The sequence below is a fragment of the Entelurus aequoreus genome, linkage group LG03 (genome assembly GCF_033978785.1).
Source record: "Entelurus aequoreus isolate RoL-2023_Sb linkage group LG03, RoL_Eaeq_v1.1, whole genome shotgun sequence".
In the NCBI taxonomy this organism is placed as follows: Eukaryota; Metazoa; Chordata; class Actinopteri; order Syngnathiformes; family Syngnathidae; genus Entelurus; species Entelurus aequoreus.
Window position 1 is genome coordinate 65184198 of NC_084733.1, and position 241655 is coordinate 65425852.

General features: G+C 42.7%; 10 protein-coding genes and 2 long non-coding RNA genes across 25 annotated transcripts; 8 read left to right on the forward strand and 4 right to left on the reverse strand.

Annotated features, from left to right (window-relative positions):
* The first annotated feature begins 707 nt into the window (after window positions 1-707).
* Window positions 708-46829, forward strand: LOC133646721 (MAM domain-containing glycosylphosphatidylinositol anchor protein 2-like). Of its 2 annotated transcripts, none has more exons than XM_062042421.1 (17): window positions 708-1254; window positions 30502-30641; window positions 30766-30940; window positions 31059-31255; window positions 31321-31453; window positions 31520-31792; window positions 31900-32229; window positions 32307-32609; window positions 32688-32960; window positions 37862-38010; window positions 38175-38352; window positions 38422-38442; window positions 38512-38667; window positions 43154-43297; window positions 43366-43496; window positions 46250-46349; window positions 46410-46829. In XM_062042421.1, the coding sequence occupies exons 1-17, from the start codon at window positions 1182-1184 to the stop codon at window positions 46496-46498; spliced, it is 2865 nt and encodes a 954-aa protein (XP_061898405.1). In that variant the 5' UTR covers window positions 708-1181; the 3' UTR covers window positions 46499-46829. The 2 variants fall into 2 exon arrangements, with proteins under 2 accessions (XP_061898405.1, XP_061898406.1); XM_062042422.1 differs by having other exon boundaries at window positions 38184-38352.
* Window positions 9005-14073, forward strand: LOC133646725 (uncharacterized). Its single transcript, XR_009825339.1, has 4 exons — window positions 9005-11895; window positions 12194-12438; window positions 12693-12770; window positions 13996-14073. It is a non-coding gene; the product is annotated as an uncharacterized LOC133646725 (long non-coding RNA).
* Window positions 24769-46478, reverse strand: LOC133646724 (uncharacterized). Of its 2 annotated transcripts, none has more exons than XR_009825337.1 (5): window positions 46182-46478; window positions 28729-28842; window positions 26905-27052; window positions 25997-26798; window positions 24769-25904 (listed from the first exon to the last, which is right to left on the reverse strand). It is a non-coding gene; the product is annotated as an uncharacterized LOC133646724 (long non-coding RNA). The 2 variants fall into 2 exon arrangements; XR_009825338.1 differs by lacking the exon at window positions 46182-46478 and adding an exon at window positions 29539-29829.
* A 54-nt stretch (window positions 46830-46883) lies between the features above and the next one.
* Window positions 46884-55578, forward strand: LOC133646722 (SUN domain-containing protein 3-like). Of its 3 annotated transcripts, none has more exons than XM_062042424.1 (9): window positions 46884-47221; window positions 51425-51515; window positions 51598-51785; window positions 51863-51915; window positions 51980-52133; window positions 52201-52319; window positions 52378-52551; window positions 55055-55144; window positions 55214-55578. In XM_062042424.1, exons 2-9 carry the CDS (start codon window positions 51427-51429, stop codon window positions 55325-55327), a joined length of 981 nt encoding a protein of 326 aa, XP_061898408.1. In that variant the 5' UTR covers window positions 46884-47221; window positions 51425-51426; the 3' UTR covers window positions 55328-55578. The 3 variants fall into 3 exon arrangements, with proteins under 3 accessions (XP_061898408.1, XP_061898407.1, XP_061898409.1); XM_062042423.1 differs by having other exon boundaries at window positions 46884-47049; window positions 51425-51523; XM_062042425.1 differs by having other exon boundaries at window positions 46884-47049.
* A 697-nt stretch (window positions 55579-56275) lies between these two features.
* Window positions 56276-59296, reverse strand: hikeshi (heat shock protein nuclear import factor hikeshi). The gene has a single exon (XM_062042428.1). The coding sequence runs from the start codon at window positions 58970-58972 to the stop codon at window positions 58382-58384; it is 591 nt and encodes a 196-aa protein (XP_061898412.1). The 5' UTR covers window positions 58973-59296; the 3' UTR covers window positions 56276-58381.
* A 1965-nt stretch (window positions 59297-61261) lies between these two features.
* Window positions 61262-104633, forward strand: heatr5a (HEAT repeat containing 5a). Its single transcript, XM_062042427.1, has 40 exons — window positions 61262-61577; window positions 61861-62029; window positions 64482-64693; window positions 64758-64866; window positions 65040-65189; window positions 65406-65577; window positions 65649-65812; window positions 65894-66143; window positions 67771-67923; window positions 67986-68236; window positions 68301-68412; window positions 79068-79220; window positions 79309-79408; window positions 82370-82479; window positions 83766-83935; window positions 83994-84148; window positions 84220-84325; window positions 84390-84580; window positions 85305-85464; window positions 85526-85715; window positions 85785-85954; window positions 92182-92326; window positions 92386-92826; window positions 92897-93075; window positions 93145-93213; window positions 93273-93452; window positions 93509-93680; window positions 94992-95096; window positions 96583-96717; window positions 96785-96912; window positions 96969-97116; window positions 97180-97353; window positions 97412-97513; window positions 97582-97668; window positions 97747-97956; window positions 98281-98426; window positions 102165-102272; window positions 102343-102445; window positions 102521-102674; window positions 104220-104633. The coding sequence occupies exons 2-40, from the start codon at window positions 61877-61879 to the stop codon at window positions 104359-104361; spliced, it is 6159 nt and encodes a 2052-aa protein (XP_061898411.1). The 5' UTR covers window positions 61262-61577; window positions 61861-61876; the 3' UTR covers window positions 104362-104633.
* Window positions 104634-104974: 341 nt separating this feature from the next.
* Window positions 104975-154902, forward strand: LOC133646728 (E3 ubiquitin-protein ligase HECTD1-like). Its single transcript, XM_062042429.1, is given in 43 exon segments — window positions 104975-105142; window positions 117874-118010; window positions 119006-119155; window positions 119211-119445; window positions 119518-119745; window positions 119804-120085; window positions 120145-120415; window positions 140319-140395; window positions 140456-140554; window positions 140623-140737; window positions 140822-140996; window positions 141071-141209; window positions 141276-141446; window positions 141513-141735; window positions 141803-142066; window positions 142140-142351; window positions 142426-142572; window positions 142643-142737; window positions 144498-144603; window positions 144662-144796; window positions 144863-145002; window positions 145064-145276; window positions 146221-146331; window positions 146398-146564; window positions 146627-146803; window positions 147951-148883; window positions 148944-149165; window positions 150967-151320; window positions 151387-151457; window positions 151520-151671; window positions 151746-151798; window positions 151801-152064; window positions 152134-152210; window positions 152275-152402; window positions 152470-152671; window positions 152743-152880; window positions 152956-153410; window positions 153469-153627; window positions 153705-153783; window positions 153847-153940; window positions 154021-154171; window positions 154265-154409; window positions 154465-154902. Coding segments are annotated over 41 exon segments (7737 nt in total). The 5' UTR covers window positions 104975-105142; window positions 117874-118010; window positions 119006-119015; the 3' UTR covers window positions 154603-154902.
* LOC133646731 (AP-4 complex subunit sigma-1-like) lies at window positions 154784-161341 on the reverse strand. Of its 7 annotated transcripts, XM_062042441.1 has the most exons (7): window positions 159812-159942; window positions 156769-156861; window positions 155867-156055; window positions 155714-155800; window positions 155580-155648; window positions 155498-155509; window positions 154784-155421 (listed from the first exon to the last, which is right to left on the reverse strand). In XM_062042441.1, the coding sequence occupies exons 3-7, from the start codon at window positions 156002-156004 to the stop codon at window positions 155293-155295; spliced, it is 435 nt and encodes a 144-aa protein (XP_061898425.1). In that variant the 5' UTR covers window positions 156005-156055; window positions 156769-156861; window positions 159812-159942; the 3' UTR covers window positions 154784-155292. The 7 variants fall into 7 exon arrangements, with proteins under 7 accessions (XP_061898425.1, XP_061898421.1, XP_061898419.1 ...); XM_062042437.1 differs by lacking the exons at window positions 156769-156861; window positions 159812-159942 and adding an exon at window positions 161291-161341 and having other exon boundaries at window positions 155714-155834; window positions 155952-156058; XM_062042435.1 differs by lacking the exons at window positions 156769-156861; window positions 159812-159942 and adding an exon at window positions 161291-161339 and having other exon boundaries at window positions 155867-156058.
* On the forward strand, window positions 160169-169739 carry LOC133646729 (striatin-3-like). Its single transcript, XM_062042431.1, has 16 exons — window positions 160169-160637; window positions 163329-163432; window positions 163592-163665; window positions 163739-163817; window positions 163883-164044; window positions 164100-164226; window positions 164285-164420; window positions 164478-164617; window positions 164680-164858; window positions 164930-164977; window positions 168087-168208; window positions 168281-168448; window positions 168506-168646; window positions 168736-168843; window positions 168905-168991; window positions 169050-169739. The coding sequence occupies exons 1-16, from the start codon at window positions 160389-160391 to the stop codon at window positions 169217-169219; spliced, it is 2094 nt and encodes a 697-aa protein (XP_061898415.1). The 5' UTR covers window positions 160169-160388; the 3' UTR covers window positions 169220-169739.
* LOC133646730 (dynein regulatory complex subunit 2-like) lies at window positions 169508-174704 on the reverse strand. 3 transcript variants are annotated; one of them, XM_062042433.1, is made up of 9 exons: window positions 174601-174704; window positions 173864-174002; window positions 173627-173794; window positions 171034-171203; window positions 170827-170977; window positions 170596-170757; window positions 170316-170534; window positions 170151-170258; window positions 169508-170087 (listed from the first exon to the last, which is right to left on the reverse strand). In XM_062042433.1, the coding sequence occupies exons 1-9, from the start codon at window positions 174693-174695 to the stop codon at window positions 169800-169802; spliced, it is 1500 nt and encodes a 499-aa protein (XP_061898417.1). In that variant the 5' UTR covers window positions 174696-174704; the 3' UTR covers window positions 169508-169799. The 3 variants fall into 3 exon arrangements, with proteins under 3 accessions (XP_061898417.1, XP_061898416.1, XP_061898418.1); XM_062042432.1 differs by having other exon boundaries at window positions 169508-170258; XM_062042434.1 differs by having other exon boundaries at window positions 169508-170258; window positions 174605-174664.
* Window positions 174705-182072: 7368 nt separating this feature from the next.
* Window positions 182073-205637, forward strand: LOC133646733 (bromodomain adjacent to zinc finger domain protein 1A-like). 2 transcript variants are annotated; one of them, XM_062042442.1, is made up of 25 exons: window positions 182073-182903; window positions 183415-183693; window positions 183752-183991; window positions 184056-184143; window positions 184199-184321; window positions 192719-192841; window positions 193916-194011; window positions 194090-194228; window positions 194306-194431; window positions 194519-194839; window positions 194908-195073; window positions 195140-195246; window positions 195292-195407; window positions 195582-195820; window positions 201668-201888; window positions 201956-202086; window positions 202157-202460; window positions 202534-202605; window positions 202688-202935; window positions 203002-203162; window positions 203235-203318; window positions 203388-203509; window positions 203573-203754; window positions 203829-203916; window positions 205025-205637. In XM_062042442.1, exons 1-25 carry the CDS (start codon window positions 182791-182793, stop codon window positions 205198-205200), a joined length of 4065 nt encoding a protein of 1354 aa, XP_061898426.1. In that variant the 5' UTR covers window positions 182073-182790; the 3' UTR covers window positions 205201-205637. The 2 variants fall into 2 exon arrangements, with proteins under 2 accessions (XP_061898426.1, XP_061898427.1); XM_062042443.1 differs by having other exon boundaries at window positions 182165-182903; window positions 195310-195407.
* A 21164-nt stretch (window positions 205638-226801) lies between these two features.
* LOC133645748 (cofilin-2) lies at window positions 226802-241001 on the forward strand. The gene is made up of 4 exons (XM_062040617.1): window positions 226802-226957; window positions 237315-237622; window positions 240376-240452; window positions 240513-241001. Exons 1-4 carry the CDS (start codon window positions 226955-226957, stop codon window positions 240623-240625), a joined length of 501 nt encoding a protein of 166 aa, XP_061896601.1. The 5' UTR covers window positions 226802-226954; the 3' UTR covers window positions 240626-241001.
* The last annotated feature ends 654 nt before the right edge of the window (window positions 241002-241655 follow it).

A 241655-nucleotide genomic window follows, 5' to 3' on the forward strand; every position in this document is an offset into this window, starting at 1 on the left:
ATAAAATACAATAAATAAATATAATAGAAAAATATTATAGATGGATGGATGTTTGAATAGATAGATAAATACAACAATTCAATAAATATAGATACATTAATATAATAGATATATAAATACAACAGATAGATAAATATAAATAGATACGATAGATATAATAGATAAATAAATACAATAGATAAATAAATATAGCCACAATACATATATAAATAAACAAATAAATGAATACATAAATATGATAAATAAACATAGATGTATCTATCCATCCATTTTCTACCGCTTGTCCCTTTCGGGGTCGCGGGGGAGGCTGGAGCCTAATATATGTATAAATACAATAAATAAACATAGATATAATAGATGTATGAATACAATTATTAAATAAAGATATAACCGATGTATGAATACAATTATTAAATAAAGATATACAGATGTATATATAATATAATAGATGCATAGATACAATAAATGAATCAAATAGGTACAATAGATGTCAATGTGCTGCTTGTTATCATAGACTATCATTCAAACCTCGTTGAATGAGTAAAAGTTTAAAAAAAATGTATGTTACAAACCGAGCAGAGGTGATAAAAGTCTACATTAAAAGTCAAAAGTCCATATTTAATGTCTATTCATGACAACGCTGCAGCAGCCAGTGGCTCGATCTTATTTTGAAAGTCTCCACCGGAAGTACAGTCGTCGTCTACCACGGTGTACTTTGTTCTTTCGCGGACGTCTCACCGGTACCATCCGCTACGGAGCGGGCTGCTGGTCCATCGTCAGGCCGACTCTCGCCATCCATCGGCGGCCTGGCGACATTGATTGAGCCGCTGACAGCGGGACCGGACCCGGCACCGACCTTTCCCGCTCTAGCATGGACCGGCCCCGCAGCTGCTCGTGACACGCAGCCCACCGGCCTCGGAGGACGGATGCGGGGTCAGCGAGGACGTGAACGGTACTGAGCGGCGGTTCTTGACGTCAAGTCCATGTCGGCATCAAAGAGAGCCGCCTGAAGCCCCGCCTCCGATCACCGCCCCCCCTCCTCCCCCCCGAACTGCGGGATGAGCGCGAGCACCTGACCGCCGTGTGGGGGGGCTGCTGGCGGGAACACGCTCGAATGTGTGCGTGAGACTCCGGAGCGTGCACGCGGACAGAGGAGCTGCTTCCGGCGGGACGATGTGAAGATGATTCCGCTGCTCGCGCTCGTGTGGCTCGTGGGCGGCTTCGTGCACGGCGCGCACGGCCAGGGCGTGTACGGTAAGCACGTGCGTCGTGTGACCTTGTCGTGATTGGCGCCGTGTGCGCGCGACACAGCGACAACAGGTAGGCGCGTGCGCGCACACACACACCTGCGCAAGTGACGAGGCGGCGGCCAGGTCACGTGACGTCGCACGTCTTGTCAGCGGAACACCTGTCAAGGTCACCTGTCACATATCACACCTGTAAGTGCGCGTGGAACCTTCTGTGACGTCATTGTGACGAGCACTTCCTGTCTCGTGTCACGTGACCGCCTGGATTACATGGCCTCTTACATCACTGTGTGCGTGCGTGCGTGCGCGCGCGCATGTGCGGGATTAGGCAGCAACATCTGTGCTTGTGTGCCTCGTGCACGCTCTTCATCATCATCGTCATCATCACTTCCTGCTCAAAATCATCTGGCACCACCTGACCTTTGACCTCAGCGCGCATGTCAACCATCCTATGAACGTATGAAGTCACTTGTAGGGCCAAGTACGAGTGAAGTCATGAATTAATTGTTACATTCATGTATGAATTATTAATAAATGAAGTACGAATGAATGAATGAATTGTTCGGTTTAAGTATGAATGAATTGTTCAGTTTACATATGAATGAATTGATAAGTTAAGTATGAATGAATGACTGAATGAATGAGTGAAGTACGTTTGTATGAACGTATGAAGTCACTTTTAAGTCCATGTGCGAGTGAATTAATTAATGGATTATTATATTCATGTATGAATTGTTGAATAAAGTACAAATGAATTAATTGTTCAGTTTAAGTATGAATGAATGAATAAGTTAAGTATGAATGAATTAAGTCACTTTTAGGTCCAAATACAAAAGAATTCATGAATGAATTATTATATTCAATGTATGAATTATCAAATCACCAAAAATGATTCCTGGGCGCGGCCACTGCTGCTGCCCACTGCTCCCCTCACCTCCCAGGGGGTGGAACAAGGGAATGGGTCAAATGCAGAGGACAAATTTCACCACACCTAGTGTGCGTGTGACAATCATTGGTACTTTAACTTAACTTTAACTTAAAGAATAAAGTATGTTTGAAGGAATGAATGAATTAATTGTTCAGTTTAAGTATGAATGAATAAGTTAAGTATGAACATATGAAGTCACTTTGAAGTCCACGTACGAGTGAATTCATTAAATAGTTATTTCATTCATGTATGAATTATTAAATGAAGTACGAATGAATGAATGAATGCATTGCTCAGTTTAGGTATGAATGAATTAATGAGTTAAGTATGAATGAATGAAGTCACTTTTAGGTCCAAATACGAATGAATTCATGAATGAATTATTATTACATGAAGTACGAATGAATGAATTGTTCAGTTCAAGTATGAATGAATGGATGAGTTAAGTATGAATGAAGGAAGTCACTTTTAGGTCCAAATAGGAATGAATTCATGAATGCATTATTATTAAATAAAGTACAAATGAATGAATTGTTCAGTTTAAGTATGAATTAATTAATGATTGAATGAGTTAAGTATGAACGTATGAAGTCACTTTGAAGTCCACATACAATTGAATTATTTAAATAATTATTTAATTCATGTATGAATTATTAAATGAAGTACGAATGAAGTAATTAATTATTCAGTTTAAGTATGAATGAATGAATGAGTTAAGTATGAATGAATGAAGTCACTTTTAGGTCCAAATACGAATGAATTCATGAATGAATTATTATTAAATGAAGTATGAATGAATAAATGAGTTAAGTATGAACGTATGAAGTCACTTTTAAGTCCAAGTACGAGAGAATTAATGAATTAATTATTACATTCATGTATTAATTATTAAATGGAGTACAAATGAATGAATGGCTCAGTTTAAGTATGAATAAATGAATTAGGTAGGAATGAATTATTTTTTCAGTTTAAATATGAATGAGTATGATATTAGTTAAGTATGAATGAATGAGTTAAGTATGAACGTATGAAGTCACTTTTAAGTCCAAATACAAGTCAATTCATGAATTAATTATTACATTCATGTATGAATTATTAAATGAATTATTAATGAATGAATGAATTGTTCAGTTTAAGTATGAATAAATTAAGTATGAACGTATGAAGTCACTTTTAAGTCCAAGTACAAATTAATTCATGAATTAATTATTATATTCATGTATGAATTAATAAATGAAGTATAAATGAATGAATGACTTGATTAGTTTAAGTATGATAAATGGATGAGTTAAAGGCCTACTGAAATGAATTTTTTTTATTTAAACGGGGATAGCAGATCTATTCTATGTGTCATACTTGATCATTTCGCGATATTGCCATATTTTTGCTGAAAGGATTTAGTATAGAACAACGACGATAAAGATTGCAACTTTTGGTATCTGATAAAAAAAAGGCTTGCCCCTACCGGAAGTAGCGTGACGTAGTCAGTTGAACATATACGCAAAGTTCCCTATTGTTTACAATGATGGCCGCATGAAGTGAGAGAGATTCGGACCGAGAAAGCGACAATTTCCCCATTAATTTGAGCGAGGATGAAAGATTTGTGGATGAGTAAAGTGCAAGTGAAGGACTAGTGGGGAGTTGAAGCTATTCAGATAGGGAAGATGCTGTGAGAGCTGGGGGTGACCTGATATTCAGCTGGGAATGACTACAACAGTAAATAAACACAAGACATATATATACTCTATTAGCCACAACACAACCAGGCTTATATTTAATATGCCACAAATTAATCCTGCATAAAAACACCTGCGTGTTTGTTATGCTAGCTCCTAGCTCCTATGCTAGCTCCTAGCTCCATAGAACACGCCAATACAATTCAAACACCTGATCAACACACACAATCACTCAGCCCAAAAGACCGTTCACCTAACCCAAGGTTCATAAAGCTTATATATTTTAAAAAAGTTACGTACATACGCAAAAAAAAGTTGCGCACATACGGTCAAGCGATCAAATGTTTAGAAGCCAAAGCAGCATACTCACAGTAGCACGTCTGCGTCTTTGTCATCCAAATCAAAGTAATCCTGGTAAGAGTCTGTGTTGTCCCAGTTCTCTACAGGCGTCTGTGTATCGAAGTCAAAAGTCCTCCTGGTTAGAGTCTCTGTTATCCGAGTTCTTCCATCTTGACTGCATCTTTCGGGAATGTAAACAAAGAAGCGCCGGCTGTGTACTGTTGTTGCTGACTACGTTCGAAAAATACGTCCATTTCGCACCGACAACTTTCTTCTTTGCTTGCTCAGCTTCCTTCTCCATAATGCAATGAACATGATTGCAACAGATTCACGAACACAGATGTCCAGAATACTGTGGAATTATGAAATGAAAACAGAGCTTTTTCGTATTGGCTTCAATGTGGAAGGCATACCCGTGTTCCCCGGTCTACGTCACGCGCATACGTCATCCTCAGAGGCGTTTCGAACCGGAAGTTTAGCGGCAAATTTAAAATGTCACTTTATAAGTTAACCCGGCCGTATTGGCATGTGTTATAATGTTAAGATTTCATCATTGATATATAAACTATCAGACTGCGTGGTCGGTAGTAGTGGGTTTCAGTAGGCCTTTAAGTAGGAATTAATTAAGTGACTTTTAAGGCCAAGTACGAATTAATACATTCATTCATTATTACATTCATGTATAAATGATTAAATGAAGTACGAATGAATGAATGCATTGTTCAGTTTGAGTATGCATGAAGAAATGAGTTAAGGATGAACTTGTGAAGTCACTTTGAAGTCCAAGTACGATGTAATTCCTGAGTTAGTTATTACATTCATGTATGAATGATTAAATTAAGTACGAATGAATGCTTTGTTCAGTTTAAGTATGAATGAATGAATAAGTTAAGTATGAATGAATTAGGTATGTATGAATGACTAAAATAACTTTTCAGTCAAAGTACAAATTAATTTATGAAATAATCATTACATTCATGTATGAATTATTAAATGATGTGCAAATTAATTAATTAATTGTTCAATTTAACTATGAATGAATGAATAACATAAAGTATGAACAAATGAATGATTAAAGGAAAATCATTTAGGTATCCAATCAAAGTACAACTAAATAAATTAACTGTTCAGTTAAAGTATGATGAATGAGTCCAGTATGAATAAATGATTAAGTCAACATACGAATGAATGCATGAATAAATACATCAAAGTATGAAATAATAATGAATTAACCATTCTATTAAAGTAAATGGAAGGAATTAATTGTTCAGTTTTAGAATGAATGAATGAGTTAAGTATGCATGAGTGAATGTTTAAATGAACATATGAATGGATGCATTAATAATTAAATTAAAGAATGAATGATTCAATTAAACTAAGAAAAGATCAACTATTTAGTTATCGTACAAATGAATTAATGAATTGTCCAGTTATAGCATGAATGATTACGGTATGAATGAATTTATGTTTACATCAATGTATGAATTAATTCATGAATAAGTTATTAAATTCAAGTACAAATGAATGAATAAATTATTCAGTTAAAGTATGAATGAATAAAATAATGTTTAAGTCAACATATGAATGAATTATTAAATTCAAATATAAATGAATGAATGTAAAGATTATTTAATTAAAGTATAAATGAGTGTAGAGCTGGGCGATATGGCCTTTTTTAAATATCTCAATATTTTTAGGCCATGTCACGATACATGATATATATCTCGATATTTTGCCTTAGCCTTGGATGAACACTTGATGCATATAATCACAGCAGTATGATGATTCTATGTGTCTACATTAAAACATTCGTGTTCATACTGCATTAATATATGCTACTTTTAAACTTTCATGCAGAGAGGGAAACCACAACTAAGTCAATTTACCAAAACTGTATTTATTAAACAGTTATTAAGCAGTGGCACAAACATTTATGTCATTTCAAAACAGAAAGTGCAAGATTGTCAGAGACATTTTAAAACAAGCTTTGAGTGCACTTTTGTGCATCATGTCACTAGAATGACATATCAAAACAACACTAAATTAAAGTGCACTTTTTGTACAGAACGGCACTACAATAGTTTAAAACAAATAAAGTGCACTTTTGTGCATGATGTCACACAAGATATTTCAATAATTGTCAAATAAAAATGAGCTGCATAATAGGAAATTGAATCACCATCAAATGTGGTAGGTTCCTGCGGACGTTATCTCCTTCTGTTTTTGACTATTTGTTTCATACGGTGTTGATGTGGAAATGTTTGCCTCAGCATTTTGATGGTGTGGGTGTGTGGCACCGAACGGAGATGTTGACATGCGGATTAAGCACTCTTCATTCTTTAGCAGGTGACTTTTCAAATGATGCTACATATTAGCAGTAGTGCTACTTTTTGTAGCAACGCTTTTGCCACACTTGACATATACGGTTGTCTGTTCGACATATTCGTCCGTGCTGTTTTTCTTGGGAATTAATTCTTCCTTAATTTGTTACTAGATTCACACCTTCTTTCTCTCGTATTACCACTCGCACCACAGCTAACTTTACCCATGCTGCAGAAGGAGAGACAAGAAAGACTGAGAATAGCCTGTAGTGTAATGCCAGCAGCTAAAAGCAACTGCGTGAGAACGTATACTCGAATATCACGATATAGTCATTTTCTATATCGCAAAGAGACAAACCCGCGATATATCAAGTATATCGATATATCGATATATCGCACAGCCCTAAATGAGTGAATGATTCACTTAAAGTATGAATAATGAATGAATGTGTCAGCCAAAGTACACATGACTTAACAAATAAAGTATTACATTAAAGTACTCGAAAATTATTCTTGAATTAAAGTATGGATGGATATTTATATAAATGTATGAATGAGTGAATGATTACATTCAAGTCGAATGAATGCGTGAATGAGTACAGGGAGTAGTATTGATGAGAAGTTAAACTTTATAATCTTTTATTAATTTTACATTCATTAAACTTTATAATCTTTTATTAATTTTACATTCATTAAAATGTATAATATGTTATTATTTTTACATTCATTAAACTTTGTAATATTTTATTAATTTTACATTCATTAAACTTTATAATCTTTTACATTTATTCAAGTTTATTTCAACAAAATCTAATCTTCTCAGTGACAGGGGGCGGAGTCAACTCAGCAGCATGTGCATAGGCAACACCCACAAAAGAGGACCTTCTCTTTGAGCTTCCTGTTTCATCTTAGTGTCTTCCTGTTTCCTCTTACCTTCTTCTTGTTTCCCATTACCTTCTTCCTGTTTCCTCTTATCTTTTTCCTGTTTCCCCTTAGTGTCTTCTTGTTTCCTTTTACCTTCTTCCTGTTTCCTGTTACCTTCTTCCTGTTTCCCCTTAGTGTCTTCTCGTTTCCTTTTACCTTCTTCCTGTTTCCTGTTACCTTCTTCCTGTTTCCCCTTAGCTTCTTTCTGTTTTCTCTTAATGTCTTCCTGTTTTCTCTTACCTTACAGGTGATTACTTGTTTGTTTTTACGTGCAATTAGTCACAGGTGATGACTCGCTTGTTTGTTACCTGCAATTAGTCACAGGTGATGACTCGCTTGTTTGTTACCTGCAATTAGTCACAGGTGATGACTCACTTGTTTGTTACCTGCAATTAATCACAGGTGATGACTCGCTTGTTTGTTACATGCAATTAATTACAGGTGATTGCTCGCTTGTTTGTTACTTGCAATTAGTCACAGGTGATTACTCGCTTGTTTGTTACCTGCAATTAGTCACAGGTGATTACTCGCTCGTTTGTTGCCTGCAACTAGTCACAGGTGATTACTCGCTTGTTTGTTACTTGCAATTAGTCACAGGTGATTACTCGCTTGTTTGTTACTTGCAATTAGTCACAGGTGATTACTCGCTTGTTTGTTACCTGCAATTAGTCACAGGTGATTACTCGCTCGTTTGTTACCTGCAATTAGTCACAGGTGATTACTCGCTTGTTTGTTACCTGCAATTAGTCACAGGTGATTACTCGTTTATTTGTTACCTGCAATTAGTCACAGGTGATTACTCGCTTGTTTGTTACCTCAAGGTTCAAGGTTCAAGGTTCAACTTTATTGTCCCCGCGGGGAAATTTGTCTTGGGCACAGTGCATCATTGCTTTCTTAACATACACAAAAACAACAGAACAAAAACACAAGCGCAGACACAACCACAACCAGACAACTAACATTTAAACATCAGAACATGGAGCTTGATAGACATAGGTGGCACTTTGATGTAGGCATAAAATCTACAGTATGGAGATAAAGATAAGGTGCCAGTGTGCATTGCACTAGAGCTCATAGATAAAGTGCTATGTGCTAAAGTGCTTAGTTCTAAAGTGCTAAGTGCTAAAAAAAAAGTGCTAACCTATGTATTAACATTCTATTGCACCTTGTTGGTCAGCTTAATGGAGGCTGGGACAAATGATAATTTAAGGCGGTTCGATTTGCATAGTGGGACCCGGAGTCTTCTCCCTGATGGAAGGGTTCTATATTCAGGGAAGAGTGGGTGTTGTGAGTTGGAAATAATTTTCTTAGCTTTTTTCCTAACTGCCTGCTCATAGATGCTCTGTATAGGCTCATATTCTTTACTCCCTACGATTTTCATTGCCGTTTTATGCATGCCGGCCAGTTTGCTTTTTAGCTTAATGGTTAGGTTGCCAAACCATGAGGTGATCCCGTATCTAATGATGCTCTCTACAATGGCACGGTAGAAAATCATCATGACGTGGGTGCTTACGCCGTACAATCTTAATCTTCGCAAAAAATATGGCCTCTGTTGCAGTCTATTGCACAGTTTGTCAATATGTGTCTTCCAGCAGAGAAGATTATCAATATGAATCCCTAAATATTTATATGAGGATACCTGGGTGATTTCATGATTTTTGACGACCACTGGCTCATGGTCAGTCACTTTCCTCGGATCCAAAACCATTTCCTGTTCTTGGTCACATTTAAAATAAGATGGTTGGTATCACACCACCTAATAAATAGGTCTATCTCGTCTTGGTACACAGAGGGGTCCGTATCCTTGTGTAGAAGGCTTAGGAGCACGGTATCGTCCGCAAATTTCACCATATAATTGTTAGGGTGCACAGTCCTACAATCATTGGTGTACAATGTAAACAGTGTTGGTGATACAACGCAACCCTGTGGGACGCCTGTGTTGCAGTGTTTGGTGTCTGACAGTGTTCTGTTGACCTTCACTTGCTGTGTTCTGTTTGTTAAAAAAGAGTGGAACCATTTGATCAAGGTGGAGTTTACACCCATGTCTTTGAGCTTCTCCAAGAGTATGTGAATTTGCACTGTATTAAAAGCTGAGCTGAAATCAACAAATAAAATGCTAGCATAAGCTTTTGTGTTCTCAAGGTGCTTGGAGATAAAGTGCAAGGTGCAAAGGATTGCATCATCAGTACTGCATTCCTGCTTGTACGCAAACTGGTACACATCTAACTTTGGCTTGACATCCTTCATGAGCAGTGACACAACAAATTTTTCAAAACATTTCATAACAATCGAAGTGAGAGCTACGGGACGAAAGTCGTTGTTTACTGTGACACCGGGCTTTTTAGGCACTGGAGTTATAATTGACTTCTTCCACAGAGCTGGAACAGTGTGAGTGTTAAGTGACTGTTGGAATATTGGACACCATGCTGTAGTTAGTTCCTCTGCACAGCTTTTGAGCAAAAAAGCTGGGAGGCCGTCAGGGCCTGCGGCCTTGCCCGTACGTACTCTACTAAAGAGATGGTCGGGTCGACTTCCAGGCAGCAGGTATCATCAGTGTCTGGCAGGGACTGCAAAATACTGTCACACTCCTGAGAGAAGTTTTGATGGTCGAATCTCAAATAAAAGTCATTTAGCTCATTTGATTTTTGCTGCTCATCCAGGGTGATGATTTGTTTCTTTGCATGGTTCATATTAGTGACTGATTTCATTGTGTCCCAAAGTTTTTTTGTATTTGACATTTGGAGATGATGTTCCATTGTTTGCCTATGTTGCTCTCTTGCATTAGTGAGAAGTTGTTTGAGTTCTTTTTGGACAACTGACAGTCCTGCTCTGTCTTTACTTCTAAAGGCCTGCTTTTTCCTATTCATGCAGTCTTTTATTTCTTTTGTTACATAGGGTTTGTTATTGGGATATACTACAATGTTTTTCTCGGGTACCACATTGCCAACACAAAAATCAATGTAGTCCGTTATAGTTACTGTAGCCTCATCTAGTCCTAATGCATGGAACAGGGACCAGTCTGTGCACATGAAACACCCCTTCAGTGTCTCAATAGCATCGTCTGACCACACATTAATTGTCTTATGCTCAGGTTTAATTGATTTAAAAACAGATTTATATGTGGGTATTAGATGTATGGTGTTGTGATCCGAGTTGGAAAGGGGGGGCTTTGGTTTTGCTGAATATCCCCCCTTTATATTGCCATAGCATTTATCTAGAATCTTGTCATTTCTTGTGTCACATTTTACAAATTGTTCAAAGCCCGGCAAGGCAGTCTCCAGTTTACAATGGTTAAAGTCACCCAAAAAGAAAACAGGAGCTCCAGGTGTGCGCTGCAGCTGTTCATGTGCGCACTCTGCTATGCTCGCAGCAGCTCTGCCTGCATTGCCGCTGGGTGGGACATAAACAGCGGCTATGATGATGTTGCCAAACTCCCTAGGCAGGTAGTAAGGTCTCATTGATAAACACAGCAGTTCTACGTCGGGGCTGCATATGTTTTTTTTCACATTGAGCTGTTTACACCACTTGTCACTCACGTACACGCCGACTCCGCCCCCTTTTCTCTTCCCGGAAGCGTCAGAGCGGTCAGCTCGTACGAGTGAGAATCCATCTAGGTCAAGCAGAGAATCCGGGACGCCTTGGTGAAGCCACGTCTCGGTGAACACCATGATGTTGGTTTCCCGGTATTCAAAGCAGCTCTTTAGGTTGACCCGAAGCTCATCCAGCTTTGGTGCCAGCGATCGCACGTTGCTGAGTATTATTGACGGCAGCGGTGGTCTGTTGATTCGCCGGCGGAGGCGTTCTCGGACACCTCCCCGTCTGCCTCGCTTGCGTTGTGGCCGTGTGCCGGTGTGTGTCGCTCGGATGACTGCCGGTAGATGTTCCGGTGGTGTGGATTGGCGTGGTGTGGGTCGGAGGGACAGTAAGGCATCTCTGGAGTAGACGCGACATCCATGTTCCCATTGCACGTTCGTTGCAAGACAAAAAATTACGCGTTCGCTGATAAAAAAGAGGATCAGCAGTACGATATAAAAACTTGCTTCCATTGTTAGGGCTCGTGCTACAAACAATTGGTAGTTCAGACGGCCGAGTTCTTTGTATGTCGAATGTCAATTTATGCCGTGATCAGTTTCACGTAAACCCACACAGCAGAAGACTGCTATACGGATCCGCCTTCAAGTCGCCCAACCCGCGTTACTGTCACATTCGTTTTGGCTCCGCCTAGAGGATACAGCTCCGCCTCTGAAAATTGTACGGTCAGACAGCTGATCCTGAGCGGACTCGTGTCTGATTCGCATACGCGGACGCGACAAAGTAAACCGGCGCGCGCCGCCTAGAGTTATAGGCTCCGCCTACGCGCGCTGAGCCGACCAATGTCTGCACCCGCAGACGTGGACGCGCCTACTAGCGTGTACGCGCATGAGCCAAGATCTCTGGACTTTCTTTGCTGGAACACGAACGTAAGTATAAATTTATTGATTTATTGCTACATTCGCAGTAAAGATCAGCCTTTGTGTTTCCATCATCATTTATGTATGATTGTAATGACGTTGTTTGATATTAGGACTAGCAGTAAAACTTTATATTCCGTCAGACTACCCCAGGGCAGCTGTGGCTACGAAAGTAGCTTACCACCACCAGGTGTGAATGAATGATGGGTTTTTAACATGTAAAGCGACTTTGGGTACTTAGAAAAGCGCTATATAAATCCCAGGTATTATTATTATATTCTGTAAAAAAAGGCTATTTTATTTCCAGCGCCGCCTCCCAGAATGCTTTGAATGGGGACGTGCGTCTGATGTCACGTATCCAGAAATTTCATAATGGCTGCACGCGGTAGGTGAGGCCCGAGCGAAGAAAAGTGGAAAAGAGTGTTATTCGTCAAAAAACCCACACAACGACGGTCATTTTTTCGCCGTGCTATTGTAAAATGGTCTTTTATCTGTGTTTTGTGTTCCGGGGGACCCCGACTCCAGAATGTGAAAGTTTCCCGCGTGAAGCCGGTGAGTAAAAAGTTCAATACAGTTAACTTAGGCCATCTTTTGTTAGACGCTGTGAATGTGTGTAGGTTACATGCTACGATATTCCACATATTTCCAACTGCTTGAAACGAAAGCGTATTACTTTATTGTCAGTGTTGTTTAGGCCCAGGTCACTAACGTTACTGCGTTAGTCAACAACGTAACGTTAACGGAGTGGAAACAGCCGTTCTTTGCCATTAATATGAGTGTGTATTATTTCTTTCTTTGTTCTTTAGTGGAGCTCGAGATCCTGTTTACTGTGGACTAGCTGTGTGTGACGCCATGTTGTTTTTGTTTCCATTACAAAAAAAAAGGTATGTCTATGTGTTTTTTGGCATAGTTAATTGTAGAAAAAAATATAAAATGAGGTGATGTGAGTGGGAAAAATTGCTGCACATATTAAGGATCCTTTTTCTTGATCTATATTTTTGTTATTTGCTGATGTATATATTTTATATGCTGTTTTTTATTTAATTACTTTATTAGAGACTATTTTATGCTTTATTTACCTTTTTTATTATTATTATTTTATTTACTATTATTATTTCCACATGTAAGCATAAATAATTGATCATATTAGTACATTGTTTGATTGCTTTGCTTAATGCATTCCATAATTTAATTCCACATACTGATATACTGAAGGTCTTAAGTGTTGTACGTGCGTACAAATGTTTTAAATTACATTTCTCTCTAAGATTATTTTTCTCCTCTTTTTTTGAGAAGAATTGTTGTATATTCTTGGGTAGCAGGTTATAGTTTGCTTTGTTTATAATTTTAGCTGTTTGCAAATTCACTATGTTGTGGAATTTCAGTATCTTTGATTCAATAAATAAAGGATTTGTGTGTTCTCTATATCCAACATTATATATTATTCTAACTGATCTTTTTTGTAACACCGGTAATGAATGAAGTGTACTTTTGTAATTATTTCCCCATATTTCTACACAATAACTCAGATATGTAACACTAGTGAACAGTAGAGAATATGAAATGATTTTTTGTCTAGAACATGTTTTGCTTTATTCATTATTGACGTGTTTCTTGCTACTTTATGTTGTATATTTTTTACTTGAGATTTCCAGATCAATTTATCATCAATCATTATACCTAGAAATTTGGTTTCATTTACTCTTTCAATTTCTATTCCGTCTATTTGTATTTGTGTTTGACTTTCTTTTCTACTGTTACCAAATAGCATTATTTTAGTTTTACTGAGATTCAAAGATAGTCTGTTTTTGTCAAACCATCTTTTTAATTTGTTAATTTCTTCTGTTATTATTTGTATTATCTTCTGTGTGTTCTCTCCTGAACAAAATGCTGTTGTATCATCCGCAAATAATACTAACTTTAAATCTTTTGTAACTTTACAAATGTCATTTATCTAGACATTGAATAATTTAGGTCCTATATTGATCCCTGAGGTACACCACAGGATATATTTAGCGTTGTAGACGAAACCACCACATTAATATTAAAGATATGGTTAACATTCTTAGTGCTAAAGATATTCCCCTCTCCTTGTATCCCTTCTCCCAGCTCCACCGTCTCGCCGAGTGCCAGCAAGAGTCATGACTACTTGTCAACTCGACTCCTCAACTGGAGATAACTTTCTAGGTAAAGACTGATCTCCAAAATAATATCTCAGCATCCAGTAACCATGCATGGTTAACAGATCACAACCATTTAATACCAATTTATCACCCTTAGCACCTCACCATGGAGAAGATGTATTCATATGCCTTCACCAGCACATGCATTAAACATGCAGAGAGTTACACAAGGTAGGGACTGATCTCTGTATACACTACACCCATAATTTCAAACCCTACTTTACGATTGAGCTGAAGTTCTGACTATTATGACCTGTACTTTTACCTTTCTTATAGTTCTTACCACTTTGGGGCACCATTCAGGTAAAATCTCAGCTCATCTTACTTGCTTATTTGTATACACTAACACCTGTGCATGCTTTTGTCCACGTTGTTCCTTTGACGATGAATAAATACCCCTTTTCTTTCTTTCTACATTAGGGGTGCCTTTTCATCTGATTAAATTTATAATGAACAGGGACATTGCGGTTGTCCCAAGTGGATGGTATGATGATAGGATGGTTTTCTGGCCCAGCTATAAAAACACCGACAGAATTGAAAGGGCCGCTTTAAATGAGGTGCAGCATGAGCCAAACTGGCCAAGATTTGACGTTTCTGTTGTCCGAACTTGTGGTATGCAAATTCATAATCTTCTTGTTTAAAAATAACGTCATAGTTGCTTCTCTTTATGCTTGGAATAACCTATTGTGTCTATGTTCTGACCAGGTCTCTTGTAAGAGAGAGACCTGATTTATCATCATCAATAATAATAATATTCTGTTCAGCTCTACAGCTAATTTGAAACTCATGTTCATTTTAACATATTCAATTTTAGACAACTACAAAGACGCATTAAAAATAATGCAACAATATGGAAAGGGCTGCAACACCTCAGACCTGCAATCTGAGGCAGAGAACGAGGAGCTGCCAGAAAAAAGGAACAGGAAGCCAGTGTAAGTGTGTTCCGTCATGTTTCTACAGTAATAGGAAGGTTATTTCCGGTAGCATTAAAAAATAGACCAGAGATGCTTGTACTATATGTATATTTGGCAATTTTGGTATTGCAATAATCCTAATGATATGGTTACCCAACAGCCATCGTCTCGGGGAAATAGTGACCTCACATCTCTGGGGTTGGCAAGCCAATTGCACAGGCAGAGTAAGGAATAATCTCTTAACATCGAAAACAACAAAACCACCACATTAATATTAAAGATATGGTTAACATTCTTAGTGCTAAAGATATTCCCCTCTCCTTGTATCCCTTCTCCCAGCTCCACCGTCTCGCCGAGTGCCAGCAAGAGTCATGAGTACTTGTCAACTCGACTCCTCAACTGGAGATAACTTTCTAGGTAAAGACTGATCTCCAAAATAATATCTCAGCATCCAGTAACCATGCATGGTTAACAGATCTCAACCATTTAATACCAATTTATCTCCCTTAGCACCTCACCATGGGGAAGGACACATTCATATGCCTTCACCAGCACATGCATTAAACATGCAGAGAGTTACACAAGGTAGGGACTGATCTCTGAAATATTAGTGTATAGATAGGCCCCTTGGGTATTACCAGTCATGGTTAACTGATGGCTCTCTCACAATGCCCACCTCACTAGGAACGGCAGTCCCTCCTCGACTCCCTCCACCCCCCTCACCAGCAGCCCTCAACATGTGGCAGACAGAGGAGCCTGGATCCAGCCTGGCCTACAGGCCAACATGGCGAGGGGAAAGAATGGCCGACAACATTTCCTGCTCTGGTGAGCAATAACTGACAAATACCGGATGGTCATTCTGTGCCACAAATTTTGGAAAAAATTCAAATTCACAAGCAATCACATATTTTCTTCAAACTATGTCAATAACTTTTGTCATTAACTAAGGTCAATAGCTAATGTCAGGATTATGAGTAATGAGGATAAACACTGAAACATGTTAATTTTATACTGCTGTTTGTCAACAGCGCCTGAGGTAATCCACATCCTTAGCCTGCTGGAAACTATTAAGCACAACCAAGACCAGCTGATTGCGAAGGTAAACTTCTTAAGCCTTGAATAGGTCAATAATTCATAATGACATTGATTTTGATTCATTATTATTTTTTAAAGAAAGAAACAGCCTACATGCCAGCTTTGCGTGATTAGAGTAAACATTGCTACATTTTCTTGTTACATTTCACCTGTTTGCTCTTTAAATACCACTTTTAATGTTTTTTATTTATTTCCATCATATATTATAAAAATGTGCCCTGGGGCCGTTAAAAAATGACCTGCAGGCCGCAAATGGCCCCAGGGCCGCACTTTGGACACCCCTGGCCTACACGAATACAAACATAGAATGATAGTACAAATATAATAAGAAAACAATGTCAACCTCCCAAAGTTGGGTTATGGATATTTATTTATGCCCCCCACCCCCAACCCCCCGCCGCCGTCATCCAACAGAGCCAAACAAGTACTCTGATCAAGGAACCAAATAACGATATTGTTTAAACATTTTGGATGTCTTGCACACCTATACCCTGATCACAAATTCATAGTTTACGCACCTTATTTTAACCACCTCCAGTAACTTTAAGTCAGGTTTTTTTTTTTCAAATGTAATCTCCTTAATACCTATCACATATTTTGTATTGTGTAAGCATACTTGGCTTTGGATGCTTCCTACCATAAACATGAACGTATCTGTCTTGTAATCTTGTTTGATTACAGGTGCTGTGAGTAAAAATGTGTTGACAAGGTCAGCCACGGACGCTGAGGTCACCAAACACGCCATCAGGTGGTTCAACTTGGCGGGGGATCGGGCAACGAGGAGACGAGTCCCGCTTCCACCTCCTCAGGAGGAATAGAGATGTATATGTATAAATAAACAACCTTTTATTGGACTTCTTGTCATTCACCAGTTATTCATTTTCTGATATGTTAGCTGTGCATGGAGCAGCGTTTCCTTGAAGTTGTAGCCTAATAGATTAAATATGTATATTTACTTTTTAAATATATATTATATATATTTACTTTATAGAGTGAATTGACCATTTTCTGTTTCTGCCTATTGACAATATTGTTAGTTTAAAAATACAAGGCAATGCATATGTAAGCCTATATTGCTGTAGTAGGGCTTAGTGAATTTTTTAGTTTCCTATTTTATCCTACAGCAAGAACAGAAGGGATTTTGAAAATAAGATAAAGGGGTCCAAAACGGCCAGATGAGCCAGGGTTTTTATGAGTCCGTTGCTGGTCCGCGGCGGGAGGTTAGGCTTTGATCTTGGGTGCGGAGCGGATGCAGCGCGCCGTCACGGCGCACCCGCCGCGGAAATAAGGCTTTGATCATGGGTGCGGAGCGCATTCAGCGCGCCGCCACGGCGGATCCGCTACCTGCCGCCGTGGCGGATACGTTCCTGAGTGCAAATGGACGCCGATGCGGGTCCGTTTCGCGGTTCCGTTCCGGAAAGCGCGATACCTGCGCGGGGGATCCGCCGCGGAGTGTTTTTGCTGTGTGGGAAGTCACAAGCACCAAAGCATGTTTTTAAAAACGAATAAACAAAACGAACATGATGGTACGAACACTTAAAAAACACACTTAAAAAACACATAAAAGCAACAAGCACAAGCCCTGGTCGCTGCAGTGCTGCGCCCTCAGGTGTAATGCACTGTGGCCACACACCTGCAATTAGTCACAGCTGATGACTCGTTTGTTTGTTACCTGCAATTAAACGCACTGAGTTACGCGTTTTTTTGTTACCTGCAATTAATCACAGGTGATCAATTGCTTGTTTTTTTATCTGTAATTAATTACAGGTAATGACTCGCTTATTTGTTACCTGCAATTAATCCCAGGTGATGACCCGCTTGTTTGTTACCTGTAACTGGTCACAGATGATGACTCGTTTGTTTGTTACCTGCTATTAGTCACAGGTGATGACTCGCTTGTTTGTTACTTGCGATTAGTCACATGTGATGACTTGTTTATTTGTTACCTGCAATAAGTCACAGGTGATTTGTCCTTTTTTTGTTACCTGCAATTAAACACATGTGATTACTTGTTTGTTTGTTACCTGCAATTAGTCACAGGTGGTAACTCGTTTGTTTGTTACCTGCAATTAATCACAGGGGATGACTCATTTGTTTGTTGCCTGCAATTAGTCACAGGTGATGACTCGTTTGTTTGTTACCTGCAATTAATCCCAGGTGATGACTTGCTTGTTTGTTACCTGCAATTAGTCTAAGGTGATGACTGGTTTGTTTGTTACCTGCAATTAGTCACAGGTGATGACTCACTTGTTTATCACCTGCAATTAGTCACAGGAGATGACTCGCTTGTTTGTTACCTGCAATTAGTCAAAGGTGATGACTCGTTTGTTTATTACCTGCAATTAGTCACAAGTGATGACTCGCTTGTTTGTTACCTGCAATTAGTTACAGGTGATTACTCGCTTGTTTGTTACCTGAAATTAGTCACAGGTGATGACTCACTTGTTTGTTACCTGCAATTAATTACAGGTGATGACTCGCTTGTTTGTTACCTGCAATTAGTCACAGGTGATGACTCACTTATTTGTTACCTGCAATTAGTCATAGGTGATTACTCGTTTGTTTGTTACCTGCAATTAAACACAGGTGATTATGCGTTTGTTTGTTACCTGAAATTAGTCACAGGTGATTACTCATTTGTTTGTTACCTGTAATTAAACACAGGTGATTATGCGTTTGTTTGTTACCTGCAATAAATCACAGGTGATCAATCGCTTGTTTGTTACCTGCAATTAGTCACAGTTGATAACTCGTTTGTTTTTTAACTGTAATTAATCACAGGTGATTACTCACTTGTTTGTTACCTGAAATTAGTCACAGGTGATGACTCGCTTGTTTTTTACCTGCAATTAATCACAGGTGATTACTCGTTTGTTACCTGCCATTAATCACAGGTGATTACTCGCTTGTATGTTACCTGCTATTAATCACAGGTGATGACTCATTTGTTTGTTACCTGCCACTAATCACAGGTGATTACTCGCTTGTATGTTACCTACAATTAATCACAGGTGATGACTCATTTGTTTGTTACCTGCAATTAGTCACAGGTGATTACCTGCTTGTGTGTTACCTGCAATCAATCACAGGTGATTACTTGCTTGTGTGTTACCTGTAATTAATCACAGGTGATGACTCGCTTGTTTGTTACCTGCAATTAATCACAGGGGAAGACTCGCTTGTTTGTTACCTGCAATTAGTCACAGGTGATTACTCACTTGTTTGCTACCTGCAATTAATCACAGGTGATTACTCGTTTGTTTGTTATCTGCAATTAATCACAGGTGATTACTCGTTTGTTTGTTACCTGCAATTAGTCACAGGTGATAACTCGTTTGTTTGTTACCTGCAATTAGTCACAGGTGATGACTTGCTTGTTTGTTACCTGCAATTAGTCACAGGTGATGACTCGTTTATTTGTTACCTGCAATAAGTCCCAGGTGATTACTCGTTTTTTTGTTACCTGCAATTAGTCACAGGTGACAACTCATTTGTTTGTTACCTGTAATTAGTCACAGGTGATGACTTGCTTGTTTGTTACCTGCAATTAGTCACAGGTGATGACTCGTTTATTTGTTACCTGCAATAAGTCCCAGGTGATTACTCGTTTTTTTGTTACCTGCAATTAAACACATGTGATTACTCGTTTGTTTGTTACCTGCAATTAGTCACAGGTGATAACTCGTTTGTTTGTGACCTGCGGGAGGCAGCGTGCAGGTAAACAGGTATCTAATGCTCAGACCAAAAATAAACAAAAGGCGAGTGCCGCCAAGAAAAGGCATTGAAGCTTAGGGATGGCTATGCAAAACGAAACTAAAACTGAACTCGCTGCAAAGTAAACAAAAACAGAATGCTGGACTACAGCAAAGACTTACAGCGTGTGAAGCAGCAGACGATGTCCACAAAGTACATCTGTACATGACATGACAATCAACAACAAAATAGGAGCGCAAGACAAGAACTAAAACACTACATACAGGAAAACACCAAAAAACTCAAAATAAGTCACGGCGTGATGTGACGGGTCGTGACAGTACACGTACTTTGAGACAAGCTATAGTGATGCATGGTTGGTTATGGTTTGAATTTATATCCAACAATTGCGAGAAGTTTTTACTGTCAATATCGGCTGCTGAGTTTCATTTTTTAAATGTTTTCTGCCAGTGTTGTGCCTTGGGATTTTTTCAATGAAAAAAATGTGCCTTGGCTCAAAAAAGGTTGAAAAACACTGTTCTAGATGGCCTCACGTTGAACGTGACATTTACGCATCCTGTGATTGGATACTCATCGGGATCGTTAGCGGCTGAATTTGAGAACACATAGAGTTGAGAGACAGTTGCGATAGCCAATGAGATCACAAGTTGTTGACAGTAGCCTATCCAAGTAGCCTGATGTTAACAAGACTGTGATTGGATACTCACTTGTCATTCCAAATTTAAATTTAGCAGGAAGTGGGAAGTGTAGCGCAGAGAATGAGAACAAAACCTTGATTAGGTGGCAGATATATATTTGCAAAGCCATTTTCAAGAAGGATAATTAAAGAGAAAGTACATCTTGTGAGATTATGTCGGCTAACCCCGGAAGCTAGCTCAGCTGTTCTCGCGATGAATATAAGCCGACGACGGCGAGGGGTACCACTGGTTAATACGGCGTCCAATAGGTCCTACTAATTGTGAGTTCAAATATTTAATTTTTTCACTTTTAATATGTTTTTTGCCATTTTCATTTTGAAAGTACCACGTAAGATATGTTTAAATTGCTGATGCGTTTTAATTGATTTTTAAATGCGCCAGAAAATAACCGTTTTGTACACTGTTGATGTGGTTCAATGCCGAGTAGTGCGTAAATGTGTTCCTGTATAGTATTTCTCCAGCAATGGTCATGTGGTGACATCAATTATGGTATTTTAAAAGGTAATCTTTGAAGTCGGACATCACTGAAGGCCTAGGTGGGAAACGCACAGCCTGCTACTGGTCACAGGTGATGACTCGCTTGTTTGTTACCTGCAATTAATCACAGGTGATGACTTGCTTGTATGTTACCTGCAATTAGTCACAGGTGATTACTCGCTTGCATCGCTGAAATTATTTATTATTTGACCCACCGCTGATGACAACATGTTGACACAATAGAAAAGAGCCACGCACACACACACACACACACACACACACACACACACACACACACACACACACACACACACACACACACACACACACACACACACGTGAGTCAGACAAAGGTCCTGCGGCATCAACAGAGGAAGCGGTGCCAGAGTGAGCTGAGTGTTTAGTCACACGGCCAGTAAAGTCCGCTCTGATTGGTCCTCACTCCTGCTGACGTGGCTGCTGGGGGGGTGGTGGGGGTGCGATGATGATGATGAGAATGTCCTTCATCGTGCCAACTTCCCCCTTCTTACGCACCAACCAGGAAGTGAGACTCCAAAATAAGCTGTTGCTAAGCAACCGTCAGCCGGCTCCTCCCTCAAGCCCTGTGATTGGACAGTGATGGTGAACGTGCATGCATTTTTTTCCTGTTTTGTGTGTGTGTGTGTGTGTGTGTGTGTGTGTGTGTGTGTGTGTGTGTGTGTGTGTGTGTGTGTGTGTGTGTGTGTGTGTGTGCGTGTGTGTGTGTGTGCGTGTGACGTCACAGCACCGGCAGGTGGTTTCCATTCATCATTCAGTTGGCCCATTACTTATGCATGTGAGTGTGTTGCTGCCAGCCAATCACATGCCAGCGGTTATTTTAGTCCGGCCCACTGACTGACTGACTGCAGCAGACACACTTTATGTAACGCGGGCACGCACAAACACACACACACACGCGTCAGTGTAAAGTGCCATGAAAAGGTGCTTGCATGAGAGTGTGTGTGTCTTTTTGATGACATCAGCAGTCAGTGGAGACAAAAAAAAACTGCAAAAGTAAAAATAGAAAAGTAGGACATCCTCTCAAAGCCCCGCCCCCTCCTGCTTCCTCTTCTACCTTCATCCTCCTCTTCCTCAGCTGATTCCTGCACAGCATTATTATTAATTATTATTAATAATATCAATATTGTTAATAATAATATATAAATATTATGTGAAACAATTAAACATTATTACTATTATTAATAATATCATTGTTGTTAATAATAATATAGAAATACTATGTGAAACGATCAAACATTATTACTAATATTAATAATATCATTGTTGTTAATAATAATATATTAATATTATGTGAAATAAACATTATTTACTGACAATACGCAATTCTTCTTTAAAAAGTCGTCACAACAATAATAACTTCAAATAAAGACACTCAATAATGGAGGTGCAAAAAAAAGATTCACATCCGAATCGCGATGGTTATTCATCTCGACTGGAAATGGAATCATAACCTTCAAAAATGTATTAAAAATAAATAAATAAAAATGTACACTTTTTTTCTTCTTTCAAAAAAACTATGTTTAAAACGACGTTTTTCGGCCGTCTGAGTTGCAAAAAGTGTTATGGTTTGCAGGGGAAGGTGACGGCAACAGACACTAGAGGGCAGTAATGTACAATGATTTATTATATATATAGTTAATATATATAATAATAATAAACAACACTAATAAACTATAGAATGGTGTGTGCCAAAATCCAAGAGTGTGCATGGTGTAAGACTTTGTGTACTATTTAACTGAGGTGTGTGTTACCAAATGTTGTCAAGAGACGAGGAAGTCCAGGGCAGAGGGAAGTCTACGAGTCCGAGTCCAATGCGAGGGAAGTCAAGGATCGAGGGAGGCAAAGTCCAGAGGGAGATCCGGGGAGAAATGAGACGCACAGCTCACTTACAAGGCGACGGAGGGTACTGCAGGGACGACACAAGAAAACACACTGAGAACACGGAGGGGCAAAACACAGAGAGAGCGGGATTGCATAAAGCAGCAGATAATATCTTACTGTACAGGAGACTATATTCCGGCGGCGGCAAGCCAGGTTGTCCAAGCTTGTGAAGGCAGCTCCTTGGTGTGCTGATAGATGATTGCCGCCAGCTGTGGAGGCGCGTGGCCGCGGTCTGCGCGGCGCATGTGGGGGCGTGTCCTGCGGTGCTTGCAGCGCACAAGGATGAGGGCGCATTGCAATGCGCCCTGGCCGTGACGGTATGCCCCTCCTTATGGACAGCTCCCAGATGTCCTCTAGCTGGAACCAACAGAAACACGGAAACAAAAGTCAAGGGAGGGCGGAGGGGCGAACTGGAGGTGGATCGCCGGCCCAAGTGTCCCCGAATCCACCGGGGACGACTCTGGTGGCAGCGGCGAGTAGAACGCCGCTGAGGCCGGCGAGCCGGGCGACCAAGGAACGGCCACCATCTTGGCCGTCGGGAAGGCGGACGCGAGTGGCGCCATGGTGCGTCTCGCCGGAAACGAGGAGGTGACATTGGAGGCAAAGAGGATGACGTCGGAGGCGTGGAAGCGGCAGACGGCGGCGGCGGCGTTGTAGCGGCAGACATCATTGGCGTCGTGGAAGCAGCAGACGTCATCGGAGCCGCAGATGAGGAGGGCAGCTGAGGAGCTGGCTGAGGTGCTGAAGCCAGTGCTGCCGGCCGAGGGGCAGTGGTCGGCGCTGCTGGCCAAGGGGCAGAGGTCGGCACTGCTGGCCGAGGGGCAGAGGTCGGCGCTGCAGGCCGAGGGGCAGAGGTCGGCGCTGCCGGCCGAGGGGCAGAGGTCGGCGCTGCCGGCCGAGGGGCAGAGGTCGGGGCCAGCCTGGGAGTTGGTGGAGACGCGGAGGCCAGCCTGGGAGCTGGTGCCAGCTCGGACGCTAGCCGGGGGACTGGTACTCAATCAATCAATCAATGTTTATTTATATAGCCCTAAATCACAAGTGTCTCAAAGGGCTGCACAAGCCACAACGACATCCTCGGTACAGAGCCCACATACGGGCAAGGAAAAACTCACCCCAGTGGGACGTCGGTGAATGACTATGAGAAACCTTGGAGAGGACCGTATATGTGGGTAACCCCCCCCCCTCCCCCCCCCTCTAGGGGAGACCGAAAGCAATGGATGTCGAGTGGGTCTGACATAATATTGTGAAAGTCCAGTCCACAGTGGATCCAACACATCAGCGAGAGTCCAGTCCATAGTGGGGCCAGCAGGAAACCGTCCAGAGCGGAGACGGGTCAGCAGCGCAGAGATGTCCCCAACCGATGCACAGGCTAGTGGACCACCCGGGGTCCCGACTCTGGACAGCCAGCACTTCATCCACGGCCACCGGACCTATGCAACTCCCCCTCCCAAGGGACAGGGGAGAAGAGGAGAGAAGAAAAGAAACGGCAGATCAACTGGTCTAAAAAGGGGGGTCTATTTAAAGGCTAGATTATACAAATGAGTTTTAAGATGGGACTTAAATGCTTTTACTGAGGTAGCATCTCTAACTGTTACCGGGAGGGCATTCCAGAGTACTGGAGCCCGAATAGAAAACGCTCTATAGCCCGCAGACTTTTTTTTGGGCTCTGGGAATCACTAATAAGCCGGAGTTCTTTGAACGCAGATTTCTTGTCGGGACATATGGTACAATACAATCGGCGAGATAGGCTGGAGCTAAACCGTGTAGTATTTTATACGTAAGTAGTAAAACCTTAAAGTCGCATCTTAAGTGCACAGGAAGCCAGTGCAAGTGAGCCAGTATAGGCGTAATATGATCAAACTTTCTTGTTTTTGTCAAAAGTCTAGCAGCCGTATTTTGTACCAACTGTAATCTTTTAATGCTAGACATAGGGAGACCCGAAAATAATACGTTACAGTAATCGAGACGAGACGTAACGAACGCATGAATAATGATCTCAGTGTCGCTAGTGGACAAGATGGAACGAATTTTAGCGATATTACGCCCGGCTAGCTCGGACGCTAGCCGGGGGACTGGTGCTAGCTCAGACGCTAGCCGGGGGACTGGTGCTAGCTCAGACGCTAGCCGGGGGACTGGTGCTAGCTCGGACGCTAGCCGGGGGACTAGGGCTAGCTCGGACGCTCGGCCGGGGGACTGGTGCTAGCTCGGACGCTAGCCGGGGGACTGGTGCTAGCTCGGACGCTAGCCAGGGGACTGGTGGCTGCGGCTGGGAAAAGCGGAAGACAGGTGGAATTAGTCTGGCAGGGGTTAGCCTGTCTGGGTGCAGCTGCGCCACCACACCAGCACAGCCACCAGTACTATCCCCCCCCCCTGCGAAAGCGGATGCCAGACGCTTCTTGCTGGCTGAGGAACAGTCACTAAGGGTGGGAGGAGGGTGTTCAGGCGACGGGTAAATTCCTCCATCCCCATACTGGAGTTAAACAGTCCCTTGAAGGAGTGTTGAGGAGGGCTAGAAAAATTGTCCAGGGTGGAGGTAAAAGAAAAAGACGTCCTGAGAGGGGCAAAAAGAAAAAAAGGAAGAAAAAAATAAAAATAAAATTGTCACTGGGGGCGGGGCTAAGAAACTGTGCCGTCAGGTCCCTAATCAATTGGCCGGAATATACTGTTATAGTTTGCAGGGGAAGGTGACGGCAACAGACACTAGAGGGCAGTAATGTACAATGATTTATTATATATATATAGTTAATATATATAATAATAATAAACAACACTAATAAACTATAAAATGGTGTGTGTCAAAATCCAAGGGTGTGTATGGGGTAAGACTATGTGTAGTATTTAACTGACTAAAATGTTACCAAATGTTGTCAATAGACGAGGAAGTCCAGGGCAGAGGGAAGTCTACGAGTCCGAGTCCAATGCGAGGGAAATCAAGGATCGAGGGAGGCAGTCAGAGTCCAGAGGGAGATCCGGGGAGAAGTGAGACGCACAGCTCACTTACAAGGCGACGGAGGGTACTGCGGGAACGACACAAGAAAACACACTGAGAACACGGAAGGGCAAAACACAGAGAGAGCAGGATTGCCTAAAGCAGCAGATAATAGCTTACTGTACAGGAGACTATATTCCGGCGGCGGCATGCCAGGTTGTCCAAGCTTGTGAAGGCAGCTCCTTCATTACCGGCAGGTGTGCTGATAGATGATTGCCGCCAGCTGTGGAGGCGCATGGCCGCGGTCTGCGCGGCGCGTGCGGGGGCGTGTCCTGCGGTGCTTGCAGCGCGCAAGGATGAGGGCGCATTCCAATGCGCCCTGGCCGTGACAAAAAGAATAATTATTTAACATCCAAATCACGATTGTTATTCATCCTGATTAAAATCATGCAACATTTTTGAAAGTCCATTTCAAAAACATCACAAAAAAATTTTAAATGTTAAATTTTTGGGACTTTCATAAAAAACTATTTTTGAAATGTAGTTTTTAGGCCGTCTTAGAGGTGCAATAAAAAATTATTTAACATCCAAATCGCGATTGTTATTCATCCCGATTTAAATTATTTAAAAAATCCTTCATCCCGACTCTCAATGGAATCCTAACTTTCAAAAATTGGTTAGAAAAAGGGGATTTTTTCACTTCTTATTTCAAAATGTTTAAAAGACAGTTGAAGTCATCTTCATAAAACCAGAAGGATCTTCTCTAACATCGAAACTATTTTGAAAAAGTTCCACTATAATCCATCCATCTTCTCCCGCTTATCCGGAGTCAGGTCGTGGGGGCAGCAGCCTAAGCAGAGAAGACCAGACTTTCCTTTCCCCAGATACTAGGTCCAAGTCCTCCCGAGTGATCCAGAGGTGTTCCCAGGCCAGTTGGGAGACATAGTCTCTCCACCATGTCCTGGGTCTTCCCCATGGTCTCCTATCGGTCAAATATTATAATTATCATACCAATCAATATTTTGCGAGAATCGGTTTGAAATCAGAATGGATTTGAATCAAGAATCAATTCTGAATCAAATTGTCACCTGAGGAATCAGACTCGGATCAAATGGTGAGGTTTCTCACTAGTAATATTTTTTTATTCATCCATCCATCTTCCACTTATCTGGAGTCAGGTCACGGGGGCAGGAGTTGTGGTTCATCACAGGGGATCCTGTAGTGGATTGTCCGAAGCTTAAGCAGGCAACAAAAGTAGTTTAGTACAACAAATTTATTTACCCATTATCAGAAGTGCAGGTTGAATTGAGTTGGCCATGCAGACAGACCACATGTACTCCGGAGCAAACAAGACACACACAAGCCAAAATCTCTCTCTAGTCCCGGACTTCTGCCATTTTTTATATGTCTCTTGTGCGTCACTGTTTTTTATCTCGTGCGTCACTGTTTTTATCTCGTGCGTCATGATTGTTTTGTTTTGGTTTGTCTGTTCCAAAACAACCTCGTATCTCTTAGTCATATTTGGAAAATCTAAACATTCTGTAGACAGGTTGGCATAACTCCATATTCACCTTTGTCCCACAACTGGTCCATTCAATGGCACAAAATAGAAGAGAATTGAAAATGAGCGGACATTCTTAATAGACAAGAAATATAGGTCAAAAGGTCAGAAATTCTACGACAATCCCGAGGCATTCCCATACTCCCTCACCTGGTCTGGGTCTTCCCTGAGTTCACGTGCCCTGAACACCTGCAGGACTACACCATCTAAGAAAAGCAGAGACCTGATCCTGCAGCCATTGAACTGGATCACCCTCAATGCCCTGACTGCGCCTAGTAATTCTGTCCATTAAAGGTTTGAACAGAATCAGTGACAAAAGTTCAACTCTTACTGGAAACGCCTGAGACGTCGGATGGTGATCCAGTATATCAAAGCGGCCCAGAACTCCTTTTCATGGCTTACATCAACTTCTCCCATGGCCAAGTTTTTGCCTTGATGACCGCCAAAGCTGAAAATCTCTTTGTCCTGCCAGTAACTGTAAGCTTCCTATGAAGTACCATGAGTCAAAAAGGCCTGATAGGACTCCTCGTTCAGCTTGACGGCGTCCCTCACTGCCGTTGTCCATTAAAGGGACCTGCGATTACCACCAGGGTAGGCACCAACTACCTATCAACCTCAGCTCCAAATAATAATAATAGAGGCACGAAACATTGCCCACTTGGAGTTAATGTCCTACTAGAACCTCAAAATGTGTTTGGGCCTGCCAGGTCCTCCCCCACAATCAGAGATCGGTTGAAAGCTCCACCCTTCTCTTCACCAGCGTGTCCAAGACCTAAGATTGCAAGTCCAACGACACAACCACCAACTACATCATGGAACTGCAGCCTCCGGTGTTTTGGTGCCAAGTGCACATGTGGACACCCTAATGCTTGAACATGGTGTTCAGACCATGGGCGATCACACTTCTCTAGGTCTCAATCTTGAAGTCTGGATCAGGAAATTCCCAGAGGGAGCACAAATGCAAAGAACAGTCAGGATGTGTCCCACTACCTAAAGGCGGAGGAAGCCGTGGACAGGGTAAACTCCAGCGTACAAGCTTTCAGCCAGGGAGCAGCAAGTATTGCCATCCCTGTCCGTAACGCACACTCACTCAGAGTCCAACCACTTTCGAGAGGACTGGTTCCAGACCCCGACTATATCTAGCTGGAACTTCTCAACCTCTGCTTCCCCACCAGAGAGGTGACTTTCCATGTACCCGGAGCTAGCTTCGGTCGCCAAAGATCGGACAGTCAAGGTATCGCTTTCGGCTGCCAACTGCCTTTGGCCCCCTTCTATCAGTGATGGGGTCCAATGGAACGGGGCCCACATTGCCTCTTTAGGGTTGGTACTGTCCTGGCTACCAGGTACTCACCACGAGCCTCGCCCCCAGGCCTGGCTCCAAAGGGGAAACCTGGTGACCCACGTCTTAGTCCAACGTTGTCATTCATCTTTAGAAAAACTCTTTGCCTGGTTACTGGTGCACACCCTGGAAAGAAGTAAGAGCATACTTGCCAACCTTGAGACCTCCAAATTCGGGAGATTGGGGGGGTTGAGGTGGGCGGGGTCGTTTTTTATTTTATATATATATATATATACACTACCGTTCAAAAGTTTGGCGTCACCCAAACCATTTTGTGGAATAGCCTTCATTTCTAAGAACAAGAATAGACTGTCGAGTTTCAGATGAAAGGTCTCTTTTTCTGGCCATTTTGAGCGTTTAATTGACCCCACAAATGTGATGCACCAGAAACTTAATCTGCTCAAAGGAAGGTCAGTTTTGTAGCTTCTGTAACGAGCTAAACTGTTTTCAGATGTGTGAACATGATTGCACAAGGGTTTTCTAATCATCAATTAGCCTTCTGAGCCAATGAGCAAACACATTGTACCATTAGAACACTGGAGTGATAGTTTCTGGAAATGGGCCTCTATACACCTATGTAGATATTGCACCAAAAACCAGACATTTGCAGCTAGAATAGTCATTTACCACATTAACAATGTATAGAGTGTATTTCTTTAAAGTTAAGACTAGTTTAAAGTTATCTTCATTGAAAAGTACAGTGCTTTTCCTTCAAAAATAAGGACATTTCAATGTGACCCCAAACTTTTGAACGGTAGTGTACATATATATATAAAATAAATACTTGAATTTCAGTGTTCATTTATTTACACATATACTCACATAACACTCCTCTCTACTCATTGTTGTATTTGAAAGTGCAATGCTTTGCAGCCAGTAGCACAGCCTTTGAAGGAGCGTAGGTCTGGGCAGTGTAATATTCTGGGTTAGAGTCAATAACCAGGCAAGGTGACGAAGTTACGTCTCTTTACTTCATACTTCAGAACCGACTCCCACACTTGCATTAAAGATGTGCTATTTAGATTTACACTGTATGAAAAAAAAATTGAAAATTAATTTGACCTTTGCAACCTCATTATACTATTGGCTAAGTTTTATATTCATAAATGTAAGTTTCTCAATACCCGACGAGTTTTTTGTGCCTTTAAAAAAATATTTAGAACTCTACATTAAAACACTTTCTACCTCTAACAAACAAAAAGCTGTGAAAACGATGATGCTGTGTTCCAGGTTTAAGTTATTTACTGAAATTGAGTGAGCCTATGGCTTTGCACTTTGTTTATTGTATATATATATTTTGTATTCTATTTTAGTTACAGTACTTTGAATTTACAACCCCCTGGCGATGCTTTGTACTGTTTTGGTACTGTTTTGTACTGTTTTTGTATTTACTTTGATTATTATTCTCAACTGTTTTGTAAATGTTGAAATGTATAAATAAAGGTTTATAAAAATTAAAAAAAAATAAAAAATTAAAAAAAAGACTCCCACACTTGCCGTCAGGGTGCGCGATACAACGTAAACCGTTGGCCAACCAAAAAGTGTTCTGTGGTTACTTTTTGGTTGGCCAAGCAGACCTGACGACAGGCTGTCCTCACTCAGGTCTGCACGGACCTGGAGGGGGCGTGCCTTAATTGCGTCTGGAAATCGGGAGAAATTCGGGAAAATGGTTGTCCCGGGAGATTTTCGGGAGAGGCACCGAAATTCGGGAGTCTCCCGGAAAATTCGGGAGAGTTGGCAAGTATGAGTTAGAGGCTTTTATTTTGTATACGTTTGTCTCCACAGCGCCCCCTAGCGTTCGCATCGTGCACTCGGGCCCGGCGTGCAATGTGGAGGAGGAGCGACATAGCGAGCGTGTTTACACCATCCGAGAAGGAGAAACACTGGAAGTACTTTGTCTGGTCACGGGACACCCCCGCCCCCAGGTAACACCCTTTCACATTAAGAGTTTCCTGTTTGTTGTGTCAGAATAAAAGCTGACTTTGAATGAAATGCAATCAGGAATGATTGTCATCGAAAAGTCAGAAGTGATCACTTCCTGTCCCGCAGGTACGTTGGACTAAAACGGCAGGCGCGGCGTCAGAGCGCCAAGGCGAGTCGTGGGCGCACAACGAAAGGCTGAAGATCGAACAGATCGAGCGCCACCAGGGGGGGCGCTACTATTGCAAGGCGGACAACGGGATGGGCTCGCCTGCCATCCGCTCCATCCGGGTGGACGTCTACTGTGAGGCTTCGCTACACGTCCTCGTGTCCACGCCGTCTCTGCCCGTGTCTTTACCTTGTGTTCAAGCTCCTCCCCCTGCGCTAGAAGGTGCCACTTACTCCTGCTCCTGTCGCCCCAGTTCTGGACCAGCCGCTGATCACGGTGCATCAGAGTGTGAGCGACGCCAAGGAGCTGTTCTACTTCGAAAGGACCGTCTTCCTGCGCTGCGTGGCCACCTCCAACCCCCCCGTGCACTACACCTGGCGGCGCGGCCGCGAGCTTCTGGCGCAGGGCGTGGACGCTGGAGTTGACATCTATGAGCCCTTTTTCACACAGGTGGCTGGCTCCGCCTCCTTTGCCTTGCTACAGCCAATCACGGCCTCCGTGTGTGTGTGTTTCAGGGTGAGACAAAGATCCTGAAGCTGAAGAATCTCCGTCCCCAGGACTACGCCAACTACACATGCATCGCCTCCGTCAGGAACGTGTGCGCCATCGCCGACAAGCGTGCCCACTTCAGCCTCAACAACAGGACAGGTGCACATGTGCGAGACCTTCCCAAGTGCACCAGCTCACCACCGGTTTGTTCGTTTTCTCCGCCAGCGCCTCCCTCCGTCAAGCTCCTCCTGGACGACCCCCTGGTGGTGAACCTGGGTGAGACGGTCACGCTGGTGTGTGTGGCGTCCGGCGGCGACCCCCCACCCACATTGAGTTGGGTGAGGCCTGCAGGGGAGGAGCTACCGAAGAGGAGTGTGATGACGGGCGGCACGCTGACCATCCCCGCCGTCACCGTGGAGGACGGCGGCGCTTACAGCTGCGTGGCGTCCAACAACGTGGGGAACGCTGCCAGGAAGTCTGCCAACGTTCTGGTCAGAGGTGCGGCTCACGCGCTCTCTGGCTCCCTCTGGTGGCCGCTTATGCTTATGTCATGTTAGTCAATGCTAACAGGAAGTCGTCTCACGCACGCTCTGTTACCTCACCAGGTCTCCGCAAAGCACGCTTCTGGATCACACCGGACCCGTATCACAACGACGACAACATCCAGATCGGGCGTGAGGTGAAAATCAGCTGCCAGGTGGAGGCCACACCCCCCGAGGAGCTGCGGTTTGGCTGGCTGAAGAACGGGCGGCCGCTGAGGAGCTCCGAGCGGATGGTCATCACGCACACGGACGGCGAGGTGTCGCCGGGCGTGACCAACCTGGACATCATCGACCTCAAGTTCACCGACTTTGGCACGTACACCTGTGTGGCGTTGCTGAGGGACGGGGGAAGTCCTGAGATCAGCATTGACGTCAACATCTCCTCCACCACAGGTGAGGAAGAGGCTTAAGGAGCAGGTCGGGGGTCATGCGAACATGTGGATTAACACTCTCTGCTTCCTGTTTCGCAGTTCCTCCAGAGCTCAGCGTCCCCATGGGGCGCTCTCACATCGTGGCACAGGAGGGCGACACGGTGGAGCTGCAGTGTCTGGTGTCAGGCAAACCCAAGCCCGTCGTCCTGTGGTTCCGCCTGGAGGAGAGCCCGGAGGCCGCGGTCCTCGCAGCCGAAGCCGCCCAGACGGAAAGTTTTGACGGCGTGCTGCGGCTTGCCAACGTGACGCGAGAGATGGGCGGGACTTACTGCTGCCGGACCAGTCAGTACAACGGCTTCAACGTCAAGCCCAGAGAGGCGCTCATCCAGCTGGTGGTGCAGTGTGGGTAACGCGCACGTACACGCACACTCCATGCCACACCACGCCACCTCACGCGTTTGTTGTCGTCGTGCGCCATAGTCCCGCCCGTGGTGGAGCCCGTCCACTTGGAGGTCCGCCAGGGTCTGGGGCGGGCTTTCAGCCTGACGTGCCGCCTGCTGCGCGCCCATCCGGCCCGCCTCCTGCGCTACGAGTGGAAGCTGGGGCCCCGCCTCCTGACGGTGGGCCAGTTTGACGAGGACCGCTACGACACGCACTACCAGGTGCGCGCTCTCAACCGGGAAGGCTACGGCGAGTACACCTGTGACATCAGCAACGAGGCTGGGGCGGGGCGCTGCACCTTCCTGGTCACAGGTGAGTCACCTGAGGCTTGGTGGATGATACACACTTTCTGTGCGTGACTCCGCCCTTTTCCTGTGTGATTCAACCTCATACGAGTCTGACGAGTCAACATTAGTTTGTGTACAAAATATTATCTTGTAAACATTAGCATGTAAATATTAGCATGTAAACATTAACTTTTAAATATTAGCACGCAGATATTACATTGTCAACATAAGCATGTAAACATTAGTTTGTAAATATTAGCTTGTAGTCATTTGCTTGTAAACATCAGCATGTAAATATTACATTGTAAACATTAACTTGTGGTTATTAACTTGTAAATATTAACATGTAATTATTACTTTGTAAACATTATCAATTAAATATTACCTTGTAAACATTAGAATGTAAACATTAGCTTGTGATTATCAGCTTGTAAACATTAGTATGTAAACATTAGCTTGTGGTTATTATCTTGTAAAAATTAGCATGTAATTATTAGCTTGTAAAAATTAGCATGTAATTATTAGCTTGTAAAAATTAGCATGTAAATATTAGCTTGTGGTTATTAGCATGTAAAAATTAGCATGTAATTATTAGCTTGTAAAAATTAGCATGTAATTATTAGATTGTAAACATCAACATGTAAATATTAGCTTGTGGTTATTAGCTTGTAAAAATTAGCATGTAAACATTAGCTTGTGGTTATTAGCATGTAAACATTAGCATGTAATTATTAGTTTGTAAACATTAACATGTAAACATTAGCTTGTGGTTATTAGCTTGTAAAAATTAGCATGTAAACATTAGCTTGTGGTTATTAGCATGTAAACATTAGCATGTAATTATTAGCTTGTAAACATTAACATGTAAACATTAGCATGTCATTATTAGCTTGTAAACATTAACATGTAAACATTAGCATGTCATTATTAGCTTGTAAACATTAACATGTAAACATTAGCTTGTGGTTATTAGATTGTAAAAATTAGCATGTAAACATTAGCTTGTGGTTATTAGCTTGTAAACATTAGCATGTAATTATTAGTTGTAAACATTAGCATGTAAACGTTAGCTTGTGGTTATTCGCTTGTAAAAATTAAAATGTAAATATTAGCATGTAATTATTTGCTTGTAAACATTAGCATGTAAATATTAGCATGTAATTATTAGCTTGTAAACATTAGCATGTAACTATTCGCTTGTAAACATTAGTGGGGATTGTCATGGAAAAAAACCCGACAAATCAAATCCCCCCTCCAGTAGAGCGCGCCTGTCGCACGTCGACACTTCCTGCGTTAAGCTCCTTAGCGCCGCACAGAGCGCTTGAAGACGCTGTGAGCACCATGCATGTCAGGATGCAGGTCACCATAGCAACAGCACAGTCAGCCAATCACAAGTTGAAGTCTTTCAGACTTCCGTGGGACTTAAAAGCTTTACGGATGATTTCATCATTTGAATTCATTTCAAATAAGTGTGATGACGTGTAAACGACACTTTTAGATGTACAAACCCAAAAGCAGTTAAGTTGGTACATTGTGAAAACGGTAAATGAAAACAGAATACAATGATTTGCAAATCCCTTTCAACTTATATTCAAATGAATAGACTGCAAAGACAAGATATTTAATGTTCGAACCTCGAAACTTTATTTTTTTTTGCACATAATCATTAACTTAGAATTTAATGGCAGCAACACGTTGCAAAAAAGTTGGCACAGGGGCATTTTTACCACTGTGTTACATGGCCTTTCCTTTTAACATTACTCAGTAAACGTTTGGGAACTGAGGAGACACATTTTTGAAGTGGAATTCGTTCACATTCTTGCTTGATGTACAGCTTAAGTTGTTCAACAGTCTCCGTTGTGGTATTTTAGGCTTCATATTGCACCACACATTTTCAATGGGAGACAGGTCTGAACTACAGGCAGGCCAGTCTCTTTTACTATGCTGTTGTAACACGTGGCTTGGCATTGTCTTGCTGAAATAAGCAGGGGCGTCCATGATAACGTTGCTTGGATGGCAACATATGTTGCTCCAAAACCTGTATGTACCTTTCAGCATTAATGGCGCCTTCACAGGTGTGTAAGTTACCCATGCCTTGGGCACTAATACACCCCTATACCATCACAGATGCTGGCTTTTGAACTTTGCGCCTAGAACCATCCGGATGGTTCTTTTCCTCTTTGTTCCGGAGGACACCAAGTCCACAGTTTCCAAAAACAATTTGAAATGTGGACTCGTCAGATCATAGAACACTTTTCCACTTGGCATCTGTCCACTTTAGATGAGCTTGGGCCCAGCGAAGCCGGCGGCGTTTCTGGGTGTTGTTGATAAATGGCTTTCATAGTAGAGTTTTAACTTGCACTTACAGATGTAGCGACCGACTGTAGTTACTGACAGTGGTTTTCTGAAGTGTTCCTGAGCCCATGTGGTGATATCCTTTACACACTGATGTGGCTTTTTGATGCAGTACCGCCTGAGGGATCGAAGGTCCGTAATATCATCGCATATGTGCAGTGATTTCTCTAGATTCTCTGAATCTTTTGATGATATTACGGACCATAGATGGTGAAATCCCTAAATTCCTTGCAATAGCTCATTGAGACATGTTGTTCTTAAACTGTTGGACAATTTGCTCATGCATTTGTTCACAAAGTGGTGACCTTCGCCCCATCCTTGTTTGTGAATGACTGAGCATTTCATGGAAGCTGCTTTTATACCCAATCATGGCACCCACCTGTTCCCAATTAGCCTGTTCACCTGTGGGATGTTCCAAATAAGTGTTTGATGAGCATTCCTCATCATTCTCAGTCTTTTTTGCCACTTGTGCCGGCTTTTTTGAAACATGTTGCAGGCATCAAATTCCAAATGAGCTAATATTTGCAAAAAATAAAGTTGACCAGTTCGAACATTAAATATCTTGTCTTTGCAGTCTATTCAATTGAATATAGGTTGAAAAGGATTTGCAAATCATTGTATTCTGTTTTTGTTTACCATTTACACAACGTGCCAATTTCGATGGTTTTGGGGTTTGTAGATAAATGCAGCGTAGATAAACATAAACATGACCTAGCTTTGTGTGTTGTGAGCTGATGATAGCGATTAGGCTAGCTAATGTTAGCTATCATGGAATCTATATTCACATTGTTTTATTCAATAAAATTAGTAATTGTGAGAAATGTAGATGTAAATATATACGTTCTGTTAAAGCACTGACATGCTAACATTACCATGCTAACGTTTTATCAAATTTTGCAGGTATACACCTCATACTTGAATGTTTTATTTCACATATGCTAATTGTTATAGCATGCTAACTTTTTGGCTACATTTGCTGGTGTGCAACAATGAGTAATCTGTTTTGCTACTTGCCGCTACCTGGCTAGCGTGCTGACTGTTAGTATGCTAACTCGTTAACTAATTCTGCAGGTTTACAGTTGAATATTTTGTTATTTCCGTGTGCTAATTGTTAGCATGCTAGTTAAAAAAATGTTTTTTTACATGCTAGCTTTTTGGTTAATTTTGCATGTATACACAGAAGAGTCATTTGATTTTTACTTGCCGCTACCTGGCTAGCGTGCTAACTGTTAGCATGATAACTTTTTATCTAATTCTGCATATTTTCACCTTAGAGTTGAATATTTTGTTATTTCCGTATGCTAATTGTTGGCATGCTAGTTAAAAATATTGTTTTACGTATGTTAATTATTAGCATGCTAGCTTTTTGGTTAATTTTGCATGTATACACCTTAGAGTGATTAGATTTTTTTTATTTTCCGCTACCTGGCTAGCGTGCTAACTTTTTAACAAATGTTCCAGGTTTACGCCTCAGAGTTGAATATTGTTATTTCTGTATGTTAATTGTTAGCATGCTAGTTAAAAATATTTCTTTACATATGTTTTTAGCATGCTAGCTTTTTGGTTGATTTTGCATATATACACCTAAGAGTCATTCGCTTTTTTTACTTGCTGCTACCTGGCGAGCATGCTAACTGTTAGCATGATAACTTTTTAACTAATTCTGCAGGTTTACAACTCAGAGTTTAATATTTTGTTATTTCCGTATGCTAATTGTCAGCATGCTAGTTAAAAAAAAATTTTTTTTTACATATGTTAATTATTAGCATGCTAGCTTTTTGGTTAATTTTGCATTTGTACACCTAAGAGTCATTTGATTAATTTACTTACCGCTACCTGACTAGTGTGCTAACTGTTAGCATGCTAAATTTTTAACTAATTCTGCAGGTTTACAACTCAGAGTGGAATATTTTGTTATGTTTGTATGCTAATTGTTAGCATGCTAATTAAAAGTTGTTTTTTTTACATATGTTAATTTTTAGCATGCTAGCCTTTTGGTTAATTTTGCATGTATACACCTAAGAGACTATGTTTTGGTATTTTCCGCTACCTTGTTAGTGTTTGTTTTACTTGCCGCTACATGGCTAGCATGCTAACTGATCGCATGCTAACTTTTTAGCTCATTTTGCAGGTATACACCTAAGAGTTTAATATTTTGTTATTTCACATTTGTTAGCATGCTAGCTTTTTAATTAATTCTGAAGGTTTACACCTCAGAGTTGAATATTGTGTTATTTCCATATGCTAATTGTTAGCATGATAGTTAAAAATATATTCTTTACATATGTTAATTATTAGCATGCTAGCTTTTTAGTTGATTTTGCATGTATGTACCTAAGAGTAATTTGATTTTTTTACTTGCCGTTACCTAGCTAGCATGCTAACTGATAGCATGCTAACGTTTTAGCTCATTTTGCAGGTATACACCTAAGAGTGGAATATTTTGTTATTTCACATTTGTTAGCATGCTAGCTGTTTGGCTACTTTTGCATGCATACACTTAAGAGACTATGTTTTGGTATTTCCCGCTACCTGTTTGCCTTTCAGCGTTCCTTTTTCCGTGCCCCCCAGGGAAGGCGTACCCCCCGGAGTTGTACTACGACACGCAGGGCGCCCTGTGGCAGAACCAGCCTCAGACTTACGGCTTCAAGCTGCAGTGGACTCAGATGGACCCCGACGGAGTGGACCGCATCCTGGCCTACAGGCTGGGCATCAGACAGGTGTGGCCGCGGGTCCCGCTTTCTTGGCAAAGTGGGCGGGCCTTGAAGTGTGTGTGTGTGTGTGTGTGTGTGTGTGTGTGTGTGTGTGTGTGTGTGTGTGTGTGTGTGTGTGTGTGTGTGTGTGTGTGTGTGTGTGTGTGTGTGTGTGTGTGTGTGTGTGTGAGGTGGGACAGTCGCGCTGGTGGGAGCAGGAAATGGCCATGGAGGGTATCATCCACAAGGGCGAGCTGCTGACCTACAACCTGACTGAACTGGTCAAGCCTGAGTCCTACCTGGTCCGCCTCACACCCATCACACGCTACGGCGAGGGCGACTACACCGAGCGCGTCATCGCCTACAGCCGTACGTCACACACTACCCTGACTTTTTGTCTGGCACCTGAGTAACCGCTTCTGTCTTCCTCTCTGACAGCGCCAGTCAACCCACACCTCAGTGAGTCCTCCTTGGTAATCGGATTACTTTTTGACCACGGGTACCCCTTACAAATGTGTGTGTGTTCAGGGGAGTTCCAGTGTGGTTTCGAGGACGAGGCCTTGTGTCTCTTCTCTCAGGACAAAAGTGACAACTTTGACTGGACACGTCACAGCGCCGCATCACGTGACACCAAGTACACGCCAAACACCGGACCCAGCAGCGACCGCAGCGGCTCTAAGCAAGGTAACGCACCCACACATGAACGCTAACATTAGCATGCTAACTTTTAGTCATTGAACTTTGTACTTGATACGTGCCAACAGCAACTCTGAGGAGTATTGCTGCAAAATTAGCAAAAAAAAAGTTAGCATGCTAATGTTAGCATGTTAGCGTTGGCATTTGCTAATGTAAGTGGACAGTTAGCACTTATCTTGTACCAAGTTATATGACTCTGAGGTGTACAGCTATAAAATCGGCTAAATGAGCTAGCATGCTATTGCTAGCAGGCTAATAGTTGGAATGTGTCACGTACCGAGTTGCATGACTGATGTGTACGGCTGAAAATTGGCAAAAAAATAACTTACCATGATAGCTTGCTAACATTATAATGCTAAGAGTTAGCATGTGTCAAGTACAAAGTTATTATGACTTTGAGGTGTACTGCTGCAAGATTGGCAAAAAAAATGTAGTTAGAATGCTAACAGCTAGCATATGTCAAGTACCAAGTTATATGACTCTAGGGTAAATGGTTACAAAATGTTATGTTAGCATGCTCATTTTAGCATATTAACATTATATTAAGAGTTGGCATGTGTCAAGTACTAAGTTGTATGACTCTGTGTACGGCTGCAGAATTGGCAAAAAAAAAAGTTAGCATGGTAACTTGCTAACATTATAATGCTAAACGTTAGCATGTGTCAAGTACAAAGTTATTATGACTCTGAGGTGTACTGCTGCAAAATTGGCAACAACAAAAAAAGGTTGCATGCTAACAGCTAGCATATGTCAAGTATCAAGTCAAATGACTGAGGTGTACTGCTGTAAAATTGGCACACAAAAAAATGCATGTTAATGTTAGAATGCTATGCGTTAGGATATGTCAAGTGTCAAGTTACATGACTCTAGGGAAAATGGTTACAAAATTAGTCCCTTAAAAAGTTAGCATGCTAATGCTAATGTTACATTGCTATGTTATAACATAATTAAAGATAACGTGTCAAGTACCAAGAAGTGCGACTCTGGTGTGTACGGCTTTTAAATAGGCTAATAAAGTTAGCATGCTACATTATAATGTTAAAAGTTAGCATGCGTCAAGTACAAAGTTATGACTGATGTGTACAGCTGAAAAACTAGCTAAAAAAGTAAGCGTGCTAACTTTAGCATGCTAACAAATTGCATATGTCAAGTACCAGAGGTAAACGGTTATATAGATAACAAAAATGTAGTGTTCTAATGTTAGCATTCTCACGTTAGTATATTAACATTATATTAAAGGCCTACTGAAACCCACTACTACCGACCACGCATTTTGATAGTTTATATATCAATGATGAAATCTTAACATTGTAACCCATGCCAATACGGCCAGGTTAACTTATAAAGTGCAATTTTAAATTTCCCGCTAAACTTCCGGTTGAAAAAGCCTTCGGAGGATGACGTATGCGCGTGACGTAGCCCGGGGAACAGAGGTATGCCTTCCCCATTGAATACAATACAAAAAAGCTCTGTTTTCATTTCATAATTCGACAGTATTCTGTACATCTCTGTTGGTGAATCTTTTGCAATTTGTTTAATGAACAATGGAGGCTGCAAAGAAGAACGTTGTAGGTGGGATCGGTGTATTAGCGGCTGGCTGTAGCAACACAACAAGGACTACTTACTTGGATCGCAGACGCCTAGCCGATGCTAGCAGACCCACCGCACGGATGATCGGGTGAAGTCCTTCGTCGCGCCGTCGATCGCTGGAACGCAGGTGAGCACGGGTGTTGATGAGCAGAGCAGATGAGGGCTGGCTGGCGTAGGTGGAGCGCTAATGTTTTTATCATAGCTCTGTGAGGTCTGGTTGCTAAGTTAGCCTTAGAGTCGTTAACAACAGCATTGTTAAGCTTTGCCAGGCTGAGATTTATTAACCGTGTAGTTACATGTACATGGTTTAATAGTATTGTTGATCGTCTGTCTATCCTTCCAGTCAGGGATTTATTTATTTTGTTTCTATCTGCATTTGAGACAGATGCTATCACGTTAGCTCATGCTAAAGAGCTTCGTCGATGTATTGTCGTGGAGATAAAAGTCACTGTGAATGTCCATTTCGCGTTCTCGACTCTCATTTTCAAGAGGATATAGTATCCGAGGTGGTTTAAAATACAAATCTGTGATACACAATAGAAAAAGGAGAGAGTGTGGAATCCAAAGAGCCAGCTTGTACCTAAGTTACAGTCAGAGCGAAAAAAAATATGTATTTCACTGCATTCTAGTCCGTCACTCTAACGTTCCTCATCTACGAATCTTTCATCCTCGCTCAAATTAATGGGGTAATCGTCGCTTTCTCGGTCCGAATAGCTCTAGCTGCGTTGAAAACAATAGGAAAATATGAGGGAGTGAACAACTGACAACGTCACGCTACTTCCGGTAGGGGCAAGGTTTTTTTTTATCAGAGACCAAAAGTTGCGAACTTTATCGACGTTGTTCTATACTAAATCCTTTCAGCAAAAATATGGCAATATCGCAAAATGATCAAGTATGACACATAGAATGGATCTGCTATCCCCGTTTAAATAAAAAAAATTCATTTCAGTAGGCCTTTAACAGTTAGCATGTGTGGAGTACTAAGTTGTATGGTTTTGAGGTGTGTGGTTGCAAAATTGGCTAAAAAAGTTGACATGCTAATCTTATAACGTTAATAGTTAGCATGCGCCTCGTACAAAGTTAATATGACTGATATGTGCGGCTGAAAAATTGGCCAAAAAAGTTAGCATGTTAATGATATAACGCTAACAGCGAGTATATGTCAAGTAACAAGTCTATGACTCTGAGGTGTACGGCTTTAAAATTAGCACAAAAAACGAATGCTAATGTTAGCATGCTCGGAGTTAGCATATGTCAAGTATCAAGTTATATGACTGGACAATTATCCCAAAAAAAGTTTGCATGCTAATGCTAACATGCTAACGTTATAATGCTAAGAGTTAACGTGTCAAATACTAAGACGTGTGACTATGGTGTGTACGGCTTTAAAATTGGCTAAAAAAGTTAGCATGCTAACATTACAATGTTACGAGTTAGCATGTGTCAAGTTCAAAGTTAATATGATTCTGATGAAGTACAGCTGCAAAACTGGCTAAAAAAGTCATCATGTCAACGTTAATAATGCTAACAGTTAGCATGTGGTAGCTACCAAGTCATATGAATATGAGGTGTACTACTGCAAAATTGGCTAAAAAAAATGTTGTATCCTAACTTTAGAATGCTCGCAGTTAGCATATGTCAAGTACCAAGTTATATGACGCCGGGGTAAACGGTTACATAATTAACAAATATGTTGTATTCTAATGTTAGCATGCTCAAGTTAGCATATTAACATTATATTAAGAGTTAGCATGTGTGGAGTACTAAATTGTATGACATTGAGGTGTATGGTTGCAAAATTGGCCAAAAAAGTTAGCACGCTAATGTTATAACGCTAACAGCTAGCATATGTCAAGTACCAAGTTATATTACACTAGGGAAAAAGGTTACAAAATTAGCCCAAAAAGAGTTTGCATGCTAACATGCTAACGTTATAATGCTAAGAGTTAACGTGTCAAATACTGAGACGTGTGACTATGGTGTGTACGGCTTTAAAATTGGCTAAAAAAGTTAGCATGCTAACGTTACAATGTTACCAGTTAGCATGTGTCAAGTACAAAGTTAATATGATTCTGATGAAGTACAGCTGCAAAACTGGCTAAAAAAGTCAGCATGTTAACGTTAATAATGCTAACAGTTAGCATGTGCCAGGTACAAAGTTTATATGACTGATATGTGCGGCTGCAAAATTGGCCAAAAAAGTTAGCACGCTAATGATATAATGCTAACAGCTAGCATATGTCAAGTACCAAGTTATATTACACTAGGGAAAAAGGTTACAAAATTAGCCCAAAAAAAGTTTGCATGCTAATGCTAACATGCTAACGTTATAATGCTAACAGTTAACATGTCAAATACTGAGATGTGTGACTATGGTGTGTACGGCTATAAAATTGGCTAAAAAATTTAGCATGCTAACGTTACAATGTTACGAGTTAGCATGTGTCAAGTACAAAGTTAATATGATTCTGATGAAGTACAGCTGCAAAACTGGCTAAAAAAGTCAGCATGTCAACGTTAATAATGCTAACAATTAGCATTATTGGTAGGTACCAAGCCATATGAATATGAGGTGTACTACTGCAAAATTGGCTAAAAAAAATGTTGCATCCTAACTTTAGCATGCTCGCAGTTAGCATATTTCAGGTATCAAGTTCTATGTATGACTCTGGGTAAAAGGGTTTTAAAGTTAGCCAACAAAAATTTAGCATGCTAAGGCCAGCATGCTAAGAGTTAGCATGTGTTAAGTACCAAGTTTTAGGCTTCTGAGGTGTACGGCTTTAAAAAAATTGATGAAAACATTTACTATGCTAGCAGTTACTTGTGCGTGGAGCAAAAGGAGCTGCAACACATGCTAAGTTTGATTGTGCTACCTGAAACGCAGGCTTCTACATGTACATCGAGACGTCCCGACCCAGGCTGGAGGGCGACAAAGCCCGCCTGCTGTCGCCCTCTTTCAACACGGCCTCCAGGGGTGCCGCCACTTACTGCCTGGCCTTCTACTACCACATGCACGGCAAGCACATAGGTCAGTTAGCACACGCTTGCACGCGCCACCACCGCTCTCAATGAACCGCTTCCTGTTTGCATTTGCAGGAGCGTTGAACGTCCTCCTGCGTCAAAAAGGACCGACGGCGACGGACGCCACGGTCTGGAGTCTGAGAGGTAACCACGGCGACCACTGGAGACGAGCCGCCGTCAACATCCACCCCACCGCAGCTTTCCAGGTGCAGCCACGTTAGCTAGCTCGCTAGTAGCGTCGTCACTATAACAATTGCAGCCAAACTGCTAACATGTTAACAGCCGAGCTAACCCGACTTAGCAACCTTCCAGGTGCAGTAAGTAAGCTAGCTTGTGGCGCCAAACTTCTGACGTGCTAACAGCCGAGCTAACCCGAGTTAGCAACCTCACGGGTGCAGTAAGTAAGCTAGCTCGTGGCGCCAAACTTCTGACATGCTAACAGCCGAGCTAACCCGAGTTAGCAACCTTCCGGGTGCAGTAAGTAAGCTAGCTCGTATAGCCAAACTGCTCACATGCTAACAGTCGAGCTAACCCGAGTTACCAACCTTCCAGGTGCAGTAAGGAAGCTAGCTCATATAGCCAAACTGCTAACAGCCGAGCTAACCCAAGTTAGCAACCTTCCAGGTGCAGTAAGGAAGCTAGCTCATATAGCCAAACTGCTAACAGCCGGGCTAACCCAAGTTAGCAACCTTCCAGGTGCAGTAAGCAAGCTAGCTCGTGGCACCAAACTTCTGACGTGCTAACAGCCGAGCTAACCCGAGTTAGCAACCTTCCAGGTGCAGTAAGTAAGCTAGCTCGTGGCACCAAACTTCTGACGTGCTAACAGCCGAGGTAACCCGAGTTAGCAACCTTCCAGGTGCAGTAAGTAAGCTAGCTCGTGGCGCCAAACTTCTGACATGCTAACAGCCGAGCTAACCAGAGTTAGCAACCTTCCAGGTGCAGTAAGTAAGCCAGCTCGTGTAGCCAAACTGCTAACAGCCGAGCTAACCCAAGTTAGCAACCATCCAGGTGCAGTAAGTAAGCTAGCATGTGGCAACAAACTTCTGACATGCTAACAGCCGAGCTAACCCGAGTTAGCAACATTCCAGGTGCAGTAAGTAAGCTAGCTCGTAGCGCCAAACTTCTGACATGCGAACAGCCGGGCTAACCCAAATTAGCAACCTTCCAGGTGCAGTAAGTAAGCTAGCTCGTAGCGCCAAACTTCTGACGTGCTAACAGCCGAGCTAACCCGAGTTAGCAACATTCCAGGTGCAGTAAGTAAGCCAGCTCGTGTAGCCAAACTGCTAACAGCCGAGCTAACCCAAGCAACGTTCCCTCTAAGGTGCGCGCCTGTGCAGTTGTGCACTGCTCAAGGGTCCTCTGCGCACGGCAAATCTATGCCACGCACAAAATCTAATTTAAAAAAAAATAATCGCATAACAATTTTCGACACACATTGTTCAAATATTGTAACGTCTGTCGAGACGCTTTGAGGACATGAATTCCATCCATCACTTTACTGAGCAAAACTCTTTATTGTCGGCCATAAACACATCACCAAAACATTAGGAAAAAAAAAGATATCTAGCAAAAGTGGTCATTTTCTGCAGTACAAACCAGACCAAAAGCAACTTTGTTATATCAACAGCAGCCGCTCGCTCTTTCTCACTTGCGCCAACACATGCACATATGGCACTTAGCCAGCGATGCGTTTACAGCCACACAAAAAGTCGGACAACTCCAACACCACACATAATGTGTCATTCCAGGTTGTTACACTATGAATTACCAATCAAATGTGTGCTTATTCTAGTGTCATTTATTAGGAATCTTCATTTATAAATATTAATCATGAAATGCTGTTAGTATATTAAATAAATACTAATAAAAATATATTTTTTACAAACAGGAAGTTGCAGGAATGTACACATGATCCCCTGCTTACATCTCATTGTGCAACATGTGAATGTTTTAATGGGAACTAAATACAATGTTTGAAAGGGGTACAAATTATTTCTAAAGTAGTACCTCCACCCAGACAAACAATATAAGTACACTGTTCATGAAAAACAATATTTTTTGTTATTGTCATTGTAAGTGGGCCTAAACACTTCTATTAGAAATGGAAATGACTGCTGTCATTTGATTATAATAATAAGAGAATGTTGTCTGTCTATCTGTGTTGGCCCTGCGATGAGGTGGGGACTTGTCCAGGGTGTACCCCGCCTTCCGCCCGAATGCAGCTGAGATAGGCTCCAGCACCCCCCGGGACCCCGAAAGGGACAAGCGGTAGAAAACGGATGGATGGATGGAGATTGAACTTGTTATTTAGTCAGGTTTGGGACAGGTGTGCTGCTGGTGTAGCCACAGTGTGCACGTCACATGGGCTCCACTGAATGCTCAGGGAGTTTTTGCGTTTGCTCACACACATGAACAATTAGAGGGAACATTGAACCCGAGTTAGCAACCTTCCAGGTGCAGTAAGTAAGCTAGCTCGTGTAGCCAAACTGATGACATACTAAGAGCCGAGCTAACCCCAGTTAGCGGCTTTCATTGATTGATTGATTGATTGATTGATTGATTGATTGATTGATTGAGACTTTTATTAGTAGGTTGCACAGTGAAATACATATTCCGTACAATTGACCACTAAATGGTAACACCCGAATAAGTTTTTCAACTTGTTTAAGTCAGGGTCCACTTAAATTGATTCATGATACAGATATATACTATCAGATATATACTATCATCATAATACAGTCATCACACAAGATAATCACATTGAATTATTTACATTATTTACAATCCAGAGTGTGGAGGGGTGCGGGGGGGGGGGGCTAGGTTTGGTTGTTATCATCAGTCATCAACAATTGAGAACAGAGAAATGGATATTGGAACAGTGTAGGTCTGACTTGGTAAGATATGGACAGCAAGTAGTGGGCAGCGCTGTGATTGGTCACCTGCGTGTTCTCCACGCCAGGTGGTGATGGAGGGCGTGCGCGGCGCCGGCATCGAGGGAGACATCGCCATCGATGACGTCACCATCGAGGAGGGGGAATGCAAAGATCCTCCGTCCAACAGTGAGTCCTCACTCTGCTTCTAAATCTCCACCGCGCTGATTGTCTCTTCTGTGCCCTCAGACTTGATGTCCCTGGCCCCGCCCCCTTCGCCTCATTTATGGCGGCTGGGCGTCACTCTGAGCTTGACTCTGTTTGGTCGCCGCAGGTGACCCCCTCCCACGACCTCAGACTCCTCCCCTCCCTGCTCCTCCAATCAACGCTGTCCCCCCTGCCACGCCCCTATGATGACATCACAAACGGGCGCTGCCCTCAGTGGGCGGGGCAACCAGGTGACATTAAGTGCCTTCATGCAGCCCGGTCGTCGCCATGGCAACAAGAGCGGGGAAAATGACAGCAAACTTTTCAAAATAAAAGATTTATTTTCCAAGAAGCACAAAGAAACATTGTAGAAGGTGTGAATGCTTGAGATAGTTCCTGTTTACTTTCCCTTCCGCATGTTTGATGACAAGCTCCGCCTCCAACTGACAATAAAACCTTTTTTGGGTCAAGTGGACTTGGACTTTGCTTCGAACCAACCCGCACGTGCCCCACTCTAGCACACTTCCGGTGTTTACGAGTCGTAATTCAAGCACGTCCCGTGAAGCCCCGCCCCCGAGTCTGGATCACTGCGGCGAGACAAAGCGATTACGTCACGCGTCACAGGGGGCGCCACGCGCCGCAAACTTCTGATGACGCGGCACACGTGCGGAAAGTTTGGCGGGTGAGCGGTCTTTGTAGTTTGATCAGGTGCGTGGCGTCGGAAGGTTCTCACGGTGAGACGTGCCGTTAAGTTCCCGCTCAAGCCGCTCGCGACCTCCGTACAAGTAGTCGGTGACGTCACCGCGTCCATGACCGCCATGTAGGAGAACAACAACAACCGTGCCGCCATCAAGGTTTGTCGCTGCTGGACCACGTGACGCTAGCCACGCCCACCAGAACCTTTCCATTTCAGGTCACGTGACGCCCGGCCTTTTTTAAAACCGTATTCACGGTCTTCTAATGCAGAAGGAGAGATGTGAAGTCATACACTTTTACAATATGGTCATTGTAGCGTGTGTCGGGGGGCGGAGCTTCTACTGTCAGACCAGGAAGAGGGCGGGGTTTAATTCTCAGCGACTTTAAATCTATAACAAGGGTGTCCAAACTCATTTTTTAACTTACTTTTTTTTAAAACAGATGAAATGTTACTAAAAAAACAAAACAAGGACATCAAACTTTAAAAAATATATATATATAATCGACAGGTGGGATTTGTTTTAAATTGTCATTGTTCAAAAATAATAATGAATCAAAATAAAAGTTGTTACGAATTGACATATTTAAAACTCCAAGTACTCAAATATTCCAATTTAAACATAAATATTGTATATTTAGTGTTTCTACCATCAAAAACTGGGTGTTCTTTGACAAAAAAAAGGCCATTAAACATAGATCTCGTGATTTAAGTGATCAAAATAAAAATACAATTTTATGATTTTTTAAACACTTTTATGAGATCATTTTTTTTAAATGCCACTAAAATTATTGGGGATTCAAAAGGGTCCCACTCGTAAAAATTCTATTTTTAAAACTTTAATGAGTGGGACCTTTTTCGATCCCGAAGAACTTTAGTGACATTTTTTTAAGTTGTCATTGCTTAAATATAATAATGAATCAAAATCAATGTTGTTATGAATTCCTATCCATCCATTTTCTACCGCTTGTCCCTTTTGGGATCGCGGGGGGTGCTGGAGCCTATCTCAGTTGCATTCGGGCGGAAGGCGGGGTACACCCTGGACAAGTCGCCACCTCATCGCAGGGCCAATACAGATAGACAGACAACATTCACACTCACATTCACACACCAGGGCCAATTTAGTGTTGCCAATCAACCTATCCCCAGGTGCATGTCTTTGGAGGTGGGAGGAAGCCGGGGTACCCGGAGGGAACCCACGCAGTCACGGGGAGAACATGTAAACTCCACACAGAAAGATCCCGAGCGCAGGATCGAACCCAGGACTACTCAGGACCTTCGTATTGTGAGGCACATGCACTAACCCCTGTTTCACCGTGCTGCCGTTGTTATTAATTATTATTACAAATACAAACACTTCAGATGTTCCCACTTTACACATACATATTGCATATTTAGGGTTTTTGCCATAAAAACTGGGTGTTATTTGACAGGAAGGGCATTAAAAATAATTTATATCAATAAATAGTTAATTTACGAATTTAAATGTTGAAAGCAAAAAAAAAAAAAGAATGACTTATGACTAAAATTATTGGGGATCCAAAAAGGTTCCACTCATAAAAAAAATATTTTTAACACTTTTATGAGTGGGACCCAAGAACTTTAGTGGCATTTTTTTAAATTGTCATTTTAAAAAAATAATGATGAAACAATGTTGTTATGAATTATTGACATGTTTAACATCAAATATTCCACTTTGAACATTTTTGGTGGTATTGCATATTTTGTGTTTTTGTCATAAAAAACAGGGTTTTGACAAAAAAGGCATAAAACAAACAACATTTTTTTAAATTAAAAAATACAAGTTTACAATCAACGGATAGATCTAAAACGATCTCCAGAATTATTGAGAAAAAAAAATGTATGACTTGTTTTTAAAACTTTTATGAGTAGGACGCCAATAATTTTAGTGTGTTTTTTTTAAATGTCATTGTTGCACCCCATGCGACCCTGAAAGGGACAAGCGGTGGAAATAGGATGGATGGATGGATGTTCAAAATAATAATTAATCAAAATGGAAATGAAAATTGTCATGAAATATTGACATATTTAAAATTAAATATTCCACTTTGAACATTTTGTGGGTGGAAATATTGCATATTTTGTGTTTTTTTCCATAGAAAAACAGGGTTTTGACAAAAAGGGCATAATAAATTGAAAATGAAAAATGATAGATGGACCGGAAGTTGATCTAGTGATTTAAATGTTGCAAATAAATATAAAAAGTTTTGATTTTTTTAACACTTTTATGAGTGGGACCTTTATGGATCCCCAAACATTTTAGTGGATTTTTTATTTAATGTCAGTGCTTAAAAATAATTAATCAAAATCAATGTTGTTATGAATTATTATTACAAATACAAGTACTTCACATCAAATATTCCACTCTGACGTATTTTTTGTAGAAAATATTGCATACTTTTTGATTTTCAGGGTTTGGACAAAAAATGCATTGAACCTAAACAAAAACTTTACATCGACAGAGAGACTGGAAGTTTTAAGCGTTGAATAATAACAAATGAAATTATTAGATGACAGTTTAATGATTGGGACTAGGGTTAAAATGTATTTCGATACTTTTCGGTACTTTTCTACCACAAAAAAAATTCATTATTTGCTTTATTTTAACAAAAAATCTTAGGGTGCATTAAACATATGTTTCCTATTGTAATTTTGTCCTTAAATAAAATAGTGAACATACTAGACAACTTGTCTTTTATTAGTAAGTAAACAAACAAAGGCTCCTAATTAGTCTGCTGACGTATGCAGTAACATATTGTGTTATCCATCCATCCATCCATTTTCTACCGCCATTTTCCATTCTATTATTTTGTCAACATTATGAGGGACAAACTGTAAAAATTTATTATTAATGTGCTTGTTCATTTACTGTTAATAGCTGCTTATTTTCTGTTTTATCATGTTCCATCTACACTTCTGTTAAAATGTAATAATCACTTATTCTTCTGTTGTTTGATACTTTACATTAGTTTTGAAAGACACCACAAATTTGGGTATCGATCCGATACCAAGTAGTTGTTACAGAATCACACATTGGTCATATTCAAAGTCCTCATGTGTCCAGGGACGTATTTCCTGAGTTTATAAACATATTATGAATTTTCAAAAAAGGAAAAAATTTTTGGTGACGATAAAAAATATTGATGTAATTATAGTAGTATCGACTAGATACGCTCTTGTACTTGATATCATTACAGTGGATATCAGGTGTAGATCCACCCATGGCATTTGTTTACATTGTGACGCCGGTGAGCTACGGTGTGTAGTGAAGCATGTTTAGCGATTCCTCGTCCTACTTGTAAGAAACATACTTTATTTGTCACCATGGAGACAAAGATTAGTGATTAAGAAGTAGCTAAAACACTGCCGACTGCGGATGGATGTTAGCCGCTAGCTAGCTAGCAATGTCTTAAAGCACCTCTTCCTGAGGGCGTTTCAGTGTTATAACTTCACTTTTATCTTTAGTTTTTAGACCAAAATGCGTCTGTTCTCCCTTTTCTTTCTTCACAATGTCTGCTTGTAAGTACTCTGTGTGTGTGCGCTGCCGAACATGCTCCTCTGCTCGTAAAACCATCAATGTCACAACGTGACGACGACGCACCGTCATGCCCGTTACAAAAAAAAAGGTGGGTTGGGGTGACCGGTATCTTTTAAAGGTGGTATAGTACCGAAAATGATTCATTAGTATCGTGGTACTATACTAGTACCGATATACCGTACAACCCTAATTGGGACCCTTCCGGGTCCAAAGTAAAAAACTAAAAATAAGTCCATGTATTTTATTGGTTGAGAAAAGTTAGGCCAGGTGTGCGCTCAGTAACTGTAGGAGCAGATGTGGGCCTGCTTAGTAACTGTAGGAGCGGATGTGGGCCCGCTTAGTAACTGTAGGAGCGGATGTGAGCCTGCTTAGTAACTGTAGGAGCGGATGTGGGCCCGCTTAGTAACTGTAGCAGCGGATGTGGGCCCGCTTAGTAACTGTAGCAGCGGATGTGAGCCTGCTTAGTAACTGTAGGAGCGGATGTGGGCCCGCGTAGTAACTGTAGGAGCGGATGTGGGCCCGCTTAGTAACTGTAGGAGCGGATGTGGGCCCGCTTAGTAACTGTAGGAGCGGATGTGGGCCCGCTTAGTAACTGTAGGAGCGGATGGGGGCCTGCTTGGTAACTGTAGGAGCCTATGTGGGCCTGCTTAGTAACTGTAGGAGCGGATGTGGGCCTGCTTGGTAACTGTAGGAGCGGATGTGGGCCCGCTTAGTAACTGTAGCAGCGGATGTGGGCCCGCTTAGCAACTGTAGGAGCGGATGTGGGCCTGCTTAGTAACTGCGCCCCCTGGTGTCCACCCACAGTCATGTTGAGAAAAAGTTCCCGCCTGGAGTCGTCGGGCTACTACAGCAGCGACGGGCAGCCCGTCATCTCCTACAAAGAGACGCCGTACAGGTAAGCAGGTGTGTGTTGATCACGTGTGTCAGCGCCGCCGGCCAGCTGCCACTGCTCACCCGGCCGTCTGCCGTCCGAGCAGGAGGCTGTGGACTCGCTACCGGACTATTCGCCCCCGCAGAGCGGTCTCGGACGACGACGAGGCCAAGGACGACCTCCCGCTCTCGGACAGCCCAGCCAGGACCGGCAGAGTCCTCCCCAGAATAGACGGCGTGCTGCGATTCGCGCGCAAATATATCATCACCATTTTGATGGGTGTCCTGTGGTTCCGTACGTATGGCTCCGCCCCCCGCCTCGGTGCGCGCTAACCCGCGACCGTCTCACGTCTTGTCACTTCTTGTCTGCAGTGTGTGAGCCCTCCATTCGCCAGATGACGGGCTTCCCCGCCCCTTCCTACCTGGTAAGGACTCACTTCCTGTTCGACCCCGTCGGCTCCGTGGCTAACCGGCTTGTCGTCCTTGCAGTTCTCGGAGGGCGGAGCTGAGCTGCCGGAGGAGTTTTCCAAAATGTACAACGACGTGCTGGAGCGTCTGAAGGCCTTCGAGCAGAAGGTGCTGGAGATCGACGACAAGCCGCCGCCGTGGGCCAGCATCCCCAACTTCGCCCTCAAGTCAGCAGGTGGGTGTGACGGACGCCGCTGTGCGCTGGCTGACCCCCCCTGTGCTCAACGGGTCGCTTCTCGCAGGAGCCAGTGTCCTGTGCGCTGCCACCTCCAAGGCCTACAAGGCCAAGATCAAGACCGTGTCCGTCCTGGGCTTCCAGATCAGGTACCCCGAGGCGCTGTCGGCCAGCGTGGTCATCGAGGTGAGGCCGCTTACGCACCGCCGCCGCTCACGGGCCACACTAAACTGGGCTCCCACAGGGCAAGTCCGAGCTGATCCCGGGGAACTGTTGGGCCTTCTCGGGTGACCAGGGTAACCTGACCATGGTCTTGTCACACCCGGCCTTGGTGCAGCACGTCACCCTGGGTCACATCTCCAAACGCATCTCCCCCACCGGCTCCATCCCGCACGCCCCCAACCTCTTCTCCGTCTACGTAAGTCCGGCTTTGCACCGCCTTGCCACAATGGCCACACCCACTTCCTGGTACACGCTTGTGTACTAAGTACACACTTTTGTACTAGGTGTAAATACACACTTGTATAGTAGGTGTCAGTAGATACTTGTATACCAGGTGTCAGTACACACTTGTATACCAGGTTTCAGTACACACTTATATACTAGGTGTCAGTACACACTTGTGTACTAGGTGTAAATACACACTTGTATACTAGGTGTCAGTACACACTTGTATACCAGGTGTCAGTACACACTTGTATACTAGGTATCAGTACACACTTGTATACTAGGTATCAGTACACGCCTGTGTACTAGGTGTAATACTTGTCAGTATACACTTGTGTACTATGTGTAATACTTGTCAGTACACACTTGTGTGCTAGGTGTAATACTTGTCAGTACACACTTGTGTGCTAAGTGTAATACTTGTCAGTACACACTTGTGTACTAGGTGTAATACTTGAATACTTGTGAGTACACACTTGTGTACTATGTGTAATACTTATCAGTACACGCCTGTGTACTAAGTGTAATACTTGTCATTACACACTTGTGTACTAGGTGTAATACTTGGCAGTACACACTTGTGTACTAGGTGTAATACTAACTCCAACCCAAATTCTATTAATTAGGTAATCAAATAAAACTCTTGTATTTTAGGGAAAATAGTCAAAATGCAAATATTTCTCTGCTTACCTTAATTACCTTCTTTTTTACTTTCTTTGACTTTTTGATTACCTTCTTGTACTTCTTGTTCTTCTACCTGTTATTTTTTACCTTTTTTTACTTTTATTTACCTTTCTTTAACTTTTATTTACCTTCTTGTACCTTCTATTTGCCTTCTTTTACCTTTTGTTTACCTTATTCTACCTTATTTCACCTGTTATCTTATTTTTCCTTCCATACATTTATTGACCTTCCTTTACATTTTATTCACATTCTTTTAACTTTTATTTACCTTCTTTTACCTTTTAATTACCTTCTTTTGTTTCTTATCATTGACCTTGTTTTACCATTTTTACATTATTTTACTTTTTAATTTACCTTTTTTAACTTTATATTTACCTTCTTCCTATTGACCTTATTCTACCTCCTTTTTTAATGGTTTGACATTCTTTTACTTTCTATTTACCTTTTATTTACCTTATTTGACCTTTATTGACCTCCTTGTGAGACAAGAAGATGGTGCAACCAAACTTGATAGTTGATACTGTAACCTGATTGGCTGTTAGACTCCCACTGATCAGCGATCAATTCCTGGGTTGCTGGGTTACCATAGAGCAACTTTTTATTGATGGTGATTACATGTGCACCGCGATTATATTGATATATATATTGATACATATATATATATATATATATATATATATATATATATATATATATATATATATATATATATATATATATATATATATATATATATATTAGGCAGCACGGTGGCAGAAGGGTTAGTGCGTCTGCCTCACAATACAAAGGTCCTGTTTAGTCGTGAGTTCAATCCCGGCCTCGGGATCTTTCTGTGTGGAGTTTGCATGTTCTCCCCGTGACTGTGTGGGTTCCCTCCGGGTACTCCGGCTTCCTCCCACCTCCAAAGACATGCACATGGGGATAGGTTGATTGGCAACACTAAATTGGCCCTAGTGTGTGAATGTGAGTGTGAATGTTGTCTGTCTATCTGTGTTGGCCCTGCGATGAGGTGGCGACTTGTCCAGGGTGTACCCCGCCTTCCGCCCGATTGTAGCTGAGATAGGCTCCAGCGCCCCCCGAGACCCCGAAGGGAATAAGCGGTAGAAAATGGATGGATGGATGGATGGATGGATATATATATATTATATTGATACATATATATATATATATATATATATATATATATATATATATATATATATATATATATATATATATATATATATATATATATATATATATATATATATATATATATATATTGGGGCAGCACGGTGGAAGAGGGGTTAGTGCATCTGCCTCACAATACGAAGGTCCTGAGAAGTTGTGAGTAAATCCCGGGCTCGGGATCTTTCTGTGTGGAGTTTGCATGTCCTCCCCGTGACTGCGTGGGTTCCCTCCGGGTACTCCGGCTTCCTCCCACCTCCAAAGACATGCACCTGGGGATAGGTTTATTGGCAACACTAAATTGACCCTGGTGTGTGAATGTGAGTGTGAATGTTGTCTGTCTATCTGTGTTGGCCCTGTGATGAGGTGGCAACTTGTCCAGGGTGTACCCCGCCCTCCGCCAGAATGCAATTGAGATAGGCTCCAGTGCCCCCCGCGACCCCGAAGGGAATAAGCGGTAGAAAATGGATGGGATGGATGGATATATATATTGATATAGATATGATATATATGTATATATTTATATAGATATATATTGATATGGTTTCATGGCTTAGCACCACAAGTAGATTGCTGTCCTGGCTGATGTAACTGCTACTGCTAGTTTTGGCGTTACCTTCTAGGGAACGGAGACACTGGACTCAGCGGGAATCAAACTGGGAACCTTCTATTACAACCAAGAAGGAGAAATGTTCCAGAACTTCATCATACCTGTGAGTACACCTGTGAGTCCACGTTGCCTGACCTTTCACCTATACACTGTGTGTGTGTGTGGGCTGCAGGAGGAGCTACACGCCCTCAGCAAGTACGTGACCCTAAGTATCCATAGCAACTGGGGCGACCCCACCTTCACCTGCGTCTACAGCTTCTGGGTGCACGGGGCGCTGGCCTCCTGAGGCGGGGAGCACACCTGTGTCCCAAGCACACCTGTCGCACACCAGTGTGCAGAGCCGCGGCCGCGCAGCGCAAACCTGATCAAGTAAGCGCGCTACCTCCACGCAGCGGCCCTCTTTAGAGGGCGGAGCCTTCTGGAAGGACGCACGGTGGGAGCGGACTTTTCCCTCCGCTCCTTTTGCACTTTAAAGACACGCATTTTTATCTTTACGCAATACTATGTATTCTTCATGTGGTCTTGGGTCTGTACGTTAGTACTGTAATATATATATATATATAAATATATATATATATATAAATACATATATATATATATATAAATACATATATATATATATATATATATCATTTAGTCATAATAAACTGTATTATATATCATCATTTCATCTAATAAACTGTATTATATATATCACCAGAAGGGTCCCCCGGTCATCATAATGTTAAAAAATAAGTCACAGATGGGGATTTTTTAACCAACGCATACATTTCTAGAATAACTTCAGTTTTGTCGTGTTGAATTAATTTTTTTTTTATGTTTTATGGTCTTTTTGTCAAAGAAAACACAGGGTTGTTTTTTTTTTATAGCAAACACAAAATATGCAATATTTTTGATGTGAAGTAATTGAAGGCTTAAATATGTCAATAATTCATGACAACATTTCATTATTATTTTTTGAAAAGGGACAAGTAGTAGAAAATGAATGGATGAATGGAGTTAAACAAAAATCACAGTAAAGTTATTGGGGATCCAAAAGGTCCCACTCATAAGTGTTAAAAATAAGTCATACTTTTTTTCTACTTTTAACCATTAAATATCAACTTCAGATATCCGTGCATTATATTTTTTTATTATGTTATATGCCTTTTTTGTCCAAAAAAAGCTGTTTTTATGGGAAAAATATTCAATTTCCACCCTCTAAAAAACATTCAGAGTGGAATATTTGATGTGAAGTAATTGTAGCCTTAAATATGTCAATAATTCATAACAACCTTGATTTTAATTCATTATTTTTTAGCAATGACAGTTTAAAAAATGTCACTAAAATTATGTTTCTATTATGTATGCCCTTTTTGTCAAAACCCTGTTATTTATGGCAAAAGCATAACATATGTAATATATCCACTCACAAAATGTTCAAAGTGAAATATTTGATGTTAAAAATGTCAATAATTAATCACAAATTGATTTTAATTCATTATTATTTTGAACAACGACAATTTAAAAAAAAAAATCACACTAACATTCTTGGGGACCCAAAAGGGTCCCACACATAAAAGGGTTAAAAATAGGTCAAACATTTTATACACTTAATTCTTGAGATTAACTTCAGATCTACCTTGTCAATTGGTTTAATATTTGTTTTAATTTTGTATGTTTTATGCCCTTTTTGTCAAAGTAAACCCAGTTTGTTACACTATATTGCTAAAAGTATTTGGCCACCCATCCAAATGATCAGAATCAGGTGTCCTAATCAGCCACAGGTGTTTAAAATCAAGCACTTAGGCCTAAGACTGTTGCTACAAACATTTGTGAAAAGAAAGGGTCGCTCTCAGTAGCTCAGTGATTTCCAGCGTGGAACTGTCATAGGGTGCCTGCCACCTGTGCAACAAATCCAGTCGTGAAATTTCCTCGCTCTGTCTGCTTTATTATAAGAAAATGGAAGCGTTTGGGAACAACAGTAACTCAGCCACGAAGTGGTAGACCACGTAAACTGACAGAGAGGGGCAGGGGCGCCGAAAAGGGGGGGTAAAGGAGACTGATTCTAGGGGCCCATGATGTAGGGGGGCCCAGAGAGGCCCCTAATGATGATGAAATCATAATACAGAGGGCCCTGTAAAGATTCTTTTCATGGGGCCCAAAACCCCTAGCGGCGCCCCTGGAGAGGGGTCAGCGGATGCTGAAGCGCATAGTGCAAAGACTTTCTGCACAGTCAGTTGCTACAGAGCTCCAAACTTTATGTGACCTTCCAATTAGCCCACATACAGTACGCAGAGAGCTTCATGGAATGGGTTTCCATGGCCGAGCAGCAGCATCAAAGTCCAATGCAAAGCGTGGGATGCAGTGGTGCCACTGGACCCTAGAGCAGTGGAGACGTGTTCCCTGGAGTGATGAATCACGCTTTTCCATCTGGCAATCTGATGGACCAGTCTGGGTTTGGAGGTTGCCAGGAGAACGGTACATTTCAGACTGCATTGTGCCGAGTGTGAAATTCGGTGGAGGAGGAATTATGGTGTGGGGTTCTTTTTCAGGAGTTGGGCTTGGCCCCTTAGTTCCAATGAAAGGAACTTTGAATGCTCAAGATACCAAAACATTTTGTACAATTCCGCGCGCCCAACCTTGTGGGAACAGTTTTGAGCGGGCCCCTTCCTCTTCCAACATGACTGTGCACCAGTGCACAAAGCAAGGTCCATAAAGACATGGATGACAGAGTCTGGTGTGGATGCACTTGACTGGCCTGCACAGAATCCTGACCTGAACCCGATAGAACACCTTTGGGATGAATTAGAACAAAGACTGAGAGCCAGGCCTTCTCAACCAACATCAGCTCACCAATGCGCTTCTGGAAGAATGGTCGGAAATTCCTATGAACACACTCCGCAACCTTGTGGACAGCCTTCCCAGAAGAGTTGAAGCTCTAATAGCTGCAAAGGGTGGACCGACATCATATTGAACCCATGGATTAGGAATGGGATGGCACTTCAAGTTCATATGTGCAGTCAATGGTCAAATACTTTTGGCAATATAGTGTATGTGGCAAACACACAAAATATGCAATACTTTCGCCCCCCCAAAACGTATGTAATATTTGATGTGATGTAATCAAAGCTGTGAATAGGTCAATAATTCATAACATTTATTTTAAATCATGATTATTTTTGGAGCAGTTTAAAAAAAAAGTTAACTGTTTGAAATTATTCGACTTTGCAACTTTTTCTCGTTACATTTGCACTTCTTGCTGGTTTTTTCAAGAGTATTTTTCGAATGTTCCAAAATGAGCGGGCCGCCCTTCGGGCACCCCTGGTCTACAAGCCGCGTGAGGTGCGGTGTACCCGGTTCAGTTCTTCCAAAAGTTGGGGTTGTGGTTCATCCTCCGCTGGAAGTTGTCGTACCACTTGAGGACGCAGCTGGCCGGGATGAAGGTCTCGCTCGGGCTGGGCGTCATCTGCGCCTGCGTGACGGCGAAGGACGACGCGAAGTTGTACAAACTGTCCAACATCCTCTGCGTGAAGAGCCGCAGCGTGTCCGTGGTGGCGGCGGCGGCACCGGACACCGGGGTCTGCTGGGCCAGCAGCTCCAGCGGCTCCACCGACACGCCCACCTGGGCCACGGAGGGGGAACAGGCCACGGCGCCGAAGGAGTGCGCCGCCCCGCCTTGGCCCGCCTTGAGCCCGGAGATCTTGAAGATGGCGCTGGGCTTGTCGTTGGCGATGAAGCCGAGCAGCTGCCACACCGCCCCGCTCGAAGGGTCAGGTAAGGAGAAGTAGACCGCCCCGCCCATGCCGGCCGGGAACGGCACAGTGCCGAGCATGAACACCACCACGTGGTTGACGCTCTCGTACTCCAGGAGGTTGAAGACGAACTTGTCCCCGGCCACCTGGACCGCGTCGGTCTGCACCAGCCTGCCGGCCACCAAGCAGCCGAACATGACAGCGTTAGCAACAGCAACTAGCTAGACGCCGTAGCAACGGCTAGCTTTAGCCTCTGGAGCCCGCGTTAGCTAGCTAGCCTTCAGGAGCACCGACCCGTCGCGGAGCTCAACTAGCGAGAATATCTGCAAGTGGTGGCGGCTCCGAGTACGCGTGACCGCCGGCCAGCCTCGAGCCTTCCCTCCCGCCTGTGCGTCAACACGAGAAGCTGCTGGAAACTTCCAGAAACCTGTTAGCTGCTCGACTATCGACTACACGTCCTGTCTCAGCTGAGCGCTCCCGCTTCCAGTTCAGCTTTCTTCATTTCCTCCAAACTTTTGCATGTTTCTAGTCATGGCCGCTTCTACCAGTCAAAAATATTTGAATAGAAATGTAGACATTAGTAGGTTGTTTTCACTCACACCCTAAACAATGTGTACATTATGTAACTGAGGCTCTTTACAGCATACTGTCAATGAAAATAGTACCACTTTGACATTCTGACAAGTGTTAAAGTACCAATGATTGTCACTCACACACTAGGTGTTGTTTTTTTAGTTTATTACTGTAAAATCTCAGGTTGTTGTTTTTACACTGTATTACTGTAAATGTAGTAATACAGTGTATTTACTAGTTAAAAGCCATAATTGTACTGTAAACGTGACCATGTTTTTTGCATATATGCCAGAAGTGTGGTGCTGTTTTCCCATTTACAGTAAAATGTTGTAAAACATTTTTTCACCTCACTTTACGGTAAAATCTAGTCATGTTTATGAAGTACACTTTCATGAAAAAGTTGGTCATTGTAATGCTCTGAGTGACATTTAGCCATATATGGTCATTGTTTTTGTCTTATTTTTATTTAAATTTAATTTTTTTGTTTTTTGCCATATCTGGTCATTATAATGCACTAATAAGCGACATTTTTGTATTTTTTTAATTTAATTAATAAATGTGTGTATGTATATATATATATATATATATATTTTATTTTTTTATTTTTTTTATTTTGCCATATATAGTCATAACCCATTGAGTGATCTTTAGTCATAATATGATAATTGTTTTTTTAATTACATTTTTTAAAATGTATTTATTCGTTTATATATATATATAAATATATATATATATACAGTATATATACACAGTACATATATATAATTTTAATACACTATTTTTTAGCCATGTATGGTCTTTTTCTTCAAATGTATTTTTATTTATTTGATAGTTTGTATTTATAATGCACTAAATGACCTTTATCCATATATGATCAGTTTTTTTTTAATTACTATTTTTTATATATTTTTTTATTGTTTTATTTTCGAAAACTTGCTTTGAAATCATAAGTCAAGCACCTTTTGATTTTCTTAAAATATTTTTGGGAATGTATAATATATTTATGATGTATCATAATAAAGTTGAAAAATTATGCAATTGCATGCAGTACATGTATTTTTTCCTGTCAAAATGGAGATAAATGTAGTAAGAAAAGTACTTTATTGATGCTTTCTGCAGGCCGTATAAATTGAATTGGACTTGAGTTTGACACTTGTAGTGTACATGTACAAGTTATATTTATGTTCTGATGGTTATTAAACTACTTGTCAGTCAAAAAAAACTAAATGCAATGAAAGTAAATCTTTATGTAATTTAAACTTGTAAAACATGTTTTGTTCTTTATCAGTTATAAGATAAAAATTTAGATCATAATTTAATTTACACAAACATTACATAATTGGTGAGAATCATTCTGGAATATTGGCTATAATTTCATTTTTTATAGAGTTTAAACATTCCAAAAGGTGGCGCCATATTTCCAGGTTCTGACAGTTACGTGACTAAGAAAACGTGTATCATTTTAACAATATAGGAAAAAATGCACTAATGGTATTTAAAAATTGATTTGAAAAAAGTATAGATGAAAATATAAACTTATGTAAAAACATATATTTTTTGTATTTAAAAAAAAAAAGGTCATCCAAATACTTTTTTGACGAAACATGTTTTATCACAAAATAACCAATTTAACGTAATTAAAACTAGTAGCAGTGATGATATCAGATGATTAAACGTCTCTATATTTTAGTTTTTTTTTAAATTGTATAGTCATATTGTTTATAATTTATTGTTCACAAAGGCAAAATATTTGTTTTATTTTGATTAATAACAATATTGGTCTACTCACTTGGTATCGACATCAGCAGTACCACCCAACTCAAAATACTGGGGGTTTTCTGCCTCGAGGCCAGGTATTTAATTTTGACGGGTAGCCGGATGTTGTCTGCGTGTGGTACGTGAACCACAAGCCGCTTCCGGTGGCTCTAACCAATAACAAATAACAGTATCGGTAACAGCTGATGTGTTTATTTTTTGGTATCGTGAATAGCAGTACCTCCCAACTCAACATTTCAGGCTTTTTGTCCAGACACGAGTTGTTTTATTTTGGCAGGTAGCCGGATGTTGTCTCTATGTGCCAGTGAGTGAAACACATAGCCACTTCCGGCGGCTTTGAGCCAACTGCTACGTAAAACTCGCCAGAAACAACTAAACAAAACGTTCACCTTTCGCGTTGTGGACGTCATCGTCCTCTTGTGAAGACTGCAAACTTTTCAGGGACTGTTGCAGGTAAACCGACATGTTTCTTTCTTTTGTTTGTCACTTTCCAGTCTCGGGTTAGCCCTGCTAGCCGCTCAATGCTAAGGGATGCTAAGCGGTGCTAACAGTTATTGTCAAGTGAAATAAGTGAAGTATAGATTTGCACGTATATTTTCTGTGCATTATAGGGTCGTCATAGACGTTGAGTTCATTATTTTCATCATTTTGATGCTAACAAATGTACAATATGACTTGCTTTACACATCAGCATGGCTCCAGTCTATCTGTGTGTGTTGCATTCTGGGAAATGTAGTATTGTGTCAGGATGGATGCTGTGTACCGCTGAGAGGAGGAAGATGGAGAGCATCCACGGTCTCCTGCTGGACGAGGACGCCTGCAGTCACCTTAACGAACACCAGCGTGCAGCATTCGTCTTTGATTGGCTCACCCACCTGAAGAAGCTCCTCCCCTCCATCGACAGGGTGAGGTCATCTCATATTTTCCAGCAGTCTTCCAGCCAGCGGGAACGAGATGTCTAAACTTTTTTCCACTGAGGGCCGCACACCCAAATATCAAAGAATGCGAGGGCCATTTTAATCATTTTCATTTTTAAAAACAATATATATATATATATATATATATATATATATATATATATATATATATATATATATATATATATACAATTTGTTTTTGTTTACCTTCAGTACTCCCCTCAGTCGTAACATTTAAAAAAATGAGCAATATGTTTAATTTGTACAGTTTTTTTATTCAATGCAAACATCTCGCGATCAACTTCAGGTCTGTGTATATAACATTTTTGTTTTTTTAATGTTGTATGACTTTTTTGAAAGAAAACCTATCTTTTTATGTCAAAAACACAAAGTATGAAATGTTTTTTCCCAAAATATTTTAAAGTGTAATATTTGATTTGACTCTTAAATAGGACAATAATTCATAACAACATTATTATTTTTTGAGCAATGACAGTTTAAAAAAAACATTCCCACGAAAGGTCTTGGGCATCCAAAAGGGTCCTACTCATAAGAGTTAAATATAAGTCATAAGTTATTTTTTTTAACTTTCAACACTTAATTCTCTAGATCAACTTCAGATCCATCCATCGATAAAACAATTTTATTTTTATTAACTCTTATGTTTGTTTGTTTTATGACCTTTTCGTTAAAGAAAACATTGTTTTTTTTATATGCCAAAAACACTAAATATGCGATATTTGCCTAACAATATTTCAAAGTGTAATATTTGATGTAAAGTAATTGGAGGCTTAAATAGGTCAATAATTCATAACATAGATTTTTTTCAACAATAACAGTTTTGGGGGGAAAAATCCCACTGAAGTTTTTAGGGATCCAAAAGGGTCCCACTCATAAAAGTGTTAAAAAAGAGGTCATACTTTTTTAAAAACTTTAAATATTTAATTCTCTCGATCAACTTGAGATCTATCCGTCGATTATAGGTTTTACTTTTGTTGTTGTTTGTTCTATGACATTTTTGTCAAAGAAAACTTTTATAGCAAAAACACAAAACATGCAATGTTTCCCCCAAACAATATTTATATATATATATATATATATATATATATATATATATATATATATATATATATATATATATATATATATATATATATATATATATATATATATATATATATACAACTCTTATTTTTTTGTGATAGTGATTGGAGCACATACTTGTTGGTCACAAAAAACATTCATGAAGTTTGGTTCTTTTATGAATTTATTATGGGTCTACTGAAAATGTGACCCAATCTGCTGGGTCAAAAGTATACATACAGCAATGTTAATATTTCGTTACATGTCCCTTGGCAAGTTTCACTGCAATAAGGCGCTTTTGGGAGCCATCCACAAGTTTGTGGCAATCTTCTGGTTGAATTTTTGACCACTCCTCTTGACAAAATTGGTGCAGTTCAGCTAAATTTGTTGGTTTTCTGACATGTACTTGTTTCTTCAGCATTGTCCACATGTTCTCAATGGGGTTTAAGTCAGGACTTTGGGAAGGCCATTCTAAACCCTTAATGCTAGCCTGATTTAGCCATTCCTTTATTACTTTTGACGTGTGTTTGGGGTCATTGTCCTGTTGGAACACCCAACTGCGCCCAAGACCCAACCTCCGGGCTGATGATTTTAGGTTGTCCTGAAGAATTTGGAGGTAATCCTCCTTTTTCATTGTCCCATTTACAGTACCAGTTCCATTGGCAGCAAAACAGGCCCAGAGCATAATTTTACCACCCCCATGCTTGACGGTAAGGATGGTGTTCCTGGGATTAAAGGCTTAACCTTTTCTCCTCCAAACATATTGCTGGGTATTGTGGCCAAACAGCTCAAGGGTCCCACTCATAAAAGTTAAAAATAAGTCATGTATTATTTTTTACTTTTAACATTTAAATCCAGGTCAACTTAAGATCTATCTGTCGATAACAAGTTTTTATTATTGTTTTATGTTTTGTCAACGAAAACTTTGTTTTTTTGGATAAAAAAGTCAAACTAAAGTTCTTAGGTATCCAAAAGGGTCCCGCTCATGAAAGTGTTCAAAGTAAGTCTTACATTATTTGTAACTTTTTATACTTAAATTTAGGTCAACTTCAGATCTATCTGTCGATAATAAGTTGTTATTATTTTATGTTTTGTCAAAGAAAACTGAGTTTTTTATGGCAAACACACACAAAATAGTCAATATTTCCCCCCAAAGCATTCCAAATTCAATGGAATATTTGATGTGAAGTAATGGAATATGTCAATAATTCCTTATTTATTGAGCAATGACAGTTAAAAAAAATGCCTGCATTGCAACTATTTCTCGTTTAATTTCAGCTGTTTGCTCTTTTATTCCACTTTTAATGTTTTCTTTAAAAAGTCTTTTTAGAATGTTGCCTCTGTTTCCCTCCTTCAGACTGTCATCCGGCAGAACCAGCGCCACCTAGTGGAGCAGCTGTCAGGGGTTCTGGTAGGCTCTCCTGGCCCGCCTGCCCGTGGATTGCTGGCTCGCTGCCTAGCGCTGCTCTTTAGCCTAGGAGATCCTGTCCCTTCCAGCCTTGTGGTGGAGCGGTGCAATGACATGGTCCGCCTCAAGGACGACTCGCCATCGGGCCTCCCTAACCGACTGTGAGTGACGGCGCTGTCAAACGCCGCCAACAAACTGAGGCCTAACGCGGTCACATGTGCCCAGGGCGGCGGTGGCGTGTCTTGGCGCCATGTTCGAGCAGCTGGGGCGGATGCTGGCTGGCCTCTTCAAGGAGACAGTGGCTCACCTGCTGAAAGCCATGAAGAATGCTGAGGTGGGTTGGCGCTCCCACAATGCATCTGTGACCGGACCTTGGTAAACCTCAAAGGTTTGCACTCTGGTCATCCGGCGGACGCAGGTTGGAGACCCGGGTCTCTGCAGCTGATGGTCACCTCTCCGTTCCCGCTTGACTTTGAAGAGAAAAAGATGTTCTTCTGCTTCTGTCAGTCTCAGGGCCGTTACGAGATCATGGCGAGCCTGGAGAGGATGCTTCGAGGTTTGGGGGTCGCTGCTGTGCCAGGTCATCGGGATGTCTACAAGGCGGCCAGGACCTGTCTGACGGACCGCTCCATGGCGGTACGCTGTGCCGCCGCCAAGGTGATTCCTTCAGTCATTTTACCTCAACGTTTGCACCATATATGGTCATTGTAATGCACTATTGGTGACACTTAGCCATATATGGTCATTGTAACACACTATTGGTGACAGTTAGCCTTATATGGTCATTGTAACGCATTATTGGTGACAGTTAGCCATATATGGTCATTGTTGATATTTTCCAAGTGTGGGTGTAAGACGGTGTGTGTCCTGCAGTGTTTGCTGGAGCTGCAGCGGGAGGCGGTGTGGATGTGGACCAGCGATCTGGACAACGTGACCACACTGTGCTTCAGGGCCCTGGAGGGGTCCGACCAGGACGTGCGCGTGGCCGTCGCTAAACTGCTGGGAACCCTACTGGCGGCGCCGTTGGAGCCCAGAGCAGACAGCGGTACGGACCTCCGGTCAGCAAAGGTTCCACGTGGCGGACATCTTGCATTTAGCTCCTCCTTCTTTTCCCAGCTGCTCTCAGGCAGGGTGGGCGGGGCCACAGTACCCTGGAGGAGGTGATGGACCTGTTGTCGGGGGGCTTTGTGAGGGGCGGGGCCGGCTTCCTGCGGGTCAGCGGGGACATGTTGAAGGGAACCAGCTCCGTCAGCAAGGAGGTGCGCGTGGGCGTCACCCAGGTGCGTCACCGTGCCAACGCCATACAGCCTGCCCTCCCTGCCCTCCTTCCTGCTTCTCTTCCTCCTCTTCCTCCTCCTCAGGCATGTGTGGTGTTGGTGTCCACGCTAGGCGGGGCCTGGCTGGAGGCCAACCTCTCCCACTTCCTGAACCTGCTGCTGGGGCTGTTGTCCAATGTCAAGGCCACGCCCACGGCCAGCGACGCCGCCGCGCTGCGCCACTGCGTCTCCTTCATCCTGAGGAGCACCGTGGGCTCCCTGCTGGGCGAGAAGGCTCAGAGCAACGTCGCCGCTCACCTATGCTCCATTGTGGCGGCGCAGAAACCGGCTTTTGGTAAATTCTCCGCTATCAACACGCCGTATCGGTGCCCTCGTCATTATGCTACCAGTTAGCGTGCTCACGTAAGCAGGCTAGCTTTTTGGCAAATTTGACAGGTATACACCTCAGTATCATATACTGTATTTTGTTACTTGGCGAATGCTACCATTTAAGCATTCCACTATTAGCATGCTAGCTTTTTTGCTAATTTTGCAGGTATACACCTCAGCGTCAACCATTTTGCTACTTGGCGAATGCTACCATTTAGCATGCTTGTGTTAGCAGGCTAGCTTTTTGGCTAATTTTACAGGTAAATACCTCAGCATCAACTACAAAACCCAAAACCAGTGAAGTTGGCACGTTGTGTAAATTATCAATAAAAACAGAATACAATGATTTGCAAATCCTTTTCAACTTATATTCAATTGAATAGACTGCAAAGACAAGATACTTAACGTTCAAATTGGTAAACTTTGTTATTTTTTGCAAATATTAGCTCATTTGGAATTTGATGCCTGCAACATGCTGGTACAAGTGGAAAAAAAGACTTGAGAAAGTTGAGGAATGCTCATCAAACACTTATTTTGAACATCTCACAGGTGAACAGGCTAATTGGGAACAGGTGGGTGCCATGATTGGGTATAAAAGCAGCTTCCATGAAATGCTCAGTCATTTACAAAAAAAGGACGGGGCGAGGGTCACCACTTTGTCAACAAATGCGTGAGCAAATTGTTTAAGAACAACATTTCTCAACCAGCTATTGCATGGAGTTTAGGGATTTCCCCATCTACAGTCCGTAATATCCGTAATATTAAGTTAATGATTTGCAAAAAAAAAGAAGTTTCTCAGTTCGAACATTAAATATCTTGTCTTTGCAGTCTATTCAATTTAATATAAGTAGAAAAGGATTTGCAAGTCATTGTATTCTGTTTTTATTTACTATTTACACAATGTGCCAACTTCACTGGTTTTGGGTTTTGTATTTTGCTACTTGGCGAATGCTACCATTTAGCATTCTACTATTATCATGCTAGCTTTGTGCTAATTATACAGGCAAACACCTCAGCGTCAACTATTTTGTTACTTTGCTAATGATGCCATTCAGCATTCCACTATTAGCATGCTAGTTTTTGCGCTAATTTTACAGGTAAACACCTCAGTATCATATATTTTGCGACTTGGCGAATGCTACCACTTAGCATTCTACCATTAGCATACTAGCTTTTTTGCTAATTTTATAGGTAAACACCTTGGCGTCAAATATTTTGTTACTTGGTGAATACGACAACTCAGCATGCCAACGTTGGTATGGTGGCTTAGTTTAGCTAACTTTGTTTTGGTACTTGTATGCTAACATTTTAAACACATTTGCCAGAGTTGGACCTCAGAGCAATATATTTTGGTACTTGATGCATGTTACAGTTAGTATTTTAGCAAGCTTTTTTAGCCAATTTAGCCGGTATACATATGTTTTAGTACTTTACTAATGTTAACTGTTAGCATGCTAACCTTTTTAGCTCATTTCACTGGTATACACCAATGAGTGACATTTTTTGTGACTTGCCGCTGTTTGGCCAGCATGTTTGTTCAAATGATAAAATTGTGTGTGTGTGTGTGTGTGTGTGTGTGTGTGTGAGAGAAGACGCCGTGTGGACCGATGGAAAGATGGAGGGCAAAGTTGCTTCTGACATCACTTCCTGTCAACACGTGTTGGTCTGCTGCCTTCTGGAATTGGGAGCTCTGATCCAAGGACTGGGCTCCACTGTCGCCCCCCTGTTGAGTGACAGCAGCACAGGTCTGGCTCACACACACACGCACACACACACATCAGTAACGTGTGTGTGTGTGTGTGTGCAGGCGTCCTGGACTCGGTGGTCCCCGTCTTCCTTCACCCCGTTTCCTCAGCTCGTCTGGCCGCCGCCTGGTGCCTGCGCTGTGTTGCCATGGCGATGCCGTCCCTGTGCGCCCCGCTGCTGGATCGCTGCGCAGAGCGGCTGGCGGCGCTGAAGTCTTCCCCCGAGGCCGTGGCCGGCTACGGAGCTGCCGTCGCCGCCCTGGTGGCTGCCGTGCAGCACTGCCCCTTGGGAATACCACATGCCAAGGGCAAGGTGTGCTCACACACACACACACACACACACACACACTGTAACACTATGTTGTGTGTGTGTGTAGATGGTTTTGGATCTCGCTGAGGACTTGCTGCGCTCGGCCTCTCAGAACAGTCGCATCTCTCTACAGAGGACGCAGGCTGGCTGGCTGCTCATCTCCTCTCTCTTCACTCTAGGTACCAGCACGCCATTTTGAAAACACTATTACCAAAAAACCATGAGCTGTGATATAACCGGAAAATGTTACAATATTGACCCTAATAACACAAAGAGTTGTACTTTAAAGTTGCTCAAATAGTCATAAAGACTCATAATTGTTGGTTAGAGACTTATTTCAACACTTTTATGAGTGGGACCCTTTAATGTGATTTAGTGTGCTTTAATTTTTTGTTTTCAAACTCATTGATCAATGTTGTTAAGAATTATTATTGACTTATTTAAGGCTCCAATTACTTCACGTGAAATATTCCACTTTGTAAATGTTTTGGGGTAAACATATTGCAGATTTTGTGTTTTCTGCATTAAAAAACAGGGTTTTCTTTGAGCAAAAACGGACAGAAAACATATCTGAAGTTGACTTATAGATATTTAAATCTTGAAAGTAAAGAAAATGTTAATGTATGACTTATTTTTAACACTTTAATGAGTGGGACCCTTTTGGATCCCCAAGACCTTAAGTGTATGTTTTTTTAACTGTCATTGTTCAAAAATAAGAATGAATCAAAATCAATGTTATGATTTATTGATTGCCTCACATCAAATATTGCATTTTGAAAAATGTTTGGGGGAAAAATATTGCAGGGTTTGTGTTTTCTCCATTAAAAAACAGGGTTTTTTGGAAAAAAGAGATCTGAAGTTGACCCATAAATAAGTGTTAAAAATAAATTTACTTATTTTTAACACTTTTATGAGTGGTACCTTTTTGGATGCCCAAGACCTTAAGTGTATGTTTTTTTTAATTGTAATTGTTCAAAAAAAAGACTGAATCAAACTCAATGTTATGAATTATTGACCTATTTAAGGCTCAAATTTCTTCACATCAAATATTCCATTCTGAAATATATTTGGGGAAAATATTGCATATTTTGTGTTTTTGCCAAAAGAAAAAAATCTGTTTTTTTCTGGGATAAAAGAGGGTATGAAACATTAAATCAATAAAAAAAAAAACTTTATGGCAACGGCTAGATCTGAAGTTGATCTAAAAATATTTAGGTGTTGAAAGTAAAAAAATATATAATTTATGACTTATTTTTAACACTTATATGAGTAGGACCCTATTGGATCCCCAATACCTTTAGTGTATTTTTTAACTGTCAAAGTTCAAAAATAATAATGACTCAAAACCAATGTTGCTATGATTTACTGACCTATGTAAGGCTTCAATTACCTCAATTCAAACACTCCATTTTGAAAAATATATTTGGGAAAATATTGCATATTTTGTGTTTTTGCCAATAAAACATAGGTTTACTTTGTAAAGGGCATGAAACATAAAATGCATTTTAAAAAACTTGATGACAATGGCTAGATCTGAAGTTGATCTATAAATATTTATGTGTTGAAAGTAAAAAAAGTATTAATTTATGACTTATTTTGAACATTTTTATGAGTGGGACCCTATTGGATCTCCTAGACCAGGGGGTGTCAAAGTCAAGTGAATTATCTATGGCCCCCGGGATGATATTTGATTAGTATTAGAATCGGCCCACAGGCCACAGCCGCCTGCTGCTTTTTTTTTGTCAAATTAGTTTTGCTTACAATTTCGTTGTACAATGACAATAAAGATATATTCTATTCTATTCTACTCTTTTGCACGCACCAAAACTCCATCAGTGTTGGCGCTAGGAATTTTCAATTTCCCGGGGACCCCATCAAGTCATAAAAATGGGGTCCCACTTTTTTGTAACCGTTCTGAAAACAAATGATAAATGTATGCATTATCCTTTTATATCTCACATTCATAGGTGGATTAATGACCGGGCCTACCGGGCCCAGGCCCAGGGGGCCAGAGGCCCCAAGGGGCCAGGCCAACTTGGCCCCGCGGCCGCGACCCAAGCAAAACTACTTTTGCAAAAATAATAATCTTAAGCCCCAAGGGGCCAGGCCAACTTGGCCCCGCGGCCATGATCCATAGAGGGTAAGAGGCCCCAAGGGGCCAGGTCAACTTGGCCCCGCGGCCGCGACCCACAGAGGGCCAGAGGCCCCAAGGGGCCAGGCCAACATGGCCCCGCGGCCATGATCCATAGACGGTCAGAGGCCCCAAGGGGCCAGGCCAACTTGGCCCCGCGGCCACGATCCATAGAGGGTCAGAGGCCCCAGGGGGCCAGGTCAACTTGGCCCCGCGGCCACGATCCATAGACGGTCAGAGGCCCCAAGGGGCCAGGCCAACTTGGCCCCGCGGCCACGACCCACAGAAGGCCAGAGGCCCCAAAGGGCCAGGCCAACTTGGCCCCGCGGCCGCGAGCCACAGAAGGCCAGAGGCCCCAAGGGGCCAGGTCAACTTGGCCCCGCGGCCACGATCCATAGAGGGTAAGAGGCCCCAAGGGGCCAGGTCAACTTGGCCCCGCGGCCGCGACCCACAGAGGGCCTGAGGTCCTAAGGGGTCAGGCCAACTTGGCCCCGCGGCCATGATCCATAGAGGGCCAGAGGCCCCGAGGGGTCAGGCCAACTTGGCCCCGATCCATAGAGGGTCAGAGGCCCCAAGGGGCCAGGCCAACTTGGCCCCGCGGCCACGACCCACAGAGGCCCCAAGGGGCCAGGCAAAATTGGCCCCGCGGCCATGATCCACAGAGGGCCAGAGGCTCTCAATCATTATTATCAAAGCTAATTCTCAAATTGGATGGATCACACAACCTCACTCACATATTCTTTATCAATTATTAAAGGTTGTTTCTGAATTTTGATCACAGAACTTAATGCAAATATTCTTGATTGATTGACAAAGCTCATTCTCAAATTTTGATTACACAACCTTACTCTGACAAATTATCATTATCAAAAAGCTCTATCTCGAATTTGGATCACAGAATCTCACTCAAGTATTCTTAGCTGTGCCCCTCCCCCATCAAGTCTTTCATAAACCGGTCTGTTCTTTTAGAATCTCCTCATTTGGTATTTTGAACTCGTGAGAGACTGCTCAAAATTTGGTTTCCTTTCCCTCAGTTCAGACTCAGAGATAATTTGAAATCATTCAACAAGAAGTTTAACGCGCGCACACACACACACACACACACACTTGAGTTGAGCATTACTTGGAAATTCTTATATTTTCCATTTTGCTGTTATTATCAGCATCTTCCCATTTTGTCCTTTTCTTTCGAGAAAGTTTACAGTCTGACATTTGTCACTGCTGTCAGTTAATAACTTTTTGGTCTTTGACCCATTTTGTCATTTTCTCGATTCGATCGTCACTGACCACTCTCTCCTGTCTGGCAGACATCGTTGCTGCCATCATAGCTAGCAAGCTGCCTGCAGCGGGTCATCCCTATGTTCCCCGTCCCTATGTTACCCGGGTCCTATGTTCCCCTCTACCGGGGAACTAAGGACCCTTTTTAAAAAAAAGGGTTCTATGTTCCCCGCTGCGGGGAACGTACAACACTTTTTCCAGAAAAGGGTTCTATGTTCCCCGCTGCTTCCAATGCGCGACTAAGTAAGACGCACGCAGACACGCATGACAGAGACGCGTTTAAGTTGTCGAAGGAAGGAAGTTCGCGTTTGAGTTGCTCTATCTGCTGCCGCACGCCCTGTGACAGGTTAGGTTTAGGGATGGTTTTGGTCAGGGCACAATTTCGCCAAAAAAGTGCTCCACAACGCCCTGTGACAGGTTAGGTTTAGGGATAGTTTTGGTCAGGGCACAATTTCGCCAAAAAAAAGTGCTCCACAACGCCCTGTGACAGGTTAGGTTTAGGGATGGTTTTGGTCAGGGCACAATTTCGCAATTTCGCCAGATACAATGCAGGGAACATAGGACCCTTTTTTAGAAAAAGGGTCCTAAGTTCCCCGGTCGCATACAAAGACCCAGGAACAACCGGGGAACATAGGACCCGGGGAACATAGGACCCGGGGAACATAGGCACGCTCCCGCCTGCAGATAGCAACATTTTGGTGTCCTTTGGGAAAATATTTAGAAAGAAGACAAAAGTACACACAGTTGTACAACTATTATCTTTATGATCTTTTTTTTGTTAGTTTCTCTGTTACTGTGTGTGGCCAATTAAGCGACTTTTGGCCATACCTGGCTGGTGACATTTAGCGACTTTCTGGTTGATGTTAAGATTAATAATAGCAACAGTTCTCTTCATCTTAATGCAATTTATTGTGTCTGTCTCTCCACATTTTGCCATTAGGTACTTTGAGCTCTTGTTGGTCAGTCACTCTAAGGTACATTGTTGCTGCCATCATAGCTAGCAAGCTGCCTGCAGATAGCGACATTTTGGTGTCCTTTGAGAAATATTAAGAAAGAAGACAAAAGTACAAGACATTGTACGATTACTATCTTTTTAAAATTATTTGTTTCACTGTGTGATTGACCGACTTTGCCGCTAGATTTCGCGTCTTTTGGCCATACCTGGCTAGCGACTAAAAACATCATTTAGCGACTTTTTGGTTGTGAAGATAAGTGGTAAAAGCAGATCTTCCTGTTGGTCTTCCCACATTTTGCCATTTGGTACTTTGCACTCTTGTTGGTCACTCCAAGGCATTTGTCCCTGCCTTCAGCTAGTCACTTGGCTCTTTTGGAATATATTTCACTGTAATTGGCTCTCTCTCTCTCTTTCTCCTCAGTACAAATCAGCCTGTTCCCTTGCCATTCATCACTGACCACTCTGCTCTCCTGTCTGTCAGACATTATTGCTGCTTGCAGATAGCTTGGGGTCCTTAGAGAAAATATCAGAAGAGAAAAGTACACAATTATCTTAATTATCTTTTTTATTCAGTCAGTCCTTCAGTGAGTCCCAGTGTGTTGGCGATTAAGCAACGTTGGCATTCAATTAGCGACTTTTGGCCATACATGGCTGGCGACTCAAAAAACTAGAAAAAAAGTACAAAAAGTTGTACAATTAATATCTTTATTATCCTTAATTCCCCTGAATCCTAGAGTGTGTTGCAATTAAGCAACTTTGCTGCTAGGTTTAGCGACTCTTGTTTTGGGCATACCTGGCTAGCGACTACAAACATTATTCAGCAACTTTTTGGCTGTTAAGATTAACGTTAATAAATTAAATCCTAATACAATTTATTGTGTTGGTCTCGCCATCTTGCTATTAGGTACTTTGAATTCTTGTTGGTCTCTGCTAAGGTATCTGGCTGTTGTCTTTGCCTTCAGTTAGTCACTTGGCTCTGGAATATATTTAACTGTACTTGGCTCTCTCTTTCTCCTCAGTACAAATCAGTCTGTTCCCTTGCCATTTAGACATTTTCTTGATTGGATCATCACTGACCACTCTGCTCTCCTGCTGTCTATCAGACATTGTTGCTCCCATCATAGCTAGCAAGCTGCCTTGGTGTCCTTTGTGAAAATATTTAGATAGAAGACTAAAGTGCACAAAGGTGTACAATTATTATCTTTTCAAAATATTTGTTTCACTGTCAGTGTGATTGACCGACTTTGCCGCTAGATTTCGCGTCTTTTGGCCATACCTGGCTAGCGACTGAAAACATCATTTAGCAACTTTTTGGTTGTAAAGATAAGAGGTAAAAGCAGATCTGCCTGTTGGTCTTTCCACATTTTGCCATTTGGTACTTTGCACTCTTGTTGGTCACTCCAAGGCATTTGTCCCTGCCTTCAGCTAGTCACTTGGCTCTTTTGGAATATATTTCACTGTAATTGGCTCTCTCTCTCTTTCTCCTCAGTACAAATCAGTCTGTTCCCTTGCCATTTAGACATTTTCTTGATTCGATCATCACTGACCACTCTGCTCTCCTGCTGTCTATCAGACGAATCAGTTGATTCTCTGCTCTCAATTGTCTATGCTAGTAAGCTGTTATTCTCTGCTTTGGAGTGTTGATGCTGGGTTGCTAGTTTTCTAAATCACCTCACACACTTGAAGGAAGCAGCACCGATCATAAACACACAAACAAACTCACACACACACACACACACACACACACACACATAGTTGGTTTATCTGTTGTGATAGGCAAAGAGCCAATGTGCAAAGAAAGAAGGGAAATATGGATCATAAACGTTTAAGTGGAGGAGCTAGAAAAAAAATTCAGCAAGAAAAGAAAAAAAAGGAATCAGTTTTACTTGAGAGTGTTCCAAATATCTCCAGCTTCTTCAGTACAAAGACATCTGCTGAAAGCAATTCTATAAATGCTACTGCAAATTCAGCTAAGGTTAGCAATGCACCTGAGCTAGCATGTAGCTCCCAAGATCCTGAGACCACTACAAGTGTAGACACTGAACCAAATGCTTCTGATGCTTATGATTCAACCAATTCAGCAGTAGCCAGTTGCTCGGATGAATGTGAGGTCACTGCACCTCTGGACAGCATAGAAAATGAGCTGAATCTTTCTTCAACACCATCTACAGTGACAACTCTACCTAGTGATCCCGCTAAATGGGCTGAGACCCTCACTGAGTCAATGAAGGAAGTTCTTATTCAAAGAGGTGCAAAATCATTTCACAACCGTCACAGCCATTATCCAGCTTCTGTGAGGAACAGTGGGCTAGGAGGCAAAACCCGATGCCTAAACAATGAACATTTTACTTCACACTTGCCCAATGGACAACGAGTACAAAGAGAGTGGCTGATGTACTCTCCCTCTACTGGTAATGTTTACTGCTTTGCATGCAAACTGTTTTCCCCAAAAACGCATTCTTTTGTGACAGGCTATTGTGATTGGAAACACTCAGAAAGATTTGGTGAACATGAGCGAAGTGCTGAGCACATAACCTGCATGCAAGCAGTCTTGAACCGCGCCAAAGGTGCCACAGTTGATGCAGACCTGTTCAAACAGTTTCAGGCAGAGAGCAGCTATTGGAGGCAGGTGTTACAAAGAGTTGTTGCAGTCATTAAATTCCTTGCAGAAAGGGGCCTTGCATTTAGGGGTAAAAATGAATCGTTAGGGTCTCCTCTCAATGGGAACTACCTTGGTATTCTGGAGGTCCTGGCTGAATTTGATCCCTTTCTAAAGGATCACATCAGAAAGTTTGGGCAGATGGGTCGAGGTAATACCTCATATCTGTCCTCCACCATTTGTGAGGAATTCATTGAATTGATGGGTGCAAAAACCAAACAGGCTATAGCAGATGAACTGCAAGCAAGCAAATACTACTCTATCATTGTGGATTCAACCCCAGATTTATCTCATGTGGACCAATTGACATTCATATTCCGTTTTGTTAGCAAAGAGGGCAGTGTTGTTGAACGCTTTGTGGGTTTTGAGCCCATTACTAGCCATACAGGTGAAAGTTTGGCTAACTGTGTCATGTCTGTGTTGGAAAATCTAGGGTTAGAGCTGTCAAATTGCAGGGGGCAGGCTTATGATAATGCCAGCAACATGTCAGGGAGGTATAATGGGTTGCAGGCTCACTTAAAGAAAAGCAACCCATTAATACACTATATTCCATGTGCAGCTCACTCTTTGAATTTGGTGGGAGTCAACAGCATTGACAGATGTGGAAATGAAGTCTCTAAGTATTTTGACTTGATTCAGTCTATTTACAACTTCACAACTGCATCCACACACCGATGGGACAGGGTATTTGGCAATTCCAACATAGATCTCACACTTAAAGCTTTATCCAACACGCGTTGGAGTTGCCGTGCAGAATCTACCAAAGCACTGTGGCAGAACTACAGTAAAATAAAAGCAGCACTACAGGTTATTTCCACTGATGACACAGAGAAACGAGACACACGAACTGAAGCTGACAGTCTAGTGCGGAAGCTGGATTCACTTGAGATGGCCTTCATGGCAGGCTTTTGGGACACTGTTCTGTCCAGATTTCAGGCCACAAGTCTGCAACTTCAAAAAGCAGACATGGACCTTGGTACAGCAGTTAGATTGCTGGAATCTCTGCGCACCTTTGTTCTCTCCCAAAGAGATCTATTTGATCATTTTGAGCAGAAAGCCTTAAACATGTTGGGTGGCACCCCATCTTACAGGGCTGAACGGACGAGGAAACGTAAAAAGTTTGCTGATGAATCAGCATCCCCAGATGTTGTGCTTGAGGGAAGGCAACTGTTTCAAATAGAGACATTTATTGCCTCTATTGATCAACTGAGTTCAAGCCTTAATCACCGTCTGGAGGCCTACAAACATCTGAACAATTTGTTCAGTGTCCTTTTCTCTTTGGATACAGAGTCCAATGCTTCAGTCCTTCACAAGGCCAAGATTCTCACTGAATCATACCCATCTGACCTCAATGAAAGTCTTGGACAGGAGCTTATACAGTTCAAATCTTTTATACAGCTCAACAACACTGATGAGGAGAGGACCCCTTCAGGACTGCTCAAAACAATAATACATTTTGGACTACAGCCTACGTTTCCTAATACATACATTGCGCTACAGATTTTTCTCACTCTACCGGTCAGTAACTGTGAGGGAGAACGCTCATTCTCTCTTTTGTCAAGAGTAAAAAATGAGCTGCGCACAAGAATGACTCAGAAAAGATTAAATGCGTTATCTCTAATGGCAATTGAGAGTGAGCTGACAAGAGAGTTGGACTTCAATGATGTGGTGGATGATTTTGCAAAATTGAAAGCACGAAAGAAACCCCTTGCTTAAAGGTGCACTGTGTAAGATTTTTAGGTTATTTCCAGAATTCACCCATTCACTAATGTTAGGCTACCTGTTTTCATGAATACTTACCACCACCATAAAATTCTAAGTATCCATTATGACTTGGAGAATTGCACTTTTGCCATTTCTGGGAAGTGTCACCTGGATTGTGAAGATAGGATTGACTTTAGGCAGAAGCTTGGTGCTTTCTCTGGCAAACTGAACCTCAAGCTTCATTCTCTGCAGCTTTGCATTCTTGTGCAGACTTTCATCCACAAGGAACTTTTCAACTTCCCCACTATCGTGAAGGGGCCATCAAAAGATTTCAGTGTGTCCAGCATGTCTAGTCTCTTACTCTCCTTTCTTTGAGCCATCTCTTGTTTCTCATCTGCCCTACTCTCGAATTTTGCCTTTATGAATTTACTCCAGTTGAGTTCAACCTCCCTTTTTGCTTGTGCTGCTGCCTTGAAACCTCTGAAGCTCCTGGCTCTTCTGTAAAATTATTGACCTATTGACTGCGTTCAGTGTGCCCAACTTCTTCAGTTTGTAGTCCACCTTGCCACATTGTCTCTCCATCCCAATGTTGTGCACAGGGGTGCCATCAATGTTACTAGCCTGTTCACTGACAGGGTCCATTGGGAAGGTCTCCTCATCCATCCTCTGCCTGGCCGGCCAGGACAGTCTTCAGATGGGGCAGCATGAGATCTGTCAGCTGCTTCACTTCATCCAAGTATTCGGCAGCCACGTCTGACACTGAGTTCAGGACATGTCCAGTGCCTGTCCAGCCACTATAGCATTCTTGGAAATGGGCTATCTTGACCTGCATGCAGCCCTTGTACCATGAACTGGCCTACACCTTTCTTTGTGGTGCTCTCCGATGCATGTTATCATTTTACCTTTCTCCTTCTCCTCAAGCTTAACCACAAATAGATACAGACTTTGAGCCTCAATTTGCTGCACAGCTGCCGTTATGCCAATGTGTTTTCCTAAGATATTATTTTATTTTTAATGATAGAAGGGAGGAAAAGGGGGCAAAAATCATGTCCGATTTAGTTTTTTGGGTGGGTTGGGGGGTTTATTTCATGATAGCTACCAACTTCCAATACATAATATCTCTCAAATGACCCAATGCACCATCACTGAAGTGGGCGTAATCATTTTCAAAAATGTTTATTTTTAGGCCATTTATCCCCTCCCCCTGTGTCTGTGTGAAACCTGTGCTTGTCAGTGTCTGTGTGGTATACCTAATAGTGTGTGTGCAGTATGTGCACTCTTCTGTACAGTACAGTGTGCATGTCTGTTCACAGTATACAGTATTTCTTGCATAGTGCGTGCGTGTGTGTGCGCCCACACGCGCGGGGGGTTGAGGGGCCAAGACCATGTCAGGCCCAGGGGGCCAAAATTTCTTAATCCGCCCCTGCTCACATTGTATAGTGTTTTGGAAAAAGGTTGTCATAAACGTTATTTAATTCATTTAAAAAAATAATACAAAAGAAAACATATTTTTATGCATATGTACATTTATTCAGTTATAATCATTAATTCACTTTCTTCTTTCCTTCATGGATCTAAACTTTACCGCTGCCGGTATTTTTTTCTATATTTTTATTGTAATATTTTCCGAATGTGTTTGTTCTATTTTTGGCCAAAGTAAGACAAAGAAAACAATCTGAAGTTGTCTTTATTTTTTTAGTTTTAATGCCATGATTTTAATAGTCCGGCCCGCATGTGCACCGATTTTCCTCCATGCAGCCCCGGAGCTAAAATGAGTTTGACACCCCTGCCCTAGACATATAGTGTATTTTTTCCTGTCATTGGTGTAAATATAATAATGACTCAAAAGAAACATTATGAAATATGTACCAAACGGTATATAAGGCTTCGACTACTTCACTGCAAATATTCCAATTTAAAAATGGTACATGTTATGTTAATGGTTGGGAAAAAAACTTATTTTGAACACTATTATCATGTAGACCCTTTTAGGTCCCTGGGACCTTTAATGTTCACCATTTTTCAGTGGAGAAAGTTGGGATACTCTACTGTTGATTTGTCATCTGTTACTTTTTGTTCTGATGATTGTGTGTGTGTGTGTGTCCAGGTGCGACTGTCGTGGAGCAGCATCTGCCACGCCTCCTCCTCCTCTGGCGCTGTGTGTTTCCCGCCTCCCTCAGAGAGCAGGAGATGGAGCTGAGGCGAGGGGACTACTTTACGTGGAAGGTTACCCTGGAGGGCCGCGCCGGGGCGCTCTATTGTCAGTGGCCACACACACACACACACACACACACACACACACACGCACACACACGTTGTCTCTGCTGAGTGTGTGTGTGTCCAAGCAGCGATGAGGATGCTGCTGCTGCACTGCAAGGATCTGGCCAGCGATGATGTAATCAAGCGTCTCCACACGCCCGTCTTGTGTGCCGTGGGCCTCCTCCCCAAGTCAGTTTCTCATTGCAAACATTCTCAGAAAAGTCTCAAAGCCCAACATTTGCAGAAAGTACTCCCACATTGGAGTGGGCGTGTGTGCTTAACCACACCTCTGGTCACGCCCTCTCCACGCCATATAAGGCAGGGGGGTCCAAAGTTTTTCCACTGAGGACCACGCACTGAAAAGTCAAAGCATGCGGTGGCCATTTTGATATTTAACATTTTCAAAACCAACACTATATATATATACAGTCGCGGTCAAAAGTTTACATACACTTGTGAAGGACATAATGTCATGGCTGTCTTGAGTTTCCAATAATTTCTACAACTCTTATTTTTTTGTGATAGAGTGATTGGAGCACATACTTGTTTGTCACAGAAAACATTCATGAAGTTTGGTTCTTTTATGAATTTATTATGGGTCTACTGAGAATGTGACCAAATCTGCTGGTTCAAAAGTATACATACAGCAACATACATTCAATTTTGGTGATGTAGAAAAGTTACAATCAAATCAAATTAGCTTCATGGCATGGCCTCTTAACTTCATGTGAGTGATTATGATTGACGGCACCTGTTGACTTCTCTGAGCCCATTTAAATAGGGCTCATGTGATGCAGTCATTAGACTCGGTTACAAATGTGACAATGGGAAAGTCAAAGAAACTCAGCACAGATCTGGAAAAACGAATCGTTGACTTGAACAAGTCAGGAAAGTCACTTGGAGCCATTTCAAAGCAGCTTAAGGTCCCAAGAGCAACTGTGCAGACAATTGTTCGTAAGTATAAAGTGCATGGCACAGTTTTGTCACTGCCACGATCAGGAAGAAAACGCAAGCTATCACCTGCGGCTGAGAGAAAATTGGTCAGGATGATCAAGAGTCAACCGAGAACCACCCAAAAGCAGGTCTGCAATGAATTGGAAGCTGCTGGAACACAGGTGTCAGTGTCCACAGTCAAGCATATTTTGCATCTGCTTACCGTCAAGTAAAAAGTTAAAGTTAAAGTACCAATGATTGTCTCACACACACACTAGGTGTGGTAAAAACCAACAAATTTAGCTGAACTGCATCAATTTTGTCAAGAGGAATGGTCAAAAATTCAACCAGAAGATTGCCAGAAGCTTGTGGATGGCTACCAAAAGTGCCTTATTGCAGTGAAACTTGCCAAGGGACATGTAACCAAATATTAACATTGCTGTATGTATACTTTTGACCCAGCAGATTTGGTCACATTTTCAGTAGACCCATGATAAATTCATAAAAGAACCAAACTTCATGAATGTTTTTTGTGACAAACAAGTATGTGCTCCAATCACTCTATCACAAAAAATAAGAGTTGTAGAAATTATTGGAAATTCAAGACAGCCTTGACATTATGTTCTTTACAAGTGTATGTAAACTTTTGACCACGACTGTATATGTATTTAAATGTGTATATACAGTATGTATATGTGTATGTATGTATATATATATATATATATATATATATATATATATATATATATATATATATATATACATATACATATACATATGTGTATATATATGTATGTGTATATATATATATATACATACATATACATATGTGTATACTGTATATGTATATATATGTGTGTGTGTGTATATATATATATATATATATATATATATATATATATAAATATGTATACTGTATATGTATATATATGTGTGTGTATATATGTATATATATATATGTATACTGTACATGTATATATATATGTGTGTGTGTATATATATATATGTGTATACTGTATATGTATATATATGTGTGTGTATATATATATATGTATATATGTGTGTATATATATGTATATGTATGTGTGTATATATATATATATATACATATGTGTATACTGTATATGTGTATATATATGTATATAACATATATATGTGTGTGTGTGTATATATATATATGTATGTATGTATGTATGTATGTATGTATGTATGTATGTATGTATCTATGTATGTAATTTTTTTTTTAAACCTTTCGTGCTCTCCTCAGGTTTTGTCAGGGAAATCCAGATGGGTCTCATACATTAATTTAAAAAAAAAAATTTTTTCAACACTTCAAATCAACTTTACGTCTGTCGATATACTTTTGTTTTATTTATGTTTTATGCGCTTTTTGTCAAATACATGTTTTTTTTTTGTCCAAAACCTAAAATGTGCAATATTTTTCGCAAAAAATATTTCAGATAGTGTAATATTTGATGTGAAGTATTTTTTATATTGTTTATTTATGCTCTTTTTGTCAAAGTAAACTTTCTTTTTTTTTATGGCAAAAACACAAAATATGCAATATTTTCCCCCCTAAGTAAGTGTAATTTTTTTGATGTAAAGTACCTTAAATAGATCAATAATTCACAACAAGATTGATTTTAAAATCATTATTATTGTTTTAACAATAACTGTTAAAAAAAATCATACCAAAGGTCTCGGGGATCCAAAAGTGTGTTGAAAATAAATCATATATATACATTTAAATATCTATAGATCAACTTCATATCTATTTGCTGCCATGAAGTATTTTTTATTTTCTTAATGGTTTACACCCTTTATTTTCCTTAGAAAACACAGTTTTCAAAAGCACAAAATATGCTGGAATTTTTCCCCAAATCCTTTCTAAAAATTGATTATTTTATGTGAAATGATTGGGGCCTTGAATATGTCAATCATTCAGAGCAACAATGATTTTGATTCATTATTATTTTTGAGCACTGACAGTTTTAAAGAGATAAACAGCCTGCATGGCAGCTCTGCAACTCTTTATCCTTCCATTTCACCTGTTTGCTCATCTATTCCACTTTTATGGAGTCCTATTTGGAGATGGTGTTAACAAATGAAGCTTGGAGGGGCGGAGCAATGCTGTTTGTTTGCTTCCAGTGCACGTCTGCAAAAAGACAATACAGAATGTTTTTCCTCGCCACTCATGGACTTTCCCGCCATCTGCAGACTTCCTGCTCTCACGGGGTCCTACGGCGCTTGTGTCGGGGCCTGGACGCTTACTTACCGCCTGCGAGTGTACGAGCTGCTTGCTGTGCTGCCGCCGCACACCTACCAAGGTAAACAACGCCATCAGTCACGTACAGCCACATATAAGACGGAGCTGCCTTTTTATTTACGATCTACGTAAAGGAATATGCGTTTTTTATTGTCATATAAATAAAGGAAAATGCGTTTTTTAAATAAATAAAAGGGAAGCTGCATTTAAATTTAAAAAAAATAAAGTACAATGTTTTTTTCATTTAAAAAAAGTAAATAAATAAGGGAAGCTGCGTAATTAAAAAAATAAAGAAATAGATCAATAAGGGAAGATGCATTTGTTTTTATTTTAAAAAATGAAATAAGGGAGAATGCTTTTTTTAATAATAAAAATAACTCAATAATATTAATATTTTAAAAATAATATATAAATGAGGCTGTTCTTTTTATGTTGAAATACACAAAGGAAGATTCATTTTTATTAAAAAATATAAAAAAGAAGCTGCTTTTTTTTAATAAAGTAAACTGCGTTGGTTTTTATTTAAAAATAAATGAATAAAGGAAACTGTTTTTGTTTTTTTAAATAAATATAAGCTGCGTTAAAAATTAAGAAATAGATCCATAAAAGAAGATGCATTTTTCTCATTACTAAAATAAAATAAAGGAAGCTGCTTTTTTAATTTATAAAAATAACTAATTATTTCAAAAATAATAAAGAAAGGTGACTTTTTTATTAAAAAAATAAAGGAAGTTGTTTTTTTTAATAAGAAATAAATAAAGGAGGATGCTTTTTTTTTTTATAAAGGAAGCTGAAGCTTCTTTTGTATTATTAAAATAAATAAAATAAGCTGCATTGTAAAATATTAAAAAAATTAAAGGAAACTGCGTTTTAATTGAAAATGAATAAGGGTGAACTACATTCTTATCAAAAATAAAAGTAAACAAATATAATAAAAAATAATAAATGAAGCTGTTTTTTTATTTCTTAAAAAATAAATAGCATAAGATGCTTTTTTTGAATTGAGGAAAATAATAAAAGGAAGCTACATTTTTTTCAATAAAGAATGATGAATTAAAAAAATTAATATTAAAGGAAACTGTTTGATTACCGTAATTATAAAAGTAATAAAGAAAGCTGCATTTTTTATTAATGAAAAATATAAACATAAAAAATAAAGGATGGTGCGTTGAAATGCCAAAAATAAATGAAAGGAACTTCTGTAATTTTTTAAGTCCAAGAAAAAATGAATGCATGGATAAATAAAGGAAGGTGCTTTATAAATGACAAAAATAAATGTATTGTTCCTAACTCCAAGAAGAAATTAATGCGTGTATAAATAAAGGAAGGTGTGTTTGTGTTTGTCAGAGAGTTTTGGTTTGCTAATGAACCAGCTGGTGTGGAACCTTCTGGCCCAGGAGAACCTCAGCCAGCCCTGCTCAGAGCCCGCCTTTCTGCTGCGCTTCTGTCACCGTGACGACGCGCTGCTGCTGGGCCCCGCCCCCCATGACGGCCAGCACACACACATTGAGGAGCAGGTGACTTGTCAGGTGTGACCTCAGGTGGAGCCTTTGATGACGCGATGGCGTGTCGCAGGTGTACGTGTCTGCCGGCTCGCTGGACAACGACCCCTTTGCCGTGTGCAAGAGGGGCCACCAAGTGCCCTCGCCGCTCCCTCCCGCCGCTGCCCTGACCAGTGCCGCTGCACACCTCTTTGGACTGGTCTTCCCTCACATCATCTCCGCTCAGAGGTCTGGGACCACGGCACAGGTGACTTTGTCCTGGAACTGCAGCTTCATCTCTTCATGGCTTTGTGTTCCAGAGCCAAGATCCTGGAACACTTTCTGGAGACCTTCAAGCAGCTGAAAGGCCAAAGGCAGAAGACGGTCCAGACCCACGTCTGTGCTGCCCTCTGTAGTTTGCTTAGGGTATGACACCTGTTTTCATCTCAGTACCTCCACTCTGGCTGCCAAACACTCCTTGCTCCCTCAGCACCCGCCCAGCAGCCACAGCCTTCTGGGCCCGGAGGAGGCTCGTCTGCCCGTAGTGTCCCTCCTGATGGCGGCGCTGGACAGCCCCAGTCCTCTTCTACGGTGCGTGGCGGCCGAGGGCCTGGCCCGTCTCGTGCAAGTGGTCGGAGACGCCGGCTTCACCGTCTCCGTCTCACTGCTCTGCTTGGACAGGTGGGAGGTCCTTCATGGACGTCACCAGAAACATGCACACAGAAGTCCATTTGGTGCCCTCACAAAAGATCAGCAATCACCAAAATCCCTGACTTAAACAAGCAGGTTGCTACAATAACAAACATGGAAAAAAGTAATGTGACTGTGGTGCGTGTCGACGTGACGGTGGTGCGTGTCGACCTGACGGTGGCGTGTGTCTAAGTGACGTTGGCATGTGTCTAAGTGACGTGGCGTCTGTGGATGTGACACAGCGTGGTGGCTGTGACGCGAAGTGTGTGACTGATGCGACGTGTGTGGCTGTGATGGCGCGCGTGTGGATGTGACGGTAGCGTGTGTGTCTAATTGACGGCAGCGCGTGTCTAAGTGGCGGCAGCGCGTGTCTAAGTGACGGCGGCGTGTGTCTAAGTGACGGTGGCGTGTGTCTAAGTGACGGTGGCGTATGTCTAAGTGACGCGGCGCTGTGGATGTGACGGTGGGGCGTGTGGATGTGACGGTGGGGCGTGTGGATGTGACGGTGTGGATGTGAGGGTGGCGCGTGTGGATGTGACGGCGGCGCGTGTGGATGTGACGGTGGCGCGTGTGGATGTGACGGCGGCGCGCGTGGATGTGACGGCGGCGCGCGTGGATGTGACGGCGGCGCGTGTCTAAATAATGGCGCTGCGTGTGTGGATGTGACGGCGGTGCGTGTGTGTACATGTAGTTCATGTCCATGTTTTGTATCCAGGCTGAAGACGGCTCGAGATGGCGCGTCCCGCAGTGGCTGCGCTCTGGCTCTAGGGGCGCTGCATCGCTACGTGGGCGGCATCAGCTCACCCCAACATCTGTCCACGTGTTTGGGAGTGCTCTTCACTCTGAGTCAGGACGGCACGTCGCCTGAGGTTCAGGTATGCATGCGCACTGTGTGCGTCACGTGACGTTGTCATGGCAACCAAGTGTTTGTTCCAGACCTGGTCCCTACACAGTCTGGCCCTGGTGGTGGACCTGTCCTGCGGCCTGTACCACGCCCATGCAGACCCGACTTTTGCGCTGGTGCTGCGCCTCTTGCTCCTGGCTCCGCCCACCCACCCCGAGGTTCATGGCAGCCTGGGTCGCTGCCTGCACGCCCTCATCACGTGCCTGGGCCCCGACCTGCAAGGTAGGACACACCCAGCCCACCCACGCCAACGCGCAGGAACGTGACGTTGTTGTCGCTGCCTTGTGTCAGGGGAGGGGCCCGCCGTGACGGCGTTACGCTCCAGTTGCACGCTGGCCTGTAGCGCCATGCAGGCCACGCCCCACTGCTTGGTTCAAGCCTCCGCAATCTCCTGCCTGCAGCAGCTGCACATGTTCTGCCCGCAACATCTTCACCTGGTCGGCCTGGTCCCTGCACTATGTGTGAGCATGCACACACGCGCACACACACGTACGTACGTACACGCACGCACACACACGTACGCACACACGCACACATGCACACACACTCAAGCGGTAGAAAATGGATGGATGGAAATTAAAAAAATTAATTTTTATTGTTTTGTTGAATCACTTTTTGAAAATTAGGAATCGATTTAAAATCAGGATGAATAAGAATGTATTGATTTTTTTTTTGTGCACCCCAAGATGGCCTAAAAAGTTTTTTTTTAAGCCTTATAGGATGGGGTAAAAAAGTCATTTAAAAAAATTAAATAATAGATTTTTAAAAACTCTCAACCCTTTTAAAATCAGGATGAATAGGAATCGTGATTCGGGTGCGAATTGATTTTTTTTGCGCACCTTGAGGAAGTACTGTGCAGTGAAAAACTCAACTAAAATCATGGTGTTGCCATGGAAACATGACTTCCATGTGTTAAAAAAGCCTGTGTGGTGTCTGGTAGGTCAGACTTTGGTGCACAACTTGCAACTAACTCTGTGCCAAGTACAACACGCTACTAACTCTGTGCCAAGTACAACACGCTACTAACTCTGTGCCAAGTACAACACGCTACTAACTCTGTGCCAAGTACAACACACCATTCACTCACACAACTCACTCCGTGCCAAGTACAACACACAATTCACTCACACAACTAACTCTGTGCCAAATACAACACACAATTCACTCACACAACTCACTCTGTGCCAAGTACAACACACAACTCACTCATGTAACTCACTCTGCCAAGCACAACACGCAACTAACTCTGTGCCAAGTACAACACGCAACTAACTCTGTGCCAAGCACAACACACAACTCACTCACGCAACTTACTCTTTGCCAAGTACAACAGGCAACTAACTCTGCCAAGCACAACACACAACTAACTCACACAACTATCTCTGCCAAATACAACACACAACTAACTCTGTGCCAGGCACCTCACACAACTAACTCACGCAACTAACTATGCCAAGTACAACACACAACTAACTCTGTGCCAAGCACAATAGGCAACTAACTCACACAACTCACTCTGTGCCAAGTACAACACACAACTAACTCACGCAATTAATTAATAAAAATCAATATATAAAGAAAGTGGCATTTTTTAAATTAAAAAATAAAGGAAGCTGCATTTTTTTAAACTACAAACCCCGTTTCCATATGAGTTGGGAATTTGTGTTAGATGTAAATATAAACGGAATACAATAATTTGCAAATCCTTTTCAACCCACATTCAATTGAATGCACTACAAAGACAAGATATTTGATGTTCAAACTCATAAACTTTTTGCAAATAATAATTAACTTAGAATTTAATGGCTGCAACACATGCCAAAGTAGTTGGGAAAGGGCATGTTCACCACTGTGTTACATGGCCTTTCCTTTTAACAACACTCAGTGAACGTTTGGGAACTGAGGAGACACATTTTTTAAGCTTCTCATGTGGAATTCTTTCCCATTCTTGCTTGATGTACAGCTTAAGTTGTTCAACAGTCCGGGGGTCTCCGTTGTGGTATTTTAGGCTTCATAATGCGCCACACATTTTCAATGGGAGACAGGTCTGGACTACAGGCAGGCCAGTCTAGTACCCGCACTCTTTTACTATGAAGCCACGTTGATGTAACACGTGGCTTGGCATTGTCTCGCTGAAATAAGCAGGGGCGTCCATGGTAACGTTGCTTGGATGGCAACATATGTTGCTCCAAAACCTGTATGTACCTTTCAGCATTAATGGCGCCTTCACTTTACCCATGTCTTGGGCAGTAATACACCCCCATACCATCACAGATGCTGGCTTTTCAACTTTGCGCCAATAACAATCCGGATGGTTCTTTTCCTCTTTGGTCCCGGAGAACACAACATCCACAGTTTCCAAAATCAATTTGAAATGTGGACTCGTCAGACCACAGAACAATTTTCCACTTTGTATCAGCGAAGCCGACGGCGTTTCTGGGTGTTGCTGATAAACGGTTTTCGCCTTGCATAGGAGAGTTTTAACTTGCACTTACAGATGTAGCGACCAACTGTAGTTACTGACAGTGGGTTTCTGAAGTGTTCCTGAGCCCATGTGGTGATATCTTTTACACACTGATGTCACTTGTTGATGCAGTACAGCCTGAGGGATCGAAGGTCACGGGCTTAGCTGCTTATGTGCAGTGATTTCTCCAGATTCTCTGAACCCTTTGATGATATTGTGGACCGTAGATGGTGAATTCCCTAAATTCCTTGCAATAGCTGGTTGAGAAAGGTTTTTCTTAAACTGTTCAACAATTTGCTCACACATTTGTTGACAAAGTGGTGACCCTCGCCCCATCCTTGTTTGTGAATGACTGAGCATTTCATGGAATCTACTTTTATACCCAATCATGGCACCCACCTGTTCCCAATATGCCTGTTCACCTGTGGGATGTTCCAAATAAGTGTTTGATGAGCATTCCTCAACTTTATCAGTATTTATTGCCACCTTTCCCGACTTCTTTGTCACGTGTTGCTGGCATCAAATTCTAAAGTTAATGATTATTTGCAAAAAAAAAATGTTTATCAGTTTGAACATCAAATATGTTGTCTTTGTAACATATTCAACTGAATATGGGTTGAAAATGATTTGCAAATCATTGTATTCCGTTTATATTTAACACAATTTCCCAACTCATATGAAAAGGGGTTTGTATTAAAAATAATAAAATAAAGGTAGCTAAAAAAATTTAACCTATTAAAAATAATAAAGTAAATAAAGAAAGCTGCATTTGTTAAACTATTAAAATAATGAAATAAAGGAAGTTGCATTTTTTGACTAATAAAATGATAAAATATTTAAAGGAACTTGCATTATATTATATTGAAATAATACAATAAATAAAGGAAGCTACATTTTTTAACTATTAAAATAATAAAGTAAATAAAGGAAGCTGTATTTTCTAAACAATTTAAATAATAAAATATTTGGAGGAAGTTGCATTTCTTTAAACTATTACAATAATAAAATAAAGGAATCTGCATTTTTTAAACTATTAAAATAATAAAATAAATAAAGGAAGCTGCCGTTTTAAAATAATCAAATAAATAAAGGAAGTTGCATTTTTTTAACTATTAAAATATTAAAGGAAGTTGCATTTTTTTGAACTATTAAAATAATAAGATATTTAAAGGAAGTTGCATTTTTCAAACTATTAGAATAAAATAAATAAAGGAAGTTGCATTTTTTAAACTATTAAAATAATAAAATAAATAAAAGAAGTTGCATTTATTTAACTATTAAAATAATAAAATAAAGGTAGTTGCATTTTTAGCCATTAAAATAATAAAATATTTAAAGGAAGTTGCATTTTTTTAACTATTAAAATAATAAAATAAAGGAAGCTGCATTTTATAACTATTAATAAAGTAAATAAAGGAACTTGCATTTTTTTTAACTATTAAAATAATAAAATATTTAAAGGAAGTTGCTTTTTTTTTTGACTATTGAAATAATAAAATAAAGGAAGTTGTATTTTTTGACTATTACAATAATACAATCTTTAAAGGAAGTTGCATTTTTTTAAACTATTAAAGTAATAAAATAAAAGAAGCTTCATTTTTTTTAACAATTAATATAATAAAATGAATAAAGCAAGTTGCATTTTTTTTACCTATTAATATAATAAAATATATAAAGGATGCTGCATTTTAAACTACTAAAATAAAATAATAAAGGAAGTTGCATTTTTTTTAACTATTAAAGTAATAAAATATTTAAAGGAAATTGCATTTTTTAAACTATTAGAATAATAAAATAAAGGAAGGTGCATTTTTTTAATTATTAAAATAATAAAATATAGAAAGCTGCATTTTTTTAAACTATTAAAATAATAAAATAAATAAAGGAAGCTGCATTTTTTTATGCTATTAAAATAATTAAATATTTAAAGGAAGGTGTGTGTTTTTAACTATTAAAATAATAAGATAAATAAAGGAAGCTGCATTTTTTAAACTATTAAAATAATAAAATAAATAAAGGAAGCTGCATTTTTTTATGCTATTAAAATAATTAAATATTTAAAGGAAGGTGTGTGTTTTTAACTATTAAAATAATAAGATGAATAAAGGAAGCTGCATTTTTTTAACTATTAAAATAATAAAATAAACAAAGGAAGTTGCATTTTTTAACTATTAAAATTATAAAATAAAGAAAGTTGCATTTTTTAACTATTTAAATATTTAAAAGACATTGCATTTTTTAAACTATTAAAATAAAATAATTAAAGGAAGTTGCATTTTTTAACTATTAAAATAATAAAATATTTAAAGGAAGTTGCATTTTTTTTTTTAACTTTTTCAAATAATAGAATATATAAAGGGTGTTGCATTTTTTGAACTATTAAAATAATAAAATATTGAAAGGAAGTTGCATTTTTGAACGACTAAAATAATAAAATGAATAAAGGAAGTTGCCTTTTTTAACTATTAAAATAATAAAATAAATAAAGGAAGCTGCATTTTTTAACTTTCAAAATAATAAAATAAATAAAGGAAGTTGCATTTTTTTATACTATTAAAATAATAAAATATATAAAGAAAGTTGGGTTTTTTAACTATTAAAATAATAAAATAAATATAGGAAGCTGCATTTTTTAAAACTCCTAAAATAATAAAATAAACAAAGGAAGTTGTATTTTATTAACTATTAAAATAATAAAATATTTAAAACGCTTTGCGTTTTTTGAACTATTCAATCCAATCCAATCCACTTTATTTATATAGCACATTTAAACAACAAAAATTTTTCCAAAGTGCTACACAACAATATTAAAAACAATATTAAAAACAATATTCAAATATTATCCTTAGCTCCACCAATGACTGAATAAAAACAAAAAATAAATAGATATAAAACCAATATAAAAACAATATAAAAATAAATATGATTAAAAACGATTTTAAAGGGTAAAACCAATTAAACCATTAAATAGAAATCAAAATTTATAAAAAAAACACAGAGGACAGAGGACCACACAACTCACGTAGTGAGTTCTGTGGGAGCAGTTTGAACGTGGAGGGGCAGAGTGTTCCAGAGCTTAGGGCCGACCACAGAGAAGGCCCTGTCTCCCCTGGATTTAAGTCTGGTCTTGAGCACCACGAGCTGAAGCTGGCTCTCGGACCTCAGAGCGTGCGCAGGAGTGTAAATTTGGATGAGGTCCGAGATATACTGAGGGGCCAGTCCATGTAAAGCTTTAAAAACAAACAGCAAGGTTTTAAAATAAAACTAATATTAAAATAATAAAATAAATATAAGAAGCTGCATTTTTCAAAACTACTAAAATAATAAAATAAACAAAGGAAGTTGCATTTTTTAACTATTAAAATAATAAAATATTTAAAAGACGTTGCGTTTTTTAAACTATTCAAATAAAATAAATAAAAGAAGTTGCTTTTCTTAATGATTAAAATAATAAAATAAAGGAAGTTGCATTTTAACTATTTAAAAAATTTAAAGGAAGTTGCATTTTTTTTAACTATTAAAATAATAAAATAAATGAAGGAAGTTGCATTTTTAAACTATTAAAATGATAAAATAAATAAAGGAAGCTGCATTTTTAAACTATTAAAATAATAAAATAAATAAAGGAAGTTGCATTTTTTTATACTATTAAAATAATAAAATATTTAAAGGAAGTTGTGTTTTTTTAACTATTAATTAAATAAATAAAGGAAGCTGCAATTTTTTTAACTATTAAAATAATAAAATAAACAAAGGAAGTTGCATTTTTTTAACTATTAAAATAATACAATATTTAAAAGACGTTGCGTTTTTTAAACTATTCAAACAAAATAAATAAAGGCAGTTGCTTTTTTTAAACTATTAAAATACTAAAATAAAGGAAGTTGCATTTTAACTATTAAAATAATAAAATATTTAAAGGAAGTTGCTTTTTTTTAACTATTAAAATAAATAAATTAAGCTGCAATTTCTACTCCCACTGATTTGTGGTCATGACACAACGCTAACACTCATTATGTGTGAAAGAATGCACTCAATCCTCTGATCACTGCCACACACTTAGTCCTGTGTGTATGTGAGTGTATTTCTCTCCTGGTGGGACCATGAAAATGTAGACCCCACTACTCCAAATGGTCCTGTGGAGGTCTTCTCTCCAGACTGGAGTGTGTGAAGTGTCGGTCCCCACGAGGACAGTCTGACGTGCGTGTGTGTGTCCCGTGTCAGGCCAACCTGTGCAGCTCCCGTGTGAGTCTGCGGCGGGCGGTGGTGTCCTGTCTGAGGCAGCTGGTCCAGCGAGAGGCGCTGCAGGTGTGTGAGCTGGCTGTGACGCAGGTGAAAGAACTGCAGAGACCAAGCAACACACACCTGGGTGAGACACACACACACAATCCTTGTTTCCCGCAGCGTCAGCATGGTGTGTCCCTGCAGATGTCACCATCAAGGAGGTGGGCCTGGAAGGGGCGCTCGTCTCTCTGCTGGACCAGGAGTCGGATCCAGGGCTCCAGAGGGACATCCGGGAGACTCTGGTCCACATGATGGCATCCAGTGCCACCAGCGGCCAGCTGGCACACTGGCTCAAGCTCTGCAAAGACGTCCTGTCAGCGTCCAACAACTCGTGCACTCATGCAGACCGGGGCACTTTGTCCGGGGCGGACGGAGACGAGGAGGAGGTGGACAACGTCCAAGACGACGACTCGTCCGTCTTCAGTGCCCGACCAGAGTCTGCCGGCCCTTTCAAGGCGCTGCGCTGGTCCACGCGCCGCTTCGCCATGGAGTGTGTGTGTCGCATCGTGGCGCAGTGCCAGAAGGACGATCCCGCCCACTTTGACTTGGCGCTGGCTCAGGCACGCCGCGCCAACGCATCCACGGGTAGGACTGCCGCCTCGTTGGCGTGGTCTGGTCTGTGGACTCTCTTCACCACGCCTCTTTGTCCCCTCAGACTTCCTGGTCCTTCACCTGGGAGATCTGGTCCGCATGGCGTTCATGGCGGCGACAGACCACAGTGACCAGCTACGACTGGCGGGCCTGCACACCCTGCTGGTCATCATCCAACAGTTCTCGGCCATCGCGGAACCCGAGTTCCCCGGTCACGTGATCCTAGAGCAGTACCAGGCCAACGTAAGTAGCGTGCGGGACCGGGGGGCTATGTGACAAAGGGAACTAATGCAGGTGTGTGTGTGTGTGTAGGTGGGAGCTGCTCTCAGACCGGCCTTTGGTCCTGACGCACCTCCTGATGTCACAGCCAAGGCCTGTCAGGTGATCACCAACCTGCCCAGCAGCTAGGCTTTCCGTGCCTGACCTTTGACCCGCTGCAGGTCTGCAGCACCTGGATAGCGAGCGGTGTGGTCAGCGACCACCGTGACCTCAGGCGCGTCCACCAGCTCCTGGCCAGCTCCTTGGCCAAGGTCCAGACCGGCAGCGACCTGTGCAGTCAGGTGTACAATGAGGCCACCGTTACCATGGAAACCCTGGCTGTCCTCAAGGCCTGGGCACAGGTGATGCCACGTCATGTCTTTTGGATTGTGCCGTGCCTGACCTGTGCTCCTGTCAGGTCTACATCGTGGCCGTCCGCAGGAGTGGACGGGAGACCGACTCCGAGTCCGGAGGGCCGAGCCTACTGGCACTGGTCCAAGCCGACCTGGCCAAGTTGAGCCGCCTGTGGTTGGCGGCGCTGCAGGACTGCAGTGCCTTGATGCTCCCGCGGGACCACGTGTCTGATACAGGTCGGACGCTTTCCACTGCACGCACTTTGAATTGTCCCCATTCCATATTTTTTTGGCCCCAGATTCCACAGGTTTGCATGTCAAATGTACGATACGAGCAGTCCTACAGCGCATATACTTGTGTGTGTGATATCATGTGTGAAAAAGGTAGTCCTGCAACGCATTTACTTGTGTGATATCATGTACGATACAAGCAGTCCTGCAGCGTGTTTACTTGTGTGATATCATGTGCGATACAAGCAGTCCTGCAGAGTGTTTACATGTGTGTGATATCAAGTGCGATACAAGCAGTCCTGCAGCCTGTTTACTTGTGTGATATCATGTGCGATACAAATAGTCTTACGGCACCTTACTTGTGTGTGATATCATGTGCGATACAAGCAGTACTGCAGCGTGTTTAATTTGTGAGTAATATCATCGACAATACAAGCAGTCCTGCAGAGTGTTTACTTGTGTGTGATATGTGCGATTCAAGCAGTCCTGCAGCGTGTTTACTTGTGTGTGATATCATGTACGATACAAGCAGTCCTGCAGTGTGTTTACTTGTGTGAGATCATGTGCGATGCAAGCAGTCTTGGAGAGTGTTTGTGTGTGATATCATGTGCGATACAAGAAGATCTGCAGCATGTTTACTTGTGTGTGATATCGTGTGCCATACAAGCAGTCCTGCAGCGTCTTACATGTGTATGATATCATGTGCGATACAAGCACAGTATTTACTTCTGCAAAGCTAGACAGCCAGTAAACATCTAAATTACCTCCAATAAGCACACAATTTCTTCTATTGTACAAAAGTAATTTACAATAGGTAAACGTGCTAAGCTATTAACTATATAGTCATATAGTTTGTAAATGTGTGTATATACAGTATATATATATTATTTATGTATTATAGATTTAGGATATACAGGATGTAGTGCGTGATATCATGTGTCATATACAATATAGATGTAGTGAGTGTTATGTACAGTATAGATGTAGTGAGTGATATGATGTACAGTATAGGTCTAGTGAATGATATCACACAGTATAGATGTAGTGAGTGATATCACAAACGGGTATAGATGTAGTGAGTGATATGTATGTCACATGTAATTGTGTATCAGCAGGAGGTTCCTTCTACTCTTCACAAACAGTATAAATGTAGTGAGTGATATCACATACAGTATAAATGTAGTGAGTGATATCATGTACAGTATAGATGTAGTGAGTGATATCATGTGCAGTATAGGTGTAGTGAGTGATATCACAAATAGTATAGATGTAGTGAGTGATAACATGTATATGTCACATGTAATTGTGTATCAGCAGGAGGTTCCTTCTACTCTTCACAAACAGCCAACCAGACCAGGACTCACTTCTCCTCCTCATGGGCTACCATCTTGCACGCCACCTCACTCTGGCTCCAAAGCACAGGTCAGCTCTTGCCCCTCATCATCCTCCTTTGTCTCCTCCTCATCATCCTCCATCTTCTCCTCTTTTGTCTCCTCCATCTTCTCCTCCCATACTCCTCCTACTTGTTATTGGCCTTCCAATCCTCCTTCCTCTTCTTCTCCCATCCTCCTCCTCCTTCTTCTTCTTCTCCCATCCTCCTCTTTTTTCTTCTTCGCCACCCCATCCTCCTTCTTCCACTCCCATCCTCCTCCTCCTTCTCCTCCCATTCTCCTCCTCCTCATTTTTCTTCTCCTCCCATCGTCCTCCTCTTCCTTTTTCTCCTTTTTCTTCTACTCCCCGTCATCATCCTCCTCCTTCTTCTTCTCCTCCCACATCCTCCTCCCTATGATCCTATTTTTCCTCCTTCTTCTCCTCCTCATCGTCCTCTTCTTCTTCTCCTCCCCATCATCCTCCTCCTTTTCCTTCTTCTCCTCCTCCCATCTTCCTTCTTCTTCTCCACCTCCTACCTTCCTCCTCCTTCTTCTCCTCCCATCCTCCTCCTTCTTCTTCTTCTCCCATCCTCCTCCTCTTTCTTCTCCTCCTCCATCCTTCTCCTCCCATCCCCCTCCTTCTTTTCCTCCCATCCTCTTCCTCCTCTTTCTTCTCCTCCCCATCCTCCCCCTTATTATTCTCCTCCTATCCTCCTTATTCACCACCCATCCCCCTCCTCCTTCTTCTCCTCCTCCCATCCTCCTTCTCCTCCCATCCTCCTCCTTCTCTTTCTTCTCCTCCTCCATCCTTCTCCTTTTTCTCCTCCCCATCCTCATCCTTCTCCTCCCATCCCCCTCCTTCTTTTCCTCCCATCCTCTTCCTCCTCTTTCTCTTTCTTCTCCTCCCCATCCTCCCCCTTATTATTCTCCTATCCTCCTTCTTATTCGCCACCCATCCCCCTCCTCCTCCTCCTCCTCCTTCTTCTTCTCCTCCCATCCTCCTCCTCCTTCTTCCTCTTCTTCTCTACCCATCCCCTCCTCGTCCTCCCTCTTCTTCTCCTCCCATCCTCTTCCTCCTCCTTCTTCCTCTTCTTCTCCACCCCATCCTCCTCTTTCTTCCTCTTCTTCTCCACCCCATCCTCCTTCTCGTCCCTCTCCTTCTTTTCCTCCTCCCATCATCTTCCTCCTCCCCATCCTCCTCCTCCTCCTTCCTCTTCTTCTCCAACCCATCCTCCTTCTCCTCCCCCTCCTTCTTTTCTCCTCACATCCTCCTCCTCCTTCTTCTCCTCCCATCCTCCCCCTTCTCTTTCTTCTCCTCCTCCCACTCCTACTTCTTCTCCTCCCACCCTCCTCTTTCTCCTTCTTCTTTTCCTCCCCATCCTCCTCCTCCCATTATTCTCCTTTTTCTTCTCCACCCCATCCTCCTCCTCCTTCTTCTTCTCCTCTTTCCATCCTCCTCCCCCTGCTGCTCCTTGTCCTCATGCTCCTTGTCTTCCTCCATAGGGACAAGTATTACATGTGTGTCCGGTGTGTTCCAGGTTTCGTGATTTCTGACGACGGCCCCGCTAACCTGTCCAGACCGGTCACGCCTACCTCCATGGGCCACAGCGGCTCGTTGGGCAGGGCCAAGAGTGCGGAGGACATCAACGTGGAGCGCCTGCACCTCATCCTAGGTAAACGTGCCAGGACTTTGACGGGATCCTTTGTTGTCCCTGCTCACGTCGCCTGTGTGTGTGTCAGGTCTCAGCGTGCACTTCCTGTGTTCTCCTCACTCCGAGGAGCAGACGGAGAACATCGCTTCCTGTCTGCAAGGGCTGCAGACGCTGCTGGACGTCCCCTGGACTCGAGCCACGGTGGCCAGAGACCAGGTAGGACACACCTTCATCCACACACAAGAACCTGCTCTCAGTTGGACTTTGTGTAGGTTCTGAGCGTGGAGCTGCTCGGCGTGCTCCATAGGCTGATGGTCACCAGAGAGTCGGTGGCCATCCAGGCGGCCATGTTGGACTTGCTGAGTCAGATCGTGACGTCCACTCAGGAGCACATCAGAGAAAAGCGACACAGTGCAGAAGGTGAGACCTCCTCCATGGGTGTGTCCTTCTAGAAGACCTCATTCAGACAGTCTTGCTCCTCAGTGGATGACGGCGCTTCCGAGAAGGAGACCGTGCCAGAGTTTGGGGAGGGGAGGGACACGGGCGGTCTGATACCCGGACGCTCGCTGGTCTTCGGAGCGTTGGAGATCTGCCTCTGCGTGCTGGTCCGCAAGCTCCCGAGACTCAGTCCCAAACTGTCCGGAAGCCGACCGACAGGTGAGGCACGCCGCTTCTCACCTGTGAACCGTGACAGGATCTGTGAAGGTGTGTCCAGGTCCTGCCGGTACCCCGTGGAGTCTGGATGACGGCGATTGTCACCTGCTGGCGTCTGCCGTGTGTGTCCTGTCTCAGCTGCCGTCCATCTGCTCGCCAGAAGGTGACTACTATGCTGATGATGTCACCGTGCTGACCAGACAATCAAACGCTCTGATGCTTGTCCTGCAGGAAGTGTGTCCATCCTGCCGACCGTCCTCTACCTGCTGCTGGGAGTCCTGCGGGAGTTAGCGCTCCCACCCGCTGGCACGCGCTCCGGTAACAGCCACAGACCCCTTAAGGTGTCCGTCCGACCTGACCCGACCTGTCATGACCTGTAACCATGTCTTCTGCTAGCAGTCCACGGTACAGAAGCACACTTGTGCCCTTTGCCTGAGACCCTGGAGTTGGGCTCAAGGAGCGGACCCTGGCAAGTGGTCCGGGCGCTTCTGCAAGCACTGAAGACGGTGTTGACATCCTCCATGAGTCGCCAGGAGAAGAGCGGCGGGGCTTGGAAAGTGATGCTGCGCTCGGCTCTCAGCACCCTCCTAGACCTGTGGAACACTGGTACACACTCCAGGAGTCATCCAGGAAGACTGGGACTCCATTTGAGTCTTATTTGCATTGCAGTTGCACCTCCAAGACCTTAGATGGCAGTAGCTTTTTTTCATGAAGGTGAATGTGTTATGTTGCACCCTACAAAGTTGTTATACTGTAAGTATTGTGCTTATTAGACAGCCGCTGTTTGATTGTAACATCTGAGATGTAGTTTTCAGGTGTTGAAATCGTCATGTAAATTCACTAATGCTAATAGTAGCCTGTCTATGGCAAATGCTATGTAAATTAGCATCAAGCTAGCAATGAGTGTGTGTGTGTGTGTGTTGCATTCAGGGTCTAGCGGTGTGGATGGTGTCATCCTGCTCACAGCTCTGACTGTCTTCCTGCTGTCAGCTGGTCCAAGTGTTTGTGTGGTGCAGCCCCTGCACGCGCTCACTCTGCAACGCTTCTCCAGCAGCATGGACGCCAAGGACCCGGGGGTCAGTGACCGTGTGTGCACCCAACACCACCCAAGACCACCACCTGCAGCTCCTCCATCAAAACAAGATCTCAAAGGAATCAGCTGACAAGCCAGCTGTGTGCCGGGCTATTGATAGCCTCGGTCTCTGGGCCAGCAAGGCTAGCAAGGGACTCTGGGGACTGCTTGGTCTGTGACCCGGCTGAGGCATATTCCTTTCTAAAAAAACACAATTATCAGGCTGTAAAAGTTTCACAACACCTGATCTAGTCTTTGGCGACACTTAGTTGTTCAAGTCAACATTGCAAAGCCACGGGTCCTGTACTTGATCCCTATTGAACCTTCTCTCACAGGCACACTTCCACTTAAAACACTAGATCACATGGCCTGCACTGAGTTAGTAGATCACGTGACCTGTGTCTAGTTAGTAGATCACATGACCTACACTGAGTTAGTAGATCACATTACCTGTATTGAGTTAGTAGGACACATGACCTATGTTTAGTTAGTAGATCACATGGCCTGCACTGAGTTAGTAGATCACGTGGCCTGCATTGAGTTAGTAGATCACATGGCCTGCGCTGAGTTAGTAGATCACATGGCCTGCGCTGAGTTAGTAGATCACGTGACCTGTGTCGAGTTAGTAGATCACATGACCTACACTGAGTTAGTAGATCACATTACCTGTATTGAGTTAGTAGGACACCTGACCTAAGTTTAGTTAGTAGATCACATGGCCTGCACTAAGTTAGTAGATCACATTACCTGTGTCGAGTTAGTAGATCACATGACCTGCACTGAGTTAGTAGATCACATGGCCTGCACTAAGTTAGTAGATCACATGACCTGTGTCAAGTTAGTAGATCACATGGCCTACACTGAGTTAGTAGATCACATTACCTGTATTGAGTTAGTAGGTCACACGGCCTATGTTTAGTTAGTAGATCATACGGCCTGCGCTAAGTTAGTAGATCACATTACCTGTGTCGAGTTAGTAGATCACATGACCTGCACTGAGTTAGTAGATCACATGACCTGGACTGAGTTAGTAGATCACATGGCCTGCACTAAGTTAGTAGATCACATGGCCTGTGTTGAGTTAGTAGATCACATTGCCTGTGTCGAGTTACATGATCACATGACCTGCACCGAGTTAGTAGATCACGTTGCCTGTGTCGAGTTACTTGATCACATGACCTGCACCGAGTTGGTACAAACCCCGTTTCCATATGAGTTGGGAAATTGTGTTAGATGTAAACATAAACGGAATACAATGATTTGCAAATCCTTTTTGACCCATATTCAATTGAATGCACTACAAAGACAAGATATTTTATGTTCAAACTCATAAACTTTTTTTTTTTTTTTGCAAATAATAATTAACTTAGAATTTCATGGCTGCAACACGTGCCAAAGTAGTTGGGGAAGGGCATGTTCACCACTGTGTTACATGGCCTTTCCTTTTAACAACACTCAGTAAACGTTTGGGAACTGAGGAGACACATTTTTTAAGCTTCTCAGGTGGAATTCTTTCCCATTCTTGCTTGATGTACAGCTTAAGTTGTTCAACAGTCCTGGGGTCTCCGTTGTATTTTAGGCTTTATAACGTGCCACACATTTTCAATGTGAGACAGGTCTGGACTACAGGCAGGCCAGTCTAGTACCGCACTCTTTTACTATGAAGCCACGTTGATGTAACACGTGGCTTGGCATTGTCTTGCTGAAATAAGCAGGGGCGTCCATGGTTACGTTGCTTGGATGGCAATATATGTTGCTCCAAAACCTGTGTGAACCTTTCAGCATTAATGGTGCCTTCACAGATGTGTAAGTTACCCATGTCTTGGGCACTAATACACCCCCATACCATCACAGATGCTGGCTTTTCAACTTTGCGCCTATAACAATCCGGATGGTTCTTTTCTTCTTTGGTCCGGAGGACACGACGTCCACAGTTTCCAAAAACAATTTGAAATGTGGACTCGTCAGACCACAGAACACTTTTCCACTTTGTATCAGTCCATCTTAGATGAGCTCAGGCCCAGCGAAGCCGACGGTGTTTCTGGGTGTTGTTGATAAACGGTTTTCGCCTTGCATAGGAGAGTTTTAACTTGCACTTACAGATGTAGCGACCAACTGTAGTTACTGACAGTGGGTTTCTAAAGTGTTCCTGAGCCCATGTGGTGATATCCTTTACACACTGATGTCGCTTGTTGATGCAGTACAGCCTGAGGGATTGAAGGTCACGGGCTTAGCTGCTTACGTGCAGTGATTTCTCCAGATTCTCTGAACCCTTTGATGATATTACGGACCGTAGATGGTGAAATCCCTAAATTCCTTGCAATAGCTGGTTGAGAAAGGTTTTTCTTAAACTGTTCAACAATTTGCTCACGCATTTGTTGACAAAGTGGTGACCCTCGCCCCATCCTTGTTTGTGAATGACTGAGCATTTCATGGAATCTACTTTTATACCCAATCATGGCACCCACATGTTCCCAATTTGCCTGTTCACCTGTGGGATGTTCCAAATAAGTGTTTGATGAGCATTCCTCAACTTTATCAGTATTTATTGCCACCTTTCCCAACTTCTTTGTCACGTGTTGCTGGCATCAAATTCTAAAGTTAATGATTATTTGCACACAAAAAAAAGTTTATCAGTTTGAACATCAAATATGTTGTCTTTGTAGCATATTCAACTGAATATGGGTTGAAAATGATTTGCAAATCATTGTATTCCGTTTATATTTACATCTAACACAATTTCCCAAATCATATGGAAACAGGGTTTGTAGATCACATGACCTGCACTGAGTTAGTATATCACATGACCTGTATTGGTTAGTAGGTCACATGACCTACGTTTAGTTAGTACATCACATGGCCTGTGTTGAGTTAGTTGATTACATGACCTGCACCGAGTTAGATCACATGGCCTGTGTCGAGTTAGTTGATCACATGACCTGCACTGAGTTAGTAGATCACATTACCTGCATTGAGTTAGTGGATCACATGGCCTGCACTAAGTTAAAACGGTAGATAAGTATTTTGACAAATACACACAAAATATTAGTACAAATGCACATATTTGTACAAAATACACACAATATTTGTACAAATACACACGGTATATGTATACAAACAATGTTAGTACAAATACACAGGGTATATGTTACTACAAATACACACAATATATACATAGTATTTGGTGGTAGTAGGTGTGGTGTGAGCAGAGTGTAGCACCATGAAAGTCTGATGTTCTTCAGGTATATGTTAGTACAAATACACACAATATTAGTACAAATACACACAATATGTGTAAAAATACATGCGGTATATGTTAGTACAAATACACACAAAATGTGTACAATCACACACAATATGTGTACAAATCCACATATGTTAGTACAAATACACACGGTATACGTTAGTACAAATACACACGTTTTGTGTACAAATACACACAATATTAGAAAGTACACACAATATTAGTACAAATACACATTGTGTACAAATACACACCATGTGTACAAATGCACACACTATTAGTACAAGTACACAGGGTATATGTTAGTATCAAAACACAATGTGTGTACAAATACACAAAAAACATGTACAAATACACAAAATTAATACAAAATACACACAATATGAGTACAAATACACAATATTAGTACAAATACACACATTATTAGTACAAATATCCAAAGTATGTGTACAAATACACACAAAATGTGTAGCATCATGAAAGTCTGATGTTCTTCAGGAGGCCACTCGATGTTTCCAGCTGCTGGCGTCACTGTTTGGGGCCCCACAGGAGCAGAGTGTCCCTTACATCCGGGCCCTTGGACCTGGACTGCTGCGGTTTCTGCAGGTACACCACCTCACTGGCCCCTCAGTCAGGACCAGAGTTTGACTGACTGCTCTTCTCGCTTGCTGGCCAGAAGGTGGAGGGGCGGCGACCTGGGTGCCCAGAAGATCTGCAGGTGGTTCTGGAGGGCCTGAGAGCCATGGAGGTTCTGGTGCAGGCGGCCCAAGTGTCCCAGCGTAAGTGGGACCGCATGATCTCAAAGAAGCAGTCGTGGGCTTTTCGGTCCTAACGTGTCTCTGGGTGACCTTCAGGTCCCCCGCTGGTGGCCATTTTGTTTCCTCTACTCATCTCCTTCCTGCTGGATGAGAATGCGCTGTGTTCCGCTGACGCAGCGTCTCGCTCGCTACACCGTGCGGCGCTAAAGGACCTAATGCGCCTTGGACCCCAGCACTCGGACGTCTTCAGGTAAAACTGGATTAGTGTGAATGCTGACGAGACAGAAATGCTAACAGTTAGCACGCTGGCCAGATAGTGTCAAGTCACACATTTATTTAGCTAAACAAGCTAAAAAAGCTTGCATGCTCACAGTAATATGTTAACATGATTACAGTTAGCATTAGTGAAATACGTGAAACTGAGGCATATACATGCTATAAAGTTAGCATGCTAACTTTAACGTGCTAAAATGCTAACTGTAACATGCATCAAGTACCAAAATACTGTATATTACTCCGATGGCTAGCATTGAAAAGATGCTGTTCAAATGCTAGCCAGCTAATGTTAGCATGCATCAAATACTAAAATATGACAGAGGGCACAAAATTTGCTAAAGAAAAAAAAAGCAAGCATGCTAACAGGTATAATTTGTCAAGTCACAATATATTTGACGCTGCGGTGTATACCTGCAAAATTTGCAAAAAAGCATGCTCTTATTAGAATGCTTGTGATTGACTTAACACGTGTGTACTTGAGGTACACAGTTGTGTGAATGGCATGCTGGCCAGTTAGCGTCACATAACAAAAATAATTAACAAAAACGAGCTAAATAAGCTAGCATGCTAACAGTATTATGTAAACATGCTAACAATAGCATGCATACAGTTAGCATTAGTGAAATAAGTGAAACTGAGGCATATACATGCTCTATAAAGCTAGTATGCTAACTTTAATGTCCTAAAATGCTAACTGTAACATGCATCAAGTACCAAAATATATTATTCGGATGTGTATATTTGAAAATATGCTTTTCAAATGCCAGCCTGCTAATATTAGCATGCATCAAATACTAAAATATGACTGAGGTGTTTACCTACAAAGTTAGTTTAAAAAAAACTAACAGGTGTAATTTGTCAAGTCACAATATATTTGACGCTGCAGTGTATGCCTGCAAAATTTGCAAAAAAAAGTTAGCATGCTCTTATTAGAATGCTTGCGATTGGTTTAACATGTGTGCACTTGAGGTACAAAGTTGTGTGAATGTCAAACTGAAATGCTAACAGTTAGCACGCTGGCCATTTAGCGTCACGGAACAAAAATTATGAACAAAACGAGCTAAAAAAGCTAGCATGCCAACAGTACTATGTAAACATGCTAACAATAGTGTTAAGTTAGCTGCCGTGAAATACCAAAATACATGAATACCTGCTTAAAGTTAGCATGCTAAAATGCTAACTGTAACATGCATCAAGTACCACAATATTTTACTCTAAGGTTGTTTTTTTTTAATGCTAGAATACTAACGTTAGCATGCAATAAATACCCACATATGTTTATGGTGTATACTTATGAAGTTACTAACAAAAGCTAGCATACTAATGTTAGCATGCTAGCAAGTAACACAATGTATGACGCTGACCTGCACAATAAGCAAAAACACTAGCGTGCTAATATTACAATGCTAATGATTGTGTGTTCATGTGTCCAAAAAGTGTGTACTTGAAGTACGTTTTAGAGCTTTCTCCATCTTGTCAGCGTGTTTTGCTGTCCTGAGACTTTGTGTCCCTGTGCCAGGTCTCTGGTCTCCACCTATCCTCACCTCAAGTGTCGCCTGGAAGCGGCCCTCAAGGGAACCCAGGAGCGTGCCGCCGATGCTAAAGCTAGCAGCAGCACCAAGTCGTCTCCCAGCATCACCCTCAAAACCAACTTTCTGTAGGCTCATAAATACTTCCATCCATCCATCCATTTTCTACCGCTTATTCCCTTCGGGGTCGCGGGGGGCGCTGGAGCCTATCTCAGCTACAATCGGGCGGAAGGCGGTGTACACCCTGGACAAGTCGCCACCTCATTGCAGGGCCAACACAGATAGACAGACAACATGTCGTTAATTATGCAGAAATACAATAATATGTTATCTATTAATTATGTATTTGTCATTATGTATTGTACTAATTATGCATAATTACAAGTGTAAATAAAAACAGACATTGGAATTCCTGCAATAAATTGAAAAAGTAAATATTTGTCTTTTTCTTTTGGTTTCTGATCACGTGACAATCTTTCTTATCCGACGTCACGTCCAGACGCTGCCTTCAAGTGCAGTCGGAGAATTTCCCACAGTGTCATTTACATTTGCTGCCTTAAAAGTGAGAAGTTGTTTATATTTTCTTACAAAATCGCAGTCTGGTGAAGTCCGGCTCGTGTGTGGCAGTCTGGGGTATCAAAATGCTTTGAAACGAGGAAGTTGGTGTGTAGAACATTACTCGAGTTGTATGTTTGATATTTCCGGGCTGAAAGGCGGTCTTCGAACGTCACACACTCCATTTCAGGCCCGGTGTGTGTGTTGTTTTCTCCCCGCTGTCCACGCTCACCTTTTTGGACTCCCTCCGGAAAAAATGGACGCCAGCCCCGGTCGTCGGTGGTAGTCGTTGTGCCTTGCTAAGGACCGACATTATCCCGGCTCACACGCACCACACACAGCCTGCCAAACAAAGACGGTGAGTGCATGTTAAACCTGGGCCGCGGCTTGTTGGCGTCGGGCGTCCGGCGCCTGCGTCGAGGCCTCCCGGCTCTCTTGGAACTCGAGTCCCGAGGCTCCAGCAGGAGGCCTCGCGTCTTGTGGGTGGGATTCCGAGTGAAACGTCCATTTAGCACAAACAGGGCGAAAATGGCTCTTTTTATTCATGACTTAATTTATGTGAGATTATTTATGTCGCAGTTGCTAAAAGTGTTAAGTCAGCTTACTGCTAGCTGAGCTAGCATGGTGCTATCAGCAGCTAGCTAGTTTAAGCTATGTATACGTTCGCCACGCTTTTTGTGCCGGATAAAAACAATACAATTTGATAGTTGAGCGTGTTTGATGTGGTTTGTTCAGTCAAGGGTTTTTAAAAATGTCAGCGTGCTGGCGGCCCAGCAGCCTGAGATGCTAACTGCTAAGCGCTAGTGCTGATTATTAATCATAATTATAACAATTACGCTCACCACGTGACACGGACAATAAAAGTCTGCCCGTTTAGCTCGTGGGGTCCACAAAGTGCGTGGCCGCACAATAAAACATGTTTGCAAGTACTTGTTTTGGTTCGGCCGGGGGAGGTCAAAGGTCAACATGGACCTACTTTAATGATTCTTCGAAACAATATTTAGGGGAAAAACAGGGCAGCGTGGCAGTTGAACAACTTTATGTAGTTTGTGTACTAGAAATGTAACTATATGAAAATTAATTGTGTGGTATTGACCTGCCCATAACGTGTATTTATACACACAAACATCTTTTAACCAAGTTGTATTTAAAATAAAACTATACTAAATCAACACACAATATACTTTTTTGGCAGAAGAAACATTAAATATTATTCCCAATGCCTAAGAGCCATATAGGTAAATGTTTATTTTTTACCACTTTAATTTGTAAATGTTTTTTAGACTTAATGCGAGTTCACGTAATGTTAATAAAGTTGTACGCCACTGTTTTATATTACTTTTAGACTTCTTAGAGCACATTTCCCAAAGCAGATATAAACATCTTAAAAACTTCTGTCTCTCTCACTTTTTCTTCCTCTTTCTTTCTTTCTGTAGCAGCATAAACTTTTCTCCTCTGTACTCAGGGATCCCCAAATAAATCATTAAGTTTTATTTGGTGTTTTAGACAAGTTCATTTTGTTGTCTTTTTTTAATGTAGAGACTGTCTTGTATTCAAGTTAGCATTTAAGCGAGCTAGTGCTCGTCGGTCTGAGTTTATCAATCATGGTTTTTTTTTTACCATTTTTATTTATAACGGTAATACTAATCGACAGTTTTACTGTGGGTAGTAATTAGAGATGTCAATAAATGCTTTAAAATGTAATATCGGAAATTATCGGTATCGTTTTTTTAAATTATTAAATCAACATAAAAATCACAAGACACTTACAATTAGTACACCAACCCGAAAAACCTCCCTCCCCCATTTACACTCATTCACAAAAAAGGGTTGTTTCTTTCTGTCATTAATATTCTGGTTCCTACATCATATATGAATATATAACAATACAGTCTGCAAGGGATACAGTCCGTAAGCACACATGATTGTGCGTGCTGCTGGTCCACTAATAGTACTAACCTTTAACAGTTAATTTTACTCATTTTCATTAATTACTACTTTCTATGTAACTGTTTTTATATTGTTTTACTTTCTTTTTTATTCAATAAATTTTTTTAAATTTATTTTATCTTATTTTATTTTATTAATTTAAAAAAAAAAAGGACCTTATCTTCACCATACCTGGTTGTCCAAATTAGGCATAATAATGTGTTAATTCCACGACTGTATATATAGCGGTATCGGTTGATATCGGTATCTGTAATTAAGAGTTGGACAATATCGGATATCGGCAAAAAGCCATTATCGGACATCCCTAGTATTAATACCATTTATTGTTATAGTGTACAACATTTAAAAATGAATTTATTCAGACAGGTCTTGTAAAGATGATTCCCATGATGTATTATTTTTCCTGTCATTTTAAAACCTGTAAAAATGCACAAATTTCCGGTCTGGTCAACTTCAATATTTCTATTTATTTTTTGTAATTGTATTAGTTGTTTTTTTGGCAATTTCTTCAGTACAAAGCAGAGTTTCTACGGGTCATTAAAAGTCATGAAATATTTTTCTTTTCCCTTCAAATTAAGGCTTTAATTTGCATTAAAAGGCATTAGATATTATCAATTGCAAACGGCAACAAAATAGACAACAAAACAAACCACCTGACCCAGTTTTTCAGGGGGGGGGGGTTAAAACTGCTCTTCAAGATGTTCAATATTTATTGAAGTGCAGTTTTTGCAAACAAATATTGAGAGTATTTTATTGACCTGTTATTCACCTTCCAATTACAATAGGAAAGAAATTACAGGTTTATTGCGTTTTGAAAGGTTTACTCATGTAGTCTTTGTGGAGCAAGTACTTGTGGATGGTATTAAGGTCCCAAAACCACTTCTGTGCATCTAGTATTTAGTCTTAGTTCTCTACCTAGCTCAGTATTAAGGTCCCAAAACCACTTCTGTGCATCTAGTACTTAGTTGTAGTTCACTACTTAGTTCACTACTTTATATTATTAATACTGAGGTAGATGTGTTTTTTATATTATAATTAATAATATAAAAAAATAATTATTGCAGTACTAGTACATATATAATTTACATATATTGTACCATGTGTATTCTTGTGTGGTAAACATACTTAGTTATTGCAGTACTAGTACATATATTATTTACGTATATTTTAATATGTATTCTTGTGTGGTAAACAAACTGAGTTATTGCAGTACTAGTACATATATTATTTACATATATTTTACCATGTGTATTCTTGTATGGTAAACATACTTAGTTATTGCAGTACTAGTACATATATTCGGTTTTGGCGCTAGGAATTTTCAAAACTGGGTCCCAGAGACCCCATCAAGTCATAAAAATGGGGTCCCACAGTAAATGTTTGGGGTCCCACTTCTTATAACCGTTTTGAAAACAAATGATAAATGTATGAATCATCCTGTTATAACTCACATTCTATATTATTTTTTGGAAAAAGGTTGTCATAAACGTTACTTTGTTCATTAAAAAATAATACAAAAGAAAACACATTTTTATGCATACGTAAATTTATTCAGTAATAAACATTCATTCACTTTCTTCTTTCCTTCATGAATCTAAACTTTACCGCTGCCGGTAGTTTTTTCTATATTTGTATTTAATAAGTTGTAGGTGTATTTATTTCAGTATAAAAGTGTAAAACGTTTTTTGCTTCGGTCATCAAATGATGATAATCGTGTGCCAGGGCATACATAAATTTATTTAACGCATAAATCTCTAGTGTCTACATCAGGGGTGTCAAACGTACGGCCCGAGGGCCGGATCAGGCCCGCGAACAGGTTCAATCCGGCCCGGGAGATGAGTTTGCTAAGTGTAGGATTGAGCTGCATTTTTAAATTACAGAAACTGCTGTTCTAAAAGTGTCCATTGGATGTCACAATAGCAATTCTGTTAGGCAAGCAAATTGTTTATATCGGGGCGAACAAGTATACCAAGCGGTAAAGAGGGGCTGCGACTCCTCCCCCTTGATCCAATGTAAAAGAAACAGGAGTAAAATTAACAATTGGTAACCTCACTTAAAATGCTGGATGATTACGGAGCCCCTAAAGGGACATGGAGGGAAAAAAATGTTTTGCGAGATCTCGCAAAAGGTTTTATTCCTATGTCAGTGAACCGGAAGTAAAACAGACACATCTGTGGTGAACCGGAGATGAAACCGACAAAGCGATGGAGGAGCCTACCCATCATCCGTGGGAGAAGTTTATTGATTTGTATTTTAGTATTGGCCTAAGACAGGGGTGCTCACACTTTTTCTGCAGGCAAGCTCCTTTTCAATTGATCAAGTCGCGGGGATCTGCCTCATTCATATATATAATTTATATTTACTTATTTATGAAATATATGTTTTTGTTAACAAGTTAAAGGTGTTTAATGATAATGCAAGCATGTTTAACACATATAGTTAATATTGTTAATAAATTAAAGGTGTTTAATGACAATACAAGAATGTTTAATACATATAGTTAATATTGTTAACAAGTTAAAGGTGTTTAAAGATAATGCAAGCATGTTTAACACAAATAGTTAATAATGTTAACAAGTTAAAGGTGTTTGATGATAATACAAGCATGTTTAACACATATAGTTAATATTGTTAACAAGTTAAAGGTGTTTAAAGATAATACAAGCATGTTTAACACATATAGTTAATATTGTTAACAAGTTAAATGTGTTTAAAGATAATGCAAGCATGTTTAACACATATATATTTCTTTCTTTCATGAAGACAAGAATATAAGTTGGTGTATTACCTGATTCTGATGAATTGCATTGATAGGAATCAGACAGTGGTGCTGATAACGTCCGCATATTCCAATGGAGGAGAAAAAAAGTCCTCCTTTCTGTCCAATACCACATGGAAGTGGTTGGTTTTTGGCATCTTATTTGTCCAGCTTCCGTACTCCTTTGTATACACTTTACAAGAAATACATTTGCGGCAAACTCCGTAGCTTGCTAGCTTGTGCACGCCAGCTTTCTGAGACTCTTATTTTGTTAGCGCAGGCAGCATTAAGCAGAGCTTTTATTGTGCAACTGTGCAGTCGGTCTTTGGAGTTTTGACGACAGGTACGGCGCCAGTCTGTTGAAATAAAAAGAGTTTCTCGCCTTCCTGTCGGTAATTTTTTCTTAATAATGAGCTGGCAGCAGCGTCATCTCAAAAGACCCTCGGGTGCCGTGAATGTCAATCAAGTAACGAAAGTGACGTCATAGTGAAGATTTATGATCGCTCATTTTTAGGACTATTTTTTTTAATGCCTGGCTGCGATCGACTGGTAGATCGCGATCAACGTAATGAGCACCCCTGGCCTAGATATAAAGGCATCAAATCGTATAATGGTCCCACAACAGAGCACAGATGATGGGTAGGCTCCTGCATGCTCCCGCTCCTCCATTGCTGTGTCTGTTTTACTTCCGGTTCACTGACATAGGAAAAAAACATTTTGCGAGATCTCGCAAAAAGTATTGCGAGATCTCGCAAAACATCCATGTCCCTTTAGGGCAGACCTGGGCATTGTACGGCCCGCGGGCCGCATCCGGCCCTTTGCGCATCCCTGTCCGGCCCGCGTGAGGCCAATCATAAATTACAAAATAAATTTCAAAAAGTATCTATGTCGAGTGTGCAATACAACGGTGCTGCTTTTGTTTTGAAACGCGTTATTTGTACAACTTCCGTGTGGACGTATGCGCATGTGCGATTGTGAGTGAATTGAACGGCGCAATTACAAATTACAAAATAAAGTTTAAAAAACATCTATGTCGTGCGCGCAATACAACTGTGCTGCTTTTATTTTGAAATGTGTTATTTATGCCGTATGTCCGGGGGGAACCTGTGAGTGAAGGTGCATAGAGACAAGTGATGAGACGCTAAAAAAAGAAAAGTTGATGAGGAATGGCGTGTTTCCAACAAGACATGGACTGCCAAGTATTTCTTTACATAAATTAATGGTAAAGCCGTGTGCTTAATGTGTGGTACACAGGTTGCTGTGTTTGAATATCATTTTAATCGCCACTACACGAAGAAACACGAGGGAAAATACCGGAATGTGTCTGATGAAGCACGCGCAAGGAAGGCTGATGCGTTGATGGTAAAACTGCAAACCCAACAAGGACTTTGTGCCATATTTCACACCCCCAGAGATGCAGCCGTCAGGACAAGTTTCGTCATTTCTCACAAAAGCGCCAGAAAAAGTAAGGCGTTTTCTGACGGAGAGTTTATTAAGGAGTGCTTATTGGACTTTGTTGCGCTGATAATGCCCGGAGACATGGACTGTTTTTCGCTAACTTTGGATGAGAGCTCTGATGCAGTCAATTAAAGAGACAACCACAGGTAATGACTTGCTCACAGAGGTAAATGCGTGTTGGGACAAGCTGGCAGTTGTGACAATCCAATCCACTTTATTTATATAACACATTTAAACAACAAAATGTTTCCAAAGTGCTGCACAACAATATTAAAAACAATATTCAAATATTATCCTTAGCTCCACCAATGACTGAATAAAAAGAAAAAACAATTACATATAAAACCAATATAAAAAACAATATAAAATAAATATGATTAAAAACTATTTTTAACAACAGATGGTTGTCCAAATCTGATGGGGAAAATGTTGGATAATGCAGGATAAAGTGACCATCAAAAGCAATCTGCTTTTGTATAAAGTTAAGTTAGGTTAAATTAAATTATTATTATTATTATCATCATTATTATTTATCTTACGGTATATCAAAAATAATATTGAGCAAAATCTAATTGAAATATTGTCGTGTGGCCCTCCAGCAGTGCTCGGGTTGCTTATGCGGCCCCCGGTGAAAATTAATTGCCCACCCCTGCTTTAGGGGCTCCGTAGGATGAGACACTGCACGATTGATATAGTTCTGTGAAAATTATTTTCTTCTGTGCAAATTTAAAGAAAGTCAACAATGGGAATGACAAATGAGGTAGTTAACACATAGAAGCGTTTTTATGTATGCTTCATTTTGTTTTTGTTCAATCATAGATGGGCTGCGACTTAAAGTTTAATTGGTTTGTAGAAACACTGAGCTTAAGTCTAATTTCATTGTGTTCTTAATGGTGTTTTTGAAACTGCACCAATGTTTTTCCTCAGAATTTTTGACTAACTTGAAGTGTTTTTTCAAGAGGATTATTGGTGATATGTACATTTTCCGAATGTCCTTGTTCTATTTTGGGCCAAAGTAAAACAAAGAAAACAATCTGAAGTTGTTATAGTTGTATTTTTAAGTTATTATGCCATGGTTTTACCCCTCCGGCCCACGTGGGAATAGATTTTCCTCCATGCGGCCCCTGAGCTAAAATGAGTTTGACACCCCTGGTCTACATCAACTTCAGATCTATCCGTCAATTCTAAGTTTTGGTTGTTGTTTTTTTATGTTGGTTTTGTCTGTTTGTTTTCTGCCCTTTTTGTCAAATAAAACTGTTTTTTATGGCAAACACACAAGATATGCAAAATCTTCCACAAAAAATATTTTTCAAAGTGGAATCTTTGATGTGAAGTAATCAGAGCCTTGGATAGGTCAATAATTCATAAAAACATTAATTTTGATTCAATATTATGTTTTGAGCAATGACAGTTTTAAAGAAAAAAAACAGCTTTGTTTTATTCAACATTGCAACTTTTTCTTAAATTACATTTCACATGTAAGCTTTTTTATTCCACTTTTATTTTTTTGTTTATTTTAATAGTATTTTTAGAATGTGCCAAGGGCCTTTAAAACATTAGCTGCGGGCTGCAAATGGCCTCCGGGCCACACATTTGACATCCCTGCTATAGATAATAAAAAAATAAAATCTGATAAGTCTATCGGTAAAAAGCAGAGCCTGGTGACGCATGCGCGTTTATCATAACGCACAGTCAGCATCTCTGCTTCAGTAAACAATGACGGTGATGACATCACTGTCAGCGATGCGAGCGACACTTGCTAACCTGTCAGCCACTTCTCCAAGAGACTCCTTTTGAACACTCCTCGTACATTAACACTTCAAAAGGCACATATTTGCCCGGTTTGTTGACCTGCAAAGTATGTTTTTGGAGTGGAGGGGTCTGGTCGGGTGCTGGTTAGCTTGAAGCTAACAGCTAGCCTGTCTCTATCCTCGAGTGATGTCGATCCAGCGAGAGATAAAATTGAAGTTTCCATTGACTCACAAAGACTAAAACAACTCATTTACTGGAGTCTTGGCACAGGATGAAGTTAAAAAGGTTGACTTTACACTCACCTTAGCGTTTACCATGAAGTCTTTCTTTTGACATCCCCTCACGGTAAAGTTGTCCCAGTGCAAACTGAGGCAGTATTTGTGATTGATAAACTTTTTGGCGAATCAAAATTTGAGAAATCATACCGGAAAGTAAATTACTTTGAAGACAACCAATAAAAACGGGGTGAAGGCAGGGTCGGTAAAAAAAACGTGCTGGGGACGCGCAGACTTTCAAAAATGTGCGTTCTTTCTGATTTCAATGCGTAAAAAGATGCAAAAAGTGCATTGCCGCCAACAGTGTATGCTATTTACATATATTTTACCATGTTTTATTCTTGTGTGGTAAACATACTTAGTTATTGCAGTACTAGTACATATATTATTTACATCTTTTTTTCCATGTGTATTCTTGTGGTCTCACTGCTCCCCTCACCTCCCAGGAGGTGATCAAGGGTGATGGGTCAAATGCAGAGAATAATTTAGCCACACCTAGTGTGTGTGTGACAATCATGGTACTTTAATTTTCACTTTAAACATACTTAGTTCTTGCAGTACTAATACATATATTATTTACATATTTTACCATGTGTATCTTGTGTGGTAATCATACTTAGTTATTGCAGTACTAGGACATATATTATTTACATATATTTTACCATGTGTATTCTTGTGTGGTAAACCTACTCAGTTATTGCAGTACTAGTACATATATTATTTACTTATTTTACCATGTGTATTTTCGTGTGGTAAAGATACTTAGTTATTGCAGTACTAGTTAGGGCTGCATCTAACAACTAATTTGATAATCGATTAATCTGTTGATTATTACTTTGATTAATCGATTAATAATCATGTTCCATTCGTCTCCAACGTAATGGCATGTAATGCCAAGGTAGACTTCCGTGGCTACACTTGTCCACACAACAGTAGTGAGAGCAATTTTGCTGTGGGTGGCTTCTATGTCAGTTTTCAATGCTTGGAATGTCTGCTTGTACTTCCTCTCCATCAGTTTGGTAAAATGGGTCCTCGAGGGAAGAGTGTAACCAGGGTTGAGGACGTGAATCATTTGTCTAAAACCTTCATCCTCCACCATTGATAGTGGCCTCATGTCAGTTAGCAACATATTCAGGATACCATCAGTCAATGCAGCCGCTTGCTGTGGTGTGCAGACCTTTCTTTGTACGAAGTCGCTAATGCTGGGTTGTTTCTTTCTGAAATGAGAGAAACCATATAATGAACGTACATAGTAGCATCATTTACATGTAACTCAATAGGGTTACATACAGCGGAAAAAATGGTTTGATACTAATAAGTTATCATTAAATGATAAGAAAACTAAATTTATGGTGTTTAGTGGTGCAAGGACAGATTGTGAAGCAAAATTAAAATTAAATATAGTGGAAATTGATAGAGTATGTGAAACTAAATTCTTGGGAATAATAATTGATCATAAATTATGTTGGAAACCGCATATTGAATATATAAAGGGAAAAATATCCAAATCCATTGCTATTCTTTATAAAGTAAGACACATGCTGAATAAGAAAGGTCTGCATATGTTATATTCTTTTATTTTTCCATATTTAACATATTGTGTTGAAGTTTGGGGAAATGTTTATAGAACAAACATAAACCCAATAATTAAACTTCAAAGAAGGGTCATTAGAATAATACACAAAGCGTGATACTATGAACATACCAATCCATTATTTATAAGTTCTAATGTGGTAAAATGTTCAGATATTGTGTTTTTAAAAACAATGGAAATTATGTTTCGAGTAAAGAACAGCCTTCCAGCTTGTGTTCTTAAAGGCCTACTGAAATGAATTTTTTTTATTTAAACGGGGATAGCAGATCCATTCTATGTGTCATACTTGATCATTTCGCGATATTGCCATATTTTTGCTGAAAGGATTTAGTATAGAACGACGGTAAAGTTCGCAACATTTGGTCGCTGATAAAAAAAGCCTTGCCTATACCGGAAGTAGCGTGACGTCACAGGAGGAAGGATTCCTCACAATTCCCCGTTGTTTACAATGGAGCGAGAGAGATTCGGACCGAGAAAGCGACGATTACCCCATTAATTTGAGCGAGGATGAAAGATTCGTGGATGAGGAACGTTAGAGTGAAGAACTAGAGAGGCAGTGCAGGGTGTATCTTTTTTCGCTCTGACCGTAACTTAGGTACAAGGTCTCATTGGATTCCACACACTCTCCTTTTTCTATTGTGGATCACGGATTTGTATTTTAAACCACCTCGGATACTATATCCTCTTGAAAATGAGAGTCGAGAACGCAAAATGGACATTCACAGTGACTTTTATCTCCACGACAATACATCAGCGAAGCTCTTTAGCTACTGAGCTAACGTGATAGCATCTGGCTCAAATGCAGATAGAAACAAAATAAATAAATCTCTGACTGGAAGGATAGACAGAAGATCAACAATACTATTAAACCATGGACATGCCAGCCCTCATCTGCTCATCAACACCCGTGCTCACCTGCGTTCCAGCGATCGACGGCGCGACGAAGGACTTCACCCGATCACAGATGCGGTTGGCGGCTAGCATCGGCTAGCGCGTCTGCTATCCAAGTAAGTACTCCTTGTTGTGTTGCTACATTCAGCCGCTAATACACCGATCCCACCTACAACTTTCTTCTTTGCAATCTCCATTGTTCATTAAACAAATTGCAAAAGATTCACCAACACAGATGTCCAGAATACTGTGGAATTGTTCGATGAAAACAGAGCAGTTTGTATGGTGACACATTGGGTACGAATACTTCCGTTGCCGTCGTGACGTCACGCGCATACATCGTCATACATAGACGTTTCCAACCGGAAGTTTAGCGGGAAATTTAAAATTGCACTTTATAAGTTAACCCGGCCGTATTGGCATGTGTTTCAATGTTAAGATTTCATCATTGATATATAAACTATCAGACTGCGTGGTCGGTAGTAGTGGGTTTCAGTAGGCCTTTAAGTTATTTCAATTAAGAGGAGAAAACTATAATTTACGGGGATATTGATTTTTGAAATACCGTAGGTAAAGTAAGAACGAATATAAAATACAAATGTATTTCAGTTTTAGGAGTTAAATGGTGGAACAAGCTCAGTGATGAGTTGAAGACATGTAGTTCTTTGTTAAGGTTTAAGAAAACCTTGAAAGGTGAAATAATTGACAATTATAAAATATAGTAACAATTACTTTCATCCCATTGATTTTTTGATTTTTTTTTAACGTTGATGTTCCAGGCAATCTTATTTTCAGTGGAGGTATAGGATAGGCAAATATAAGCTTTGGCTTCTGCCTATTCCTTTTTCGGTCATTCTTTTTATTTTGTTTTCTTTTTGTGTGTAAATGTGTATGATTGTTAAAAATGTATAATCTGTACTGTTAAACTGGTCACACTAAATGGTTGATGGTTGATTATATGACCGAAATAAACTTATTTAATTCATTAAGTAATTCATTCATTCATTCAATACATAGCTAGTTGATTTAATTAATAATTTCTGACGTAAAAGGCAAATACGCCACGTTAAAAAATAAATAAATAAATGGACATTGGGGATGCAGCATACACCAATAATAACACAGAAATGTAACTCATCAGAACGCGATCAGATATTGTACATGTTTCTGTTGTGAATAATAAAGGATTCATTTTAGGCTGCCTCTGAATAATACCATGAAATATTCCAGCACCTTTTATAACGTTTAGTTATACTAAGGCGTCACTCAAATCTAAATAGATTTATATAGCTTTATTGGGCCCGGCTACATTGATCCATTATGAAACCAACCTGAGATACGTTAGGTTTATTTCGAAATTGGTAACCGTGTGTTTTCTCTCTCAAAACGGGGTCAAATCTGCCAGAGACACCTTATCAGCCCCGCGTTGCAACAAAGGGATAACGTTAACGTTACTCACAAAAAAGAGCTGCCGTGCTGAACTCATGAATGCCTGTTGCGACTCAAAACAACACAGAAAAGGAAGTCGTCGCACTCTCCAAAAAGTTTGTAACACTCTGAAAGTTAATACACAACAGTTGCTGCTGCGCTTCCTTTAAGAAATCTCCACGTTAACCAAAGATTAAAAACACAAAGACAGACACAACGGATCAATGTACCCGGACTATGGACTTAAAAAGTTACGTTCCATGAGTTCCCTTCATCCATGGTTCCAACATGTTTCCTCTTCAGGTGCTCCCGACCCGAAGTGATGTTGTACTTCCGTGCCATGCGAGGTCCATGCTGCACATTTTGCAGGAATCGGTCTTCTTTGAAGTCTTTAAAGTAGAGTGTTCCCACACTTTTGACGACTTAGGTCGTACACTTTTCTCCATTGAAGCATTAACCTCCAGATGTTTCTCCGCTGAACTATCGGTACTGCTTTCCTCCGCCATTTTTCGGATGTTCCCAGGCAAAGGACACATCATTGGCTGGCTTACTGCCATCTCATGAGACGTAGCCGCAGCGCATAGATCCAACGAATCGATGACTAAATGAATCACCAACTATTTTTATAATCGATTTAATCGATTAGTTGTTGCAGCCCTAGTACTAGTACACATATTTTACCACGTTTTTATTCCTGTGTTTAATGATTGTTCAATCAACCTCAGATCTACAAATTGCTAATCAATGAAATAAATACAAATGTCAAATAATCAAACTAGGATGTAAATATTGACGGACTCACATGATTGGCTCTTCATTAGGCCAATGAAAAGACATACTTTGACTTGCTAGAATCTTCTTCAGTGCAAAATCATGACTATGAACTCCTTCAAGGTGAATACATGTGTTGGTAGCATCACAGCTACGCCAGCTAGCCCTTAGCTAGCAGTGTGTGCTGGACTGACAGCGTGTGTCGTTGACAGCTGCTGGATCTTCATGTCCCACAATCCCCTGCAGGAGTGACTCGCCTTCCTGCTTGCTTGGATGAGTCCCACGCCGCCAGCCGAGAGTGAGCACTGATTGGCCGCCAGCCAGACCACGCAGCCCGCCGCCCTCCCAGGTGAGAAGTCTGCAGACCTTCGAGATTACAGGTGTCAAACTCAAGGCCCACGGCCCAGATCTGGCCCACCACGTAATTTTAATAGGCCCACGTCATTATTTAATGTGGTCTGCCATATCATTTTATGTGGCCCACCTCATTATTTATTGTGGTCTGCCAAGTCATTTTATGTGGCCCACCTCATTATTTAAAGTGGTCTGCTACGTCATTTGTATGGCCTACCTCAATATTCAATGTGGTCTGCCACGTCATTTTAGGTGACCCACCTCATTAATGTGGTCTGCTACGTCATTTGTATGGCCTACCTCAATATTCAATGTGGTCTGCCACGTCATTTTATGTGGCCCACGTCATTATTTAATGTGGTCTGCCACCTCATGTTAGGTGGCCCACTTCAATATTTAATGTGGTCTGGCACATCATTTTATGTGGCCCACCTCATTATTTAATGTGGTCTCCCACTTAATTTTAGCTGGCCCACCACGTCATTTTATGTGGCACACCTCATTATTTAATGTGGTCTGCCACATAATTTTATGTGGCCCACCTGCTCATTATTTTGAGTTCTGGCACTTTATTTAACGTGGCCCACCTCATTATTTTGAGTTCTGGCACTTTTATTTAAATTGGCCCACCTCCTTGTTTACTGTGGCCTTTCACATCATTCAATGTAGCCCGCCACGTCTTTCAATGTGGCATGCCACAATGTTTTATGTGGCCCACCACAGTTATTGTGTCCCGCATCGTTATTCTTTGTGGCCCTCGACGTGGCCCGCCACAGGATTTTTTTGTGGCCCGCCTCGTTATTCAACGTGGTCTGCCACACCATTTAATGTGGCCCTCCTAGGGCAGCCATAGTTGTGATGTGGCCCTCCAAAAGGAGTTTTGACACTGGCGTTCTGGAGGTCCTTATGTGTCAGTCTAGTGTACGGACTTTCATCATGTTGTGTAAATAGAGATGATGACGATAACAATTGCAATACTTGTGCGTGCAGGCGAGCCATCATGGCCGACGTGGACCCGGACACCCTGCTGGAGTGGCTCCAGATGGGTCAAGGCGACGAGCGTGATATGCAGCTCATCGCTCTGGAGCAGCTCTGCATGCTGTTGCTCATGTCTGACAACGTGGACCGCTGCTTCGAGACGTAAGTGCGCCGACGCCTCCGCCTCGAGGTCTACTTCATCCTCGCCTTTTTGCAGGTGTCCTCCCCGGACCTTCCTGCCGGCACTGTGCAAGATCTTCCTGGACGAGAGCGCTCCAGACAACGTGCTGGAAGTGACGGCCCGCGCCATCACCTACTACCTGGACGTGTCTGCGGAATGCACCCGCAGAATCGTGGGCGTGGACGGCGCTATCAAAGCGCTCTGCAGCCGCCTGGTGGTGGTGGAGCTCAACAACAGGACCAGTAGAGACCTAGCCGAGCAGTGTGTCAAGGTTTGGTCGGCAAATGTCACACAATCCCTGCCGCTGCGGGCGGGGTAAGTCATATGACCGTGTTTGTCCTAGGTTCTGGAGTTGATTTGCACCCGTGAATCCGGCGCCGTCTTTGAGGCGGGTGGCCTGAACTGCGTGCTGAGCTTCATCCGAGACAGTGGCCATCTGGTGCACAAAGACACGCTGCATTCAGCCATGGCGGTGGTGTCACGCCTGTGCAGCAAGATGGAGCCCCAGGACTCATCTCTAGAGACCTGCGTGGAGTCTCTCTCCAGTCTCCTCAAGCACGAAGACCACCAGGTAGCCCACATATGACACGTGGCAGTGCGGTTCTTTACGTGCACCCCTTGTGTTTCAGGTGTCAGACGGGGCTCTGCGTTGCTTCGCCTCATTGGCCGACCGCTTCACCCGCCGGGGAGTGGACCCCGCCCCTTTGGCTAAACACGGCCTGGCAGAGGAGCTGCTGTCCCGCATGGCGGCCGCCGGTGGTGTTGCGTCTGGCCCCTCCTCGGCCTGTAAGCCCGGCCGCACGTTGACGGGCTCTGCCCCGTCAGCGCCTGACTCCAAAGTTAGCAACCAGGTGTCCACCATCGTCAGCCTCCTGTCCACACTGTGCAGAGGCTCGCCACTCGTCACGCACGTAGGTCACACACCTCTAAAGCGGTCGTCCCGCCGCTGATGTGTTCCTGCTGTCCGCAGGACCTGCTGCGCTCCGCTCTGCCCAACTCCATGGAGTCTGCTCTGGGAGGGGACGAGCGCTGCGTGCTGGACACCATGCGGCTGGTGGACCTGCTGCTGGTGCTGCTCTTCGAGGGCCGCAAAGCCCTGCCCAAATCCACAGCGGGCTCCTCCAGTCGCATCCCGTGTCTGCGGCGCCTGGACAGCTCGGGAGAAAGATCCCACCGACAGCTCATAGACTGTATCCGCAGCAAAGACACTGACGCCCTCATCGACGCCATCGACACAGGAGGTAAAAGCTGTCGTCATGGCGATGCACGTTGATGGCTAGTAGCTTGTAAACATTCATCACATAATTGTATTGATGTAACAACACAAGTTAATAATGCTACAAATGCTGTAGAGCAGGGCTAGTCAACTCGGGGTCGACACCGTAGTGGCCCCTGAGCTCTTGGAGAAATTTTTTTAGCAAGCTCCTGTTGTACAGAGGAACTTGGACCACTTGAAACACTTTGACATTTAACCCTTGCTAGCAAACACTGGGGTCATAATATATGTTAAATGAGGGTGAATAAACACGACGTCTATTCTGGTTCACAACTTTTAATCAACTCCCGCACAGAGGTAAAACCGGAAAACACTCGATCCCCTATTCCCGCCCACAAACACTGTGCATGCGTTAACCCAGTATATGGAGAAACATGTTAACAATCTCCCTATCTTTTATAAATAAAAAAAATTAAATAGCACATGTTTCTTGAGAACAAATACATGTCTTTTTAAACAACAGAAACAATAAAATCAACTTAGGTAAGAACCCATTTTCCTTCACTCAATGCTTTCAAAGGCATCAAGGGTGATACCCCTTTTTTCGTAAGACAGTCAGCCAGTTGAACTTTTTTTGCTGACTAAAGCACTTGTTGTATTTTTCTGTTGTGAATTAGTTCATTGATGCCACTTATATCCAACTGAAGCCTTTTCTCTGTGACCTGTTTTGTTGATCGAAGAGCATCGTAGAGGGAATGATTATCAAGTCACACAAACTAACGCTGGAGCATTTAGACCAGCGATGCCAGTAGTGAGCTCAAAATAAAGGGTGGCAAGAAATACAGCGTTGTCTATTCCATCCGACATGGCAAGAGTCTCTCCAGCAAGGGTGCATCGCACCACTCCTCCAATCCTCTTGGACTGCCAGTAAAGGGGGGAGAGTGTACCTCCTTTTCCCATTAGGGTGATTGTGGTGGATTGTCCGAAGCTTAAGCAGGCAACAAAAGTAGTTTAGTACAACAAATTTATTTACCCATTATCAGAAGTGCAGGTTGAATTAAGTTGTCCGTGCAAACAGACAAAATGTACTCCAGAGCACACAAGACACACACAAGCCAAAATCTCTCTCGAGTCCCGGTCTTCTGCCATTTTTTATATGTCTCTTGTGCGTCACTGTGTTTATCTCGTGCGTCATGATTGTTTTTGTAACATCCTTGGACTCCCCAATCATACCCAAACAACCAAAACATTCTGTAGACAGGTTGGCACGACTTAATATTCACTTTTGTCCCACACCCGGGGACACAGAATACAAGAGAAATCAAATGAGCATACATTCTTGACAGACATGAAATATAGGTCAAAGGTCAGAAATTCTACTACATACCCTCCTTCCAGGGTCCTAAGACCCTGGACCAAAACAATTTCTGACGTAGACCACTAACTTAAATCTCTACCGCAGATAGAGGCAATACGAGGCAAAATTCCGTCTATGACCCTCCTACAGAGCGATCGCTGTTACCAGCCTGCAGTAAAACCATCTCACAGAACACGATTAGTGGCCTACCCTTTGATTTAGTAAAGGAATAACAAATACTTTGATCATGAACATAATTAGATGAATGTATATAGACTTATGACTGTAAGACATTTGCAAAAATATTTTTTCCGGCATTTGCAATGAATGTAGTTACCAATATTGTTAATTACCAATTGATTTTGAACACACAACTGAATTTCGTATGAGTCCATGTTCGATTAGTGCTCGTATAGATGGCTCGGTGGTGCCTCAGGCTGGTGGCCTGCCGACACCTCGTTGGGCTTTTGGCTGCCTTGGTGAAGAAAGAGATCCACTCAAACAGTCTGTCTCTGTCACTAAGAGGGGTGTGGTTCAGTCCATTGGGCAGACTGTTTAATGGCATGTGCGCGCTGGCCGCTTTGGGGAAAATTGAGGTAGAGTTGGAGCTGTGGGGGCTTTGGTGAAGGCTGGGGCAGAGTATGGGGCGTGGGGCTTTGGTCCAGGCCCTCGGCTTGCTTCAAGGCCTCCTCGCTGCTTCGGCACTCCCGACACCTCTTTCCACAGCTGCTGGAGTCCCGACGGACACATTGGCTGGCAACCTTAGTCGTTCTCGTCATCGCTGGCAAGGTGTTGTCTCTCCTCTCGGTTCCTTCCAGTCATGTATCTGGTGTTGGCCCTGGATTGGCTTTGACCGTGCCCCTCTTAGCGAGTGCAAGGGAATCTGGAGTGGCTGCTTTCATCCTCAAATCTGCACAGAGGAACTGGCACACAAATTCTACATTTTGCAAACATACCATTTTGGTCTCATGGTCTTTCCGCCTTCCTAGGAAGCTGCTGGTCCTGGGACTGAGGATGATAGCCTGCTTCCTTAAAATGGGTGCCGTTGTTTGACCTACTCTTTTTGTGGAAACCATGTCGGGATATTAGATAATTCACAAAACATTTAATTACTGAATTGGCACCCTCCTTTGAGGTTGGGGTTGCTTCCGCCAACCACTACAATTGTCAATCTAAATCATTACGTTCCTTTATCCTTGTACCGGATTGATCATATCGATTAAATAAACCCTCAACACGCTCAAACTTGACCCAATCCAAACTCACCTCCCCCCTCTGTCCCTGAAACAGGGACAGTGTTAGTCGTAGTAATAGTAATAGTAATAGTAGTAGTAGTATTAGTAGTTTCAGAAACATCCAAGAAAAAGAAAAGGCAGCTGATAGTCAAGTGCAGCAAGAGAGGACAGGAGGACAGGTCATGTTTGAGGTCACTGTTTGAGTTTGAGTTTGAGTTTGAGTTTATTTCGAACATGCAAGCATACAACATGATACATCACAATTTCCAGTTTCTTTTCAACATGTTCGAAAAGGAGTAGGAAGAAGCAGAGCTTATTTAATCCTACCCCTTTTCTTTACATAACAGTTGCAAAACTTTTTGTTCACTTCCTGTTCACAATTTTTTCACAATAAACTCCATAAGTAATTACAATAAAAATAAATAAATAAATAATAGTAAGAATTTAATAATAATAATTCGCTTTTGCAATAGTACTTTGATATTTTACAACACCTAGTGAATTATTGTGGCCTCAATAATTCACTAAATAGTTGTATTTAATTTAGTCTATCTATGATAGGACAATGCACAGAAACATTAAGTTCAGAAACAGATATGTTCTGTACCAGATTATATTTAAATAGCTACTTTCCATCTGCAGTCCCTGGCTACCTAAATTAAAGGGATCCAAAAATCAAGCAATAAATTTATGACACTAATTAACCATAATTAATATATACATTCATAATAATCAATAATTAATCAAAAAATAATCATACTGTAGCATTTAATCAATTTTAAGAAAAGTCACCAAATGCCCGTTCATGGACACATACTTAACATACAATACAACCACACGTTATTTACATCATCACACAAAGACAATACATGCTCTTGTTCACATCTGTCATCATTCGTAAAAACAACCAAGATTTTAACAGCCATACCTCACAATTTACAACAAAAATGCTCTCATGGATAAATATACTACACATTAAGTTGATGTGTCAACATAATGCCCCTCTTAGCGACAGAGTGAGCAGCTTTGAATTCTCCAAAGCCACCTTTTAACTTCAAATTTTCTATTACTTTTGTTATAACGGGGAGAAGGCTAATTGGTCTGTACTTGTTGTCTTCTTTATTTCCTGCTTTATGGATTTAATTATAGTAGCAGTTTCTCGACGTGGTAGGGAAAGTGTTTTCCGTTATTGATTTATTTATCAATTGTTGTTATACGAGCAATAATACAATCCTTATACGTTTTTAGGAAGATAGTGTCCAACGCGTATATGTATCTCTAGATCGTGAGTCTGATAATGCAGCGAAGATTTTGTTTAACTTTGTTTCATTTGTTAATTCTAAAATTAGTCCATCCCGAATAAATGACAATTTTTTGCACTGATTTTGAGGGACTTTTTATTCAGGGTTTGTACAGACTAGATGAAATGTTCATTAAAATTATTACTTATGTCCAGACTGTCTGCGATAGTAGCGCCATTTAATATCAATTAAATTTGATTGATATTTAATGTTATAGTGTTGTCTCTTGTTTGCGCTCTTCCCGTAAGTTTGTACATGATTTTCCATAACTGTTCTAATGTTCCCTTTTTCAGCTTAGATTAATTCTAAATGAAAGTCAGCCTTAGACTTCCGCATAAACATTGTAACTTTGTTCCTCAATACTTTTAAAATCATACGATCTGTATTTAGACCTGTTATAATTCCTCTTATGAGAGCTGAGTCCCGATGTCTTATTAGAATCCAAATTGTTTTATTAATCCAATGGTATTTTTATTTTAGCACTCTTCTTTCTGGTTTTGTATTAGTGTATTTACAGATGTTCTCTTTGATTTTTGTCATCCAATTGTAATTCTAGTAGGGCTGCTTATCCTTTGTATCATGTAGAAGCCGTTTATAATATCCTTAAGTTTCTTTCTACGTGTTTTATTTAACCAGTCCAGATTAACGTCCCCCATGACGTTACTTCTTTCATACTATGCTGTTTGAGGATGTCTGAAAATGAATCGAGAAAAATGTATTTCGCTGTGGTCGGTCGGCATACTACAATTACCTTGAAATACATTTCTGAGGAAAATGTGATTTTAATTTCAACATACTCAAATTGATCTACTTTTAATGTTTTCCCTTTCATAAATCATAATTCCTCCCTCCTTTGTCACTCAATCTGTTTTTTCCTGTAATCTTGTACCCCGGGACATTAATTAGAACAAAAGGTGTTGTGGGTTTAAACCATGTCTCCGATAGACAATGTAACCCAGATTAGAGTCTGACAGTAACTGCTGGATTTGTTCAGTATGTTTCTTGTTGTGGAAAGTTTAATGATGCAGACTCATTTGTTACTGAATACTTTCTACAGACTTCTGTCTCTAATCGACTTTGTGTATGTACTACAATTATTTGATATGCTTAAATTTTATTTTAGCTCAGCTGTTGTGTAGCTGCTAGCTCCTTGTAGCCTACAGCAGGAGTGTCCAAATTGCAGCAAATAGTTATGTTTTTAACAGACAACCGAAATAATTGAAAATGTGGTATTAGCGTATCGGTCCAATCAGCGGCAGCTACGCCCTGTTTTAATCATTCGACCTAAATCTTTGGTTTCGTAGGCAGGACAGAGGACAAGGGAACAATGTGGGACAGCAATTGTCCATCTTATACCATGCTAATTGTTGTAAGGATAGTTCACATGAGCGGCCATACCTTGAGTCCCACCATATATAAGAGTCAAGAGGCTCCTATTATGAGTCGTCTAATTGGTGATCATACACTTTGGCGGTTTGGGTGGCAGGGCACACGGACGCACCTCAGTCAGCCAGTGCTAGGACAGTTGGAGCAGTCCCCGTCCTCCATTCGTTCCTGGGAGGCGTCCCCAGTAGTTGTCAGCTGATGTCGTGCTGTCAGGCAACATCAGGAAGTTCCTTCTGTGCGGTATTGAATTGTCAGGGCACAGTTCGTAAGCAGGTCATTACAAGGTGTGTGCAGGTTGACCACAAAGGAATGCTTCAAAGATTGTGTTGAACATTGTCCGTTGACACTTATGTCCAGCAGGGGTCTTTTTGTATCCTGCTGTGGGCGTCCTCTGTCACACCTGTATTTTTTGTGAGCATGTTCTGGCTACAACTTTGGAGCTTGTCTTGTTCAGAGAAGTTGGCAGTCCCCCGGCTGCATAACAGTTTCCACCCTAGCTTGACCTAGGACAACCGCGGCTACCACCCAAGTCCGTCTGTCTGGTTTTACGTTTTGTTGAGGTTTCTTCCCTCCAGAATTTGGAACTCAAAACATGTACACCCATTGTTTTCATATCCTCTCGGTTAGTTCAATTTTGCATATCACGTTTTAAAATCACAGTCTTAACTATCCCATTAAATGTTAATCAATAACCCTAATTCAAAGATTATACGTACTACTTCATGTGTATTTAAGTACCCTTTTAATTCACTTAAAGATTATCTATAAGTTAATTTAAACTATCATTTGTCAATCAGTAGGTTCGAGCAAGCTGTCATGCTTGCACTCTGACCTCCCGCTGTGCGTAATTTTCTCCAAAACAAAAGAATGTTTTTATTCACGTTTCTCCTTATCTTTCAGCTAAATCTTTTAATCTTTTAACTTTTAACGTCCGCACTGTTTATTTTTATTGTCTGCATTTTAATTTTGCTTTTATTTTCTTTCATTTCACTTTGTTGTCTGTGAAACACTTTGAGTCTGCCCTGTGCATGAAAAGCGCCACACAAACAAAGCTATTTATTCTGTCATGCCATTATCTTCTTTTAGCTCAACACCCAGAAGTATGGTGTACTGCAATGTCTAAATAAAAATAAATTACTCCAAATTAAAAATGTCAGACTACACTTTAAAGTTACCCGACTTAAACTTACTTTTATTAAATTAATTTCCAAACTCACCTCCACCACAGCAGACATCTTCCTCAATCCTATCTCAATACTCCCATAAATTAGAAAGGTGTTTCACAATAGTCGTTAAGTAGTTGTTTTGAGTAATAGATCTCAATATGGGGAAATTAATAAGACTAAATTTGCCCTAGTGTTTGAATGTTGTATGTCTATCTATCTGTGTTGGCCCTGTGATGAGGTGGCGACTTGTCCAGGGTGCAAAGTCAAATTGTGAAACAAAAATTAAAGTTGAATCAAGTGGAAATTGACAGAGTATATGAACTACATTCTTGAGAATAATAATTGATCATTAATATGTTGGAAGCCGCATATTGAACATATTAAAGAAAAATATCCAAATCCATTGCCATTCGGTATAAAGTAAAACACATGCTGAATAAGAAATGTCTGCACATGTTATATTATTCATTTATTTTTCCATATGTAACATTGTTTTGAAGTTTGGGGAAATGTTTATAGAAGAAATATAGACCCAATACTTAAACTTAAAAGACTCATTTCAATAATACACAAAGCATTATTATTATGATCATACCAATCCATTTTTTCTAAGTCCTAATGTGTTAAATGTTCAGATAATTTAATTTTAAAACAATGGCAATTATGTTTCAAGTAAAGAACAGCCTTCCAGTTTGTATTCTTAGCTTATTTACATTATGAGGAGAAAACTATCATTTACGGGGGATATTGATTTTTGAAATAGGTCTAGTAAAATAAAAATAAAAATACAAATGTATTTCAGTTCTAGGAGTTAAATGATGGACCATCCTCAGTGATGAGCTGAACACTTGTAGTTTTTTGTTATGGTTTAAGAGACCCTTGAAAGTAATTGTTGAACATTATAAAATATAGTAACAATTACTTTTAACGTTGATGTTCCAGGTAATTTAATGTTCAGTGAATGTATAGGATAGGCCAATATAAGCTTTGGCTTCCGCCTATTCCTTTTTCGGTCATTCTTTTTCTTTTCTTTTCTTTCTGTGTGTAAATGTGTATGATTGTTAATATGTCTAATCTGTACTGTTAAACTGCTCACACAAAATGGTTGAAGGTTGATTATAATACCAAAATAAACTTATTTCATCTATTCATTCATTATAGTTTTATTCCATTTTGCATGTAGTTATTCCTATTGATTTTATTCCCATTTCACTCAAACAACTAAACAAACAAACAAATAAACAAACTTGCAGCCAACCACAATCAACAGCATACCATTTACGAATACCTTCATTTGTCACTTTCTCATCTTTTCTTCACTTTCGTTTTCCTTTACAAACATCCTGTATCCATCTCTTCCTTACACTTCACACAATGTTTCTATTTTCTGTTCTCCTAGAAACCATTCACGTAACGTAATGTTATAAACATCCTTTTCCCATATTTTCTCAAACCATCCTCTTCACCCTCAATCTTCCTTCACCTGCTCTCTCTTCCTCTCTCTCTCTCACTCTCTCTCCTTCTCTCACAATACAAACACAATAATCCAAAATAATCAGTCTTATAAAATAATTTTAGCTTTAGATATGATTTAGGGCAGTGGTTTTCAACCTTTTTTCCCAGTAAAATAAAAAAATAAAAAACAGCATAATGTCATCAATTTCTGATTTATTAAATTGTATAACAGTGCACCATATTGCTCATTTGTTGTGGTCTTACTTGACTTATTTGGACAACAACAAAAAAATATAAGAATAACTAAAATGTTTTAAAAATTAAACAAGTGATTAAATTATGATAAATATTTCTAAACATATAATCAATCATCAACCTTCTTTGAATATTGTAATAGTGATCCATCTGGACTCGTGAACTTAATTCCAAATATTTATTTTGTTGAAGTGTTATTCTATAAATATATTTATAAGGGATTTTTGAATGGTTGCTATTTTTAGAATATTTAAAAATCTTAAGTACCCCCCTTTTTGTCCGAGCGGAAAACACCATACCCTCCTTTGAGAACTACTGATTTAGACTATAAAAAATCCTTTGTCCCACACATCATTAGACTGTACAACTCCTCTTTGGGGGGGCTAGGATGACAGGGAATGCAAAACAATAACAGTACAATACTTTTTCATAACACGGTCGCTAATGCCTAGTTTCTCTTGTTATATTCTTATTTTACTGTTCTGTTTCCATTTATACTCTTATTAGTTACTGTTTACTTTTTACTTCTTCTTCCTGAGGGAACTCTCCTGAAGGAATCAATAACGTGTTATCTGTCTATCTATCTTATCTATTGTTAACCCGAGCACAATTCATGACGTCACGCTCATCTTGCAGACAAGTTATTTCCATTTAGTTTTATTCTCTGGGGACGGCGTGGCGAAGTTGGTAGAGCGGCCGTGCCAGCAATCGGAGGGTTGCTGGTTACTGGGGTTCAATCCCCACCTTCTACCATCCTAGTCACGTCCGTTGTGTCCTTGGGCAAGACACTTCACCCTTGCTCCTGATGGCTGCTGGTTAGCGCCTTGCATGGCAGCTCCCGCCATCAGTGTGTGAATGTGTGTGTGAATGTGGAAATACTGTCAAAGCGCTTTTGAGTACCTTGAAGGTAGAAAATCGCTATACAATTATAACCCATTTATCATTATTTATCATCTACATGTAATTCTACATGCTCCAATGTCACATAGAAATTTGCTTTCTTTGTTATTTATTTACATTATTATTTCTGGTTTACTTGCTATCTGTTTACTTAAGTTCTCATATTTTGGTCTGTCTTCCTTCTGATTAGAATTTGTTTAACGCTTCTCTACGTTTTGTTTTGACTACGGTGCTGAGTCTGGCGTCTCTTATCTGTACTTCTTCAAACTCCATGTAGCACAGATGTTTTTAGATGTTTTAGAATATAAATTTAAATTTTACTTCATCGTGATTATTCTTGAAATAATAAAAATGTCAATATAATTAAATAATCAATTTACCTTTATTAAATTTTATTTTATTTAATGTGTTTGCTATATCATTATTAATTCAAAGCTACAATGTGTTCCAACCTATGATGTGCGTGTGTGTGTGTGTTTGTTTGTCTCAACTTCCACACAGGAACTGGATGGATCAGATAAGCAACAAGGCTGTTCAATACAGTATATTACACACATAATTAATGACTAATGAATTTAACAATGCTTCAATGTCCCAGTCCAAATGTATGTATTGATATTTAAATGTTTATTTATTCATATACAGTATATTTTATTTTTCCTATTATCAAAACCAACCTGTCAGCACTCTCCTCAGACTGAGTACAGCTGTCCACTGCATATATATATATATATATATATATATATATATATATATATATATATATATATATAATTTATTTCTTTTTAAACCTAGCTCAATGCTAATCTAATCCAATGCTATGCTAACTCAATGCTAACCTAGCTCAATGCTATGCTAACAGTGTCACACCTCTTCGGCCCACGCCTCACGTGCAGCTGTCACTCACACAGCCTCTTCACACACACACATTCCTTATCTAAAAATGTCTCCCAGCAGGGCCTCCTTTTTTATTTTCTTACTGAGTCACATGCACACATCTTTCCCCAAAAAGCAAGAGCCTTCTTGCAAACTATAGTGTCACACAGTTACAATCACCAGCACAGTTAAAAATAAATGCAACAGTCAACTATTTTTCTCCTCCAGAAGCACAGCTGTATCATATCAGAACCTTAATAATAAGAAACATTTATGGACTTCCCTGCTTAGGCTGCTGCCCCCGCGATCCAACATCCGAGAGCGGAATAAGATAATTAAATGGATAGATCATTCACTCATATGTTTTCTGTACATAAACTTTGTCTACTTTCTCACAAGCACACACATTTTAGACAATTTCCCAACTTTTACAGATAGCGGTGCTGTGAGAAAAAGCGTGAAGGGAGGGGAGGGGGGATGTTGCGTGAGGGAGGGGGAATACCGAGAGGTATAATGTTTGCCTTTCAGAAGAGGGGAATAGACAATTAGAGGGGAATTAAAACAGATAAGAAAACAGGTGCTACACAAAAGTTATTAAATTACGCATATATCTAAATGTACCAACATAAACTGACTCACTCAATACACACACATTTCAGCATTCATCATTATACACACACATTTATAAATTACAATCCCACCCCATGTCCGGACAAATATAAACAACTTTGCACGCGTGCTTGTGGAATGGCCGTTTATTAACAAACACAGGTCCCTTCATTACTCATACAACGGCGATTAACCCGTTCAGCGGAGCAGCCCCTGGTTTTACTCCCTGACCAATACACGGCAACAGCATAAAAGCACCATAGAGTCACTGATAATCACCCGATGCTCTACAGTCATCATGTTTTGGTCAGTTCCATACAGCTTCACCAAGTTTCACCAAAGCTCTACCATATGCAGCCCGATCTCTACCCGTCTATACTGCAGCAAATTAAACAGAACGTCGTGACAAATACAGCTCAGTTGATCTCCTTTACCGGAGTCACCAAACGGTCACCCAATATGAGGCTTTTCCACCGCTACAGTTTCCACATAGACAGATATGTTGCACATTCATAGACTTCATAAATTTGTGTGGGCCAAATGTCACACCAGTTAGCAAACCCTGCCTTAAATTTAGCTGTATCCAACTCTGGCTAATTCTGATGCACTTGCAGAAAGAAGCCTCCTTTTCCGACAATGAAAAAGGAGGAAGAGGTTAAGAAATGTATTCGTCTCACATAGTCTATGCTTCAAAACACTCCAAACCACCAAAATTCTATTAACAATCCCCTTATAGCTAAAAACAAGAAACCACAAGTTTTCAACAAACACACAGACAAATGATCACATATAAAACAACTCAATCCAACCATAATTTACCCCATTCCAGGTTGTTTTTGGAGAACCTGCTATGCCTATCTTTTATGAAAAAAAAATTAAGTTTTTGTCTTACCGATCCCGTTTCTCTTCAGACAGACAACTTTTACACAGTAAGCAAAATAGCTATTACCTTTTATTAGATGCGCGCGTGCAACCGTTGTCTGCCTGAGAGAGAAGCCGGGAGCGGATGTTGACTTGCAGAGTTCTGGACCATCCTAGTTCGTGACGCCAATTTCTGTGGTGGATTGTCCGAAGCTTAAGCAGGCAACAAAAGTAGTTTAGTACAACAAATTTATTTACCCATTATCAGAAGTGCAGGTTGAATTAAGTTGTCCGTGCAAACAGACAAAATGTACTCCAGAGCACACAAGACACACACAAGCCAAAATCTCTCTCGAGTCCCGGTCTTCTGCCATTTTTTATATGTCTCTTGTGCATCACTGTGTTTATCTCGTGCGTCATGATTGTTTTTGTAACATCCTTGGACTCCCCAATCATACCCAAACAACCAAAACATTCTGTAGACAGGTTGGCACGACTTAATATTCACTTTTGTCCCACACCCGGGGACACAGAAGAGAAATCAAATGAGCATACATTCTTGACAGACATGAAATATAGGTCAAAGGTCAGAAATTCTACTACATGATCAACATGCCCCCTTGTGTACCTCCATCAGGAAGATTTCCTAATGAAGCATCGCTGAATACAGTTAGGTTTAAAGCATCATTTCCCAAATGTTTAAATTTCAAAGTCACTTTTTCAGCTTTCAGTTTACAAACCAACTTTTTAGCATTGTGAATTGATTGCACAGTCGCATTCTTTAGACTAGATACCAGACTACAAGAATCAAACATTACATCAGGTCTTGTCTGTTTTGCAACCCAGAGTATCTGTCCTATTTTTGATCTGAGTTGTTCTTGTTCTGTTTCATTAAGAGGAGCATCTCTTTCTAGAGCACGGACTGGCTGTAAGTGAATCGGGTGCAGACTTTCAATGCAGCTGTGCTGATGCAACTGTACAGAATCATTAACAGTTTCAATATCCATTCCCAAATAGCAGAAATTGTCATGTTCCTCACGTCCCACTTGGAACCCAGACTTTAGTTTAGGGATCACATTTTCTGAAAAGTTTCATGAGCCTGCCCACAGAAAATCATCTATATGACATGCGAGTACACCCGTCACTGTGTTTTCATCATCCAGCCAATAAAATACTGCTGGGTCTACCTGTGACACTTTACCACCTGTGCTCAGCATGATTTCCTTCACCTTGTTGTACCAATAGAGAGATGCATCAGCAAGGCCATACACACACTTCTTCAGTTTCCAAAGAACCCCCATACAGTCAGCTTCTGGGGGAGGATTGACATAAATGTCTCTCGACAACTCCATACCCTCTAAAAAGGCAGACTTGATGTCCATAGAATAGACTTTCCAATGATTTTGACAAATTACACTGAGCAATAGCCTTAGCGATTCAGAAGCACATGTTGGTGAATCCTTTTGTAGATTTTTTAAATTAAGTTCTTCAAAACCCCTTGCTACAAGTCTGGCCTTGGGTACAATACCAGTGTCACTTTCTTTGAGACTACAGACTAGGGTTGCAACAACTAATCGATTAAATCGATTAAAATCGATTATAAAAATAGTTGCCGATTAATTTAGTCATCGATTCGTTGGATCTATGCTATGCGCATAAAAAATAAACCTTTATTTATAAACTGCAACATGTACAAACAGCTGAGAAACAATAATCAAAATCAGTATGGTGCCAGTATGCTGTTTTTTTTTCAATAAAATACTGGAAAGGACAGAAATGTAGTTTCTCTTTTATCCGATTATTAATCGAAGTAATAATCGATTATCAAATTAATCGTTAGTTGCAGCCCTACTACAGACCCACCTAGTGGAGATACACTTTTGGCCTGTATTTTCAGTCTCTTTAAAAACATTGTTTTTCCAGCTTTCTATCTCTGCCTGTTTGGCTGCATCAAATGATATGTCTTTTGTTATGAGTACATCAGCCTCCCTGACAGCTGACTCAGTGTTAAGATGTTGTACACATGACATGTCAACAGCCTCTTTTAGTCCAGTACTGCCATCAGGCTCAATATGCTGCACATTATACCAGTTTTTACAGGTTCCCGTGGCTTTACCTGCTCTACTGAGTACTTTAGCCTTACATGTTACACTTGTATCTCTTTTCATGAAAGTTAAAATCTGTCCTGTTTTTAGCTTCACATTAGAAGCAGGGACAGGATTATCACAGGTACTGTGATTCATTTGAGGTGCATTTGTTTGAATGACACCTTCACTCTATAAAATAAGTAAGAGTAAATATAATTCAATTCACTTCACTCATGCTTCCCTCTCCATCACTGTCATGTTCATTTTCACCGGCTGTGTTTTGTTCATTATCTGAGCTACATGAAGCTCTGTGTAAAACATCTGTGTCACTATCATTGGTTATGTTCTCTTCATGTTTTTCACATCCTGCTTCAGTGTGAACATTACTTTGTGTAATTTTCCTGTCATTAATCTGTGTGTGCACTTTAAGTCGTGAGTTATGAACTCTTAACGAGAATACCTCCCTGTCTTACAAACACAACGGTTCCATCTTGATCAATCACCACTCCTGGTCCCTTCCACTCTGCACTATCTCCTCGTTTATAGTAAACCTTTTCTCCTATCTCATATTTTTCATCCGTGTCTCTAAGCTGTTTTCTTAATGCCTTTCTTATCCTCTCTGAACATTCAACTTCAGTGAAAGCCTTCCTTGAGGCATGCGAAGCTGGTATGTGTTCTCCTACTCTTGTGCTCACTGTAGTGCCCTCTATTACAGGCAGCTTATTTACCAATACATTGGGAAGGTTAGGATTTTGACCAAATACCAGTTGATGTGGACTATAACCAATTACACTGTGCATGCAGTTCTTAGCCATTAAGGCCCAGTCCAAGGCAGTGCACCAGTCACAATCCTTTTCCTGTTTAACTTTCTGGACAATGTTTGTGAACGTCTGATTATGACGTTCCAACAGTCCATTGCTCCATGGACTGTATCCTGCGGTTTTCTTTATTTGGATATTGAAGTTTTCTGCCATGTCCCTGAACTCTTCATTTTTAAATTCTCCTCCGTTGTCACTGAAGAGCCTTTTGGGAGGACCATGGACACTTATCCATATGTGGATGAAAGAGTTGACAATTACAGAAGATTTCTTGGTTTTCACAATATTTCCAGCGCTGAAACGTGTGAAATGGTCCATTATATGTAAATACCAAATGCCTGACTCCAGCTCGTGCAGGTCCACGGCCACCGTTTCATTATATTCCGAAGCTAGAGGCAAACCCACAGCTGCCTTTGGCTTTGTCTTGCTATATCTTTGGCACCTGTCACATTCATCCACAATTTGTTGCAAAATAGTGAGACAGTCCCTGTCTTTGTTCCCTGAACTTTGAATTAGCTTATGCAGGCGATCTGCTGGTGCATGGCCAAATTGTTTGTGAAGTTTTACTCACCAGGAGTGGAATATCGACTTTGACAACTTCTATCTCAATGTTACACTTTGTCCATCCTATTTTAGCAGGTAGACACACTTTTCTGGTGGAATTAATCACATTTCCATCTCCAAAACGAAACTGTCTGTTGCTAGACCTTTCTGTACTTCTGGGGCCGTACTTATCAAGCTTCTTAGAGTGCCATTTTACACTTAAGTCCTGAAAATTTGCGAAATTTAGTCCTACTCTCAAACTTAAGAATAAAAGCTTTTTATCAACGTTCTTAAGTCTAAGAATCACTCCTACTCTCCATGATATTTAAGAGACCTTCAGAGGTGTCTTAAGTGGTTAGGAGTTGCCAGCAGGGGATGGCATTGAGGCGAGAGACGTGCGCGAACGTTCATCTTTGTTTGATGACGAGCAGCTGATCAAACGGTATCGTTTAGACCAGGGGTGGGCAATTAATTTTTACCGGGGGCCGCATGAGCTACCCGAGCACTGCTGGAGGGCCACATCGACAATATTTCAATTAAATTTTGCTCAATATTATTTTTGATATATACCGTAAGATAAATAATAATAATAATAGTAATACTTCAACATAGTGTGTGTAACAGCATTCCATGACTAATATATATAAATTAACATTAATAATAAATGACAGTAAAATAAGCACACGTATGACTGAGGAGTCATAGTGTAACTTTGTGTGGTGTTTGAGTTGTCCGACTTTTTGTGTGGCCTTAAACGCACCAGTGGTTTAGTGCTATGCGTGTTGGTGACAGATGACAAGTTGGTTTTGGCCTGGTTTGTACGGCAGAAAATGACTAGTTTTTCGAGATAGAATTGTTTTACTCATGTTTTTGGTGTGGTTATGTCCAAATATAAACAGTTTTGTTCAATAAAGTGATCGATATAATTCCTGTCCTCGAAGCATCTCGATAGACGTTACAATAATTGAACGGTGTTCAATTGAACGGTGTTGACGAACACCGTTAGGGCCGCTTGTTGTCACTGTCACTCAAAGTTGCATTGCAAAATTCCATAGAATAAATATGTTTATTTTGTTTAGAATTCAGATGGGATTTGATTTGGTGCGCGGCATATATACTTGCTGCGCGCAGCGGACGCTTGAGCAGTGCGCAATTGCGCAGGCACGCACCTTAGGTGAGGGGACGTTGCTTTGCAGTTCATGTGTTGTTGAAAACACGGCATTCCTCATCAACTTTTCTCTTTTTGGCGTCTCGGGTGTAAACCGTGCATCACTTGTCGCTGCATGTGCACCTTCACTCGCAGGTTACACACGGACACACGCCCATAAATAATACTTTTCAAAATAAAAGCAGCACAGTTGTATTGCGCGCAGGACATAGATGTTTTTTCAACTTTATTTTGTAATTGCAGTTGTTCACATTCACTCACAATACGTCCACACGGAAGTAATACAAATAACGATTTTCAAAACAAAAGCGGCACCGTTGTATTGCACACTCGACATAGATACTTTTTAAAATTTATTTTGTAATTTATAATTGGCCTCACGCGGGCCGGACAGGGACGCACAAAGGGCCGGATGCGGCCCGCGGGCCGCAGAATACCCAGGTCTGGTTTAGACAGAGCAGGTATTATTTTTGTCACAGATTTAATAATTTTCCATTCCTTGTTGATTTCTGCATGTGGCTGCAGTGGGCTAGTATATATAGAGCCACCCACACCAGTTTCAAATTAGTTGCCTAATTAATGAATTGGAAAGAAAATGTTATGAGAGTAGCGTATGTTTGTGCCACACACATACGCTAGGTTACAGCATGTGAGGTGAGTGATGTCAGTGAGTGTGTGGGCGAGAGAAGAGAGGGAGCGGTATTGTGAGTGCGAGCGGGGACTAGTTTGTTTTGTGTTGGATTGGCTGTGTGCAAGCAATCAATAAAGCAAGATTTGCAACTAATCGCCGGACTCATCATTCACTCTAAAGTCGTCCGCTGTGGAGACCCACTGCCGGGTAAAGTGAAGACATCCTGGAGAAGTGTCTCCCCTGCCTCTTTGTTACGGTCTGGGAGCAGGAAGCAGGAAAGGTGCAACAAAAAGAAAATATTTATTTTTGATTCATTGCCAATATTGTTTGTTTGTTTTGTATTATTTTGTAGTTTATTGTCAAAATATACACTCCCATTGTCCACTTAAATATTTCTAAGATATTTCTTGATTGATTGATTGATTTATTCTTAGAAAAGATTCCCTTCCGTGATTGGTCATTTCTATGGACACAGAAATGACGTCACCTAAAATTCCGTTTACGGCACATAGTAATGTCGTAATTCAGCTCTGAGTGTGACACTTAAGATTCAGTCCTACACTTCGCTGAAAGTGTGAGTAAGACACTTGATAACTAACTTTTAAGTGCAGCTTTCAGCGAAGAATTTATTTACTCTTAAGTCAACTCTTAGCAGACTTCTTAGGAGTTATTCTAAGAAGCTTGATAAGTACGGCCCCTGAGCTTATTTACTTGCTTTTCATTGAGATTATCTACATAACTTTCAAGCCACTTTTCTCCACACACTGTGCGAGTGCAGGCGGTGTCTATGATTGCTGAGCCTGCAGCTTCAGTCATAAAAATCTCAGCTTTAGACTGGGGATAATTTGTTAACAGCGTGATATTAACTTCATCCAAATTATAATTTTCAGTCAATTTTACTTGTTCGTGCTTCTTGTGCGGGCAGTCCTTCGCCCAGTGGCAGGTGCTTTGACACACGGCACAACGTGATCGTTTACCGTACTTATCCAGTGGGTTTGTACCCGGTAACGGCGTCACCGATCTTTGTTGTCCACGTTGAAACGGTGTGTTCCGTTTTCCTCTCCATTGTGGCTGTTCTGTGAGGAAAGCTGCATCCTGGTTCAGTTGTATCTTGCTTGACGAGCCCGTTGTTTTTCCTCCAAATATCCGTTTGAGAGCTGACTTCATTGACGAGAAGCTTAGCTCCGTGTGACGGTCTTTCTCATCGAGGCAGGCTGTGTCAAGAAGTTTAAAGGCTAACACCGCATCAGGGAGTGTCATATTGTACCTTTTCATCCGGTTGTAGCGCTGTTGAAAGTCAATTATATAGTCCACCATTGAAACAGAACTATTTTTGGTGATGCGGTCGAAGTACGTGTACGCTTCGTATGCGCGATCCTTTTCCTCTTTCAGGAAAACGTCATCCAGTTTTGCAAATAATGCCGTCATACCGTTGTCATTGTCCAACTCCTCCGCAGATATCTATTGTGATTTCTCTAGCTCTTCCTTCAAGTCCCAAAGCCACAGCCAGTGCTTGCTTTTTCTTATCGAGTTCTGTAACCCACGTCCAAATGTTAACTTCATTTTTCCAGCACTCATATGGCTTGGACTCGTCAAATCTCGGCGGTATTTTATAGTTTGCAGCCATCCTCAACCATCCTCTGCTACCAATGTTAAAGGCCTACTGAAACCCACTACTACCGACCACGCAGTCTGATAGTTTATATATCAATGATGAAATCTTAACATTGCAAAACATGCCAATACGGCCGGGTTAACTTATAAAGTGCAATTTTAAATTTCCCGGGGAACTTCCGGTTGAAAATGTCTATGTATGAGGACGTTTGCGCGTGACGTCAATGGTTGAAACGGAAGTATTCGGACACATTGTATCACAATACAAACAGCTCTGTTTTCATCGCAAAATTCCACAGTATTCTGGACATCTGTGTTGGTGAATATTTTGCTATTTGTCTAATGAACAATGGAGACTGCAAAGAAGAAAGCTGTAGGTGGGATCGGTGTATTAGCGGCTGGCTGCAGCAACACAACCAGGAGGACTTTGACTTGGATAGCAGACGCGCTATCCGACGCTAGCCGCCGACCGCATCGATGATCGGGTAATGTCCTTCGTCGCGCCGTCGATCGCTGGAACGCAGGTGAGCACGGGTGTTGATGAGCAGATGAGGGCTGGCGTAGGTGGAGCGTTAATGTTTTTAGCATAGCTCTGACGAGGTCCCGTAGCTAAGTTAGCTTCAATGGTGTCGTTAGCAACAGCATTGCTAGGCTTCGACAGGCGGCACAGCATTAACTGTGTAGTTACAGGTCCAGTGTTTGGTTCGGTGTCTCCTGATAGTAGTATTGTTGATCTTCTGTCTATCCTTCCAGTCAGGGGCTTATTTATTTTGTTTCTACCTGCATTTAAGCACGATGCTATCACGTTAGCTCCGTAGCTAAAGTGCTTCACCGATGTATTGTGGTGGAGATAAAAGTCACTGTGAATGTCCATTTCGCGTTCTCGACGCTCATTTTCAAGAGGATATAGTATCCAAGGTGGTTTAAAATACAAATCCGTGATCCACTATAGAAAAAGGAGAGAGTGTGGAATCCAATGAGTCCTTGTACCTGTTACGGTCAGAGCGAAAAAAGATACGTCCTGCACTGCACTCTAATCCGTCACTCTCATGTTCCTCATCCACAAATCTTTCATCCTGGCTCAAATTAATAGGGAAATCGTCGCTTTCTCGGTCCGAATCGCTCTCGCTGCATTGAAAACAATGGGGAAATGTGAGGAGCCCTTCAACCTGCGACGTCACGCTACTTCCGATACAGGCAAGGCTTTTTTTTTTTATGAGCGACCAAAAGTTGCGAACTTTATCGTCGATGTTCTCTACTAAATCCTTTCTGCAAAAATATGGCAATATCGCGAAACGATCAAGTATGACACATAGAATGGATCTGCTATCCCCGTTTAAATAAAACAAATTCATTTCAGTGGGCCTTTAAATGAGGGTGAATAAACATGACGTCTATTCTGGTTCACAACTTTTAATCAACTCCCGCACAGAGGTAAAACCGGAAAACACTCGATCCCCTCTTCCCGCCCACAAACGCTGCGCATGCGTTAACCCAGTATATGGAGAAACATGTTAACAATATACACACCTGAGGCGTTCCTCAAGGCAGCGCTTTAAGTCCTCTACTTTTTGTCAGTTATGTGATGAATGGAAGTAGGGTGTTTACTTGAGATACACTAGTGGTGTTCCTCTCTGTTTCATGCTATTTCTTCATGTGCTTTCAGCTTTCGAGGTGAACTTCATGGACGACGTTGGTCAGACGCTGCTCAACTGGGCGTCGGCCTTCGGCACACAGGAAATGGTGAGCGCGCTCCCTGAGAGGTAAAAGTCCAGTGTTGACGTTTGCATCTGTGCTTCTCAGGTGGAGTTCTTGTGCGAGCGGGGTGCTGACGTCAACAGAGGTCAGAGGTCGTCCTCACTACATTACGCCGCCTGTTTCGGACGGCCCCAAGTAGCAAAGGTAAGACTTCTGCGTACCCCCTTTGAATCCGCAGCCCGGGCTTGAAATGTGTCTCCTCCTGCCCGCAGACGCTGCTGAGGCATGGCGCCAACCCTGACCTGAGGGATGAGGACGGAAAGACGCCCCTGGACAAGGCCCGGGAGCGGGGCCACAGTGAAGTGGTGGCCATACTGCAGTCTCCTGGTCAGTTGGTGTGCGTGTGAGAGGTGCAGGCAGGTAGTGATACCACAGTGTGTGTGTGTGTGTGTGTGTGTGTGTGTGTGTCAGGAGACTGGATGTGTCCTGTCAACAAAGGTGAGGACAAGAAGAAGAAAGACCTAAACAAGGAGGAAGAAGAAGTAGGCGAGCCCAAAGGAGATCCAGAAATGGCTCCCATCTACCTGAAGAGACTTCTGCCTGTTTTTGCACAAACTTTTCAGCAAACCATGCTGCCTTCTATCAGGTAACCTCACCTGCTCGCTCCTTGGACTCATCTGCACGCTGCTTCGCCTAACTTACCTGCGTGTGTGTGTTTAGGAAAGCCAGTCTGGCTCTGATCCGCAAGATGGTCCACTACAGCAGTGAGCTGCTGCTGAAGGAAGTGTGTGATGGCGAGATGGGTCACAACCTGCCCACGGTCCTGGTGGAGATCAGCGCCACCGTGCTGGACCAGGAAGTAAGTGACCACAAGCCACCTCAGATGTCGCATAGATCCCCAATCAAGTTCCTGCGTGTTTGTCAGGACGATGACGACGGACACCTCCTGGCCCTGCAGATCATCAGAGATCTAGTGGACAAAGGAGGAGATGTCTTCCTGGACCAGCTGGCTCGCTTGGGCGTCATCAACAAAGTGTCCACGCTGGCTGGACCCGTGTCGGACGACGAAAACGAGGACGAGGTCAAACCGGAAAAGGTGTGTGACGGGCTTTCCGGTATACGATATCGCGGTATAGCTTTGAATATGACGGTGACCCTGCAGGAGGAGGAGGTGCAGGAGGATGCAAGGGAGGTCCTGCAGGGGAAACCCTACCACTGGCGGGACTGGTCCATCATCAGGGGGCGGGACTGTCTTTACATCTGGTCGGATGCCGCCGCCCTGGAACTTTCAAATGGCTCCAACGGATGGTTCCGCTTCATCCTGGATGGGAAGTTGGCCACCATGTACTCGAGTGGCAGTCCGGAGGGGGGGTCTGACAGCTCCGGTAACACACACAATCACCTCTGCTTTCCCCTTGATGATTACTCACCTCTTGTGTGGCGTGTCTACAGAGTCCCGCAGTGAGTTCCTGGAGAAGCTTCAGCGTGCCAGGAGCCAGGTGAAACCTGTAACGTCCAGTCAGCCCATCCTGTCCAGTCTGGGTGCCACCAAGCTGACCGTGGGTAACTGGTCTCTGACGTGCCTGAAGGACGGCGAGATCGCCATCCACAACTCGGACGGCCAGCAGGCCACCATCTTGAAGGAGGACCTGCCAGGCTTCGTGTTCGAGTCCAACAGAGGAACCAAACACTCGTTCACTGCGGAGACGTCTCTGGGTGAGTGCTTTGATCTCGCCTACGAAGTGGCTCGAGAAGACTTCAACCTTCCGCGCTCTCGCTGTCTCCCTAGGCTCTGAGTTTGTGACAGGATGGACGGGGAAGCGAGGGCGCAAGCTGAAGTCCAAGCTGGAAAAGACCAAACAGAAAGTCAAGAGCATGGCCAGGGAGCTCTATGATGACCACTTCAAAGCTGTGGAGAGCATGCCTAGGGGGGTGGTGGTCACCCTGAGGAACATCTCCACACAGCTGGAGTCCTCCTGGGAGCTGCACACCAATAGACAGGTCTGTACCCACCTCCACCACCGGGGGGCAGTAATAGAGGTCAGGCTTTGACCGGAAGTGCTGTGTGTTGTCAGTGTGTAGAAGGGGAGAACACGTGGAGGGACTTGATGAAGACAGCCCTGGAGAACCTCATTGTGGTGCTGAAAGACGAGAACACTATTTCTCCTTATGAGATGTGCAGCAGTGGTCTGGTACAGGCGCTCTTCACCGTGCTGAACAACGTAAGTCCTCTTCCTCCCTCACACACACACACACACACTGCCTCTAACACCTCCTCCTGTACATCTTCAGAGCGTGGACCTGGACCTGAAACATGATTGTAAGCCTTTAATGGAGAGGATCAATGTCTTCAAGGCAGCTTTCAGCGAAAATGAAGATGATGAAAGGTGAAAACCTCTTAATTACAGTCAAAGCTGAAAACAGCCATTTATACACCTTGTCTAAAGCGCACACTTGTCCACTACACGCCTTGTCTAAAGCGCACACCTGTCCGCTACACGCCTTGTCTAAAGCGCACACCTGTCCACTACACGCCTTGTCTAAAGCGCACACTTGTCCGCTACACGCCTTGTCTAAAGCGCACACCTGTCCACTACACGCCTTGTCTAAAGCGCACACCTGTCCACTAGACGCCTTGTCTAAAGCGCACACCTGTCCACTGCACGCCTTGTCTAAAGCGCACACCTGTCCACTACACGCCTTGTCTAAAGCGCACACCTGTCCATTACACGCCTTGTCTAAAGCGCACACCTGTCCACTACACGCCTTGTCTAAAGCGCACACTTGTCCACTACACGCCTTGTCTAAAGCGCACACCTGTCCACTACACGCCTTGTCTAAAGCGCACACCTGTCCACTACACGCCTTGTCTAAAGCGCACACCTGTCCACTAGACGCCTTGTCTAAAGCGCACACCTGTCCACTGCACGCCTTGTCTAAAGCGCACACCTGTCCACTTCACGCCTTGTCTAAAGCGCACACCTGTCCACTGCACGCCTTGTCTAAAGCGCACACCTGTCCACTGCACGCCTTGTCTAAAGCGCACACCTGTCCACTGCACGCCTTGTCTAAAGCGCACACCTGTCCACTGCACGCCTTGTCTAAAGCGCACACCTGTCCACTGCACGCCTTGTCTAAAGCGCACACCTGTCCACTGCACGCCTTGTCTAAAGCGCACACCTGTCCACTAGACGCCTTGTCTAAAGCGCACACCTGTCCACTAGACGCCTTGTCTAAAGCGCACACCTGTCCACTGCACGCCTTGTCTAAAGCGCACACCTGTCCACTGCACGCCTTGTCTAAAGCGCACACCTGTCCACTGCACGCCTTGTCTAAAGCGCACACCTGTCCACTGCACGCCTTGTCTAAAGCGCACACCTGTCCACTGCACGCCTTGTCTAAAGCGCACACCTGTCCACTGCACGCCTTGTCTAAAGCGCACACCTGTCCACTGCACGCCTTGTCTAAAGCGCACACCTGTCCACTGCACGCCTTGTCTAAAGCGCACACCTGTCCACTGCACGCCTTGTCTAAAGCGCACACCTGTCCACTGCACGCCTTGTCTAAAGCGCACACCTGTCCACTGTACGCCTTGTCTAAAGCGCACACCTGTCCACTGCACGCCTTGTCTAAAGCGCACACCTGTCCACTGCACGCCTTGTCTAAAGCGCACACCTGTCCACTGCACGCCTTGTCTAAAGCGCACACCTGTCCACTGCACGCCTTGTCTAAAGCGCACACCTGTCCACTGCACGCCTTGTCTAAAGCGCACACCTGTCCACTGCACGCCTTGTCTAAAGCGCACACCTGTCCACTGCACGCCTTGTCTAAAGCGCACACCTGTCCACTGCACGCCTTGTCTAAAGCGCACACCTGTCCACTACACGCCTTGTCTAAAGCGCACACCTGTCCACTAGACGCCTTGTCTAAAGCGCACACCTGTCCACTAGACGCCTTGTCTAAAGCGCACACCTGTCCACTGCACGCCTTGTCTAAAGCGCACACCTGTCCACTGCACGCCTTGTCTAAAGCGCACACCTGTCCACTGCACGCCTTGTCTAAAGCGCACACCTGTCCACTACACACCTGTCTTTGATACACCTTTATACACGTGTGTGCGTGTGTGTGTGTGTGTGTGCGTGCGCAGTCGACCAGCTATTGCCTTAATCCGTAAACTGATCGCTGTCCTGGAGTCCATCGAGCGCCTTCCCCTGCACCTGTACGACACTCCCGGCTCCTCCTACAACCTCCAGGTGAGTTGCATGTAACTCCCTGGCCGACAGCCTGCTCTTTATTACCGATGTCGCTTAGATCCTGACAAGGAGGCTCCGCTTTCGCCTGGAGCGAGCACCCGGCGAGACGGCTCTGATCGACCGCACGGGGCGCATGCTGAAGATGGAGCCTCTGGCCACCGTGGAGTCATTGGAGCAGTACCTGCTGAAGATGGTCAGCTGAGCGCACCTGTAGACTAATGTCCGACAGTTTGAAACGGGCCGTGTCCTTGTGTCGCAGGTGGCCAAGCAGTGGTACGACTTTGAGCGCTCCTCCTTCGTCTTTGTCAGGAAGCTGCGAGAAGGACAAACCTTCACCTTCAGACACCAACACGACTTTGACGAGAACGGCATCATCTACTGGGTCGGTACCAACGCCAAGTAAGTCCTCTCTTTGTCATCAAGTGTGTGTGCCAACGTGACTCACTCCTGCTGCCTTCAGGACGGCCTATGAGTGGGTCAACCCGGCCGCCTACGGCCTGGTGGTGGTGACGTCATCAGAGGGACGGAACCTCCCTTACGGTCGTTTGGAGGACATCTTGAGTCGGGATAGCTCCGCCCTCAACTGTCACACCAACGACGACAAGAACGCGTGGTTTGCTGTGGACCTGGGCCTGTGGGTCATCCCCTCGGCGTACACGTTGAGACACGCCAGGTTAGGACTGCCTTGTGACATACTGTCCTCTCCAAAGTACCAACCGACAAAAAATACATTTTATGTCAAGTGTAGATATCAGTGTTGACTTGTACATGGGTGTCCAAAGTGTGGCCCGGGGCCCATTGGTGGTTTTTAGCTCATTTTTTAACAGCCCAAGGCACAATCATTAGCATTTTAATATTAGCATGCTAGCTTTTTTTGCTAACTTTACAGGTATACACCTTAGCATCAAGTATTTTATTTGACGAATGATACCTGTTAGTATGCTAGGTTTATGAGCTAATTATGTAAGTATTGTTGTGCGCAACCAGTCTTCTCAGGGAATAAAACACACTGGTCACTCCCAAGTTCTTTTGGATGACATGTATGTTGAGTAAAAAGGACCCCCGAGACAGAACAATACTTGGCCAAGTTTTGCTAAAGCTTTAGGAGAGCAGCCCTTACAACGCAATAATATCATCAGCAAGAAGAGGTCTAAAAATAAGACAAAAGGCATTAACTCTTATAGTGAGAAGGCAGGTAATTCAACAGCCTCAACCTCAGTGTCATATTTTGGTATTTCACCAATAGTGATTGTAAGCTTGCTAATTGTTTTAGCAGGTATACACCTCAGTTTTATGTATTTGTCTTAAACGAATGCTAACTGTTAGCATAGTGCTGTCGACATGCTAGCTTTTTCGCTCGTTTTGCTAATTTTTTTTTGCTAACTGTTAGCATTTTCGTTCGACTTTGGCTCTTCAGTATTCACACAAAATATCTACCGAAATTGCATTTTTATGTTCTTTGGGGGGGGGGATCTCCAATATCTGGTTTTGAAGGTGAAAAGTAGTAAAATGGCCTCCGCATCATTTTAAGAGTCAGTGTGCGGCCCTCAGTCGAAGGAGTTTGGCCACCCCTGGAATAATGAAGTGAAAGAACAGTAAAATCAAGTCTTCCTGCAGGGGTTATGGTCGCTCTGCGTTGAGGAACTGGGTGTTCCAAGCATCCAAAGATGGTCAGAACTGGGCCACGTTGTACACGCACGTCGACGACTGCAGCCTGAATGAACCCGGGTAATTGATTTATCTAATCTTTTCAGCCCGCCCCCGTCCTCCAGACTTAAACTTTGCGGTGTGCAGGTCAACGGCCACATGGCCTCTGGACCCATCCAAAGACGAGAAACATGGCTGGAGACACATCCGGATCAAGCAAATGGGCAAGAACGCCAGCGCCCAGACCCACTACCTGTCCTTGTCGGGCCTGGAGCTCTACGGCACCGTCACGTCTGTGTGCGAGGACCAGCTCGGTGAGTGCACTCTCGCAGCTCTTCTTGTCGCCGCCACATCCGCTGACTCCACAACCTCCCAGGTAAAGCCGTGAAGGAAGCGGAGGCCAATCTTCGCCGCCAGCGCCGCCTCTTTCGCTCCCAGGTGATGAAGTACATCGTCCCCGGAGCGCGGGTGGTCCGCGGCATCGACTGGAAGTGGCGTGACCAGGATGGCAACCCGGCCGGCGAGGGCACCGTCACTGGAGAGGCCCATAACGGTAAGACGTGTAGAACATGATGGGGGGGCATGCCCGTGTCACATGATCACATGGAGCCGTTACAGGAAGCCACGCCTCTTCGTCGTCGTCTTCTCCAGTCTGGTCCTCTTCCTCAGTGCTGTCATGAATAAGGCTTTGTCACAAATGTTCTCTTTTGTGTGTGTGTGTGTGTGTGTGTGTGTGTGTGTGTGTGTGTGTGTGTGTGTGTGTGTGTGTGTGTGTGTGTGTGTGTGTGTGTGTGTGTGTGTGTGTGTGTGTGTGTGTGTGTGTGTGTGTGTGTGTGTGTGTGTCCCCTCCACACTGGACCAAAGCAGCGTCTCATGTCTCCTTACAACTGGGGTGCCCAAACTTCTTTTTCTGACTTACTTTTTTTCCCCCAAAGGACTAGAAAACATAAATGCTAAGGAGCCAAAGCTGAACTGAAATGCTAACAATTTGCACGCTGGCCGGTTAGCGTCATGTAACCGAAGGTATATGAGCAAAATCAGTTCAAAATAGCATGCTTAATTAGCATTATTGAAATACCAAAATATGATGCAGAGGTATATACCTGTTAAAATGCTAACTTTAACATGCGTCAAGTACCACAATATATTACCCTGGTAAATGTGTTGAAAGTGTATCCAGCTAATTAGCTTTCAACAAGTACAACTATATATTTGCCAAGTAACAAAATATTTGGCGCTGAGGTGTACATATACCCACTAAATTAGTTAAGAATCTAGCATGCTAACTGTATCTCAAGTACTAAAATACATTACTGAGGTGTGTACCTGAAAAATGTTTAATATGCTAACCTGCTAAAGTTAGCGTGCATTTAGTACCAATATAAAACTGAGGTGTATACCTACAAAATTAGCTTAAAAAAGCTAATATGCTAACAGATATTCGCCAACTAACAAAATATTTGACGCTGAGGTGTGTAGCTGCAAAACTAGCAAAAAAGTTAGCATGTTAATATTGCCAATGATTATGCTACAGGCTTGCTAAAAAAATTAGCTACCGGGCGCATTTTGGACACCCCCGATGTCTGGCACGCTTGGTCCAGTGTGCTTCTCCGTCTCCGCCTCTCTCTCGCTGTCGCCGCCTCTCTGCCGGGTCTCTGACATCCATCCGTGCGTCTCCTCCTATCTCTCTGTCCATCCAGGCTGGATTGATGTAACCTGGGATGCCGGTGGCTCTAACTCTTACCGTATGGGCGCCGAAGGGAAGTTTGACCTCAAGCTTGCTCCAGGGTACGACCCTGAGTCGGCTGCCACAGCGCCGTCACCCAAACCTGTCTCATCCGCTGTTTCAGGCCCCGCCTTCTCCACGGTGGGACCCTCCCCGACCCCGGCAGCCAGTGGCGGCACCACCACCACTTCGTCCTCGCAGCAGCAGTCGTGGAGCAGTCTGGTGAAAAATAACTGTCCAGACAAGGGCGGGGCCTTGTCGCTGGGCGGAGCCAGCTCCTCCAGCAGGAAGGGCAGCAGCAGCTCCGTCTGCAGCGTGGCCTCCTCCTCCGACATCAGCCTCAGCTCCTCAGGAGGGCTGCGGCCGGACAAGAGGGTTGAGGGGCTGCTGCTGGACCAGGGCTGCGGGGTGGGCGGAGTCGCGGGAGGCGGGGCGGGCTGCGAGGGCCTGCAGCAGGAACCCATCGTCGTGCTGTCCTCCGCTATGGAGGGCGGCTCCGCGTCCAGCTCGAGCACCATCACCGCAGACGCCCCCGGCGAGGACAGCCGGAACAAAGATCCGTCTGCCGACCCGGCGACCGCCATCTCCATGGGCCTGGTGAGCGTAAGCTCGCCCGACGTCAGCTCGGTGTCCGAGTCCCCGAGCAAGGACGCGCCCTCCCAGAGGCCTTTGTGCTCGGCCGCCAACGCCCGCCTGTCTGTCAGTTCCCTGCTGGCGGCCGGCGCCCCTATGAGCTCCAGCGCTAGCGTGCCCAACCTGTCCTCACGCGAGGCCAGCCTGATGGAGTCCTTTGTGCGCCGCGCTCCCAACATGTCGCGCACCAACGCCACCAACAACATGAACCTGAGCCGCAGCAGCAGCGACAACAACACCAACACGCTGGGCAGGAACGTCCTGAGCACAGCCAGTGAGTCACATGACCGCCGTCATAATCATCACCATCATCACCATATGATCTTTGTTGCAGCGTCTCCGCTCATGGGCGCTCAGAGCTTCCCCAACCTCACCACCACCGGCACTACCTCCACCGTCACCATGTCCACCTCCATCGTCACCAGCAGCAACAACGTCGCCACGGCAACCACCGGCCTGTCGGTGGGACAGTTGCTCAGCAACACCTTGACCACCAGCCTGACGTCCACGTCCAGCGAGAGCGACACGGGGCAGGAGGCAGAGTTTTCTCTCTACGGTGAGTGACGTCCATTTTAGCTGTAAATAACAATAAATAACCTCACGGTTCTGATTCGACATGATTATGCCGACACGCACACAGAAGTCTCGTTGGTGCCCTCAAACAATCAGAAATCACAAAAATCTTAAACTGTAACAAGCATTTTGCGACAATAATAAATGTTTAAAAGAAGTAAAATCCGCTTAGATTTAACATTAACAAAGGAGGAGAAGAAAGGGTGCGTGTGCATGCGTGCGCGCGTTCTTCTCCGTTGTGAAATAAGTCTGCTTTGGCATATTTTTCTTGAAGTCCGATCTCATCACAATTACAACTTGCTGTGGTAGGAAGCCTGCTTAGTCCATAATTATGACCGCCATTTTTTTGGACTCCACAGCAATTCCCTTCTTCCCACGCTCGTCTGTTTTCTCTTTGAGCGCCACATTGGGTTGTCAAAAAGGACAAACCGGGTCACATAAAAGGCACACACGCTGAAGTGAGGAGTCGTAGAGGGTTGTGCCTCCTCAGCAACAACGCTGCACCCTGCTTTTTGCCTGCAGGCGTGACACAGAATAAATGAATGAATGAAGCGACAAGGTTGGCACACCAAGGCATATTTGGCCCCATCAAAAAGTTCACAAATGGATGAGTTCAGGCAAAAAGAAAGCTTTACATTTTTGATGGATTCTCAAATTAGGGATTGACTTTGAGTTGGAATAAATAAAAATCACAATTTGGATGTGAATCAAATTTTTTTAGCACCAATAATTAGTATAATACAGTAGTACCTATATTACCTATATTACTACTATATTGTAGTAGTAATTATATTACAACAGTAATTGATATAGTTCCAAGAAAAATAGTTATAAGTCAGTAGTAATATTACATACAATAGTAATAGTAATTGAACTAATGCACTAGAAATAATTAGTATAATACAGTAGTAGTAATTTTACTAATACATTAGTGGTAATTATGATATAGTAGTAGTGATAATTATAATACAAAAGTAATTATACTGTTAGATAGTAGTATATATGTTAGAGTAGTAGTGATAATTATAATGCAGTAGTAGTGATAATTACAATACAGTACTATATTAACTAATACAATAGTATTTGATTGTCGTAGCGATAATAAATATAATACAGTAATAAGTGGTAGTAATTATAATACAGTAGAAATATTTATTTTACACAGTCGTCATACAGTAGTACTACTGTAATTTCTGGTGTATAAGCAGCAACCACTAAATTTTTAAAGATAAAATGAAATGTTTACATATATTAGCGGATCCACGAATCCCTCGAATTCTTCTTCAGTGTCTGAATTAAACAGTTTGGCGAATACGGCATCCAACGTCCATCGTCGAAGTCGTCATTAATGGAGTCGCTGCTGCTCTATTCCCGTGTTCTACTGTGTGACTGATCGTCTTAAGTTTAAACTCTGCGTCGTAAGCGTGTCTCTTAATAGGAGACATTTTGGGGTCTTTACATAAACAAACAAATGGAAATCAAAACGGCTCGCGCAGTCATATATCCCAGCATGCACCGCGCGCTTCTTCTTCTTCTACGGGGGCGGCTGCTTACCGTAGTTGCGAGACCTAAACTTTATGAAAATGAAGTTTAGGTTTGTTGTGGCTCAATATTGGTCCATATATAAGGCGCACCGGATTATAAGGCGCACTGTCAGCTTTTGAGAAAATTTGAGGTTTTTAGGTGCGCCTTTATAGTGCGGAAAATACGGTAGCTGCACCGTTTTATAAGGCGCAGGGTACCTGTCTTGTGACTCCATTCTCGCATGCTCTATGCCGCCGCAGACTTCCTGGACAGCTGCCGTGCTAACACGCTATTGGCCGAGCTGGATGACGAAGAGGACCTACCCGAGCCCGACGACGACGACGATGAGAACGAGGACGACAACCAGGAGGACCAGGAGTACGAGGAGGTCCTGGTAAGGACCAGGCTTGTGTTGGCGAGCGCAGCAGAAGCAGGAAATGACGGTGCTTTGCTGCAGGAGGAGGAAGAGTATGAAACCAAAGGAGGTCGCAGGAGGACCTGGGACGACGACTTTGTACTGAAGAGACAGTTTTCGGCCTTGGTCCCCGCCTTTGACCCCCGACCCGGCAGAACCAATGTACAGCAGACCACCGACCTGGAGATCCCTTCCCCAGGTCAGCGCCCAGCCAAACCTTTGAACCCTGAGTCTGGTAACTTGTACTCATTGGCTGTGTCAGCAGGGACCCCACGCTCAGAAGTGCAGGAGGAAGTGGAGTGTGCTCCGTCTCCTCACCTAGCCCTCACGCTCAAGGTAGACCCTCGGATGGGTAACGGAGTTCACCTGTCCATGGAGTAACTGAGAGGTGTGTGCAGGTCGCGGGGCTGGGGACCACGCGGGAGGTGGAGCTTCCTCTGTCCAACTACAAGTCTACCATCTTCTTCTACGTCCAGCGACTGCTGCAGCTCTCCTGCAACGGCGCCGTCAAGACGGACAAGCTGCGCCGCATCTGGGAGCCCACTTACACGTGAGTTGTGCTTACACAGCGCCTGCGGGGGCGGGCGTGTGCGGTGTTGACTTCTGGCTGTTTGTCCTTGGCAGGATCATGTACAGGGAGCAAAAGGATGGGGGCAAGGAGAAAGAGAGCGACAAATTGGTGAGGACTCGCACACGTCTACGAGTATGAAGCCGAGTGTTGATGTGCCGTGTCTGCAGGACTTCTGTGAACACGGCGGTCTGAGTCCCGGCTCGCCCTCATCCAATCAGAGCAGCGACATCCTGGGCTGCAGCAAGGAGGCGGCGCAGGCCAAGGCGGGCTGCGGTCTGAACGCTTGTGGCGTGGAGGACGTCCTGCAGCTGCTGCGCATCCTCTACGTCATCGGCGGAGACTCCACCTCCAACGCCCGCACGTTGCAGGAGGGTGAGGACCTGCGACGCGCCTCGTCTTCTCCACGCACGTGTGTCACCACGCCCCTTTTTGTCTGCGCAGACGAGCTGCAGTTCAACGCGGCTCCAGAAGACTTCACCAGCAAGAAGGTCACCACCAAGATCCTTCAGCAGATTGAGGTGTGTCCACGGTCCACTGCCATCTTAGTGCTCCTCTGCTCTTGCCTAACTCTGATTCCCCCAGGAGCCTCTAGCGTTGGCGAGTGGTGCACTTCCTGACTGGTGTGAACAGCTGACGTCCAAGTGTCCTTTCCTCATCCCCTTTGAGACCCGCCAGCTCTTCTTCACCTGCACCGCCTTTGGAGCCTCCAGGTGAGGACCTGATGCCATCATGTGACCGGTCACATGTGACCATCCTTTTGACCCGGCGTGTGGGCAGGGCCATCGTTTGGCTGCAGAACCGGCGTGAGGCCACCATGGAGCGCTCCAGGCCCTCCACCACGGTGCGCCGGGACGACCCCGGAGACTTCAGGGTGGGCCGCCTCAAACACGAGCGCGTCAAGGTGCCGCGGGGAGACGCCATGATGGAGTGGGCTGAGTCCGTCATGCAGGTCCACGCTGACAGGAAGTCTGTGCTGGAGGTGAGCAGTCGCCAGTACAAAAAGCTGTCTGCTTTTTCCTCTGACTCTGTGGCGTGTAAACGTGCGCTCAGGTGGAGTTTCAGGGCGAGGAAGGAACCGGCCTGGGACCGACACTGGAGTTCTACGCCTTGCTGGCCGCACAGTTTCAGAGGACATCACTGGGGATCTGGTTGTGTGACGACGACTTTCCGGACGACGAGTCACGACAGGTGAGAAGACACTGGTTTGCATGATTGATGCCAAGAAGGTCTGCACGTGTCCTCACCTCTCAATGTTTGTGTCAGGTGGACCTGGGTGGCGGCTTGAAGCCTCCGGGTTTCTACGTGCAGCGTTCCTGCGGCCTCTTCCCGGCGCCTTTCCCTCAGGACAGCGAGGAGCTGGAGCGCATCACTAAGCTCTTCCACTTCCTGGGCGTGTTCCTGGCCAAGTGCATCCAGGACAACCGATTGGTGGACCTCCCCGTGTCTCAGCCCTTTTTCAAGTTGCTGTGCATGGGGGACATCAAGTCCAACATGAGCAAGCTGCTCTACTCGCCGCGCGGCCATGACGGCGAGCGTCCACCACCGTCGGACGTGCGCTCGGAAGCGTCCACCGAGGAGAGCCAGGATACCTACTCCGTGGGCAGCTTCGACGAGGACTCCAAGTCCGAGTTCATCATGGACCCCCCAAAGCCCAAACCTCCGGCCTGGTACCACGGCATCCTCACCTGGGACGACTTTCAGCTAGTCAACCCCCACAGGTGAGACACCGGCCTGATGGCGGCGCTCGCAGGGTAATAACCGCGCCTCCTCCCGCAGGGCCAGCTTCCTGAAGGAGGTCAAGGAGCTGGTGGTGAAAAGGAGGCAGATCCTGGCCAGCAAAGTTCTGTCCGAGGACGAGAAGAACACCAGACTGCAGGACCTAATGCTGAGGAACCCCATGGGCTCTGGACCCCCACTCAGCATCGAAGACCTGGGGTGAGAAGACACCTGATTGGTGGAGCCCACCAAAAAGGGGGCTGGGCTCGACTCACGCGTCTGTCCTCCATGTCCAGGTTGAACTTCCAGTTCTGTCCGTCTTCCAAAGTCCACGGCTTCTCGGCAGTAGATCTCAAACCCAACGGCGACGACGAGGTAAGACACCGGCTTGGCGTTGAACCTGGTATCCATGGTAACCAGGGTGCTGATGCTGCGTAGATGGTGAACATGGAGAACGCCGAGGACTACGTGGAGTTGATGTTTGACTTCTGCATGCACACGGGCATCCAGAAGCAGATGGAGGCCTTCAGAGGTAAGTGTGCGCGCGCACACACACACACACACACACACACACACACAGACACATGTCCTCATGTCCTTGCCGCTCCTCAGAGGGCTTCAATCGAGTGTTCCCCATGGAGAAGTTGAGCTCCTTCAGCCACAGGGAGGTGCAGATGATCCTCTGTGGGAACCAATCACCTTCGTGGACTGCTGATGACATAATCAACTACACCGAGCCAAAGCTGGGTTACACCAGAGACAGGTGACACCACCCTAAGCCCCCCACACCTCCAACCCCCCCAAGGCCGCCGCGTTCTCACCTCTGCCACTATCTAACTCGCGCTTGCGTCCGCAGCCCTGGCTTCCTGCGATTCGTGCGAGTCTTGTGCGGGATGTCGTCGGACGAACGCAAAGCCTTCCTGCAGTTCACCACAGGCTGCTCCACGCTGCCCCCAGGGGGGCTGGCCAATCTGCACCCCCGCCTCACCATCGTCAGAAAGGTAAGGACGCCGTGAGTCTCGTGCGTCTCATCGCTGGCTCCTCCCCCCTTGACAGGTGGATGCCACGGACTCCAGCTACCCGTCGGTCAACACGTGCGTCCACTACCTGAAGCTTCCCGAGTATTCCTCTGAGGACATCATGAGGGAGCGTCTCCTGGCCGCCACCATGGAGAAAGGCTTCCACCTCAACTGAACTGCTGGGGGCAGAGCCTCTTCCTCACAACGTCCACTTCATCCTTCTCACCTATCTGGTGCGTGTGTGTGTGTGCGTGCTCATTTTCAGTTTGTTTGTGTGTGTGTGTGTGCGTGCGCGGTTGTTTCCAGAGACACAAACACTGGTCATGTGCAAGGCACATCTGAAGAGTCACTTCCTGTATTTTCTTTGTATATTATAAACATTTATTTAACTCAAGTTGCAGTTTCAACTCGACAGATATTTTCAAATGTGTTTGCTCCGACAAAAAAAGATCATTAAAATGTTTGCAAAGTAGCAAGAAGCTGCACTGGTCTTCTTTGGGGGAGGCCACCGGGGGGCGACGAATCCAAACAAGCTTTCCCACTCATGGCACAGAAAAAACACCGAACCCAACACAACCTGCTCACTTAACTTTGTAGATGTTGTCCAAAACGTCCAAGCACAGCACACAATTCAAAATGACACCCATTTAAATCCATTGCAATGCATTATGTGAAAAATGACAAACACTGATTACAAAACTTTAAGGAGGTCGTCACGTAAGTAAACAAGGTAGGAAGTGAACTTGCACATTAATTATATTAATTATTCAGACTCTGGGAATAAAGGTGTTTGATGTTTTTTGCTGCTAAATTAAGCACAACATTAAGACATGTCGGGCCATCTCTACTGCAAAATAAAAGCACGTCAGCCGTTCGCCATCTTGTCGAGAGCTGTGAGCGGCGCCAGAACGCTGCTCCTGTTGGTCTCCACGATGTGTCCATTCTGGACCATCTCGTCCAGGATGAGGTGGACTCGGTCCAGGTTGAACATGATCTGACACGGACCCGAGTCGAGGAAGGTCAACTGGCATTTTGAGTGACGTGATGGGTCACGTGACAAGGAAGGATACGTCCAGTTCGCTCTGTCGGACACAAAACAGGAAGTCAAAGACGTCCTAGAAAGCTGCCTTCGCCTCATGACTGGAAACTCACCACCCGGCTGAAGTATTTATCCAGAACTTCCACAAAGTTCTGCAGAAGCTCGTAGACTGACAGCTCGTTCTGCGGAGGGCGACACTTTCAGGCTTTGTGCTAAGCTAGGCTAGTAACGAAGACGCGCGGCCCACCTCGTCGTCGGTGACACCTGCTACAATGTAGAGGGCGGCGTACTGGCGGAACACCAGTTTGAAGTCCTTGTACTCCACAAAGGAACACTGGCAAGGAGACAGCGTTACACACAGCATCCACCTGGACAGGAAGTGGGTGTGTCAGGGGTTCACCTGGTCTCGCCCGCGGCTCAGACAGCAGCGGACCGCGTCAGTCTCCAGCGCCGTGCGCTGGCTCAGCTTGAGCGGCTGGTAGTACCTGCATAGACGGGTCTGACCCTGGCGGTTCACCATCAGGATGAAAGTGATCATCCTCCCGCTGGACGTGACCTCACTTCCTGTTAGGCGTCCTGCTTTGCAGTGCTGCTGAGGTTTTGGCCAAGAGACAGAATCCACAATTATATGTTCCAGAAATTTCCAGAGTACGCACAAAATCGCTTTAATGGCTCCAACCAAGAACCTGAAGGCCACAGTACTTCCTTTTGCAAGTGTCACACTCAAGGACACTGCTTTATTTTATCTGGCCCTTCATATCATTTATTGTGGCCCATCACGTCATTTAAGGTGGACCTTCAAATCATTTAACGTGGTCCAACCCCTTCATTTTATCTGGCCCTTTACATCATGAATTGTGGCCCGCCACGTCATTTAAATTAGCCCTTCACATCATTTAAAGGCCTACTGAAACCCACTACTACCGACCACGCAGTCTGATAGTTTATATATCAATGATGAAATCTTAACATTGAAACACATGCCAATACGGCCGGGTTAACTTATAAAGTGCAATTTTAAAATTCCCGCCACACTTCCGGTTGAAAAACTCCTTTGGATATGATTTATGCGCGTGACGTCACAAAATCCACGGAAGTGGTTGGACCCCATCGGACCCGATACAAAAACCTCTTGTTTTCTTCGACAAAATTCCACAGTATTCTGGACATCTGTGTTGGTGAATCTTTTGCAATTTGTTAAATGAACAATGGAGGCTGCAAAGAAGAACATTGTAGGTGGGATCGATCGGTGTCTTAGCGGCTAAGTACAATACTTACAGCAACACAACAAGGACTACTTACCCTGATAGCAGACGCCTAGCCGATGCTTGCGGCCAAAACAACGGATGAAGTCCTTTGTCGCGCCGTTGATCGCTGGAACGCAGGTGAGCACGGCTGTTGATGGGAAGATGAGGGCTGGCTGGCGTAGGTGGAGCGCTAATGTTTTTATCATAGTTCTGTGAGGTCTGGTTGCTAAGTTGCTAAATTAGCATTAGCGTCGTTAGCAACAGCATTGTTAAGCCTTACCAGGCTGAGAATTTTTAACCGTGTAGTTACATGTACATGGTTTAATAGTATTGTTGATCTTCTGTCTATCCTTCCAGTCAGGGGTTTATTTCTTTTGTTTCTATCTTCATTTGAGAACGATGCTATCACGTTAGCTCAGTAGCTAAGTGTGTCACCGATGTATTGTCTTGGAGATAAAAGTCACTTTAAATGTCCATTTCGCGTTCTCGACTCTCATTTTCAAGAGGATATAGTATCCGAGGTGGTTTAAAATACAAATCCGTGATCCACAATAGAAAAAGGAGAGAGTACATAGTTCTGTGAGGTCCGGTTGCTAAGTTGCTAAATTAGCCTTAGCGTCGTTAGCAACAGCATAGTTAAGCCGTACCAGGCTGAGAATTTTTAACCGTGTAGTTACATGTACATGGTTTAATAGTATTGTTGATCTTCTGTCTATCCTTCCAGTCAGGGTTTTTTAAAATTTTGTTTCTATCTGCATTTGAGAACGATGCTATCACGTTAGCTCAGTAGCTAAGTGTGTCACCGATGTATTGTCTTGGAGATAAAAGTCACTTTAAATGTCCATTTCGCGTGCTCGACTCTCATTTTCAAGAGGATATAGTATCCGAGGTGGTTTAAAATACAAATCCGTGATCCGCAATAGAAAAAGGAGAGAGTGTGGAATCCAATGAGCCAGCTTGTACCTAAGTTACGGTCAGAGCGAAAAAAGATACGTCCATCACTGCCTCTCAAGTCCTTCACTGTAACGTTCCTCATCTACGAATCTTTCATCCTCGCTCAAATTAATGGGGTGATCGTCACTTTCTCGGTCCGAATCTCTCTCTCTCCATTGTAAACAAAGGAAAATTGTGAGGATATTACCTCCTCTGACGTCATGCTACTTCCGGTACAGGCAAGGCTTTTTTTTATCAGCGAGCAAAAGTTGCGAACTTTATCGTCGATTTTCTCTACTAAATCCTTTCAGCAAAAATATGGCAATATCGCGAAATGATCAAGTATGACACATAGAATGGATCTGCTATTCCCGTTTAAATTTAAAAAAAAATAATTTCAGTAGGCCTTTAAATTGGTCCTTCACATCATTGTGGATTGCCACGTCATTATTGTGGATTGCCACGTCATTATTGTGGCCTGCCATATCATTTAAGGTGAACCTTCTCATTTAAGGTAGCCCTTCACATCATTTACTGTAGTCCGCTACGTCATTTAAGGTAGCCCTTCAAATAATTTATTGTGGCCCTTCACATCATTTATTGTTGCCCGCCACATCGTTTAAGGAGGCGCTTCACACCATTTATGGTGGCCCGCCATGTCATTTAATTGGCCCTTCACATCATTGTGCCCTGCCACATCATTTTATGTGGCTCTTCACATTTATTGTGGCCCGCCATATAATTGTATGTGGCCCTTCACATTTAAGGTAGCCCGCCATATTATTTAAGGTGGCTCTTCACATAATTTATTGTGGCCCGCCATATCATTTAATGTGGCTCTTCACATAATTTATTGTGGCCCGCCATATCATTTAATGTGGCTCTTCACATAATTTATCGTGGCCCGTCATATAATTTAATGTGGCCCTTCACATTTATTGTGGCCCGCCATATCATTTTATGTGGCCCTTCACATTTAAGGTAGCCCGCTATATAATTTAAGGTGGCTCTTCACATAATTTATTGTGGCCCGCCATATCATTTAACGTGGCCCTTCACATTATATATGTGGCCTGCCACATCATTAAATGTGGCCCTTTATATTTAATTTGGCCCTTCAGATCATTTTTAGTGGCCCTTTTCATCATTTGTGGTCCACCACATCATTCAAGGTGACCCATCAAATCATGTATTGTGGCTCGCAGAAGCCTCTAAACGTGTCCGTTTTTTTTATATAATTTCTTACAAAATGTCTTCTTTCCATTTTGACAGAAAAAAATGTGTGTACTGCATGCACTGACATATATTTTTATCCAATATTGTTTAATGTATCAAATATCATACATTACAAATGTGTTTTGTTAAAATACGTGATAGACTTATAATTTCAAGTTATCCATTAGATTGTACACTGTAAAAAATGTTATGGTAAAAAAACATAACTGGGCTGTTCAGTAAACTGAATTTTACAGTAAATAAAACCTCATGGTTCCGATTGTTTTTATTTACAGTAATACACTGTATAAACAACCATAGATTTTATGATAAAGTGACAGAATCTCATAGTAGAAAGCAGTGGCACTATTTTCCATAAACAGTAACGCACCGTGAAAACAACCAAAGAGATTTTATGGTGAAAAAAAACTGACCACTCTGTTGCCAGAATTTTACCGTAAAAACAGTGGTACTATTCTTACCATTTACAGTGATAGGTTGATTGGCAACACTAAAAAGTGGCCCTAGTGTGTGAGTGTGAATGTTGTCTATCTGGGTTGGCCCTGCGATGAGGTGGCGACTTGTCCAGGGTGTACCCCACCTTCCGCCCGAATGCAGCTGAGATAGGCTCCAGCACCCCCTGCGACCCCGAAAGGGACAAGCGGTAGGAAAAATGGATGGATGGATGGCTGTTGTAAAAAAACACTAAATTATACAATAAAATTGAGCTGCCAGTCTAAATACTTTTGGCAGTACGTCAACAACATAACTATCCAATACATAGGGAAATGTGTAATATCATGAAGTGAATCCTTATACATAGTTATTAAATTACTCAGTATTTCAGGTGGCCCTCTGAGAGCAGCCATCACTGCCGTGTGGCCCTCAATGAAACTGAACATTACCACAACGAAGAAGTACCTTGATGGACGCAAACATTGTCAACTTACTGTCCGCCGCAGCTCACAACGGCTCGCTTTATCAGAACGTATCGTTGTTATCGAGAGAGTTACTAAGCTAGCCGAGTGTACTGTTTTGCTAACACGGCACGCCTGCGTATGCCATGATCGCTCTGTCCGGTGCGTTCAAAGTAGAAAAAGAGGAGGACGTTTGTGTATTCACGTATATCACCATAGTAAATGTTTTTTGACGATACACATTTGCTGAGAATAACACTTTGCTTTAATTTGGTAGGCATCGGCACCTTTTACGTGTCGTGTTTAATCGTCGTATCATTGAACCACTTGCGCTCCAGACATGGGAAAGTGAGATGTCCGATTTTTTTCCACCAGTCTTGAACGTGGACGTGCCGTTCCCGGCATGCACCGCGGCGACTTCTCTCCGCTGTGAGGGCGAGCAGTAATGGCGGCCGGGTAGACCCACACAGCAGCAGTAGCGCGTCCGTCGTCAGCTGCACTCACCGCCAGTCTTCCGGGGGGCAGCGAGCGTCACACGCGGCCTGAGACCGCCTTACCGAGCCCGGGCAGGGTTGGAGACACGCGTCCCTTCACTTTAGACAAGTCCAACATGGACGAGCACCCCGGCGGAGGCGCCGCTGGACCTCCGCCGCCCCAGCAGCAGCAGCAGCAGTCGGGGGGCACGGCCGGCGCTCATGCGGCTAGCGGTGGGGCGATGCTGGGCTCGCAGCAGTCGGACGAGCTGCCGCGGCCGCAGCAGCAGTACACCATCCCCGGCATCCTGCACTACATCCAGCACGAGTGGGCCCGCTTCGAGATGGAGAGGGCCCACTGGGAAGTGGAGCGGGCCGAACTTCAGGTGAGCTTCTCGGCAACAACATAACCACCATCGTGGAATATGTACCTTTTATTTCAGATATACCATGTTTGTCCAGTCGAATATAGTTTTATACACAAGTGCCATTTAGTTGGTCACGATAGCTTGGAGCTAGCCTAGCCTAGCCTAAACAGCTGGGCCTGTGGATGTTTCGGCGATGTGCGATCGATACTGAGATATCGACAACGCTATTACACACCTTGACGCTCGAGTGTCGACTTTCAACTCAAAATATCCACACATTAGTTTTGGGGGCGTACAAACTATTTCCCCCAAGGGCCGTTTGCTCTTTTTTACTTACATTTTGACCGTTTTTGTGAGACTATAATCCAAATAATAATATGATTGCCTAACTGCCTTACTGTTACGCATAGTAGTTGTATTTTTTGAAGTTATCAACTAAAAAGTTAGCATTTTATTTTGTATTACCTAACTAAACTTTGTTTATAATTGAAATATATTTAGATTTTACCTAAAGTGTTTCCAATGTCCGCAAACAGAACAGTCAAAAATGTATTTTTTCAATATCTATTTAAAGACAAAACTTTGTGACTAACTATATTATTAATTAGTGAAAAAATGTCAGCAATTTCTTTCTGTTAGCAAGTTAGCGTCACTAGCATACGCAGACTTACCTGCGCCAAACACACCTGTGCTGTCAAGCTCATCAAACAGTGGTCCTTGTGGATCCATGTGTCCATGTTGGATCACGACACACTGGGGGGCAAAGGTCAGCCGCAGTGTAGGGGCGGGGCAACATGATGACATTGCTAAAAGCAGGCCAACCCATAATAAGCGCGTCGCTCGTCATCGCCGAAGCGCCACGCTAATGACGGCGGTGCCGGTGGGTGGAGCCACAAGTGTGTCACATATAGAATATTATTGTAAACAAGCTCACTTCCTGTCAACGCCTCTCCTGTCGCCAAAGCAACCAGCCAAATGGGAGTCATGCCCTCTTCTTAGTCTGTGAGCGTTGCCATGGCGACCGCTCTGTGTGTGTTTATAAATAGTCCGCTGTCATCAGTGTCGTCTTTCACGAGCAGCTGCCGCGTTATACTTTCATTTTGTCCTGAAAATACTTCAGATTCAAACGTTAAAAGTAAGAATTAAACAAAAAAAAAAGACTAATTTTTACTACTTTTATGGGTGGGACCCTTTTGTTTCCCCAGGAATTTTTGTGTTTTTTAAAGTGTCATTGCTCAAAAATAATAATGAATGAAAATCAATGTTTTGATTTATTGACATATTTAAGGTTCCAGTTACTTAACATCAAATATTTGAAATATCTTTTGGGGTAAATATTGTATATTTTGTGTTTTTGCCACAAAAAAAATGTTTATTTGACCAAAAACAGCATAAAACACAAAACAATTGTAATTAACGGATAGATCTGAAGTTGATCTAGAGCAGGGGTGTCAAACTCAAATACAGAGTGGGCCAAAATTTAAAACTGAACAAAGCCGCGGGCCAAGGTTGAACAAATTAACCTTTAACGTACTCGAGCTATTGTCACGTCCGCTTTTCATCCGTTCTAACATCGTTCAGACCCAGTCACAAGTTATGTGCGGCTTCTGTACGCACACACGAGCGAATGCAACGCATACTTCATCAACAGCGATACAGGTTACACTGAGGGTGCCAGTATAAAAAACTTTAACACTGTTAGAAATATACGCCACACTGTGAATCCACACCAAACAAGAATGACAAACACATTTCGGGAGAACATCTGCACCGTAGCACAACATAAACACAACAGAACAAATACCCAGAATCCTTTGCAGCACTAACTCTTCCGGGATGCTACAAAATACACCCCCGCTACCACCAACCCCCCCCCCCCCCCCACACACACACACACACACACACCTTGTAGGGTCCCGGAAGAGTTAGTGCTGCAAAGGGTTCTGGTTTGGTGTGGATTCACAGTGTGGCGTATATTTCTAACTGTTAAAAGATTTTTATTCGGCTACCCTCAGTGTAACCTGTATCGCTGTTGATGAAGTATGCGTTGCATTCTAATGTGTGTGCGTGCAGAAGCCGCACATGTTATGTGACTGGGCCAGCACTCGCTGGGCTGGCTGGCTGGCTGGCGTTTGGAAGACTCCCGGGAGGATCGGCGGGCCAGCTTTAGTGTTAATTTGATATCGCCAAATTTGGCCCACGGGCTAGAGTTTAACACCCATGATCTAAAGATTCAAACGTTAAAAATAAGAATTTTTTTTAAAGTATGACTAATTTTTACTACTTTTATGGGTGGGACCCTTTTGGATCCCCAGGAATTTTAGTGTTGTTTTTTAAAGTGTCATTGCTCAAAAATATTAATGAATGAAAATCAATGTTATGATTTATTGACATGTTTAAGATTCCAATGACTTCACATCAAATATTTTAAATATTTTTGGGGGTAAATATTGTTAAATTTGTGTTTATGCCATTAAAAAAAACTTTCTTTGGTTTAAAACATAAAAATTCCAACTTTATTTCAACAGATAAATATGAAATTGACTTAGAAATTTAAGAGTAGAATAAAACAATTAATAAATAAATAATATATGACATGTTTTTTACATTTTTAGGACTGAGACTCTTTTGGGTCCCCGGGAGCCCTAAAGGTTAAAAATAATGTATATTTTTTATTGGTTTTGAAAAATAAAATGTGTGTGTGTGTAGGCAAGGATAGCGTTCCTGCAAGGAGAGAGAAAAGGTCAGGAGAACCTGAAGAATGACCTGGTCAGAAGAATCAAGATGTTGGAATATGCTCTAAAGCAGGAGAGGTGTGTGTGTTTGTGTGTCTGTGTGTGTTGCTGCTAGCATAGCATTGTGTGTATGTAGCTGCTAGCATAGCGTTGTGTGTATGTGTATGTTGCTGCTAGCATAGCATCGTGTGTGTATGTGGCTGCTAGCATAGCATTGTGTGTGTGTGTGACCCACAGAGCCAAGTACCACAAGTTGAAGTACGGAACCGAGTTGAACCAAGGCGACGTGAAGATGCCCAACTTTGAAGCAGGTGACTATTGCATCACTAAAGCCCCGCCCCCTGGCGGTTGCCTCAGTAACTCAGCTGTCGGTGTGACGCGCAGACGGCAAAGACTCTGAGGTGTCGGCGCTGCCCGCCAACAGCCAGCTGACCTGGAAACAGGGACGACAGCTCCTGCGACAGTAAGAACGCGTCATGGCACCCCCTGGTGTCCACAGGAAGTGCTGACCTGCGTGTGTGTGCTCAGGTACCTGCAGGAGGTGGGCTACACGGACACCATCTTGGACGTGCGCACTCAGAGGGTCCGCTCCCTGCTAGGCCTCTCGGCATCCGAGCACAACGGTTCTGTGGAGAACAAGAACCTGCAGCACCTCATCAACGGGATGGAACACCGCCAGGACGGCCAGAGGTGAGAGGTCAGATGTCAGAGGTCACAGGCTGTTATAGTGTGTGTGTACGTGTAGGAGTCCAGGAGACGTGTTGGAGACCATAAACTTCCTGGAGAACGCTGAGGACAGCGACGAGGACGATGACGGCGAGCTGCTGGACGACATCGGCGAGGAGAAGCTCGGCCGAGGGCGGAAGACCACGGTGCGTGTGCACCTGCCTTTTCTCACACACCTCCTCCTCACCCTCCCCATCCTCCCAGGTGGCCAACGAGGGCCTGGCGTCAGAGGACGACGCCGACACGGAGGAGGCGCTGAAGGAGTTTGACTTCCTGGTGACGGCGGAGGACGGGGAAGGGGCGGGCGAGGCCCGCAGCTCTGGAGACGGGACAGAGTGGGGTGAGATCAAAGAGTCCTGGTGGACCAATCAGACGCTAACGCTCCTCCCACGCACAGCTGAGCCGCTGCCGTTCCCTGGCGGCGCGGGCAAGTCCTTCCTGATGGGCGGGGCCGACCACGTCCTGGAGAGCGTGCTGGGCTTGGGCGACCTCGCCGACCTCACCGTGGCCAACGACGATGTGGACTTCAGCTACGACGTGAGTGCGATGCGGGCATCCCACGCCCTCACTACACTAACTTCTCCCCCTTCTCCGTCCAGCTGCCGTCCGGTCAGGAGTCGGCCTTCAGGAAGACCTGGACCCCCAAGTACACGCTGCGAAGTCACTTCGACGGCGTCCGAGCGCTTGCCTTCCATCCCGTAGAGCCGTGCCTGGTCACCGTGTCCGAGGATCACACGCTCAAACTGTGGAACCTCACCAAGACCGTCGCCGCCAAAAAGTACTGTTGTGACTCCGCCTCCTGTGCTTCCATTCGGGCTTTTATTGTGAAATATTTGGCTTCTTTTCTAGAAGTGCCTCGCTGGACGTGGAGCCCGTCTACACGTTCAGAGCTCATGTGTATGTATACACGTCCTACATGGCGCCACCGCCTGCACCCAAACTCTTCTGCCTCTACCTAAACGCTTTCGCCGCTTCAGCCTGCACCTCTGTGCTTCTGCCTCCACCTAAAAGCTTTCACCTGCACATAAGCACTTCCGCCTCCACTTCTGTGCTTTCGCCTCTTCCATCTCCACCTAAACTCTTCCGCCGGCACTTCTGTTTTTCCGCCTCCACCGAAGCGCTTCCGCTGCCACTTCTGTTCTTCCGCTTCCACCTAAGTGTTTCTGCCTCTTCGGTCTGCTCCTATGCGCTTCAGCCTCCACCTAAATGCTTCCGCTGGCACCTCTGTTCTTCAGCCTCCACCTAAATGCTTCAGCTGGCACCTCTGTTCTTCTGCCTCCACCTAAATGCTTCCGCCTGCACCTCTGTGCTTCCGCCTCCACCTCTGTGCTTCCGCCTCCACCTAAACACTTTTGCTGCTTTCACCTCCACCTCTGTGCTTCCGCCTCCACCTAAACGCTTCAGTCTCTTCCGCCGGCACCTCTGTGCTTCCGCCTCTTCCCCCTCCACCTAAGCACTTTTGCCTCTTCCGTCTGCACCTATGTGCTTCAGCCTCCACCTAAACGCTTCTGCCTCTTTGGTCTGCTCCTATGCGCTTCAGCCTCCACCTAAACGCTTCCGCTGGCACCTCTGTTCTTCTGCCTCCACCTAAATGCTTCCACTGGCACCTCTGTTCTTCTGCCTCCACCTAAATGCTTCCGCCTGCACCTCTGTGCTTCCGCCTCCACTTAAACGCTTCAGTCTCTTCCGCCGGCACCTCTTTGCTTCCGCCTCTTCCGTTCTCCACCTAAGCGCTTTTGCCTCTTCCGTCTGCACCTATGCGCTTCAGCCGCCACTTAAACCCTTCTGCCTGCACCTAAAAGCTTTCGCTGCTTCCGCCGCCACCTCAATGCTTCTGCCTCTTCCGCCTCCACTTAAACGCTTCCACCTCGTCCGCCTCTACCTATGTGCTTCCGCCTGCATCTAAACCCTTTTGCCGCTTCTGCCTGCACCTCTGTGCTTCCGCCTCCAACTAAACACTTCTGCCTCCACTTAAGCACCTCTTCCACTTAAGCACCTCTTCCACTTCCGCCTCATCCGCCGCCACCTAAATGCTTCCGCCTCTACCGGCACATCTGTGCTTCCGCCTCTTCCTAAGTGCTTTTGCCTCTTCCGTCTACACCTATGCGCTTCAGCCTCCACCTAAACGCTTCTGCCTCTTCCGCCTCCACCTATGTGCTTCTGCCTCCATCTAAACGTTTCCGCCTCCACCTAAATACTTCTGCCTCTTCCACCTCTACTTTCGCCGCTTCTGCCTGCACCTCTGTGCTTCCGCCTCCAACTAAACGCTTCTTCCTCTTCCGCCTCGTCCACCGCCATCTAAACGCTTTCGCCGTTTCCGCCTTCACCTCTGTGCTTCCACCTCCACTTAAAAGCTTCTGCCTCTTCCGCTTCCACCTAAGCGCTTCCGCCGGAACTTCTGTGCTTCAACCTCTTCCGCCTCCACCTAAGCGCTTTTGACTCTTCCGTCTGCACCTATGCGCTTCAGCCTCCACTTAAACGCCTCCGCTTCCGCCTCGTCCGCCTCCACCTATGTGCTTCCGCCTGCATCTATACGCTTTTGCCGCTTCCGCCTCCACCTAAATGCTCCCACCTCATCTGCCTCCACCTATGTGTTTCTTCCTGCATCTAAACCCTTTCGCCGCTTCTGCCTGCACTTCTCTGCTTCCGCCTCCAACTAAACGCTTCTTCCTCTTCCGCGGCCACCTAAGCGCTTCCGCCGGCACCGCTGTGCTTCCGCCTGCATTTAAACCCTTTCGCCGCTTCTGCCTGCACCTCTGTGCTTCCACCTCCAACTAAACGCTTCTGCCTCCACTTAAGCACTTCTTCCTCGTCCGCCACCACCTAAATGCTTTCGCCGCTTCTGCCTCCACTTAAACGCTTCTGCCTCTTCCGCTTCCACCTCATCCGCCTCCACCTATGTGCTTCCAAACCCTTTCGCCGCTTCTGCCTGCATCTCTGTGCTTCCGCCTCCACTTAAGCGCTTCTTCCTCTTCCGCCTCGTCCGCCACCACCTAAATGCTTTTGCCGCTTCCGCCTCCACTTAAATGCTTCTGCCTCTTCCGCTTCCACCTCGTCCGCCTCCACGTATGTGCTTCCGCCTGCATCTGAACCCTTTCGCCGCTTCTGCCTGCACCTCTGTGCTTCCGCCTCCAACTAAACGCTTCTGCCTCCACTTAAGCACTTCTTCCTCTTCCACCACCACCTAAATGCTTTCACCACTTCCGCCTCCACCTAAGCGCTTCCGCCGGCACCTGTGATTCCGCCTCTTCCGTCTGTACCTATGCACTTCAGCCTCCACCTAAACGCTTTTGCCGCTTCCGCCTCCACCTAAATGCTTCTGCCGCTTCCACTTAAATGCTTCCGCCTGCATCTAAACCCTTTAGCCGCTTCTGCCTTCACCTCTGTGCTTCCGCCTCCACTTAAACGCTTCCTCTTCCACCGCCATCTAAACGCTTTCGCCGTTTCCGCCTTCACCTCTGTGATTCCACCTCGTCCGCCTCCACCTTTGTGCTTCCGCCGGCACCTCTGTGCTTCCTCCTCTTCCGCCTCCACCTAAGCGCTTCCGCCGGCAACTCTGTGCTTCCGTCTCTTCCGCCTCTTCTGTCTGCACCTATGTGCTTCAGCCTCCACTTAAACGCTTATGCCTCTTCCGCCTCCACCTAAACGCTTTCGCCGCTTCCGCCTCCACCTAAATTATTCTGCCTCTTCCGCCTCCACTTAAAAGCTTCCGCCGTTGTGCTTCCGTCTGCACCTATGCGCTTCTGCCTCTTCAGCTCCGTCCGCCTCCACTTATGCGCTTCCGCCTGCATCTAAACGCTTTAGCCGCTGTCACCTGCACCTCTGTGCTTCCGCCTCCACTTAAATGCTTCCGCCTCCACTTAAATGCTTCCGCCTGCATGTTAACAATTTTGCCGCTTCCGCCTGCATATAAGCACTTCCGCCTCTACCTAAACGCTTTCGCCCTTTCTGTCTGCACCTCTGTGCTTCCGCCTCCACCTTAACACTGACGTGTGTCGCCCTCTAGGGGTCCCGTGCTGTCCCTGGCCATGACGTCCAGCGGCGAGCAGTGTTTCAGCGGCGGCCTGGACGCCACCATCCAGCGCTGGAACGTTCCCGGCTCCAACGTGGACCCCTACGACACTTACGGTACTCACATGTGCGGTGCTGCCCCCCTCGGGGGAGGCGACTGACAGGTTTGTCTTTCTCTCCACGGCGCAGATGCCGGTGCGCTGGCCGACTCGTGGGCGGGACATGCGGACGCCGTGTGGGGGTTGGCCTACAGCGGCATCAAGAATCGCCTCCTGTCCTGTTCGGCCGACGGAACTGTCAAATTGTGGAACCCTCAGGAGAAGAACCCCTGCATCAGCACTTTCAACGCCAGCAGAGGTGAGGACGTAGCCCCGCCCACGGGGGGCCGGACACTGACCGTGTGTGTGTGTGCAGAACACGGTATCCCGACATCGGTGGACTTCAACGGCTGTGACCCTGCCCACATGGTGGCGTCCTTTGATGGCGGCGATGTGGTTGTGTACGACCTGGAGACTTCCCAGCATGCACTGGTGCTGAAGGGGCAGGGCGAAGGAAGTAAGGACACACACACACACACACACGTTAGGCTTTACAGTCGGTCACGCCCACATGTCTTCTTCACCTCGGCACCGCCCCCTCCCCAGCCCGGCCCGGCTGCCATCATATCTACAAGGTGGTGAGCCATCCCACGCTGCCTGTCACCATCACGGCCCACGAAGACCGCCACATCAAGTTCTTTGACAACAAGTCAGGTAGGTTTTCCGCCACCGTCCCTGCCGCCATTTTGTCTCTCTCTTCGTTGTGTGTGTGCAGGTAAGGTCATCCACACCATGGTGGCTCACCTGGATGCCGTCACCAGTCTGGCCGTGGACCCAAACGGGATCTACCTGATGTCAGGAAGTAAGTGGGGAAAAAGCTGTGGCCAAGGTCTGCTCTTTGCTAACGGGCTGTGTTGCAGGTCACGACTGCTCGCTGCGTCTCTGGAATCTGGACTCCAAGACCTGCGCACAGGAGATCACGGCGCACCGCAAGAAGAGTGAGGAGGCCATCTACGATGTAGCCTTCCACCCCTCTAAGGCGTACATCGCCTCAGCCGGCGCCGACGCCCTCGCCAGAGTCTACGTGTAAGAGCGCCGGACGCGGACTCTGGAAATAGCTGACCCGCTCGACACTAAGCCCCTACCCCCCCCCCCCCACCACCACCAATTAGCTGTTTGTCTTCGGAACGTCCCAACTCGGGGACTTCCTCGGCGGCGTGTGTCAAACTGAGCTCGCCACGGACGCAAACAAAAGATGGCGGCCAACCAAAGGGACTCGGGACTGTGTCATGTGATCGCCTCAGCGAAGCATTTCGGACCTGCCCATCGCTTCCTGTTCACGAGAACTGGTGAAAGAAAGACAAAAGGGGGAGGAGCCTCACTTGCCAGTGAATCTTTTTATTTATTGTTTTTACAACGAAGGCTGTGGCCTGACAAGCTCCGCCCCCTGGGGGAGGAGCCACGCTGCTTTTTTAATGTCCTTATAAGGAAGTTTCCTTTCACCTTGAGTTTTTAACTGAAGCAGCTGACGTTTACGACGTAACGTGTTACTACTACTTCCTGTCGGTGTCCTGCATGATTACAACAATAAAAGTATTTTTTCTAGTCTTCCAACTCAAGTTTCTACTTTGGATTGGCAGGAAGCGGCGCATCTGCAGCGTCTCTTCCTGTCACAGCAGGTGTTTGGCGGCGAGGGCCGCCTCGACGACCGTGGGACGTCCAGCGCCAAAGAGGGGGCTCTGCGTTGTCAGTGCGGATTTGACGAACAGCGGGGCGTGGCTTCCGTGAAGGGCGCCGCCGCCGTTGTCGCCGACCCTCATGTTGTCGAGGCGGCGGCGCAGGAGGAGCCTTAGCTGTTGGTTGTCTCGCCGCAGTGCCTCTTGGTGATTGGCCAGAGCGTCTCGCAGAAGCAGAGCACTGTTAAGGCGGCGAGTCAGTTGACGCACCTCAGGGAACGTCTGCGGGGACGTAGACGGGTTAATGACGCCCTCGCCATGTTGCGACAGGATGTGAGACGTAACTGTTGCTGTTGGCTGCGCTGGCCACTGGCTGTCACTGCCCCCTGGTGATGTCGATAAAGTGTCTTCCAGCTTGTGACACACCATGGCGGCGTGTAGAACCTTCTCGCCCTGCAGAACAAACATGTCAGAAGTCACACACCATCACGGAAACGAGCCTCGACCCACCTTGCCGATCACCATCAGCAGTTTATTGGCGGCGGTGTCGCTTTGGAGCGCGAGGTCTGCAAGCTGCTTCCTTGCAGCCTGGCGTGCTCCGGCCAGGTGATCCCGAAGCTTGCCGGTTTTTTCATTCAATTCCGCCTTCGCTTCCGCCATGCCGCCTGCCTCGCACGCCGTCGATGTCTCGAAGGAGCCGAGCTTGGTCCGCAGGCTGATGACAGCGCTCTGAGAGGAGACAAGTGGCGTCATAAGTTGTCACATGATGCGTCACGTGACGGGTGGCGACCTGCAGCCGCCGCACTCGCTTCACGTCCACGTCGGTCATGTGGACCAGACGCTGGTTCCTGGACATCAGGCCGAGGGCGGAGCCACACGCTTCCGCCTCTTCCTGCATTTGACGACGCTTCTCTGCCAGCTTCTCAGCGTCTGCGCCACGCAGCTCCGCCACCTGGGGGGAGAAGCCGCAGCAGGTGAGCTGACGGCAAGGGCGCCACCCGGGAATGCACGATGGTATTACCCGGTCCTGCTGGGCGCTCCGCCAAGCCGCCATGCTCTCGCCGTACACCTGACGCACGGCGCGCATCACGTCCTGGTGCTGCGAGTCCAACGAGAACGCTGTGTCCTCCAGATGCACCTGCCGCCACTGCGCCTCTTCCGCCGCGTCGCTCCTGCCGATCAGCAGATTGAGCTCTTTCTAACCCGCAGCCTGCCACCGCTGACTCACCTTTCCACCATGAATCTGGCACTAATGCGCCGCAGACTCCCCTCCCAGCGACGCCGCACGAACGCTAACCGCTCGTCCTGCAGGGTTCGCATGCGCTCCCCGTGCTGCAGGTGGCGGCGGCGCAACTGAGCCGACTGCTGCTCCGCCTGCTGCAGGTCACATGTCAAGCTCTGCCGGACAAACAGGAAACGACACCCTGTCAGTAGTAAAGGCGGCAGCGGCGTCACGTTGGTATAGCTCGGTTGGTAGAGCGGCCGTGCCAGCAACTTGAGGGTTCCAGGTTCGATCCCTGCTTCTGCCATCCTAGTCACTGCCGTTGTGTCCTTGGGCAAGACACTTTACCCACCTGCTCCTAGTGCCACCCACACTGGTTTAAAGGCCTACTGAAATGATTTTTTTTAATTTAAATGGGGATAGCAGATCCATTCTTTGTCTTACTTGATCATTTCGCGATAGTGCTATATTTTTGCTGAAAGGATTTAGTAGAGAACATCGACGATAAAGTTTGCAACTTTTGGTCGCTGATAAAAAAAGCCTTGCCTGTACCGGAAGTAGCGTGACGTCAAAGGTTGAAAGGCTCCTCACATTTCCCCATTGTTTTCAATGCAGCGAGAGCGATTCGGACCGAGAAAGCGACGATTACCCCATTAATTTGAGCGAGGATGAAAGATTCCTGGATGAGGAACGTGAGAGTGAAGGACTAGAGTGCAGTGAAGGTCTAGAGTGCAGTGCAGGACGCATGTTTTTTCGCTCTGACCGTAACTTAGGTACAAGCTGGCTCATTGGATTCCACACTCTCTCCTTTTTCTATTGTGGATCACGGATTTGTATTTTAAACCACCTCGGATACTATATCCTCTTGAAAATGAGAGTCGAGAACGCAAAATGGACATTCACAGTGACTTTTATCTCCACGACAATACATCGGCGAAACACTTTAGCTACGGAGCTAACGTGATAGCATCGGGCTTAACTGCATATAGAAACAAAAGAAATAAGCCCCTGACTGGAAGGATAGACAGACAATCAACAATACTATTAAACCATGGACCTGTAAATACACGGTTAATGCTTTCCAGCCTGGCGAAGGTTAAAAATGCTGTTGCTAACGATGCCATTGAAGCTAACTTAGCAACGGGACCTCACAGAGCTATGCTAAAAACATTAGCTATCCACCTACGCCAGCCAGCCCTCATCTGCTCATCAACACCCGTGCTCACCTGCGTTCCAGCGATCGACGGTGCGACGAAAGACTTCACCCGATCACCGATGCGGTCGGCGGCTAGCGTCGGATAGCGCGTCTGCTATCCACCTCAAAGTCCTCCGGTTTGTGTTGCTGCAGCCAGCCGCAATACACCGATCCCACCTACAACTTTCTTTTTTGCAGTCTTCATTGTTCATTAAACAAATTGCAAAAGATTCACCAACACAGATGTCCAGAATACTGTGGAATTTTGAGATGAAAACAGAACTTTTTGTATTGGATTCAATGGAGTCCGAATACTTCCGTTTCAACGATTGACGTCACGCGCATACGTCATCATACATAGACGTTTTCAACCGGAAGTTTAGCGGGAAATTTAAAATTGCACTTTATAAGTTAACCCGGCCGTATTGGCATGTGTTGCAATGTCATACTTGCCAACCCTCCCGTTTTTAGCGGGAGAATCCCGGTATTCAGCGCCTCTCCCAACAACCTCCCGGCAGAGATTTTCTCCCGACAAACTCCCGGTATTCAGCCGGAGCTGGAGGCCACGCCCCCTCCAGCTCAATGCGGACCTGAGACTGAGTGGGGACAGCCTGTTCTCACGTCCGCTTTCCCACAATATAAACAGCTTGCCTGCCCAATGACGTCATAACATCTAGGGCTTTTAGAGAGTAGAGTGCACAACTGCGCACACAACAAGGAGACGAAGCAGAAGAACAAGTAAATTACAGACATGGCGACGCCGTCGACGAGCAAGATGAAGAAATACGCTTGCAAGTTCCAAAACGAATGGAAACAAGAATTTCAGTTCATCCAGGACAGTTCGAAGGGGAAGGTGTACGTTGCCTGTAAATTTTGTAGAACAGACTTCTCCATTGAACACGGTGGCCGAAATGATATACTCATCATGAACGGAGAAGTTAAACAGGACAATACTGCCATCTAATGGATAGCCACCGGAACACTGAAATTCAAGTATTTCTTTTATTTATATGTAAATAAAATAAATATATATATATATAGCTAGAATTCACTGAAAGTCAAGTATTTCATATATATATATGTATATATATATATATATATAATACTCGAGTTGGTGAATTCTAGCTGTAAATAACCACGCCCCCCGCCCCCCCCCCCCCGCCCTCGACCAAGCCACCCCCCCACCCCCTGCCCCCCACCTCCCGATATTGGAGGTCTCAAGGTTGGCAAGTATGTGCAATGTTGAGACTTCATCATTGATATATAAACTATCAGACTGCGTGGTCGGTAGTAGTGGGTTTCAATAGGCCTTTAAATGTAACTTAGATTATGGGTTTCACTATGTAAAGCGCTTTGAGTCACTAGAGAAAAAGCGGTATATAAATATAATTCACTTCACTTCACCTTGATGACATCATCCAGGCCGTCCAGCTGCCGCTCAAACGTGCGACGCAGGATGATGACATCACGCCGCAGCTCAGCTGATTTTGTCCGACGCAGGACCACTCGCCAGCCGCGCTCCAGCTTCGCCAGGTTGACGGTCGAGTTCCTCTCCTCGCGCTCGACTTTGTCCTGTGCCGCAAAGACACGCCCACTTGAGTCGCGGTTACGGGCGTGTCATCATGGCAACGCTGGCTTCACCTTCAGGAAGAGCGTCAGAAGCTCCTCCCTCTTTCTGCCCGTTTCCTGCGGGTCCTTCACTCGCCCACGTTGCTGCTGAAGCTCCTCCTCCTCCTCTGAGGCTCCGCCTCCTCTCTTCACCTTCCTCGGCATCCTCGCTCTGATGGACATTGATTGATTGATTGAAACTTGTATTAGTAGATTGCACAGTACAGTACATATTCCGTAAAATTGACCACTAAATGGTAACACCCGAATAAGTTTTTCAACTTGTTTAAGTCAGGGTCCACGTTAATCAATTCATGGTACAAATATATACTATCAGCATAATTCAGTCATCACACAAGTTAATCATCAGAGTATATACATTGAATTATTTACATTATTTACAATCCGGGGGGTGGGATTTGGAGGGGGTTGGGGGGGGGCAGGGGAGGGGGTAGGTTAGGTTGCTATCAGCACTTCAGTCATCAACAATTATATATCATCTGAGAAATTGACATTGTAACAGTGTAGGTCTGACTTCGTAGGATATGTACAGCGAGTGGTGAACATAGTGAGCTGAGAAAGCATAAGAACAAGTATATACATTTGATTATTTACAATCCGGGGAGGTGGGAGGAGGGGGTTAGGCTAGACACTTGATTAGGTACACAGATTAATAATTTCTACATATAAAAATGTATACACACTAATAGATACATCGATTATATCGATCGACGCAAATTGTTCCAAAGTGGAGGGGAAAAGGTGATTACCTGCGCATCAGACACGACGTACACGCGCTTTTTTGCAAGGCTACCACGGTTTGCGCGGCGTTTCCACAGAGACGGCTGCCGAGCACTTCCGCCATTTCGGTATTACCTTCATTGTCGTCCCCTAAATCAGCATCCTGGGTCTATAAAAATATTTTCCTTTTTGACACTAAAACATTCATTTATAAAGACTTGGTGGTTAAAAGTTCATACAAAAAAATATAACGAAAAAGTTTGTTGCAAAATTTAGATTTTAACAGAAGATTTTCATGACAAAATAATCCTTTTTATGAAGTAACTTTTTTTTCAAACAGTTTTTCATCTTCGTTACGGAGTAGAGAAATTATCTAGTAATATTTTACAAGTAGTTTACCTGTTGGGAAAAAAAAGTGTGCTTTTTTGTCCGCTTTGCGTCATTGTTCCTAGTAGGACTCTTTTCAGCGACGGACTCAACAGACACGACACAGAAATGTGGACTTCATCACAAAATGTACGTAAATATAAAAACATATTGGTAATACGTAGATATATTGTATTTATATGTATTGCTTTATAACTTGTGTGTAGTAACTTCTGACGTACTTTTATAATGCGTGTGGATTTAAGTTTCGTTAATCGACTCAATAACGATTCAATGACTACATTTGACCAGCAGAGGACGACAGCGCTGCGCCTCAGGTTTACGTGTGTTGATTCGGTCAGGTTTATTTGCATTGATAGTGTTTTCATTTCACTCATTTATTTGCTTTTTGTATTATCTGTGTCCGTTTACATTTGTCATGTTTATTTCGTGTTTACACTTTCAGTCTTACAGGTGGAAAAAACTAAATTTTAAAAAGCGAGGAAAATAAAATAAAACTTCTGGTGCTCCTTTTCTACGGAGATGCATTTATGCAACCAAATAAAAAATTCTAATGAAAAAAAAAAGTTTTTTTCTTTGCTCATTTTTTTTGGGTTGCACAACAATCATGTAATATAATTTCATTAATTTATTTTATAATTAGTTAATTAGCATGTATGTTTGTGTGAAGAATCACATGTAAAATGTCAATAGTGGCCTTCATATTACATTGTACTTATTATTAGCCCCTTGTGGCTCTAAAAAAAAAAAAATCCCTGGGCTTTTTCTCCTCACATTGTGACCTTTTCTCCATTTTGCTGTTTTTCTTTGCTTCATTTCATTTTTACAATGTGTCGCAGTTAACAAAGAAAACGAAACAAAAAAGATGCCTTTAGCACTTTTGAGTGCAAATCCAACTTTTCTCTTTGGCTTCCTGTCTTGCCACAAATGAGGCTCATCAAAGAAAAAGGCAGTGTCATTGCGGCTGGAACCAATGGCTGTTATTTATTGCAAATTTTGCGTCAAAGTAATTATGTCAATACTATTAACGAACAAAAACACAAAGGTTTGTCTAAGTTTCTTCATTCTTTTTATTAGCCTATTTCCTTACAATTTACGTTATGACGTCAGCAATCCCTTCCCATAAACAAACAAATCAAAATCATTATCAATAATCAAATTTTCAAAGAAGAAAAACAATATATTTTATTTTGTTCAAAACGGTGCAGCTTGATAGCAAATTGTGTGCAGGGATGATGTATATCCAACAAAGGGCGGCATAGTTTCCTTGTATAAAACACAGTTGTGTATCTCCATATACAGGATTTATATCCATGTGCTGCACATGCACATATTTATAGTCTCACATAACTAGAAATGGTTAATAGTATTATTCTGTTACCAGGAATATTTCTAAAAAGCTGATTTTGTTCGAATGAAACCTGATTTTCTGATTTTAAATAGTCAAAACTTGCCTTTTATTGGACAAATTTATTTTGAATTTCTTTATATGAAATACTGGGTATGTGGGCTTGTATTAAGCCTTAGGGAGTAGAACGCCCCTGCCTTACATAGTTCCGGGTCACCCTTGGGCAAGGTGTAGCACCCGAATGCCCCCCCCATCAGGGTTACGATACCCCCCATGAACTACACTAAAAGAGGATGCGTTACCCGGCTCCTCCGGAGCTAGGCCCGGAGGTAGGGCTCGTCAGCGAGCGCCTGGTGGCCGGGCTAGCCACGGAGCCCGGCCGGGCACAGCCCGAAGAAGCTACGTGGACACACCATCTTCTACGCCACGTGGGCCCACCACCCGCGGTCGGAACCAGTGGGGTCGGGTGCGCTGCCAAGTGGATGGCAGTGAAAGTGGAGGCTCCAGACGGACCAATTCAGGGCAGCAGAGGCTGACTTTCGGGACGTGGAACGTCTCTATGCTGGTGGGGAAGGAGCCTGAGCTGGTGCGGGAGGTGGAGCGCTACCGGTTGGATCTGGTGGGGCTTACCTCTACGCATAGCAAGGGCTCTGAAACCACACTCCTGGACAAGGGATGGACCTTGTTCACTTCTGGAGTTGCTCAGGGTGTGAGGGCACAGGCGGGTGTGGGGATACTCGCGAGTCCCCGGCTGAGTGCCTGTACGTTGGAGTTCACCCCGGTGGACAAGAGGGTCGCCTCCCTTCGCCTTAGGGTTGGAGGGGGAAAAACTCTGACTGTTGTTTTTGCGTACGCACCAAACAAGAGTTCAGAGTATTCTTGGATACCTTGCATGGGGTCCTGTATGGGGCGCCGGCAGGGGACTTCAACGCGCACGTGGGCAATGACAGTGATACTTGGACTGGCGTGATTGGGAGGAACGGTCTCCCTGATCTGAACCTGAGTGGTGGATTGTTATTGGACTTCCGTGCTAGTAACGGACTTGCGATAACAAACACCATGTTCAAGCATAAGGATGCTCATAGGTGTACCTGGTACCAGAGCACCCTAGGCCAAAGATCAATGATCGATTTTGTAATCGTATCAGCTGATCTGAGGCCGTATGTTTTGGACACTCGGGTGAAGAGAGGGGCTGAACTGTCAACTGATCACCATCTGGTGGTGAGTTGGGTTAGATGGCGGGGGAAACCTCTGGACAGACCTGGCAAACCCAAGCGTGTAGTGCGGGTGAACTGGGAACGTTTGGAGGAGTCCTCTGTCCGGAAGGACTTCAACTCCCACCTCCGGCGGGACTTCTCTGCCATCCCTGTGGAGGTTGGGGACATTGAACAGGAATGGGCAATGTTCAAAGCCTCTATTGCTAAAGCTGCAGCTGCGAGCTGTGGCCAGAAGGTCTTAGGTGCCTCAAGGGGCGGTAACCCTCGAACACCCTGGTGGACAGTGGTGGTCAGGGAAGCCGTCCGACTGAAGAAGGAGTACTACCGGGGTATGTTATCCCAGGGGACTCCGGAGGCAGTTGCAAGGTACCGACGGGCCCGAAGGGCAGCGGCCGTGGCTGTGGACGAGGCTAAGCAGAGGGTGTGGGAGCAGTTCGGGGAATCCATGGAGAAGGACTATCGGGTGGCTCCAAAGCTGTTCTGGAAGACCATACGGCACCTCAGGAGGGGGAAGCAGGGAACCATCCAAGCTGTGTACGGCAAGGATGGGACTTTGCTGACTTCAAGTGAGGAAGTTGTAGGGCGTTGGAAAGAGCACTTTGAGGAACTCCTGAACCCAAATACATCAGACACACCCTCCCTGATAGGAGCAGGGCCTGAGGATGATGGGGGATCGACGTCGATCTCTCGGAGTGAAGTCACTGAGGTAGTTAGACAACTCCACAGTGGCAAAGCTCCGGGGGTTGACGAGATCCGTCTAGAAATGCTGAAGGCTCTGGGTGTTGATGGGCTGTCTTGGTTGATACGCCTTTTCAACATTGCGTGGAAGTCTGGGACAGTGCCTAGGGAGTGGCAGACTGGGGTGGTGGTTCCCCTTTTCAAAAAGGGGGACCAGAGGGTGTGTGCTAATTACAGGGGTATCACACTACTCAGCCTCCCTGGGAAAGTTTACGCCAAGGTACTGGAAAGGAGAGTCCGGCCGATAGTCGAACCTCAGATTCAAGAGGAGCAATGTGGATTCCGTCCTGGTCGTGGAACAACTGACCAACTCTTTACGCTTGCGGGTATCCCGGAGAGGGCCTGGGAGTATGCCTATCCAGTCTACATGTGTTTTGTGGATTTGGAGAAGGCGTATGACCGGGTCCCCCAGGAGATCTTGTGGGAGGTGCTGAGGGAGTACGGAGTGAGGGGAACCCTGCTGAGGGCCATCCAATCTCTGTACAACCAAAGCGAGAGTTGTGTCCGGGTGCTTGGATGTAAGTCGGATCCGTTTCCAGTGGGGGTTGGTCTCCGCCAGGGCTGCGCTCTGTCACCTATCCTGTTTGTGATTTTCATGGACGGGATTTCTAGGCGGAGTCGTGGCCATGGCGGAGAGGGTATACGTCTCGGGGGGCTAAAGGTTGTGTCACTGCTGTTTGCAGATGATGTGGTCCTGATGGCACCTTCGGTTCGTGACCTTCAGCTCTCACTGGATCGGTTCGCAGCCGAGTGTTCAGCGGCTGGAATGAGGATCAGCATCTCCAAATCTGAGGCCATGGTTCTCAGCAGGAAACCGATGGTTTGTACAGTCCGGGTAGGGGACAGGACTCTGTCCCAGGTGGAGGAGTTTAAGTATCTGGGGGTATTGTTCACGAGTGAGGGAAAGATGGAGAAGGAAATCAGCCGGAGAATCGGAGCAGCTGGGGCAGTATTGCAGTCTCTCTGCCGCACTGTTGTGACGAAACAAGAGCTGAGCCAGAAGGCAAAGCTCTCGGTCTACCGAGTTATCTATATTCCTACTCTCACCTATGGTCATGAAGTGTGGGTCATGACCGAAAGAATAAGATCGCGGATACAAGCGGCCGAAATTAGTTTCCTCAGAAGGGTGGCTGGCATCTCCCTTAGAGATAGGGTGAGAAGTTCAGTCACCCGAGCGAGACTCGGAGTAGAGCCGCTGCTCCTTCGCTTGGAAAGGAGCCAGCTTAGGTGGTTCGGGCATCTCGTGCGGATGCCTCACGAGCGTCTCCCTAGGGAGGTCCTCGTTGCACGTCCCACTGGGAGGAGGCCCCGCGGCAGGCCAAGGACCAGATGGGGGGATTACATCTCCTCTCTGGCCTGGGAACGCTTCGGGATTCCCCAGGAGGAAGTCGCAAATGTTGCTCTGGAGAGGGAAGTCTGGGGGTCTCTGCTGGAGCTGTTGTCCCCGCGACCCGATTCCGGATAAGCGGTTGAAGATGGATGGATGGATATATGAAATACAATATAAATAAATTCAAAATACATTTGTCCAATGAAACAGATCCATTTGTACATAGTTTTTTTTAGAATTATAAATAAAAGCTGATTTATTTTTTCAATTGAACAATTAAACATCAAAATATCAATAACACTTAAAAACTTTTTTTTTTTTTTTTTTAACATTTTTTAATTTCTTTTTAACTAAAAAAGTGACCACAAAAAATCAATACAAGTGTCTTTATTATTTATTTTTAAATGAACGACTGAACAATAATCAATAAAATGTTATTTTTTATTTTATAGAACACAAAAAATTCACTAAACGTTTTTTGTTGATCAATTGAACACACAAATATCAATAAAAGTTTAAGTATCATATTTTTTATTTGTCTTAATTGTACAAAAAACTAAATATTTGTAATTTTTTTCTGTTTTTATTTTCTTTTTTCAATTAATTTACTTTTAATTGAACAAAAAATATCAATACTTTTTTAATACAACAATTTAACACAAAAATATGGATACAAGTTTTTCATTAAAGGCCTACTGAAACCCACTACTACCGACCACGCAGTCTGATAGTTTATATATCAATGATGAAATCTTAACATTATAACACATGCCAATACGGCCGGGTTAACTTATAAAGTGACGTTTTAAATTTGCCGCTAAACTTCCGGTTCGAAACGCCTCTGAGGATGACGTATGCGCGTGACGTAGACCGGCGAACACGGGTATGCCTTCCACATTGAAGCCAATACGAAAAAGCTCTGTTTTCATTTCATAATTCCACAGTATTCTGGACATCTGTGTTCGTGAATCTGTTGCAATCATGTTCATTGCATTATGGAGAAGGAAGCTGAGCAAGCAAAGAAGAAAGTTGTCGGTGCGAAATGGACGTATTTTTCGAACGTAGTCAGCAACAACAGTACACAGCCGGCGCTTCTTTGTTTACATTCCCGGAAGATGCAGTCAAGATGGAAGAACTCGGATAACAGAGACTCTAACCAGGAGGACTTTTGACTTCGATACACAGACGCCTGTAGAGAACTGGGACAACACAGACTCTTACCAGGATTACTTTGATTTGGATGACAAAGACGCAGACATGCTACTGTGAGTATGCAGCTTTGGCTTCTAAACATTTGATCGCTTGACCGTATGTGCGCAACTTTTTTTTGCGTATGTACGTAACTTTTTAAAATTATATAAGCTTTATGAACCTTGGGTTAGGTGAACGGTCTTTCGGGCTGAGTGATTGTGTGTGTTGATCGGGTGTTTGAATTGTATTGGCGTGTTCTATGGAGCTAGCAGCTAGCAGAGGAGCTAGGAGCTAGCGTAACAAACACGCAGGTGTTTTTATGCAGGATTAATTTGTGGCATATTAAATATAAGCCTGGTTGTGTTGTGGCTAATAGAGTATATATATGTCTTGTGTTTATTTACTGTTGTAGTCATTCCCAGCTGAATATCAGGTACCGTGAGTATGCAGCCTTGGCTGCTAAACATTTGACAGCTTGACCGTATGTGCGCGTCACGTACGTAACTTTTTAAAAATATATAAGCTTTATGAACCTTGGGTTAGGTGAACGGTCTTTTGGGCTGAGTGATTGTGTGTGTTGATCAGGTGTTTGAATTGTATTGGCGTGTTCTATGGAGCTAGGAGCTAGCAGAGGAGCTAGGAGCTAGCGTAACAAACACGCAGGTGTTTTTATGCAGGATTAATTTGTGGCATATTAAATATAAGCCTGGTTGTGTTGTGGCTAATAGAGTATATATATGTCTTGTGTTTATTTACTGTTGTAGTCATTCCCAGCTGAATATCAGGTCACCCCCGGCTCTCACAGCATCTTCCCTATCTGAATAGCTTCAACTCCCCACTAGTCCTTCACTTGCACTTTACTCATCCACAAATCTTTCATCCTCGCTCAAATTAATGGGGAAATTGTCGCTTTCTCGGTCCGAATCTCTCTCACTTCATGCGGCCATCATTGTAAACAATAGGGAACTTTGCGTATATGTTCAACTGACTACGTCACGCTACTTCCGGTAGGGGCAAGCCTTTTTTTAATCAGATACCAAAAGTTGCAATCTTTATCGTCGTTGTTCTATACTAAATCCTTTCAGCAAAAATATGGCAATATCGCGAAATGATCAAGTATGACACATAGAATAGATCTGCTATCCCCGTTTAAATAAAAAAAATTCATTTCAGTAGGCCTTTAATAAATATACTTTTAATTTAACACAAAAATATACGTTTTTTAATTATTTTTTATTTATTGAACAATTGATCCCAAAAACGTCAATAAAAGTTTTTTTCTATAATTTTTCTATTTTTATTTTTGAATTGATTATTTAATACTTTCAATTGAACAATTGTACACAACGATAGACTGTTTTTAAATGATTTTCTTTAACGAAGTTGAACACGCATCTTGTAGTCATTTAGTGACGTCATAGCGTTCCGTGTGACGGCCAGCCAATCGCTGCATTGTCTGACTGTTAAGCCCCGCCCATTGAATCATTCTATGCGGTGCGTCGAAAACCAAACCGCGACATTTTGCAAACCTTTCCAAGTAAAGCTTGGCACGGCCACCGTCGTCACAGCTCCAACACTTTAGAGCAAAGAAACGTTTGTCGTCATTTGACGTCATCTAACGGGACCAGACATTACAACGCGGATATTTCCCAGCTTTGTTGCGGTCCGTGAAGTCAACGAAAACTTGGTCAACAAGCCCGCGGTGATCCCGCACAGTCGCTTCGTGTCGCAGATTGTCCTTTTAACACTCGACCAGAACCGGGACCAAGACCGGGACCACGTAAACAAGCTCTACTTTCTTTCAGCGCGAAAAGGTGCGCCCGGTACCGGAAGTTTCTGTTGGGCCGGACCGGAAAAAGGCACATAAAGACAACTCTTTGGTCTCCACGCGGCCGCGGCGTTCGCGCGCCCTAACAAAAGAGATCCCGCGCGACCCGAGGCCGATAGAAAATCCGCTTCGAAAGTCCACTTCCTCGTGTGTTTGTGCTGACTTTTGTTGTTCCGAGCGATGCCGCTCCTCCACAGGAGAACTTTCATCCGACAGGAACCTCCGGCCGACCTGAGCCCGGACGAGGAGGTTTTTCTCTGCCGCACCACGCACGAAGTCTTCCGCAGCTACGAGTACGTCAAGTAGTTCTCACCTGGATCACGTGACCCTGCAACTTCCACACAACTCTGTGTAACAGGTGTTAGCTAAAGTAGCTTTAGCTGTGGTTGTTAGCTTCAATGCTAACAGGCTAAACTTCATTGATTGTGTAACAGGTGTTAGCTAAGCTAGCTTTAGCTGTGGTTGTTAGCTTCAATGCTAACAGGCTAAACTTTATTGATTGTGTAACAGGTGTTAGCTAAGCTAGCTTTAGCTGTGGTTGTTAGCTTCTATGCTAACAGGCTAAACTTCAGTAATTATGTAACAGGTGTTAGCTAAGATAGCTTTAGCTGCCGTTGTTAGCTTCTATGCTAACAGGCTAAACTTCAATGATTGTTTGTGTAACAGGTGCTGGCTAAGCTAGCTTTAGCTGTCGTTGTCAACTTCTATGCTAACAGGCTAAACTTGATTGATTGCGCAATGAATCCAAGATGGAGACTACCTAGTCTTCCTAGCCTCGCCCCCTCACCTGTGCTGTGCCCGCAGTGAGTTCTTCGAGAGGACCATCCTGTGCAACAGTCTGGTGTGGAGCTGCGCCCTAACGGGCCGGGCGGGGCTTACCTACCTGGAGGCGGTGGAGAGTGAGCGGCGAGCCAAGCAGAGCCTGCGCAACTTTCCGCCGGCGTTGATGGCGCCGCTGCTGCATCTGGCGGCGCTAGGCCGGCGCTGCCGGCTGAGCGAGCTCTGCGAGGACGTCCTGGCTTTCGTCAAGGAGCGCTTCTTCGTGGGGGAGACGGTGGACGTGGGCAGACACGACAGCGACAGGTAGCGTCCGCTCATGACCTCTGAATATGCAAATTATGACTAATTATGCGCGCCTCAGGCACGCGTGTGAGATCCTTCAGGTGCTGCCGCCACATCCCGCCAACGGCCGCGGGGAGTCCGCCCAAGTGGGCGGCGCCATCGTCATCAGCGACAGTGACGAGGAGGGCGACGCCTTCCAGGGAGTCGCGGCACATGTGAGCAGGAAGACGCCACTGAGTCCGTCGGCGTTCAAGTACGAGGTCAGGCCCATCAAGGACGCAGGTGCTGCGCCCTTCGCCGTCCGAGCCGATCAGATCAGGTGACACCCACGTGTGATTGGAGGACAGGTGGTGTGGGCGGGGCTTAACGCCAGGTGTGTTCAGTCGCAGAAAGAAGGTGATGTCACGAGAGAGACTGAAGCTGCTCTTCAAGCAACACTGTGAGCCTGCCAACGGAACCATCCGCATCAAGGTGAGAGCTCCGCCTCCTTGCGCCGCCTCCTCTGATGTCACTTCCTGTGCGGCAGACATCCAGCGTGGTCAAGTACCGACTGGCCGAGCATGACTTCTCACACTTCTTCCCCGACGAGCCGCCGCGCTTTCCCTGCAGTCCTGGTGCCAAGGTGCAGGGGCGGGGCTTACCTGCACAGGTGAGAGAAGCTTCCTGGTCACCTGTGTGTGTGTGTAGTGATTGTGTAATGTTGATGCTGTGTGTGTAGTAGGGGTGTAACGGTACACAAAAGTTTCGGTTCGGTACATACCTCGGTTTAGAGGTCACGGTTCGGTTCATTTTCGGTACAGTAAGAAAACAACAAAATATAAATATTTTGGTTATTTATTTACCAAATTTGTAAACAATGGCATACCATACATATACACACATGGTCCATTGCCAGGGTTAATGTGGTCAACATATAAAATAAAAACTAAATAAGATAAGGCTCAGAATGGTTTCATAACAAAAGTTTTCTACATATTAAGTGCTTTTTTTGATTGATTGATTGAGACTTTTATTAGTAGATTGCACATAGGGCTGGGCGATATGGCCTTTTTTTAATATCTTAATATTTTTAGGCCATATTGCGATACACGATATATATCTCGACGTTTTGCCTTAGCCTTGAATTAACACTTGATACAATTGATACACATACCAGTGTTTCCCATAAACTGCCAAGATACCTGTGGCGGTGGGGGCGTGGCTATGGGCGTGGTCACCATGATATCGAGTAATTTGCATAATTTACTACAATGATATGATTTTCTCTAAAAAGGCTCAAAAAATGGATACTTACTAATTAATAACAGTTTTGATTTAAACATCCATCCATCCATCCATTTGACATTATGAATACACAAAAGATAACTACTACAGTATCAAATTAGTATTAGTATCTGAAGCACCGTCTCCATGTGTGTTTATCGACAACAGAGTTATAACCTGGACACGTTAGCTCGTCGGTATGGTAACAGATGACTGTTACTGCGTGCGTCTGCCCCGGCCCCCGAGTCAAACAGCGGCGGTGTTAATGAAGCAGCGTCAGGCTGCTCACCGTCAGTGAAACGCTCGGTGAAATCGCGGATTAACGTTAAATATATGACGAGCCGCGAGCGATGCAGCTATAACCTATCTCACCTGGTAGAGCACCCGCTGCGGCAACCCAGTTCGATCCCACCTGACAGTCTCTTTGCTCCGCGTCAATCCCCCCTCCCCCCGTCTCTCTCCAGCTGTCCTTTCAAAATAAATGCATTCAAATCCCGAAAATAAAAATTAAGAAAATCCGAGTCGTGGCAGACGTAATTCTTTCGTGGCGGGCTGCCACAAATAAATGAATGTGTGGGAAACACTGCATACTGTATACAGTGCTGAATTTTCCCCAGGGATCAATAAAGTACTTTCTATTCTATTCATAATCACAGCAGTATGATGATTCTATGTGTCTACATTAAAACATTCTTGTTCATACTGCATTAATATATGCTACTTTTAAACTTTCAGGCAGAGAAGGAAATCACAACTGAGTCAATTTACCAAAACTGTATTTATTGAACTCTTAAGCAGTGGCACAAACATTCATGTCATTTCCAATAGCGAAAGTGCAAGATTGTCAGAGACATTTTAAAACAAGCTAATTGTGCACTTTTGTGCATGATGTCACTAAGATGACTTATCAAAACAACACTAAATTAAAGTGCACTTTTTGTACAGAACGCCACTACAAAAGTTTAAAAACATGATGTCACACAAGATATTTCAATAAGTGTCAAATAAAATTGAGCTGCATAATAGGAAATCAAATAGTGTACGTCCTTCGCTATGTGGTAGGTTCCTGCGGACATTATCTCCTTATGTCATGGACCCTTTTTTTCATACGGTGTTGATCTGGAAATGTTTGCCTCGGCATTTTGATGGTGTGGGCGTGTGGCACCGAACGGAGATGTTGACATGCAGAGTTTCAAGCACTCTTGATTCTCTAGCGGGTGACTTTTCAAATGATGCTACATATTAGCAGTAATGCTACTTTTTGTAGAAACGCTTTTGCCCCACACTTGACAAATTACGGTTGTCTGTTTGACATATTCCCACTTGAAGCCAAACCACCGCCAGACGATGGACCCCCTGCTGTTTTTCTTGGGAATTAATTCTTCCCTCATTTGTTACCAGATTCGCACCTTCTTTCTCTTGTATTACCAGTCGCACCACAGCTAACTTTAGCCTTGCTGCAACCTCTCTGCTGCGCGAGGGCGTACACGTATGTGACGTGTGTAAGAATGTGCGCTTGCTGTCTGAGAAGGAGACACAAGAAAGAGTGGGAAGAGCCTGTCGTGTAATGCCAGCAGCTAAAAGCAACTGCGTGAGAACGTATACTCCGATATCACGATATAGTCAATTTCTATATTGCACAGAGACAAACCCGCGATATATCGCGTATATCGATATATCGCCCAGCCCTAATTGCACAGTACTGTACATATTCCGTACAATTGACCACTAAATGGTAACACCCCAATACGTTTTTCAACTTGTTGAAGTCAGGGTCCATGTTAATCAACATTAAACTGCCTCAAGTTGTTGCTCAGATTAAATACAATTACAAAACTTTTCTTCTACATATAAAAAGTGCAACATTAAACCGTTTCAAGTCAACTCATCCTCAGATTAACTTTTCTTTTCCCCCCAGCCTGGCTAACTTGGCAGTAAGAGGTGGGAGCTGTTTGCTTGTCTTTATCTTTGTTGAAGCGATGTTCACTAGGGGGTGGTGACGCTTCAAATGGGTTAGCATGTTTGACGTATTGGCAGAAGCATGCCTTACCGCTGCTGAACAATGTCGGCAAACCTCCGTCCTCCGCACCGCGCAGCCGAAATGTTCCCAAACGGGAGATCTTAACGAGGCAGGAGGGTCTTCCAGCTCTGGCTTTTATATGTTGTCCTAGCCCGGTCATTGCTAGCATGCCGTGTGTTGTGCCTCAGTGTGCATTGTTTACACAAAGTGCGGTACGCTACTTAATATGTCCGTGTGGAAACTCGTTCGGTACACCTCCGTACCGAACCGGAACCCCCGTACCGAAACGGTTCAATACAAATACACGTACCGTTACACCCCTAGTGTGTAGTGATTGTGTATTGTTGATGCTGTGTGTCTGTGGTGATTGTGTAATGTTGATGTTGTGTGTGTGTGTGTGTAGTGATTGTGTAATGTTGATGCAGTGTGTAGTGATTGTGTAGTGTTGATGCAGTGTGTAATGATTGTGTAATGTTGATGCAGTGTGTAGTGATTGTGTAGTGTTGATGCAGTGTGTAGTGATTGTGTAATGTTGATGCAGTGTGTAGTGATTGTGTATTGTTGATGATGTGTGTAGTGATTGTGTAATGTTGATGATGTGTGTAGTGATTGTGTATTGTTGATGTGTGTAGTGATTGTGTAATGTTGATACTGTGTGTTTGTGTGTGTGTGTAGTGATTGTGTAATGTAAATAGTGTAGTGATTGTGTATTGTTGATGCTGTGTGAAGTGATTGTGTAATATTGATGAATTATGTAATGTTGATGGTGTGTGTGTGTGTGTGTGTGTAATGTTGATGACATATTTAGTGATTGTGTAATGTTGATGACATGTGTAGTGATTGTGTAATGTTGATGCTGTGTGTGTAGTAATTGTTTAATGTTGATGTGTGTAGTGATTGTGTGAAAGTTGATGCTGTGTGTGTGTGTGTGTATTGATTGTGTAATGTTGATGCTGTGTGTGTATTGATTGTGAAATGTTGTATCTGTGTGTAGTGATTGTGTAAAGTTGATACAGTGTGTGTGTAGTGATTGTGTAATGTTGATACAGTGTGTGTGTTTGTAGTGATAGCGTAATGTTGATGCTGTGTGTGTTGGGATTGTGTAATGTTGATGGTGTGTGTAGTGAATTTGTAATGTCGATAATGTGTGTGTGTAGTGATTGTTTAATGTTCATGTGTGCAGTGATAGTGTAATGTTGATGCTGTGCAGTGTTTCCCCCAGAAAATTTGTTAGTTAAGGTGGTGTCTCTCCAGGGGGAAGGGGATGGGTGCGTGTAAGGAACAGTGTAACTCGGCCTGTCGCCATCACGTCTCCATCTCATCGATGCCACCGCAGCCTGGGGGGCTATATAGACTACAAACTGCGGTGAAGTAGGCCGGCTTCGTCGCGTGAGGAAGCCTACAATTTTTGGTTGTGTTTTCTGCTCCATATGCTGAATGGCGATATACTATATATATCTCGATATTTTTTCCGTAAATTAAAAACAATACACAAAATAGTCCTAGTTACCTGAGATACTAAGTATGTCATTATTATCATGACTTAGTAAGTCAATATTTTGACTTACTAATTTACTAAGTCAAAGTAATGACAAAATAATGACTTACCGTATTTTCCGCACCATAAGCCGCTCCGTGTTATTAGCCGCACTTTCAATGAATGGCATATTTCAAAACTTTGTTTACCTATTAGCCGCCCCGTGTTATTAGCCGCACCTACGCTGCGCTAAAGGGAATGTCAAAAAGACAGTCAGATAGGTCAGTCAAACTTTAATAATATATTACAAACCAGCGTTCTTACAACTCTGTTCACTCCCAAAATGTAATGTGCAATCACAAAAATAGTAACACTCAAAATAGTGCAGAGCAATAGCAACATCAATAACTCAACGTTGCTCGAACGTTAATGTCACACAACACACAAAATAAACATTTAAAGCTCAGGTTCTGAAGTTATTACTCATCCACAAATCCCTCGAATTCTTCTTCTTCTTCGGTGTGCTTCACTTGTTTTTTGACACCATCTGTGATGTGGACGCGCATGCAGTCGTAGATCAACAGGGACGGAGCTGCGTGAAAAAAGTCACCCGGTCTCTTCGCTCATCTTTTCTTCATCCATCCATCCCTTCGAGTTAGCTTTTATGATGACGCCGGCTGGAAAGTTCTCTTTTGGCAAGGTCTTCCTTTTGAATATCACCATGGGTGGAAGTTTCTGGCCGTTAGCATGGCAAGCTAACGGATATTCACCGTACGTGCTCCCGTTGTATCCACAGTGCGGTTCACATGAATATCAAAAGTCAGTGGAACCTTGTACGCATGTCTCTTAGTAGGAGCCATTTTGTGGTCTTTACAGAAACACACAAATTAAATTAAACGTAATATCCGCACGCTTCTTCTTCTACGGGGGCGGGTGCTCACCTTGGCGGTTGCTTACAGTAGAAGAAGAAGCGCTTCCTCTTCTATGGGGGTGGTTGCTTACCGTAGAAGAAGAAGCGCTTCCTCTTCTACAGGGAAAAAAGATGGCGGCTGTTTACCGAAGTTGCGAGACCTAAACTTTATGAAAATAAATATTAATATTAATCCATATATAAAGCGCACCGGGTTATAAGCCGCACTGTCAGCTTTTGAGAAAATTTGTGGTTTTTAGGTGCGGCTTATGGTGCGGAAAATACGGTACTAAGTCAAAATAATGACTCAAGTCAAATTAATGACTTACCGGTACTGTAAGTATGCGTTTGCAATAAGCGTTTGAAAAAAAGAGTTAAAAGTGGGGCTACATGCTGACATATGCTCAACTCATCATGCTTAATTTATTACAGCATTTGGGAAGCCTGTAGTCGATTTTTATTATGGAAATGTTTTATTTTTATCAACATGTGATAGCAGGAACCATGCCATTCAAAACTAGGCTGCTACATTACTAATGATTAATGTAACTATAGCTGACAAAATAGTACAATAGCAATAGGAGAGACTATTCATCCCTGAACACTATGGAGTTCATTTGGCTTTATGATGCAGTTACATTATTATATCAACTATCAGAGACAGCTTCAGGAAACTCTTCATTTAACATAATGTCCTTTTTTGCTGCTTCAACACAGCTCAATCAACACAGAAAAAGGTAAAGTGAAATAACTTAGTTGTTAACTGTAGGTCAATAATGCTTGTCTTTCTCTCAGACACACACACGCATGCACGCACACACACCGCACAGTGAGCTAACGTTACGCTAAAAGCTAATTAGCCGTCACCTCAAGGAATGCGAGCGAGCTGAGCTGCCGCTTATGTTTATAGAACGTCAACGGGCTCATAGTGATGTTACTAGTAGTTGACTGGGAGAGTTTGCTGCATTATGCTCACCTGCTAAACACCTTTCTACTCACCCCACCGTCTCTCCTCTCTGCCTGTGCTGTGAGCACTGAATCCATGCGCTCTGAATACGCACTGCTGATTGGCTGTTACATGCGCTCTGAATACGCACTGCTGATTGGCTGTTACATGCGCTCTGAATACGCACTGCTGATTGGCTGTTACATGAGTTCTGAATATGCACTGCTACTGTTACCGCTCTGCGTGTAACCAATCAGATGGTTCTGTGGGTGGGACAATGCTGGGTGCTGCAGAGACGTACTGTCATAGGCAGAGGCAGTACGAAGCGTAGCAGCTTGTTAAGACTTTAGTTTAGGCGGTGACTCTTTGTTGTTAAGGCAGCAACAAAGCTCTGCGGGAAACCCTGCTGTGTATGTGTGTGTAGTGATTGTTTAATGTTGATCATGTGTGTAGTGATTGTGTAATGTTGATGCTGTGTATGTGTGTGTAGTGATTGTTTAATGTTGAATCTGTGTGTAGTGATTGTGTAATGTTGCTGTGTGAGCGTAGTGATTGTGTAATGTTGATGATGTGTGTGTGTGTGTGTGTGTGTAATGTTGATGCTGTGCGTGTATTGATTGTGTGATGCTGTGTGTGTGTGTGTAGTGATTGTGTAATGTTGACAGTGTCTGTGTGTAATGTTGATGCTGTGTGTGTTGTAATTGTGTAATGTTGATGGTGTGTGTAGTGATTGTGTAATGTCGATAATGTGTGTGTAATGTTGATGCTGTGTGTAGAAGGAAATGTGTAATGTTGATGCTGTGTGTGCGTGTAGTGATTGTGTAATGTTGATGCTGTGTGTAGTGATTGTGTAATGTTGATCATGTGTGTAGTGATTGTTTAATGTTGAATCTGTGTGTGTGTGTAATGTTGATGCTGTGTGTGTAGTGATTGTGTAATGTTAATGCTGTGTGTGTGCGTGTAGTGATTGTGTAATGTTGATGCTGTGTGTGTAGTGATTGTGTAATGTTGATACTGTGTGCGTGTAGTGATTGTGTAATGTTGATACAGTGTGTGTGTGCGTGTAGTGATTGTGTAATGTTGATACAGTGTGTGTGTGTGTGTTGTGATTATGTAATGATGACGGTGTGTGCGTGTAGTGATTGTGTAATGTTGATAATGTGTGTGTAGTGATTGTTTAATGTTGATCATGTGTGTAGTGATTGTGTAATTCTGATTATGTGTGTGTGTAGTTGTGTAATGTTGATGGTGTTTTGTAGTCAATGTGTTGTGTAGTGATGGTGTGGTGTTGATGGTGTTGTGTAGTGATGGTATTGTGTGTGTGTGTTGATGGTGTAGTGTAGTGATGCTGTTGTGTGTTGATGGTGTGGTGTAGTGATGGTGTTGTGTGTAGTGATTGTGTTGTGTTGATGGTGATGTTTGTGTAGTGGTGTTGTGTTGATAGTGTTGTTTGTGTTGTGATGGTGTTGTTTGTGTAGTGATGGTATTGTGTTAATTGTAGTGTTTGTGTTGTGTTGTGATGGTGTTGTGTAGTGAAGGTGCTGTGGTGATGCTGTTGTGTTGTGTAGTGATGGTTTTGTGTGTTGATGGTGTTGTGTAATGATGGTCTTGTGTAGTGATGGTGTTTGTGTAGTGATGTTTTCTGTTGATGGTGTTTGTGTGTTGGTGTTGTGTGTGTAGTGATGGTGTTGTGTTGATGGTGGTGTTTGTGTGTTGATGGTGTTGTTCGTGTAGTGGTGTTGCATTGATAGTGCTGTGATGGTGTTGTGTTGTGACTGTTGTCATGTTGATGATGTTGTGTAGTAATGGTGTTGTTTGTGTGTTGATGGTGTTGTGTAGTGGTGTTGCATTGATAGTGCTGTGATGGTGTTATGTTGATGGTGTTGTGTTGTGACTGTTGTCGTGTTGATGATGTTGTGTAGTAATGGTGTTGTTTGTGTGTTGATGGTGTTGTGTAGTGATGGTGTTTGTGTGTTGATGTTTTGTATTGTGTAGTGATGGTGTTATTTGTGTAATGATGGTGTTGTTTGTGTAATAATTGTGTTGTCGGTGTGTTGATGGTGTTTGTGTGTTGATAGTGTTGTTTGTGTTGTGATGGTGTTATGTTGATGGTGTTGTGTAGTAAATGAATTGTGTTGATGCTGTTGTATAGTGATGCTGTTGTGTAGTGATGCTGTTTGTGTGTTGATGGTATTGTTTTTGTGTTGATAGTGTTGTTTGTGTGTTGACAATGTTGTTTTTGTGTTGATAATGTTAATTGTGTGTTGATAGTGTTTGTTTGCTGATGGTGTTGTGTTGATGGTGGTGTTTGTGTTTCGATTGTGTTGTTTGTGTAGTGGTGATGTGTTGTGATGGTGTTATGTTAGTGTAGTGAATGTGTTGTGTTGATTGTGTTGTGTAGTGATGGTGTTGTGCGTTGATGGTTTGCAGGCCAGCACGTCACTGCTGAGAGCGGACAAAGAGAAGCTGAAGGAGGAGCAGAGAATAAAGTTTGAGGAGGAGAAGCAGAAGAGGAAAGAGGAGAAGGAGCACAGGAAGCAGCAGAAAGATCAGGTGAGGACTTCAGCTCCATCAGCTCAGCTTTGGGAAGCTTCTAGGTCGGGGGTCGGCAACCCGCGGCTCTAGAGCCGCATGCGGCTCTTTAGCGTCGCCCTAGTGGCGCTCTGGAGATTTTTGTATGAAGAATGGAAAAAGATGAGGGGAAAAAAATCAATTTTTTTGTTTTAGTATGGTTTCTGTAGGAGGACAAACATGACACAAACCTCCGTAATTGTTATAAATCACACTGTTTATATTAAATATGCTTCACTGATTCAAGTATTTGGCGAGCGCCGATTTGTCCTACTTATTTTGGCGGTCCTTGAACTCACCGTATAGTCTGTTTACATGCATAACTTTCTCCGACTTTCTAGGACGTGTTTTATGCCACTTCTTTTTCTGTCTCATTTTGTCCACCACACTTTTAACGTTGTACATGAGTGCACAAAGGTGAGTTTTGTTGATGTTATTGACTTGTATGAAGTGCTAATCAGACATATTTGGTCACTGCATGACTGCAAGCTAATAGATGCTAACATGCTATTTAGGCTAGCTATATGTACATATTGCATCATTATGCCTAATTTGTAGCTATATTTGAGCTAATTCAGTTTCCTTTAAGTCCTCTTAATTAAATTTAGATCTCATGACACATGTAATATGGCTTTTAATTTTTTGCGGCTCCAGACAGATTTGTTTTTGTTTTTTTGGTCCAATATGGCTCTTTCAACATTTTGGGTTGCCGACCCCTGTTCTAGGTTGTAGAATGTTTCGGGAAGGTTGTAGAATGATTCGGGAAGGTTGTAGAATGATTCGGGAAGGTTGTAGAATGATTCGGGAAGGTTGTAGAATGATTCGGGAAGGTTGTAGAATGTTTCTGGAAGGTTGTAGAATGTTTCTGGAAGGTTGTAGAATGTTTCTGGAAGGTGGTAGAATGTTCTGGGAGGTGGTAGAATGTTTCTGGGAGGTGGTAGAATGTTTCTGGGAGGTGGTAGAATGTTTCTGGGAGGTGGTAGAATGTTTCGGGGAGATGGTAGAATGTTTCGGGAAGGTTGTTTGGGACGGTTGTACAATGTCAAATGTTGTCAGGAGCGAGAGAAGCTGAAGGAGGAGAAGAAGAAGTTTGCAGAGCGACTGAAGCTGTGGAACAAACCCAGAGAAGACATGGAGTGTGATGACCTCAAGGTCCCTGAACGCAGCACTTTATTTAAGTCAGTGAAGGCACCACAGAGCTAGCTTCAGTATGTTGTTGTTGTCCTGCAGGACCTTCCCAGTCCTGTCCCTGTGAGGACTCGTCTACCAGCACAGCTATTTGGACAGGCACTGATGGTTCTGGAGTTCCTGCGGGCCTTCGGAGATGACTTTGGACTGAAAGACGAGTTCCCAGACGGAGTTTCTCTCGGTCAGAACTTGTTCCTTCTTCTTCTTCTTTTTCTTCTTCTTCTTCTTTGTTTGTTCTTCAATTGTCTCTTCCTGCAGAGGTTCTTGAGGAGGCCTTGGTGGGTTCTGATCCGGAAGGACCTCTTTGTGAGATGCTCTTCTTCTTCATCACCGCCATCTTTCAGGCTCTGGACGAGGAGCGAGAGGAGCTAAGCAAAGACGAAGGTAACACCTGCCGCTTGGGACGGCGAGGTGTCTGTCTGTGTGTGTGCATTTCTGAATGTGTGTTTGTGTTTGTGTGTGTGTGTACAGATGTGTCAGAAGCTCCCGACTATGACACCGATGGCGCCCACTCAGCCGTCAGCACCGCATCGTCCTCAGCCGCTACGTGGCCTCAGCTCCACCTGGGCCGCAGTCTACAGGAAGTGGACCTGGACAGCTGCACGCTGTCCGAAATCCTCCGCCTCTACATCCTGGCGTCCGGCGCCGACTGTAATCACGGCAGCGCCAAGTTCCGCTACCAGAAACAAGGAGGCTTCACGCTGGCGGACGACCCGTGCGTGGAGCTGTGTCGGGCCCGGCCGGCGCTGATAAGGAGGCTGGCGTGCACGTCGGTCTACGACCTGATGCCAGGTCAGCCGGCGCTCACCTTCGCCGGCGCCAGACTCGTCCGTCTAACGTGTGTGTGTGCACCTAAACAGGTGAGAAGCTGAGCGTCCTGCAGGCGCTGGTGGGCAAGCTGCTGTCCCTGGCGTCCAGCAGGGACCTGATCGAAGACTGCGTGGAAGAGCAGCGCGCTGCCAGGCAAGAACTACGAGAGGTGCGGGCTGAGCAGCACCGGCGCGAGCGCGAGGAGGCAGCACACAGGTAAGCACGCATGCACTGGCTGGCAAGCGCGCCCTGAGCATGACGGACTGCATCCTTTCCCCACAGGGTGCGTCTTCGCAAAGAGGAGCGCCTGCGGGACCAGGAGCAGCGCCTGATGGACAATGAGCAGCGCCTGAAGCTAATGCAGCAGGAAGTGAAGGACCACAACAAAGGTATGGCAGCACCTTGACAGGAAGTGACATCACAGCAAACGCCAGTTTTGATGCCCCTCGCAGCTGAGGACAGGGCTTCGCTGACCACCTCTGACCCCAAAGCCCTGCCATGCCCCCCCACCAGCCTGACTACCGAGGAACGAGAGGAAGAGCAGGAGAAGGTGCGTTAGGTGTCATGTGACTTGTACGTCATTCCTGGGCATGTTCAATATGACACTGATCCAAAGCATTCAGTAGCATTGTTTCACCAATATTAGCCCCTCCCCTTTACCATTGAGGGTGGAAGTGTCCATCACTGCACACTCACAATAGCCCCCCCCCTCTCCCTCTTGTAGGTTCAAGAGCTACAAGTGCGCATCCAAAAGGCGGCGGCGTGCACAAGCCTGCAGCCGCTGGGCAGGGATCGCCTGTACCGCCGCTACTGGCTCCTCCCCTCGGCCTCAGCACTCCTTGTGGAGGAGGACAACTTTGGCCTGACGGAGGACATGCTGCGGCCCCATCCCAAACACACCCACGACACCGCCGTTGAGATGGAGGACGGCGACCACCACCTGCAGGAGCCTGCAGAAGGAAGGTTAGGAAGGAAGTTTCCGGCTGTTGTTGTTGTTTTTGATTGTCTGTTGTTGTGTCTGATTGTTGTTGTGTCTAACTCGTCTCTAATTGTCTGTTGTTGTGTCTGACTTGTTGTTTCTGATTGTTTTGTGTGGTTGTTGGTTCCAATTTTTTTTTTTGTCTGTTCTTTCTGACTGTTGTGTGATTATTGTCGTTTCTAGTTGTTGGATCCAGTTGTTGTCTGATTATTGTGTAAATGTTCTGTTTTTTGTATTGCGCATTTTTATAGTACACTCTTTTAGTGTATTTACGGTACCTCCCAGCATGCAATGCACTATGCGCGGGCTCCGGTTGTTAGTCGGTTATGTGAACGGCAGTGGCCGGTTTGTTATTGTGTTCCCTGAACTTAAACTCAGTAAAGTATACGTACACAAAGAAGAAGGTTGTCGTCATTGAGTTATCAATGGTAGCAGAGGATGTCTAACAACGCTAACTACAGAGTCCCTCTTGCGTTTGAAGAAAATAAGTCATATGAGAGCTGGAAAAATGAAGTTGAAATGTGGATACGTGTTTCCGACCTCGATAAAGAGAAACAAGCATTAGCTGTTGCTCTATCACTGAGGGGGAGAGCTAGAGATACAGCTTTGGACATACCTGCGGATGATTTGAACAAAGATGATGGGATGAAGACCCTTGTAAAGGCATTGGATAATGTATTCATAAAAGAAGAAAAGGACAGAGCTTATGATGCATACACGGACTCTGACAAGATCTGGAGAGAAAACGTAGTTTCCATGGTGGATTACATCATTCAGTTCGAGCAGAGGTACAACAAAATGCGCAAATTTGACATGGTTCTTCCCGACGCTGTTTTAGCATTCAAGTTGTTAGATACAGCCAGTCTCGATGTTAAAGATAAACAGCTTGCGCTTACAGCTTGTTCAACACTTACATTTGCAAGCATGAAGTCAGCTTTAAAAAGGATTTTTGTAGACAATATGCAGCCGCCCACATGCAGCGGGGTAATTCACATGCGTGAATATGTTGCTTTTTATTTGGATCAAAGAAAAAGATCCATCCATCCATCCATTTTCTACCGCTTATTCCCTTTTGGGGTCGCGGGGGGCGCTGGAGCCTATCTCAGCTACAATCGGGCGGAAGGCGGGGTACACAAAGAAAAAGATACGGAAGGAAATTTTGTTCCCAACCCGACCAAAAGAGGGCGCCATTGACTGGCTCAAACCCACTAGATAGGTACAGCAGGAGGTCAAAGTGTGCAATTTGCCAGAGTACATTTCACTGGGCTAAGGACTGCCCAAATAAGGCTGAACATGTAAAAGTGACGGAGGAAAATGCAGAGACAGAAACAATTGAAGAGTGCAATGTTACATTGTTTTCTAAAGAGTCAGTATCTGATGCTGAAATATTCATGGTAGAATCCTTAGGTTAAGCTTTTAATTGACACTGCATGCACCAGAACAGTCTGTGGTGAAAAATGGCTGGACAATTACATTCATACACTGAAGGAGAGTGACAAGAAAAACATGGAAAATACACAAAGTAGAAGAGCTTTTAAGTTTGGTGATGGACAAGTTCATTCCATAAAAAAAGTAAAAGTCCCAGCTAAAATAGGCCAAACCAGGTGCCACATAGAGACTGAGGTGGTCTCAGTGAACATTCCTTTACTACCAAGTAAAACGTCACTTAAGAGGGCAAAAGCAGTGCTTGACATTGAGAATGATAAAGCCACAATGTTTCAGAAACCAGTGCCTCTTGAGATTACATCCTCAGGACACTACTGTGTAAACATAGTGGACAGAGATTGCACAGTCACCCGTGAGAATGAACCCCAAACTGATGAGGTTCTGGCCATAAGAGATGGCATGAGTAAAGATGAAAAACACAAAGTATTGGTGAAACTTCACAAGCAGTTTGGACATGCCTCCGTTGATAAACTCAAAAAATTACTAATTAGTGCTGGAAGTAATGATGAGAGTGTTACTATTCTGAAGGACACCGTAAGCAGCTGTGAAACATGTCTCAAGTACATGTCTCAACAAGCCCAAACCAAAGCCATCAGTTGGTCTACCAATGGCTTCAACATACAATGAAACTGTGGCATTAAATCTACACGAGCTAGAACCAAATGTGTGGTACCTCCACATGATTGATCACTTCACCAGGTTCAGTGCTGGTAGCATTGTTACCACAAAAAAATCCAGTGAAATTGTGAGGCACTTTATTCTTTCCTGGGTGAGTGTTCATGGAGCCCCATCTAAGATTTTTTGTGACAATGGAGGTGAATTCAATAATGAGGAAATGAGAGACATGGCTGAGAACTTTAATATTGAAGTGAAAACCACTGCTGCCTACAGTCCATGGAGTAATGGAGTGATGGAAATACATAACCAGACCCTTACAGAGATCCTGTTAAAAGTGAAGAAAAGCAGTGTTTGTGACTGGAAAGCAGCCATAGATTGGGCCTTGATGGCAAATAATACAATGCACAATGTGCATGGATTTAGTCCATACCAGCTGGTGTTTGGACAAAACCAGAACCTACCTTCTGTGCTGGTTGATAAACCGCCTGCCCTGGAGGGCACTACCATGAGTAAATGGGTAGGACAGCACATTTCAGCATTACATGAAGCAAGGACAGCGTTTACTGAGGCAGAGTGCTCTGAGAGAATCAGCAGAGCTCTGCGCACACAGCTTCGCAGCACAAATGAATACTACGAAACTGGAGATAAAGTGTACTACAAAAGAATGGACTGCAATGAATGGAGAGGCCCTGGGGTGGTAATTGGACGAGACGGGGTGGTAATATTTGTTAGACATGGAGGCTCCTATGTCCGGGTGCATCGCTGTAGACTACGCAAGGCCACACTTCACTACACTGACACGTCTCGTGACAGCCAAGAAAGCCAGACAGAACTTAATGCAGCCGAATGTGGCATGTTGAAGATCTACCCGATACTGTATCTAGTGATGTAGACTGTGTGCCTGACACAGAGAATGCGACAGGGAGCTCTAATAATGACAGAGACAGCAATGAGCATGATAATGATCCATCCGACAGACAACCTCCTATCATAAGAACAGACCGTAGTATGAATCTAAAGGCAGGACAATTCATTAAGTATGTGGAAAGAGACACTGGAATTTGACACACAGCAAAAGTGCTAGGTTGAGCGGGAAAGGCAACTGTAAAACACAAAAGTACTGGTACAATCTGGAGTACACTGGCACAACAAGGTCAGCTGACCTTTCGCAGGTTGACACACTGCAGATTCAGTCATTGGACAGGGTGGAACAGCCATGATCACGAGGATGTACTTGTTACAAAGGATGTGTCATTTGAATCAGCGAAACTTACTGAAATCAGTAACTGGGAGAAACACGGTGTGTTTGATGAAGTAAAAAACAGGGGACAAAAATGCATTTCCACAAGATGGGTGTGTACACTCAAAGACACACCGACGGCATAGTTCCAAAAGCAAGGCTAGTGGCGAGAGGATTTGAAGAGCTAAACACAAAAGATCTCCCAAAAGACTCGCCAACATGTGCCTCAGAGTCTCTTAGACTACTCATGTCTGTGATATGTCAAAACCGATGGACACCCCACTCTATGGACATTAAGTCAGCATTCCTTCAAGGAAATGAGTTATCCCGAGACATCTATGTTCGTCCACCACCTGAAGCTAAGAGTGAGGGAACTCTATGGAAGCTAAACAAATGTGTTTATGGACTAAATGATGCATCACTGTACTGGTACAATAGGGTTAAAGAAACAATGTTGCAAACTGGAGGAAAGATGTCACAAATTGATCCTGCTATATTTTATTGGTTGGATAAAGGTTGTAATGTGTCTGGGGTGCTTGCTTGTCATGTTGATGATTTCATCTGGGGTGGTTCACAGATTTTCGCAACAACCGTAATCCCTCACCTACAATCTGCCTTTCAAGTGGGCAGAGAAGAACATGACAGCTTTTGCTATGTAGGCATGGAGTACGTCACTGCAAATGGAGTAACATGTATGCATCAAGACAATTACATACAGAATCTCCAGTCAATTCACATGTCTATCTCCAGAGCCATGAGACAGGATGCTCTTTTGACTGAAAGTGAAATTGATGACCTGAGATCAAAAATAGGTGAACTTCTGTGGGTTGCCAGACAAAGTAGACCGGATATTATGTTTGATACATGTGTCCTTGCAGCTATCATAAAACATGCTACTGTGCAGACTTTACATGACCCAAACAAGGTGGTGAAAAAATTGAAATCGGAACAAGTGACACTGAAGTTTCAGAACCTGGGAAAAGACAGTTCTCTAAAGCTAGTAGTGTTCTGCGACGCCTCGCTGGCAAACCTTACAGATGGAGGCAGTCAAGGGGGACATCTCATTCTGCTGATGGGTGAGGAAGGAAGATTCTCACCTGTGTATTGGCAGTCAAAAAAGATCAGGAGAGTCATACGGAGCACTCTTGCTGGAGAAACTCTTGCCCTTGCAGATGCTGTTGAATGTGCCATTTCTTTATCTGACCTTCATGCAGAACTTACCACAGGGAATGTATCACAACATGTCTTACCAATAGTGTGTGTCACTGATAACCACTCCCTTGCAGATGCCATCAAGTCTACTAAGTCAGTGACAGAGAAAAGGCTTCGCCTTGAAATAAGTGGCATCAAAGAACTTCTTCAGAGTAAAAGAATCCAACAGATTCTCTGGGTACCTACAGGAGAGCAGCTAACTGACTCTTTGACAAAACGAGGTGCATCCGCACTTCAGCTCCTAAAGCATACTTGCCAACCCTCCCGTTTTTAGCGGGAGAATCCCGATATTCAGCGACTCTCCCGACAACCTCCCGACAGAGATTTTCTCCCGACAAACTCCCGGTATTCAGCCGGAGCTGGAGGCCACGCCCCAAAAAAAAAAAGTCTGCCGCAGCTGCAATTGGACCTGACCAGCCTCCGGGTACAAGTACTGGAGTATCAATTGCTTGCCAGGGAAGATCTTCCCCAGGAAGCAAGGATTGACCGGTTTTGGGCCATGCTAGGGAGAGATGGAAGATTCCACACTCTCGTGCATTTGATGAAAGCACTTTTGTGCGTGCCACACAGCAATGCATCATCAGAGAGGGTGTTCAGCATGGTTAGAAAAATAGTGACAGAGAATAGAAAGAGAATGGACAATTCAACCCTTAACAAAAGCATTGTACTTTCAAGTACAACAATGAGTAGATGAGTGTTGTGTGTGTGTGTGTGTGTGTGTGTGTGTGTGTGTGTGTGTGTGTGTGTGTGTGTGTGTGTGTGTGTGTAAATAATACTTGAGTTGGTGAATTCTAGCTGTAAATATACTCTCCTCGTAACCAAGCCCCCCGCCCCAACCACGCCCCCCACCCCCGACCAAAAGGAAAGACAAAGAAAAGTGGGAGATTGTAAATGTTCTGTTTTTTGTATTGCACATTTTTATGGTACACTCTTAGTGTATTTACGGTACCTCCCAGCATGCATTGCGCTATGCGCGGGCTCCGGTTGTTAGTCGGTTATGTAAACGGCAGTGGCCGGTTTGTTATTGTGTTCCCTGAACTTAAACTCAGTAAAGTATATGCACACAAAGAAGAAAGTTGTCGTCATTGAGTTATCAATTGTTTCTTCATTTGTTGTTTTTGTGCGATTGTTGTTGTCCAATTGTTTTGTTTCGATTGTTGTTTCTAATTGATGGTTTTAATTGTAATCTGGTTATTGGTTCTTTATTGTCTGGTTGTTTGCTGATTGTTGTTTTTAACTGAAGGTTCTGATTGTTGTTGGTTTGGATTGTTGCGTCTGATTGTAGTTCTGACCCAAATTATTTTTCTCTCCGTAGCGTTGGCTCAAGCCCCGTCCCCTTGTCCTCCTGTGATTCGCCAGTCAGCCGTCCGAGCCAGTGGTTCTTCTACAGTTCGGTGGAGGAGTTGGACCAGCTGATAGATGCCTTGAACCCGCGAGGTCATCGTGAAAGTGGCCTGAAGGAGGCGCTGCTGCAGGAGCGAGAACATCTGCAGGAAGTGCTGCAGACCTGCGAGCGCAGCAAGTACACCTGTGCAGGTCAGTAAACCGCATGCCGCACTTCACCCCCGCTGGAGCTTCGAACATGCTCGCCATTTCCGTTCAGACGATCCCGAGTCCTCCCGGTCCGTCCCAGAATGCACGGCTGCAGCCCAGACCATAATGGAGGCCAGACTGAGAGACCTGCTGCTGGACTTGGAGGATCGCATCCACCAAGGGAGTCTGGGGACTGTCAAGGTAGACCCGCAACGGCGCACGAGCGGCCTTGGCGTGATGTCACACTGACGTGGCGCTGACTGGCTTGCAGGTGATGGACCGACACGTCTGGCGCTCGGCTTTGGAAGCGGGAAACTACGAGCTGCTGTGTCCTGACCAAAGGACCAACGCACCGGGGGACGCCGTGGAGGTGGACTCCACTCCCAGGTACGAATGCTGCAGAGGGACAGGTGTGCAAAGAGACCAGCTTGTGGACAGGTGTGTCTGTTGGTCCAGACCACAGGTAGACAAGATGGCGGAAGGCGGCCGAGGAAGCAGCACGGTCCAAAGTCTGGCTCAGGCGCTAGCACACGTGGAGCGTGGCATTGAAAGACGCTTCCTCAAACCCCCGCTAGGTGAGTCCGGGACGCCCTGGTCCGGTTTGAAAAACGTTCCCGCTACGCCCAACTATTGCTCCGCCCCCTGCAGGTGAGGAGGACTGTAAGAAAGAACAGAAGACGAAGAAGAGCAAGAAGAGAGACGACGACCAAGCCAGTGAGGGTGAGGACGATCACGTGACCGTCTCTTGTGTCTAGTTGTATCCGCCTAATTGTGTGCGTGTGTACACCTGTGTGCGTATCAGATGGCAGTGACAGCAGTCGTGTGGCCAAGTCGGTGTTGGAGCGATGGAGGGAGTCCCTGCTGTCCTCCTCCAGTCTGTCCCAGGTCTTCCTGCACCTGTCCAGCCTGGAGGTCAGCGTCCTGTGGTCTCGCTCCGTCCTCAACGCTCGCTGCCGAGTGTGCCGGCGTAAAGGAGACGCCGACAACATGCTGCTGTGCGACGCCTGCGACCGAGGACACCACACCCACTGCCTCAGACCCCGCCTCAAGGTGAGGACGCACCAGTCCCGCGACCAATTAGCCCAGCTGACCGTCTGCAACATTCCTCCGCCGCAGTCCGTCCCCGAAGGAGACTGGTTCTGTCCAGACTGTCGGCCCAAGAAGAAATCCGTCCGCCTTCCCTCTCGCCAGCGTCCTTGGCGTGACGAGGAGGAGGAGGAGTCTGAGCAGGAGATACAAGAGGACCAAGAGGTCAACAAGGAGGAAGTTGTTGCCAGGTGAGTGCTGATGTCATGCTAGCTGCTAATGCTAGCTGCTTTAGTCTGAAATAGCCAATGGTTCCGCTGCAGTGCCAAGAGAAGTCAGGCCCCGCCCCCTAGAGGCAGGAGCCAGCAGGCCACGCCCAAGAACGTGAAAGACGCCACCTCCTCCAAGTTGGTATCAGTTGGAGCCATCCGGCAGCCTTTACCGCAGCCTAAACGTGTGCCATCCTTCTATCGCAGGCCGTTGGACAAGAAGGCCACGCCCCTTACATCCAAGGCCAGCGCCAGCAAAGCCCCGCCCCCCGCCAGCAAGAACCTGGAACACAGCAGCAGAAAGGAGGGTCGCACAAAGACAACGGCAGGTAAAGTTGTGTCTGCTGTTTGAGAACATCACGTCACCTGTCACCCCCTGGCTCCTCCCCCAGACACGTCGCCACCTGCCCAACCCTGCAAGCCCGTCCTCCCGCCCCCCTCGCCATCGTCCAGCCGGCGCTCGTCCGGCAGGAACCACGGCGTCCATGAGCTTTCTGCGTGCGAGCTCCTGATCGTGGAGCTGGTCCGCCACGAGGACAGTTGGCCTTTCATGAAGCTGGTATCCCGCACACAGGTGAGCTTGTTGCCTAGCAACCACTCATTGCCCTGCCATTGCCTCGCCACTTACTGTCTCGCTCTGGTGTGCAGGTGCCAGACTACTATGACATCATCAGCAAGCCCATGGCGCTGAGCACCATCAGAGAGAAGGTCAACAACTGCCAGTACCTCTCCGCAGGTCTGTAGAACGTCTGCCAGTTTTGAGCCAGTCTACCTGTGTCTCTGTTGGCCAAGAGGGTAGTTCTTAACCAGTTTACAAATGTCTGTGTATATGGAAGCAGTCTTGAATCAGTCTACCTGTGTCTCTGTCGGCCAAGAGGGTAGTTCTTAAACAGTTTACAAATGTCTGTGTATATGGAAGCAGTCTTGAACCAGTCTACCTGTGTCTTTGTCGGCCAAGGAGTAGTTTTTAACCAGTCTACACACGTCTGACTGTCTTGAACATGTCTACAAATGTCTGTGACTAGTAATAGTTTTACCAGTCTACAAATGTCTGTCCATATAGAAACTGTTTTGAACCAGTCTACCTGTGTCTGTCAGCCAAGGGGTAGTTTTTAACCAGTCTACACATGTCTGTCTTGAACCGTCTACAAATGTCTGTCTATATGGAAGCAGTCTTGAACCAGTCTACCAGTATCTGTCAGCCAAGGGGTAGTTTTAAACCAGTCTACACATTTTTGACTCTTTGAGTAATCTTGAACCGGTCTACAAATGTCTGTGACTAGTAGTAGTTTTACCAGTCTACAAATGTCTGTCTATATGGAAGCAGTCTTGAATGTCTACCTGTGTCTGTCGGCCAAAGGGTAGTTTTTAACCAGTCTACACAGGTCTTTAAGTAATCTTGAACCAGTCTAAAAATGTCTGACTAGTAATAGTTTTACCAGTCTACAAATGCTGTTGATAGGGAAGCAGTCTTGCACCAGTCTACTTGTGGGCCAAGGGGTAGTTTTTATCCAGTCTACAAATGTTTGACTTAAGTAATCTTGAACCAGTCTACAAATCCACATGAAATCTTGTAATTTATGACTTGAGAAAATTGTATCACTTAATTACCACTGCATATTAGCATCCAGGCTAACACATCTGGTCCTATTTTAAAGATGAGATGGTTTCATAGTGTTGCTTTAAATTGTGTGTGTGTGTGTGTGCGTGTGCGTGTGTGTGTGTGTGTGTGTGTGTGTGTGTGTGTGTGTGTGTGTGTGTGTGTGTGTGTGTGTGTGTGTGTGTGTGTGTGTGTGTGTGTGTGTGTGTGTGTGTGTGTGTGTGTGTGTGTGTGTGTGCGTCAGGCGAGTTCATGGCAGACGTGGACTTGATGTTCTCCAACTGTCTTCAGTACAACGCTCGCCACACCAACGAGGCCAAGGCGGGGCTCCGCCTCCAGCAGTTCTTCCACTCGCAGCTCAACAGACTCGGCCTATCAGAGCGTGGCGAGACACCGCCCACCAAGCGATCCCGCCACTGAGGCCGCACGGGCCCCTTGACCCTTAACCCCTAGGCCGTCATTAGAGTACGGGGTACTTGTAAATGTTGACCTTCGACCCTGATAACTTGATGTTCAACATACTTACGGGGTCAAAGGTCACCATTTTGACGGCAAAACCTGACCAAACTACTGATGCGACCTCTGACCTGCGTTCTCAGGGACCAAAGTCAAGAGGATTCTTGCTGCAGGCCATCGTCCATCATTCCAGTGTTTGAGTGTGCTGTCAACCAGCAGCACTACTTCAAAATAAGAGCTCTAATAAGTTATTAGCTGCTTAGCCTAGCTTAGCATGAAGCTGAACACTGTTAGCATATTGCTGTTGTTCATCTCACTAAAATTGTATACTTGCTAGCATTCAAGTTGTTTATTTATTTATGACTCATGTCCTGTTGACAAAATAAAAGATCATCAAAAAACATCTTACTGGATTTATTGATACATTATACACATGTACATATTCCAAATGTATTGTGAGTAGGGATGTCCGATAATGGCTTTTTTGCCGATATTCTGACATTGTCCAACTCTTAATTACCGATACCGATATCAACTGATACCGATATATATACAGTCGTGGAATAACACATTATGCTTAATTTTGTTGTGATGCTGGATGCATTAAACAATGTAACAAGGTTTACCAAAATAAGAGAATAACTTTAACTCCAGTTATGGAAAAAACTGCCAATATGGCACTGCCATATTTATTATTGAAGTCACAGTCCAATATTTTTTTTAACATGCCTCAAAACAGCATCTTGGAATTTGGGACATGCTCTCCCTGAGATAATCCTGATACCCACTACAACTATGGGAAATTCTATACTTTGACTTTTACAAAGAGCATTATTATTTTTTTTTTTAAACATGCCTCAAAACAACAGCTACAAAAACAATGATTGCTCGTATTAAAGGAAGACGTCTTGGTTCCTCCTCGCATAACCAACTTTTTGCAGTCATTGCAAATTGCCAGTTTTTTATCCAACAGACACTTTAAAATAATCCCAAAACAAAGACATGGTGTCGTTAGTCAGTAACCGAGCGAGCTCGCTTGTTAGCCACGGCTACAGCACCGGCAACAACACAATCTTGTTGTTGTTATGCTCGCGGCGGTTTGATGAGGTCATCAAGCGTCGCCAGTAAACCTCTCATGCTGCAGTCGTCAACTCCTGTGTTGTGTGTGGAAGTGGGGAGAGGGAAGGGGCAGCTGACTGGGAGACGCAACTGCTCTTCACTTCTCCCTACGTTTACCGTGTTTTACCGTACAGCGGCACTTTAAAAAGTCATTCATTTTACTTTTTGAAACCGATACCGAAAGTTATATGGTTGAAACTGATAATGATGCCAAAAAACATAAAAAAAGATGGGAAGTCCAAAAATGCTTATTTTGAAAATGTAATTGTGTTTACAGGTTATATGCAATCTGTTGTTGTGTTTCCTAATTTGAGTGTACATAAATGAAGGTATGCGTTGCTGAGTCCGACCTGGACATAGTCTAGATTGTATACAAATGCTTATTTTGAAAATGTAATTTTATTTACAGATTATATGCAATCTGTTGTTGAAGTTCACAAATTTTGAGTGTACATAAATGAAGGTGTGTGTTGCTGAGCCCGACCTGGACATAATCTGGACTGGACCTGGTTCTTAAGAACCCTTTAAACAATCTAATTTCATGGACAACCAGGTGTGGTGAATATAAGGTCCTTTTTTAAAAAAAATAATAAAATGAGATAAATAAATTAAAAACTTTTTCTTGAATAAAAAAGAAAGTAAAACAATATAAAAACAGTCACATAGAAACTAGTAATTAATGAAAATGAGTACAATTAACTGTTAAGGGTTAGTACTATTAGTGGACCAGCAGCACGCACAATCATGTGTGCTTACGGACTGTATCCCTTGCAGACTATTGATATATATTGTAGGAACCAGAATATTAATAGCAGAAAGAAACAACCCTTTTGTGTGAATGAGTGTAAATGGGGGAGGTTTTTTTGGGGGGAGGTTGGTGCACTAATTTTAAGTCTATCTTGTGTTTTTTTATGTTAATTAATTTATTTTTTTAAAACAAAAAAAAACGATACAGATAATAAAAAAACGATACCGATAATTTCCGTTCTTACATTTTTAAAGCATTTATCGGCCGATTATATCGGCAGGCCGATATTATCGGACACCTCTAATTGTGAGGTATAGTACTACTGTACATGTGATTTGCATGTACTAGTACTAGTTGTGTATAAGGGCTAGTAGACTTGTACATATTCATAGTGATGGACTAGTATGTACTAGTAGACTTGTACATATTCATAGTGATGGAAATCATTTGCATTTAGTAGACTCACAATTAGCTTGTAGTACTAATCAACTTTATTTTGAAATGCCTACCTTAATCGTTTTGTTTTATGTAAAGTATTTTACCGACTTCCTGTATGAATATTTCAAAAGTAAAAGTATTTTTGATGACTTCCTGTCTGAATATTTCAAAAGTATTTTGATGACTTCCTGTTTGAATTTTCTAAATTAAAAAGGTACACTTGCTGACTTCCTGTCTAAATATTTCAAAAGTAAAATATTTAGATGACTTCCTGTATGAATATTTCAAAAGTAAAGCGTGTTTTAAATGAATTCCTGTATGGATAAGTATTGCAAGATTTACCGTATGAATATTTCAAAAGTAAAGCGTGTTTTAAATGAATTCCTGTATGGATAAGTATTGCAAGATTTACCGTATGAATATTTGAAGAGTAAAAAGTATTTTGCAGACTTGTATGATTGTTTGAAATGTAAAAATAATTTTGCTGACTTCCTGTATGAATAATTAAAAAATAATTTTCCTGACTTCCTGTATAAATATTTTAAATGTAAAAGTATTTTTGCTGACTTCCTGTATGAACATTTGAAATGCAAAGAGTACTTCCCTGACTTTCTATATAATTTTTTTTCAAACGTAAAAGTATTTTCACTGACTGCCTGTATAAATATTTAAAATGTGAAAATTATTTTTTGCTGACTTCCTGTTTGCATATTTCAAATGTAAAAATATTTTTTCTGACTTCCTGTTTGCATATTTCAAATGTAAAAATATTGTTTCTAACTTATTGCATGAATATGTAAAAAGTAAAAAGTATTTTTGCTGACTTCATGTTTGAATATTTAAAAAGTAAAAAGTAGTTTTTTGACTTCCTGTATGAATATTTCAAAAGTAAAAGTATTTTTGCTAACTTCCTGTATTAATATTATGGAGCCCCTAAAGGGACATGGGAGAATTTTATTTTTTATAAAAAAAATTGTTATTTTTATTTTTTTAGACATGTACCTCGTGCGCAAGAGAAAGTTTTTATTAAAAAAAATTTAAAAAATAAATTTTTATTTGTATTTTTTATAAAAAGCACGAGAAACTTTCTCGTGCGCACGATAAAGCATTGGATGCGTGCGCGTGGTTTGAGATGTGTGTTAAAATGGCAGTTCAGGAGTTAATTCGGCTGTATTTCCAACTCGGACTTCACTGTAAGGACTTTGCTGCTTTGCTTGCAAGTCGTCATCGGTATATTGTGTCTGAAAGACATTTAAAACGAATTATGAAGGCATGTAGTCTGTTTCGGCGCAAAGGATACATCTCTTTGGATCGCGTGGTAGATTTAATTCACCAGTAGTTACAAACAAGTGGCCTGCTGTGTGGATATAGGTGGATGTACACTAAATGCAAGGAGGATGGATTATACGTCAAGAAAAAAGAGGTGCGCTTAATTCTTAAATAACTTGACCCAAGGGGTGTTGAACTCAGAGGAAGGAGACGGCTCCATTGTCGAAACTATTTCGCAAAAGGGCCCAATTATATTTGGCACTTTGACTCTTATGACAAACTGAAACCATTTGGTATCTGTATAAACGGCTGTATTGACGGATTTTCCCGGAAAATTATCTGGATGAATGCATTTACGACCAGCAGTGACCCAAAAATCATTGGAGGCTACTATATGGAGGCATTGAAGAAATTTGGTGGTTGTCCGAGGATTGTCAGAGGCGATCGGGGCACTGAAAATGTTAAGGTCAGAGACTTTCAGCGTTTTCTCCGTCGCAACATTCATGACGGCTCTGGTATTGGCAGCTACATCGAAGGGGCAAGCACAGCAAATCAGCGCATAGAGAGTTGATGGGGTTTCCTCAGAAGAAAATCAATGGAGTTCTACATCTCTATGTTCACTGACCTGAAGGACCGTGGTTTGTTCGGTGGTACATACTTGGACCGAGGTCTAATTCAGTTCTGCTTTATGAGCTTCATTCAGGTAAGCGACAATGCATTGTTTTATCTATTTTCTTTTTTTTTTCAGAGTTTTTATTGACTGGCATGCACACACAGGTAATATAACAAGTGCTTCTATTTTTTACAAGCAGTCTGCAGAGAATCTAAACTCCAAATATCCCAGAACAAGCTAGTCAGATTACTTCTAGACCTCCACCCCAGATCCCACCTCACTCCTACCCACTTCTCCAAAGTGGGCTGGCTCAGGGTGGAGGACAGAGTAAAACAACTTGCACTGAGCCTAGTCTATAAATTCCGCTACACCTCGCTGATACCGAAGTACATGTCAAACTACTTCCTTAACGTAAATCCATAACCACAACACCAGGGGGAGCTCCACAAACCACGTTAAACCCAGATTCCGATCCAACAAAGGTCTTAACTCATTCTCTTTCTATGCCACATCAATGTGGAATGCGCTCCCAACAGGTATAAAAGAAAGGGCATCTCTATCCTCCTTCAAAACCGCAATAAAAGTTCACCTCCAGGCAGCTACAACCCTAAACTAACACCCTCCCCGGATTGTTAATAATCAAATGTAAATAATCAAATGTAGATACTTTTTCTTATGCTTTCTGATCTCTCTCTCTCTCTCTCTCTCTCTCTCTCTCTCTCTCTCTCTCTCTCTTTCTCGCTCTCTCTCTCTCTCTCTCTCTCTCTCTCTCTCTCTCTCTCTCTCTCTCTCCTACCAAGTCAGAACTACTCTTCAATGTGTGGGATGCACATGTCATCAGACCATCAAAGAATGACAGGGTGCCCAGTGGTCGCCCCCGAATCATGTACATGTTCCCAGAACTCTACACAACTTGTGATTGCATTTCCCCAGTGGACAGAGCTGATGTACGGTTGTGTCAGAGTAACTGCACATTTTGACCAGCAGTGCCATGTGACACAGACATCTACAACATCTGCAACATTCTGATGGCAGAGTCACAGCTGCATCTTCCAGTTTAAGCTTATCAAGCATTGGATTTGTACCTGCACTTGAGGAATGAGATAACATCTGCTCTCTAATTTGAGATGGATTTTTATTCAGATTATTCAGGGCTACAACATGTCCACACTGACTACACTTGAACAGGGCTGTGCCACAAACATTAAGAACATTTTGCAGCAAAACTGAGGCGCAAATAGGATTGATATGTCACTATATGCACACTGACTACAAAGAGAAACAAGGCAGGACATGAAAGAGGAAATGAACAGAACTGAACAACCATTTGAAATATATTGTACTTGCATTGAACAGGAATTACTTTGTTGAATGATGACAAAAATTCAAAACATCATTCAGAATAACAATTGTATAAAAGATGCCCATGAAAATGTAATAATTGTACGAAAAGGGACATTCACCTATGAGAACAGACCCTGCTGACTTTTCAAAATTATTAAACTTAAACTGTCTTGTGGAAAAAAATTGAATCTCGATGTACTAACATCCATCCATCCATCCATCCATCTTCTTCCGCTTATCTGAGGTCGGGTCGCGGGGGCAGCAGCCTAAGCAGGGAAGCCCAGACTTCCCTCTCCCCAGCCACTTCGTCCAGCTCCTCCCGGGGGATCCCGAGGCGTTCCCAGGCCAGCCAGGAGACATAGTCTTCCCAACGTGTCCTGGGTCTTCCCCATGGCCTCCTACCGGTCGGACGTGCCCGAAACACCTCCCTAGGGAGGCGTTCGGGTGGCATCCTGACCAGATGCCCGAACCACCTCATCTGGCTCCTCTTGATGTGGAGGAGCAGCGGCTTTACTTTGAGCTCCTCCCGGATGACAGAGCTTCTCACCCTATCTCTAAGGGAGAGCCCCGTCACCCGGCGGAGGAAACTCATTTCGGCCGCTTGTACCCGTGATCTTGTTCTTTCGGTCATGACCCAAAGCTCATGACCATAGGTGAGGATGGGAACGTAGATCGACCGGTAAATCGAGAGCTTTGCCTTCCGGCTCAGCTCCTTCTTCACCACAACGGGGCGATACAGCGTCAGCATTACTGAAGACGCCGCACCGATCCGCCTGTCGATCTCACGATCCACTCTTCCCTCACTCGTGAACAAGACTCCGAGGTACTTGAACTCCTCCACTTGGGGCAAGATCTCCTCCCCATACCGGAGATGGCACTCCACCCTTTTCCGGGCGAGAACCATGGACTCGGACTTGGAGGTGCAAATAGCAAAGACCTAATCCTGCAGCCACCAAACCAGATACCCTAAACGCCCTGACTGCGCCTAGAAATTCTGTCCATAAAGGTTATGAACAGAATCGGTGACAAAGGGCAGCCTTGGCGGAGTCCAACCCTCACTGGAAACGTGTCCGACTTACTGCCGGCAATGCGGACCAAGCTCTGACACTGATCATACAGGGAGCGGACCGCCACAATAAGACAGTCTGTTACCCCATACTCTCTGAGCACTCCCCACAGGACTTCCCAGGGTACACGGTCGAATGCCTTCTCCAAGTCCACAAAACACATGTAGACTGGTTGGGCAAATTCCCATGCACCCTCAAGGACCCTGCCGAGAGTATAGAGCTGGTCCACAGTTCCACGACCAAATGTACTAACAATTTACAGAAAAAATAAGAAAATAAAACAATTTAAAAAATGTAAACCGTCTCTGTTTTAATAAGAACAATAAATGGAAATCTGTAGAAACAGTTTTACATCAGACAAATGCCAAAATAACCTCAGTGTAGAAGGTAGATGTGCTTTCCATTCACTACACAATATCCATTGTGAAGCAGTCGCCAGACAAGACATTATCAAATTATTTGCGGAACTCAGGGTATGTGCTGTAAGTGCATGCTAACTCAAGGTAGATCCTGTGAGAAAAGCGTAAGAAGATCTCCAATTTTCTTTGGTCGATGCTTCTCACATACCGTAGCAGGTGGTTAAAGGCCTACTGAAACCCACTACTACCGACCATGCAGTCTGATAGTTTATATATCAATGATGAAATCTTAACATTGCAACACATGCCAATACGGCCGGGTTAACTTATAAAGTGCAATTTTAAATTTCCCGCTAAACTTCCGGTTCAAAACGCCTTTGGAGGATGACGTATGCGCGTGACGTCGAGAGATCCACGGAAGTGTTTGGACCATATTGGACACAATACACAGAGCTCTGTTTTCTTCGACAAAATTCCACAGTATTCTGGACATCTGTGTTGGTGAATCTTTTGCAATGGAGGCTGCAAAGAAGAACGTTGTAGGTGGGATCGGTGTATGCGGCTGGCTGTAGCAACACAACAAGGAGGACTTTGACTTGGATAGCAGACGCGCTAACGGCGAACTCACCTTGACTTCCTACGTCTCCGGGCCGCCGACCGCATCGTCAAACGCTGGAACGCAGGTGAGCACGGGTGTTGATGAGCGGAGGAGGGCTGGCTGGCGTAGGTGGAGCGCTAATGTTTTTATCATAGCTCTGACGAGGTCCCGTTGTTAAGTTAGCGTCGTTAGCAACAGCGTTGCTAGGCTTCGACAGGCGTCGAATACACATTAACCGTGTATTTACATGTCCAGTGTTTGGTTCGGTGTCTCCTGATAGTAGTATTGTTGATCTTCTGTCTATCCTTCCAGTCAGGGATTTATTTATTTTGTTTCTATCTGCATTTGAGACAGATGCTATCACGTTAGCTCAGTAGCTAAGTGTGTCACCGATGTATTGTCGTGGAGATAAAAGTCACTCTGAATGTCCATTTCGCGTGCTCGACTCTCATTTTCAAGAGGATATAGTATCCGAGGTGGTTTAAAATACAAATCCGTGATCCACAATAGAAAAAGGAGAGAGTGTGGAATCCAATGAGCCAGCTTGTACCTAAGTTACGGTCAGAGCGAAAAAAGATACGTCCGGCACTGCCTCTAGTTCTTCACTCTAACGTGACTCATCCACAAATCGTTCATCCTCGCTCAAATTAATGGGGTAATCGTCACTTTCTCGCTCCTAATATCTCTCGCTCCATGTAAACAACGGGGAATTGTGAGCAGCACTACCGCTTGTGACGTCACGCTACTTCCGGTAGGGGCAAGGTTTTTTTTATCAGCGAGCAAAAGTTGCGAACTTTATCGTCGATTTTCTCTACTAAATCCTTTCAGCAAAAATATGGCAATATCGCGAAATGATCAGGTATGACACATAGAATGGATCTGCTATTCCCGTTTAAATAAAAAAAATTCATTTCAGTAGGCCTTTAAGAGCAGTCTGCTCTTGTGGATTTAAGCTTTCAAATGGTGGTTTTATCATCTGGGCCACTTTCTTGTTAGTTGGCCTCTTGGATTCATATATCTCCATTATGTTGTCTTTGGTTATGAGCGTTGGCATAGCATTATGAACACTGGAGTGGAAACAGTCAATTATGAACTTTGGCTCTTGAAGAAGAGCTTTGTGTGCCATTGTTAAAACAGCAGCCCGTAAATTGTTTTTAGGGGGCAGGCAGTGTGAGCCCATTCTGGAGTAGACATCAAGTAAGTCCTCCTCAACAGTTTCATCAATGGTACCCTGTAGTGCTTTTTCAAGCGACACACGCTCATTCTCTGAAAGAAATCTGGCAAATGACATCATCAATAGTTCTTCATCCACTGAGCTATCTCCTTTACAACAGGCAAGAACAAAGGCTGGTGACAGTCTGATTGGTAGGATTTTGTGGTCCAGGTATCCTTTCAAGCACACTCTTCCGAGAGCTTGCCATTTCTTCTCAGAATAGTCTGGCCGTAGCCTGGGTACTCGTTCATCTTCTCCCTCACACTGGTCCAAGAAGTGGTCCCAGAATGCGCAGTACGCCTCTCTTGACACTCTTGTCACCATCACCGTCCATAGCTTTCTCATTAGTAAACTCCATTCTTAGACTAGCATTCAGTACTTTTGGATCCATGAAGACATTAAGGAAATCATCAACTATGTTTACTCGTCTTAATTTCAAAATAAGGATTTCTTTGTCAAATGGATCTGGTGATGCTGGAAGACAGCTTGATGATACAGGACCATCATTGAATGTAGAATGCTGCAAGATATTTTAAAAAGGTAATTAGGTGTGATTATTGATTGATTAATCCTTTAGTGAACAGAAAAGAATCAAAGATTTTGACAATCAATGTATCAATTAGCATGCAAAAATGATGATAATGGTTTTAGATTTGCCGCTTTTCTATTTTATACTACGATGCATTAAATTGCAAATGAGTTTTGGAATGGTTGGATGAAAAATGAATCTAAAAACATAAGCTTAGGGTGAAAGATCTTCGGATGGTAACGTTACAGTTTTTGTACATTTTATAAATGTAAAATGTAATAATTTTACAGGACTGTAAGACGTTAGTGCTACATTGTACCTGCATGCTGCTCAAGTCATGTGGATTCCAGGGAAGAGTGGTGTCTTGAGTATCACTATCATCACCAACAATGGGTCCAAACTTCACTTCTGAGTCCTCAAGAGATTGTGGAATGGCAGGATTAAGAGGGGAATATGAGACATCACTTAACAACTGGTCTGCATCTTGATTTGGCACAGGCGTTAAACAGTCATCTACAGATCCATGCCTTCTTGTTGACTGCTGAGTATGACTGCCAACATCCTCAGTAGGTCGAGGATGCAGGAGCTCTGTGTTACCCATCTCAGGAGTTGCTGATCTTGACTGGCTGATTGTCTCTCCTCTCTATTGATTATATAATACAAAAACAAAGAAAACAAACAAATGTATTATTATTTGTGTAATTATTATATTATCTATAGTTTGAATAATCTCATCCAAGCTGCGATGTATATTCTCTGCACCTGAGTAAATGATTTGGTGTATGCATTTTTACTTAATGTATAAATAGTGATAAATGGGTTATACTTGTATAGCGCTTTTCTACCTTCAAGGTACTCAAAGCGCTTTGACAGTATTTCCACATTTAACCAATTTACACACACATTCACACACTGATGGAGGGAGCTGCCATGCAAGGCGCTACCAGCACCCATCAGGAGCAAGGGTGAAGTGTCTTGCCCAAGGACACAACGGACGTGACTAGGATGGTAGAAGGTGGGGATTGAACCCCAGTAACCAGCAACCATCCGATTGCTGGCAGGATTAAACTCAAAGCGTTCGCAGACTCCCATCTTAACTGCAGATTTAAAACTAAAACTAAATTATTGTTTCTTAAAGGCCATTTCTGTGTCCTCATATATTTCACCTGTGATTTATAATAAACATAGCTCCTGTGTCATGCAGATTTAATTTAAATGACACTACAGGAAACTATAACTATAAAAATATGTTAGAATTTTAAAGAATACTGAACATTTTGGTACAATAAAATCTTCAGACAACACAAGTTCTGTACTGTTTAGCACAGACTGGTTCCATAAAAATGCAATACGAGTGATTACTTTTTCATGGTTTTGCTGCATTGAGCCACTTGGAGCTAGATCTAAATCAGAGGAGCTCTCTGGATGATCCACTTGATTGAGTCTCCTGGTCTTGTTCCTCAAGGATCGTATATTCATTGTCCTAGCCTATAAAAAGGTGAGCAGCAAATTGTGAGCTTATACAGACTTGACATAGAAATAAGACAATAGATTTATCCTAAAAAATAAATGACATCTGTGAAAGTACAAGTCCCATTGAATAGGAGCACAGGTAAGAAAGCAAAGGTGAAACTTATTAAATTGGCTAATATTTGACAACAATAAATATGTATCAACATCATATCCATCATACCTCAGCATATGAGACAGGTGTGGTACACAACCATAATCAGTGTTGACGCTAGGAATTTTCAAAATGGGGTCCCACACTAAATTTTTGGGGTTCCACTTTTTTGTAAGCTTTTTGAAACAAATGATAAATGTATGCATTATCCTGTTATATCTCACATTCTATATTGTGTTTTGGAAAAAGGTTGTTATAAAGGTTATTTAATTCATTAAAAAAATAATACAAAAGAAAACACATTTTAATGCATATGTAAATGTATTCAGTTATAAACATTCATTCACTTTCTTCTTTCCTTCATGGATTCAAACTTTATTTTTTTCTGTATTATTATTTAATAAGTCGTAGGTGTATTTATTTCAGTATAAAAGTGTAAAAACTTTTTTGAATGGGTCATGAAATGATGATAACGGTGTGCCAGGGCATACATACATTTTTTATTTACGCTTAAATCTCTAGAGTCTACATCAACTTCAGATCTATCCCTCAATTTTAAGTTTTTTTAATGTTGTTTTGTTTGTTTGTTTTATGCCCTTTTTGTCAAGGAAAACTATGTTTTTTTATGGCAAACATACATCCATCCATCCATATTCTACCGCTTGTCCCTTTCCGGATAACGGGGGGTGCTGGAGCCTATCTCAGCTGCCTTGGATAGGTCAATAATTCATAAAAACATTAATTTTCATTCAATATTATGTTTTGAGCAATGACAGTTTTAAAGAAAAAAACATATTTGTTTTATTAGTCAACATTGCAACTTTTTCTAAATGACATTTCACCTCTAAGATTTTTCATTCCACTTTTGTTATGTTTTTGTTTATTTTAATAGTATTTTTAGAATGTGCCGTGGGCCTTTAAAACATTAGCTGCGGACCGCAAATGGCCTCCGGGCCACACTTTTGACACCCCTGCCATAGATAATAAAAAATTAAATCTGATAAGTCTATGGATAAAAAGCGGAGCCTGGCGACGCATGCAATCAATATAAATGGAATAAATGGCCTGTGTATTGATATCACAAATGTGGCAGAGGATAAATTACCTTCAGTGGCCTTTTCTGTGTTGGCTCGATGTCCGATGATTCATCAGAGCATTGGCGTTGTTAGGCCTATTTTAGGGGGGCTCAAGCCCCCCTAAAATATGCTTAAGCCCCCCTAAATAATTTGGTGTTATATTTTTTTATTTTTTTTTACAAATACATGCCGACATATTCATTATAAAGTGGCCCGAATATGAGTTTAAATAAATAATCATATAACTTGTCATTATTCACTCAGTTTCCCCCCACTTCATAGCGTAAGGCAGGGGTCACCAACGCGGTGCCCGCGGGCACCAGGTCGCCCGTAAGGACCAGATGAGTCGCCTACGGGCCTGTTCTAAAAAAAAAATTAAAAAAAAAAATTAAAAAAATAAAAAAATAAAAAAATTTTTTTTTTTTTTTTTTAAATTAAATCTACATAGAAAAAACACAAGATACACTTTCAATCAGTGCATCAACCCAAACAACCTCCCCCATGCACACTCATCCACACCCACTCACACAAAAGGGGTTATTTCTTTCTGCTACCAATATTCTGGTTCCCACAACATAGACAACACATCTGCAAGGGACACAGTCCCTGAAGCACACATGATTGTATAGGCTGCTGGTCCACTAACATTTTCATTAATTACTATTTTTTATGTAATTATTTTTATATTGTTTTACTTTCTTTTTTATCCAAGAAAATGTTTTTTATTTATTTATCTTATTTTATTTTATTTTTTAAAAAAGGGCCTTATCTTCAACAGACCAGGTTGTCAATGAAATTAGATTTGTTTAAAGGGTTTTTTAAACCAGGCCCAGTCCAGATAATGTCCAAGTCGGACTCAGCAACACACACCTTCATTCATGTACACAGAAAAAAATTAGGGAACACAACAGATTGCATATAATTTATAAACAAAATTACATTTTCAAAATAAGCATTTATGTACAGTCCAGATTATGTCCAGGTCACTCAAATGAGGGAACACAACAACAGATATCATATAATCTATAAACATAATTATACTTTCAAAATAAGCCTTTGAGGACTTCTCATCTTTTTTTAAAATGTTTTTTGGCATCATTATCGTTTTCAACCATGTAACTTTCTAAAGTTAGAAAATACTGAATAAATGTTTTAAAGAAAGTAATACTAAGTGAATATCTGTTTTTGGCCTTAAAAATAAACATTTTACCGAGTACTATAATTAAATTGACTAAATCATGATTGTCAATGAACTCTCCTAAAATAACAGAAACCACATTAAGCTTCATAAACAAACCAATCCTTAAACACATTTTTTCAACTTCCACCCAAAACAAAGACACAATATGACAATACCAAAACAAATGCAGGGTGGATTCAGGCTCCTGACAACAAAATCGGCAATCATCTGACTCTGTCATATTCCATAATTTTAACATTTTCCCTGTGGGTAAGAAGTTATAAATAATTTTAATTTGAAAATAACGATTTTGCACATCGATAGTGGTTTTATAGATTAGTTTGAATATGGCATCCCATGGCAACGGGCAGTCAAAAAAGTCCTCCCATTTTCCATTTGTGTTGTATGAGGCAGCCTTCAAAGATTTCTTTATTAAATAAAAATTATATATTTTTCTATTTATTTTAGTTCCTTTTTGCCAACTAGAATTTCTTATTAGAGGTTTACAAACTAATAATTTAGTAGTTCCATAATTAATTATTTGTTTCCATCTTTTCCCAATTACTCCAGTTAGTTGATAAAATGAAAAGCTTGAGCAAGCATCACCATACATAGCTCTAAATTCATCATACTTCATAATTTTACCATTCTCATTGATAATATCATTGACAAAAATGATTCCTCTTTCAAACATATTTTTTCCAAAAGAAAGGCTTTCCATCTATTACAATATTAGAGTTCATCCATATTAACTGCTGCAAAATATCGTCTCTTTTTTCTGGCACATAAAATTGAAAACACCACTATGAGTGGATTGTTTCCTTTATGAACCCCGCCATGTTTCCCAGCAGACTCTCTGGGAGGGGATCACTTGTAAAAAAGGATACAATTTTATTTTGATACAGTACATGTTTTTTGTCCAACAGGACATTTGTTTACCACTCAATGTTTAAATACATCTGTGGAACAATTGATGCTTTTAAAGACAGACACCTAGCTTCAAGGTTGAGAAGTTTCAGGCCCCCATATTCATACTCTTTGTACAAAACCTTTCTTTTAATCTTTTCTGGTTTGCCGTTCCAGACAAAATCGAAGACTCTCCGCTCATAAATCTTAAAAAAGTTTTGTGATGGAGCTGGTAATGACAAAAACAAATAAATAAATTGAGGAATAATTAACGAGTTGGCAATAGACATTTTACCATACAAGGTTAGGGATTTCCCTTTCCATAATTGCATAATTTTGTCCAGCTTTCTTAGTCGATTATCATAATTTACTGAGCCTAGATCTTCCAGATTTTCTGGGACAACAACACCAAGTATGTTAACTGGTCCATCTGTCCACAAAACAGGCACTTTGCATTCCATTCGAAAGGACGTGCCCTTTAGATTTCCGATCCTTAACATTTTACATTTATCATAATTAAGCTTAAGGCCAGATTGCTGTGAAAATATGTCCAAAAGATTAAGAAGGTTCCGCAAACAATGAGGAAAAATCTTATCTTTGTGAATCAGCCTTTTCTGACATGAACTTCATCAAGAACAAACACAGAACACGCCTCACTGATGCACATCTGCAAGACTCACTCAGAGTTGCAGTGTCAAGTTACACACCAGAGTACAACACACTAGTTAACAGCATGCAATGCCAGGCTTCCCACTAACTGACAAAGAAACAAATAACAGATTTGGTGTCCAGTTCAAAGTGTGACATGATTTAAAAATTTGAGAGTTTACTTTTGTATTTTACATGAGTTATTATTTGTACAAACACGGTGCAAAGTAATTCATGACTTGTTAAAAAATGTTAGTGGCTAGCTAGTTAAAATGGGATATTGTGATTTCACAAGACTGTCTTAGAAGTGATCATTTGAAAATGTTCAATTTGAAAAATGTGCACTTAGAGAAAATATAAAAATAAAGTGTTGCATATTGATATTTATCTGTTTCTATATATATTTATTGTGAGAAATCATTAAGATGATCAGTGTTTCCACAAAGATAAATATCATTAATTATTAATAATAACAGAGTTAAAGGTAAATTGAGCAAATTGGCTACTTCTGGCAATTTATTTAAGTGTGTATCTAACTGGTAGCCCTTCGCATTAATCAGTACCCAAGAAGTAGCCCTTGGTTTCAAAAAGGTTGGTGACCCCTGGCGTAAGGTATAGAGAGCCCCTTTAGTGTGTCGGTATCCAATCTATTCCACTTGTTCATATAGAAAATGCCCACATCACTCAAAATCCAGTCCGCATTTTCTCTGCGACCTTGCTTGCGGTCCTTGGACTTGTTCATATAGAAAATGCCCACATTACTCAAAATCCAGTCCGCATTTTCTCTGCGACCTTGCTTGCGGTCCTTGGACTTGTTCATATAGAAAATGCCCACATCACTCAAAATCCAGTCCGCATTTTCTCTGCGACCTTGCTTGCGGTCCTGCAGGTGTACGAAGCACATTAGCACACAGCACTGCAGAACGAGAGCGTGAACGGATGCAAAATGGACATGAGAAACTTTTTCAAGTAAGTAAGTATTCATCACTGCTTGTAGTAAAATGTATTAGCTCCACTTTACACCAGGTCTGTGTTTAACAAAAAGTTACATTCCCGCTCTAAAACAATGCTGCTACTTAGTTAGCTAGTTAGCCTGAAATGCATCAGGAAGGTCCTGGTTATTTATAAAGTTAAATGTGCACTCTTTTTTACCATTTGCTATCTTTGGGGTTACTTCCTTCTGGAGCATCAGCTGTGTTTCTCACTTTACACATGGAGGAGAACAGGAGCTGAGCTCATTCACGTATGACTATCATCAGTAGATAATAATAATAATCCACTCCACAACCCCTATTGACCTGTAGGAGTCAGGGCATAGGAGCACAGAAAGTGAGAGGGGATAGGCCTCTACTGGAAAGGTGAGTAGGAGAATAATGATACATATAAATAAATATTAAAACACATTTTTTTAAAATGGCTTATCGATAAGCCATTTGTTTTATTTATTTCTGGGTGGATCATGTTGACTATTGGTCCTCCTAATTGTCAATCATTCTGGTGATGTTACGTAAGGACATATATATATATATATATATATATATATATATATATATATATATATATATATATATATATATATATATATATATATATATATATATATATATATATATATATATATATATATATATATATAATTTATTTATATAATAGATTGTATTTTTAATCTACTTTACATTTCATTCCAAATCTCAAAGTGCTACAGAGTTACAACCATTGGCGTTGTTAGGCCTATTTTGGCATTGTAATAAATAAATAAATAAAAAATGGCTTATCGATAAGCCATTTGTTTTATTTCATATATATATATATATATATATATATATATATATATATATATATATATATATATATATATATATGTCCTTACGTAACATCACCAGAATGATTGATTGACAATTAATAAACAACATCCTCTAGTATACCTTTAAGTCTTTCATATATATATATATATATATATATATATATATATATATATATACATATATATATATATATATATATATATATATATATATATATATATATACATATATATATATATACATATACAGTATATATATATATATATATATATATACAGTATATATATATATATATATATATATATATATATATATATATATATATATATATATATATATATATATATATATATATATATTTATTTATAAGAAAAACCCAGACACCATCTTTGTAGTCATTTTTCTCCTGCGTGGACTTCCGTCTTCCTTTACAATGAGTGAAGCTGCACGAAACCTTGTGTCTGCATTTGTAAATAATTTAGTTTTTAAGTTTTGTGTTTCTTGTAGAATCTATATAAAGTAATATACATTAGCCTATTGTTAAAATAATGAAAAAAATATCATTAAATATATTTGTTTTATTGTATTGTTACATTAATAGCTGTTGTATTATTATAGGATGGCTTGTTAAACATTCCATAGGATTTTCAGAGGGAGGAAAAACCAAGACATTTAATATAAAATGTAAAATGAATAAATACATAAAAAGAAAAATAAATAAAATGGTTAAAAGCCATCGTCCCGGGGAGCATTTCATTTCGTCCTGTGCATTTTTTTTTACCGTCCCCGGGACGACGGGACTACATTAATCTCAAGCCCTGGAAGTTACATTTTATTGTTTGCATTATTTGTTTCAGCATTGCACTTTGAAGATGGTCCCTCAGCTCTTTGACAGCTTTGGCTCTTTTTCAGATCAGCAGACGGACTCTAAGTCTTTCTTATTTACAGTATATATAAACATTTTTCATTTCTATTCAGACTTCCATATATATTTAATTTCCTTAACGGCTTGCCATAATATATATATACATACATATATATATATATATATATATATATATATATATATATATATATATATATATATATATATATATATATATATATGTATATATGTCCTTACGTATATATGTACGTAAGGACATATATATATATATATATATATATATATATATATATATGTCCTTACGTATATATGTACGTAAGGACATATATATATATATATATATATATATATATATATATATATATATATATATATATATATATATATATATATATATATATATATATATATATATATATATATATATATTATATATTAGATCAATTCCACACAAGTTGGTGGAGTTGTCTCTGAGCAGATACCACGTTCCAGAGAAGATTCGCAATCTCATCCTCGACTATTACAACAACTTTAGTCTGAGGGTGTCCTCTGGCACTTCAACGTCAGATTGGCATCGTCTAGAGAAAGGCATCATCACAGGCTGTACAATCTCTGTGTCCCTGTTTGCACTGGCCATGAATATGCTTGTGAAGTCTGCGGAAGTAGAGTGCAGAGGCCCTCGGTCCAAATCCGGCACCCGGCAACCTCCGATTAGAGCATTCATGGATGATCTCACGGTAACCACAACATCAGTGTCTGGATGCAGATGGCTCCTTCAAGGCCTTGATCGACTCATTAGTTGGGCAAGAATGAGTTTCAAGCCCTCTAAGTCCAGGTCCTTGGTCTTGAGGAAAGGAAAGGTAACCGACCACTTTCGCTTCAGTCTGGCAGACACCCAAATTCCATCTGTGTCAGAAAAGCCAGTGAAGAGCCTGGGCAAGCTCTTCACTGGTGATCTGAAGGATACCGCTGCACGTCAAGCTACCAGCGATAACCTCAACATGTGGCTCTCAGCTGTGGACAAGTCAGGACTTCCTGGGAAGTTCAAGGCCTGGATATATCAGCATGGCATCCTGCCTCGTCTCCTCTGGCCGCTGCTGATGTACGAATTCCCAATGACCATCGTGGAGGGATTTGAGAGGAAGATCAGCTCGTCCCTGCGCAGGTGGCTGGGTCTGCCACGAAGCCTAAGCAGCTTTGCTTTGTTTGGGCACAACACCAAGCTGCAGCTTCCTTTCAGTAGTCTGGCAGAGGAGTTCAAGGTTTCCCGGGCCAGAGAAGTCCTGCTCTACAGAGATTCTGCTGATGGGAAAGTATCTTCAGCAGGTGTGGAGGTCAGAACAGGAAGGAAGTGGCGTGCCCAGGATGCAGTGGAGCGGGCAGAGGCAAGGCTGCGGCACAGCACCCTGGTGGGAACCGTAGCTACTGGTCGGGCTGGGCTGGGTAGCAACACCAAACCAAACTACAGCAGAGCCAGAGGAAAGGAAAAACGAAAGCTTGTCCAAGAGGAGGTTCGCGCTGAGGTGGAGGAGGCTCGCTTCAGCAGAGTGGTGGGAATGAGCAAGCAGGGGGCCTGGACCAAGTGGGAGCACATAGCTGGTCGCAAAATCACCTGGACCGAACTCTGGAAAGCGGAGCCACACCAGTTTAAGTTCTTGGTCCAGTCAGTTTATGATGTCCTCCCAAGCCCTGCTAACCTGTTCACCTGGGGCCTGATAGACGCACCTGTGTGCCAGCTCTGTCAGAAAAGAGGATCATTAGAACACATCCTCAGCTGTTGCTCAAAGGCATTGGGAGATGGCAGGTATCGGTGGCGCCACGACCAGGTCCTGCGGGCAATAGCAGACACCATCTGCACAGGCATCAACACCAGTAAGCGGCAACATCCAACCAAGAGCACAATTGCCTTTGTCCGAGCAGGAGAGAAACCTCAACCCTCCAAGAAGACCCAGGGGGGCCCGCTAACAACAGCAAGGGACTGGCAGCTCTTGGTTGACCTGGGAAGGCAGTTGCGATTCCCAGACATCATCGCAACTACGACACTCCGGCCAGACATGGTCTTGATGTCTGGAACCAGCAAGCAGGTGGTACTCCTTGAGCTAACTGTCCCCTAGGAGGACAGAATGGAGGAAGCTCAGGAAAGGAAGAGGGCGAAGTACGCAGATCTTGTGGCTGACTGCCGGAGGAACGGGTGGAAGGCCCGCTGCGAGCTTATTGAGGTGGACTGCAGGGGTTTTGCAGGCAAGTCCTTACACCGGGTCCTGGGGCTCCTTGGGATTTGTGGACTGCACAGGAGAAGAGCCATAAAAAACATCTTGGAAGCGTCTGAAAAGGCTTCACGTTGGCTCTGGTTGAGGAGGGGGGACGCGTGGCGTAGAGCGCTACCTGGACACAAGTCGAGGTACTGATCACCCTCGGCTGGGTCGCCCGGGTGAGGGTGTTTGATTAAGACCCGAAACACCCTACGACCCCGGGAGAATCACTGATGATGTGTCCAGGTTGCACCATGAGGTGTATTATAGTACTAAACAAATTATCCTGATCCAGATATTACTTTAATTCAAGTAATTAAGTAATATTTCTAGGGCTTGAATTTACAACCATTTTAGTCACATATGTGCCCAAAATGAAATCTGTGCAACTTCAAAATATTTGGGAACAAACAATTATTGTATTGTGAGCGAAAGTCGTGGCATTAGCCTCTATGTTGTGAATGAATAACATAGAGGCTAATGCCATGACTTTCATTGTGTTTCAGTGTATCTTGAAGGATCATGCAAGTAATTGTTTCTTGTTGATGCTGTAAACAAAATGTCACTGTGCAAACCCATGTTTGTTGTTGTACTGAACACAGATTGAAAATAAACCGACTGAAATAATAATAATAACAATGAATAATTTCTAAGTCTTTGTTAGCCGTTTGTGAAGTTTTGTGCTTGTGCGCTACGTTCGCTCGCATCCTGTGCATCTCCTGGGGGCTATGTCTCTTAATTTCTGCATGAGGGAGGACTTCACTGTCTCTGCTCCTCTTCCGAATCTTCGTTTGTCACAGTTCTTTGACGGCAAGATGCTCTGAGTGCAAGTCGATCCCCATATCTTTCGATATACTTGCTTAACTCCTTATCTGTCATAATTCCTATGACATTGGTGTCGATCTGTAAAAAGCAAAACGTTTGCTAAATGGTATTTCCTACTGTAAAAAAGCAACATTAAAAGTAGGATATTTCTTACTTTATATAAAAGTTAATAAGTATCCTCACCTTGTCTTCTTTTAGTTTGTTGATGACACTTTCAGGTATATTCCGCATTTGAAGGAACATGAATAAATCTACTGTAGCCATCCTTTTTTAATAACAGGGAGCAAAACTGCTGAGCAACGGTAGATTATGGGGGAGGGAACGTCTTTGTTGGAAATAGAGCCGAATTAACTCCTAAACTGCCATTTTAACACACACCTCAAACCACGCACACACATACGCGCACAAGAAACTTTCTCGTGTGCACGAGATACATGTCTAAAAAAAACAAAAAAAACATTATGCATTTTTTTCCCCCATGTCCCTTTAGGGGCTCCGTAGAATATTTAAAAAGTGAAAAGTATTTTTGCTGACTTCATGTATGACTATTTCAATTGTAAACGTTTTTTGGTGACTTTCTGTATGAACATTTAAAAATCAAAAATTATTTTTCTGACTTTCTGTATGAACATTTTAAACGTAAAAAATATTATGCTGACTTCCTGTATGAATATTTCAAATGTAAAAATTATTTTGCTGACTTCCTGTATGAATGTTTAAAAAAATAATAAATATGTGGTTGACTTCCTGTATGAATGTTTAAAAAGTGAAAAGTATATAATTGACTTTCTGTATGAATGTTTACAAAGTAAAGTATTTAGTTGACTTCCTGTATGAATCTTTAAAAAGTAAACGTATTTAGGTGACTTCCTGTATGAATCTTTAAAAAGTAAAAGTATTGAGTTGACTTCCTGTATGAATCTTTAAAAAGTAAACGTATTTAGGTGACTTCCTCTATGAATCTTTAAAAAGTAAAAGTATTTAGGTGACTTCCTGTATGAATATTTAAAAAGTAAAGGTATTTAGTTGACTTCCTGTATGAATATGTCAAATGTAAAAAGTATTTTTGTGAGAATGTGTGCCCTTTGACCCGTAGCCCCGCCCTTCACCAGTGACCCCCCCCCCCCCCCTCCCGCCCCTCCGCGGCCACATTGGTTTTTCTTCCCCCTCCGGCGGATCCTTGTGACGGCGCAGCTTGGCCCACAGTGTCCGGGACAGAATGGTAAGAAGCGGCTTCGACAGGCCGCCAGTCCTGCTGTAGGCAGAGCGGAGCGTGCAGGTTGGGGCTGGTACCGGCGGACCGTTAGGAGGATGATGTTAGCCAGCATGGCCGCCGTTATGTGATCGCTAGCTAACCGCCGCCGCTCGCCGAAACCGTGGTACCGCTTTCCCATTAGGACCCTCTCACGCCGATGTGCTGGAACGGCGCGGTCCCCACTGGCCCGGAGCGACAAAAGGCCTCAGGCCGTGTGTCCCGGGGCAGCCATCTTAGTCCGCAGCCCGGAAAGCACCGTCCAGACCCACACTGACCTGGTTTGGTGTCGGCCTGGACCTGGGCCGGGCCAGACCTGCGGGCAGACCAGAGGCAGATATTAATACCTGCAGACCAGGAATCTTGTCTGTAGTCTAGTCCTACTAGTCCGTGGTCTAAGTCTAGTTTGTGGTCTAATCATAGTCGGTTTTTTTAGTCCCAGTTTGTGGACTATATATTACAGTTTGTATTCTAGTCCTACTAGTCTAGGTCTGGTTTGTGGTCTAGTGCTAGTTAGGGGTCTAGTGCTACTTGTCTGTGGCCTAGTGCTAGTCTTGGATTTAGTTTTACTAGTCTGTGGTCTAATCTGTGGTCGAGTTCTAGTGTGTGGACTTGTCCTAGACTGTTTTTTAGTACTAGTCTTTGGGCTAGTCTTACTAGTCTGTGGTGTAGTACTAGTCTTGGGTTTAGTCTTACAAGTCTGTGGTCTAGTACTAGTCTGTAGTCCAGTCATCCTAGTCTGTGGTCTATATATTACAGTTTGTAGTCTAGTCTTACTAGTATGTTGTGTAGTACTAGTATTTGGTCTAGTTTTACTAGTCTGTGGTCTAGTACTAGTCTTTGGTTTAGTCTTACTAGTCTGTGGTCTAGTACTAGTCTTGGGTTTAGTCTTACAAGTCTGTGGTCTAGTACTAGTCTGTAGTCCAGTCATTCTAGTCTGTGGTCTAGTAGTAGTCTGTGGTCTATATATTAGTTTGTAGTCTAGTCCTACTAGTCTGTACTGTGGTACTAGTCTTTGGTCTAGTTTTACTAGTCTTTGGTCTACTTTTACTAGTATGTGGTCTAGTACTAGTCTTGGGTTTAGTCTTACTAGTCTGTGGTCTAGTAGTAGTAGTCTGTAGGCTAGTACTAGTTTGTGGTCTAGTCTTACTAGTCTGTGGTCTAGTACTAGTATTTGGTCTAGTCATACTAGTCTGTGGTCTAGTACTAGTCTTTGGTCTAGTCATACTAGTCTTTGGTCTAGTATTACTAGTCTTTGGTCTAGTCATTCATGTTCTAGTAGTAGTATGTATTCTAGTACTAGTTTGTGGTCTAGTCTTACTAGTAGTCTGTGGTCTAGTACTAGTTTGTGGTCTAGTACTAGTTTGTGGTCCAGGTATAGTTTGTGGTCTAGTCCTAGTCTATTTTTTGGTCCTAGTTTGGGGTGTATATATTACAGTTTGTAGTCTAGTCCTACTAGTTTGTGGTCTAGTACTAGTCTTTGGTCTAGTCTTACGAGTCTGTGCTCTAGTACTACTTTTGTGGTGTAGTCCTACTAATCTGTGGTCTAGTACTACATAATGGGCTAGTCTTACTAGTATGTAGTTTAGTACTAGTTGCGGTTTATATGTTACAATTTGTAGTCTAGTCCTACTAGGCTGTAACCTAGTCATAGTTTGTGGTCTAGGTCTAGTTTGTGGTCTAGTCCCAGTCTGTTGTCTAGTCAGAGTTTGTGGTCTTGTTAGTACTAGACTGCATTCCAGTACTAAGTCTGTTGTTTGGTTAATTGACTTTTTAAATATCTTCCAAGGTCTAGTCCTTTCTGTGGTGTAGATCGAGTTTGTAGTCCAGACCACTGATTCTCAACTTGTAGTACACCAAATAATCAATGTTACTGTTCAAACTGTGTGTCATCTTACAGTGACTAGAAATATGAAATAAACGTGATAAATAAAACTTTTACCTTGTTTTTAATGATTACTTAGGTCTACTACACTACCGTACTTTAATGTTGTCATTATGGTGGTACATGATGAATACTTACACAACCGTTCAAAAGTTTGGGGTCACATTGAAATGTCCTTATTTTTGAAGGAAAAGCACTGTACTTTTCAATGAAGATAACTTTAAACTAGTCTTAACTTTAAAGAAATACACTCTATACATTGTTAATGTGGTAAATGACTATTCTAGCTGCAAATGTCTGGTTTTTGGTGCAATATCTACATAGGTGTATAGAGGCCCATTTCCAGCAACTATCCCTCCAGTGTTGTAATGGTACAATGTGTTTGCTCATTGGCTCAGAAGGCTAATTGATGATTAGAAAACCCTTGTGCAATCATGTTCACACATCTGAAAACAGTTTAGCTCGTTACAGAAGCTACAAAACTGCCCTTCTTTTGAGCAGATTGAGTTTCTGGAGCATCACATTTGTGGGGTCAATTAAACGCTCAAAATGGCCAGAAAAAGAGAACTTTCATCTGAAACTCGACAGTCTATTCTTGTTCTTAGAAATGAAGGCTATTCCACAAAATTGTTTGGGTGACCCCAAACTTTTGAACGGTAGTGTAGGTCTACTACACTACTGTATTTAATGTTGTCATTATGGTGGTACTTAATGAATACTTAGGTCTACTACACTACTGTATTTTAATGTTGTCATTATGGTGGTACTTAATGAATACTTAGGTCTACTACTGTATTTTAATGTTGTCATTATGGTGGTACTTAATGAATACTTAGGTCTACTACACTACTGTATTTTAATGTTGTCATTATGGTGGTACTTGATGAATACTAAGGTCTACTACACTACTATATTTTAATGTTATCATTATAGTGGTACTTAATGAATACTTAGGTCTACTACACTATTGTATTTTAATGTCATTATGGTGAGGCTTGATGAATACTTAGGTCTACTACACTACTGTATGTTAATGTCATTATGGTGGTACTTGATGAATACTTAGGCCTACTACACTACTGTATTTTAATGTTGGTCGTTATGGTGGTACTTAATGAATACTTAGGTCTACTACACTACTGTATTTTAATGTTGTTATTATTGTGGTACTTGATGAATACTAAGGTCTACTACACTACTATATTTTAATGTTATCATTATAGTGGTACTTAATGAATACTTAGGTCTACTACACTATTGTATTTTAATGTCATTATGGTGAGACTTGATGAATACTTAGGTCTACTACACTACTGTATTTTAATGTTGTCATTATGGTGGTACTTGGAGAGACAAGTGTTTTCTCAGGTGATACTTGGTGAAAAAAGTTTAAGAACCACTGATCTAGATCCATTATTTAGTCTAGTCTATGTTTGTAGTCTAGTTCCAATATGAACTATAGTCTGTTTGTAGTCTGGATCCAATATGTACTATTGTCTGTTTAATAATAATAATGGTTTAGATTTTATATAGCGCTTTTCTATTATTAGATACTCAAAGCGCTCACAGAGAAGTGAGAACCCATCATTCATTCACACCTGGTGGTGGTAAGCAACATTTGTAGCCACAGCTGCCCTGGGGTAGACTGTTTGTAGTCTAGATCCTCTTTGTAGTATGGTCTGTTTGTAGTCTAGTTCCACATTGTACTATAATTTGTTTGTAGACTAGATCAATATGTACTATAATCTGTTTGTAGACTAGTTCCACTATGTACTATAGTCTGTTTGTAGTCTAGAACCCACTGTTTACTATAGTCTGTTTGTAGTCTAGATCCACTATGTACTATACTCTGTTTGTAGACTAGCTCCACTATGTAGTCTTAGTCTGTTTGTAGACTCGATCCACTATGTACTATAGTCTGTTTGTAGGGTAGATCTACTGTGTACTATAATCTGTTTTAGACTAGATCCACTATGTACAGTAGTCTGATTGTAGACTAGATCCACTATGTACTATAGTCTGTTTGTAGTCTAAATCTACTATGTACTATTGTTTGTTTGTAGACTAGTTCCCCATATTCTGTTTGTAGTGTAGGTCCACTATGTACTATAGCCTAGTCTGTTTGTAGACTATATCCACCTTGTACTATAGTCTGTTTGTAGACTAGTTCCAATATGTACTATAGTCTAGTATGTTTATAGACTAGATCCACTATGTACTATAGTCTGTTTGTAGTCTAGTTCCACTTTGTACTATAATTTGTTTGTAGCCTAGTACCAATATGTGCTATAATCTGTTTGTAGACTAGCTCCACTATGTACTACAGTGTGTTTGTAGTCTAGGACCCATTATTTACTATAGTCTGTTTGTAGTCTAGATCCACTATGTACTATAGTCTGTTTGTAGACTAGCTCCACTATGTCGGCTAGTCTGTTTGTATTCTTGATCCACTATGTACTATATTCTGTTTGTAAGGTAGAACTACTTTGTACTTTAGTCTGTCTGTAGTCTAGTTCCACTTGGTACTATAATTTGTTTGTAGCCTAGATCCAATATGGTCTATAATATGTTCTATAATCTATTTGTAGACTAGGCCACTATGTACTATAGTCTGTTTGTAGTCTAGGACCCACTATTTACTATAGTGTGTTTGTATTCTAGGTCCACTATGTACTATAGTCTGTTTGTAGACTAGCTCCACTATGTAGGCTAGTCTGTTTGTAGACTCAATCCACTATGTACTATAGTCTGTTTGTAGTCTAAATCCACTATGTACTATAGTTTGTTAGTAGTCTAGTTCCCCTATATACTATAGTCTGTTTGTAGTGTAGCTCCACTATGTACTATAGTCTAGTCTGTTTGTAGTCTATATCCACTTTGTACTATAGTCTGTTTATAGACTAGCTCCACTATGTAGGCTAGTCTGTTTGTAGACTCGATCCACTATGTACTATAGTCTGTTTGTAGTCTAAATCCACTATGTACTAAAGTTTGTTAGTAGTCTAGTTCCCCTATATACTATAGTCTGTTTGTAGTGTAGATCCACTATGTACTATAGTCTAGTCTGTTTGTAGTCTATATCCACTTTGTACTATAGTCTGTTTGTAGACTAGTTCCAATATGTACTATAGTCTAGTATGTTTGTAGACTAGATCCACTATGTACTATGGTCTGTTTGTAGACTAGATCCACCATGTACTATAGGCTAGTCTGTTTGTAGACTAGATCCACTTTGTACTAAAGTCTGTGTGTAGGCTAGATCCACCATGTACTATAGGCTAGTATGTTTGTAGACGATATCCACTTTGTACTAGAGTTTGTTTGTAGCCTAGTTCCACTATATACTATAGTCTGTTTGTAGTCTAGATCCACTATGCACTATAGTCTAGTCTGTTAGTAGACTATATCCACTTTGTACTATAGTCTGTTTGTAGACTAGTTATAATATATACTATAGTCTAGTCTGTTTGTAGTCTAGGTCCACTATGTACTATAGTCTGTTTGTAGACTAGGGCCACTATGTACTGTAGTCTGTTTGTAGACTAGAGCCACTATGTACGATAGTCTGTTTGTATTCTAGATCCATTATGTAGTATAGTCTGTTTGTAAACTTGATCCTCTATGTACTGTAGTCTGTTTGTAGACTAGATCCACTTTGTACTATAGTCTGTTTGTAGACTAGATCCACTATGTACAATAGTCTGTGTAGACTAGATCCATTATGTACATAGTCTGTTTGTAGTTTAGATTCAGTTTGTGCTATAGTTGAGTGTTTGTAGACTAGATCCACTATGTACAATAGTCTGTTTGTAGATTATATCCACTATGTGCTAGGGCTGGGCGATATAGACGAAAATAGATATATTTTTACTTAAACTCGATATTCGATATATATCTCAATATATTTTCCGGCGAAAGTAAACAAATAAAGATATAAATTTTTGAGCGAGATTCAGTGAAATTTAAGTGGATGACAACTGTACTGTAAACAGTCAGGGGCACTCTTATTAACCCAGTTAGTCAAGATGGGTATTAACAGCACAGAAAAGAAACTGTTTAAGTAGCACAGAATTGCATAACATAAATAATATAGAAACATATTCTTTCTACGTAAAATAAATAACATAGCTGTGCAAATAATACAACATGTATCAAACTCAGATAAAAAATAAATGTGCAGTCAGGCACTTTTTAATTCCCAGTCGATGATGTAATGGACTGTCACACACGTACGGTTCTGGTCAGCGCCAAGTAAGTGACTTGACTTAATTGTGCGGCTATGATCTTCCTCCCTCTGGCAGCATTTTTCGTGTGAAATATGCCCGGAACAGTTTGGATTTTGGCGTGGTAAACAACTCAAATGTATGTTTTATCCAGACTCATATATTTGTCCAAATGTGGCCAAGTAGACGCATTGTGGGTTTCCTGGAAGTCGTCTACATCGCTAAAAAAACATCTAAGGAAGAGAATCCCTCTGCCATCTTCCACTAGTTTTTATAATATATAAATCGCCCGCTTGAATATTCCCTCTTCTCTTCTCTCTTGTCGTCATTTGGGATGTCTGTTGTGATTTCCCTTCCTGGTTCCATGACTTGCCCTATCTTGCTTCTGATTGGCCTAATCTCAACCAATCGTGACTCATCATAGTAAACAACCAACCAATCATGGATATTATTGTACGTAAACCAACCAATCACTATTGATGTTTCCCGTATATTTTGTCCCTTGCCGGTGGAGTTGCACTAGTCCACTTCTTTCTTTCTCCCTCTCTTTTCTTTTGTAGCATGTAGCTTAGCTAACCGCTACATAGGTCAAAAATAGATTAAGTGAATTATATTTATATAGCACTTTTTCTCTAGTGACTCAAAGCGCTTTACATAGTGAAACCCGATATCTAAGTTACATTTAAACCAGTGTGGGTGGCACTGGGAGCAGGTGGGTAAAGTGTCTTGCCCAAGGACACAACGGCAGTGACTAGGATGGCGGAAGCGGGGATCGAATCTGGAACCCTCAAGTTGCTGGCACGGCCACTCTACCAACCGAGCTATACCGATAAACAACGGAAATCGCTACTTGTTTAAAAAGTAGCGAAGTGGAAATGTAGTTAAGCTACGTAGCTTCGATTTTAAGTTAAATATTTTTTAATGTAAAACAGTACTTTTTACCACTGCAGCCGTGAACCAGAATGGATTATCAAAACCCGTACTAATTACGGGAAAACCGTAGTTGTTGGCGAGTCCACAGAAGTTTGAGTTTTACTTACTAGTTGGTGACTGGCACACTGCTGGTGGCACAGTCAGACTCAATATTTACTGTGTTGTTGTTGTGGGTCAGTGCAGTGGGGGGGAGACGACAAGCACGTCTTGGAAGGAGGAAGGGGAGGAGTTTAATAGCTCGTGGAGTGTTGTCGTCTACATCGCTAAAAGAAACATCTAAAGAAGAGAATCCCTCGCCATCATGGACAATCCTGCCCACCCACTCCACCAGACAATTGAGGGACAGCGGAGCTCATACTCCAACAGGCTCCTTCAGCTTTGTTCCCACAGTGTTCGATTCAAGAACTCCTTCATTCATTTCAATACAGCTGTATAATCACTCGCCATACAGCAATAGATGATATCGGTCTATTACCTGACACCTTCTATGTTAGCTACCTCTCTTTGTTTATAATGTATATTTTCTGCTGGATCTACTCTCTATTTAATGCTGCAGCTGTTACATATACTGTAATATTGTACATGGTAATTGTTATATATTGTATATATTATATAAAAATATAATAATATATCAGTATATATCATATAGTCTACTTTATACCTGCATTATCCTTTCCATCCTTACACTTTCCATCCTTTGTAACTGAGCTACTGTGTGGAACAATTTCCCTTGTGGATCATTTAAGTTTGTCTAAGTCTAAGTGGGTAGCTGGGAAGAATCAAGGACCACAACAAATAAGCGGCGTTTGGTCATTTTAATGTGAAATAAATTATATCAATATTACGATAATTTTTTAATTCATATCTTTTTTTAAATATATTGATATAACTTACAAACTCGATATATCGCCAGCCCTACTATGTACTATAGTCTAGTCTGTTTGTAGACTAGATCCACTATGTACTATAATCTGTTTGTATACTAGATCCACTATGTACTATAGTCTAGTCTGTTTGTAGACTAGAACCACTTTGTTCTATAGTCTAGTCTGTCTGTAGTCTAGCTCCACTATATATATAGACTGTTTGTAGACTAGATCCACTATGTACTATAGTCTAGTCTGTTTGTAGACTAGATCCACTATGTATTATAGACTGTGTGTAGACTAGATTCACTCTGTACTATCAATCCGATACCAAGTCGTTACAGGATCATACATTCGTCATATTCAAGGACATGTTTCCTGAGTTTTTAAACATAATATAAAAAATAAAAAAACGAAATAAGATTTTGTGAGGCTAAAAAATATCGATGTAATCATAGTAGTATCGACTAGATACGCTCCAGTACTTGGTATCGTTACAGTGGATGTTAGGTGTAGATCCACCAATGGCTTTTGTTTATATTGTAGCATTCGGGAAGTGTTGGTGCTGCAGGAAATTCTGGGAATTTGTTCTGTAGTGTGTATGTTGTGTTGTGGTGCAGATATTCTCCCAAAATGTGTTTGTCATTGTTTTTTAGTGTGGTTTCATTATATGGCACATGTTTATGACAGTGTTGGCGATGTTCATATGGCCACCCTTAGTGTGACATGTATGGCTGTTGACTAAGTATGACCTTCATTTACTTGTGTTTAAAGTTAAGGTGATCATCTTTGATCGTTAATGACTGGACATAGTGAATTCTTGTCTTGACTTAGTCAACTATAGACCATTTTTAACACATCCAATATTATGATTCCGGCATGCTGTGGTGTGTAGTGATGCATGTATAGCTATCATTCGTCCTACAGGGATGATGGTTGAAATAGTTGTACTATATTTGTCACCATGTAGACAAGGATTATTGATTTATAAGTAGTTACAACACTGCTGACAGCAGGATAGACACTAGCCGCTAGCTAAAGCACCTCTTCCTGAGGGCATTTCAGTGTTATAACTTCACCTTTATCTTTAGTTATTAAGCCAAAATTTGTCCACTCTCCCTTTTCTGTCTACACACTGTGTCTGCTTGTAAGTACTCCTTGATTGTGCACTGCCGAACATGCTCGCCGCGAACATGCTTGTCTGCATGACCTGACGACGACGGGTGGGGGACCGGTACTTTTTAGAGGCGGTATAGTATCAAATATGATTCATTAGTATCGCGGTACTATACTAATATCGGTATACCATACAACCCTACTATGTACTATAGTCTGTTCGTAGTCTAGATCCACTATGTACAATAGTCTAATCTGTCTGTAGCCTAGATCCACAATGTAATATAGTCTAGTCTGTTTGTAGTCTAGATCCACTATGTATTATAGACTGTGTGTAGACTAGATTCACTCTGTACTATCAATCCGATACTAAGTCGTTACAGGATCATACATTGGTCATATTCAAGGATATGTTTCCTGAGTTTATAAACATAATATAAAAAATAAAAAAACGAAATAAGATATTGTGATGCTAAAAAATATCGATGTAATCATAGAAGTATCGACTAGATACGCTCCAGTACTTGGTATCATTACAGTGGATGTTAGGTGTAGATCCACCAATGGCTTTTGTTTATATTGTAGCGTATGTGCTATAGTCTATTTGTAGACTAGCTCCAACATTGTACTATAGTCTAGATCCACTATGTACAATAGTGTTTGTAGTCTAGATCCACTATGTACTATAGTCTAGTCTGTTTGTAGAATAGTTCCACTTTGTTATATAGGCTGTTTGTAGAGTAGATCCAATATGTACTATAGTCTGTTTGTAGTCTAGCTCCACTATGTACTATAGTCTGTTTGTAGGCTAGATCCGCTATATACTATAGTCTAGTCTGTTTGTAGGGTAGATCCACTATGTACTATAGTCTGTTGGTAGTCTAGCTCCACTATGTACTATAGTCTGTTTGTAGGCTAGATCCACTATATACTATAGTCTAGTCTGTTTGTAGACTAGCTGCACTATGTACTGTAGCCTGTTTGTAGACTAGATCCACTATGTACTATAGTCTGTTTGTAGTTTAGATCCACTATGTATTATAGTCTGTAGTCTCGTACCACTATGTACTATAGTCTATTTTTAGTCTAGTCTGTTTGTAGAATACATCCACCATGTACTATAGCCTAGTTTGTTTGTAGATGAGTTCCACTTGTTTCTATAGTCTAGTCTGTTTGTAGACTGGATCCACTATGTACTTTAGTCTGTTTGTAGTTGTGTTAGCGCGCGATGTGTTAGCGCGCGGCATGCTAACGCGCTATGTGTTAGCGTGCGGCCTTGCTAACCTGGGCCGTTTGATTGGCAGGCGTCAGGCGTGACCGTGAACGACGAGGTCATCAGGGTGTTCAACGACATGAAGGTGAGGAAGTCGTCCTCCCAAGACGAGGTGAAGAAGAGGAAGAAGGCGGTGCTCTTCCGTCTGAGCGACGACAGGAAGAAGATTATCGTGGAGGAGGGGAAACAGATCCTGGTGGGCGACATCGGCGAGACGGTGGACGACCCCTACGCCTGCTTCGTGAAGCTCCTCCCCCTGGACGACTGCCGATACGGCCTCTACGACGCCACCTATGAGACCAAGGAGTCCAAGAAGGAGGACCTAGTCTTCATCTTCTGGTGCGTTAAAAAGGCAAAGGTCCACTGGAACCTAAAACCTAATTGGAACCACTTTGACTGAAGCCGAACTCAGTTAGAACCACTTTATTAGTTGTTAAACTACTTTAGAACCACTTTGACTGAATTAGAACCTAGTTAGAACCACTTAATAAGTTGTTAACGTACTTTATAACTACATTGACTAAGCCAGGACCTAGTTAGAACCACTTTGACTAAACCATAACCTAGTTAGAACCATGTTATTAGTTGTTAAACTACTTTAGAACCACATTGACTAAACGAGAACCGAGTTAAAACCATTTTGACTGAACCACAAACTAGTTAGAACCACTTTGATAGTTATTCAACTACTTGTGAACCATTTTGACTAAACTAAATACTAGTTAGAACCACTTTAAAATTGTTAAACTATATTATAACTACTTTGACTAAACCAGAGTCACTTTGACAGTTTGATCAGACCATAACCTATTTAGAACCACTTACATACTTGTTAAGCTACTTTAGAACCACATTGACTAAGCCAGGACATAGTCAGAACCACTTTGACTGAACTATAACCTAGTTAGAACCACTTTATTAGTTGTTAAAATCCTTTTGAACCACATTGACTGAACCAGAACCGAGTTAAAACCATTTTGACTGAACCAGAACCTAGTTAGAACCACTTTAATAGCTGTCCAACGCCTTTAGAACCATTTTGGCTGAACCAGAATTTAGATAGAACCATTTTAATAGTTTGTAACCCCTTTAGAACCACTTTGATTGAACCAGAACCACTTTGACTAAACCATAACCTAGTTAGAAACACTTTAATAGTTGTTAAACTACATTAGAACCACTTTGACTGAACCTGACCCAGTAATAACCACTTTAATAGTTGTTAAACTACATTACGACCACTTTGATTGAACCTCAACACAGTTAGAACCACTTTAATAGTTGTTAAACTACTCTATAACCATTTTGACTGAGCAACAAAACCTTGTTAGAACAACTTTAATAATTGTTAAACTGCTTTAGAACTACTTTGACTGAACCAGAACCACTTTGACTAAACCAGTACTTAGTTAGAACCACTTTAATAGTTGTTCATCTCCATTAGAACCACTTTGACTCAACCAGAACCCAGTTAGAACCACTTTATTAGTTGTTAAACTACATTAGAACCAATATGACTGAACCATAACCCAGTTAGAACCACTTTAATAGTTGTTAAACTACATTAGAACCACTTTGATTGAACCTCAATCCAGTTGGAACCACTTTAATATTTGTTAAACTACTTTATAACCACTTAAACTGAAACAGAACCCCGTTAAAACCACATTGACTAAATCAGAACTACTTTGACTAAATCAGAAACGAGTTAGAACCCCTTTTATAGTTTTTAAACTAATTTGACAGAAACAGAACCCTGTTTGAACCACTTTAATAATTGTTAAACCATTTTAGAACCACTTTGACTGAACCAGAACCACTTTGACCGTTTGATCAAACCAAAACCTATTTAGAACCACGTACATACTTGTTAAACTACTTTAGAACCAATTTGACAGTTTGATCAAACCATAACCTATTTAGAACTACTTGCATACTTGTTAAACTACTTTAGAACCACATTGACTAAGCCAGGACATAGTTAGAACTCCTTTGACAATTGTTAAACTACTTTAGAACCACTTTGACTGAACCAGAACCCCTTTAGAACCACTTTGACTGAGCCAGAATCACTTTGACTAAACCATAACCTAGTTAGAACCACTTTAATAGTTGTTAAACTACATTAAAATAACTTTGACTGAACCAGTACCCAGTTAGAACCACTTTAATAGTTGTTAAACTACATTAGAACCACCTTGATTGAACCTCAACCCAGTTAGAACCACATGAATAGTTGTTAAACTACTTTAGAACCACTTTGACTAAATCAGAACCAATTTGACTGAACTAGACTTCTTTAGAACCACTTTGACTGAACCAGAACCCAGTTAGAACCACTTGAATTGTTGTTAAACTACTTTATAACCACTTTAACTGAAACAGAACCCTGTTAGACCACTTTAATAGTTGTTAAATGACTTTAGAATCACTTTGACTAAATCACCACCACTTTGACTGAACTAGTACTCCTGTAGAACCACTTTAATAGTTGTTATCCTACTTGAGAACCACTCTGACTGAACCAGAACCACATTAGAACCATTTTGACTGAACCAGAACCCCATTAGAACTAAGTTGACTAAACTAAAACCCAGGTAAAGGAACTTTAATAGATGTTATGCCACTTGAGAACCACTCTGATGGAACCAGAACCCCATTAAAACCACTTTGACTGAACTAGAACCCAGGTAGAACCACTTTAATAGTTGTTATCCTACTTGAGAACCACTCTGACTGTACCAGAACCACATTAGAACCATTTTGACTGAACCAGAACTCCATTAGAACCACTTTGATTAAACTAAAACCCAAGTAAAAGAACTTTAATAGTTGTTATACCACTTGAGAACCACTCTGATAAAACCAGAACCCCGTTATAACCACTTTGACTGAACTAGAACCCAGGTAGAACCAGTTTAATAGTTGTTATTCTACTTGAGAACCACTTTGATGGAACCAGAAGCCCGTTAGAACCACTTTTATTGAACTAGAACTCCTCTAGAACCACTGCGTTGAAAAGGTCTCTCCGCGCTAGCTAGCACACCAATGTCACGCACCGCCATCAACAGGAAGTCTTGTGTTCTCCGCAGGGCTCCGGAGGGCGCTCCTCTCAAGAGCAAGATGATCTACGCCAGCTCCAAAGACGCCATCAAGAAGAAATTTACAGGTGAGGTGGGCGGGCGGGCGAGGGGGCGGAGCCGTGAGTGACGAGGCCGTCTCCCTTCAGGTATCAAACACGAGTGGCAGGTGAACGGGCTGGACGACATCCAGGACCGCAGCACGCTTGCCGAGAAGCTGGGCGGGAACGTGGTGGTGTCGCTGGAGGGGAAGCCGCTGTGATGTCATCGGCCGTGCCATGTGACCCACCTGAACGCCGCCTGCTGTGTGTCACGTCAAGGAACAGCGTCTTTGGGCGCCCTTGTCGCCCTTGCTTTTACCCCCAGATGATCTCATTAACATAAAATATGCAAACTCCTCCCACTTTGCTGCCACATGGCAGGAAGGTTTTGCCAAACATCACAAGGCTTTTTTAAGGACTTTTATTTATATTCTTCTCCTTTGTGGCGCCGGTAGCGCTCGCTCCTCGACGCCTTACGTTCGCTAGTTCCAGTGCGCCTTTATTTTGGAAACACTACAGGAAGCAGAGACGCCTTAACGTGGAACCTTGTTTGTGAGATCACAGGAAGCCACTGCAATAAAACGCCTGTGGCCCCGCCTCCCGCCTTTTCTCTGCCTCCTCCGCACTTCCTTGAACCAATTGTAGACCCGCTCCTTTCAGAGGGACTCAACCAGAACCACCTTGACTGAACCAGAACCCCGTTAGAACCACTTTGACTCAACTAGACCCTAGTTAGAACCACTTTTAGTTGTTAAACTCCTTTAGAACCACTTTGACTGAACCATAACATCATTAGAACTACTTAAGTAGTTGTTTCACTACTTTAGAACCACTTTGACTGAACCAGACCCTAGTTAGAACCACTTTGACTGAACCGTAACCTCATTAGAACCACTTAAGTAGTTGTTTCACTATTTTAGAACCACTTTGACTCAACAGAACTTTAGTTAGTACCACGTAATTAGTTATTAAACTCCTTTAGAACCACTTTGAATGAACTGGAACCCGATTAGAACCCAGTTAGAAACACTTTAAAAGTTGTTCAACTCATTTAGAACCACTGTGACTGAACCACTTTAGTCACGTGACAACCTCTGAGGAAGGCAACAGAAGTGGCCGAAACCATCAGGTACGGAAATAAATGCAGGTCTGGCTATAAGAATAACAAAATCGCCTTTTAGAACCACTTTGACTGAACCACAACTTAGTTAAAACCACTTTAATAGTTGTTAACCTACTTTAAGACCACTT

What these genes read in the sequence shown, in the direction of transcription:
- LOC133646733 (XM_062042442.1), top strand. Translation starts at nt 182,791, where the DNA reads ATGCCGCTCCTCCACAGGAGAACTTTCATCCGACAGGAACCTCCGGCC. An exon ending in ACGGAACCATCCGCATCAAG is followed by an intron (nt 184,144 to 184,198) that starts GTGAGAGCTCCG and finishes CCTGTGCGGCAG; the next exon opens with ACATCCAGCGTGGTCAAGTA. An exon ending in GGAGTCTGGGGACTGTCAAG is followed by an intron (nt 202,087 to 202,156) that starts GTAGACCCGCAA and finishes ACTGGCTTGCAG; the next exon opens with GTGATGGACCGACACGTCTG.
- LOC133646722 (XM_062042423.1), top strand. Translation starts at nt 47,018, where the DNA reads ATGACGCGGCACACGTGCGGAAAGTTTGGCGG. An exon ending in GACGCCGTACAGGTAAGCAG is followed by an intron (nt 51,524 to 51,597) that starts GTGTGTGTTGAT and finishes CCGTCCGAGCAG; the next exon opens with GAGGCTGTGGACTCGCTACC. An exon ending in TCCCCGCCCCTTCCTACCTG is followed by an intron (nt 51,916 to 51,979) that starts GTAAGGACTCAC and finishes TCGTCCTTGCAG; the next exon opens with TTCTCGGAGGGCGGAGCTGA.
- heatr5a (XM_062042427.1), top strand. Translation starts at nt 61,877, where the DNA reads ATGCTGTGTACCGCTGAGAGGAGGAAGATGGAGAGCATCCACGGTCTC. An exon ending in CTCCTCTCTCTTCACTCTAG is followed by an intron (nt 68,413 to 79,067) that starts GTACCAGCACGC and finishes GTGTGTGTCCAG; the next exon opens with GTGCGACTGTCGTGGAGCAG. An exon ending in AAAGCGACACAGTGCAGAAG is followed by an intron (nt 97,117 to 97,179) that starts GTGAGACCTCCT and finishes CTTGCTCCTCAG; the next exon opens with TGGATGACGGCGCTTCCGAG.
- LOC133646721 (XM_062042421.1), top strand. Translation starts at nt 1,182, where the DNA reads ATGATTCCGCTGCTCGCGCTCGTGTGGCTCGTGGGCGGCTTCGTGCAC. An exon ending in ACAGGCTGGGCATCAGACAG is followed by an intron (nt 38,011 to 38,174) that starts GTGTGGCCGCGG and finishes TGTGTGTGTGAG; the next exon opens with GTGGGACAGTCGCGCTGGTG. An exon ending in CAAAGATCCTCCGTCCAACA is followed by an intron (nt 46,350 to 46,409) that starts GTGAGTCCTCAC and finishes CTGTGCCCTCAG; the next exon opens with ACTTGATGTCCCTGGCCCCG.
- LOC133645748 (XM_062040617.1), top strand. An exon ending in GACCTAGTCTTCATCTTCTG is followed by an intron (nt 237,623 to 240,375) that starts GTGCGTTAAAAA and finishes TGTTCTCCGCAG; the next exon opens with GGCTCCGGAGGGCGCTCCTC. An exon ending in CATCAAGAAGAAATTTACAG is followed by an intron (nt 240,453 to 240,512) that starts GTGAGGTGGGCG and finishes GTCTCCCTTCAG; the next exon opens with GTATCAAACACGAGTGGCAG.
- hikeshi (XM_062042428.1), bottom strand. Translation starts at nt 58,972, where the DNA reads ATGTTCGGCTGCTTGGTGGCCGGCAGGCTGGTGCAGACCGACGCGGTC.
- LOC133646730 (XM_062042432.1), bottom strand. Translation starts at nt 174,695, where the DNA reads ATGGCGGAAGTGCTCGGCAGCCGTCTCTGTGGAAACGCCGCGCAAACC. An exon ending in ACGTCGTGTCTGATGCGCAG is followed by an intron (nt 174,003 to 174,600) that starts GTAATCACCTTT and finishes AATGTCCATCAG; the next exon opens with AGCGAGGATGCCGAGGAAGG. An exon ending in GCCAGATTCATGGTGGAAAG is followed by an intron (nt 170,978 to 171,033) that starts GTGAGTCAGCGG and finishes GCTGATCGGCAG; the next exon opens with GAGCGACGCGGCGGAAGAGG.
- LOC133646729 (XM_062042431.1), top strand. Translation starts at nt 160,389, where the DNA reads ATGGACGAGCACCCCGGCGGAGGCGCCGCTGGACCTCCGCCGCCCCAG. An exon ending in GCCGAGGGCGGAAGACCACG is followed by an intron (nt 164,227 to 164,284) that starts GTGCGTGTGCAC and finishes CCATCCTCCCAG; the next exon opens with GTGGCCAACGAGGGCCTGGC. An exon ending in TACACGTTCAGAGCTCATGT is followed by an intron (nt 164,978 to 168,086) that starts GTATGTATACAC and finishes GTCGCCCTCTAG; the next exon opens with GGGTCCCGTGCTGTCCCTGG.
- LOC133646731 (XM_062042435.1), bottom strand. Translation starts at nt 161,323, where the DNA reads ATGAGCTTGACAGCACAGGTGTGTTTGGCGCAG. An exon ending in CACAGGTGTGTTTGGCGCAG is followed by an intron (nt 156,059 to 161,290) that starts GTAAGTCTGCGT and finishes CCAAAACCTCAG; the next exon opens with CAGCACTGCAAAGCAGGACG. An exon ending in CAGGTGTCACCGACGACGAG is followed by an intron (nt 155,649 to 155,713) that starts GTGGGCCGCGCG and finishes CGCCCTCCGCAG; the next exon opens with AACGAGCTGTCAGTCTACGA.